General features: G+C 41.0%; 3 protein-coding genes across 8 annotated transcripts; all 3 read left to right on the top strand.

Moving 5' to 3' along the window:
- The first annotated feature begins 6,429 nt into the window (after positions 1–6,429).
- Positions 6,430–13,997, top strand: APOH (apolipoprotein H). 2 transcript variants are annotated; one of them, XM_069872564.1, is made up of 8 exons: positions 6,435–6,580; positions 8,000–8,176; positions 8,844–8,940; positions 10,280–10,356; positions 10,941–11,129; positions 11,929–12,108; positions 12,588–12,785; positions 13,598–13,997. In XM_069872564.1, exons 1-8 carry the CDS (start codon positions 6,517–6,519, stop codon positions 13,666–13,668), a joined length of 1,053 nt encoding a protein of 350 aa, XP_069728665.1. In that variant the 5' UTR covers positions 6,435–6,516; the 3' UTR covers positions 13,669–13,997. The 2 variants fall into 2 exon arrangements, with proteins under 2 accessions (XP_069728666.1, XP_069728665.1); XM_069872565.1 differs by lacking the exon at positions 8,000–8,176 and having other exon boundaries at positions 6,430–6,580.
- Positions 13,998–19,159: 5,162 nt separating this feature from the next.
- On the top strand, positions 19,160–180,940 carry CEP112 (centrosomal protein 112). 2 transcript variants are annotated; one of them, XM_069872762.1, is made up of 28 exons: positions 19,160–19,213; positions 20,644–20,781; positions 21,733–21,923; positions 22,687–22,826; positions 26,947–27,043; positions 29,374–29,448; positions 32,063–32,104; positions 34,749–34,796; positions 34,935–35,012; positions 47,267–47,353; positions 49,222–49,321; positions 50,542–50,660; positions 52,654–52,797; positions 55,868–56,022; positions 56,350–56,479; positions 61,690–61,773; positions 62,880–62,939; positions 65,938–66,017; positions 80,617–80,752; positions 84,019–84,126; positions 95,729–95,911; positions 122,929–123,156; positions 139,238–139,300; positions 142,512–142,661; positions 163,142–163,231; positions 176,529–176,630; positions 179,057–179,121; positions 180,482–180,940. In XM_069872762.1, the coding sequence occupies exons 2-28, from the start codon at positions 20,682–20,684 to the stop codon at positions 180,483–180,485; spliced, it is 2,859 nt and encodes a 952-aa protein (XP_069728863.1). In that variant the 5' UTR covers positions 19,160–19,213; positions 20,644–20,681; the 3' UTR covers positions 180,486–180,940. The 2 variants fall into 2 exon arrangements, with proteins under 2 accessions (XP_069728863.1, XP_069728864.1); XM_069872763.1 differs by lacking the exon at positions 32,063–32,104.
- On the top strand, positions 180,515–231,911 carry AXIN2 (axin 2). Of its 4 annotated transcripts, none has more exons than XM_069872766.1 (11): positions 180,515–180,536; positions 208,846–209,775; positions 215,638–215,778; positions 221,272–221,374; positions 223,226–223,366; positions 223,555–224,051; positions 224,182–224,364; positions 224,649–224,867; positions 225,440–225,535; positions 226,731–226,898; positions 231,042–231,911. In XM_069872766.1, exons 2-11 carry the CDS (start codon positions 208,952–208,954, stop codon positions 231,166–231,168), a joined length of 2,499 nt encoding a protein of 832 aa, XP_069728867.1. In that variant the 5' UTR covers positions 180,515–180,536; positions 208,846–208,951; the 3' UTR covers positions 231,169–231,911. The 4 variants fall into 4 exon arrangements, with proteins under 4 accessions (XP_069728867.1, XP_069728868.1, XP_069728865.1 ...); XM_069872767.1 differs by lacking the exon at positions 180,515–180,536 and adding an exon at positions 207,811–207,964 and having other exon boundaries at positions 224,185–224,364; XM_069872764.1 differs by lacking the exon at positions 180,515–180,536 and adding an exon at positions 207,811–207,964.
- Positions 231,912–243,749: the final 11,838 nt, after the last annotated feature.

Raw genomic sequence — 243,749 nt, 5'->3', positions numbered from 1 at the left:
TGGATAAGACAACTTGTGCAGTGGACTAATATTATCCAGTCCAAGTATATTCTGATGCCCATGGTAAAACCATGACCCTCTCCTTAATGACACATGTTTAGGTGGCACGAGGGAGAAAAATTAGTTTGGTTTTTTTCCTATAAATCAATAAAATAAAAACATACAAGGTGTGTAGCAAGCATACATCCATGTGCTTTCTGCACATTTTCAACTTGTATCGTAAATATTTTGCACTTCGTAGAATGCTCATGATCTGTTCTTTCCAAAACATCTGAACATCATCTCTTTTCAAAACTTAAATTTATGAGAATGTCACTGCTATCAGTTCTGGCAATGTTGGAACAATTGCAGTTTTATTTCATTCTGTTGCCAAAATGCTGGCAGCATCTTTGTGTCTCCATGTGCAATGAAAAATCTCCATGTGCGATGTAAAAAAAAAAAAGGAAAAATCGACCTCTGATACTTATTTTTCATTATTTTTACAGAAAATTACAGAATAAATATAAAATGCTGAGAAAAACTTGGCAAGATGATGACAATGTAGATTACAACACTAGAATCAAAACTTTAAGAGATATATACACATGTGGAGATTATCAAAGGAGCCGAGTGGCCTTCTGGAAACAAGAAGGGAGAGCTACATTTTCCAAAGAACCTAATACACCAAAAATTTACTTTAATAAAGTGAGCACTTTTAAAAGCATGGCCTTCATTTAGTTGCCTAAATAGAATTTGAGCCCCTTCTAAAATCTGATTCCAGTTATTGATACTGGCCCTTCAAAATCTGCTTCCTCTTGGAAAGGCTTCACCCTGGATTTATTGCTGGAGATTAGAGGATGTCACAAAGTAAAATTAGTTTATTGACATCTTCCTACTCTCTAATGGTCCACGCTATAGAAGTACCATACTTCGTGGTACAACACAAGTCAGTTAACAGGATCCAGACACAGAATAATGCGCTGTCATGAGCATCAGGCACAGGCCACATCAACAGGGGATGTGAGGAAGCTTCAAAAGCAGCATGATTTTTTAGCACAACGTCTAACTCACTAGAAACTCATCTTGCATACTGCATTAGCCCTGAATTCACCCACTTATGTTTAAAAATTCAAGTATGCTCTTAAAAAACAGCTCGTAAAAGTCAGTGGCTTTCACTCTGGATCCAATGTTTCATGAAATTTTCAGTTCAGAGACAATATTTTTTGCTTTTCAGACTTGCCAGCCAACAGAGAAACTGAGGAATTCCACAATTTGGAGTAAATTTTTAAGGATACCAGACTAAAAACACATGAAGAAAAATTATAGTCAACTATTTGTGGTGTTAATAAAGACTTGGAAGAAAACCTTAATCTTGTAATTTTGTTAATTGTATATAAATTGAATCAAATCACATATAAAACATTGATAAAATCCCATTAAAAAAAGCCCCAAATGAAGCCAATGACAAGAGTCCACCTGACTTGTGAAGGTTTTGGTTTAGAACACAAGGGGGAATCAGTATCCACTTTTTGATTACACTGTACAGGACTTGAATCACAAAAAAGGTAGATTTATTAAGCTGGAACACCCTGGACTTCTGCCCAGAAAGAATTTAACAGATTATATCCATGGGTTAATAGAAATCATAGGATCTATTCAGACTGATGCTGTTGATTTATTATGATACCAACGGATGCCTCTGATACAGCCAAAGAGCATTGATTCCAGGCTGCTTTTAGACAGACGCACTTTTTAATGAAGTTTTTAATGTGGATGACTATACAGAACAGCTTCTTGATTATTGTTCCTCTTATCTGTCATTTGGGGAAAAACAAAGAATGGCAGCAAATAAATCTTGTGGTAGCTGAGCTTTCTGATAGTACTACGGCCACGTGCCAAGGGAGGCACTGGCAACTTAAAAGCGTCCTCATTTACCCAGAGAAATCCTTTATTGGTAGGGATGGAGTCATACTAGGATGAAAACTAGCAAGGATTGCTCTGCCGGATCACAAAGTGGTAAAATGTTAATGACGTTTGTGATATGCTAAAAGTGTAAAGCGCATTCCTGCAGCACTGCACTTTCCTTGAGGAACGTGCATCTGATCCTGACCAGGTCTGAGCTCTCTCCAGCTTGGAAACAAGATGACAACCTGAGGCAATACACACATGCGCATATATATACACACACACACACATATATATATATACACACACACACAAAAATCCAAGGCCAGTTGCTGCTCTAGGGGAAATCTGTGACATCTGGCTTACTGACAAACAGAAGAATAATGGTTAAAGGAATCTTGAAAATTTGGTTTCAAGCTTGATTGGAGAAGAGAAACAGTTTGGCTCTGGCTTGGAAAACACCCTGTCTTTGCTGACCTCTCCCTTGCCACAGCTGGCTGGCTTCTTCCTTGAATGCAATCTCTGTATCTCTGTTGAATGTATTTCTATTTATACCCAGGGACAAGGAAAAAAGGTGGGACAAGGCAAAAAAATGCAAGAAGGTCTGTGGCTCCGTACTGCGCTTTTATGTTGACATCTCAAAAATAGCCCCTTGCCTGTTTGAACTCTCCTAGAGAATAATTGGCCCCCAAGGCTTCATAATTTAACATTCCTGGTGAAGAAATTCAACACAGGATTTTTTTGACAGCGTTTTGATGAGTTTATCAGAGGAACAGACTGTTTCACAATATTTGGGTCACAGTAGAACTGTGAGAGAGATTCTCCGGATTTTCTGTGCAGGAAATGAGAAGGCGAAGAGGAGGAAGTAGATGTAAAATGCTATTCATTTCTTATGTCACATTCTTTCAGGTCACTGTTACTGTGCATCTACTTCCAACATCTCCAAACAAAATAAATGTAAACTTTAACTGGAAAATAATGCACTGCAAATGAATCTTCTGGCTGGCTGAGTAGTTTGCTAATAATGACTATATAAACCCAAACTATCTATGCATTAAATATTAAATGTAACTGATACATAGGGAGTCAGAATGGTCTCAACTTGTCCAGAACTGAAAGCAATTATGAATTTTTAAGGATGAAAATGACTCAGTTTACCTTCTCACTTTTTATTTCTTATCTCTTCACTGCAATGGAGCACTCACTTTTAATATTGGATGCATTGAGTAGAGGAGATAAAAATGTTTGTGCAGTACACAAATGAACTTTGAATAAATATTAATAGAGCTGTCTTGGCAACATGAAGGGCAATGATTGGACCTGCGACTTTAGCACCTGCTCCCACAGAGGAACACGGATTCATCCATCAGCCATCTGATCATCGCTCCTTCATCCTCCAGAAGGAGGAATGGGTGTACACATTAAAACTCAGTGAATGACACATGACACAAAAAGAACACTGCAAAGGAAACTGGAACCTGAATATCTTATCCTTGCAGGAAAAGGATGAGATTGTTGGTCCGCATATAAGCCCAAGGCCAGCTTTCATGCCAGAAAAAGCACTTCAGCAAACAGATGCTGGCGCGTACGGGAGGTCTGAATTCTGGCCTCTTTCAATATTCTACCTCAGGGCCCCTATTCAATACATTCCTGTTGATTCGAGAAACATCTGCATCATGAATTGGCTGCGTCGTGCATTTTCTGGTTGAAGAATAGTCACAAAATCTTGAGAACAGTGGGTAATGCAGACACAGCACTCATTGTCCAGAAGGACAGGGTGCCAGGAAGCCTGTGGCAGGATCAGAGGTGTGACATCTCCTACAACATCAGGAAAATAACAGCATCAACTAGAGAAGCAGACAGACAGATTAGAGGAAGGCCATAAGGTCCAGCTCATTAACTGGGCAACTGTTACCTTGTGTTGACCCTCAGTCTCTCCAGTTCTTGCAAACTTTTTGCATAATATCTCTAGGAGAGTTCAATTCCTGTCTGAAATTCTTTGCCTGTCTTCTTATTATCTTGTGTCCTGATTATGACAGTATCTTTTCCTGTTGTCATGACAGCTCCAGTTGACCCCTGATATCAGTGAAGAATGCTGCTGCATAGACTGTTTTTCATCATAACTTTTCTTTCAGCATAACTCTATTTATGCCATTCCTTCTCTTCCATATGACACGTTTTTGTCTTCACTTCTGGGACTTTGCTGCTTATTACCCTCTTCGTCTCTCATTTCTTACTGAAATCACTCTGATCAGACAGTGATACTGGTTTCTGACATCTAATTGCTATCTTTTCCAACATGCACTCTCGATCTTTGCTACGCTACCTTTCATATTTTTAGCTGGGTAACACTGCTTCTGCAAAGCCAGTTTTTTCACATCCCTCCTGTGTATTCTCACATTCAGTTAGGCTGGCACAAAACTGGGCAACAATGAGACCGCTGTGATGCTGATGCTCCATGCATCATGCTAGCCATTATCATCCCAGGGTGTTCTTGCACTGCTTTCTCTTCTCGCAGCTACCGTTTCTTTCCTTGGAGTACTTATATAATCCTACTTCTAGTAGAGACCATTAGTCTACTCTGTATTTACATGGTCACTAATGAAACAAAGTTCTCATTCAGGCTTAGGTTCAGAGGAGCTATAATAATAAATATCACATGTGATAAAGGAATGCATAGGATTTGATGGAAAATCAGATGGGATATGTAATTGCATGCTACCACCATATATACTAAAAACCAGGTTGATTTGCTCATGCTCTGCCAAGAGGAGTCCATACAATAATTATCAGGTCTTCCCTAGTTATGGGAAAAGACATTCTTAAATGTCTTTTATACATTCTTAAATGTTTCCTGTGGCAGAGAAATAACTTTTCAAAAGAATCACAATATTGGCAGTTATTATGCAGCTATGTGAAATGTGTACTTTAAAATTCATCTCTCAGTTTCACATGCAATTATTCAGTTTTACTTTCAATTTTAAAAGCAGTGAAGTTATTACACACAAAACCTATGGAAAAATTAATGCACATGTAATTTAAGCCCTTTATTTCCTCCCATTTTAAAGTCATATAGAAAAGTTTCCAGTACAAGCTTGTATCTGTATGGGATACAGCAGAGCACATTCTGCCATCTGCTGAGCTCAGCCAGAAACGCTCAGATGCTCAACTTTGAAATGCATAAAATTGTGCCCATCTATTCCCGTGCTATTTTAAACACAGTAAAGAATGTAATCAAAATAGAAGGCGGATCTAAGGAAGGATTTAAAACCAGAGGCAAAAAAGTTAACTTTAACTACAGCATGTTGGGAAGGGAAAAGATATTTGCAAGATTTTTGTAGAGAAAGAGAAGAGGAAGAAAAAGGCTGTGATAAACAGAAAAATGATCAGATGTAAATACAGAAAATGAAGTAAACTTTTTTCTGCTGATTTAGCAGTGGTACTTTGCCCTTTGGCACTGCATATTTGGTAAATATTTCGAGCAGGACATTGACAGCATTTTCTTTCTGAGAAGACTAGCGTGTTCCTAATTGTTGAACGTTGTGGCTAAAATTAATCTTTTAAATGCTAACAGAGAAACTTTATAAAACAAAAATAAACAAACTATTTCAGATCACAGCAGTACGAGTTTGACATAACCTAGCTTCTTGTTAGAGCTTCAAATGTCCCTCACTCCCCCTCACAGGCTGTGAGTCAGCGGGGAAGGAGGATACTTAGATTAGAAACACCAAACTGTGGAACAATGATCACACAAATGTTATTTTGGTTGCACTTCAGATGCTCCTGCAGTTAAAATCTGCTAAATTAGGAGAACTGCAGTGATCAGAACCTCAGCTGATAGCTGTGGAGTTTTGACTTGGTGACCCCAAATCGCAGCACCAAAACAAGTTTTTATATCACTCCAAAATGTGATTAAAGTTTGACCCCAGCTTGTCACAAATAAGCAAAGCCCAGAATCATTATTTCACTTTTCCTGCAGTGCTGGCAGCGTGAGCCCTGCCTCTGCTGCTTTTAGTTATCTGTTAATTGAAAGGTGCTTATTGACAACAGGAATCTGATCAAATAGGCCCCTGAAGCCAGAGGTTTCGGGTGCATCATCATCCAGTGAAAATTGTTATGAAGTTGGCATCATCACTGGAGGAATAGGACCATATCAGTGTCACCCCAGCACTAACCATTTTGCCTTAAAAAGATTTTACTGTAACTCTCAGGAGCCTTTGGTACATAGAGATGCACACGCTGGAGTGATAAACAAAAGCTTCTTAATGACAGTTCCGTTATTTCATCCCATAGCGTATCCCAAATGTCCTCATCCTCTAAAGATGCTGAGAAGATAATGTTGTTTTTTCAAAAACATCGGTCCCAACAGGAGATGCTCTGCAGAAACAACTGGAGAGGAGACAATTTCAGCAGAGATCGCTCTTTGAATCCCTGCATTATGTACGGACGCAACATGTGATGGTGGTTTCATCCTTTATTACAAGGAACACAAGGAACCTTTTATCTTCTGTTTACTGGGATGGGAATAAATACAAGGAGTTAATATGTAACCATCCTTTTGTGGATGCCTTTACTTTTAAGGGAAGAAACGCTGGACCGAGGGCCACTCTGGGAGCCTGTGGACTGGCAGCCATGTACTCGCTGGCACTGGTTGTGTGCGCGGTGGCTCTGAGCCACTGTGCTCTTGCAGCAAAAGGTAAGCGTCTTGACTTTCAAAGGGCAATATTATCCTGAAGTGGAATGAGGGAAGCTGGAGAAATCACTGGGATTTTACTCTTTAGACTATTCTGGTCAAGCATTTTGAAGGGGAATTTTCTCTGAAAGCTATTTCCTCTCTTTTTCCCTTCTGTCCCTTCCTCGGTCTCATCCTACGGTGAGGTGAGCTGCTGTATACAAAAGTATAAAATGGAGGAAAACAGAAAAAGTATTGACAGAAGTCATGGAAAGCAGGTTGCCTGCGTGCCGGGGGAGCATTGCTGGTGCCAGGAATTAACCTCGCTCCGTTCCTCTGCCCAGCTCCCTGCTCATCTCGCTTTCCCCTCCGCTGCAGGGGCTGCCTGGCACAGCTCCTGCCTTGCTTTTCTCCTCCTTTCCCCCATGCCAAGGGCTCTGGGCATTGTTTCATGTGCCCTCTCCCACTGTTTGCTACGCATTTCTACAGCATGAGCTTTGTGTTCCTCTGTTCTCTCCCCACAATCTCAGCACGAACCTCTCTCCACATCCTTCAGAGGAGCGCAGTCTGCATCCTCCGTTTCTCCCTCACTGCTCCCCTCCCGTTCTCACTCCCTGGGTAATGAGTTGTTCACACTATCAACATGCTAAAGCTGCTTTGGAATCAGAAACATCTAACATAACAGAGCATTTGCCCCACCGAACAGAAACACTGGGCAAACCAGAGAAGAAGAAATATGATTTAAAAAAAGAAATCATAGAATTGTAGAATGAGTTGAAAAGGACTTTAAAGATCAACCAGGTGCAACCCTCTGCCATGGGCAGGGACACCTCCCACTGGCTCAGGGGCTCCAAGCCCCATCCAACCTGGCCTTGAACATCTCCAGGGATGGGGCAGCCACCACTTCCCTGGGCAACTTGTTCCAGTGCCTCGCTGCCCGCATTGGGAAGAAATTCCTCCTCATGTCCACTCTAAATCTGCCTTTTTCCAGTTTACAGCCATTGCTCCTAGTCCTACTATCTTGTTTCAGGCTGACACAAAATGAATTTGGATTAAAAGTTAAATGCACTGGTTTGCTTTGAAGCCCTTCTCACCCTCTTTTGTCCCACGTAATTTACCACAATTGATGCACTTTGCAGAACACCTTTGTAAATCCATTTTGAAGCTAAAGTAAATTTTAGTTTAAAAAAGTGACACAAAACATAATCGGGGCCACTGAAAGAGCTGCCAAGGAGAGGAAGAGGAATACATCTTTCTTCTGGATGATACTGATAGCAGCCATCAGCTGCCTCGGGAAGCTCCGTATCTATAGGTAGCAGATTTAGCTCCGTGCAGGAACATTCTATAGTTGATGGTAATACAGAAACCCATGCTTCCAGCTGAGAAATAAAAACCACTCCAACTTGCTGCCCAATATCTTGTCAAGTGTCTCCTCTCCTCCAGTCTGTCCCAGGCCACCAGAAGTGATGTTTGCCACAATTGACGTAAACAAAAGCGTGTATGACGTGGGTGAGGAGATAGAATATACCTGTAGGCCTGGGTTCATCCCCAATTCCGGGCAGAGGAAATACACCTGCCTCCCGACTGGCAAGTGGCCTATGAACACCCTCTTATGTCTACGTAAGTAAAACGAAGTAAATCCTGCTCCTAGAGGTTATGCCCTGCGAGCAATCTGCTATATTTACAGAATCACAGAATCATAGAACAACCAGGTTGGAAGAGACCCACCGGATCATCGAGTCCAACCATTCCTATCAAAAAACCTATTTATTTAAACCTATTTATTTCTGTTCTCTGGTCATTCTTCCCTTACTTGTTGGAAGACAACTGGGTGTCGGGGAGAAGGGGGAAAAGTAACATGGGAAGGATCTTCCCATACACGTCCCATGCTTTGCCTTAAGCCTCTGATCCCAAACGGTGATGGAGGTGAAACTTAATCTGACTCAGACCAGCTGTGCTTATGCTCTAATGATGTATATGGCTTGATAACACCCGCATTTATTGTACCCCTCATATTGTACCCTTCATTGTTCATTTTTATCATTCCACTGCATAGAAGTTATTTTCCCCAGACAATCAAATGTTAAAAATTATTTAATCACAAAAAAACCCTTTGATACTATTACATTTTGATAGAAATTTAGACTAGCCAGAGTTATGAAGTGTAGTACATAGGAATAGAGAACCATGAAATACACCAGGAAGCCTTTATGATCAACTTGTTTCCACTATCCTAACTTCATGCCTCATGAAATGATACTATCCCTTTCTTATCTTTAATTAACAGCCCAGAGATGTCCCACTCCTGGACCCTTGCCTCACGGAAAAATTGATTTTACAGACTTCCACTATCAGAGTTCTATAAGTTTTTCGTGTGAACCAGGGTAAGCATTCCCTTTCTCACGCTGTTAAATAAATAACCTAAATCACAGTACTACATTCTAGCATCACCTGCTCCTGTATTGCAAGCCAGAGAACTTAGAAAACCACACATAAAAACCCACCTCCACTTCAGAGACTCAAAACAGAAAAAGCAGGTCTGGTGGTTCTGCTCTGTTCAGTCTTGGGTACAACGCTCTGGAGCTTTCCTACTCCAAAGCAATGTCTTACAGATATGGAAACCATCAAAATAGCAGAGATTTTATGCAAAGATTTATTCCAGACTGCTTTTCCCTGGTTTTTAAATCCTCTTATTACATCATGAGATGAAATCCTACAGCAGAGAGAAGATAATCTCCATCTAAGTTGTTATTCTGTTAGGATCTGGAGACTGAAAATTCCGTTTCTGTGCCTTTCCGAGCTCAGTAAATGAAATCATGAGGTTAATCCTAATCTGGTCCCTGGAGGAAGTGCACTTTCACTCAAGGCTACTTGCCAGTTTTAGAAATGAGAATGCATTTAAAGAAAAATAGTTATGGCAAACAGAGGAAAGCATTTGATAGCACCATGCGGTTCATTTTGCTTCGATAATGAACAAATAAACAGTACTTACCTGGGAAGGCCACAACAGAAACATAGCCCAGAGCTCACTGAAGAGTATTGGGAGCCTCAACTACCTCCTTATTCCTCAAAACAGGAACAAGATAATAAATAAATAAACACCAAATGTAGCAATGGGACTTGATTCAATTTTGCTAATTGTAATTCACTGTTTTTCAGCCATGTGATACTGAAATGATAGGTACGCAATGAATATTTCTTCAAAACTCAGAGTAAATGTTAATAATACAAGTACAAAGGATGGGAAAAAGTATTTAGAGAGCACATGAAAATTAAATGGAACTATCTGGCATTAAAATAATGCACCTCAGTGACTCTAGTTCTTAAGAGTGTTAAGTCCTTTGCAACAGTTTGATCCCAATTGCCCTAATTAGCTAAGAACTCCTCCCAAGAAACCATAACATTTCTATTAGCAATCACAGATCAATACTCACTGCTTACATATATTCACAGTATTAATCAGTTGTAGAAACTAATATATAAGTTAGAATATGTAGTTGAAAAGGCAAAACATGTTTTTGTATCATGCCTTTTGCCTAGATACTTGCAATACCCAAACACCAACAGTCTTTAACATTTGAATCTATTAAGTGCTAGAACTAAAAAGATCTTCAGAGCTGGACTCCCAGGTGTGCTTGTGAGAAATAGTAGCCTCCCTTGCAAAGAACTTCATTCTTCTCCATGTTCATTAAGCTTCTGATAACCAGGTCTGTTTGTTTTCAGTTACAACCTCATTGGGACAAAAATGAGCCAATGCATGGCAGACGGCAAGTGGAGTGGAACTTTTCCACAGTGTCAACGTACGTGTTTAAAGACTAGTTTAAAGAACTACTCTATCCTTATTACAGAGAGATACATTTATTTTACTCTGAATTTTATACTCTTATTCAGAGGCCTCCAGTGGTGTCATGCAAAAAATGGTTAGGGATAAATCAAGAACAACACTGTATGTTTGGGTTTAGATGTGTGGATTCTAGTTTTAGAGAAATGCAGTTTAAAGGTCTGTACAAAAGCCCAGGATCAGGGATGCTATTTACAGCTGAATGTAAGATGCTTATCCACTCAAATTCATTCTCCCTGTGCATAAAAGAGGATATTGTTATGCCTTTGCCACTGTTAGAGCTGGTTGTGCTATGACCTGTCCTGCGTAAACACTTTACTGAAAAAGCACTATACTATATAATATTGTCTGAAGACTGTAGCAAAATTAATTACATATTAATTACATATTCTAGTGGTCCTGAGACTTTAATCCGAACTTTTTGTTTTGTTAGCTACACTTCCATGAAAAGTGGTGCGGGTTAATTTGGTTATTAGCATGTTGCTCCTGTAGTAATAATTTGACCTTTAAGCTTTAGTTTCTATGAATGCTGTGCCTTTCTAGCGGTGACTTGTGCTCCTCCCTCAATTCCTGAATTTGGAGTCCTTTCTTACCGTCGCTCCAAACCTGGAAATATTTTGACGTTCCTGGACACAATTACTTTTGAATGCGTCCCTCCTCTCGCCCTCATTGGGAATGAGACAGCTACCTGCACGGCCAACGGGAACTGGAGCAGCATTCCAGAGTGCAAGGGTAGGTAACTTACTTTTATCCAGACCTAAAATTATTGCCTAGAATTGTACCTATAAACCTATATGAACAACCTCACTAGTTCTGTTTACAATTGTTACTGCAAGCATCCAGTAGAATTAGTCTGAAAGTTAGTCTCCTGCATGCCAGATGATTGCCAACAAGATTGCATACAATGTGGGACTGACAAAATATTTGCTGCAGGTAGAAAGGTTATGCAAACAGAGCCCACTAAACATAGCTCTCAGTGGAGAATCAGAGCCTGGCCTCCACAGCACAGTGAATATTTCCTGCTAAATGCTAAGATTAGGAAAAAAATTTCACAGAAAGGGTCACTGGTCCCTGGCAGAGGCTGCCCAGGGAGGGGGTTGAGTCACCTTCCCTGGAGGGGTTTAAGGGACGGGTGGACGAGGTGCTGAGGGACATGGTTTAGTGATTGATGGGAATGGTTGGACTCCATGATCCGGTGGGTCTCTTCCAACCCAGTTATTCTATGGTTCTATGATTAATCTAAGGAATAGACAATTTACCCTTAGCCCTAAGAACTTCATTGGTTTCAGGAAAACTATGCCACATTTACATAGGTTTTGGCTATAACCACAGATTACAATAAATGTGTATTTAGAACAAGTAATATTTACTCACAGGGGTGGGTGTTTTCTTTTTTTTTTTTTGTAAAAATCTTTCCTGTGCAAGAGGCTGAAACGAGTCATCCTGAAAGTTTTATGTATTTTTTGAAGTATGTACTGTGTGTTTATAACCGCATCATTGATACAGCTTTGTTTTTATTTTTGTACCACAGTTGTCACATGTCCAACTCCCACAGGAATAGAAAACGGATTCCTAGAGTTTGCTGTTCGTAGAACTTATCACTATAATGAAAGCGTTAGCTTCGGCTGCCAGTCCAGCTACGTGCTGGACGGACCTAAGCATTCCCGATGTGAAAAGACTGGCAACTGGTCCACAAAGCCAACCTGTAAAGGTATACGTGTGCTTTCTGTTAGAAACCACGTCTCAAACTGAAAGACCACCACCCTGATTCCTAGTGAGCTATCAAACCTTTGTGTCCTCAGAAAAACAGAACAGTAATTTCAAGGTTTGGACAATCTAAGAGCACTCCCAACACTGAATGTTGCATAACATGGTATATTTGAATTGACTTCAATAATCAGCCATGCAACTTTATTTTGCCTGAGTGTTCCCTCTCCTCTTTCTATTTAATATAACCAGGAATTTTAATTAGGCTGGATTTTTACTGGAAACTTTTTTGACCCTGTACTTAGGGGTCTGACTTTCTTCAGCATTGTAATACCAGCAGAAATGCCCAATATCTGTGGGAATCCTCATTTTTCATTCCCAAACGTCACCTGTACAGATTTCTGACGGGCTTTAATGTACCCACTTTTCAAAACAGAGTTCCAATTATCCTTAGGTGTCACTAATAAATGGCTTGTTTTACAGGACCATGTAAAATACCAGTTAAGAAAGCTGTAGTATTATACAATGGTGAGAAGAAGAGAGTTCAGAATGACCTCAAGGAAGGCATTCAGCATGGTGAAACTGTATCCTTCTTCTGCAAGAATAAAGAAAAATCCTGTGCCTACACTGTAGCTGTTGCATGTCAGGATGGAAACCTCACTCTCCCCGCCTGTTTCAAAGGTACGAGCTGCTCTTATCATAAAATAGCTTCTCTTGGTGGGATAACAAACACTTTATTGTCGGGAGCAACGTCAGAATTCATCTTTGAGCCCTACTTGCCTGGCTAATTCATCTGCCTTATGCTAAAGTTATTGAATATTCAGGAAAGAATGGCTTGAGATAAGGAGAGAACGCACAGCATGAGTTTGCTTAGATACATCAGAGCCCTGCTTTAATACCAGTCCTGTTCTTAGGAGGATTTGAGCTTTTTGGGGGGGATTTCATGAATCCTTGGATTGTCTGCAGGGGTAAAGAGCCTGAACACTGCTGTAGCCTTGAGAACCCACTGCATTCACTCACATTTTGGTGGATAGTTCCCAGGTGATGCTGACTGCTAACACATTGGTTTTGACTTTGGACCAAGTGTTGAAAATCAGCTGACAGTTTTAGTAAGGAATTGATGCTGGAGGAACTGGTTTACAGGCACACAGGTTTTTAGAATCAACAGACTAGATACTGAAGCTTGTTAGCAAGAGGAAGTGCTTTGAATTTGTTTTATCGGCATTGAATATTCCTTGCAAGTTTTATTTTCATTTGTAAGTGAAGAAAAAAATGCCTGTGCATGATGAAAACATCTTTCCTCACATTTGGCTTGGCTTCTGATGGATGTAGCTTAGCCTTCATCAAAACATAAATTAAAATAGTGTATTTATTTTAGCGGTTTACTATGATGCAAAGATTGCTTGCTTTCCTAACCGGGTCTATGAGACATGTTTTCAGCTCTCACACGTTTCAAGAGTTTAATCTCAATCTTAACTTCTTGTTTGCAACAGAACGTGGCTTTTTTTCAAGTCTTGTGAAGAAGGACCCATCGGACATGAAACCATGCGAAGATGAAGCATGAATCAGAGAAGTAATGTAGTACTAAACCTCTGCCTTACTGAGACAAAACATTATCTACGAAAGGAAAACTTAGGTCCTGCAAGTATAAATTTCCAGGCAAACTCTGGGCTCACTGCAAATGCAGTCTCAGCTGTTTTGCCTACAAGTTTCCCTCCCAGCCTCTTCCACAAGCTATGACACATTATTTTAGCCAGTAACTTTCATCTTCTTTTCTCTGCCTTCTTCACAAACCCTGCAATACTACTTCTCTTTCTGTATTTCCAACATTTATGCAATTGCAAATTACTTTCTCAACAGAAGTCCCTTTACAATAAAGTGATTTTCATCCAATGTGTTCTCATTTAATATTACCTAATCATCAATCAAATCCTTTAGCTCTTATCTGATTTATACAGCATGGCCTTCATCATTAGTAATTAGCTGGGTTCTGATTCCATTACCGCTCGCCTGTGATAGGGAATGGACCTTTAATTATAGATAGACGGAGGGTCATCAGCTTAGGATTTTCCAGAATTTACGTAAGGAGAAAGACTGAGATTTCCAAATGAGTTTAGAAGCCAAGTATCAAACCATAGTTTAAATGTCAATAGCGTGAGATAAAGGGTTATTTTACACTTCTAAAAACACGTGCTGGATTTAATAAGAGTATGTATGTTTTCAGCTTCACCTGATAGTTTTGTTTTAAACAACAGTTAATTTTTACCACTGTTTCAATATTATGCAATGTAACTGATTCCTTTTTTATCAAAAAAAGGGTTGTGCACTATTGAGCAATAGTAATGATTTCTGGTCATTAAGTAGCTTTGAAGTAAACTATGCTTTTAATTTGATTTATGGTAGAGGCAATGCACTGGTGTGATCCTGTCTGGCAGGTTTTGTGCTTACGCCTGTATTTCCATTCAGAAAAAATAATTATAATTTCAACATACTAGAAAGTGATAGAGAAATATTTGTTGCATATTTATAATAAATTGTCATGAGTCATATGTGGTTCCCTCTGAAGTCTAAAAGCCTTCTGTGTGATTAAAAGCAGAAGTAAAGCTACACACTAAGCAAGCTACTATAGAACCTTTTAAAAGGACCATTTAACATTAAGATCAAACTACTTGTAAGATGCTACAGCTACCATTAAAAAACTCTGAATGTACTCTAATTATCTTTTTTCATGAATATTTTAATAGTATGACCGATATAATTTATTCTTATACTTCCTATTTTTCAGGAGAGACTGAGGCAGCAGTTATTAAGTATTTAATGCTTTATGCTCAGCAATTTCATTCTGTGCTGTAGAGACAGACAAGCAAATTCACGCTAGCAACTGAAGAGGGTATTTCGTGCACACTGTGTTTTGGTTCCTGACAAGTTTAAGTGGGATCCTTGGGTGACATTTGAGTTACAGGCTAAGATATTCATAACTACTTTTAACACATACATAGATCAGCTGGCAGGAACCCATCTGCTCAGAAATCTAGCCTTAATGTTGTGTGGATACATCTCTGGGATCACAATGTTCAGGACAGCAGCTGAGACATCAAACACGGTTTAATATTAACTTGTCTTCCATAGCAAATCACTGAGGGTGGCATAAGTAAAGTTAGCATTCGCCACCACAGTAATGCTACTTTGCCCTGAAATTATTTGTATTTTCCACAAAGACACTTGCCTCAGGAACATTCAGATTTTTCAAAGCAAATTTTCCCTAATTACCTGTGCAGCAGGATAACAGCCGCTCACGTCAGCTGGCCCTGCTTCCTAGCTGGATATGCAGTATTTGCATATTTTAAAGAATCACCCTTAGGAGCCAAGGCTCATATGCTGAATTTATTATCTAGGCTCTTGAAGGAAGGAGAAACAAATCTGTGACCTGCTAAGTCATTGAAGCAGTAAGGTGTTTGCGAATCACAACTTTTCAGACATTAAAGGTTTGCTTAGAAAGTCTGAAAAAGGACATATTACAGCTAGAGGTGTTCCAAAAGCTGGTATGTGTGAGTGAAACCTGTCTTTTTTTTTTTTTTTTTTGGATATTTAAAAGAATGCCTTAAGCTGTGCTCATGTTACTGGTGGCAACCTGCTGAGACAGTTAGACAGGAGAACGTGGTGAAATGAGATGAAAAAGCCAAAAAAAAACAGCAGAGAAAGAAGTATTGAATATGTTTTACTTTAATTAAGTATTTTACAATTCAAATTGGGAATTTGTTCTGTATTCTGGTTGGGATATGTGTGTTCTACAATCATGTATCTACAGTGACTTCCTCCAGAGTCTCAGTGCACAGAGTATTCATCACGTTCATGCTGCAGCTTTAGCTGGAGACCACACCTCAGTCATTTCTTAAATATCTTGGGTTTCTTTCTTTTTTTTGGACAGAAGTTAGTCAATTGTCAAATCAATGCAAGTAGGTTTCAACCTCTTTAGCCACCCTGCTCTGCATCGCTAAGCAGACCCAGAAACCAGATCTATTCTCACAGGAAATTTGGCCTGGAGTACTGCTTCCAATTTCACTGGTTCTGCTACGTCTCGTGTTGTTTTTCACCATATACCAGCAAATTCAGATTTTTCAAAGCATTTTGTGATGAGCACAAAAGAGATATGTTCAAATCTAGAGGCAACGTGCAGGTACAAATCAAGGAACGACATTAAAAAAAAAGTTGGCTGATCAATTCCAACTCTCTTTAGTTGTCAAAAAGCAAAACCTGTCTGGAAAGAGTCACGTTGTTAAGTCCATTCCGCTTTCCACATTCTACCGACAAACCCCTTGTCTCCCGCGGTCTGGACTGACTTGGACAAATTGATTTCATAATGATTACAAAATCCCCATGACAAATCTGGGTATCTGAAGCACTGATCAGAAGTGGAAAGTTGGGTAAGTTCAGCTCTGTGAACACGTCAGCCACCCAGTAGTCTTACTGCGTGGCAAGAACCTTCCACTGTTTTAAAACAGATCAAAAGAAGTCGTATCTTCAAAAAAACTATTAAATGACAGTTATTCTGAATTTGAAATTTAAAGATAATAATCTTTGTAATCGACTCGTGAGAATCCGTCATACATTAAATACTCTATGGCTGATTTTTGCACTGCTTCTCTGCAAATGCTGATTTAAGGACCTATGTGCTGTCTGGGTAGGCAACCAGTGTAGCTGTCATAGCTATCACTGAATGAGCCCTAACACAGAACCATTTCTGCTGAACATTAGCTGAGAAATCAAAGAAAACAGCCAATTTCCCACCGTACATTGAAGAAATTCTTGTTTGATCTCTATGTGAATGTGAATCAAGCTTAGAAGAGCTGAAGAGTTTACTCATTCAAGATAAAAGCACTTTAGATGCCATACGCTCAGTAAGGCCAATGACAGATTTTCGGGAAAGAGAAATAAATGAATCAAAGATGTCAGATGTTTTATTTGGGATCATACATATACACAATCGTGTCTTTGATTCAGGAAGACTGAGGAGCTAAAAGGACTAGGAGATTTCTCTAATTCTTCTGGATTAATCAATGGTTTTCTGGCATGGCTACAAAACAAGTATAACCTGTGTCTTTTGTGTAGAAATGTCAAGCATGCACTTCTATATTTTTCTATTTTACAACACCCCCTCAAATTCTCTGACCTTGGGACAGGACACAAACAACCCATGAAATATGAACAATACTGAGGATACTTAATGTTTTACACTGAACTCAAACCCGCTCAAGGATATACTTGAAAAAATTTTACTTATAAATACTCAGAAACTGTGGATAAAATTGACTCTGCATTTATTCAGCCTACACTTGCAACTTTGGTCTCATTTTATCCACTCACGATTCTGGTGCCCACTACAGAGCTACAAAAACACTGCTCAGACCCAAACGCTACTTTGGCTTTATCAGCTTTTAATTTCAGAGCAGCAAACATTCATCATTAAGATTTGAGTGGAAGCATTGTTTTCCCAATTACTGATCATAATGAAGATATATAAAAAGTCTACATCCTATCAGCAGCAGATGAACCAAAGAAACATCCCAAACAATCCAATTATCTCCTGTTTCTTCTGCACCCTTCACTTTCCTAGCCCAGGCTCTCCTGCAGTGCTGAAACACCAGCCTGTCCTCTGCATAACGAAGACCGAGCCCAACCTCACTGGATTTCTGGCACGTCCCATTTCTCCCTTGGTGCTTGCTCAGGTTCTGTTTGGCCCTCTTGAGGTTTGCGATGTGCATGTATGACTAAGAATGTAAATAGTTACTAGTTAAGGAGCTCCCCGAGTTCAGGAGATCCCCAAGCTTGGCAGCTCCCCTCAAAACTCCCCCAGCTCAGCAGCCCCCCTGAGTTCAGCAGCTCCCCTGTACTTCCAGAGCTCCCTGAGTTTAGGGGCTCTCCCAGCTCCACAGCTCCGTGCAGCACGGAGTTCCCTCAGCTCAGGAGCTCCCCGATTTCAGGGGCTCCCCCGGCACCCCCAAGCTCAGCTGCTCCCCTAGGCCAGGAGCTCTCCCAGCTCAGCATCTCTCTGCTCCCTGAAGCTCCTTGAGCTCTGCAGCTCCCCTGCACCCTAAAGCTCCTCAAGCTCAGCATCCCCCCTGCACCCTAAGGCCCCTTGAGCTCTGCAGCTCCCTGAGGTCAGATGCATCCCAAGTTCAGCATCTCCCCAGCACCCGAGAGCTTCCCCAGCTCCACAACTCCTCGAGCTCAGCTGCTCCCCCGCACCCTGATCTCCCCCAGCTCAGCAGCTCCTGGAGCTCAGGAGCCCCCAGCGCACCCCCAGAGCTCCCCAAGCTCCACACCTCCCTGCACCCCAAAGCTGCCCCAGCTCAGCCACTCCCCCGCACCCCGATCTCCCCTAGCTCAGCTGCTCCCCGAGTTGAGGAGCTCCCCCAGCTCAGCAGCCCCCAGCGTAACCCCAGGGCTCAGCTGCTCCTCGAATTCAGGAGCTCCCCTAGTTCAGCAGCTCCCCTGCACCCCCATCTCAGCTGCTCCTCGAGTTCAGGAGCTCCCCCAGTTCAGCAGCTCCCCCGCACCCCGATCTCCCCCATCTCAGCTGCTCCCCTAGTTCAGCAGCCCCCAGCACACCCCCACAACTCCCTAAACTCAGCTGCTCCTCGAGTTCCGAGCCCCCCCGAGCTCAGAAGCTCCCTGGGTTCAGCCACTCTCTCGCATCTCGATATCCCCCAGCTCCGCAGCTCCCCGAGTTCAGAAGCACCCTGATCTCCCTCAGCTCAGCTGCTCCCCGAGTTGAGGAGCTCCCCCAGCTCAGCGGCCCCCAGCGCAACCCCAGAGCTCAGCTGCTCCTCGAATTCAGGAGCTCCCCCAGTTCAGGAGCTCCCCTGCACCCCGACCTCCCCCATCTCAGCTGCTCCCCGGCTCCAGGAGCCCCCTGAGCTCCGCTCCCCCCCGCCACCCCTCAAAGGCCCTCGAGCTCCACAGGCCCCGAGCTCAGCCCCTCCCCCCGCTCCTCCCCGCGGAAGCGGAAGGGCCGGCGCGCGGGGGGCGGGGCCCGTTAGAACCGTTACCGCCTGGCGGCGCCGCCCCCGCTGCGGGGCTGAGGCGCGGGGGGGGCTCGGCACGGCGAGGTACGGGGTGGGGGGGGAACCCCGGGGGAGGGAGGGACGGGCAGGGGGCACAGGGGAAAGGGGCAGGGCCGAGCCGGGAAGGGAGAGGAGGCGCTGCGGGCAGAGCCGGGCTGGGTCGGGGCTCCTGAGGCAGGAGCGCCCCCGGCGCTGGCTGCGGGCTCTGGCGCTTTCAGCTCGCCGCTCGCCTCGCTGCTTTCCCTCCTCTCCCGCCTCTTCTTTGAAAGAGATGCTAACGCTAAGGAAGTAAAGCTTATAGATGCAGTCAGGTGTCCCATACAAGTTCATAGAATCACGGAATGGTTTGAGTTGAAAGGGACCTTAAAGCCCATCCAGTTCCACCCACCCCCCCTGCCACGGGCAGGGACACCTCCCACTGGATCAGGGGCTCCAAGCCCCATCCAACCTGGCCTTGAACCCCTCCAGGGATGGGGCAGCCACCACTTCCCTGGGAAACCTGTTCCAGGGCCTCACCACTCTCATAGTGAAGAAATTCCTCCTTATGTCCAGTCTAAATCTGCACCCCTCCAGTTTATCCCCATTGCCCCTCGTCTTATCATCACAAGCCTCTGTAAACAGCCCCTCCCCAGCTGTCTTGTAGCCCCTTCAGGTTCTGGAAGGTCGCTCTAAGGTCTCCTTGGAGCCTTCTCCTCTCCAGGCTGAACAACCCCAACTCTCTCAGCTTGGCCTCGCGCAGGAGGTGCTCCAGCCCTCAGATCATCCTTGTCACCCTTCTCTGGATGTGTTCCAGCAGTTGTAATAAAACAGTAGTTTGTAAGAGAAGCCTGTCTTTGCATGGGAAGCTGAGAAGAGATGCTGCAGGAAGGGCTGAGCTGTATCACAGCCTCTTAGTTACAAACAGTTTTGTTAGTGTTTGTTTGGTCTGTCACTTTCAGCTCATTGATTTGTTTCCTGTTTTCTCTCCTTTCCCGCCCTCTTCTTTAAAATGGTACTAATTCTAAGGAAGAAAAATTTGCAAATGTGGCTGTGGCAAATGTGGTCAGGTGTTCCTGACCAGTGTTCCAGGGGCTCCAAGCCCCATCCAGCCTGGCCTTGAACACCTCCAGGGATGGGGCAGCCACAGCTTCTGTGGGCAACCTGTTCCAGGGCCTCCCCACCCTCACAGGAAAACATTTCTTCCTCAGATCTCATCTGAATCTCCCTCTTTCACCTGAAAACTATTATCCCTCATCCTACCACTGCACTCCCTGATAAAGAGCCCCTCCCCAGCTTTCCCCTAGGTCCCTTTAAGTACAGAGACGGTAGTGTAACATCTTCTTAGAGCCTTCTTGTCTCCTTGGAGTCTTCTCTTCTCTAGGCTGAACAATCCCAACTCAGCCATACCCAATGTATAGTTGCCAAGGATGTCCTTGCATAGTCTAGGACGTACAGCAACTAATGTGTAGTGCTATATTTGATCTTCTCTTTTTCAGTGTGGAAAACTTTGCAGGTTACGTTGTGTTCTTTCAAAATGAACGGTGAAGAGGAAGTATGGCAAAAACTAGATGCTGAACTTGACCACTGTGTTGTGGATATGAAGCCTCATGTTCTAAAATTGCAGCATAGCTCAGGTAAATATGGTAAAATGCGTGTATGGAGAAACACCAGTAACAAAAATGTAGTTAACTGGTCATTATGTGTGCTTCTGTTGCTTTCTTTAACTACACACCTAATGACTGATGTTACAAGGTGGTGTTTTGAGGGGAGGGTTGTATTATACAAGTTCTGTAGTTGGTTTTTCTTAGGTACCTGTTGCTATTGTTTGAGCCCATCTGTTTTATCTTGGTGATGTGAATGTGCTTTTGCCTAAGGACATTAACTTCTCTATTTTTAAATAATTCATTCAATAGAGACTAAATGCTTCCAAAAGGCTTTGTTTTTGAGATTGCGCTTCCAGAATTGCAAATATTTTTTAGAGAGAAGATAGATTTTAAATATTACATTTTTATGTGGTAACATAAACATAAATTAATAAATGATGTTTTATAAATCTAATGATTAGAATGAGCTGGTGACTGTTAAAGGAATGAACCTTACAAACTAAGGCCTTGCTTTGTAAACGTTTCCTCAAATGAGTAATTTCATCATTTCAAATGAGTAATTTGATAGCAAAGTCTATGTAAACAGAGATTTTTAAAATTAAAGAAGATTTGTTGTGTATTTAAAGCATTAACGCTCATGCAAGCTGTGTAGTTTAAGGTAGCTCTTGCAGTGAATTCAGAATTCCTTGTGACTTAAGTGTTCTGCAGTTCATAGGTAATAGTTCTGAACATGCTATTTCTAGGAGTTATGTAAAATTCTGGTGAGCAGGAATTTATAGAAAATATTTTTGGATGACTTAAGTTTGAGCTATTATTAAAGATTTATTTTTAGTCCAGGTATTTAACCTTTTTTTTTTCTTTTGCTTGGTCTTTTGAGGTAGAAGGGAAACATCTACAAAACTGTGAGCAGTAATGACTTCTCTTATTTCTCTGTGTTTGATTTGCTCTGAAAACGTATGGGGATTATGTCTATATTTTCAGAACAACAAAGATGTGCACTGTGGATTAAAAAACTATACGAGCCCTCAGGAGCAGGCACAGGAACAGTGGGAAGGAGAAATCGGAACCTATATGCAAAGCTTCTGCTCCACATGCTAAAGCGAGGAGTGCTGGAAGGTCCTTTTACACATAAACCAGAACCAGGAACGCTGAAACCTTTGCCCTCATACATGGTGAGTGTAACTACTCTGTAAGATAAACTTGCTTAAGTATATTCTGAAAATACTTCTAAATCTTTGGTTTGGCGTAAATATGAAAAACAATTCTGACTGAATTGAGTTGAATTGCACGTGGTAAATACGGATGTTGGTGCTACATATCTTCGAACTGGTGTTGAAAAAATCCTGCAGTTTGCAAAACTTCTTACATGAACTGTTTCTTCTTCAAAATTCATGTTCTAAGAAGGCTTATAAAAGTAGATGTCCTGAAAAAAATTTTGCCTAATTCTTTGAAAGGATGTAATAGAAGACCCTTGAGGCTATAGTTTGCTGTAATCAGGAGAGAGTTCTTGGGAAAGGAAGAACATCCTTAAAGGAGGTGTCTCTATTAGTTTCCCATTCTGGCTTTTGCTGCACGCTCAACTATTTAAACTCTGAAAGGAAAGACAACAGTATTTCATGTAGATATTGTTGAGCTTGCAGTTTATTTTCTGAAGACCTGAATATATTGTGTCAATCATTAGCATCAGCTTTGGTGATATAGTATTGCTGATTAATGCTACAATTTCCCATACTGAAAGAAGTAAAGTACTGGAAAACACGCTATTGTCTCTTGCACTAATTTCCATGGAGTGACATTTGCACGCTTCACTGACTTCACTGGGAAACGAATCTTTATACCTCAGGTATTGCTGCAAGAAATGACACTGAAAGTATAAAGAATATATTTGTGTAAATATATCCTAGTGTTAATTTTGCATTTTTTTCTTAATTGTAGTCTATTTATTTTGATGAACCAAACTCTGAAAGTGCTCAGAGTAATAGCCCATACTGCTTATCTGACTGGGTAGCGGGAGAACTAGGAAATGTTGAATCTAAGCAAGAGGAATCATCTTTATCAACTTCATTTACATATGGGTAAGACTTCTCTGTTTGCTTTATTCAGTATTTGATTGATATTTAATTCAAGTTTGATTTGATGGCTCAGTCTGTGTGTTTCAGTTCATATGTAGGCATTTATTACGCTCCCTCATGGACTCATCTTGAAGACTGTGTTTGTATACAGAAGTTCTGGTAATAGCTTCAAGCAAGTTTTGCTGTTCTGTGACAAAAAAAGAGAAGTTAGAGGCATACAAAGAAAGAGGGATTTGATCCTTCTTTGTGAGAGTGTTAGTCCTTATTAAACATTCACCTGTCTGTCTTGTGTTTCATCATAGCTTCATTGTGAAATAGTAAGATTTCTTTGTTTCTCATAAGCTTCATGAATCTTGGATTACACATGGTCTGACTGGACCAGCTATTCCTGGGTTTGAATCAGAGCTGCTGCCTGTGGGATACTCTGCCATGTGGTTTTGTTCTCCTGTGTGGGGAGGATTGTTTGCGGTGACTCCATCCTTGTCTGAACAGTCACTTTCTAAGTTTGATTTGAAATGTTTTGATTTATATCCTGCAGTCTACTACAAATACATCTGCTTTGCTGGTGACTAGCACTCCCTGTGCCTAGATCCTGCGTGTTAGTCATTAGGATAATGCAGACATTTCAGTGTTGCTTATTTGCAGCTGTACAACAGAATCCTGGGTGCCTGTAGCAGCCTCTTGCAATGATAATCCATTGGACAGTCTCTTTATGTATGTTTGTAGGAGCCAGTAAGCTTAAGCTGCATCCTTAGTTGCAGTCAGCTGGGTATAGAGCTGTTTACAAAGCAGGTAAAGGGATGAAATGTATTGTGTTATTAAGGCTTGTTTTTCTGTTGGCTTAGAAGAATGTCGCTGCAGTATTGAAGGTGTGCCAAGCTGGTCACCTGGACACGGTTGAAAATCTTACGCTTTTCTGTCCTATTTTGGGGGATTCTTGGGTAAATTTTAATTTAATCCATATTCTGTTCTTAAATATCTATTTTTATTTCTGTTTATCAAGATCTATGTTGCATTTTTTTAGGTGACTACTTCAGTCCTGGATGGAATTGCCTCTTGTTTGTTTTTTTTGAAGTTTAGTTCATGTTTAAACTTTCTGGAATCCTAGGTGAATAAAGCACTTCTGGAGGCAGAGCATGAATATTATTTTAAACTCATAGGCTCTGTACAAGAGGAAGGAAGTGTTTTCTCTTCTTCTTTGTGAAACTTCTCGTTTGGTTTCATAGCATTATGAATATGTGCTCAGGTTTTGTTTCAGAAGTCAAATGCTTTTTTTTTTTTTGTGGGTTCACTTATCTTTTTTATAAGTGATTAACATTAGCTGTTCTTTGTTTCAGGCACACTAATGTTGTGCTGTGTATCTCAGTGCTGACCCTTGCATTTTTAAACCTTTCAGCTGTGGTTTGGGTAGATGACAGATAGGACTCTGCAAGTTACATCACAGTGATATTGAGCAAGCTTTTCCTCTTATGCGTCAATTAACTATGTGCAATTATAGTAATCGCTTTTGAAGTTGCTCTTAGGGCTGATGCATCCTCTTTGAGCCCTACAGTGTTAAAACTAAAGGGTTCTTATGGTTGCTTACACTCAACTGCTCCAATAAAAACCTTTATAGCAAACTTGTGGCTTAAGAAACAAAGGTGGAGAATGGAGAAATTACTAGCTGTGCATTACTGCTTGATAGTAGAAAGAATTTTTGGGAAGAGCTGTACGAATCCCCTCCATTAGAAAAATAAGGTTTGACATGATGGAAAGAAGCAATGTATGATGCTTTAGAAACGCTTTGAGACCTCTGCTAAGTCTATCTTGGGATGTCATTGTGCCAAGAGAGCCAGTATTCCCGGAATTTGCAGTTTGTAGAGCGAGCCAGCAGATGGTGGTGGTGTTACACCAGAGTTGTCTCTACTCAATGTGCGTTAGGAAATCTCTATCCATAGGCGTGCGATATATGTAGTTGGATGAAAATTTTGCATTCCAACCGTGACTCAGTTCCTACAGACAGACACTTTCTCAGGGCAAAATAGATAGTGTCAGTGAGAAACGTTTGAGTCATTTTTTGATGTTTATTTATCTCAAGACTCTCTCTTTTAAAATAAGCAAACAAATGGTGAAGTTCTTTTTATAGTTATGTTTATCCTGCAATACACACTTCTGTGAGTGAAGATTCTGGCTTTTCTATAAGACATTGTTTATCTGGCTAAATAAAAAGTAGATAGACCTTACATGCAGACTAGGGTGTAAATGAATGAGACTGAGCCAGCTGGTGCTAGAAGGGTGCATCTTTATTTAGAAATGTGAGAGAATCAGTTTTAGGAACATGTAGTTTGGTTTGAACGGAAGCCTGGTCTTCTGACCCCTTTGGAAAATTCTACTGTGTGTTTATAGATTATGCCTGAAAAACATTGTTAAAGGTTAGTGTGTAGCTGTGCTGTACCAGGAGGAACCAGTGAGTTTCCCTTACTTTGTTCCCAGTAGGAAATCATTTACTAATCTCCTTTATTAGCAGCAAATTGCTTCCTTCTCCCATGCTAGCTCACTGTTTTGGCTGAAGTAGGAGGTCACACGGCTGGTGTCCAGACTCCACTCATTCTCCACTCACCTGCCGTGGGAGGAAAAAGAAATGATCTTGTGCTTTCTGGAGCCTGACTTATGTTATCAGAAGGCTGGAAAAGCTGGTGAATGGACCGTATATACCTGATATGAGCAAGATTGTAGTTCCTACTTAATGGTCTCTTCAAATTCTGTTTATAGAATCAAGTACAACTTTCTTTCCAGTTCTTCTTCAAAATAGCAAACATGGAACTGAGATTACATCTAAACTTTCCCCATTTTGTCAATTAAAAAGTATTAGTGGTAACTTTGATTTTGATATTTATTGATATTCCTTTAATGTCTTAATGATGGGAGCATAAGTTCTGTTTTCTCTCATTTTAAGCAATTAAAACTTCATTGAATGGTTAGCTTACTTGAGTATCATTCAGAAGTCTGATACAAGTGCAGATTTACTGGCAGGCAAAGTTTTGTCTCTTTTTCATCAATTTACCAAGATTTCATTTGACAAAATTAAGAAATGCATGATTTGGAATGCTGGGGACAGTCATTGTGTCGTTAAGTTTCCTTTGATCTTTTTCACCTCTAAGACGTCACTAATCTAAACTATTTACTGCTTTATAACTGTTACTTTTGCATCTGTGCATGTTATTGGTATATCTTGGTGCTGGAAGGGAAGGTGTGCTCCCAGGTGTTGTATTTCACTGTTTTCTGCTGTTTTGGTGATGGCTGGGGTGGTGTTGTGTGCTTCATGAATTTGTCTATTTGTCCTCCCGTAAGTCATTGGTTTACGCTGTACATCCTACAGTTGTCTTTCTGTTCGTAAACACTTAATTAATCTCAGTGTCTTTTTGGCATAACTTATTAATTTGCTGCCAGGTGAAAAGAATGAAAGGTATTTTAATGGTTTTACTTGATTTTAATACAATATAGCTCTTCATAAGAAGGTGAATGGGCTAACGGAAGTTTTTAGTTATTTTTAATACATGTGCATTTGACATTGGAGTGTATGCTGAAGGGTGTTTTGCTACTGTTTTGGATCTTTTGCTACATCAACCTATATAATAATAATAAACTCTAACCTATGTATTTTTTTCTTTTGGTCTTCTCAATGTCTTCTCCACTGTAGTACAGCCAACCATAACCTCCATTCCTTTTTCTTCTCTGAGTTGCTGGACTTTATCCTACGATGTCTCATACATCTAACAATTTTGTTTCAAAAATGTTCTTGTGGATCGGTTGGCTTAGATTTGTTCTAAAATCTGGGCGATGTTGGGTTACATAAAACTGAAAAATGCAAAGAGCACCTTTAAATATACTGTGATGTACGTATTTCTGGTGGCTTTGTTGGTGTGGATTTTGTTGGCTTTTTTAATGGAATGCTGAAGGCTTTTGTTTGCTTTTAGTATGTCTTTAATAAGAATTTTTACTTTTTTCTATTTTTGATCTTTGTCTTGACAATTTTCTCTTGTATATTTTAAAAGATTTTATTTTAAGGTTAACATTCTTCATGTACTTTAAGATGTTGAAAATGAATTCTTCTCTTTCTGCTTACTCTTTTTGTGAATAACAGGGAAACACTTAAGTACAGTGAGAAGCCAACGTTAAGATCACATTCTGTGTGTCCTCCTCACCAGAGAAACGAAGATAACCTAGCCACACCTCTGTCTGTAAGATACTTCTTTTTGTCATAAAACTCGCTCTAGTTTCAATGCATTATTTTTGTATATCCCTGTAAAGCTGTTATTTCCAACTGCATGTGTCATGATCCCGGTGTAGAAGTGCTTACATTTGGGAAGGAGTGATAGGGAAGACTAAAGCTTATCAAAATCTGCCTTCTGCAAGTGCACTGGAAAAGAATTTCTTGTAGAATGGTCTGAATTCATCCTAATGGTTGACCTCTGTTTAGTGTGGTGTGTTTAATATCTGCTGTGTTGTTTTTCCGAGTTGGCAAAACTGACTGTATTGACATCATCTTGTATTTCGCAATAGCAGATTAAAGAAAGCTGCATAGATGTCTCTGGCTCTGTTTAATGATGGTTGACCTCTGAAAAAGTGAATCTTGGACAGTTTATTTTATCAGACTTTCCACAACTCTCATTATGGCTGATGGAAGGACACTAAACAGGCATCATGTAAAACTCTAATCTGATATTTTGTTATGTGTAATTGCAAGCATTTAAACTGAAAATTACTCCTGACAAATATGTTATTGACAAGTATGCTGTTTTCTTTCATGAATGCATTCTGCGGCCCTGTGGTGTCCAGTCTTAACTAGTGGAGAGGTCTGTCTCCTATTGTTCCTTCACCATTGCCACTGAGTCTATAATGGCCATGAAACACTGAATTTACTGTATGTATGTTGAGGTTCTCCCCTGGCTTGCTTTTTTTTTTAATTGTATCAGAGGAACAGGTTAGAAAAATGGCAGCTGTTGACATCTGAGCAATTCAGAGACTCTTCTTTACTGGGCACAGTGAAGAACTTATGAGAACATGAAGTGCAAGTGGGATAAACTGGAAGCTTGCTTCTGGGGTCTTTCTGCTATGCATTTGTAGTAGATAACTAGCAAGGAGATGCTTATCAGGGCAGGGTACAAATGGTCTGTGGACAAAACATATCTCTTAAAACTTAATAGCTCTAAGCTCTGGCTGGTGTGAATGTAGTCGCATGTATTGATTGTATATACACAAATGTATCTTTTTTAAAAAGTGACAAAACTAAAAATAAAAAATAAAACCGGATGCTGGATTTACTAAACTTCTTATTTCTCCTTTCTGTTTGTTTTACTTGACGTAAAGAAATATTTCGTATTGAAGTGTTATTGTGAAGAAAAGGATTTCCTTCAGTTGAAATCTGGATTTGGGGCTTTAAATTTTTTCTTTCTTTTCTTTGTTTTTTGTTGATGCTCTAAGTTTCCAGGGCGATGTTAGGCAAATCGCTGCACTTCGTTGTTCTTCAGCACCATATACTGGATTCTACTGTGATTACAGCTTTAAAGGGCCTTTAAGTGAAATAATCCTCTCTTGCTTTGCCAAACAATTTGATAACGTTTGGCTGGCTAGAACAAATAGTATCTTGTTGTCTTGTCAGTGATGCACAGATGTTCTGTCATAGCTCAGGCCCAGGTAGAGGAACAGGGAGTCTTCACAGAAACATTAAAAACTGCCTCAACCAGGTGTTGATTGACTAAAGTCAAAGCTCTGTTTACTGAATCTTCGTAAGGAACGAGCAGATTTGAGGCAGGCGTTTGCATGCCAATACACAAATCTATTGCTAACAAAACTTAATGAGACAAAGTAATCCATGCTTTAGTGTTCTGTTTTTCTAAACGGTGTTATATCTCGGGTAAAAAAAATTTACTGTGCCTGCTCCCCCATTTGATACATTAAATACAATCCTAGTTACTGTTCTCCTACAGGAGAAACTTCCTTCTGAAAGACATAGCCTTGAGCAACAATCACTGCAGCCCTTCCTGAATGCTAGAAATTCTTTATGCAAAGAGGAGTCCTGGCCTGGAGCTGGGCAGCAGCTGCACTGTCCTCTGCTCTGGCAGCTCTGCCCACTGCAGATATCCCTGCCTTGCTCCTTTCCTCTAACTTTTTTCTTTATTTGGAGGCTCAGCAAGTGACCTCTGAATTCTGGATTAGCCCCGCAAAAGGTGCTGCAGGGATGGTTCATTTCCAGAACAAATTTGTTGCCTGAAGAATGGAGTATTTTGTTTTTTGTTTAGTAAACTCGCCCTTTGTGAAGGAGGCCTTTGCTTTGGAAATAAGTAAAAGAAAGAACAACATTAAAGAGGGGACGCAGACTAATTTGTCCTCTGAATTCCTTTTTTAGTACAGTATCAGAGCTGTGTACATTAAAGCTGTCGGAGGTACCGTGATGCTACTGGGAAGTGCAGTGTAGGCATGGACGAGTTAATGAGAAAGTTTTTTTTTTTATCTAGCCTATATCTGCCTGCTCTTCTGATACGTTGTTTGACTTTTTTTTATGTTCCAGGACCATCATCATAAAAAACACATTTCTTCAGATGACAGTGACTTTGAAGCACGTCTCAACAGTTGGAATCTTGGGGTAAAATAAACAGTGCATTACTTATTTATTGACTTGCAATCGAAACTCCTTAGAAATATAGAATCACAGGATAGTTAGGGTTGGAAGGGACCTTAAAGATCACCTTTTTCCAATCCTCCTGTGATGGGCAGGGACACTTCTCATCAGATCAGGCTGCCCAAGGCCCCATCCAACCTGGCCATGAGCTCCTCCAGGGATGGGGCAGCCACAACGTCCCTGGGCAACCTGGGCCAGTGTCTCACCACAGTCATGGTGAAGAAATTCTTCCTAATGTCTAGTCTAAACAGTTTAATGCAGTCTAATATCTGAATCTCTGAATTCAGTCAACAAAACTTTATGCAGGAATTGGTCTTTTAGGAAGGAAATGGTAATTTGGAAGGGTTAATTATAAATACATGTCGTCTTGAGAAGAACATGTTAAAAATACCCTGTTGTATATAGTTACTGATAAATCAGGCAAAATAATACCACCTTTGGTCAAAACAAAGTGTCTTGAGTAGAAATTCACTCTTTCTTAATAGCTCGATGACGTTATCTTGAATTTGTGCTTGTATAAATGAAAGAAGAGTTTAGCTTTTTTCCTTTTTTTTGGGGGGGGTGGCGGGGAGAGGGCAGCTGAAGTTAGGATGGACGAGAGCTAGTTTCTAATGAAATGCTTCAGCTTTGTCTTTTTTTAAAAAAGTTATGTATTTTCATTTTGTCATTGTAATCCGTTACCAAATAATCCTTATTCTACTGTCAGCCCAGAGAGTTATGACAGCGTTTAAAAATCTTGGCTGTTACACCCAATGTTTTGCATTGATGGCTAAGTTCTCTTCAGTAAAAGCATAAATGAGAGAATGTTAACTTTTGTGTCCTTGGTGTTTCCCTTGCTGTTAGCATTCTAAATGCCAATCGCTTGTGTGCTTTATTTTTGAGAGAGAACGAAGCTTGACCTTGAGATAATCCAGGAACTGCCTGACTGCCTTCTCCAAACTGGAGGTGGACATTAGAGGAGAAGTTAGTCTGTCTGGGTGATGTTGCTCCTTGGAGCACCTAGACTTTTCTAGAGTAATGCAAGACCAATTTCTACCACTTCTAGGCTGAGATGAAAATGTTTTTCAGGAATTGTAGTTTTGTAATGTGGGGAGAGTGGACTTCGAGAAAGGTTTTCAACAGCAGCCAACTCCAATTTGCAAAAGCACTCTGCAGGTGTCTGAAACGTGCAAGCAGTCACTTGCAGATTTTGGATATCTGGGTTATATAAATACCTGGATTATATGAACAGATAGTTGCAATACCGTGAGCTTCTAAAGCTGCTTCAAGGGGGAAACTTGCTCGTGGCCATTTAACAAATTGTTCCAACTGATGCTGACAAAGAATGTCTTTATATCGAGCGTTTCTATATTGGTATTGATCTGCCTGCTTAACACACTAATATGGAGGCTTTGGATATATTTGTTTCTAGTGGCAATAACATTTCCTATAATAGAAGTTGTTGTTAAGCTTTTTCAGATTATAGATGAACAGAGTGTTTGGATAGAAAACTTAAGTTATGTAAAGGAACAACAAAGGTTTATACCCTTGCATATTCTTACCTAGCCTGCTTATATATATATTTTTTTTCATGACGCTTCTGATACAGTTTAATTTTTCTTTGAGTTGTAGCTAGTTTTAGATGTGACAAAGCAACTCTTTTAAATATCCCAGGAAATTCAGCAGTTCGTTTTAGGTAGAAAGCATACAAAGAGGTTGTACCCTGGGGAAATAACAAAGGGTTTTTAATCAGGGAGAACATTATTTTTCATCATTGGAATTCAGCCAGGACAACAATTAACTCCTTAGCATTTACCAGAAGTGGTGTGGGATCTTCAGTACAAAGAACCTAAACACTCAGGTCTTGCCCAGAACAATTTATCATGGGAAATGTTATTGCCTATTAAAGGTTTAAGACGACTTAGACCAAAGGAATTCTGTGGTCAGTGGCTTGCCTTGTGTTGTCCTTTCTTGGGGAATTTCTGTTTAACACAGGGTTAAATTAATGCAAGTGTAAAGAATTCTTGGGTGGCTACAGCAACAGTGTATGTTATGTATGTGTTTTGTGTACTTGGCTTACATCTGCCTCTGTCTTTCCAGTCTAGTTAAGCTCAGCCATTTCTGTACAAACCATTTGATTATCTCTTGTTTGGTTTCTTAGTCTGTCTGCTTACTATAAACATACCTACTGTATATGTTGTGGTGTTGGAGGGCAGAAACACTGTAAAAACTTTCCCACAGTGAACTCCAAGTGGTGGTGTGACTTCAAAAAATAAATTCAACTTCCATGCTGACAAACAATCTTCATCTGCTTTAATGTCCTTCCACTAAGACTGCAGAAGCAGCATTAAAGTGAACTTCCCTACAAATTATGATGTTAGATAAGAATGTCCTTACTCAAATTTCCTGGAGCTACTCAGCAGTTATTAATATTTCTGTAGGGAACATGCTGGCTGGCTGGGTTTGTTAGATTAAAGTAAGAACTCAGGGCAAGGTTCAGTTTAATTGTTTACCATTTCAAAATCTTAAGTGTTCTTAACTCTTTCATGTGTGTTTTTTCCATCGTTGTTTTGAAAACAATCGCATTTTGTCTTTGAAGAAGCTTAAGGGGGAATGTGCAACCAGCCTACTGATCCAAATGGTGGTTGGTTTTTTCCTGAGTCTTAATATATACAACAAACCTTCTAACTCCTGTTGCTGAGCCGTAATAAGCTACGGTTCTGCATTATTGAAGATCAGTATACCTTGATAAACATCTTCCAAAGAACAGAATGTAACTTTGGAAGGGGTAGAATGAAAGCATAACATGAACGTTGTCGTTGTTGTGGTATTTATGTCAAGAGAGCAGGAGTTTTGATATCAGTTTCTGGACTCTGACAGCCTGTGCGCTGTTTTCAGCCTGAGGGGTGAAATCCAGTTGATGTCCTGGGGATGAGCTTTGTAGAAGCACTTAGTACTCAGTGTTGTGTTTTTTCTGCACTGCTTTTAGGGGAAACTGTTTCAGCTCAGTTTGCTTCTCCTACCAGTGCTTCGCTCAATGCTTGCATTGGTAGCTTTAAAATTGTGTACTTCAGAAATGTTTAGAAAATTAGAAATTATAACTAATTTACCTCAAATTCAGTTTTGGAATCTATGTCTTTATGCAGATTTCTGCCATACGTTTTTCAACTTAGAGTATGTTGTGGATGTCCCATCCCTGGAGGTGTCCAAGGCCAGGTTGAATGAGGTTTTTGAGCAACCTGAGTCAGTGGGAGGTATCCCTGAATATGGCAGGGATGTTGGAACTGGAAGGGCTGTAAGGTCCCTTCCAACCCAAACCATTCTGTAAATAATATTTTCAAACGGAAGATTACTTCTGTTAAGTAATGGGGGATCTCCTAATGGGGATCTGATCATCCAAAGCCTTCCCAGCTCTGGTTTATGAGGACTCAAGTACCGCAGGATGACTGTGCCAGTCCTCACAAACTGAAACATGATTTGTTTTCTGTTTGACTGCCCTATAGAACAGGGGAATCCAAAGTCTTTCATCCAAAGAAATTCAAAATGCCATTTTTGTTAAGAAGTCGTATTTACAAATTAAAGTTCAATTCTAGTTCAAATAAGGATATCTTTCATGATGACATTTATTTGGTTTGAACTCTTAGAAAAAGCATGTGATTTAGTGTTCTTCTCATGGCAGTCCCTCAGTTTCATACATATGCATTTTGGTTTGTCTTTGACCTTTTGCTTATTATTTTTAAATTTGCATGTTTCTCATAAATACAAGCTTTTTTTCTTTTTTGGGCATTCTTTATTGTGATATTCCCTCTTTAATGTGGTATAGTTTTGAGAACAAGAAGTTTTGCAGAAGACCAGCATGAAAAGAATGAAGGCTGAGACATTAAATGTTTACAGATCAGTTTAAGTGGATATAATCCACAACAAGTAACAAAGTGGGAACATTTAACTTCAAAGCACATATGGCCGCTGTTACAAAATCAAAAAATGCAAGGCTTAGGCTGTACAAAGTATTAGAGACACATTTTCCCTCTTTCTCATAAACAAGTAGGGTATACCTTAGCTTTTTAGATTGGTTTTGAAATGAAGACTGTAAACAGCTTAATTTCATGGCCAGACAAAGTATTCAAATCAATTGTAAATATTTACAATAATTTTAGCTTTAAAAAAGCAAAAGTTAAGAGTGATTTTATTCATTCTGCATAAGCGAATGAGCTTTTGGAAAATTATCAAACCTTTGAAATTCAGTTCTGCAGCCGTCACCTTCTCAAAATTCCACCAGGTGAAGGCTTTCGGTGCTCTCTGCTGCTTGGTTTTCTGGAGAGTTAGGTCAGGGTCTTCCTTGAACTTGTGGCAAGCTGCCTTCAGTCCTGGGTGTCTGTACAGGTGATGATTAGGTGTAGTAAAATTAGATACTTTTAGCTAGAAAACACTATCGCAAGTACAAATGTGTTAGGACAAAGAAAATCCTCCTAAATTTTCCTGGTATAGAACTTCTGTACTTTTTATTTCTAATAGTGTTCATTGAAATTGAATGTATGTATTAAAGCTGCTAATATCTACAGCTACTTCTTGGTGAAATATGACAACTTCTCAACAGCATATAGACATCCTACATAACATTTTAGGACAAGAAATGAATAATACTGCATAAAATTGAAATTTCAGAGGGATTAAGCCTCTCTTTCACTCACAAATTCAACACACAAATTTGTTTAATAATACTGGCGAAAGCACAAGCGTTTGATATATTTGCCATGCTCCATAGATCAATTTAATCTATTTTGAGGGGTGGGGTGGAGAGAGTCTAAATATTGTAAGATGTGTATTGCAATCCCATTCGTATTCCAAATCTCACCGCCACATTTTACAAGATTATACCCTTGAAAGCTTTTCTTGGGTGTTATGCATTCCCTGTGATGTGATGTTTGAGCCTCATCATCTGAGAAAATTAAGATCTAGCTGTCTGATAGAGGAAGTGGGTTGTGAACAATGTTTTGCATTCAATTCTTAAAAACAGTGATTAGAAGAGCTGCTTTAATTATACAGTGCAGTTAATGAATTATTTCCTTATGTTTTGTCTCTATGACTTACATATGTGGTTATAGTTTCAATGCACTCAACTAACTTTTTGAAAACACTAGATTGAAATCATTGTAATCTGTAAATTTATTCTAGCTTTACACCAATTGAAATAAAAGATTGTCCAACAAAGTTTCATACTGTTTGTAAGAAATAATAAGACATTGCTGACACGATTACTTTTTCTCTAACGTGTTGTTTTCCAGTTAGAAAATCCGAGGTATTTGCGGGAAGAACCAATGCCGATATCCTTGGTAGGTATTTGTATCCCCTTGATATTTTATGAGAGTAAACAAATATGCTCAATACGTTGCATTTCTGGTTAGCATTGATTTTACTTGGAGTTACTGCTTTGCATCTTCAGTTAATTTGAACTTTTTCTCATTCAATAGATGACACCCAAAACCAGCCTGGGAAAAAGCGGCTCTTTTCGTGATGAACAGACACTGCTTCAAATGCATGAAAAAGAGGTAAGATTCTTTTTAGAAGGAGAAAATTACACCCAAATTGGTAAGTTAGGGCATTTCTTTTTGAGTTTGGGTATTGACAAAGAAGTTTATAGCAGAAAATCTCATGTATGAGGATTTTTGCTGAAGTGATAGGGCTTTTCTTTAAATACTTAAAGTATTTCCCAATTATTTAAGGAATAAGAAAGGCTTTTTGAACCCATTTACTGTTCCACTGAAGGAACTTCTAGTATAGAAGAGTTTGAATACTAGGAATTTTCCAAACTACCTTTTAAGAGAAGCAATGGAAGCCTTGGTTCAGTGAGAATTTTTGGTTGATTTCTATAAAGCTTTAGAAATCTGCAAATCTACAACTTATTTCTGTATTTGCCTCATCTAGCTCTAATCTGCTTTTATTCGTATGGTGGTTTGTGTTATTTCACTTGAATATTGATAATTGGTGAGGTTACTGTCAAAGCTTGCCTATCTAATACTATCTTACCATGTTATTTTGTTTTGAACATGTACAAAAACAGTTTGGTGGCAATTTTTACCTCTTTCATAGTTTAAGGAAGTTGTATGTCTATGATATTTTTGTCATAAACTGCCCAGTTAATTTAAAACGTCAGTCATGAGACCAAACTCAAATATACTATGTTTAGCACATAGATATTTCAGATTCTTCTGAAACCATGTAAGCATTACATATTTTCTGGAAAGCCAGTGAGTCAGTGGTCTGGTGGACCAGACTTCGGGAAAGGAAATACAAAACATATTAAGAAAAAAGTTTTTTAAAAGCCTCAACCCCAACAGTCTTCTCTTTGCCCTTCAAATCTGTGTTTTCAGCCATACGCTCTTGGAAAATCAAGGCATGTGTACACAGTTCCCTAGCCATCTACAAGTACTTAAACCTACATAGGGCTCCAAATATGTGTGAGTTGGAAGGAAGGGGCTTCACCTGCAAACCATGAAATCATTCCTCCTTTTAGAAACATAGAATCACCAGGTTGGAGAAGACCTCTTAGACCATCGAGTCCAACCATTCCTATCTGCCACTAAACCACGTCCCTGAGTACCTCGTCTACCCATCGTGATGTGTGGCAAGGACACTTATGAATTGGAACTATCCTAAAGTTATTTCCAGGGACCCTTCAGAAGACTAACTGAGATACGGGGGAGGGTAGATGTGGGTTGCAGATACTTCCGTGGTTAGTAAGGAAATGGATATGAAAGTCTGCTTTATGTTGATAGCTGGCAAGTCTAATTTGATCCTTAAACAAGTGCCTTGATTCGACAGTTGGGCAATACGTGCGTCTTTCACTTTCCCTGCTCTAGTCTAATATTGACTGTTCTTTTGTATTGACAATAGTCAAACCACCATTGCCTCAGGGTGAGGCTAGGCAAGGTTTTACAAGATGTGAAAATAGACCAAAAAATAAATAAATTGAAAGCACAATGTCTTATTTAAGTAATATTTTCAAATTAAATAAACAGGAATTCATGCCAAGTAGCTGCATAAAATACTCAGCAAATGCTTCTCTAGTTCAGTGGAAAAATCCTCTCAACCGCACAGTAAAAATCCAGTGCTTTTTGTAAATGGTACTCAACTGTGGGCTAGTTTTAACTGGAAGAGTTATAGACAGTATTTCACAATCACCATGTGTCTGCTATTAAGTAGAAAACTTAAATATGTTTTCATCTTATTTTGTTTGTGAAGCTCAATTAAGAAGAAAGCCTTTTCATTTCTAGAATGTAAATTTATTAGCAGAAAAACTGTGCTCTACAGAAGAGTTTTGGTAAACCTTTAACTGTTTTGAACCTCTTTGTAGTAGAACAGGAGAACATAAAATAGGATAACTGTGGTTTTTTGCTTTTAACCTTTAGACCTTTGTTCATAAACCATTCCTGCACCTGTTTTGACTCTGTAATGCTAAACACATGGTCATTTTCAATTATAACCACATCACAGATTTAGGAAAATGTGAGTATCATCAGGCAGTGGGTTTTAGTCATATTTTCCCCAAATACTTCTGAGATGGATTAAACCATTTGGGAAACTGTCATTACCAAAAAATCATGGGTTTGAACAAGGAAGATGCAACAGAAGAAGAATAGAGCAGTTTTCAGCAGTGCAGCAGAACGGAACAGATGGCGTGCCTGGGTTATCTTGATAAAGAGGGAAAAGCGTCCCTTTGAACTTCACCTTCAGTCATCCCCAGTGCCACCCAGTACTCCACAGAGCAGAGAAGGGAGGACGAAAAAGTTCTTATTTGTGATTTTTCAGAAGAATAGAACCAGTACCACTGCTAAGATACGTTTGAAATTCTGCTGCAGTTAAAAGACAAATTTAGCAATGTTAATAAATACAATATTTCATAATTCTTTCTTAAACAACTAGTTTATCTGATGTATCCTTTAAAGGAGGTCTGGTATTCTTTAAAGAAGTTCTGTTTCTTAAAGTAAGACTGACAAAATGAAAAATTTTCTTAGCATTTTTCTTAATTTCTTTCTCTTTTATTTATTTAGACTGAGCAAATGAAACCTAAACAGATCTGAGGCAAGACAATTGGAAATAATATTCTCTTTTCTTGTAAATTGAAGGTTTTAATTAACACCAGGAGTAAATATGTAGTGAGCTATGTACCAACTCTTAAATAATTTGTTTTAGGCAAACTGGCAAGCTTGATGCCTTGTGCAATAACTGTATTATGAAGTTTCGTCTGTCTGGGTTAACAGAGAATGTTGAGCGTTTCCAGTATTTTTGTTGACTTTGTCACTCTACTCCTGTCGCTTTTTTGTTTTGATTTTTGGGAATCCGGGGGCAAAGTCTTTGGACACTGGAGCATGCTGGAGCAGTCCAGCAGAAATGGTTGTGCAGGGGTTGGTGCAGGGCAGCTGGAGGGAGGAGTGGGTCTGGGGAAAGCAATGGGTGAATTTTCAAGAGGATACAGAAAACCTGCAGGGCAATTTCCACCAATTTGTCAAGTGGAATGAGGACTGAGGAGAAAAGAGTACACAACCAGGGAAAAGGAGAGATTAGCTGGGTAGTGAAAGATGGAAAGACAACTGAAGAGTGTAGGGAATGGAGAAAAAGATGTATTTTTCCCTGAAAATGCATTTTCATGGCTTGAGGACCCCAAATAAGATAAAAAGGAAGAGACTCTTCTTTTTAACATATTCAAGAATTATATCTTTAAGATGCATCCTTTTTAAAAGAGCTGTTTAGAAACTTTATCTTTGTAATCATTATTTATGTTTTCTTCTTTTTTTTTGTAATGAATGAGCACTTCTGTTTGTTGCATGGAACAAATTTTGTTTACAAAGATTGTCAAGCTGTATCTATGTTTTCCTGCAGAGAAAGTGTTGGGCTCCGGAGATATGTTTACATTAAGATAAAATCAGCATGTTGCAGTACTGATGTTAGAGTTAAGTCTTGGTCTGGCTAACAGTGTTCTGAATTTAAGGTGTTGAAAGCAGCAGATTTACTGTGCTTCTTACTTAGCTGGCAAGATTCTAACTTGAAATGGAGAGAATTGCATAAGGGCTGTGATATAGATGTTCTCCAAAAGGAACATACATAGGATGTAGAGGAAAGAATGCAGGAAGGAAAGCAAGTTGTGGAACTTGAGATGAGAGGAAGAGTGAATAACACTTGGTGTTACCAGAGATGTGAGATTTTAGGAAAAAAAAACAACAAACAAAACCCCCCAAACCTCACAAAGATAAAAATGTGTTAGAATGAGATAGAAATCAGTGAACATTGTCCCTTTGGGTCGTATTTCTTCCTCTTAATTGTTCTGTTCTATGGCAAAGTATTTAAATACTTTAATTAAATGCTTAATGCATGCCAAATTAAAAGCAATAAATAAAGCTAATATGGAGACAGCATCCAAGCAAGACTGTTGTAGTTAAACTGAGCTTTTACTGATGTCAAATTAACATTCTGCTTCGAGCTGTATCATGGATTTGATATTTTTTACTCATTGGAAACAAATATTTTTGTTCGTATCTTCCAAGTATGGTAACAAAATAAATCAGTATTGTTCTCTTGTGTATTATAATAGACACTATAAGTATGTGTGTTCCCATGTATGCGTATATCTCAAGCTGAAATCTACTTGGTAGATGATATAGTTATGTATGTGGATGGAACTGAGAGAGCTAAATGCAGCTAAAGGCATGACATGGGGCTGGCGATCCTATTTGTGCTTTTTAAGCTTAGAGGTATCTACAAATAATAGGAGGAGAGGTTTTTTTATGGGCTTTCTGAAAGCAGTTGACATGCAAAGGCATCTGCGGGTAGGTCCAAAACTTGCATCTCACAAGAACTGGAGCTTCATGTATTGGGATTTTTTTTTCTTCTGATTCCTCTCTTTTTATATCCACTTCTCTTCCTTTTTTGTTCTCCTTCTTTCATTATCCCGTTCATCCAGAACTGTCCAAGTCCTGTGTCTGCTCATAAACTTCTTGCTGTTTTCCAATGGCTAAAAATTGTTTGTTTTCAATTGTGGTGAATATGCTTGTTAAAAAGTACAAATGCATAATGAATTCTGTTCCCACATCTGTGGCTCTTGAGAGGGCGAGAAAATGGAAAGGTAGATAAGTCATAATTATTGCTTACATCTTGATTGTTTTACTTTTCCATAGGTTTTTTTTTTTTGGGGGTGACAATTTGATTCTGAAAATACTGGTTTATTCCTCTTAAAATTATTCCAAGCAGTGTGTATTGTGAGTTTGAATATTCTGTGGTTCATTCAAATCCATGAACCCCATGTTTCTTTTGAATGCTTTGTCTGATTTATACTGATAAGTCAGTTGTAAACTGATTCCCACCTCAAGTTATCATTCTGAGTATTAATCTGTTAGTTCATGTTGAAAAACACAGCAATCTTGACTTCTGTTAACATGGTTCCTGGCTGATTAATGTCCTGTTCCTAAGAACATATGCAAGTTGTCCATTGTCTTGTGTGAGGAAATCGCAGCCTGTCTTGCTTTGATAACTCTTCAGAATGTAATGTAATAAACCCCAAACCTTATTTTATTGTGAGACTGGTGTGAGACATAGTGTATGTCAAGATGATGTGTCTTCATAAACTAACTTGTGATTTATAATTCCTGATACTAATTGATCTGGTCATGGAGATAGACATGTACAGTTGGGGTTTTTGCAATAGTTTGTGAACTATGTCTTTAATTATTGCACATATGTGCTGGAGACATAGAGAAAGATCAAAGAGGTAGGTTAGCAATTCAAACTAGCGTTTTAACCAGTAGAATGTCCAGATGGTTGCCAAGCAGCTGGGAATTAATCTTTTGCTGCATGATTAATCTCTACCTCAAAGTGTCTCTCTTTAAAAGAAAAGAAAGAAAGTTTGAAATTTTTTTTTTTATTGCTTTTATAGATTCTGCTCTTTAAGGGAGAAAAGATGTTGACTAGGAAAAGTAGATGCTGTACGTTGTTCTTGCTGCATGTTGCAGTTGTGGAATAAAGGCAGAAGTACAGTTTGCCTGGCTGAAATGAGTGTAAAAAGTTTAGCAGCTGCTGTAATACAACATATTTAAAATAAGGAAAATAAGTAACCGATGCTGACTCAGTGTATATAGACTCATTTACTTACTGGACTTGGCACTGTGCAGAACTGTATGAAATTTTCAAGTAATATCAGCTATTTTATTCAGATTTTACTAAAACCCTTTGAAATCAGTATGATATCTGCGTGTTCACAGGATCAGCTTGGTTCAGTTTTCTGTGCTGGTGATTGAAGGTAGTTTGTTTGCATGTTTGAGCTCTCTTTTATGAAATCTAGTAAGTTATTACCCTATATAAGGTAAGTATAAAGGGGTAGTAATTGCCTTTTTCATGATTCCAAAACATATTTTGAATGGTTTTCATACTTACTGATGTCAGAGTCTCTGCTACAAGTGGCAGACATGGATGTTACTTTAGGGAGTGGGATGCTTGCCACTCCAAATTATGCTCTTAAGTAACATGATGTGCTGTAGTGCTAATATGCGTGTTATGTTTATTAGCTATATAGAACATCCCTTAGAGTAAAAATATCGTTTCAAGTTATTACAGTTGTTGGGATACAAAGCTGTATGCTTTCTTCCCTATTCCCACTGCCCCCAACTTGGAATTCTGTGAAAAACACATTGTTCTCTCTTGAAAGAGACTAATGACATTTACATACGAATGAGAACAATTGTCAATTCAATTATTTTTCTGTATACAGCAAATGTGTAATAATTTTCAGTGTCATTTCAAAAGTCAGACTTTTCTTGCTGGGGGAAAGCTGGTATGATTTGATTTAGGACAAAGCCTTTCACTTCCAGTGTCTATGAAAATGAAGCTATGTCATATTGGATTGAGTAAAAAAATTAATATCTAGTCTCTCTCCAAAGAGTACTTTGTTACAACTGGAAGTAGGAGTTTGTAGTGTTTTTAAAGACTAAAGACACCAAGGAGGATAGATACGTGGAGAGAAATGTGAATGTTTGTTAGGTCAAATAATAGAGTCCAGATCATAAACACAGACTTTTGTGGAGGGACCTTTGAGCCTGGGCAAAATGCCATGTTTATAAAGGGTCTTTCTACATTCTGATTTCTGGCTTGCATATTTCCCTTGTTTGATACTGCTTTTCTTTCAGTCTCTCTGTTTTTTTCGGACTGTAAGCTCTTTGCAACAGAGACTTCATGAGACATTTATTTCACCTTAAGCATTGTGTCAGACAAGAATATTGATGATATTCAATGCAGAATTTGGAGTGGATGATGATTTTGTGTTACATTTGGAGGAGGAGCACAGACATCAGCAAAAAAAAGCCCAGAGTTGATGTGAATCCCAGATGGAAAACCTGCTTCTATTGTATGTAATGTTCCACTAGGAAAAATATTATTTATGACTTCCTCTAATTTATAAGATTTGCTCTTAAAGTCTGATAGTCTCGGAAGTTTCAATCAAATAAAACCAGCTAGAAAGCGAATATGTTCACCACCATCACCAGCACACACCCCTCCTAGGACAGTTTTGGGAAATGTCTGCCCCTGAATCAGTGTGAAAGAATGATCTTTGATACTTAAAAGAATCTTCTTTGCGTATCATAAAAAATCGTTACATCAAAGACTCAAAATAGTCTCCCTTTATTGTATAGAATCCCATTTATTAAGGGAAACAAGCTGAACCTTGGGGAGGTGTAGCAGGTACTGCTTCTGTTCCCAGAACTCCTTTGGAAACTGTAACCTGTGAAAAAAAAGCAAACTTCTCAATAATGCATTTTATTTTCTTTTTCTCAACAATGTGTTTATCCTTGTATCTTGCTTATTTGTATGTAAGGACTTTTGGTAGGGCTGCAAGCTTGTCTCTAGGCTTTTCTCTAGGTTTTAGCTTTCCTGGAATATTGTGGTGAACAGTTAAGGTCACCCACATCAGGTCTGTCTTGTGTTTTGTTCAAATCTTGAGGCTTTCTCACCTGTTATCCCTTAGAAAGGTTTATTCTAAGTAGTTTAAGCCAACAATGTAAGTTTGAGGGTGTTATTTAACTCTTCCAGAAAATAACTTTTCCTCTTGCCTGTCTTTTAGACTTTGAGGAAAGTGAGATACACTATTCAAAATTACTTTTGTCTGAAGTCAGCATGTATAATAGATCCCAAATGTTTCACAAGTACAGTGTCTGCTGCCTATATAGTTTAAATCGCTGTGTAAATTATCAATATTTATTTTTTTAACCCTGGAAGTGAAAAGAGAGTAAAAACTATTCAGTAGAAAGTTTTAGTTGTTTGTTGTTTGTTTTTTTAAGAAACCTTTTTCTTCCAGGAAAATATCAAAGCTTTGCATTGTGCACCAATTTCTTTTAGAAGCTGAATAACACCAAGACAAATAAGTTTTGTCATACACTGCAAGATACACAAGGCATTGTTCTACATTGTTAGTTCTTACTTTGAAGTTCTCATTTATTGTTGACATCCTTCTCCTCCTTCCTCGCTTCCTCCCTCCCTCCCCCATATATTTATAGACTTGGAAAAAAAAAATGGTAAGCAACAAGTACTGTTTTGTCCATTATATTAAAAAAAAAAAATCTCTGATGGATGTTAAACCTTCAAGATGCCACCTCTTGCCTAAGGGTGATCCCTGTAATGAAGACGTTTGAACAGTGATCAGTAGCTCGATCTCCACTTAATATTGTTAGTCTGCTTATTGATTTAATTTTAAAACAGGTATTTGCATATTTCAACGCAGTTTTGTAAATGGTGACAAGATGAATGTTTGTCTCCTGTCATGAAAAACTGAGATATTGCCTTTCCTTTTGCCAAAGATTTATGACAGTTGCAGATTAGACTGCAAGTTTGACAGTTGTTATTTAAATTTTGATAGCACCTAACCTGTGCTATGAAAATACAAAACAGTGATATGATGACAACCCGTTCTCGGGTAACTATTTGCTGGGTTTGCTAGTGTTTTGTTGCTTTTTTTTTAAATTAGGAAGAAAGTGTGACTGGGGACATGAAAGCAGTTCTGTTGATACCATCCTCCATGGCTTTAAATAACAGGGACAGCACAGATGTTTGACATCAGTAATGTTTACATGGCCTTAGGGTTTAATTGCCTCATACTCTTTGTAAGGAGAATAAACAATGACAGAAATTCGAAGGAATGATGTTCAGGCAACAGCAAGGGCTGCATTTCATACATAGTTGCAAACTTCTCAACTATAGCTAAATATCTACACTTGAGCTTTTTTTGTCTGAGTGGTAACGTGCCATAAATTTCATGTTTTCTGCTGCTAATGAAAGCTATAAAACTGATGAGCATGAACACAGTTCATTGCTCCTACCAAGGTGAATGACTTTTCTCAGTTATTTTTATGTATTTTCTCCAAGACTTATGAAGGTCTTTGCTGTTGTAGGTTGTTTTGTTTCTCATTGTGTTTAATAAATAAATTGAAGCTGAATTGCAGAGGGCACTTTATAGAAGAGCAGCACATAAACTTACAAAGCACTATCCCCTGGGAAATTGAGGCTAACTTAGAAAATGAGCTTTGACATTTGGTAACTACAGATATACGGTTGACACAGTTTGGTGTGGTTTTAATTTGAAAGATTCTACTTTATTGAAATTAGAATTGAATAACACATTTAAACTTTGAAATGGAAGAAGTTCCACTCCCAGTTGTGATGAGCCCATTTACTTCAACCTCAGCCATAATGAGATCACTTTTTATAATGTGTTTACACAACCTAATTTTTTTTTGTCTACATATGCAGTGGGATTGGGAGTCTGCCTTATGCAAAGGGTGGGTCCAAACGAAGATTTATAAATGAAACCAGCACTCCAAGCTTTGCTCTAGAACACTGATTGTTTTCCTTATGCTTTCTGGCTGTTCCAGCAATTTTTTTCCATAGGAGAAATTGTAAATTTAGAGGTTTTTAAATCAACTTATTTTTATTTTTACAGCAAATGCTCAAATTAACAATTAAAGAAGTTGTGATGAAGATCCGTGTGTGTCTTGAAACTATGGACCATTATGAAATGTATATGTTGTTGAAGATTTTTTATTTAATTTTATTTTCTTCCAGTTACTCACTACAAATGCACCTGTCCTCTTAAGACTACTAGAAAAATCCACTTGCACATCCACTGTTGAATTTCAAACACTTTTATATGGGACTTCTCTCATTTATTTATGTAGGAAGTCCTGAAGGGCCAAAATTCTGTAAGTTGAGGACGAAGCAGAAAGGGCAGGAAAATGTCTGGGGCGCTGAAACTTCAGAATTTCATTAAGTTTATAGAAGTTGAGGAACTTGAGTGCTTTAGAAGTTGTCACCTTTTCAGTCCTTACTGATGAGGAGTTGGTCTTTGGGATTTTTTCAAGACAGAGAGATATAATAGTTAAAGAAAAACTAATTATCTTTGTTGTTAGTGTTTACCTTCATTAAGAGCAGACTTTTGTATCTGGGACAGGGAAGTCTGTTCTACTGGAAGTAGTGCAAGGAATTAATGAACCAAAATGGATGAGAACTAGTGCAAGAATGGTGTTAAGTGGAAGATTAAGGACAAGGAGTGGGAGCCAACTTCAAGTGCAGGGATTTCTGCCATCAACCTGTGGGAAAAGAGCCATGTGGCTGAGAACCATCACTTGAAAATATATGTCCATTTTTAATACAGGACAAATTTTAGAGTTTGATTTATTTTTATGTTCTTTTAACCTACAGAGTAATAAAACGTAGACCAGATCTCAGCTGATACAAACCGCCAAGGATTAATCAGCCAAGACATTCTCCCTTTATTAATGAGTTTTGAATGTAATGGGTTTGTGTGGATTTAATAGCTATGTGAGTGCGATAGTTGTACATCAGTGATTCATAAGCTTTTAATGTAATTCAAGTAGATTGGAGTCTCTTTCATGTTTAGTTTTTAGTATTTGTGTTTTCACAAGACTTTCATATTTATTTATGGAATGTTCACAAACTGTCTATCTGGGAGTGGATTACTCTGCTCTTTCTTAAAATCAGCATTTATTTATCACCTCATACTGAGATTTTCTTCCATAATATTAACTTTGTTGGAAGGATATATGCATATATTTCTTTTTATATATACATATGCGTATATTTCATGAATAGAACATGCATTTTTATTGTGATGCTTATTTTTGGATGATAAAAGAGATGTCTGACAGCTCAGAAGACCATCTATTTTCTCTGGATTAATTGTCAATCTAACTTTTTTTGCCCTGGTAATTTGCATAAGATTATGTACCTATTTAGTCTTGGGAGATAGGTAGCCTCTTTATATGCAATGTAATAATCAGGCATTTACTTTGTATATCAGTGGTTGTGAGGCCTGGAAATCTAAAATATTTGCTGCTATTGCTTTCAGTTTTCAGTTTTTCAAGAACTGTTTTCAGTTTTTCAAGAACTGTTTTCAGTTCTTGAGTCTTCCATGTTTACTGCAAAGCATTTAGAGTTGACTGGGGGGTTTGTAGCTCACATTTTCAAGTCGCAATAAAAAATATATATGTAAGACAAAGTAATTAATTAATCAATCATTAAAAATCATTAATTTGCAGTGTGCTTATTGCTTGTATACATTAGATAAGCATTCATGCTTGGATGAGTGCTTTTGGTAAGTCAAAGGAATAAAAATAAAGGCAGAATGAATAATGCTTGTTGCTTTCCTTAAAATTGGTCAGTTGTGAGTATTATAAGTGAGATTGTTAGGTGAGCAAAACAAAAATCTGAGAATTGAAAATAGCTGGATGGCAATGGGAGTCCAGGTCCAAGGTGGATTGGCCTCAGCACCACGGGCTCTTGTAGCATCCAAAAGGCAAATACAGAGTTTTCTGTTGGCACCTGAAGAAGTCTTCTGGTGAGATGTTGGTACTTGCCTTCCTGTGATTTTGGTCTACCCTTTCTGAGGTGAGAGAGTTTGTGGGTATCTCTCACTCTTGGGAAGCTTTTCTGTCCAATTTGCATTCTGAACAGTAGAAATTATTAAATGTAAAAGTGGGATTGCCTGAATCTGAACTCTAGGTGTCACTTTGAATTTCTAGGAAAGTCTGAGGAACATAAAATACTGATTATGTTTGCAGAGCACTGAAGACAGTCCTTAGTGGTATAGTGAAGATACGCCAGAGACTTCAAAATGAAAACTTAAGACTATAAGCAAGGCAACACGTTATTGTGTCAGACGGGTTCAAGTGCACCACTTTGAACAAACATGAGCAGAAGCAGGAAATGTATTTTAGCAATCGAATTCAGCAGTAATGTCCTTGATCCCATTATAAGTAACCTTAAAAAGGAAATGTGTTTGTAATGTGAACTCTATGAATAATAGAAAACAAACAAAAATAAACATGGATCTGGGCTTAAGGACATTCTTTGTGTAAATGTAACACCTGCCTAAAGAATAAAAGCCAGATTACCATACTTGGTATATTAACAGAAATATTAAAAGTTTAGTTCTTAAGTGTTTGTTTAAATAAAGGATGAAGGCTTTTTCTAGGCAGTAGCGGTTGTTTTTGTTGCCAACTCAAACATCTTACAAATTTGTTTTCTAAACAAACATTTTCTGTTGAGATCTTTTGTAACATTTTTATCAAATGTGAAAATACTGAGAAACTGAATATAGATTTTTTTAATAACAACTATTTGTTAGTGATTTCCCATTGCCTTCTCAAAGACATAAATGAATATTTCAAAAGTTATTCAAAGGTCCTTAGTGTAATTTAATCTTTATTTTAATTAAGTTTTATATTTCTTTTCTATTTTGCTTTTAAAGCTGAACATAAAAATTAAAATAGTGGAAGGCAAATGTCATGAAGAAAAGCTTAAATTACAGCAGAAGCATGATAGTGTTATTCAAAAGGTAAGAAGTCTTTGTATTTTTTTCTTCCAAAGACAGTATATTAAAGAAAATAATAAAGAATCTGATCATAATAGACAATTAGCAGTTGTTCTTTAAGGGAACATTAATTGCAGTTGTGAAGAAGTTAAACTAAGATTGTAGGTAGCAGTTTGCATAAGCTGATAGGAATGCTGAGTATTCTATGGTAACGTAAACTTTGGAAGGGAAAAAGGCTTGCAGAAAGCAGATGAAAATACAAGTTAGTTTGTTTGTTTGAACAAGACAACCTATTTTAGAAACCTAATGGTGTCTGTGGATTTGTATGCTGATGAAATCATGAACTCATGATTTTTCTTTTAGAGGCAAAGCACTTGTAGGAAAAAAAACCCATAAATAATGAATTTTTTATGGACAAGATGCAAAACGTAACTACAGGAAAATCCATGGGTGCATCACAAATGTTCCTACTCATAGAGCAGTAGAGCCTGTTGTCATGTCTCCATTTTGACACCGTATCTTAAAGCACAGGCTGTCAATAAACTTCATTTCTGTTATTGTATTGTTAAAGCTTTTTGTGTCTTAATTCTTCCCAGCAATAGAATGACACCAGATATACTTCGGTTGGGTTAAGTTGGATTTGCCTTTATTGTGTTGTATAACACCACTTTTGGGAGGATTATAAAAAGGCTGCCGGAGACCATAGCGTTACTTTTCATACCGTGGTTTAAACATGTGGAGTAAAATTTGCAAGGTCTTAAGCGCCTTCTGAAACACTCTGATCCCAAGAACTTAATGGGGGTTAAATGCTCAACGTTGGGATCGTGATGACTTATCCTACTGTAAGCTTTGCATTACCGAGAACCTCTGTTTTGTTTCTTAAGACTGAGTCACAGACTTGGAGGAAGTCGGTTGACACAACACCATGACACATCAAAGCCTCCTGAAAGGATGTTAATATTTGGTCAGGTGCATACTTGGCTCATCTGTTCTCAAAGTCTGCAAGCCAAAGTAGCTGGCAAAACTGAGAGCCTAAAGGAAACAGCTTTGTGAGAATAAGAAATAGTTTAAATGCTTTCTCATCCCTTGAGTTGTCATCGTTTTCTAACTGATGCTAGAATTCTGTCTTTTGAAGTTTTTTAATAACGTTGGATAGTTTAAAAAAGGTTAAATAGTGTCGTATTAATCTTTAAAGGCACAAAACATTTAATGCAGATGGAGTAATATTGTTTTAAGATGAAAGCTTCTGTTTGATGAGAGATTTGGGGCACTGTTATAAAATTTCTGTGACTTTCATGTTTATCTGAAACACGGAGTTTAAATTAAAATACTATCTCAAAGGGTGCAAGTATTTGAGCTTTTTTTTCCCAAAATCAGTGTGTATGGAAATGTGGATGTAGCTTTACCTCATCTACTTGCTCTGCTCTTACCCATTGTTTCTTGGAATACATGTGAAGAATTTCCCTTGGTGAAGTACAAAAGAGTGTAAAAAACTTCACCAATTATTTATTTCTGAAATTTGCTGAGAATTTGAGGTGCTTTTAAGTAGTATTAAGCAGCATAAATATGAAAAGGCAAATAAAGCATTTCTATTTGCACCTTGAAACTTCCGAACTCAACAAAAGCAATGCTGGACCTGCCCAAGTGTAAAAGAAAGAACCCCCCTAAAACATGAAACTCCTCTTTAATCGACTTTACTGCCTATGTTTACCTAATCAATCCTTTATTAATGACTTGGCAGTGCTAGCTGTGAAACTTGATTTGATAACTGCATGACCTAAGCATTTCTTGAAGGCAGCTCCTTTGACAGAGATCAGTGCGTTTTATTCTGTGCACCGGTTGTAGTTTTGTTGGGTTTTGTATTCTGAAGTTATTTTGAATTTTCCCAACAGATTTTGGATAGAAAGAATGATGAAATAGAGATATTGAAGTCCTCCTACAAAACCAAACAAAATGAAGCTGAGGAGACGATTAGAAAACTGGAGAGAAAAGGTGACTTCTATATTCACGGTTGTTGTTTTCTGCTTGGTGGTATTGTACTGTGTCTTCCTTATGGCTGTGGGCTTCTGTGTTCCTTCGATGTGCGATTTCCTCTTCATTTGCAGGTCTTGCCCTAATTTTTCCTGTTGATTTTTTAAAGGCTTGTCTGGTTGCCTTTGCTGTCCAGTTTCCAGACGAAATTTTCCAAGAGGCAGTGTGATCTTGTCATATTTAATATAATATATATATAGTATATCTTGTTATAGTTAATACTTACAGAAGAGTCACCAAAAAAGGTTTCTTTGATGATACCGAAGTATTCTGACCGCTTATTTAAAACTTTTTGGAATTTCTGGCTCAAGTTTAACTTATTTTTGCATTCAGAGCATTTTAATCAAACCGCAGTGTATTGTTTATTTAGGACTGTTGTGGCAAGAGACTTCAAACATGAGCAGTAGTCTTGGGTATGTCCTAAGTACAAAAAAAACTTAGCCCGAGTGTGGTTCATCAGCAGTTTCTGAATGTTAGTTTCTTTTAGAATTCCTTGGATTAAACCACAATGTAAAATAATACATAAGTTCAGTAACCTACGTACAAAAAGAGTGATAGATGCATGTGTGTTATTTCCTGCTGCTTGGCAAAGTAAATTGTCTGGCAAGGGATCTGATGCTTCTGTTGGTGTGCTGGTGGCTGTGCTCAGCTGTAGCGGGTTGTGTTCAAGTCACCTTGACTTGCTACTGAAAATCATCAGTCAGTTTTTGAAAGTGAATGTGTACCTGCTTAGTTTCCCACAGAATTTTTCAGACTGTCAATTGTTGATGCAATCACCTGCAGTTTAAGTTGGGGAACTTAATTTTCTTGTCTATCTTGGGCATTTGACATTCATGAGAACCTTTTCTCCTAAGGGTGCACTGAAAGTTAGGTTAAAAATGCCTGTTTTGGTTTGGTTATAGAGAATTTTGTTCATATGTAGTTTCCTGCTTGAGTAAGGAAAGCTCACTATGAAAGAGTTTGTAAATAAACCAGAGAGAACACCTTGTAATATTTTAGTGACACAGAATGTAAGTGCTAAATTTTAAAGAAGCATATGCATGAAGTATTTATAAGAGCCAAAACCCATCAGAAGGTTAAATCAATTGAAGCTGTTGTGATCTGATTCAATCTGTTGCTAACACTGGAAAAATCCCAAAGGTATCTCTTGAACAGTTGTTTATTTTCCCATTTTTTGACAGTTCAGACCCTTGTTCGTGAGTCACAAGTCGTCAGAGAAGCGAAAGAAAAGCAGATTATGGAGTTAAAGAAGATGTGCGAGCAAAGCACTGAATCTTTGAACAATGAGTGGGAGAAAAGGGTAATGAATAATACTTGCTTTCTTTGCAAGATTCTGACAGTGTGTATGTGGGATAATACATTTTGTCACTTAAACTATAGCGAACACGTTACTCTCAGTGATATTTTCTTATGCTGATTTTATTTTTTTCTGGAGTAACCTTTCAAGACTCTTTTTTGCTGACGCTTGCACCCACGTTTCCCCCCCAGCAGGTCAATGTTCCTGGGGTTCATCTGCCCCTCTTGGAAAGCCTCTGGTTGTGTTAGGGAAGTGTTTATTTCTGACCTGACATGGAATTTTAATCTCTGTAAACCTGCTGCTACCTGCTGCTGCGGTGGTGCCTTTGAACTATTCTTTTTGCATTGGGTCGTGAATTCTTCAATGTATTTTTATTTATTGTTAAACTCAAGACAGCAGCTAAACAGAGACAAGCATGTTTATTGCAGGACAGCTTCACCTTTGCCCAGATTATTGTCGGTATTTGTCTTGGTTACCCCTCTGAGGAGAGGGAGGGTCACAAAAAGGGCAAACCCACCTCCCTTCCTAGATGAAGTATGCTGTTTAATTTAATATTTTTGCAGCCCTGCATCTGGAAGCGATGTTGGTTTTAGTTCTTGTCTTGTAAGAGATAAATCATAAATCTTCTCCTTTGTGCTTATAGACCTTGAGGCTTCAGTGCTAGGTGGGTTGTTTGTGTTTTATAGAAGCTTTACTTTCAGCCTGAGGTCATCCCACTATTTACAGTTACCTAGCAAGTGCTGTTTTTGCAGCTGTAACTATCGGTAATGCCAGTGGGCAAACAAGAAGGCAAATTAAAATGCCTATGTTAGTTTTAACTTGATGAAACTATAGAAATTAAATCAGAACGTCTGTCTTATAGAAAAACATGGATAGTGGGAAGTATGATGGAAATATTGTAAAAGTTAATAGTACAATATTGTTATAACTTTATATGTTGCTTCCTTCTGTTTATTTTTTCCTTTGAATAGATGCTGGTTATTTGCATAAACATTGCTGACAATAATGCAAATATTAACATAGCCTGTTGCACAGGAGGTAGAGACATTTCCAGAACTTTGGGTTTTATTTATATCGTATGCACCTGAAGAGTACTTATTTATTTATTTATTTATTGAGATTATTTTAAAAAGGATCTCAAATTCAGCAGATCTTCTGAATGCCACAATATGTACATGAGGCTTACTGAAATAATTTATTAGCATTCTTATCTTTTGGTTGAAAAATTTTACATATAGTTACTGCACGATGTGGAAGTCTGCTAAACATTGATCCAGCTTCACAGATACTTCCATGATTTTGCAGGTCTATATGTTGGAGAGAAAAATCTGCACTCATGCAAATCAATCTGATTTTAGCGGTGTGTTTAGAATGATGCTTTTAATTTGTTTATTGCAGCTTTCTTCCTTAGCCATGAAATGGATTTGTCAGAAGCGTGTGAAGTACATAATAGTTGTTTTAAAACCAATACACCATACTAATGACATTATTCTTTACTATTGTATAGATGGAAAATTTAGATTTGAGGCTGCTTAACTAGAAAGGGAGGCCACTGGTGTTTGGAATATAAATCAAGGGTTAGTAATGATACCAATAATCCTTTTATTATACAAGCAGATACTCAAGATAAACTGACGGTGTAAGTATCTGGAGAGGATATTAGTGTTTCTGTAGGAGGAATTCATTAATTTTGTGCAACAATCATTGGTGTTCAGTTTACATATGTAAACAAATAGAATAGCAAGGAATGGCAAAAATATGGATATAGTTTAGTATTCTCTACAGATAAGTTATGCCCTCTGTATGTTTTTAGGTGACTTCTAATTTACGTCTTTATAGAGTCATAGTTGACCTGTTTAGTGAGACAATGATCTGATTTTGTTATAGAGGGCAGAAATGTGGGCTGTGCTTCTCATTCTACTTCAGTGCCATTGTAACACTTACAAATGCTAGTTTTATATGCTGTTTCTTATTTTGTAATATTTTTGTGATGCAGCTTCACGATGCTGTGGCTGAAATGGAAAAAGAGAAGTTTGGTATTCGGAAGAAGCTCACAGAAGATATGCAGGAACTGCTTAAGGACACCACTGCTCGTCTTGGCAAAATGGAAGAGGATTATTTGGAACAGATAAAATCAACTGTATGTTTTTTGTGACAGCAGGTGTCGCAATATTCAGATGTCATACATTTGTGCACAAATACTGTTTGGCTGAGAGAGTTGGGGTTGTTCAGCCTGGGGAAGAGAAGGCTCTGAGGGGACCTTAGAGCGACCTTCTAGTACCTGAAGGGTCTACAAGAAAGTGGGAAGGGTCTGTTTACAAAGGCGTGATAGGATGAGGGGCAATGGGTATAAGCTGGAGAAGGGCAGATTTAGACTAGATATAAGGAAAAATTTCTTCACTGTGAGAGGGTTGAGGCACTGGCACAGGTTGCCCAGGGAAATTGTGGCTGCCCCATCCCTGGAGGTGTTCAAGGCCGGGTTGGATGGGGCTTGGGCAGCCCGATCTGGTGGGAGGTGCCCCCGCCCATGGCAGGGTGGTTGATATAGATGATCTTTAAGGTCCCTTCCAACCCAAACTGTTCTATGATTCTGTGTTTTTGGTGCAATGCAGTTGTTCTGTCTTGGGAGAAAGCAGTGTCCTCGCAGCCAGTCCAATCAAGGATTTCTTCCCTACATTAAATCCATTGAAGTATAGCCCTTCAATGACTATTACACAGATATATTTGTATTGAAGAACTGTTTCTAGCATTTCTCACTGGTTTTGATTCAAATTAGAACAACTTTTGTAGATTTGAAGACTATGAGACAGGATTTGTATAATACATCTATTTTTATAGACACATGCAATTTCTTACTTGCCCATTTCTTCCATAAATGATCAAATGCTTCTGTTAGATGAAAGATAAAAAGAAAAGGATTTTAAAAATAATTATAGTATTATTTGAATGTATTTAATTTCTTTTCTAGAATATTTAGAAACATATAAGCAGGTGTAATTTGCATTTTGTGCCCCCTATGTAAATGATGTAAAAAGCCTAAAAATTAACAAGTATCAAGAAAGCATCCTCTACTTTTTATCAGTGTGAGGTATGAAGCAAATTGAATGAGTGAGAGGACAATGTCAAATAAAATTTATTCCTTTATTAATGAATGTTGAATTTGAAAATTAGCATTCAGATCATGTCATGGGTAACAGTAAATACAGAGAAAAATGGACACAGTCTGTCAGCAAGATTGAATTTAAGAACCATCAAAACTAGACAGATCTTGCTGAGCAGCTTCTGATTTAATAATTAAACAAGGTAGAGTTCAAGGGAGGGCTTAAGATGAAAGACTAGACTGTCACTGGAAATTAGTTTTCTTTTTTTCTCTCTCTCTTTCTTTCTTTCTCCTGTTTTTTGGTGTGGTTTTTTTGGTTGGTATTTCAGAGTTTCCTTGTTCAGAGCTTCTCGTTGGCAGGAATGTCATTGCTGTTAGCAAGTGAGATTGGCTGAGCAATTTAACTGATACCATGGAACCGATAGGCAGGGGCTTGTGCATTGAGCAAGTATGAACTTCCCGAGAGGTGAGGGGGCAGGGAGGAATGATGATATTTGGCGATGTTAAACACAAATCTTTTTGTGTGTGTATTATCGTTCTTTTTTTAAACAACAAAAGAAAGCAAACCAAATCCAAACCCCGCTGTCCCCCAGGCCATGCAGTGCAGCAGGCTTTTTTTTTTTGGCTGGAAAACTTTACTGTACTGTGTTCTTGAGAGATCTTAAGCCACTTGATGAAGTTTGAGCGACCATTGTGGCTGTGTGAGGTCCTTGTGTTGCTGCAGGCTCATGGAACAGTGCTGGGAGAGTTGGGGCACAGACTTGGGGTGGCAGATGGTTGCGTTTTTATTTTATGTTAACAGAGGGTGAAAATATTCTTCCATTTCCCTCATCTTTGGACCTTTGTTAAAATAAAAATAACCATAATGCATACATCCTGGAAGGACAGATGTGTCTTATTTTTCGACTCCAGCCTCTTGAGGAATTTTTCCCTCATTTCCTTGCATATTAACCTAAATTCAGGGAAGAATGGGAAATGGAATAGTGTCATGTTACCTGCCTGTGCTGATGCTCGTTTTTAGAAGTGTTCATATTAGGAGTTGAAGTTGTTAGAAAAAGATTGTACTTTAGATAAGTAATTCAGCAAATTATATGGAGAAGTGGATTAGGGAAAGTTTATATAAGCAGAGGAACATGCCCTCAGTCCTGATACGGATTTGCCATATCCCAGTGCAGAACACTTTCCTTCTCTGTGTGCTCTATTGCCCAGTAATAAAATGGAGATGATACACTTACCTTAGAAGATGACTGGTGAATTGTTTAGTTAATGTTGGTAGATTGATTTGAAACGCAACTAGTTCGTATTCACACTGTTAATGTAATATTTGTATTATAATTGTTCCTCTTACATCCTCCAAATCCATAGCTGTATCTTATTGTGTACATCCTTGGATGTGGTTTTGCCAAAGTGTGTACATAAAAGGCCATTGTTTAAGATTTATAATTCTGTAGCAACCTAAGTGCGTTTCTCCTTGTTTTGGTTTAGAAATTTCATATATACACGTTCATGTGTGTATATATACATGTGAAGGTCATAACAGTACTGGGAAGAATATTTCAACATGAGAAAGCTGCAGATTTTGCTCATGCTATATAGTTTAATATGTTTTCTAGCTGACTTTATAGCTGCTCCTCACCATAATGATCAGTAAAATATTTGTAAATATATGTATAGTTTTTTCCCCCAAAACACTCTTTCCCACATGAAACTGCACATGTTGCTAGTGATAACCCATATGTTGGTTAATGAAAGGTCCAAAAATGTTTTATATCCGTTATCATCTGTTACAGTTTTACATAGAAATATCTGTTTTGTCTCCCATTTTAAAAGATTTGTGGTTTAGAAATCAGCTGCACATATTGTTTTGCTTAGGGGAGAAGACACATTACTTTGGTGGGGGTGGGGGACTGCGTTAGACGTTCATATTTTGAAGATTTATTTTTTTTTTATACTCAACATAGAATTTACTGTCATGATTGATGACAGCTTTGCTGTTGTAACTCTTGTGTCCCTGGACCACCAAAGAACCTTGTTGCTCTAGGCTACTGAATAACAACAGGAGGATACTCTAATTTACTCTGTTTTTCTCTACAATGACCTATTCTTTTAGAACGAGACAGTCAAAAAACTGGAGGCTCGTGTCCAGCAATTGACTGTTGAAGCTGAAAATAGTAATTTACAGCGTCAAAAATTATCTCAAGAAAAGACCGATGCAGAACAACGTTACCAGGTGGTGTGCGTTGAACTTCAGGAAATGAAGGCAAGGTAATTAAATAGTGGTTGCCTTCTTTAAAGCTGAAGAATATGGAATTTCCAAAAGCAAGTATTATTAGTTGGATTTCATGAGCTCGGTGAATGGTAATCAGCATTAGAAGATTGGCAGGAAAATGTATTAATTGATGTAAAACTCCTTTTGGCACTGACCCAGTTGACCATCATAAGCAGAATGTGATCGTTCCATTATTTATAAGTATTTCATTGTTACAATGAGCATGTGGTACAGACTTGCACGCTCTGCAGAATTGATACTGAGCAGGTAAGATGCCAAAATATGAAAGCAATTTCCATATTCTTTTTGCTCACTGCTTGTAGGCATAGCTCACTTCAGAAAGACAAGGACCGTGTTATACAGGAATACGAGGAGAACATTCAGCAACTACAAAGTAAATATGATGTTGATATAAATTTTTTGAAGCAGGAACATGCTGTCTCTGCAGCTAAGGTATGCTTCCATGTATAATAGACATTAAAATGCTGTTTATTTGTAAAATGGTCTCCTCCATCTAAATGTAATGCTTATGAATTAATCTAAGAAACTGTCCAGTTCCATAACTTATGTATGTGTGTAAGTTTAAAAAAGGTAATGATTTAATTTTTTCTTCCCAAATTTGACTGAAAAATCATCTGAAGTTGGCTGGTAATTCTGAGGGGGGATGTGTAAGTGTGCATACAATTGGTTATGTCCATAGCTAATTCAGATAAGGTAAAATTAATATGCTGTATTCATTTGTGCTTCTGTAAAATTTCCAGATACTGGAGAACCTTAGCAGAGTGAAAGACTTCATGTCTTCATGAAGCCTCTTCAATAAGGGAAAGTATTTTTTCCAGGAATAAATTCTCTTGCAGGCCTATTAATTTGGAGCATTGTGTTAATGTGTTTAAGAAATTATTTTTAAGATCTGCAAGTGTACATTCCACCCAAAAATGTAGTATTTCTAATTTGCTTCCATAAAAACACCTATCAGGTTGATGTCCACCAATACCCATAGGTAGATACATATATGTTTTTAATATAGTTTTCAAGTTGAATAATAGTGGAAAAGGCTCATGTTTTAAATACCATCTGCTAATCCTTAGAGCCATAGGACAAAGGGGATCTTTTGCGTTTATTTACAGGAATTCTGGGAGCTTTGATGGCACTACTCCATTTAATGTATGAGATATTTTTCTTTCTTTCAATTGTTAGTGCTAAGGGGTGACGGTGCCCCACGTTGGGCACCGTTCGACGGAAAAAAACGGGACAACATTAGCTGTTAAGATTTTTTCCACTATTTTATCCAATGCTATTTTCTGATTACTATTTAAATGCCGTTTATCATTTGTTGAACAAGTGGTTCCCAATAAATCCATTAATGGTTGAAGATCATCATTTGTAATCCCTGTCAGCGATCGAACCCACTGGATATCTCCCATTAATTTTTGGACATCAGTTAATGTTTTAATGTTAGTATGTATAGTCACTTTCTGGGGTCTCACTACATTATTGGTTATCTGCCACCCCAAGTAATTCCATGGAGATGATTTTTGTATTTTTTTCCGGAGCTATTTTCAAACTCTTTTGCTCCAACATATATACCAAATCTGTTAATACCTGATCTATTTCCAATTGCTCCCCAGCTACTAGTATATCATCCATATAATGATACACTAATAAAAAGGGATATTTTTGCCTAAAAGGTTGCAAGGCCCAAGCAACAAAATTTTGACATATCGGTGGAGAATTTTTCATACCTTGGGGTAATACTACCCATTAAAAACGTTTTGCAGGCTCCTGCTTGTTAATAGCCAGAACCGAGAAAGCAAATTTTTCTGAATCTTCTGGATGTAATGGGATTGTGAAAAAAACAATCTTTCAGGTCCACTATAAACAAATCCCAATCTTTGGGTATTCTGCCACATAATGAGTTACATTAGCTTTTAAATTTTTTTATTTCTATGATTTTGTCCAGCTGCCCATCAGTGGTCACTCCCCAAAATTTGATACCAATCGTGTCCCCATTTGAGACAACACGTCTTGTCCTAATAATGCTACCAATCCACCGTGTATTTATTTTGTAGTCCTTTTCATGGGCATCGGTGGCTACCCATGCATATAGATTAAGTGGGTTTTGTATGTTTGTTTGTTTTTAAAGTAAGGGATGCCTCTCTGAATTTGGGAGGCTGTCCTGGACAGGCTGTCCTGGGCAGTATCTTGATTTGCTGAGGGAGAAAGTAGCCAATAAATCCCCTTGTTTGTTTTTTTGTGAGCAGTGCAAAGCAAGCCCAGTGGCTGCTTTTTGGCTAGGCTAACGATAGCTCCACTGGTTTTCTCAGCCTGGGGGGCTGGTCCTCTTTCCAACAGGAGCTATAGTAGCGGTTATCAGTCCCTTTGTCAAAGCGGTTACAGGCATTTTCTTTTCTCGAACAGGGAAGGGGGCAGCTTTTGTCTGGGGGCTGCCGCTCTTTGCCAACCAAGGTAGGTCAGATAGGGGCAGGCCAGGCATTAAATATCGGGGAAACCCCTCTCCTATTCCAGGAATAGGGATTTCAATCTCATCATTCTGCTCCCAAAATCTATTTCCTCTACCCCAGCAGAATCCTGCTTGACTCACAAAGCACAGCGCTCCCTTGAGCTCCTGCAATCCAGCCAGCTCCCTTAGGGCACATGCATTTGCTTTCCCTACAGTAGAGGTTTCAGACTTCTCCCCCTTATCAATAACAATTGGGGGTTGGAGTTTGAAATCAGGATCTGCATCAAGAGCAAGATCAGGTTCTGCCACCCCGTCATTAATAATGATCAGGGCTTGGAGTTCGGGATCAGAATCGGGAATAGGATCCGATTTCATCACCCCCTTCGAAAGGAGGTTGTGGAGAGGAGGGAGCTGGGCTCTTCTCCCAAGTGACAGGGGACAGGACGAGAGGGAATGGCCTCAAGCTCTGCCAGGGGAGGTTCAGGGTGGACATTAGGAAAAAATTTTTCACAGAAAGGGTCATTGGGCAGTGGCAGAGGCTGCCCAGGGAGGGGGTTGAGTCACCTTCAGGCACGGGTGTACGAGGTGCTAAGGGACATGGGTTAGTGTTTGATGGGAATGGTTGGACTCGATGATCCGGTGGGTCTCTTCCAACCTGGTTATTCTATGATTCTATGATTCTCCCAAAAACAATGAGCCTCATGCTGCGAACTAGAAAAACCTGTCTGACAACACCCCCCACTGCCGTTTAAAAGCGCGATGTGATGCCTTCTGTTTCACCCACAGGACCCACTCGAGCCACCCACTCGGACTCTGGGGCTTCATCCAACGGACTGTAAGGTCCCTCAAGTTCTTGCTGAGAAACTCTAATCCTGTCCCCTCCCTCATAAGCAACCTCTGTTTCAAACAGGGGTCGGAGCTCAGGGGCACGATGAGGCCGCGCCCTCTCATCCCAACAACAAGTGGCCGCTTCCTGATCACACAAATGCTCCCAAGCTTGATAAAAGGCAAGGCGCTGAGATGGGGATAATATTAACATAACTAATTGCCGAGTATCTGCAGGACAAAGGGTATGACCCGTAAATATAAAATCTACTAAACCCCGTGTAAATGGTGATTGCAAACCATATTGTGTACAAGCAGCCTTGACTTCTTTTAGTAATTTCCAATCGAATGGTTCCCATTCACTTGCTCCTGTCTGTGTATTTATCAATACAGGATACACTCCCACAGTTACCCCTTCTAGAACCGTGTCCCTAATTAGAATCGTAGAATCACAGAATAACCAGGTTGGAAGAGACCCACCGGATCATCGATTTACACCCTGCCAACGCGCTCCCGGCCCCCGCCACCTGGTCCCCCAGTCCCGGTCTCAAACGCCATCGATGGCAGAGCCGGGGCAGTCGGGTCAGGCCGTGGCTGCATTCCTGGGGGATCGGGCAGAGATGGTTCAGGTGGACGGCTCTCCTCTTCCTGGCGAAGTCGAATTTCTTCCAGCTTTGCCAGCAGTTTATCAAATTGTTGTCTGAAATTGGAGCACTCAGGAGAGGGCGACACAGGGTGTTCAGAGTCCTCACTAAACGAATCCTCTAAGGAATTAATTGAAGGACTTTCTGGAGGAGGAGGCCAAGGAGGACCTTGATGTCCTTCACCTTTGGTAGTGTGAACCTCCTCATGTTCTTCCACTGGGGGAAATGGAGGAGAAGGCCAATCTCTGGAAGGTGGCAGTGGTGGTGGCTGCGTGGGTGAATTACTTCCACGGAACGATAAGGCAGATGCAAGTGAACCACCACTGTTCTCTTGATTCTCTTTCGTATCACACGACGTCTCTTTACCTAATCGCCAAAGAGTAAGATACTGCCAAAGGCTCTTATTTCCTTTCGTGCGTTCATCAACCAATCTTCGTCCCATTCTCTCCCAAGTTTCTTCCTTGAATAGGGCAGTGGTCGTTGTAACCACGCCGCTTTGATGAGCCCATGTTAACACAGACTGCAACGCAATTTTTTCGTAAGTAATTCCTCTCATGGAGAGCTTATATTGGAGGAGCTTCTGCACAGAGTCTATCCGCGCCTGCCCCATCTCCTCCCCAACCGCTCGCCTGGCCAGTGCCGAGTTTCCTCAGTTCTTTAAGCTGCGCAGCCCTTCAAAATTCTTCCCCGAGTGCCGGGGCCAGCACTCACCTACGGCCGGCTTTTCCGTCGACGGAAGAAAATACGGGACAACACGCAACGATCAATGTGATCCGAGTGAAGCCGTTTTATTTTGGGTTCGTTCTGCTTCTATAGAATTGTTTAACTTTAGCCCGCCTTCAACAGTTACCTTCCGAACTTGCATAACACAACAGAGTCGTTGTAACCTTTTATAACCTTGAGGACCCTGGCTATGGCTTCCCAGCTCCTCCCAGCCACAGGGCTTGGGCTGCTTATTGTATAGAATCATAGAATAACCAGGTTGGAAGAGACCCACCGGATCATCGAGTCCAACCATTCCCATCAATCACTAACCCATGTCCCTCAGCGCCTCGTCCACCATCCCTTAAACACCTCCAGGGAAGGTGACTCAACCCCCTCCCTGGGCAGCCTCTGCCAGTGCCCAATGACCCCTTCTGTAAAGAATTTTTTCCTAATGTCCAGCCTAAACCTCCCCTGGCAGAGCTTGAGGCCATTCCCTCTCGTCCTGTCCCCTGTCACTTGGGAGAAGAGCCCAGCTCCCTCCTCTCCACAACCTCCTTTCAGGTAGTTGGAGAGAGCAATGAGGTCTCCCCTCAGCCTCCTCTTCTCCAGGCTAAACACCCCCAGCTCTCTCAGCTGTTCCTCGTAAGACCTGCTCTCCAGCCCCTTCACCAGCTTTGTTGCTCTTCTCTGGACTCGCTCCAGAGCCTCAACATCCTTCTTGTGGTGAGGGGCCCAGAACTGAACACAGGATTCGAGGAGCGGTCTCACCAGTGCTGAGTACAGAGGGCTATGTTGCTACCCAACAAAGGGGGGTTTATTATTAGTTATTTTCAGTAGTTTTGCTTACATTTCTAAGTTCACCAGATGGACAGAAGTGACATATCCAGAGCTGTAAACTCATACGTTTTGGTTTTTATTTCCAGTTTCCAGGCACCTATGAGAAATAAATTTAAAAAGACAAATGATGTGTCTGTAGAGCTAATGAGGGATGCAACACAAAAAATCCTTTTTCTGTTCAATCGTTACAGGCATCTGAGTTGATTGAAGAGTTGCAGCGTAATGTCTCTCTGTTAAAACAACAGTTACAAGCCCAAAGGCAGCAACAGTTGAGGGTGAGCCCTGAATTTCTTACTCAAGAATTACCAGCGCTTTTGACTTTGTCTGTTTAGAGTCATAGAATAGTTTGGGTTGGAAGGGACCTTAAAGATCATCCAGTTCCACCCCCGCCCCTGCTGTGGGCAGAGCCACCTCTCACGGGATCAGGCTGCCCAAGCCCCATCTAACCTGGCCTTGAACACCTTCAGGGATGGGGCAGCCACCACTTCCCTGGGAAACCTGGGCCAGTGTCTCACCGCTTTGATGGTGAAGAAATTCTTCCATATATCTAGTCTAAATGTGCCCCTTTCCAGTTTATACCCATTGCCCTTCGTCCTATCACTACCAGCCTTTGTGAACAGTCCCTCCCCAGCTTTCTTTTTGAATGTTTTGATAGCCATACAAAAATGTACTTACCTATAACATGCATATTTGTATGTATTTATTTGCAGAAATATGCAAAGCATCACCTTATGCCTAAAGGTTAATTTAAGTATGACTGAAAAAGATATCACTTTATGGGTATAAGGAGAATTCTCATGGAAACTTTTTGGCTGTTGATTTTAGTTCACCTGTTAAAACAGTGTGAATGTGTATCAGTGGATTATAGCAAAGCATGTCAAAGAATTACAAATACCATTTGTTTTTCCCTTAAACTGTAAATGTTTTGTAAGTTTCAAAATTGTTTTTATTTAGCAATTCAGTTCAATATTCCATCCTCCTATAAGCATTTAAATTAATCCTTCCTATCTCAGTATGAGTTCCACATCTGTATCATGTATCAGCCCTGTCTGAGTTTTGGCATCTACTTTTCCTCCTATGTCTTTCATTTCACAGTTGATGTAGTACAGAATGGCATTTTAATAGCTCAGGAGAACAAGTTGCTGTTTCTCTTTAGAAAACATGAATCTTGACTTTTGGGATAGTTTTATGTGTGGATGTTTTTACTGTTGGATGAATTTTGGTTTGTGTCAAGGAATTTTTTAATGAAGATATAGAATGGATTTTTGCTTTTTATGGACTGTTCTATGTAAATAGCAAATGTGTGTGTGTTTAATGACTGCTTTGAAATGAAAGAAAAATGTGATTTGTTTATTTAAAATACACATCTCTTCCTTTGCAGGATCAAGAATACAAGCTTCAACAGGAAAAACTTCACTTGGAGCGTGTATATGAAAAACAGGTAATGTTTTCATATGTAACGTGAATTGTAGTGAGTTTTTTGGGTTTTTTTGTTTGCCCTGCACTAGCAAACACAGACCCTGAAGTTGTAACTCTCTGTCAGTGAACAAGAAAGATGACCTTTTATTTTTAATAGATAACTTTACAGTAGTTTGGCTATTCATAAATTTTGGTCTAACTGTATTTTCAAAAATTAAATCATTCAGAAAGGAGGAGGAAAACATACATTTAAACAGTCTATGAAGTCATGTGGATTGACCCATAAAACACTAAAACAAGCTTGCCTTTAAGTGAAGGAATCATCAGGTCTCTGGTGCAATCTGTTCACTTAAGAACCTACCCATTATCTAATAATCTTTATTAGTCTACAGTGGCTGTTGCCTGCTAGCATATTTAAACATCAAACAAATAATAGGTAGTAACCCTAAATGTCACTGTTTGATTAAATGTGCTTATCTGCTGAATCAGGAACCAGTTAGGCTAAATGGTTTTACAAGCAAAGGAAACACCTGCTTTTTATAAATAATCTACTGCTTGTTTTCCAAACATTCATCTGAGTGTAAGAACAGTGACAGATTATTCCTGAGAGCCCTTCTTGAGCCAGTTGTTAAATAAATACATTTTTCCCAGGTTTGGCAATGCTTTCTTTACTCTCTGATAGACAGCTCATCGGTTTGGAGGCTCTTCCAGAGCAGCTACGTATTGAGACTTCCATGTAGTAAACACCTACATGGAACTGCTTACAGTAGAGCATTTCTAAATTTGTTTTTTAATTGGACTATACTCTTATACTTCTGACTATAAAGTTAGTAAAACATGTTTTTCTTCATTGTAGGGACTTAATAGCATGTAATATTGCACACGATTGTAGGTGAATGAAGGATGTCCTGTGCTCCCCATCTGATGAAGAAAAACGTACTTAGTGCATCACATCACTATGTTGTTACTTGAGCAGTCCTAAAGCAAAACAAGCTCTTGTGCTTAATCTGCCTTTGGCAAAAAATATTGTGAAAACCCATGGTTTGCACAATGCCTGGGGGACAGAAGCTGCTTTCCTCTCTTGATCCGAGAGTACCAGAGAAACGATTTCTTCATAAAAATGTCTATTCCTGGTTAGGGAATGCAAGAAGTAGGAGTCAGATTTCATTTAGTGGGGTTTTTTGCATCTATGTTGCCGTACAGAGAGAGAAGCAATTTCTCAGATTGCTGGGATGCATTCCTTGTGGGGTCTTGAAAGTGGCTGTGTTCATTCAGCATTGAGTAAATACTAGCAGGATTGAAAATTGTATTTCACATTTAAATGGTAACTAAAATATAATGGGAAAATTACAAACATTTAGAGGAGAACTCAAGGACCTCAGAATTTTCTGTGACTGAATATCTTTAGGATATTTACACAAGGCCTATTTGTCTCACTTATCAGTGTGTGTGGAGATATTTCCTGGTGTAACAGCAATTGCGCAGAGGGCAAGATTTACCTGGAGATGTGCAGTTTGCTTGGGGAAAGGGTAAGGAAGAGGGATAAGCAGTATGGCCAAGCAAAGGAAAATACAGAGAGGTGTGAGACCCGACGTTGTTAGGCAGTGATGACCCTCTGCTGTCTACAGAGGGCACGTGAAGCAGATGTTTATACTGGAAGATATTGAAGATAAAGACGTATACTAATGTCTTTATCTTTTTTATATCTTTTATATTTTTAATAATGTCTTTTGAACGGCTGAGAGAGCTGGGGGTGTTTAGCCTGGAGAAGAGGAGGCTGAAGGGAGACTTCATTGCTCTCTGCAACTACCTGAAAGGAGGTTGTGGAGTGGAGGGAGCTGGACTCTTCTCCCAAGTGACAGGGGACAGGACGAGAGGGAATGGCCTCAAACTCCACCAGGGGAGGTTCAGGCTGGACATTAGGAAAAAATTCTTTACAGAAAGGGTCATTGGGCACTGGCAGAGGCTGCCCAGGGACGGGGTTGAGTCCCCTTCCCTGGAGGTGTTTAAGGGACGGGTGGACGAGGTGCAGAGGGACATGGGTTAGTGATTGATAGGAATGGTTGGACTCGATGATCTGGTGGGTCTTTTCCAACCTGGTGATTCCATGATTCTAATGCTGGCCTAGGTAAGGGGTGATTGGGAAAAGTCAGGAGGAGGAGTGGGGAAGCTTTTTCCTGTCATGCAAGGATACAGAGGCTTTTGGATTGCACTGGGATTGATTTCTTACCACACCCATTGGAGTGACAGCTGACTTATTCTTCTGGCTTCGCGCTGTGTTACAAGCAGCATGTGGTCACAGTTTACTGCGGAATAATAACTATTAGCGAAGATGCTCTCTCCTTTTAGAGGCGTCTGTGTGGTTTTTGTGGGCTTATTATTGTATGCTTATACAAGAGCGCCCTACCCCTGCATTTCCAAATGGATGCAAAATGGAAGAATGAGAAATTTTAGACAGTGATTCACGCACTCTGGTTTGATTTCACTGGGTCAGGAGTTCATTCGCAGTAAACTACTTTTCCTCAAAGTTTTCTTTTTCTTTGGAGTATCTGCCCTCAGCTAGTCAATGTTTGTGTATTATTCTGAAGTAATGTGATTTACTGTCATTGTTTGCTGTTTTTATTGTTGTAATAATTGATGACAAGTAGCGTGATTTGTTTGCAAATTGATAAGTAGGAACCTTGCACCACAGAGAATGCGCTGCTAATTTCGGCAGATGTTTTCCTGTGCTTATCTAAAGAAAATCTAGTTTCTTTTTATGTAATTACTGATTTTTTTCTTGAGAATAATATTCATTCTGAGAAGAAAAACAGCTCTATTGACTATGTTCTCATACTTGAAGTCTGTTAATCCTTATTCTTGCATTTTGTGTAATTTTAGTAATATATAGATGGTTGTCTACATCAATGCCAAAGAAATATGCAAAATAGATAGTTTCTATAATTTAAAAGAACTTTTTTTTTTTTTAAACTCAGGTTTTGTTTTAGCTAAAATACTGTATTTTTTCGTTCAAATGGTAGATTCTTGCCATCCAGAATGATATTGATAAAGAAAGAGAGGATGCAGAAAAGAAAATACACAAATTGGAGGAGTCTTTGAAGTAAGTGAATATGGGATTATTGAATCACTCCCACTTTTTAGTCAATTTTTTTAAATCCACTTATGCTTTGTCTCATCTGATGGCCTCTCTATAATTTGTCTGGGTTATCTTCCCATTGTAAAGCCACATTTTCAGGGTTCCAGTCAGCCATGAGAATTGACGTAAGACCCAGGCCACCTAAATCTATTGGCTTTCAAGTGTTAGGAGTGAAAAAGAATTGATGTTAGTGAAGTCAGCTGGTCTTGCCCTGTTGGATAAATGAAAATGTCTTTGATTTAAAATGGGTACATAGTAGGCAAATATTCCAAACTAAAGCCTCGTTGCTTTGGACTATTTTAGAGGAATGGATCAATTTGAAAACTGTATTTAAATTCTATTTTAACTTGATGTAGTATATATTTGTGATTTTTTTTTTTTTAATATACATAAGTTACAACTTTCATGTGGAATTTTCCCCTTTGATACTACACTTCTTTTGTGTGAATAGTTATTTTTGAAATGTAGATAGGGTTTGGAGAAATGCTCTACAGCAAACAGAAACCCCTTTTTATTATCTAACTTGTAACAGTTCTTTTGCTGACCTTGTACATTAAAAAATATTCAGGATGCAACAAGTTTGATTTTTTTTTTTTCTGAGCAGAGGAGTGGTTTATATGTACAGCAAATGCACTTATGACAAGATCGACTTGCTACTCCCATTTTTGATTATGTAAAATAGTATTTCCATATGTTTATGCAATTTAAATTTAAAGCTATGGAAATAATTTCTAGGGGAAAACAGATTATTCTGAAACAAACCAGAAGTTATTTGCTGAAACTCCTCAGTTAAATGTTACAATGTATGTTATCTGGGCTGATGGAGGCATTGTGAAGAGACTTCAATGAACGTCTGTGTTCCTTTATTTCTACAATCTCTTAGGTATTTGGCATGAATCAAGACTATCTTAAATCACTACAGACATTAATAAAAACTCTAGCTATTAATCTTTAAATTCTTTACACTGAGTATTATTTATAATTTTAGGGAGATTGGATGTTTATCAATTAAATTTAATCTCCTAGTATTTTAATGTCTGATTCTTTGATAATGCAGTTTCATTAGTCGTCTTCCGTGCCTTTCAAATAACATGTCATTTTGCACTTACTTATGTTCATAAAATCAGTCTGGCTGTACAGTCTGCTGGCTGCTCAGACTTTGTTCCCCGCGTGGGTGCTCTCATCTCAGAGCAGACAGGGCAGCGCTTGGCTCCAGGCAAGGGTTGGTGGATTCTGAACTTGCTCTTTAGTTAACAGCACTGCACCCAACAGCCCTGTAGACAGCTGAGGAGGTCCTCATTTCAGATATTCTCTTGCTCTCATTAAGCTTAGGGTTAATGTTTTGATTAGTGTAAGGATTTAAAAGACTAAGCTTTCAAGAACTCCGTTTCCTGGTGGACACTCGAGGGTCTACAAATTAAAATGGTGTTGGCAGAGGCCAATCCCAACCTTGTGCTTTATGTGAGTGGGTCCTTTGGCCAAAACTCAGGATGCAGGAACCTCTGGGATCGAGGAGTCCTAGAAAATGCATGACAGGTTAAAAGCGAGTCCAGACTGTTTCTCCTACAGCAAGGGATTCACACCTATTCCCAATATTCAGTCTTCTAATATAAACTACTTCCACTCGTATTGTATTTTTCCGAGACTGCTTCCATGTCCTATGGCACTATGTTATAAATTTTTTCTACTTTATTTTTTTGTTGAAACTAGTGTAGCGATTTTATAATATTAATGATCTATCAGTCTCCTAATCCTAAATGGCAAATATTTTAATTTTGGAGGTGGCTTACTCTGTATGAATCCATACTACTGTGCTTTTGGTTTTCTATGGCAGTGATTTGGGATTAATTTTAAGATTGGTAATGGAATTAGTAATGCTAATAAGTAATTATTTTGTAGTTGAATAGAAATAAAAATTAGCTTTTGTCCTTATTTTGTCTGTTGGCAGAATCGTCAGGGTGGATTTGTGCTCCTAAAGATTAAAAAATATTGTATTTACAGCAATACAGTGCCCTAGTCTAAGCCTGGTGTATATTTTGCTCGCCAGTTCTTTCATGTTTCAGCTCTGGTGCAAAACCTGTCTTGCATCTGTGCTTTTCTGACCACAGGTGTGTTGGTGCACATGACTGTTAAGAGCAGACTCATGCTCAGTGTAGAGGAATTACTAATCCTGCAGGCTGGCTCTCTGGAAGCTGAACTCTTAACTTAGCACAAATGTTTCTGGACAATATTAAGATTTTACATGTATGCACTTACATATGATATATAATAACTATTAAACATCAAGGAATAGTGGTTTTGTGCCAGAAATGGATGGCTCCCTTATGGATATTTTTTTCCATTGCTGCAAAAATTATTCTTTTTAATTCATGTGAATTCTCAAGATCTCTTATGTGAAAATGCTTTATTTTATTGTATTTCTTTGACTACTTGCAGAATTGAATTAAGTTATTACACCCTAAGATACTAATAATAAGTAATTACAATGCTAAGATAGTAAATCTTTAGAAAACAGTCTTACCTTCCTGGAGATGGGTGAAAACATAGTTCACAATCTTCAGTAGAAATGATGCCTTGTGGAATTGCAGCTCAGAACCAAGTAGGTGCAGCAGTGATTTCTCATAAACTACTTTGATCTGAATGCACTTTGATTCTGAAATGGCCACAGGTTTATATCTTGAGTAGCTGCAACCACATAGAAGGGGAAGTGGCAGGAATTTTAGTGGGTTTTTTTATCATGATTCTTATTTTTCCAGTGGTGTGACAGCAAACGGTGCTACTGCAGTTTCAAACGTATCCACACAGATGCATAATGAAAGTGATTTGAGACATTGTGTGGAATAGTAGAATCCATGTTTCTAAAACTATTTTTCACTTCAAATAAATAGTGTTGCCAGAGTTTTAATACTGGATAGGGTTATGCGTAGTTTATTGAAGGTTGTTTTTTTTTTCTTCTGAAGTTATGATTTTATGAAATACCTGTCAAAACCAAATATTTTGCAAAAGAAATGCTCTAATACGCATGCCTGTTGGTGGTGACTTGTAGACAGATAAATTTTATATTTAGTTTAGTAGCGCATTGCCTGATAGCAAAAGTGACTGTAGGAAGTGCTCCAAGGATTTTTCTAGAATGTTGTTTAAACTGCATTTATATAATAACAAAATACTCTTAAAAAGCTTCTGTGTAATTTGTAACTACGTGCAACCATCTGCTAAGTCTTTGTGAAAGCTGCACTAATTATTATGGTAGTAACGTTATGAAACACCAGTGAGTGTGCATGTCCAATAAGGATTTTTGACATATATGTTACATTCACAGTTTAAATATTCAGAATTTAATGTTGATATGGTAGTCATCGCAATAAACACATCCTATGGAAGAATCACAGCCAGCAGAAGTGCCTCATTTATTTGCTAATAAACAGGATAAACAGGGAAACTTAGGACCATGTTGCTTCAGATAAGAGGTAAAATTCTCTTTTATGACCCAAAGAAAGAGCAGAACAGCCATGTGCATTATGAGTGTTAATGTACTGCATCAGTACATTAACTGCTGGCTTGACCTACAGCAAGGAGGATGTCAGGTGTACAGGCAAAAGTATTTGTTTTGCAGCATTTAGTTTGATGTCCACTGATACATTGTTAATAATATTATATAAAACCCCTGAAGGTAAAACAGTAAAGTGCAGACCACCTTGCTGCTGCTGTTTTCTTATGATAATGGTTGTAATGGCTCTTTTGTACTGGAAATAATTATGGGATCTGATTTAACGCTTCCTGGTTTGGGTATCTCATACACAAATTAGTATGTCATTATGCCGAAATACAGCTTTCCTAAGTTGTTATTCTTCTATCCTGTAGTGTGATTGAAGGAAACAAGTTTTTAAAAGTCATATTAGGAGAAATGGAGTCAATTGGTTCCTCTACAGGTGCAGATATGGTAACTGGTCCTGGAATGTGTGCACACTCTCTACAGTTAAATGCTTCATAACATTTTTCCTCTCAATCTTTGCTTTTTTTTTTTTTTTAAACCTGCCTGTGCAGCCAAATCTCAGCACTTTGCAAGTGGTGATGATACAGAGCAAATGTTTAGCAGCTGGTTTATTGAAAGTCACTTAATAAAATTGTTTGCTTACATAAGAAGCTAGCAACACCTCTTCTCTCCATTGCTTCTCTACCCCTCATCTGAACTTGTTTAAAACTCTTCTGGGGCAGAAAGAGGGGCTAAACTTTCCTGAAACCAGCAAAGCTGCTCCTATCTATGAACAGATTTGTATTTTTACAACAGTTTCTAAAATCTGCACATACAGTGCACTCAATATTTTGTGATTTTAGATTGCAGACCAAAACATTTCAGTCTTCTCAACCAGAGGCATGGTATGATGGTGGTGCTTGTAGATACTCCATAAAATATGGAAGTAAAAATTATTTACCTTTCTTTTCCCGTATGTTCCTGTGCACATGCACATGTTTTCTCTAGGAATCCTTGATGTGACCATCAAGAAGTTTATTTCTCTTCAGGAATGGTGCCATGGAGTTTGCTCACTGTAGACTTAAAAAGATACATTTAATTGCTTTTTTGTTATTCGCAGTATGATAGCTGTGCCAGTCCTTTATACCTGTGCTGCTGATGCCAGACTACTGTTTCTAGGGATTTTGTCAAGTGTAGTTCAGTGATACTGAGATATATTTTAAATGTAAGGTTTTGTGCGTAGTACAGTTATTACAAGCTTTTGTCTCAAAGAAGACATCTGATAAAAATGCATTTTCACTTGTACTTACTAAAACAAGTTGGAAAAATGGTGGTTTGGGAAAGAAATAACAATTTTTTTTTCATACCAGTTACTCTTCTTGAAGTCTTCATCATTTCTCTATTCAAAGACCTTCTGCTGTCATCTCTTAGTATGGTTTGCCATTCATTTGGTTATTCCCTTCTGAATCACCTGTTCCCCGTGGCTTCGTCACAAAGTGTTTGGAGCAGTGGAGCTGGAGCTCTTCAGGCTTGTCCTGACACTTTCAACTTAGTCCTGATAATTGCAGTGGCTTTTATATCACACTTACTCTAAAGCAGACGCTAGCATCAGTACGTTCTGCAAGAATAAATCCAATTAAAGTTGTTCTACACCTTCAGCTGGAATTCCTGACAAAAGGGATACCTGGTTTGCAGCTATGTGAACGTTCAGTATATTCCCATCTCCTCTCCATTTTACTTCCCACAGGGCTTTGTTCTAGTTTGGACTCTGGTGCAGGGGCATGAGTTTGCACGATCCTGTTATCTTACTGCCCTGAATATTTGTTGTTGTTCTGAGACTCCTTGCCCACCTCCAGCAGGTGTTCTGTTTCCCACCCTTCACCTGTGGTGGTGAAATGGGGACAAGACACAAACAGGAACAGGGCAAGCTGGTCCCTTGCAGAATCTCTGTTCTAGGTTTTCCTGCAGCAAAGGCTGTGTCGTGACTCCCTTTTTGTTGCGTAGGGTTTTTTGACATACAGAGAGGAGGCCCCAATTTGTTTGGTCTGAAAGGCTCTTTTTGATTTGTTCAGAATATGTAAAAATGTATCAAATCTTAGCACCAGAGGTTTTGCATAAGGGTCTTTTAGTCTTTGAGATTACCAATCTCTTGCAAAATTTCCATGGTGTTTATATAATTTTTCTTTTCTCTGTGTTATCATAAAAGGGACAATGTGAAAGAAACAAGGCTACATAAATCTAAGAAATAAATGGTAAGCATAATGCTTCTGAGCTAATAAAGAGGGAGACAGATGAAGGCAAGGACGAATAAAAACGTAAAGACAGATGGCAGAAGGAGATAGACTACATAGCAGTGAATGCAATTTCGTTTTATTTTGCAGGTTACAGTTGCATAATTTTGCATTTGCCTTTATGTTGGATCCCAACACTTTAAAAGAAGTTAAATTTGGGCTTTCAAAATGCATAGAAATTCTATTTTTAACAGACAGTGAATTACAGTGGCTTTTGAGAACTGAATGATACCAAACTCTTTCAGAACTTTATTTTTAAACAGCTTGCTCTTCAGAATGCTATTGTATGGGTTGTATTGTATGGACCTCCGGTAGTGGGGGATGTTGTAATTGCCATTGCACACTGAAAAACACAACCACATGATAATCATCAATACAGTGATAAATAAATAAATGAAGTGATAGCTTTAACCACAACTTGATATTTTTTCCTTTCTTGCTTCTCCCAGATTCTGAATAATTGTTTGTTGTTGCTAATATTTTTAGGATAATTGCCTAAGTGTAGTTGTTTTCTTGTAGTTAATTCCAGTCTTCCTTGAAAAATAAGTATTTGTGTGTGGAGGAATTCTTGTAGGAATGGAAAAGCTATTACTATTTAAAGCCGGAAATAATTAAAGAAATATGAGAAGGCATTGTCTTTAATTCCAAATGTTGCAATAAAGAACACTGTTAAGAGTTTATACTCATGTTCATTGTGTTCATCGTTCTCTTTAATTAAAACGTTTAGTGTTGTTTTGTTTCAACAGTTGCAATATGATGAAAAAAGCAAACTTTGATTTAAAACCAATGGTAACGTTAAGTGGCTGAAGGGTTTGGATATAATTTTAGTCTTTAAAACGGGGCTGTGTTTTTGGTAGGTTTCTTTTTTTTCTCCTCTAAGAATCAGTGGAAAAACAGCCAGCTGTTCTCCACTTGGTGCTTTGTTGGAGCATCTGAAACCTTTTAGAGGAAAACCAGTCAAAGTTTCCAGCATATTGTAAACATTCCTTTGCCTAGTGAACATGCTGACATAACCCTCGCTCTAGGGGGCACAATGTAAAGTACGAACAGAGGTCCAAAAAATGTGGTAGCTTTATTTAATAGTCTCACTTAAAAGAAAAATAAAATTAAAGTGTTCTATTAACTATTTACAATCTTTCATTTTCTCTCACCAGTTTCTCTGGAGACCTACTGGCAATAATGAAATATGTATTTAAAGGAAAGCTCCAGCTGTACAAGAAGTAACAGTTGATTTTTAATGCTTGTCTGTGGGAGCGTTGCATCTCTCAAGGTGGTTATGGAGATATCATATGACATCTTTTTAATGATATCAGCTATGAAAATGGTTCAATAGATTAGATAGCTCTCTGAAATGAAAGCGTTGCTTGTGAGATGAACAGCATCAGTGTATTGTCCTATAGCACTTAGGTTAACTGCTGTAAATTGCTATTCTAATAATGTCATTAATGGCTATAGCTTTTGGCCTCACTAAATGAATACACAAGTAACTAATGCTAATGTCAGAATTGTTTCCTTGTTATTTCAGGAGGCTTCCCTTTCACATTGATGCATCTTTTAGATTCTAAAACTCTATTTCAAGTCTCTGTAGTGCCCAAAACATTGAGGAAATTAGAAGAGCCTCTAGCTGGCTAAATAAAGTATTACAGATAATTGAATTCAACTACCGATTTGTAATAAGCATGAAACATTTCAAGCTGTCACCGTTTTGGGGTTCTCTTAAAAACTATCTACAAAAATAGTAGAATAAACAAAGAATAACTTTGTTCCTTTTGTTGTTGGTGCTAGATGATTGTGATTGCTAGACTTCAGTTATGCTTGATAATCTTAAGTTTACTTTTACTTTTTATGTACTTTGTACAACTTTCCTCCAGCTTCACACAGGCAGCCTTCATTGAGGAGTTAAAGTCAGTATTTCAAACAGTACCTTTACAGAGAAAAATCATGTGAAAATCCATGTCCATCATACCAGCCTCTTAGAAGGAAGAAACCGATGAGCTCAGTGGGCACTCATTGTTGCTCAGTATTGAGTTATTGTATTGCCCATTACCACATGGATGTTGTTATTCTGAATCTTAGACTATAATAGTATAATTATTTTAGCCATAAAAATAGTTACCTTAAATATGCAAAATGACAGCATGAAGATGATATCGTTGTACTTCTTTGTATCGGTGAGTGATATGGTACTTTTTGGATTGTTTACTTATTAAAAACTTGCATTTGGTGTAGCCATTATTGTCCAAGAGTAAGAGAGAAACAGGATTGTTGGGAAATATTTTTTTTTTATTATTAAAGGCTCTTTGACACAGGATTTTTTTTTTATTGGCACGCCTTTGAAATAATAACCCTAGCATGTTTTAAGCTGAAGTAATTAGTTAGATGTTTCGTTTAGAATTCTGTGTCGAGAAAATTGGAGACAGTCTTAATACTGTTATTTTATCTTCATTGTCTTTGATTTGCCAGGCACTGTTGGCTCTGTCACTCCTAACACATCTTGGGTTGTTCTTTGTAAGTGTTAAGTGATTCTTCTTGCCTGGCTCTCCTCCTCTGCTTAGTGATCTCTCCCATGGTTTCTCTTTCAGATGGTTTATCTTATTCACCTTCCAACTTTCTGTGCCACAGCGTTGCTCTCTGATCCCTATCTTTTCCTTCTTTACACTTCTCTGGGTATCTCATGAATCTATTTACTATGTGTGCTGCTGACTTTCTGGTCCACCTTTTAATTACAGTCTTGTCTCCTTTTATCTAAGCTGTTATCTACACCTGTCTTCCTAATTCTCCTCTCCATGCTCTCCTTGTTGAGGTTTAGCTGTCATCTCAGCATATAAAAGCCGTGACAATTAATCTCTGTTCTAATCCTCCTCTCTCAATAACTGAGCCTCTCTGGCCTTTCATATATGTGGTGCATCTAAATCTTGGAGACAGGTTCTGCAGTGTTGAGCAAAATTATAACATTTTCCTTTCCAGCCACGTTTACAACATTTCTCCAGCCTTTTAAGCCACTTCTCATTCATCATTTTGCAGTTGCTGTTTTTATTCTATTTGCATAGCACCTAGCACAACAGTACCCTGTCATTATGATAATGAGAAATAGTTATAATAGTTATTAGTGTGTTTAACCAATGTCTAGGTAATTTGTGAGCCATTAATTTTGAGCGTAACGCGTTATTCTTATTTCACAGAAGCGTGATACTAAACACATGGAATATTATTTTCTATGAATTCTTTAATGGCTTTAAGTAGTGGTTTAGTTTGTTAATGTTATCTCATGATTTATTTAAAACACAAGTGTATAGTTTAAAATAATAATTTTATTGTAAATATCATTCATTGTTATAGCTTACTTGAAGGAATGCAGTCCAGCTTTTTGATGTTAATGTCTCAAATTATGCAAACTATAAACAATTTATAAGTGGATTCATGCTTTTTCTCATGAAGACAAGCTCATGTTATACTTAAAATCAGGGAATGAAAACCAAAATCGTTCTCTACTTTATATTTTTGGCTTTATTTCTTTGAAATGATGAAACAAGTTCGAATGCTCTCTAACAACTTCGAAATATTAAAGTGCCCAGGGACAGGATAGGGATGATGTTTTGAAGGCAATAAATATTTCAGCTTCACATTTCAGTCTTTCTTCTTTGTTCCTTTGATCTGGCTTTGGTTTAGTTATCATTCCGCTTGAATGACTTCACACTGTCTTTCTTCCTCTCCACACCAAAAAGAAGTGTTCTGCACATATTCCATATGTTTGGGTGTTTGTGTTGCAGGAGAGCCTTCCTTGTTGCTCATTCTTTGTTGGTAATAGCTGCCTCTGCAGTGAGATACCCAAACCACAGCCAGGATGGTTACATTTAGGTCCAATTTGTAATTTACACAGAAAGCTGCTACTTAAATATCACTATCTGTTAAAAACAGTAGAGTAGGAAAAATGAATTGCATATTTCAGAGAATTGGTATTACTACTGAAGCAATTTTTCTTTAGTATACTAAACCAACAGCCCTGTCTTTCTACAAATACATGGTACTTCAGGCCTTAACACATTGTTTGTGTAGTTGAAGTAGTCTACATTCTAGAAATTAAATTAGAGGGGCTGTTGCGTGGAGTGTTTTGTAATGATTATTGCACTCAGCTGAAAAGTGGTGCTGTGGATCTTGCATTTGACTAAAAAACTCACTAAAATACTGCATTCATGAGGAGATCTGCCAGTATCCAGGTACCTCCCTGCGAGAGTCTCTTGGAGACTGGGAGCAGGATCGTTGGTTTGCTTATATTTCTAGATACAAAATCTTAATATGTGTGTCTGTAGCTTATGCACAAAAGATGCTGAAGTAAATTTCCTAAATTTTGCTTTTGCGTGGGAAGATTATCTGTAAGGTCCCTTCCAACCCGAACTATTCTATGATTGTGTATGTTTTGCTGAAGGTTGTTTTTTGACTTTTTGGCATACTGTCTGTTATGCTTTCCTGCAAGTTGTGTTCTCCTTTGGGAGCATGTGTTTATGTAGTTCTTTTATAGTCTAAATGAACTATATAAATGGTGATAACTGATTTTGTTTCAACACAGAGTAGTAAAAAAGAGTATGTTTTACTTCTTGTGTCAACAAATAAAAAGGCAAGCTGTTTAGAAACAAGCCCAGCAATATCCTCCTTCCAGCAAGTGAATGGTTTGCAGTTTGGTGAGTGCTGAAGCAATTTTCCTTCAGGAGCAGTAATATTTGGGAAGGAGAGGAAGGAATTGTATAAGTACGGGGAAATATAAATATATGGAATCAGTGCATATATGTAAAGCATGATCATCAGGGTAATCAGCAGGAGGAGAGCCTGGCCTTTTAGAGTAGATCACTATTTGAAGATCTCTGCTGTATCTGTGGGACTGAAGGCTCAGCATTTACTCTTCTTTCCCCACACATCAGCCTTACAGAAGAAGATTAATTTTTGTCTGCAAGCTTAAACCCAGAGTCCTATTAATCTGTGATAGACAAGAGATGGAGCCTCTCTTTCTTGTGGAGTCCATCAGTATCTTAAGTTTCAGAAGCTTATTCACTTGGCAAAATGTATCCTTACCCTCCAGTACTATCAGGAAACAATGGTTTGGACATGAGTGGATTTTCACTGCTGCCAACAGTATTTGAAAACATGGCAAAGAGTTTGCGTATTCACAAATTGAAGCCTGGTATCATTTTTATAAGAAGCCATCAGCATTTTCATTATCTGGTTATTTTTTGTATCACTTAAGAGCTCTCTAAACTGCACGTGGGGTGCTTGTGTGCAGATTTACTGATGGAATGTGAAACTTGCTGTCCACATGTAGCTCTTCGAGGTACACATTTTGCACATGTGTAGGCTTATATGCAGCTGAAAATGCTTTAGTTTGTTGAAAAGGCTGAGACCTAGACAAGTGCATCTGCTCATTTGCTGTTGGTCAGCCCTTGCTTTCATACAGAGAATGGTGAGCAGCCTGGGAGTGAAAATACTGGTTCATACTATGTTTTCTGGGACATTGTAAGTTTATTTAACCTCTCGTGTAAATCACTGGATTGCCCTGTATTTCATTAACTTGGCTTGCAACGCTGTAATGTCTTTACTGTGTTCAGTTGTTACCTTTTGGAATACTTTTTATGAAGCAAGGAAAATAGTTATGATTAAGCATGAAGAGGAAGTATGTAAGATGTTTATATTTTCCATTTATCAGTGCACTTCAGAGTGCTGCTTTCTGAAATTGCAATTCTGGACTTCATAGTCAACGTCCACTGAGATAGTTTGTGCTGTGTAAGATTACTAATTCTGTTCCCATATCCTTTATGCACTGAAACAAGAGGAATATGCTGGTTTTTAAATTGGGGCCAAAGAGTAAATTCACCCTGTTTTTACATTCAAGCCGGCTCAGCTTTAGGGGATTTAAATGATGTAATTGTATTGTATTCAGCTCCAGAACTAGACCAACTGAAAAAAATAATCTTCAAAGTGAATATTTTAGTGCTTCATGCAAGGCACATTGCTCAGTGTCTTGGGAAAAAAAGTAAAGCTTTTCTTATATTTGTGAACTGTGGTCCATTGTTGTACAGGTTTTCTAAGCTTCTGTACAAATCTTAACTGCACAAAAAGTAGAGAGCGCTAGCTCCCACATCCTTGAGAATTCCTGCTTATAATGAGATGTTGCATCTATTCAGGGGATGAAGTCCTTAAAAGAAAGGAAGGTGCATAAAACTGCATTCCAAAAAGTTTACATCATATTTCAAAATCAAAATATATTCCTCAGGAGGAAGATACTAATTCATTAACAGCACAAGGACTGAGGCTTGTCCTTTTACATTTGGAGTTGTTGCATTTCCGTCTGACTGAACCAAAAATGTTGTTCCAGTATCTCTTGATAGTGTCAAGTATGCATATGTTTGGATAAGATTTGGGTTTGGTTTTGTTTCCAGTGTGGAGTAGAAGTGTTAGATGTATTTTGCAGGGAGGGACATTTGTTACCCAGAGCCTATAATGGAATTAGGGCCCTTTGGAAGAAGTAGTTGAGGTTTTCCCCCCTCAGTGTTTCCTCCAGGGGAATAGTGCTCCACGGCTGCCCAGCTCTTCTCTTCAGGTTCTCTTGAGCCATACGTAGGTCTTGGAAGACAGTTCATCCTTTTACTTATTCTTTCCTGTGAACTGCTGGTAGATTTTTGTTGTGGGAGAAGGGAACAACATGCTCACTGTAATTCAGTATGAAACAAGTGTTAACATAAACATTTCTCTATTCAGCAGCTTCCTTGTACATGAGTTTCAGGGCGATAATTGAGCCAAATGCCTTTGCAGCTGGAGCTGATGCTTAACTATCTCATCAGACAGCGCATATGATTTTTAGCTCTGGAGGCATCACTGGTGTGCCCATTCTGAGAAACGTCTAGGATTTCTGTACTTGCACTTACAATCTTTTGGATCCTCTGTAGGAGAAACTTAAATCCTAGATGTTCTTTTTCCTAGTTTAGTTTAGATGGGGGAAGAAAATGTTGATTTTGCTGGTGGGTCTTTTGTGTAATTTTTATTGCTTCGTAAATAAATGGAGAATGTGGTAACTTAGATTAATATTCAGATACGCTTCCCCCTCAAAGGAGTTTAGAAAATGGAATTGCTGTGGCAGTAGCAATAAGCATATCTGTGTGGGCGTGGTGGTTGCTTTCTAGCAAATTTGAAGAAAACTTGCACACGCTCTTCTGTGAACACAGAATCAAAACCCCTGAACAATTATCACCAAAACTGTGATGCAGGATTTTGTTCTGTTTTGCTAGAGTTTCTGCTGGGTAAGAAAGCTTTTTCCTTTTTTTTTGTAAGGAAAATATTAATAGCAGTCTCCTTAGGTCTCAATTATTCCATCAGCTGTAAGGAAGGTACCGAAGTCAAATATTTATTTTTCTAAATATGCATAATGAAAAAAACTATAAAAGTAAACAGTCACATACTTACTCAGGGCTTGTGGCATTTCTTTGATCTCTTTGCCTGCTCTCCTGCACTGCAAACGGACACTTTGTGAAGATGTCGGATTATGTTCTTTGTCCCATTGTCAAAGTCTGGTATGAAAACCACAGAAGAGGATATGAATGCTGTAACTTTGGGATTGGCAGTTTCCTGACCTTTATAAAAAGCTTGCACAGTGCTGTAATAGCTAGTTCAGTGCTGGCAAGGTGACAGACTAGATGAATTAGCTGGTCTTTTCCGTCTCTGATGTGTCAGAGTCTTTGTTTTATATGGAAATAATTTCTGTCAAAATGGGAAATTCATCATGAGGTACTTCCTCTGCCTGTAAGATGAAAATGTCAACCACAGGTCTGTTTGAATGTGTCTTCTGTTACAAGCCACTGGTGGAGCCAGCTTTGTCCATTGATACTATTGTGTTCCCCTGGGTTTTAACACAAAGTCAAGCGACTCCGCTGACCTGCAGTAACAGGAACGTGGAATGGGAAGTTAGCAACTCTACCCAATTGTCTTGGGTGAAGAATTTCATCAAATTTCCTTACGCATTTGGAAGTTACCAGATTTTCTGTGATACGTCAACGTGGTAGATATGTCTGTTTTTTTAGGGGTGTGGATATACATATATATGTGCATCTATATACATTAAATAGTATACATGCATTGCTCTTGATATGCTATGATATCTCAAGAAACTGAAGCCTATTTCTATATAAATATCAACATTAATATGTCAAATAGCATAGGCTGTTACTATGAAATATCTTTGCATAAAGATTTAACGTCTATCGTTGCTTTAAAGACTGAATAGCTATTACAGCATTATGGGCTTCTAATAGATTAAGAAGGTACTGTATGTCATGCATTATCCTGCTTTGCATTTCGATACGTCAAGCAGTGAATAATCCTGCATCTTGTCTGAGCAAAGATGGCACTGGGATAAATTTTTTTGTTTGTTTTTATCGGGAGAAGGCGACCATAGTGAAAGGAATTAATTTAAATATTGGGGGGCAACGTACTAGTAAAGATGGGATTAATAAAAGAGGTTATACAGCAGGTAGAAAACCATTCAAGTCCATGGAGGCTTTGAAGCTGGAGGTATTGTGGTAAGCGCTGAACGCCGTGTTTAGGTGTGCGGAATTCAGTAAGAGAACGTGAAAATAACTCCAGCCTTCTGTTCCCTTCTTCAAAGTATTGCTAAGGGAAGTTTGGCAGAAGCGGGGACAGGAAATTGAAATCTGAATACTATTTTAAACTGATAGGGTTAAAGGCCTCTCTTTTACACTAGCACACTTGTTCTTTTATTTGATACTTGAACTCTGAAAAATTTTCTGTGACTTTCTAGGGAGAAGGAGGAGCAGCTGACTCGGGTGACAGAGGTACAGAGGCTGCAGGCCCAGCAGGCAGATGCTGCCCTGGAGGAGTTTAAGCGGCAGGTGGAGCTGAACTCAGAAAAAGTCTATGCTGAAATGAAACAGCAGGTGAGAAGGTCACAATGCCAGCCTTTCTGAAACTCTGTCTCAGTAGGATAGCATATTCTGATCTTATAATGCCAGAAACATGCTTCACTTGAGAGTGCCACATCAAAATCTTTCACAATGTAGTGTCTTTGCTAGCAAGTCAAAAAGGGATGTTAGCGGTTGTTTCATCTTTCTAACAAAGCCAGAATTGTCATTGTTATAAAGATATCTGCAGTTATGATACTGATTAGGGATTTTTCCAGAGTGAGAGGATAAAGTGTTAGTTTATACACCCCTATGGAACGACATTTGTAATTTTCCACTTAAATCTGTGTCTCTTCCTACTCTTTTCGGAACGACTCTGTCATCTGTTAATGAGGTCTCATAATCAATTTGAGTCTAAACAGAGGCAGATCCAGCCCTTGTGGCTGCTGGCAGTCATGGGCAGAGGACAAAAAAATCTATTTTTCTGTCCACAAATATTAGTGGCAGGAATTTATGTGAAAATATTTTAGTGTCTTAAATTTCTTATGGAGCAAACAGTAAATAAATGATTGTCCCTGGGATTTTACAAATTCAGCACCTTGAGTGAAATAAGGAACAAGCAACAGGTGATCAAGAAGAAGGGAAGGGAGCATCTCCTTCATGTGCTTATGTGGTTGAAATCTCAATACATAACGGAAGCTTGTAATCCTACCTGACCGTATACTCAGTTTTTCAACCTCACCTATCGTAACCAAACCTCAGTGTTGACAGTAGGATGCTGGGATCTTAGATTGCGAGGGATTTTTAAGGATGTTGTCTCATAACTTGACAAGAACAAAAAAGGGAATTTGTTAAGTTTTATTTCTGAAAATCTTCAGCAAAAGTGAGAAATTAAGTAAGGCATTGCTGATATTTTTAAGACCTGTGTAGGCAGCAAGTAATAGGAAATTAATTGAAAATTAAAAAAGCAAGAATAAACTTATAAAAGAAAGATTTGTTCTCCAAACTAGACCCATGAGGGCAATACGACACATCCTATCCAGCATTCTGTAAGACTGTCCTTCAACCTCTTCATGATGACTTAAAAGAATATCTTATTTCTGCTCCAAAAGGGATACAGTCTAATTCTAGGAAGACTAATAATAGTTTCATTTACTTAAAAAAAAAAGTAAACTAATCCAAACAAAAAAAGAAGTACACAAAAGAATTTGGAAACCTTAATCAATTGTCATTTTAAAATTACAGCAAATTTCTTTTAGAATATTGCTGTGTTTTGGAGCATTTTGAAAATAAATTTTGCTGTACTCCGGTAGTCAGCCATGGGATTATTCTGTCCTTGCTTGCATAGAAATATAGAAATAGTAAATGATATTGTACAATTGAGCAGTACTGTTCTTCAGTAACCAAGCTTCAAGGAAATACATCAAAGATATGCTACTGAAGCTGACTTCATAGCTTTGTCCTTTCTCATTCTTCTGCACACACATACTCTTCAGATAAATCACCCGTTAGATTGTAACATATTGGAAAGTTCTGGGTTTTTGTGGTTAGATGGAATGTATTACTTATAAAGCAAAAACTGTAGTAGCTATAGCAACACTGCTTTTAACTACACTAGAAATATTGGGCTTCTAAAACCTTTTTTTGGTGTGTGGTAAAGTTAATTATGGAGAAAAGTAGAATAAGGTCTGGCATTTTCAGTTCTTGTAATCAATATTTTATTCATTAGTTTGGCTCTGATTTTTTTTATTTTTTTTTTACCATCTGCTTCCTATTTTGTCAAGCTTGTGATTATTAAGAGTCACCTGATAATGATTGATGGACAAGTGGTACATTTTGAACTGCAAAATCTGCTTTTTTTCTATAACATCTAGCAAAAGGAGAAAAATTATGTAGACTGTGCCATGGTGCTTTATATATAGTGTTTCTTGGGTTTGGCACCTAAGATCAAGAGCTCTCATTGTGCTTGTAGGAAATATATGAATGTGACCTAACAAGTACAACACAAAAGCCAGGAGAGTTAAAGCATCTTTGCATATGTTTTTACTATTTCACATTTCAGAATATTTTCATTCTCTTAAAAAGAATCAAATGAAAATCCTTTAATAAAGTAACAAAATCTTTTCTTTTTCTGGGTTTCATTGAGCTGAGTAAAATATGGCTATCAATGTGCACCTTGAGTAAGGCTGGAGGTGGAAGAAATTATTCCCAAAATATTCATTGGAGTCCCTTTTCTTAATAGCAGACAGTAGCACTGAGGCTTAAGAACTACTGGAAGGATAACTTGTTCCTTTCTGTTCTGGTTTTCCACTTTCTATCTGGTCAACAATTCCTAGTCTTACATCTTCCTCTCTTGCAGCAGTATATTCCAATAAAATGCTTTTCCCTCTCAGAGTGCTGCCTTTTCTCCTGTTTCCTTAGCCTAGAAGTGGTGTCCAGGCCGACTGGCAAAGACATCTGTTGAAGACAGAGCACTCCCTCGGGCTAAACAGGATTTTGGCTTGTGGTTCAGGAATTCATGTGTTTCTTTTGGTAGATCAGAAGGACTTGTGGCAGCACTGGTCCTCCTGACAGCTATGCCCCTTTTCTCCCTTTTTTATAGAGAAGTGGCTTATTGTCTGCTTGTGTTGGGACCTGGATCTAAAAGTCATTGATGAGTATGCATTGCAGCATAGAACTGCTTATATATATTCCCCTGAAAACATGCCTGATGTACCGCTAATGGTTGTGCTTTTGATACAAAAGCCTTTGTTAATTGGGTTATGAAATTGCTTTCTTGATGCTGTGTGCCGTGTGCTGGAATCTGTGGGACTCATTATTCATAGGAGATGACTATCTTCAAGAAGACTTTACTTGCAGCCAAATAATTCTCTTTTAAGTTATTTTACTGATTTAATGTAAACTCACTTTAAATGTGTACTTTGTGCACTGGCTCACACATGATTGTCCTTGAATTTCCACAGGCAATCTATTTTTAAGTGAAATGTATTTGAGTCTTAAATAAGTCTAGAAAAAATATTCATTTAATTTTGATGGGATGTTCACCACTGTCAAGTGAAAAACAGAGCCAATACTTTGTAACTGGGGAGTGGCCCAGTCTAAGTGATCACTATATCTTTAAGTAACTAATAATCTGGTATTAACTGAATATTCACTTTCTCTCCAAAAAATTGTAGTATTATCATTCTCAGCAAGTTATATTCTTGTCTTTGTTGGTTTGCAAGCAACTGTAGAAATGCTAGAATGTTTCAAGCTATACTTTTTTTAAAAACATGAAATATTCCCTTTCTTTTACCATGTAGATGGAAAAGGTTGAAGCAGATCTAAGCAGATCAAAATCACTCCGGGAAAAGCAGTCCAAAGAATTCTCCTGGCAATTGGAAGATCTCAAGCAAAGATATGAGCAACAGGTCAGTTGGTTTGCTCCTTCAGGTGTAGGGGAGGAGGGACATCTTTTCATCCGAGTCTAGGTCAGTTCCTGTGGCAGGCTTCATCTTGTTCTCACTGTGCATCACTGTTCTTTGAATAAAGACAAATTTATAGGTGTGCAGAGTTTGCGATGGGGGATGGAGGAGGAAGAGTCCACATAGAAAATATTTTTCTTTCCTCTTCGCCATCTTTTGTACCTCTGACTCTTTCAAATTGTTTCCCAGGCCTACAGGTGGCAACACCTATTTTCATAATGGCCAGATGAAATTATTTAATGTGTTATCTGTTTTTCTTCTTGTCAAGAAACAGTGGGTTTTTTTCTTTTTATCATTTTTGACATAGGGAGTGTTCCTATGTGTGTTTGTTTTGGCCCACTGGCAGTGATTTCCTTTATTGTAATGTAATTTCAGGCTTGGGAAATATTCAGGGAACATTTGGGTGGAGACAAGAAAGCTCACTAGTGTTGCGAAATGTAAAGGGAAAAACCAGAAATAGAAACCAACAAATTATTGCATGATATAGAGAGCTATGAGGCTGAAACAGCCCATCAAACACTTGTGTAAGGTGGTACTTTGTTATGAAACTGAAGTGGTGTCTGTTTGGTAACACCTGCTAAAGGACTAAAAATATTTATTAGCAATGATACAATTAATCCATAGGCTTTAAGTTCTTTTATCATCGTTTTTATATAGATATAAGTTGACATTCGCACCAGGGAAATGTCATTTCGTTTCTGTTTGTCTTCTGTGCGGGTAAGAGGATGAAATACTGCAGATGGTTTGTGATACAAGATGTGCTCTTGGTCTGTCTGGAAGGGCTTTTTTTCAGCTAATTAAGGAATGGGATCACTTTGGTAGGTGTTGAGAGAGCTTCACCCGTGCTTGGGAGTAACAATGGTGTGGTTTGTGCATGGCTCTCAACTTTGATTTGAATTGAAGAGTTTGTTAGTTTGGATCAAAGTTTTTCCCTTATCCTCACTCCAAATTGTCGACATTACTAACTGGGTTCTCACCTGACAAAGGGTGAGAAGCTTTCCCGTGTAATACATACATCTCCACAGGCATTTTGTTTTACTACTGATATTATGATTCTTCTATTTAAGGGTTCAGGAATAGTCCAGGTTGCAGAGATAACTGGGAGGAGGGGGTGTACGTATTAAAATTTGTTTTCTTGTATCATCATGCCTGTTACATTGAGACCTTCTAGAGACTGGATGAAAAACAACTGGCAAAAGCAAGATATGAATGTGATACTTAACTTTTTTGGTGAATCTTTTTTCCATCTGTGTTCTATTAATATCACAATAACCATTAGTGAAAGCAGTTTCCAACAAGAGGAGATGTTTACTTCTTCACTTATGTTTTATTTTGGATAACTACTTTTTACTGTAAGAAAGAACAGCTAGACTTTATGAAACATCACTGAAACCTAAGGAAAGGCTTTCAGTATTAAACAACCAAACAATGAGAGCCTCAGAAGGCTTTTCAGAGGAATCCTGTTTATGCCTCTTTGAAAGTTTATTTCTCTCGGTACTTCATTTGGAATGTTCTCTAAAAGCTTGCAAACAAGAAAAATATGTGACCCTTCCTGCCGACTGCAATGGGTTATCATTGGAAACTACATTCTTTCTGTATTGCCATTTCTGCAATACAAAGCTCCTTCAGCCCAGCACAGAGTCGTATGAGCTCAGTTCTTCCACTCTGAAAACTTCCTTTCAGTAGTTTCAACTTCTGTTTCTCTGTATTCTTCTGTTTCTCTCCATTTATGCTTTAGAACTCCTAAACCACTTTTAAAACAGGCTTTGCCTTGCCTTGTTTTACTGCATATTTCTTTGGTTGTTACTTGGGGAGGAATTGACTGATTTAAACTGTTTAAATAGTGCAGTAAATTAGAATTGGTGGTGCGTTTCAGCAGGGCTCTAGGAGACTTCTCCTTGGGAAATAGACATCCAACCAGAAAATGGATACCTCAGCTGCAAGAGAAATGTGGTAATTGCTTTGAGATGTTCTGCCTCAAGTGTCTGAGTGTAATTGTCAAATGGAATTTACACACAAAGGGAAGGAAAATTGATCTTCATGTGTATTTTGTGTAGGTTGGCGTGGTAAGTGGCAGAGGTAGCGCTGACAGCATAGCAGATGATTCAGTTGCCCATGAATTTAATCAAGTCAATAATGAAGTACCAAATGAACCGATGTGTTATTCAGTTCTCCTAGTTGAGAAACATCTTGGAAGAGTAGGAACTTGAGAGCTGGGTTTTTACCTCTGCTTTATATGAATGGTTGTCTGTGCTTCACAGGGCTGTCCTTGAATTTTGATTTCAAAAGACGTTACTGATGTGAACATGGACTGTTGGTTGTGAGGCTGAGAGATTGCTCTGCCTACAGATGAGATAAACTGATATATATTGATATTTATCTGATGCTTATGTCAATAAATAACCTGATATATAGATTGATACATGTATATATTTATTTTCCTTGAAAAAGAATTAGGAAAAAAATACAAACCCATGACAGTTAATGCTTTGCTAAACTTTTCAAAAGCATTTGAATCCATTAAGAAAGCAAAGAAGAAATTTTGGACCTTGCAATGTTTGGTTTCAGCTGTCACATGTTGCTCCTGGTTCCAGCTTCATCTGATTCAGTGCCACTTTCTTTTGAAGTATCCACTGAGAACACTCTTAGAGAGAAGCTAGTGGCTTTTTTTTCTTTAAATATACTTTAGCTCAACTTTGTTCTACTTGCAGCTGTTAGATTTGAAAGTATATTTTGAAGAAAAAAAATAACTCCAGCAGCACCACAGTTCCTATCTGCTGGGAGCAGCTGCTTTCGGCACTTCAAAGCCAGTGGACACCACAGCGAAGGCCTCAGCCTTTCCTGCCTTTGAAATGATTGCAGTATCTATAGTTGGGCTTTATGGCACCGTCAGCACAAGAAAAAAGATTGTTTGGTTTTTTTTACACCCCTCCCCTATTTTTCCCTTTTTTTTTTCTCCTGCTTTTTAGTTAGTTACATCCGCAGTTCAGCTCAAAATACCTGGGAAGTGTTTCTGCTGAAATGAATTTTCACAAGCCCAAATGTTTGAAAGAGCACGTGCCCAGACTTCTAAGTAACAGATTTTAGGCAGGCAAATTCATCAGAGGAGTTAATGAATTTCCTTTTTGCCCTGTATCCACGTGAGTTGGGCATTTTCTGAGAGCGCGTCTCTTGGGGTGAGCTGTGGTACCACCCAGAGCGCTCGTGGTGATGCAGGGCTTCATGCAGGGTGGTTCGCAGCAGGGTCAAGTACATGCTCACCTTTGTTTCAAGCAACTTTTCATAAACTCTCATGAATGGAACACTTTTAATGAACTTTTAGACATCTTAATGTTGAAATGGCATTAGCTTCCCCTTTTTTAAGAAAAAAAAATACAATAATAGATCACTATGATCACTATTACGCCCATTTTTTTTGCTATAAATAGTTGAAGTGCTATGACTGAGTGTGGAAAAAACATGAGATACACGATTAGTAAGAGAGCCAAAGTCTAGGAAATGTCATTCCCAGCAGGGAAAATGTACTGTGAAAATGCAGATGAATTATTCTCATAGCAGGATGGTGTTGCTTGCTGAGTTATGGACACACTTTCTGAGGTTAGATGCCAACCTTACTGTATAAATAAGCCTTTTGTTTCCTTTTGCCTTTTCTTTAATAGTGTGTATCCCATTTTCAAGTAAGAATTATTCATGCTTCCACAGCAAAGTGGAAAAGCTCTTACATGATAGCTGAAGAATCTCCCTGTATCTCAGGAAATCCTTTCTTGGGACATTCATTGTTGGATTCTGACTTCTGTAAAACTTGTGAAGGAATAATTAGAGTTTTTGTCTTGTCCTATTTAGCCAAACAGGAAAGAAACAGGACATCTTCAGAAGCCTTTTACTGGATATTTAACAAAATCACTTTGAAATCATGTGGAAGATGAGAGAAATAGTTTACGCTTTTAAGTCGGGAGCAAGACAAAGATGTGGTTGAGCTTAAATATGCCTTTTTATATTAAAGAAAGAGAGGTAAAGAAGTGTAGAATCAGCTGGTTAAAAGTAAAATAAACATGGCTGTAATCTTACCTGCCAGCAGCAAGGACAAGTATCCAAGGTACTGCTGTTCTTATTTTAGCAGTGTGCAGAGCAGAGGAAAATATTATTACGAGGAGAGGGAGAATGTTCTTTAGATCTTTCTATATGTCTTTTCTCTTATAACTCTTATGAGGTTAATTTAAAGAAAAGACTGAGGTTGTCTCAGGTAAAATACAAGTTTTGTAATCACAACCATTGTCTTTGTATATAAGCGTATGTATTTAAAATGAAACTTTTTATTTAGTGCTGGCTTAATGTTAAGGTTCCAGGCACAATCTCCTGCTCAGTTGCTTAAAAATAGTCCAGTGTGTTACTTAGATTAATGGTTAATGGCTGGGCATCTCCCCTGATAATTTTTAACCATTTAATTCTGTGCCAAGAGATTTCACCACTGTCTGGATTATCGAGGCTGAGATGATGTTGATTTACCTTTGCTTAAAATTGTAGTGACAATTCCTTGAAATTCTGGAGGTGTAGGGTATTTTTGACCTGGGTGTGTTTTATTTATTTCCCACTGAGAATTTCCATGTCCTCTCTGGGAAACGGCGCCAGAACAGTTTGTGTAGGAGAGTGTGATGTAAAGGCTGTGACCTTGTGAGAGAGAGGGGAAAATACAGCATAGGTAAGGAATAGAGTAAAAAACCCAAGGATTCGGCATTAAACCAAGAAGCTGCTGTGACCTGGAGACAGGACTTGGAAAGGAAGCTGCTCAGGGAAAGTAAGTAGTGTCTGTGAAAAGAATGTGTGAGTGAATGGGCTGTGAAATGCCTGTGCAATGGACCTAGAGCTCTTTGGGCTGAGAAACATCATGGATCAGGAGCACTGGAGAGGCAGGTCCAGCAGAAGGGGTTAGTTGGAGGGTTGGCATGGGCTGAAGGGCCCGTTGAGCACAAGTTGGCTCTCTCAGAGCCAGCATTCCTTACTACCTCCTTCTTTAACCATGGCCACTCTGCCTTTCTGAGGTATGAAGCAGGGAGGATTGATGCTGCTTCTACATGGGATGCGTTGAGTTTCCAGCCCTATGGTGTTTATTTGGCATACTGCTTTTAGCTCAGCTGATCTTCCAGTTGGTTGTCTTCTCTTTGGAACTATTACAAACATCATCAGTCCTCTCATGAGACAAAATAACCGTATGTTCACCTTAAACTCTGCCTCCAGTGTTGTGCTCAAGCCTTCAGACGCGTTCATCTGGACACACTAATAGAGATGACAAGCTTAACATTCAGCTTGCTTTGTCCCCGTATCTTTTCTCAATTAGAGTTCCTGTCACCACGCTTATGTCCTCGCTTTTCTTCTTTCTCATTCTTCCTTTTCTGTTTCTTCTAGCTTCTTTCTGATCACACTATTACCTACTTGAGTGAAGAAAAGACGTGCTTGACATACGGTATTCCTCAGACAGACCGGTGTTCAAGATATTTCTTAGCTGGACAGTCTGGTTATGTTCAGAGATTCATGATCCGTTTTTAGTGTGCTGCTTTAGTTATAAGGACACAGTCTTTGTCAAAAGCTTTGTTCCTCTCCTCTTTGTCTGTAGACAAAGATAATTGAAGTAAAGTCTATTCTTGCATGAAGGCCAAATGAGCACATTAGTAGAGGCTCTAAATTTTTCATGTCATCAGCAACAAACTGCATAAATTTCATTTAATAAATTAATCTAGGATGCATAAGTATTTCCTTTGAACCATCCTTACACATAGATGAATGGCATTTGCACAGTATATCTGAGGAATAGTTCCTTCAATCAACTTTGTGATATAGGTAAAACTCACAAATAGGGAAAGAAAATTAATTTCACCTCCAAGTAAAGAGCGAGTGGAAATCTTCTTGGTGTGCCATTGCTATTTACAGAATTGTTAACCAGATGGATGGGTATTTACACTGTCTCCTCCAGGCATCTAACTTGTGTGTGATTCGGAGTTAAAAGCCTGAGCTCCCTGTATAGTCAACACAGAATCAGCTTTGAGGGGAGGAGGGAGATGGGGGACAATTCCAGGACCATAAATTGGTGCCTGCAGTAAATAGAAAGTGAGGCTGCGAATGCCTGTGAAGTTGGTTCTGGGTGTTCAAAGAAGGTCCTTGGATAAGCTCTGAATCTCTAAACAAAGACTATGTACAGTAAATTCTGTAGCAGCATCTGCTACAAACAGGCATTTGCTGTGACTCAAGGTATATTACTTTGAAATAAATATTTCTGTTTGCAGACTGTGTTGCCTTTAAAGGAGCAGCATGGCTGAGGAGGGGACAGGGACCTCCTGATGTTCCTCACGGCACTAAATATGATTTAATTACAAGGATGCAACTTCATTTCCAGCATATTAGTGATTTAAAAACAAATTTACTCATGGTAGGAGGATTGTGAAGATAGGAGGATTAAGGTGAAGTGTGTGCTGCCCGTGCATTAAAAACATCACAATTCTGGAAGGCCTTTGTAAGTAAAAGTTAACAGATTGGGTACATGATTTTATATACATAGTGAGGCTGCTGAGGTATATTGTTGTAGCAGAGAGGAAAAATAAAATTGTTGTCCAGACAATTTGTGGCTGCCCTATACCTGAAGGTGTTCAAGGCCAGGTTGGATGAGGCTTTGAGCAACCTCATCCAGTGCAAGGTGTCCCCTGCCCATGGCAGTGGGGGTGGAACTGGTTGTGCTTTAAGATCCCTTCCAGCCCAAACCAGTCTATGCTTCTAATAGACCGGCTTCTCTCTTTTGCAGAATTTCTTGCAATTCTTAGTTTGCAGTTGAAATACAGTTATTAGCAGTAGATTATAAGGTGAGGTATAACAAGAAGCACAGTCAGGCCAATTAAGTTATTGCAGCCTGCAATGAAACAAAGTAAAACACATTCACTATGCATATACATTATCCTATATGTATTTGCTACCTCAGTGGTAATATATAGCTCTGCACTGATGTATTTTTCACTGCCCTGTTTGCCCTCAGCTCATTACAGCCCTTTTATCTTGGGAGTACTTTGCGTTCCAAATTACAGCAAAATCTCGAAAAAATGTGTACTTTTAAAAATCCATTTAATTTATCTGCTGCAAAGTAGTTCTGGTATCGCTCTTGCCTTGCAGTGAAGATTCCTCTTTTCTGCTCAAAGTTATGCTAAGCCAGAGCCCAGCATGATTAATACTCGATCCTCCAGCCTGTTATATCAGATTACTTTTAGAAGCAGTGTATTTGCAGAGATGGGTAATCCCCATATCCTCATGAAACATGCACATTTATTTATAGGCTTAGGCGACAGAAAATGCTAGATTTTAGCGGAGTTGTAATTTGGGGATAGATGGTGTGTTTTGTGCCGTGCTGGGCAGAGGTTAGGGCTGGTTGTGAGCAAAGCAATGATAATGAAGACACCTGATTTACAAATGCTCTTAAATGCTTACAGAACTGCTGAAAAATAAGACGTACCCTATGCGTGCTGTACAAGTGAGTTCAGTTCAGCTCTTTGCCATGCCTTGTGTAGCTTAGTGGTGGCTTCTCCAGCCTTCAGAAGTTCAATTATGGCAAAACAGCACTAGTAAAATCATCTTGCCATGCAGAGCTATATTTTACATAGGTGTTACTTACAATATTTCTGGAATTGTGGACATAAATTTACATGAATTTTCATACTTTGGTGTCAAATGTTTATTGTAGCAGCTATGTGTTTCAAAGAGGTAGTGAGCTAACTAATTTCCTTTCCCTCCTTTGGGGACTATAAAAAGAATTTCAAAGGCATACTTGTTCTTGAGAACAAGTTGAAATTGTTCTAAAATTGAAAAGCCTAAACTTAGTGTGTGATGTAAAAGCAAAAACTGGATAGTAGAAGGTCTTGTCTATATTAGGGACTTTAAAAACGTATTTGCTGACGTTGATTATATTACAAGTATTTGGCTTCTGAAAATATCTTCTGCAATCAGCAGGCTGTTTATTGTTCCTTAGATGTACAAACTTGAACTAGTGCTAACAACAGAATGATTACACTCTAAGTCTTTATTAGATTGTCTCTTGTTTCAGCAGGTTGTTCTAAAGCACCTACAGATTTAGGTACCATTACGCCTGGCTGCATTAGAATGCCATCGTCCAGCAGCAGCTGTCGATGTTCTGCATAGGGTAGCATGATCCACATTGCCAAATTTGTTTGGCAGTCTGCATTTATTTATGCTAGGGAACAGCAAAACATGGTCGGAGTTCAAGGATGAATCTGGTTTTAGCTGTTTCTTCTCTTCTCTTCCTCTTCTCTTCCTCTTCTCTTCCTCTTCTCTTCCTCTTCTCTTCCTCTTCTCTTCCTCTTCTCTTCCTCTTCTCTTCCTCTTCTCTTCCTCTTCTCTTCCTCTTCTCTTCCTCTTCTCAAATTTAAAAGCAAACGGTGTAATTCTGGTGTTGGCTTAGTAAATCAGCTGTTGCCTCGAGTATGGTTCTGTTTTAATGGTGCAGGAAGAACTAAAAAAATGAAGAATTCATGCAAAAGGAGGTCATAATTTTAAAATAATTATGTTATTTGGTAATAATAATGTTTCACGGTAACAATAGCTATATGAGGTTTGACGGGCCTGCTTGTTTTGGTGTCCAAGTCATGGCTGGAAATAGGAGCAGATGAGCAGAGAAGAGAATAAGAGAATTTCATCTTCGGGATGGCAAATTGAGGAAACATCTAAAACACAATGAATACAATCTCACTGTGGTAGTAATAGTGTGGACACTGTTGCTTAATGGTCATATCTTCTCAGTATTGCCCCTAATGCCCATTGTGGGCATCCTGTTGTTTATCTGTCTGTACTGATTTTGAGCAAACATTTTTATGTAATGTGATGAAGTGCTAAGCATCTAGGGGTGTATGCAGAAAGATCTCAACACGATACAGTTTTTTAAGGCGATGGTTTTGTTTTATCATTCATAAAGGTGCTCTCTGCCTCAAAGAAGAGACAGAATCCATACTGATTTATGAAGAATTAATATAGTTTTCATGCAGCTTCCTGTGATGAAGTTGTCCTCTTGTTGCTGGAAAACATCTTGTGAAGGTTTTTTTTCCTTTTGTTGGTGTGCATTAATTCTTTTTCCTATTAAAAAAACCCAACAACAACACAAGAATGAGAGACAGAGGAGTGGAAGAGCAACTGTAGTGCTTGGCAGCAGTTCTGAGGAGAACAGGAGGTTCAATGAGTGTTCACCAGTGCAGTCAAACAGCTACTCAGTCACTTCACGTTATTTGTACAGGAGTGCATGGTTTGTTGATTCGAAATGTGGGGTATGTGTTAATACTCATTAGGGAAGATGGGTTTTCTTGGTCTTTGAACTCGAGGGAAGAAAATGCTCTTGTCCCCATCCTTTCTTTCCTCTTCTGTCTTTCCAACTCTGCTCCCTGCCAGAAGCCTCTAAAAAGCAAACCAAAACCATCATGGGGAATGTTTTGCTTTAAGTGGCGAGGGGTTTTTATTCAACGAATTTGCCCTTTATGAAACATTTCCGCTCCTGCTGCCATCTTTTCTCTTCCCACACAGCAGACTGGGGGATGCCCCTCCTGCGTACAAAAGGACTGGTCCCTTTGAACTCTTTCCACCTCTTAGCTTCAAAATTGTTGCGTCTATAACATAAATACTGCAAGTGAGGAGATCATAAAATAATACTTTCGTTACTTTGAGTGAGTAAAGTGGTGACGTACACGTGTATCTGGCTGAAGAAACAAGATTGGTCCCTTGTCCACTTCAAGCACGCATTCCCTGCCTCCTGCCCTTACTTGTCTTCAGTCACAAAAGTGAAAACCTAAGTAATTGAACTTCCCTACACCGAACTGTCTTACTCTAGACCTTGGTTGGCACAACCAGCTGAAAATCCAGTAATTAAGGGAAGAATATGTTTGAAGAGCACCCCTCTTGTTGACGTGATTTTTAATCAGGTCTGATTTGTGAAAAACTGCTGAACATGATTTCTTGTAAGCCAGACAAAGCCTTTAGATTTATCTTAGGGAGGAAGAATTCTTTGATTTAGGCACACAAGGACACTGTGAGCATCTGAAAAGCGACGAGTTTTGTACACAAACCTTGGGCAAAAACCTGACTTAAAGAACTTTGTGTAAGGATCCCAGTACAGAGAATGTGTGCCTCCTGGGGGGCCGAACTCCTTCAGGGTCTTCAGATGTCTCTTAATGAGCTCTTTAGTGTTATTAAATAATGTAGATATGGTAAACCATAGAATATCCTGTCTGTTCTACTTGCTTCTTTTCCAGAAGGATGCTCCCAGCCACAGCACGCATGACATATTTTACATTTAAACCCAGAATATGCTCATCTGTAGTTTGAGAAAATGCTTATTTTTGGATTTCAGTTCACATTTTAAACCCAAAAGCCACACAAACAGCTAATATTCTTCCAGAATTGAATGCTACAGCTTTAAGATAAGGTGCCGGGGCGCTCTCAGCGCACACACAGCCGGCTCCTCCCGTTGGCTCTTTTTTTCTCACGCTGAAAATCACCCACCATATTCATGATAAGAGCATTTTTTTTCTTCTTTTATTTTTTTTTTTTTTTTCCTTCTCCCTCCCCTCTCCGAAATCCACCAAAACTGAAGAAAAATCCAAGTGACTGTTCTTAGCAGCTGTGTGGCCTGGAGTTCAGTGGGGAAGCGGCTTCCTGCCGTCCCTATTCATCACCTGCTTCAAAGGCAGCCTGGCTGCTCCAGTGTGCAGGCCAGGTAGGGTGCCATTGTGCGCAGGCGGGGAGGATTAGTATCAAAGCTGCGGCAACCAGGCCCTTGGTCTCGGGCTGCCATTCAGTCTAGCGGGGAGAGGCTAAGGCTGGCCAAGGTCACAGCATCCAGTGTGGTGCGGACTGGGAAAGGATCCTGAGAATAGAGGGCTTCTTATGAAATCATGGTGCAAGCTTGCAGCACAGCAGGTGCCCTTCTGGAACACATACATCTGTTTATGTTGGGATAGCGTAGCTGACAACGGGATAATAGAGCTTTGTTTTTTATAATTTTCTTTCTTTTTATTATTAAAAAAAAAAAAAAGACAACTGTATATCCAACGGCGTCGCGGAATATTGAAGGAAGAGCTTTCGCTTTGGAAATCATAAAGAATTCTTGAAAAGATTTAATTGCTGGGGTGGGGGGGTTGCGTGTGTATACTTAAGCGAAGCAGGCTGGCTATTAACCATTTAGGATCCTCGGCCCTGCTGATGAGCAGCAGCCGGGGACGGGCGGACCGTACACAGAATGCGACAATGCCATTTTTTTTTTTCTTGTACGGTCCGACATTTGTACCAACAAATTGGTTAAGGATGCGCTGGATTTGCTCGGTTGTCTCCATTGTTGGAATTGTCTGGAGGAATTCTGTCACGCTAACGGTGGCTTTTTAAAAGGTGAGGTAAGAGTGACGTAAAAATAAAATTGCCAACTTGATGAAATTAAGGGGAAAATTAAGCTGTAGACGAGTTGTCATGACGACAAGGATGTTCTGTTGATGAACTGTACTCCTCACTGTCCAATCAGATAGTGGAGCTGAAGCTGGAGCATGAACAGGAGAAGACGCACCTATTCCAGCAGCACAACGCAGAGAAGGACTGCCTGGTCCGAGACCATGAACGGGAAATCGAGAAACTGGAAAAACAGCTTCGCGCTGCCATGGCAGAGCACGAGAGTAAAACTCAAGAATGCAGGAAACGAGATGGGCAGGTAATGATCAATAATGTTTGAAAGGCGTATGCTTATTAGAAAATGCTAATAATTCGTGTTTTCTGTTTGCCAGCATTGTTGGTGATGCACGCTGTGTGAGCATTTGCGAAACTGGCACATAAATGTGATTTTGTTTTTCTTTTTTTCTTTTTTTTTTTTCCGCTTTCCCCCCTCCTTTCCCACTGCTGAATAGGGCTTTAACTGCAAAAACCACAGGTAGCCAGATTAAAAATCCCATGGTGCGCTATAACTCGGCCTATTTATAATCTTGTCTCATTTTCTTTCATGATGGATTTGTTTAAGAAAAAAAGGTATCTGTTCTTCTGCCCCCCAGCTCTCACACCCACCCCTCCTTTTCTCCTTCCTGGACAAATCCATATGAATTATATCTGCTTCATTCGTGTGCTTTTTATGGTTTGTTTTAAATCTCTGCAGGTAACTCACAAATGGCTTTATTTCATTTTGTTCATGTCCTTTGTTTCAGTTTTGTATTCTAGATTTGCATTGTGTGTTTGGCTATGAATGTCTGACATTTGATAAGATGATGTGGGCTTTGGATTGCTTACCATCACGTTTATTTTCCTACACACACACACGCACGCACCCCTCCCATCCTCCATCTCTGTGGTCACTGTTGGAAGCCATTTGGCAGAATAACCCCCAGCTGGGGTAGTATTTGACTCTTCAAACTTCTGGATGAAATGCGCACTGTCAGCATGGAAAATGATCTTTATGAGTTTTCAGTTCAAAAAGCATCTTATTGCATTTTTTTCAATATATTTTTGTAAGGATGACATGGTATATTTTCCTAAGAGCCTATATTAAAAAGGCCTGCAATGACAATATATAAAATATTAAGGTGATTTAGTAGTTTAAAGAGTATTCAGGAAGTAGCTCTGCTAATCAGCATTAGAATTACTTATCATGCATGGATTATTTTATACCCAAACTGGACATTTTGGTAAGGCATCTTTAACGACATATGTTTTCCGCGCACCACCGCCTTCCCAATGAGATGTACGACTCTGACATTGAGGCGTTTTCACTTTACTTTCTTGTAGACTAGTAGGCTGTGTCTTTTACTGGCGTCTATAATGTAGCTAAGTGTAAATGGATATTGAATTTTTAATTTATTTTTTTTAATGTTTGGACGACTCAGACTATCGAAATCTGGCTTAAGTAAGAGTACTGGAAAACAAACGGCTTGTTGCGGGAGGATGAGGGGTATTTTTCTGAGCCAGGACTTATTTCTCCACTTCCACCATAATGGTTTTCCAAGGAAAACGAGAGATACTTTTGTGAGACCACTTGGGAAGAGCATATTCAGGTTGCTTCTGAAAAAGTAAACCTTTTCCTTTATTCTCCATTTTATTGTAAGAATGAACAAAGACTTAAATTGTTAAAGGGGCTGATTTTTATCTTTGCATTTTTTTCTTTGGCCCGAGAGAGGTGAATCTTAACTCTATAGCTATTTGTGAATGACTTTTCCAAGCTGTGTCATCCTCTCACCTGCATCCCTGATAATATATTCGCGTACAAAGGCAAAGCTGTAGAAGTCAGGTTAAAAAACAGTTTTAGAATTACATAGAATTATTCTGTCTACGCACCAATGTTCATTACAATTATTGTATTGCTCCATCTAACTCTGAATACAAAGGTAAAAGGACTATTTTAAGCATATTCAGAGAATCTAGGAGGTGTCTTGTAAGTATATCTCTCCATGTCATTCTCTTGTGGGTCATTTCTGGCACAGATTGGAGCCCAAACTTTGGTTGTGCTTTCTGTTGCCAACGGGGAATGCTACAGTCAGTACTCCAGGTGTAGAAAGCTGGAAATGATCGCAGCTATTGGGAAAACCTGAATAGTCCCCATAGCAAAAACTTTGGCCTTTTTACAAGGCTTTTCTTTGTGGTTTGACTATCCCTGTGCAGTCGTTTGAACATTGCCATGAGAATAACATGTAAATCAGGGAAGAAAATGCAATTGCCTTTGAGTAGAAAAGCTGTTGTTTATTTACATTCTAGTAAGGATCTATCAGCTTTCAAGGATGCGTATTTTTTCCATTTTGGAAAACAAATAATTCTTCGTTCCTTCCTCTGGTCTTTGTGTTAGAATTCACTTTTGTCTTTGCAGAGAGCTCAAGAGACGATACTGGTGTTTCTTATTATGGCACATGTTTTCATAAAACTTTTTAATCTTTGCATATATTTACAAAAATGCGTGGTTGGACATCTAATGTTGCTAATGGCCAATGTCCTTCATAAAATACTTGGCACTCTATTAAAGATATCGTAGTGATTTGATGAGATTACGTACACATAGCTTTTTGAAATACTGTTAATTTTGAACTAGGTTTGACATCGGTCTTTTTTAGGATTGCTTTGTTACAGTGAAGGTGCGACGAAACAGAAGAGGCCATTTTGCTTCACTAAGTGAAGAGTGTATTTCCTGGGTATTTCAAAAAATTTAAATAGTAATTAGTGTTAGTCACATAGGAGTAGCTTGGTTTGAAGTACCTGTTTGTTCAGCGTTTGGTGAATGATGTGAAAGCAGCATTATTAAAGGTATTGACTATTTTTCTTTATTAAAACCTTGTCCATATGAAAAAGTAGCGAATGTTTAAAATAGATATTTCTTATTATGTTATTAAAGTCATCTATGACTGGGTACTGTGGAACAATTTATTATATTGTTACTGAAAAGATTAATTTTTTTATTGCATAGCCCAGGTCTTCGCTTTCACATAGGTCTTCAGCTACTATGAAAGATAGTATACAAAGCGGTTAGATTTTATTCAAGTATGAATATGTTTATTGTTTTAATCAGAACTAAACGATAAAAATAATGTTTTCAGTGCATTGCCGAATTTTAATTAAATGTAAAATAATGTTACTGCTTCTTTGTAATATAAATTTAATGCATTTTCAGAAAGGAACTTGATTTAAGCGGATCACCTTTTGTATTGCTGATGAATTTATCGGTAACAGTTGCATTCCACTTTAGCTCTTGGATTTCTCCATATCTGGGAGGCTTGCTTTGATTTTTTTCACCTAGGGTTGTAATGCTTGGGGAGGAGTAAATTGACATGTAGGTCAATAAAAGTCAAAGCAGTACAAAGGCTTTTATACCATGCTGTGTTCTTGTAGTCTTTTAAATCCTATACGTTTTCTATGAACTGCCCTAATATTGTTATTCTTTAAATGGCAGCTAATAATACAGGATTTTTTTTTTCTGAACAAAAAGGTGGTTTTGAATCACTACTTCTGTTTAATTTAGGATTTTTTATATCGTTTAGATAGTTTTTATATCATTTTCTTTGGGAGAATGAGCTTGGCTGATCATTTGTTCCCCGCCTCTCTAAATAATTCTACTTTATACATTAGCTCACAAAACAGGGGACTCATTGGGTGATGGAGGTCTTCCTTTTATTTTAATAAAACCAGCCTTGCTACTGAATTGGCAATTTTCTGAAGCGGGACTTCTGATTGCAGAGAATAATGCATCGATTTTTGTGAAATAAGAGAGCAAGTTTAGGAAATCTTAATAAGCGGTGGCAGATGGACTGTGGTGGCTGTGGTGCCAGTTGTACCCTTACATTTTCCCTTTATACTACTAATGTTATTTTCTCTTCAGCATCTGACACGTAGCCTCAACCAGCTCAAAGATTTTCATGTTCCAGCAGCTGTACAGAGTTGGATCATTTTCATGCTTGTTCTTTGACCGTTGACCTTCGGGCAAAAAGAAGAAAAAAATGTACCCCTGTAACTTCAAATACAGCACTTTGCACTGCAGTGAGGGGAAAAAAGTTTCCATGAGGAAACTGAATTCTCTTTCCAGGCTCTGTTATGAGATAATTGGCAAGTCCACTGTTTTCATCCATTTGTAATAGAGTCAAGAGCAGCTCAAACACTCAGGCACGTTTTGCCAGTATTTGTCATTGATGTCCTGGTATTTAATTTTAACGTATGTTTATACTGTCAGAAATGGAGCTGCTTTAAGAGAAAATCACTGGTGTTTGAGGGTCAACAAATAATGAGCCATTATTAGTCGGGAAAGTAAAATCTTGAGCAGTTCTGAAGTCACGCAAACATACGTACTGAGAATGGAGGTTGTTAAAAAAGAAAGAGCAGCCTAGAGGTGGTGAGAAGAGTTAATAAGGTGTTGTCCCATGGCTGAAGTATCTTTCCTTTTTCCTTTCTTGCTTTTTGCACTTCCTGAAATCCCCTTGGCCTTTATCTTCCCAGTTTGCTTTGCCTTCTGATAAATCAGCAGCTCCTTCCCTGGTGCCCAATGCATAGGGAACCCTTTCACTTCTTTTCTGGCTTCTCCTCTTTGAAAATTTGCTTCTGTGCGCTTGTAAGCAGTGATCTTTCTGCAGCTGCTGTTTTGCACCTGGTTCTGTCTGAATTAATTCTGAGCTGCTTGAGCCTGTTAACACTTAAAAAAAAACCCCAGTAATGATCATTATTTCCATTCCAATGATGATTGTTATTTTCGTTCCAGCAAATCCTTGATGTATGTTTATATTTCTGTATAGATGATTACTGTATCAACAAAGTGAGGGGAACAGTAGAGATTTACCTTCCCTCTATATATGTAGTCAGTCCGAAGTGGTACAATGCTGTATTTGTCTGATGGAGAGCTTTGTCAACTGCTGACAACAGAAAATATGGAAAAAAATAATAGAAATATTATATACTTGTTTAATGGCAACTGCATAACCCAGCACATGAACAGTTTCTGTCTGTATGTAAAGATTGTGGTGGCAGTAACTTTTCATACTATACTAATACAGAAGGATTTCGGAAACATTTGTTTCACAATAGAAGACTTCTTAAACTTTGATCTGACAGAACCTATTGTTACTGTACAGATAAATTACTGATTAAGTCTTCTGCTTCATGGAATTGTTCTACTATCTCCAAGCACCAGTTTCCACAGGGTGATTCTTCTAGTATTAGTGGAAGCAGTTTGCTTGGTCGTGTCTGGAGAGTACAGATAGATGTAGCCTGAGAAACATTCAGATGTTGAAGGTGCTGCTGAAGTCACTTCTGTATATAATTTTGTGTAAATAAATTCTATGACTCATTTTTTCCTTGACTTATTTTTCTTCTCTTAATAAGAAAGTGCATTGTTTGCTCTGCAGGCTTTCTCTGCAGACAATCTAAATCATAGAGTTGCAATCTAAATATTTGTTTGTTATATTTTACTTGGAGAGGAGCTTTTGGGCTGACAGGCAGACTTCTGTAGACAGGCAGACGTTCCCTTTTAGCCTTTCCTAAACAAAGGCTTTCGGCTATATTGCAGCATGTTTAATTTTACATTAATCAACCCAGGATAATGAACATGACTGTTGATGTGAAATATTTTAAGTACCAAATATTTGTTGCAGCACTTGCATTGTTTCCCTTGGTTGTTATTCACAGTTGGCTGGCTTGGGGCAGGGATGGATCGCATTGGTGAGGAATATCTACAAAAATCAAGTCTCTGAAGATGTGTCCTATAGACATGTTCAAACTGGGCTCTAAACTGATAGCGTAGCTGTGAAGTTGAGTTCAGTGAAATGGCCAAATCACCAGGTTCCTGGGATAGTACTCAAATACCATCCCGTATGGGGCTCTGGTAACCAGCACAGCTGTTTTCAGCTGGGCTTGAGTAAATGCAGAAGAGCTGGGGGGAGAATTTGGGCTCCAGCATAAACATAATCATTGAGATTGGAGGAAAAAATGAGCTTTTGCCCTAAAACTGAAGCACGCAGAGCTCAGGCTCAGGGGCCCCTCCGTCCATCACCCGCAACAAGGTGAGGGGCTGGGCCTCCTGTGCACCTCCCTTTCCCTGCTTAGACGAAGACACCTTGTGACGTTTGTTGTTTTGTGTCAAGCACTCTGCTTCTGGTCCCTGCTTCTAAGCCGCTACTTCTGTTTGAGATGCCTTTCAAAAGCCTGTTGAACAAGCTATAAACATCTGCCACTTCCTCGCTTAATGGAACCATCAAAGTGTTCCCATGCTGTAGTGGGTGATCATCTATGATCTCTTCCACATTTTTCCTTGACTCCGACTTTTTACGATAGGACTGAAATTAGATGGTGAGGAATTTGGTGCAGGAGATGTGACTTTACTTGCTCCTCTGTTCGCTTGTACTTCGGGCTGTTCAGCATTTGCAATATTTACTAAAGACACTTTTGGAAGCCATACATAATGGTGCATAAATTATCATCCGCTGATAAAAAATGTTAAGTTAGCTTAGGAGAGACCTGACATTGTGTTGTCTACAGTCTATGTAAAAAAGAATGCAGTTGCCATGGAAACTAGCTCATCACATATGAACTGAGATACTGAGTTGGGGTTCTTTTCAGAAAAATGGACTTTCTGTTTATATAATGTGAAATTGAATGTGTAAAGTAGTTGTGGTTGCACTGTAATCAACATTTTTACATTTTTTTTGTTTGTTTTAATGTTAAATATTGGCTACTGAAAATGTGGAGTGTGTAATTTCACTCCTTTCAGGGCAGGCTGTATATCATATGGCAGTAATTTTAGTTTATACCAATACTCACTGTTTAGGAAAAAGTGATTGTTTCCTGCATAGATGTTAATAAATATAGAATAGTTTATCTGAGAAAAAAAATGAAATCAATCTTGGCCATCGGCAGAGTGTAAATATACATATGTATAAATATATATATATCAGCGTAAAGGATCTTTATGCTAGTTTTTAACACATAGACTAGGTGTGGCTGTGCATACAGGGTTTGTGTGTGATGGTAACAATGAATGATTAACACTAAAATAGACAATAAGCTATACATGGTGTGAAATTATTTTTAAAATTAAGGTTATTAAAGGCGTATTGAAGTCAAATGATCAAGTACATTAGTAAACATGAAACAGGTGATATTAGCAGCAGCATTTGAGATGGTGCAACAATTTCTAAGCAAAGAGGCAAAAATACTGTGTTACTCTGCAGAAATGGTCACCTTACAATATAAGCTCTTGATTTGGAAATAAAAGGAGTGTGTGCTTTCTATTTGAAGTTCAGCATATGACAAAGACAAGCTAAAGTTGGTTATTCCAAGTATAAGAGTCTAAATCTTCTCTTTTGAATATAGTTTCTGTGATATCAGATTGTTCCAGATATTACAACTAAACTTGTCTGCTAAATGTCTGCTGTACAGAGAAGGGGGTACTTACTCGTAACATGCTTTATTAATGTTTTTTAGTTCTTTTGAAAATATTTAATATTTTAATATTATCTTATAATTTGCTTGAGAGCATTGTTGAACAGAGAGAAGTTGACTTCTCTTAGTCCATAGAACAAGGCAGCAGTGGTGTCTACTTCAGCCATTCCGCTCAATGTCTGAAGGGACATCCTCTAGTGGGAGATCAGGATTCATATTGAAGTGTTTTTCCACAGCATCATAGAATAATTTGAGTTGGAAGGACCTCTGGAGGCCATCGTGTCCAACCTCCTGCTCAAAGCAGGTCTAACTTCAAAATTACATCATGCTGCTCAAGGCCAAGTCCAACTGAGTTTTGAAAATCTGCAATGATGGAGATTGCACAACCTCCCTGACCAACCTGCTTCACTACTTTACTGATCCATTGTGAAATTCCTTTTCCTTTATATCCAGTTGGAACATGTATCGTTACAACTTGGATCTGTAGCTTCTTTTGTCTTTTCATTGCCCCTTCAAGAAAAGTCTTCCCACTGTCTTCTCTGGAATTCCTCTTTACGCTTAGCTGAAGACAAGAATTAGGTGCTTCCTTTGTCTTCCAGTCTCCAGGCTGAATAAGCAGTGTGGTGAACTTCCTGAAGGTCCTAGTTCCCAGGTCCCTATAAACAGCAGCCCTGCTCTCCAGCATAGTGACCACTTTCCCCGCAAGAGATGCCAACCACAGTATTTTACAGCGTTCGTCCTGTCCCATCATCCAGGCCTTTAAGTTTTATCAGCCCCATCTGACATTTGAGAAATGCCACTTGTAACTGGTTGCCTGTTGACTCCTACTTTTCCTACTCGGTGGTCCAGGGAGTTCTCCGTTCATTTTGGAGTACACCCATCCAGTTTGTCTCTTCACTTTGACTATGCAGATGCTACAAGAGTCAATACCAAAAACTTTGCTAAACTCAAGGTAAAAGAATTTGACAGTTTTCTCTTTTTCCAGAGTCATTTCATTGTAGCAGACAACCAGCTTGGTCATGCATGATTTACCCTTGCTATATCTGGATTTGGTGTTCCCAATGGCACGTGGAAATTAATTTCATGGAATTTTACTCCATAATTTTTCCAGGGTTGGAGGTTAGGATATCCTGTCTTTGGCTACCTACGAAGGTGCTATGTATTGCAAATTAAGTAGTTAATTTTTTAGACTGTGCTTTTTCTCTTGTCCCTTTTCCAGGGAAAGATTATCCAAAGCCAATTTAGTTCCTGTTCCTTGGGTCAGCAGATGCTAATTCCATTCACTCACTGCCACTATAAATAAAGTTTTGAACAGTAGTCTAGATGTTAAATGATTTATCTGATAGGAGAGATTTTATGATCCATTTGGTTCCTCAATTCAAAGGTATTATAAATACCAAATGAAAGAATGAAACACTAGACAAGAAATTATGACAATCTTTAGTTTGGAATGTTAACGCCACTTGTTTTGGCAGCATTACGGGTCTTAAAACAATAGGATCCATATGGATGCTAATTTTCCCAATTTTGAGTAATAAATACAACCTCTTTATGGTTTAACTAATGATATTACTCAATACCACTGCCGGGTCCAGTAGCCTGTTCCATGATGAGGTAATAAATAGCAATTTTGGAGAGCCGATTATTTGTATTTTTCTTTTATGTGGTTTGTGATGGGGGAAGAAGAAATCACAAAGCCTTGCCCTCTCCTGTAGCTGACATATTTTGGCTGAAGATATGTCAGCTGAGAAATATGAGACCATCCATAAAGCTCCGCACGCTCCCACATTAAAGTGTTATAGAGAAACCTTCAAGTGGAAAATCAGTAACAAATTGCAGCTGAGATGCTTGTGGCACACTGTGCTGTCCTGGGAGCCCTACCACTGCTCTGCTTATTCCTCCATATATTGCTTTAGTCAGGAAGAAAAATGGAAGACTTCTCTGGTTTTATTCAATTTCATAGACAGGAACAATGAGGGGGAAAAACCCCAAGCTGTGTGATGGGTTATCAGCGGATCTGATGATTAGGTTACTGGCACAGGCACCGGGCTGAATGCTTCACTGTTAAACATCTTTGCAGCTGTTAGCCCACTGGCCCAACACCGGTGTCTGTAGCAACTCTTCGAAGCCTCCATTTCTGCATCACGTGTTAGGAATTTGCTAACCCATCAGCTGGAGAGGAAGCCAAGCGCTCTGCACTCTTTCAGCTCTGCTTCTTGCACCAGTGCTGCACTCGGAGGCAGTTTGAGATCCATCCCTTCCAAGATGTTCCATCTCCTTCTCCACTGAAGCACTGACTCTCAACATGCCATGTGTTTTATAGTTTGAGTTTTGTCCCCTGCTGGTTGTGAGCAGTGAATAACAAATATGTGCTGGTGAAAGTCTCCTGGCCAGGCTCCATGGGACATGCAAAGCAAAGAAATGAGGCAATGCGGTGCGATGCAAGGAATCGTGTTGGATGTGGGTGGTGGAGCCTGTTGGTCTGTGGCTGCGTGCTCTGCTCAGCCCTGTTGTGACCCATCTTCTGCAGCTCAGAGGAGACCATCGCCTGCCTCCTTTTCTGAATCAAACTCTGCATTTGGTCCTTGGGCAAGACCAGCTGCCCTTGGAGGGCCCATGTAGTCTTTTGTATTGCTCCGTGTTTCCCATCCTCGTTCATTATCTCCTTGTCTTTTCTGCTGCCATTTTGTGTTTCTGTTTTCACTCAAACCCTGATAAGAGCAGGAATTTTAGGTTCTGCATTTGGGGAAAGTCTAGATAAAACTTCACGTATCCTCAGCTGTAGGCGGTGAAAATGTATTAGATGTTTGTACATACAAACTTACAGAACTGTATATGCCCTTTTTTGCAAGATGCCTACTTGGAAACCTACCTTTTTTCCCCCTATTTTTTCTTTTTTTTTTCTTTTTAGAAATAAATTAGGAAGAAAACACATTATTTGAAATACAGTATTTTCAATACGGAGTCAGACAGCAGAGCTATTCTTTGGTCCAGTCACCTTTGAAGAAATGATTGTCACCTTACTTAAACAAATACTGTTTCTTCGTTTGGAAGAGTGGCACAGACTCTGACAGTGATTTAAGGTCTTTAGTGTTGATTTCATGTGAAAAAATATTTTTCACAGTATGACTTTAAAGTAGACTTTTTTCCCCCAATTACTCTACATGTTGGCAGCAAATTAGCTTTGAGAGAATATTGTGCACACATCATAGTTCTCTGTTGATGTAGTGAGGAGTCATTTTTGGATCTTTTAGCTCAGTCAGACCAATGACTGACGTTGTTCATGTCTTCTGTTTCTGTAGATTTGAAAGACTTTCTTTTGACAGGGAAGATGATGTGGAGAAAAAAAATGAAGCCAAAGTACAAGAAATGATTGGCAAAGTGATGATATCATCAAATGTTCAAAGGCTTTGCAAATTGAAGCTTATTAGGCTGACATTTTGTCTTCTATTCAGCACTAATTGGAATCATGCCTGGGTGCATGATGTGGAAGATGCTTAATATCTGAGTGTTTATCATGACAAAATGACAGAAATCGATGTCAAAGATGCCGTAGATATCTGTTTAATGGAGAAAACAATCTATTTCAAACTGCAATTACATGTCTTATAGTAATTTGTATTCATATGTATAGAAGAGCTCCTGAAATATTGCAAGTAAGAAAACTTTGCATTTGGCCCCTAAAATATTGGTCTGATTGTGGATATTCCACTTTCAGGTTTTAAAGTTCTTCAGAGTTTATAAGAAACAACACTGATGTAGTTTAAAAAAAATATAAGGACAAAAAACCCCTGACACACTGTTTTGACTTGAAACAGATCTGAAAATCCCAGGAAGAGTGAACTCCATCTTTCGTACGGGTGATACAGTTCTTCTGAAGTTGTCTCTGACAGCTTGAATTCCTTTGTAGTCTGTGCTTTCTGCTGTATTGACATCTGTAAAATGAATTTGGAAAAGAGAAATAGTGAGGAAAACAATGTTAGGAAGGCAGCCACTGCAAACACAGAGTATGCCGGAATATTTGGAAGTAGCTGCATATTCTCCTGCTGTATTTTGGTGTCATTAGGATTTTCCAAGCTGGAGGAGCCTGCCCCTGTCGAGGGCACGTGTATGTTGTCTGGGATGACTAACACTGGTCATGTGTACTTACATCTTCATCTTGAACATTAGGAAACTGAATACAGATCTTCAATTAACCCCCTAGTATAGTATAGAATTAATATTCATTCACCAGTCAATGGAAACAACTAGCTGTGAGCTGAGACCCTTGCCTGAATTAGTCTTGAATTAAATACAGATTGATCATTGCAAAGTGATATATTAAAAAAACCCGAACAAATTAATGCAGTCTGGATGCTCATAGGAATTACCGGTCATTATGTGGCTGATACAGCTGCCTGTGTGGTACTGTAAACTCCAGCAATCCTGTAACTAATAAGATGTTGACAAGCAGTAGTTTAGGGGGTGATGGTAATTATTTGTATTGCTGGGGTCTTCTCAGGTCTCTGAGTCTATGTTGTGTTAGTGGAAATATTTAACAACAGACAATTCGTGTCTCGGTGAGCTCATAACATAAATGTGCTCGTGGGATATTAGAAGTGGGCGCAGCAAGCGGAAGGTTCAGGACACATGATAAACACTAAAGTTTATCAGTAGGTTGATGTGGTTTGAGCAAGAAAGTAGAAGACACGGCACATGAGCTGCTTCCCTCAAGTGGCTTTACTAATGACATAGGAAAAATGCCTTTCCATGATTCTCTGTGGCATTGAGAGACATCTAAAGCATACTGAATACTTGCCATGTCTGCAGATGCTGCTATTATCAAATGCTTCCTGTGGCTGAATAGAGAAGGAAAAGTCTTTGACTGTAGGTGGGAGCTGAAAACGTGAAGAATGTTTTAGTCTGTTCAAAGTTTGGGGACCTTTCTAATTATTTACATGCTTATGTAAATGCTACATTTAATAACAACTAACTGGAAGCCTTTTGAACTGTGTATTAGATTGATTTTCTTGTAGGACAGTGAATTTAAATAACTTGTTATTGTAACGTCTGATCTGTTGGATACTGTTGTTGGGGAGCAGAGGTGGGAGAGAATGGAACAGGACACAAGCTGTAAATACACCCTGGGTAATATTAGAGAGAAAGTACTAGTTTTCCTGCTAAAGTCAGTTGCAGGGTAGGGGGGAGAGGCAGTGTGTGTGTTTGTATGTATGTATGAGTGTGTCTGTATGATTGCCCTCTAATGGATAAACTCTGAATGGCTCAGCTTGTATGGATTTCTATAGCAAAACATTGCCTTCAGCGTGACTGGCATTTCCCCTTTTAGAAGAATCTTGTAACGTTTATTCATAAGTCTGATACATCTTTTGTAAGGAACATTCCTTTAGCTTGTAAAATTAATTTAAAATTTAGTAGAAAGTCCCGCAGTTTAGAGAAACATCTCTTTATTCTCTGAAGGTTTTTATTTCAGCTAAATTATAACCGCTTAAAAATTGCCATTTTATTTTCCTATTTTTACCATAGTGCTAAAATAATAACTGAATATGAACAGGAAGAACCATATCTCTGTACAACAGCCTTTGGAGAGCAGTAGATGGGCAGAGTTCACTCCCCTTTATTCCATGCAGAGTGTGCTCCTGTCTCATAACACTCCTTCCAAGAGCCCCATGGAACCAGGATCCACCAGGCTCCAGAGATGTGGTTGGAAAAGGGAGTTAGCTCTTCGCCCTGTGTCTCCAGTAGACAGTCTGGCTGTAGTGAACGTTCCCTGAGGCCACTTCCACCTTACCCTGCAGAGCAGCTTCCTGGCTGCTTGCTTGTGCAGTTTGTTTCCTAGCATTAATTGGTAATGTAATTAATGTTCATTGTAATGTAATTAATGTTCATTGATCTAGATTTCAAATCTTCACGAGATACTTTGCGAAGCCAAGTATTCTAGTGATGCATGGTAGATTAGGCTTTGTTTTGCTGTTTAAGTAAAACTATCTCTGAAGGTGACTTTAGAACAACCTGGGAAGGAAGGCTGCAGATTAGTTGGAAATTGGATTTACAATTACTTGCACTGAAAGTAGACCACTTCTACATGTTCTTTATAGTAGAATCCTAGCATAGTCCTATTTTTTCCTAGCAGGACTCTCTTTTTGTTCAGTAAATACCTTTGGGAGAATTAAATTTCAGAATTGCATTTCTTCTCTCTGCAGCCATAGACATTTCCTTTAAATTTTCCAGCTTTTGCGTTTGGATAACTAAACCTTGTGTTGAATGCATAACAGAACATTTGTGTCTAACAGCTTTGTTCATCTCAAGTTGTAGATGCATGTGATTTCAGAGTAGCAGTCAGTGTGGAATAGCTAGCTTCCTCCCTTCAAGGAGGTTCGTGGTGGTAGGCAGCACGGTCATTCCGAAGAGGTTCCTGGTACATATGGGTTGCAACAAGCCAAATATTCATACTTATGAAATCATGTCAATGTAATGGAGAGACCAACCACTGATTTGACAGAGCACTGCTAAGGTGCCTCCAATTAAGGTTCAGCTGAGCCCATGGCATTTCTATTTATGATCTGATTGACAAGGGGAATCTAAGTTGGAAGAGCAGAAAGACTAGTACGTCGATCAAATTCCCTTGTAATGACTGTGTGTAATTTTCCTATGAATGACTTCTCCAAGGTATGATACCAGGTAGGCAAACAGTACTGACGCTTCTTGTCCTTCCGTAGTGCTGGGATGGTGCCCTGTGCTCTGCCTGCTCAGCTTGGCAGGCACACTTTCACAGAAGACTCTTGCAGTCACCTCAGAGCTTACTCCTGGGAGCAAAAGGAATTCTTCCTGGGTTTTTTGCTGCTACCTTTTCCATTCATAGTGAAAATAGGAAAAAATTTGTATATGTTAACAGAGAGGTGAAGGGTATTGCGGGAACATCTTCTCAGCCCAAGATGGAGAATTTATCTGCGTTTATAAATACTGGTGTTTTTCTTCTCAGCATGATGTTTCCTAGCAATATGTTTGTTGAGTTTTTTTCTTAGAAAAGTTATTTTCCACTTACAGTACATCGACAGCCATTGTTTGTATTGTTTAGCATCAGTTGAGGAATCTTTCTAAATGTTATTTTGATTTGATGACTTTGTTCGTCAGTGAATTATGAAAGCTCTGATTGTTTAGTGCACAAGGAGACTACAATACATTACTGGGTCACATGCTCACTTAATGCATGCATATTGTGATGGCAGGAGTAATAGCACCATTAAAGAACAAAAGGTAGCAACACATAGTAGCTCTGTATCTGGCCAATCCCCTCGAATTACCATAAATATTTGAGCAATCTGAATAGTTTTGGACTCTGTAGTAAAGCTTTCCTGTTCTTATCTGGCACTGAAGGAATGTGGAATAAAGTATTCATTTAACCAAGTATAAAAATATGTATGCTATGCAGTTATAATCATGTGTCATTAATCAGAAAATACTGCAGAAACTCTGACAAATTAAAAACACAAGGATGTATCTGCAAGGGCTTTTTCAGTCATTAAAAAGCTGCTTCACCTCTCAGGCAAACTATTTAATGGCAACTTCTTGCTCAGTGTACTGACATCTTCAAAGGCTCTGACATCTGTCGGCCTTTGAACTACCATTAAAAAATATTATCCCATTTCCATTCTTTTATGCCCATTTTTTTAATTATAGCCCTTCTTTCAAGTTAGGAACATGGTTGGTTTAAATGATGCTGTCCTTTCGTTTTCAGCCACCCAGCTGCGGTTTGAATAAATTGATGTAGAATCAAAGGCGGGACTTTAAAGGGAAAAGGTTTGATGGACTTGGACTCCGAACCAGATGAGGTTTTATGATGAAAAGGGTTTAATCCCAGCACAGGCATCGCTTCTATCAGTCGAGCAGTACAAAGCGATTCATATATATAGGTTCACGAGAAATGATCTATTTTTTTTTTTAAACAGCACAGATCTCTTCAGGACTTGCAAATGTGGCATTAGCTAATATTCAGAGAGCTGATTTCCTTTCATCCACCAGAAGCTTATGATTATAGTACAGTTCTCGAATTGGAAATGAGAGCTGCAACACAGATTTAAAGCTATGCTGTCTGATTTGTATTCAATATACATGTCACTGCAGGACAAGCTAGTCTAGGCCGAGCTGGTTCGATAAAGGGAAAAAACAGTTTCAGCATCTGAAATCCGGGGGGGAGATACCAATTAATTCTTACCTGCTCTACCTGAGTATTGTGTCGGATACTTAGTAGATTACTATAGTTTCTAAAGCTGTGCAAACAAACCCTTGTGATAACATTTCTTTGGCGTCTTTTGCATCAGAAGCCGAGAGAAAATCTGCAGCATTAATCAGTAATGGCTTCTAATGTAGTCATTTGTATGAAGAGAATGTTTGTGTTTCTGTGCATGAGTTTCAAGGAGGTTTAGCAGAGACAGCCCTGCTGTTCCTTTACAGCAACAGCCTTCGTTAATGTGGCAATTAGACCTGCATATGGAGCAAACTGAAAACTCTGTCTCAACAAATGCATCAGATGCCGTTTGTCATAAATCCCACCCCATGGTATAAGCTCTCGAATAGTTCCCTGATCTTTGTGAGTCACGTTAGGAGAAATGCAGTGCGTAGTCATGAATTCTTACTTTTACATACTCAGATTGTTTCCTTCGAAACAGTAATGCTTTCCAGAAAAGTAAAAGCAGTAGATTTCAAAAATCTGCAGATTATGCCTTCTTAAAAGGTTGTTCTTCGCTGTGGTACAGAAAGGAGACTGCTCCCTTTGGTGCTTTGCCTCCAGCCAACAGTTTTTCCTTCAATCCCTCCCCACAATTGTTGTTCCCTGCCAGATTATTCAGTTTAGGAGTAATACGTTGTTCTTGATCTCTTAATGCAATTTTTAAGGCTATTTTGCAGATTTTTTTTGGTTTTTTTTGAGGGGGGTGTGTGTAGTAAATATAAACATGGACCTGTATAAATGTATATATTCAATGGGTTGTTTTAATACTATTGTTTCATCAAATTTACATGTTTATTATGTGTTTAGATTTTTACATTTACAATTTGTATTCATATTTATTCAAAGCACAGTAGATCCAAAACAGTTGCATAAATAAATCGGAAAAAAATCGTGCCCCAGGTTGCAGTGGCCTATTTGGCATTCAGGAAATGAAAGTGGCATCAACTGAATTCAAGGACAAACTGAGGATGAAAAGGACAGAGATCAATGTAAAGGTGCCAGAGGAAGATACTCTCGATTCCAAGAAAAGAAATGTTATGCACACGGTTTTCATTTATTTTGTACAGATCATCCTGTGATTGATCTTGTCTTTCTGAACTGGTATCTGTGGAGCATGGTGCTTCCAAAAGATCTCTGAACTCCAAGGAGCCACTGTCAAGACGATGGGAATAGTGCAACCAGTGCTTGAGGATAAAGGTGCTGAGAGGGAGGCTAGAAATTGTCAGCTCTGTGTGTGTGACAATATGTATCATCATCTGATGCCTTTGACTCAAACCTAACAGCTAGGTAGAAGTAAAGACTTCCTTCTCTGGGATTTTTATCCTCTGATGGAGTGACGTTTATCTGTTTGATATAAGGATCAGCACTAAAGCTAGTAAACTAGAATGTATTTCTTCCAATTAGGAGTAGATTTCAAAAAGGAGAAAGTCAAATGTTGCACGTGTGTGTGTAATTCTGCATCTTATTTGTGTAAGCAGCTAAGGAACAGATAAGAGTTTGCCACAACTTATTGATTACAGAAATACTGCAACCATTGTTACTGTCTTGCAGAAATGAGGGTTCTTTTGAAAGTTAGAAGCTGATTATTTCTTAAAAAAATCTATACCTGCTAAGTGACAGTTTTTATTTCTGAAACTGCTTGATTTTCAGAATTTCTGCCCACACATTGCCATTCATGAGACTGAGAATGAGGACTTCATGCTTGGTTAAAGACTGTCATCTTCAATATAGCAGCATGACATCAGTAATGAGAGAGTTTCCTGGTGTATTAGGTTCTTTAGTAGAGCAGAATAGTACACACAGGCTGGTGCATTTAAGTCATCTTCAGTCATCGGCCCAGAAAATAACAGTGTTAGGTTCCTTGTCTTCCTGTGGTTATGCTGGAGTTTCACAAAAATGCGTCTTTCTCACCTTGACTAACAGTCAGGGCAGAGCTTGGACAGCAGCATGGACTTCAACTCTTCCTCCAACCCCTCAACTGCCTGTTGAGGAGAGAGTCACGACAGGCAACTGAGTGGCAGTTAGTGTCCAAAGTTTGCCTTTCTACTAGTATTAACTTCAGAAGCTGAAGATAAGAGGTATCTTATGTATGAACAGCTTATTGCTTTTCCTTTGTGTCTGCATCTTGTCTGCTTCAAGTTTTGCAACTGATGCTATTTCTGTTAGTCACCATAAAACCCTTATGGGATGTATAGGGTAAAACTTCTGCAATATTCAAATGATGTATGTGTTAAGAGCAGTGATTTAAACGAATACATTCAAAAGAGAAGTGTGTGGTACTTTTCTGGTTGCATTTTTTTAGGGGGTGGGTTTGTTACTTACAGGGAAATCTTTTTATTAATTGACAGAGCAAAGGCATTCCTCACAGACAATACAGCCTACACCTCTTCTATGAACCGGTTAGGAACTATAATATGTTTAATTTTGCTGCCTCATAGAAATGAATGTCTCTAGTAATCCTTAATTCTGTAACACATCATGTCTGCATTTAAACCAGAATTACATGTTGCTAACGCTTTTGAATTTAATACGTGGAAAATTTAAATGCAAATGTTTTTTAAAAGCTTTGACTTAGCGGATGCTGGACGCTCAGATTGATGGGTAGTTCTTCACAGTCCTCTGCAGACATCTTTAGCCCCATTTCTCTGTTCCATTGCAGGGAAGTCCTGTTCTTCCGTAAATATCAGTATCTTTTCTTCACTTTCAGAACAAGGTTTGCCCCAGTGTGAAAGGAATATTTTCCTTTCACATCCTGAAACACAGAAAATAAAGCTGTGCATTTTTTCAGAAAGGAAAACAGGGAAGACTGAACTTGTGTTTAGTTTAGTGTAATTTTCATTAATCACTGTTTAGGGCTGGGTTGTTATGGTTCCTGTGATACAGCAGACATGGTATTAGATACAGATTTTTTAATTACTATTTTTTTTTAGCCATTCTATATTTTATCTGTATTCTGCTTTCACAGCACATTTTAGGAGATCATTGCATTAAGCAGGTATTTATGACTGACTTTTTTTTTTTATTTTTGCATCTCCATCATATTTAATTTAGATTAATGCAGTTATGTAGATTCCTAGGTGCCCAGTTGAATGTCTCCATTAAATTTCATAGTAGCAAGACACAAAGAAATGGATCTTCCAGCTGATCCTTTCCAAGTAGTAGTCTTATTTCAATCTTTTTGTTTGTACAAAGAGAAATACAGATGCAAATGTTTCTTTCATCAGATAAAAAGAAAGGAGAAAGAAGGCTGGATGTTTTAATTTGTAACTCACTGATCTATTTCAAAGCTAATAGAGTAAATCAGGTGATAAGGAACTGTTCTGGATCTGTCTTCCAGGCAAGGGGGCCAAGTCTTTTCCAGGTCTTAGTACTGTTAAATGGGAGATTTATTTACGTTTGTCTCAATTTCAACTTGGTAAGTAATCCTTCCTCTCACCAGCACACTGTACTGTTCAGTTACACATATAGGCTTGAGGTTCTTCCATTTGACTAAAAAGTATTTTATTAGGAAGGCAGGGACAATAACCAACCTAGATGAGGTTCTGCTTTCTAGCTGCTTACTAAATTAGAATCAAATGGACTTATGTAAATTAAGAAATCAAAATAAGCTCCGTTAATTTTAAGCTCTTTGTGGAGCTGTTCAAATGGATGTCTGATTTTCTTTCTTCCCCTCCCCTTCTTTTAATAAAAGCCCAGTAGTTAAGTGCCTTTTACATTAACTGGGATTTAGGCAGCTAACTGGCTTCTTTAACACTCCTGATCTATTTCACTGCACTCCTTTTGGAAAAAGAGATGAAAATTTGTGTTTTGCTTAATACCATGTCACAGCAGATCTGGGGAATTTGTTACCCCTTTCTCGCATGTAGTCACAGATGTAGAAACAAGAATGTTATTGATATTTTCAGTGTAACTTTTTCTACTGGGATTTTGATACCTGTCTTGTGTATTTCTTTTCAGCATTCAGAATTATACAGCAAAGTTACTGAACAGTTTGGGGTTTAGATTACCTGTGGAAATGTCACCTAAGCTTTTTTTTCCTCTATAGGAAAGACATGGATAAACTCTTTTCATTAATTTTACCAACAATGGAGTTACACGGAAGGTAACTTTCCTTTATTGCTCCTCTTGAGTCAACACTTGCATCGTGTTTCAGGAGGATGTCTAAGCTGTAGAACAAGAGTAGACAAGACACAGCAAGTGTATTACTAAGAAGTAAGGTTCAAAGGGTGCTGGACTTTTTTGAGCGCTGTGTTAAGTGCAGAGGAAAAAATGAAGTTGACCATGGTTTGAACGTGAAGAGGAGAGTGATATTTAGCCTCCAGCAGCACTGTGCAGGTGGGGTGGTGTTAAACCTGATCCTACCCCGACTAACACCCCAGTAGATAGAAAATAAGCAGGGTTAGCAGGAATGTGCTTTTATTAGTCATAAGCGTTAGAGACATTTTTCAGAGGAGTCACAGTTCTGAAACAGTCCAAGTAAAGAATCTTACAAAGGAGGTTTGACATTTAAAAGCAGCTTAATGCTGTTAAAATTAATAGAATAAATATGTAAGTTAGCAGCTCAACACCTCGCTTTACAAGTCCTGGTGGGTATTTTCAAGAGAGATGTCAGAGGTATATTCACAAAGGTGAGAAAAGCTGGGATTGTGCTGAGATGGAGTTGATGTACCTTTGCATGAGCCCCGTAACAGGGGGATTCAGATTTTACACTGCTGAATAGCAAAGATTTTACTGTTGGTTCTATGGTTGTCATCTGCACTGCTTCTGCATAAGTTATTTTTGACACAACATTCATCTATGTGAGTTTGGAGAACTGCCACTCTTCATATGCTGTGCAGGTTACTGAGCCCAGCTTTGCTTTGTGCAACAGTTTTTGTACAAGAGAATGCCTACATTTGATATTATACAGCCCAATTTATAAAATGTGAATATTTGATTCATAAATCCCATCACTGAAATGTAGTCATAGATAGGATAAGGATGTCTTCTAGTCTGCAAGTTGGGCAACAGCCCTAATGTTATGGAAAGATTTTTTTCCCTCAAGAATGAGAACAGTTAAGTATCCATTTCATTATATATTTATGTAGTATTTTGTGCATCTTTGAGTACAGACGTTTTAGCTTTCCTAATGCTTTAGGATTTACAGGGGGTACTAGGCTAGGTGATCAGGACTCCTGTGTTGGTACTAACAGAGTTCTTGCACTTCCATGATTTCCACTGTAAGAGCTTCTTGCACAGCCCCATGCTTTTTGGAACATTCACTCAATGCTCTTAAGAGGTGAGCCCAACCTGTTGGTCATTGAACTGTTGTTACTTTTCACTTCGTTTCACACCATTTCATTTATCTGCTCCCTTAATTACCATATTTATGGGCCTATGTTTACTTACCCAAAAGGCATTTAAACTTGCCAGTGTAATAGATTATGCTGTGAAAGCTAAATAGCTGTTTATTACTTATCCCTGTTAATTTTTGCTTTGCCACATCATTACCCATGTGATAATGTGTATGACCATTGTGGAAGTTGTTTTCTTTGCAAATCAAATCTATCTTTTTAAGGATTCATAATACTGTCAAATTGGTGATTTTACTAGTCACGAGAAAAATTGGATAATAAATTCTTAAGATATTTTAATTGAAATTGCTATAGTGTAGAAAATGCTTTCATTATAGCTGGTTAAAATGGAGACTATTGAGTTAATTACAAAGCTTTATTTGGAAGATAACAGTAAAAACATGAGTTACTAAATTTTAATGACTTGCTAATTAAAAATTATTTTAAAGTATCAGTTTGGGTTTGATATCTCTTCAGATTTAGATTGCAGCTTAGACAAAAAGATTGCTTTTTTCAGCACTTCTCTGTGCCCTTTGTATCACTGTGGTATCACAAAGGAGCCACAAATGTAGCTGCTGCCTGGCTGAACTGGCCAGTTGAAATTCAGCTGGCATGGAGCAAAGAGACGATCATGTCTGGCTCAGTGGGATGCTTTGTGAACAGATCAGTGAGCCCTTGGGTCTGTGCCTGGCCCTTAGATACTGCACTTGGTTGCCCAACATTTTTATCTGTTAAGGGTAGAAACCATGGGGCTGGTTCCCTAAAACCAGACTGAGATCAAGTCTAAGACCAATTGTCGTGACTTGCTGGAACTGCAATATTTAGGCTCATTATTATAAACGAATTTTGTTTTAAACACAGACCAACTTTACACATCTTTGAAGTTTCTACAGCTATCCTTTTTTCTAAGCTTAAAGCTGCAAACAAGTAATATTTGTTTACTTTTTAGCCTTCTTTTATGTTAAATGTATTGCTTATTTTTGTGATGGTAGAGATATTTGTCTTATCTGTCTCTCAGCACTTTATAAAGCTTTGTTTATTAATAAGAAAGCTCAAGTAGTTCAGATTCCCACTTTCAACAGATAATCTCTTCTAAGCTATTTTACACTAAATATGTCACTGGTTGCTGTGTGATGGGCTGGGATACTTCATCCACTTCTTCTGGGACATTGATCGTGGGTAAAAAGAGAGTCACTGTCACCACTGAATCACTGGGTGTTTCTGCTTTGTTCCTTACCTTTCTTTTACTACTTCATCATCAAAGTGAGATTTGTTATTACTACAGACTTCCTTTCCCTTGACTGACCTGCTGTCCTTTCAAAAATAATCCCCCATCCAATAACAAATGTTGTGTGCCTCATCCGACTCTGTCGCATCGTGCCAGCAGAACAAGACCCAGAGAAACAAATCTCCCTTTCAGAAGGGTTCAGCCGATGGTTTCACAGAACACGCTGTTCAAATGCATGCACGGGTTTTAATGTTCTTCTAGGTGAGACTATTTTGAGAAGGTACTGGCACACACAGAGGCAGAAGCTGCACACACGTGGTCCAAACAGGGCTGTTCCTTATGGGCTAATATTTTAGGTTATTATCCTAGAAGGGATCACTGTGATCATGTAACCTGACAGGTCATGTTTGAGCTGAGTCCATGGAACTGCTCAGAAGGGGTTTTTGTGGGGGGAGTGGGGCGTTGTGTTTTTTTAAAAATGTTAAATGCAAGGAAAATGAAACACAGCAAAATGAACGCTATGCAGTCATCTGCAGCTGAAGCCAAGTTAACCCAATGCAGAAAACTTCTGAAACTCAGCTTGAAGAGTGGTTGTGATCCACTTCAGAAATGCAGTGGTCTTTAAAAGGGATACTTCTTTTGCAGCACACTCAGCAATGAAGAGCAACAAAGGGTTATTGCAACTTCTGCTGGGAGATGTTGGTCACTTACTGTAAAAACTGCTGAAGCAACACCTAAATGACTCTAGGTCTGAGCCACAGGGAGTAAATTAAGAATGGATTTGATCATAACTCTGCATTGCCTTGTTTTTGCGAATTTAAAACGCCCCCAACACTATTTCAAGCTAAATCTGATGATGGGTTGGATGTGGTTTGATGTGTAACACGTTGAGAGGGAGACAGTGAAGTCCGTGTATTACATCACTGTGAGTGTAAAAGATGTGGTCACACTCCAGCCTCTTCCTTAGAAACTAATCCAAATGAATCAGGGGTTGAAGCAGGAGCTCTTGAAAAATAAAGGCAAATTTTTTGTTTTAATTAGACTGTAGTCATTCGGTCCATTTCTCATCTCTGTTCCATGTAACTGTTGCAGAGTTTCAGACACCAGCAACAGATTTTAATTTACACTTTTTGCCAGTTTTATATTTTCTTATGCAATTTACTTTGCAAAATTAAGAGCACATGTTTTCCTTCCAAATAACATCCAGAACATTTATTGGCATTTTAAATAGGCCAAAGTGAGTGAGCAACCTTCTTTTTTTCTTTCAAGTCTATTTTTTCCCTACAGGCAAATTGCTGTGGGCTTATGACCCACCCTTTTTATGACACTATTTCAGCACAGATATTCTTAGTTAGAATTCTAAGTTATTCCTTTGAAACAGAAATAGAAAGCACCATCTCAGCTAGCAGTTTCTTCAGCTACAGGATTGTCACACGTGCATACACATACATACAAGGTTGCCATATAAATTCATATGAAATCTCCACCCTGTCACACAGTTTACTTTACATATTTGCATTTTTGTTCCATTTGGGATACTCTGTAAGCTCATGGTTTCTTTCTGTTTGTTTTTCTTTATGTGGATTAATAGTCATTTTACAAAATGCTTTCTTGTTTGGCACATGCTTCTATGGCAGAGCCATCCTGTGGAGTCACTATGAACTTCTACGTTCTTCCACAAAAGCTGTACATCTCTCTTATTCCTCTTACTTATCCCCATTCAACTGAAATAAAAACTATAACATTGTGATCCAAAAAAAAGGCAGCAAGTAGCAGCAAAATTTTGGATGTACTATATACTGTCAAGTCTTTAATTCTTATTTTTAAGCCTTATGTTTAGCACAAGAATAATTAGCTGTGTCAAATGTTTAAGATGAGTATTTCTCTCAGCAGCTTTTGTACCCAAAGTGTTGTTTGGACCATGCATGCAATTCGGTAGGTAAGATTCACAAACAGATTTTAGCAGCTGTATTTCCTTTAACTGAGCATCTAGGAAAAGAATTTAAGAAACCAATGCTGAGTAAAGAGGATTCAGTTTTACAAACATGCCAAGGAAGCGTCCTGCCTTCAGATCTTGGGCACGAGAAGTGAGATTTTGTAATTACATCATTTATTTTTCCGCAGAATTGTGTAGCAAAGGCAGTTTCTCTTAAGTTTTGTATTTCATGTGTTTTTCACAACTGAGAATTACGTCATCTTGGTTTGTTATTTTTGGGGTTTTTTCCCTAGTAGTACTAATTTGCCTGCATTTAAGTCTTATAATAGTTTATTAAACATGGCATGTAGGATAGCAGAATATTAGTGATGGGAAGTTTGGGATTCATTTCCTTTAGCAGTTAGAATATAAACGTGTCACACAAGGTTGTCTTATGCAGCAAGTTGTTTGGTTGTAAGCTGCTTCTGCTGGTGACTTTTTTTAATGGAGAAAAATAATCTGGCTGTGAGAACTTGACTTATTTTAAAGTAATTGACAAGAACTATGTCTGTGATCCCCAACGTAAGCTTTTTCCAGTCACTTTGGGGAGATTAGATGTCTTTTAACATCATCTTACTAGCAGTGAAGTTGCTCCAAAAGGGCTTCTTTAATCACATTAGTTTTGCTGCCATCACCTCATCTTTCTTATTTCCTAATAGAACCAAATCTCGTTTTGCCATCTATTAGGTCTAACATTAATGCTCCTTTGCATATTAATTACTGTTACTTTACCTATAACATATAGCCCACTATCTTTTGGCTCCCCAGTTTTGGATTGGAAGGCTTGGAGCTGTTACTATTTCTGTGTGGCTGTTGAATACACTGTATTGTGCTATTTGATTTTTCTAATGGCTTTGTATAAGAATTATCGAATATAGAATGAAGAAAAGCAGAAAGATGTGACAGTTGAGTCAAGAATTCATCCAGTCTCTATTTTGGCTTGTAATATGATTCATGAATTAAGTTTTTCCTGTATTAAAAGAAGTTAGTCTTGACTCCTTATCCTAAATATTTCATCAACCTTTCTAGGAAACTTCTCAGCAACGTAATATCTTCGTTTCACTTAAATGGGGGGAAAATAATGTGTAAGGAAGTTTTCTGTTTTAAAAAAGAAGGAAGGAAGGAAAAAAAAAAAAGGAGGGATGAGCTCTCAAAAAGAGCACTCAGATTAAAACATAATTGTTACTATTCCAGGTGGGACTTGGATCAGAACAACTATTAAAAAACCCAAGTGCTGCTGTGTGTGTCAGTTTAGAACTCGGACCATATAATTATATAGAAATTGTAGCTCTGTACCATTTCTTTTGTTGAGGAAAAGACAGGCGAACATTTTGTTATCATCTGGAGGTGAAATGATTTTTGGAAAGAATTATAAAAGTGTATTGTAGATTATAGATACTAAAATGAACTTTACATTTTAGTCTGTATAGGGATTTAAAAAATTAAACATATAGAGGAAAAGATCAAAAAAGGAAGGAAAGGATCTAGTGCAGATTACAGTATATGAAACATATGTTTGAGATAATGCCTATAAAGCTGAAGTATGTGGCCTGCGTTATACTTCTGTATTCGAACGATGTGTTCTTTCCATCTCTATGCATAAATACACAAAAATTTACCTTTGCCATAGTGGGAAATAATGCCGATGAATGATTAGGAAAGCATGAAAGCAACACTCAGTCTTGTGAAAAGTTTCTGAGAAGGTTAATAATATTTAATATGTGTTACGGCTGTGGTAGTTGAAGGACCTAACTGAAGGTTTGAGGGGAGACGACGTGTTTTTTATTACACCTTGTAGTTCAAATGGTTTGAATAAACAGGCAAACTTTCAAGCCTCACTTTTTCTCTCTCAGATCACAGCACTTACAATGATTTGTCTTGGGATGTTAATGTACAAGGCAATATATCTGATAGTCATTTGTTTCCCAACTTTGGTCAGAGATTAGTGGTTCTTTTTCAAAGATTTGTAGTAGCGTGGTTCTCGGCGACTGTGGGGTGGTGGTTTAGCTGAATACAGACAGTATATTAAGAATGTCTGAGGAAGAAAGTAGTAGTTGGCGAGAGAGATCAGGTCAGAGTTCTAGGAGCAGTAACTGGTGTTCCAGGGCAATAGGATCTTTAAATACACAGACATTTTCATCAGGAAACCATTAATAAACTTGAGCTGAGTCACCTACATCTCTTTGGTAGAACATCAATTTCTCATTTCAATTTTATCACATCCTCTGTGAAAGAATTCCAGGGAACTGCCCAGTTACTTGTGAAGCAGAAGGGGAAAAAGGTGGGGAGGAAATACTTAGTGAGTTTTCAGTGAAAATGCTCATTATCAGAAGTATATTTAAGAATGAAAACATACATGTGCTTGCAGTGTCATAGATCACAATTAGCTGTAAGGACAATGGTTTCATGTTCCAGGTATGATGCTCCCTGCAGCCCCTGCTTCTGCTGCCACTGCTGTGCTGCACAGCAGATTTTGCTCCTGAGGACTGGTAGATAATCTGTGATCACATAAAAGGGAGTTGTGGATGCTGAAGTCTGTATCTTGCGTTTTGAAGGACGTCTATCTTGTCTATACTGTTTGCAGGCTCTTAAGGGTTCTCTGTGCTGGCTCATGTCATCCTCTCTTGGCGTGCTCTAGGTTCCACAGCTGGAGAAGAACATTCTTTGATACGTCCTGGTACAAATTAGCACATTATGATGAAATGCAGTCTATAATCTGTAGCGGTGATTGATAATACACTGATATCTCATTAGAAGGTGACAGGTCATTTCTTAAGGAAAGAAAAAAAAAAAAGGAGACATGAACATTATACCTACTGACTATGTGCCACAAACTGCATTTCTTCACCTATGGGGGCAACTCCCTCCAAAAAAAAAGGTAAATCTTGCTCCATCTGTGCTTTGGGCAGGGGGGGAGCTGTATTTATCTCTGTATACTCAGAGAGGAAGAAGAAGAGTAAGGCGCGATAAGAAAAGGGATAGAGAATCATTTGAGTCTCCTGCTCCAGCTAACAGCCTGTCTGAGAAAATCAAGTGGTTTATAAGGTTTCTATTTTTACTTTGCTCTTTATTTCAGGTTATCTGTGATATGGAGAACCAAATCCACAACCTGAGGGAAGAGCTGATTCAGGTAAACGCTCAGCGGACACAGCAGCTGCTGGAGCTGAACCATCAATGGGGAGAGGAGAAGCAGGGGATGGCTCGAGACCATGAGGCAGTGGTGAAAAAGATAAAGATGGAAGCAGAAAAAAAGATATTAGACCTGAAAAATGTCCTTGCGGCAGAAACAGAGGCCTTGGACAAGGTAAGAGGTTTGCACAGGGCTGCTTCTCATGGCGTGGCAAAAGCAGAGCAGTCACCCCAAAAGCCAGATTAGCAAAGTTTCACTGAGGAAAAACATTTAGGGGTCACTCGAGTTGAAAAAACAGACACATGCTGTAGATCTGACATCGGATGCCACAATCAGGCCACGAATATGGAAAGTTTTGTGGTTCTATAATGAAAGATTTCTCTCTGAACACAAACGGCAGTGGTCGCTGCTGTGGTTATTTACCCCGAGAGCGGTGGTGGGGCAGCACCTTCCAGCCATGCTGAGCACGGGGCAGGGATGATCGTGCAGTGCTCGGGAGCTGGAGGGACTTTAAAAATCCAAATGATTTCAAAGGCAAAGCCAGCCAAGGGCTAGACTAATCACTTTTCCTCTGCTGGAATAGATGGAGTAGAAAGGGCAGCTCTATCTAACCAAGCTTTTTCTCCCTTAAAAAGAGAAAGTTCTTAAGGAGGAAAAAGTTCAGGCTAAAACTGCAAGGAAATTGGGTCTAGCTGCTAACAATGGCTGGTCTACTTTTGCCTGTGTGCATTGGCTGAGCAAGTACTGTGTGAAAGGCTTGAAAATAGAAATATAGAAATTAATGTTTGATACATCAAGGTTTCCCTCCCCTTTGTGTTCAGTGGGGTCACTGACTGCACATCGGTGCTTGCTGAGCATCCCCTTGTACCAGCGCCTTGAATTCAAGTATTTCGCCACCTTAGGGGTGATATGAGCTAAAACATGTGAGTTTCAAAAGCTAAACTAAAAAAAGCCTACTTAATATTTATGGTAGACACTGTGTATGTGTAAGCAGATAGTTGTTGAAGTATCTTTTATATGCATTAATGTAATAAATCATACATTTCATTGCAAAGTGATGTACAGTGGCACAAATTAACAATCTGCATATACTGTTTGAACAGCTTTTGTGAAAGTGACATTTCATTTACCTGCGTCAGGTTCTTGGTCTGTAATTTTAAACAGCATTCGGAGGATTATGTTGGAAATCAGCCAGCCTGAAGCCATTAAAATGGCTGTGATCAACAATTCAGAATCTTTTCTGAATGTAAGGAAAGCTCTGCTTGGCATAATTATTTAAAGCCAAGGTCATAGAAAGTATTTAAACCTTTGAAATTCATCATTAAAGGATTAATTTTAACTCAGGAAGACATTGTCATTTTTGCTTAAAAATGGAATTTGAATCTCAATTCTTTTCTTTCTTTGATCTTTTTTTACATGTGTGGTATAGCAAAAGAAAAGTTAACTTCTTTACATCCTCAAATTAAAGTTACAAATAATCCTTCATAAGGCAATATCTTTAATAGTCTTGAATTGTCATTTCTGTCAGCAATACTATTTTTTAATTTGTTGGATTTTTTCTATTTTTAAAAAAAATTGTTAATTTTAAGCTGTATTAACTGCTATTGATTTTTTTTTTCTTATTTAACCTACTTCCCTATTTTTGCATCAAATCAGAAGAGCACATGTTGAATAAAAGATAGGAGGGGAAGAAAGAAAAGTATCTTTGTTAGAAACTCTTTCACAGACGTATGAAAATATCTTGTGTTGCCTTCAAATCTCCCTTTACCATTCTGCTTCCAAATGTAGAGGTGTGGAAATCAGCCGTGAAGTCCAAAAGTCAAAGCACTTAGAGGGCAAACTCCATTGAAACTCAGAAGTTACAGTTTCAGCTAACTTAGTTCAAATCTTGATCCTAATAAAGTCCACAAAACTTCGATGAAGGAGAGTTTATCCAAAGGGGAAAGAAAAAGTGCATCTTAATTGCAGCATGACTCTTGAAACTTTGTTACCTTGAAGTTTAGGACAATAGGGGAGAAAAAAAAATTGTCCTCTGATTTTACTTTTTTCTGCCAATTCTGTAATGATTGCTTAAAAATCCAAGGGGAAGCTGAAGTTTACCATTTAGGCTTGGAACATGCAACTGTCTGGATTTTCTGAAGATCAGTGCATTCCCAAGGGAAGGATCTCATTCCTCTCTGGGTTATTCTGTGAGAAATACTCATTTCTGTGTGGATTGCTTTGTGTAATTGTGCACTGTTGCTCAGATGAACGTGATGGAATACAAAATAAATGGCTAAAACTTAAGTGGAAAGAAAAACTGAGGTAAAAATGGGTAGAAGGAGATATAGGATTCATATTGTGTTGCCCTCCCCATAGACCTGCTGCAGTGGAGATGGAAAGGATGAGGATGGGGCAGAGACAGAGGAGCAGTTCTAATTACAAGCACACTGGATACCTAAATAGTTGTTTTTGTAGACAGCTTTTCAGTGTTCAGGGACACATAATTTATTAAGGTCTTCAATTTTCTGTGGCTTAAAAACCTCAGCTTTACAGACAGTGCATTGTTTATTATAACATTTTAGTTGATTCATTTTGTTAGTAATTACAGCATACAATGCCAGAAAGTTGCTCAATAGACGTAGTACGATATTGTTTTTGAACCTGTGACTCTAAAAGCAAATAACTTTTGACAGTTATTGCATTTCCCAGTCAGTAGGGAATGATAAGTGGGAAAATATTGAACAGGTTGCCAAATGGCACTGTTTAACCTGCACTATAGCAAAAGTAAACATGACATCTGTTGTTGTGGAAATAATAAAGGGGAAGGCCATAATTTTCCAATTACCTTCCCTGTTGCAGGTATTATTTTCAATTAAGCAGCACTTTCTTGTGCAGTAAGCTATAGCTGACCTAAATATACACATTACGAGTTGAACATGTGGACTAGGTGGGCACCTCTGCAACTTCTCCATGCTGGGTGCTGCCCCCTGAGCCACGAAAGCACTGGAGAAACTGGCAAGGGCTCTACCTGAACCCAGGTCCTTGTTGCCTGCCGGGCACATGGAAGCAGAGCTGAGGTGATGCAGGAGCAGCTCAGTGTGTGCTGGGCTGGTGGGATGCAGGGGCAGCTGCTTTGGTGGGGCAGTGCAGCCGTTTGTCTTCACCTTGAATTTTGCCGCAGCCCAATTGTGTTATCATCTTATTGCTACTTGTTAAGGCTTAACGTGGTGGTTATAGTAGAACACAAAACCACTTCATCAGATAAGAATAATAAATTTTGATGTTGTTAAGGTCAGAAAGCCATGCTGGACATAAATCAGGCTAGAATACAAGACGATAGCATGAAGAATTGGAAGCAGGGCTTATCATGTTCTTAGGACTCCAATACTTTCATAGTATCTATTATCTGCCTCAAACATAAAGATGATTTGAGAGGATCTCCAAATTATTCATTTGCTATTAGTTAAGGAATGTTAAATATGGTTTCAGAACATTTGCATTCAATCACAGGAATGTGATTTACTTTTGAAGTATAGATTTAATTTGCTTGCATTTCATTTTATCAAGTGATCATAGCATTTTCTGATGCAGCAGTAACTTTATATCCTTTTTATTTGAAGTCACACCTTCTTATGATGAAATGAAACATAAACTGTTTGAGAAATAAACATTTTAGAGAATACAGAATAGTGTGCTTAGACTCCACTAATGACTAATTTCAGCAGGAGGACAGGTGTGTTGTAGGTTGCATCAGCAGCACTTGGGGCACAAACACTAATCAGCCAGGTGTAACGGACTGTACAAAGCCTATGAGCATTTTCAGGTCTGCCAGAAATTACTAAAAGCGAGAGACAAACTGCATTTCTAAGCATGTGCAGATGTGAAGCTTGGCTAATGCAACTGTTTGTAACGTTCGTCTGTGGTATTTTCTTGGAAAAGAAAATGAGCGTTCGGAAAGCATGACCCAAGCAGATCAGTAGACATGCTAACAATGCTCAAAGGAAGCAACCTTGGAACTGAAAATATCTCATAAAAAAAGCTCTCTTTGAGCAGCACACATGAGTAAATTGGAGTGGGAGAAGAAAGGTTTTTTTTCCTCTCTAAATAATTTTCAACATTTAGCTTTTTATTGGCTTCTCTTCTATATTTAAATAGATGTTTTGACTCATCCTGTTAAATCTTTATGCAGGTTCCAGGAACATCTAATTCAAAAAGAAAAACTGAAAAACAGTGCTGCTTTTCTTGTGGAGAAGTAATTTACATTTTTGTGTATTGACTATACTGAATGGACCTGATATTTGACTACAGGATGAAGCTGTAAATACTTTAGTTTCTGGACTGCGATTTTTCTGATTTCAGTACAGTTTCAGCTCATCTCTGAAGAGATGAGACTCCAAGAGTGCATGCAACCTGGCCAAAGCCGTGCAAATCATTCTCGTAGGCTTTAGTGATGTAGCAGTTAGGTGTACTCTGAGAGTTCTGTTATTTTAAATAAAAATTGACATTCGCAGTATTTTCTAGTCTATACCTCTTACAATCACTCCACCTATGTCTGATGGGAAGTCCACATAAAATTAAAATGTCCACGAAAATCAAAGTTAAGGTTAAAATTTAAGAAAACCTAAATCAGTTGAAAGTATTTGATTTGCTATAAGTGACCACTTCCCTGATTAAGAATAATTATTTGATATACTAGTAATGTTATGATAAAATGTCTTTGTAATGGGGCCTTTTTAAAAAATCTGCGGTGCCCTATAATTAGATACTTAATTTTTGAACAACTTCTGCTTGCATATAGTTTGCAAATAAGGTACGGATATTGTGTCCCTGAGAGGATTTCAGTCCTTCCTTTGTCATCAGGCTTTGTGATGTTGGATTAATTACCTAGCAAGGACAGCCCTAGCGTGCAGTCCAGTTGGTCATACTCCTTGAATGTACTTTCATACTGCAAATGCAGGAATCTTTTTAATTCCCAATATCTGTTGTGGGACTGTCGTCAGTACTCGTACAGATGATGTCATACTGTTTAGCACTGGCAAAGAAATAGGAGGCGAAGGGAAAGAACATGACATCTTCAGAGATTAAAGGGATACTCAATTACAATAAATTGATTTTCCCCTGGGTAGGTGAATTACTTCTGCTTGTAGAGAATAAGCACTGCGTGCTTTCCATTAGCTTACGTTGTTGAACGCTATCTCTTTAGCTCTGTTCTTCTTTACCAACTCTACACTTCACTAACTACCAAAAATGGTTCTACCTTTGTGTCTAAGACCTTCTGGGAACTGGACCATCTCCACAGCAGCTCTGTAGGCTCCTGCTTAGACATCTTAGCATAATGGAGTCTTTGATCTGGGTGACACCTTTCACTTCATTAACTTGAACAGTAATAGCCACAGTATAGATAGCTTCGTTTATGTGAGCAGTCAGATGAACTATTTTCAGAGTCATTGTAGCAATACCCTGGTTATTTACATTGGGGCAAATAGGTCAACCATAAAATGTGGACGTATTCTTCCTGAGTATAATGATATCATTAAATTGGTATCTAATTATAATGGAGATGTGTGTTTTTCTCCTTGCTGAATGCATTCAGGATCTCCACCAGTTGTTGTATATGTGTTGGTTTTTTAGACTAAAATTTTTAAATGTGTTTCAGTCTGTCGTGTAGATTCTTTGCTCTTTTAGCTACAAATAATCTAAAGAGATTCTAATTCTTACCAAGAAGAGTTGAATATTTCCAGAGTCTCTTATTTTTTTCATTATAATCCAAGAACTATTGTCTATGCTATTATCTCTATGTTCTAGAATAGTAGTATTTTTGTTGGTTTTGTGTTGCAGAGTCTGTGCGCATTTACTTATATTTGTTTTTTGAACATTCCAAACAGAGTGTTAGTGATTCACCAACCAACATTGTTGGAAATGATCACAGTACTTTGTCTTTGTTGCAGAAAATCTGCCAAAAGCCTAGAAAATCAAGAAAAAAGGAACGTGTTTCAAAAAGAGAAAAGATCCTTATAGCAAAGTTCATATACGTTAGCACAAGAAGAGCAGATTATTTAATCTGTCTCTCTAGTACCTTTACAGCAAGTCTTGTCATAAAATTTAGCTCATGGATGAGGAGAGAAAACCATTTTCCTCTCTAGGGTGTCCCCTTTTGCACTGCTCCTCCTTATTCCTCCAAAGAAAGAGAAAGATGATAGTTGACCAGGAAACATGGTCACAGGAATTGCATCATCCCTTAGGGGAGCCATTTGGAAGAGTCTTCAATCAACAGCGCCAAACATGAAGAAAAATATGGTAGAACAATCTCAGGGATATTTCACTCAAATGAGATTAAACAGAATTTATGGCCTCTCCCTACAGGAGATATTTCAAAGCAACAGTCTCAGTTTTTCACAGACAGTTACTCTGCTTCCTTTAAAAAGAAAAAACCCACATAAATACCTTTCAGAAAAGCAAAACATAAGCCAGATAAAATTTCTGCCCATCAATTGTATTTATAAACCTGGTTCCAGAGATAACCTAGAGCAGTTGGTGTAACTGTTGCTGTGGGGAAAAAACATGCACCCATGAGCATTAGGTTTACTTTTTAACATCTCCATTAATGTTTGGAGAGGAGATCAAGCAGCAGATTATTTGCATTCACAAATAACATCATAGGGTTAAAAATTAAAGTGGCTGATGCAATACTGTTAAGAAATGAGAACCAGACAAGAAGAAGCATAATTGAGCTAAATGATAAATTATGACAAAGTACAGAATTAGAAAGATGGCTTTCAACAGGGCAAAGACCGATTTAATTAAAATTCGAGCTCTATCATGTGGCCTGTCTTTCAGTGCACTTTATTCACTCCCTATCATATCAGTTATAGTCAGGTAGTTGTTTGAGGAGTTTGCTTTTTTTTTTTTTCCAACCAGCTGGTATTAATCTACGGTGCCTATCTCAGAAGTTTTTTGTCTTCTCCATATCCTTTTTCTTTTCAAGTCTGTGCCCATACACAACTTGTAGTACTGCCTCAGCAGGATACTCTCTGCTTCTTCTCAATTCTTTAACTTCAAGGATGCAGCTCTTGATGTACATTGAGAAGATCAAGACTTGCAAAATCATGAAGATGGTGGATAAACTGAATGCTGAATTGTTATTTACTGCCCAAGAACTTGGACGTAGTTGCTGGAAACTAATAAGAGATTGATTTAAAACCGGTGAAAGCGGGTACTTTTCTAAACAGCGGGCTGCTTGAATTGATTCCCGTGGAAGCTGTGAAGGCAGATATTATCAGCAGGTTCAAAAGAGGATTAAACGGTTTGATGAGCAGCATGTTCGTAACCAGTCACTAATGGGAGTAAGCAGGGATTTGACTTCTAACTTCCCAGATGCGGTTGTTGTCGGTGCTGGGGGAATGGAAGGGGCCACGTTCACGCAGTCTCTGCAACCAGTATCTGGAGAGGACAAGGGGTTCGGTGGCTCATGAGCCTCACTCCGGAGGAGACACCTGGTCTTTTCAGTACAACTAATGTTTCGATCTTAACTTTCCTGGTTATGAAGTGCAGGAAGCTTCTTCCAATGGCAAGGTGACCGTTCTAATTATTTTCAGTAGTTTCCCAAGCCATTTTTCACTATTCAGACAAACCGTAACACACACTTTATCTTGTAATGCACAATTGGTTATTATTTTAGGTTTATTGAATATTTTAGGTTTATTGAATCATTACCTCATTGTCTCCTTTCCCTACATGCCTTGGAGAAGGCTGATGGCATGTAGGTACAGTTTTCTCTAATTTACCACTTTTATTTATCTTTACATCCCAGAGTACGGTATAACATTAGGAGAAACACTGACTTTCCTCCAGTACAGTAGCTGACTGTAATGTGAGATTTTTATTTTTTTTTTAACAACTCAAGCCAATTTGTTCTTAGATTCATTCAGAATGATTGGATGAATACCATCTGGTCTGGGTGCCCCATTGGGGCTGAGACATAGATCCTGCAACCAGTGCCCTGGTACTGGATCCTGGTACCTGCAGCGATCACTGCTGATTTCACTGGGGCTTGTTAATGGGCTTGTTTATGCAAACAATGGCAACTGGTGTTTGTTACCTGGAATTAGTGAATGCTAAGTGGAAATTTCTCCTACATCCCATGCCGTGAGCTCCACATTCTTATTTTTCTTGAAAGTTTCTGGGGTAATGCATCATCTACACAAAGACTTTCTCAGGTCCCCCAAGCCAGGAAAGAAGCTGCCCTGTAGAACCTGTCCATGACATCCCTGCCTAAGTCAGTATTTGGGAATTTAGATTAGATCTTAGGAAGAAATGTGTTATTGTGAGGGTGGGGAGGCCCTGGCCCAGGTTGCCCAGGGAAGTTGTGGCTGCCCCATCCCTGGAGATTTTCAAAGCCAGGTTGGATGGGGCTTTGAACAACCTGATGCAGTGGGAGGTGTCCCTGCCCATGGCAGGGATTGGAACAGGGCTTTGAAGTCCCTTCCTACCAAAACAATCCTATGATTTAAATTTTTCACTATAGCTTTATTTTAGAAAAAAATGCTCAGTTATAAAGACCAGGCTAATATAAAACATCTTTATTGCATACTTAAATTCTGGCACAATTTGAAGACGTTGGTTACACTTATTTGCTCTTTCTTCTTATCTTTGTAACAGAGAAAAGCTGCAGGTGCCTTTCCCTTCCCCCTCCTCCCCTCTTTTTTTTTGAGGGGAAGGACTGTTTGGGAAATAGTAAAGGGGTAAAGTGATGTTATTAGTCCTTCAGAGTCTTTAATGCAAAGAAACAAAAGTATTCCAAAATGACTCGCTTACAGCTGCAGAGCGTGTCACGGAGCAAAACCCACCTTCATTAAGTGGGTGAGAAAGAATTCTAATTGTTTTGAAGTTCTTATGATCAGCCTGCGTGTGCTTCATTGTAATGTGATACTAAAGTGCCTCAATTATGATTTGTATATTTTGGTGCCAGAAAGTTTTTTTTCTTATGCTAAATTATTAAGTTCTGTCAGCTGCTGGGCTGTCGTATAGAGATACAGTAAATCACATTATATTTTGTCATGGATTACACAGAGCAATAAATTTGGGAGCAGAGATCAAAGTAGTTTCACAATCGCATCTGAGTGTAGGGGGGTGTTTAACTTGTAGAAAATCTGATTTAGGTGAAACTGTTGCAGTTCTTGTGTGAATTTGAAATGAATTTGGGTGTTTGCTTGAAAATGAATAAGGAACAAATCCCCAAAAGACTTTCCCTGTGTTTAGTTCAGAGGAGTTAATTCTGACCTACAGCTGCAGGATGGCAAATGGATAAATAATTAAACATTAGGAATCTTAAGAGTCTCGCAATGTCTTATTTATGTTTTTAATTGCTTTCATGATTGAGCAATATATTTCATTCTCTTTTCATTGCTGGACTTGCGCGAAGTTAGTCATTAGCACAGTAATGCTTTCTGGCTCCGTGAAGCTGTCGTGCTTTTTGGGAAGCTTTGTTGTATTTAAAACGACAAAAAGTAATCCAGCATAATCTTGCTAAGGAACACTGATTGCTTCAGATCATAGATTTGTTAGGGGGATTTTGTCGTATTTTCAGTGTTTGTCTTTCCAACTGCAGAAGCTTAACTTTTGATGGGGTCTCATCTAATGATGTAACTTAGTAATACTTAGTTAACTTAGTAATACAGAGTCTGTCCTTTTGTTTCCAGTTTTCCTTCTATTTAATAAACAAGGTTCTATCTCGACATTATACAAATGTAGGATTCTTTTTCTAGTCATTATCTGCTTAACACTTGTTTGTTATTGCCACAAAATTCAACTTAAAACAACAGTGGAGAATCTAAAAACATAAAAATCACATTCTTAGCCCTTTGTAGTCCTTTCAGGAACCTTGTAGTCTCTCCTTGGCAAAAATCAAGGTACATAAACTTAGCTGATACATAATGATAAAGTGCATGAGTCTCTAATCTCTGATTTCTGAAAGCATTGTGTATTGTAAAGCTTATATGAAGTAGATTTTAATGGAATCAAATCATGGATCAGTGTCACATCTTAGTATCGTTACCTTCATTTTGTGGAAGAACTTAGCTTTGACTTGCTTCTTCAAAGATGTTTAGCAGCCTTTCCCTTCGTGGTTTTACTGGGTGTCAGCTGTCTGGGTACCAAAAACATCTGGGCCTGAGTGATACCAGCTATTCTGTAAACTTCTTTATGTTCAAGTGAGAGAGAGAGACAGAGTGCATATGACCAAGTGAGGTGCCTGTGTAGCAGAGGTGCCCAGTGTTTCTGATGAATAACGGCAGCTTGTAAAAGCTCAAATAATTCCTCTTGGGTCCAGGTTTTATTTGTTAAGGCTCTGGAAAAGAAAATGCCTCCACTTTTGATACAATGCCTTAAACCCACTTTAAATAACCCTCTTAATTTAGTCGGACAGAACAGAAGAACAACAGAAATATTAAAAATCGTAATAATGTCTTTGTGCTGTACCAGGTTTTGGTACGTAGCTGTGGGAAAACCAGGCTTCTGTACCCTAATGGGGAAAGCATTGCAGTCTCAGCATCTTCACTGGGTTCATCTCAGTTGGAAGTTGAGCAAAAGAAGGAATTGTGCTATAATGGAAAAGCCACCTGCATCCCAGCTTTCTGGCAAGATGTCACAGTCCTCTTCAGATTAAACTACAATTCACTGTCTGTCCTTTAAATGCAGTATCATCTTGTATAAAGTACATTTAAGTTATTGAACAGTTTTATGCGGCAAACCAAGACTAATAATCTGGTTTTGAAACCTTGTATTGTATACAAGACCTGTTTGGTAGGCCAAATCGTGCAGCTGGTTTTAAATAAGGTTCCCGACTCGCTGCAATGTTTGAATAGAAGTCAGCAACCCTTGGAAATATTTAGATGCTTATTAATACCTTTAGATTAAGCTAGTAATTGCGTACCAGTTGAGGATGGTATAACTTTGGAATCAGACACCATGCAGGTGGAGTCACATGGAAGAAATTTTTGGGAGAGTTAAACGTCTGTATTTAATTTCTTTCCATAATTTCAGAATGATTAGAAATATACTGTTGGTTTAAATGTAAGGACTGGAAATCAGTCTTTTCCTAATGCATAAATCACACAAGTATTTTTTCAGGGGGCCCCATTAAGCACAGAATTGCAATGCACTGCAGAAAGGCAATACAGGTAGAGTGTCGAATTCATTTCTAGTCCTTCTTGGGCTTTTTCCCAATGAAAAGTATTTAGCACATGAATGAGAGGGTTTTTTTTCCTAAAGATATGTGTTTAAAGAAAAAAGGAAAAGATTTATAGACGTACAAAAATGGAATGTAAAGTAGAATATTAATAGGATTTGTGAGTATGACAGATTGGGATTTCTATCATTCATTTTCAAACCCCTTGAAGTCATTTGGAACTTGACTAATTATTCTGTTAACATCATCTTGGATCTTGAACTATTTTTAATGGTCTTTCGGGTGGCTCAAATTACATATTTGAACTGGTATGGTATTTTCACTGTTACAAGCAGATTTGGCTTTTCTTTTGCTAACTGATTGTTGGGGAGAACAGTAGAAAGAACAAGAGGATCAGTGCAGAGAGTCACCCACTGGCAGTATTAGAGACACAAAGGGAAAATACATGTTCCATGCTTTGAGGCTGAAATGAAATTTTTATGTACAATCAGATGAACTTAAAAGGTGATCTGTTAATCTCTGAAATTTAACCAGATACTGTACAGAATGTTTTAACATCCTTAATAACAAAAATTGCTACCGTTAGCCATTCTGAAGGTCATTTTCTTTTGACATCTGTCAAATTACGCAATCTTGAATTTTGGTACAAAGCATAATGCTGTCAATCTTAAATAGAACTATTCCAGAATGTGGAGTGGTGTGTTGTTTTTTTAAGGTAAATGGGCCCCATTTACATTAGTTCTTTGATGTTAAATTCTTTGCTGCACATCAGAGAACAGTTGCTTCTTCCCTGGAGCAAGTTTTCTTTCTTCTCCTTCCCCCACCCTTTGATTTTTTTCCTGTCTTTTTTCCCCCCATTTTTTTTTAGTTTGCTTACACTTTTATCTAACTAATTATGGAGGATCAGCGTCTGCATGGCCATCATTCAGCTAGCTGCAGGCATTTTGAGAAATGATTATTTCATATCTAGTACCCCAAAAAGATTTCTTAAATCTGCTTTTCTGTGAGTGAATATGGGTGTGTATATATAACCCTCTAGTTGGAGAGATTTGTTGGGAAGGGTGTTGTTGGTTTATGTATTGAGGAGTTTGAAATCAAATTGAAGCACTACTCAATCAGTCACAAAACTGTAATTCATATGTAGATTAACAGGATTTCACCATCCATCCTTAACTCTTCCAGATCTAACTGCATTTAGGTTGTAGGAGTTAGTTTTCATATTAATGGGCAGCCTGGTCCAGTGGGAGGTGTCCCTGCCCATCACAGGGGGTTGGAACTGGATGATCTCCCAACCCAAACTATTCTATGACCTTACACCTTAAAAACAGCATATAAAAACTTCGTAATTAATGTGGGGCATTGTATAATTTTGTGATGTGGCTCTGTCGTAGATCCTTTGCTCTTTTATTCTTAGTAATGCTGTTCTGTTTCATGAAAGGAAAAAATGAAAATGGGACTGTGTTAGAATAGCATCCATTAATTCGGATACCACATCTATAGTGCTAATACAGGTTTTAATTTTTACGTGAAATGTTTTCTTGAATTTGGTGCAGTTTTGCTCAGCAACCACAATATGATACTTTAAGGCTTGTTATAGAATTATAGTTGGTTTTTAAAACCAATTAACTGTAACAAGGACATAATCTTTTTAATGCAAAAGTCCTCACTCTGTAATATAAAATAACTGCATGTAAAATTGCCATAATCAGATAATTTTAGCTAAAATATGTATTAACTGTGTGAAACTAAGCAGGAGTTAATTTTTGAATCAGTGGGATTCTTCTATGGCTTATCCAATTTAAACCTTTTTATTATAAAAATGGATATTACAATTGATATTTCTGACAAGTTTTTGCCAAGTGTGAATTTCAACAGCTACCTCTCACACACGGAAAACTAGTTTAAGACCATTAACTGTATTTGCAGCGCTGCCCATTGCTATAAAAAGAGTTAGACTTTAATGAATACTGGCTGACCCTCCAAATGTTCGCCTTCCAGTTGGATTCTTATTCATTATATTTCTGACATAGCATGTAAGCTGAAAGCATGGGAATGCCCTTCAAATAATACAGAAGAAGGTTCTGCTTCATACAATGCATGGCCGAGCAACCTCTTATAAAAGAAAGAGCCCAGGAAACCACTGCTTGTGTCCACCCTGCCATTTCTAACCCCCTCGTTTGTCAAGATAGATGTGACATAAATCCTCTGCAATGTTCATCATATGCAGCTATATGAGTATTTAGTTTACAGCAAGACTTTTCTTACAAAAAATAAGTAAAAAAATGTGCTTTTATGCCTCCTTAGGCTGCAAAGCAACAGCCTGTAGTCGAGAGGTATTAAATTAGTTTAGTTGCAGGCTTTAAAAAGAGAGAAGTTTTATATTTCTGCACTGAAAGATGATGTGCATCCTGTGCATCACCATGGATTAGAACTTTTCAGCTCACCAGTGTGCTATAACTTCTAGAAACTGCCTTCTTCAGAGCTCGGCTGGTGCTACCTGTGCTGCTTGTGATGATGCAAGATCTGTACAGTGTTACAGATCCAGAGAGAAAAGCTGGAGTCAGCAGCTGTCTGTAGTTTTTAGTGCTACAGAGTCAAGATAGGCAATTTTAGACAGCTAAAACCAGTCTGAATGTGTTTTTGCTATTTCCAGTTGAAGTTTTGGTAGCTCATTACTTCTGAAAATCAGACCCCTCAAATAAGAATGTTTGGGATTGCAAGCAAATACAGGAATTTGTGGCTGGTTGATGACTGGGAGGCAACTTATATGTTTTGCTAATTGGAATTTGTTAAAGCTTTTATAAGATAAAATGTTGTAATTGCCTTTAAATAGACTGGTAGGATGTACTGTCTTTGCCTTTAGTTAGGAACTGAACACTGAAATTCAGGATATCTTTCATCTGGATGGACTCTGTCATGTCTATCAGAGGTCATCCTGGTTCTGTGCGGTGTGAACAAAGGTTCTAATTTGTTTATGAAAGTTATGGGTGGTGTTTTATTATTTATTGGGATTTCTCTTACGGGTTCAGGCGGTTATAAAGCTGCTTCTATGAAAGATGAAGACTTTTACCCCAGGCAAGCTGAGTGAGAGGAGCTGTAATGTGATCTCTGCAGTGCCCTGCTGACGGGTACCTCTCCCTTTCTGGGAGTAACAGTCATTTATACTGTAATTTACTTTTTTCCCTGAACTGTTTCAGTCACTTTATGATATACAGCGGTGGTAAATCGTAATCTGAAACTGGATGACAATACAGTGGAAAGAGTGTTAACATGGGTCAGCCTAAGTACAAAGAGAAACGCTGCATGCGTAACTGCTGGCACAACTACTGCTATGTGACTGCTCTCTCTCTCTATAAATATATATATTTATGCAGTCCCTCAATGTGCCCTTACAGTGTTTGTGGCACACTTTAAATGGTAAACCTAGAAAAAGTGGAATTTAGTTTTTATGGTGCTCCAGACTTCTTCTGTATATTGTTTTAAACCAATATTTAGTGCCATGATCTATGTTTATACCAAAAAACAACCAAAATGTGTTCTCTAAAAATTATGCACATATTTGGTAATTGGTTTTGATTAATTTTTTGATAAGTTTCTTAGCATCAACAAACAGATGAAATAGAGGCTTCCATATGTTTCATAATCTTGAAATTTGAAGGGCTTCAAGATCTTAAATTGCAGTATCCTGTAAACTTCAAGATTATTTTTAACTGGCTGTAATATACTTATATTAAGCTGTACCACACATAACTGCCTGGATTGTACGAGATGATTTGAGCCCTATCACGCTTGGTGGTGGTTTGCAAAAACTCTCTGTAACCTTAAGCTCCTAAATTTATAGTCCAGTAAAATCAATAAGACTATTTGCTTGACTGAAATCCCTGGTGTTTGCAGGACTGGAGTTGTAGTCTTGCAGCTGGATCCATGCAGGGCTCAGAGGTTCTGGGGGGCCCCTGTGGCTTCTGTGGTCCCCAAGAGAGGTGCTGGCACACAGGCAGCTGAAGGAGCATGTGTTTTTGCACTGGATGCTGTGCCGTAAAACTAAGGATGACAGATCAAAGATTTGAACACGAGGTCAGATAGATTTTGAAAACTTAATCAGCTTAAATTTGCCTCAGAACTCAGCTTCATGATATTCTGTCCCCCTAAGAAAATGTTTTCCTTAGACACCTGTCCTCAGATTTTAGAGCCAAGAACACAAGCATGCTTAGAAGTTCATCCGAGGACAGCGTTTTGAGGACAGTCTATCAATATAATAATGTGATGTTCAGCAAAAAAACAAAAAACAAAAAAAATCAGAATTTTGTCCTGGAGTTAAATTGGAATTATTTTTTTGAACTATTGTTACAATTGAATTATTTCTGAAATTAAAGTATTTGAGGAAAAAACACAAGAGCTGATTTTCCCCAGAATTATAGAAATATTTGCTTATTGGATTCCACTATGGCAAAGCAGCCTTGGTTTTCAGTATGTTTGATTCTCTATCTTTGAATTGTGAAAAAAATGCTAGGAGAAGGAAAGAGCTGTACGTCCATCATCTCCTGGTTGGTTCAGCTGCATGTGGGGGTCAATTTTCAGAGTCATCACCACCTTTAAATAGGAAGGGACATGCAGTGGGACAAAAGGCAGTTGCAGACACCAAGCTGAGCCATGAAGTCACGTCCTCCATGTCGTGTTGTATCCTTGCAGCCTGTGCCTGAGTCTTTCTTCTTTCCTTTTCTCTTCATTCAGAAATGAAGTCACCCAGACGAACTCATGTGTGCTGCCTCCCTCCTCCTAACAGACACACACACACACTCACTCACTCTTTTTTTTTTTTTTAAATCTGCAGAAGTCTTTATGTTTTTCTAATAATTGGCAGCAGAGGTACAATTTCTCCCCTCTTTTAAGTGATGAATAGTTGGCCCAAGATCAAAGGCAAGCCCTTGCGGTTTTTTGGCTGCCACAAAAGGGCGTTGGAGTTGGCGTGGGTCCCAGCCGCTCAGCGATAGGCATGTGGATGAGGTGCCAAGCAGAGGGGTCGGTGGCAAAGTGTCTGTACACGTTCTTCATCTGAGCTAATCTGGCTGCCTTTTGTGTGTATTTCAGGCAAACAGCCGGCTGAGGCAGACTGAGAAGGAGTACAGCCAGAAGCTGGCTACATCCTCCCAGGTAGGTTGTGAGAAGGCAGGAACCTTGTGTGAATCCATTTGGTTTGGAAACTTGTTGAAAAGTGTAATTAATTCTGTTTTTACATGTAGGTCTTGACGATCAAGAGAAGCCATGACTGATTCCCAAATCAAATATCCAATGTCTTTCTTGCAGATTTTATCCTTTCAAAAACCACAAAGCTTTACGCTGACTTGAAAAAATGCGTGGGGTTTTTTTGAGTTCTAAATTTCATTTTTTTTCATCTACTTTTTCCAATCCTGAGGGCCCAAGAGGACTGAATCCTCCCTCAGTCAGTGAGATGGGAAAGTGAGGGGGCCTCGTCAACCATCCCATCTCGTAAAACCAGGAGCAGTTGCACAACCAGGACTTGCACTGCGTGTCACGAGGTGGTGGTTGCCTGCACAGCTGGTGGCAGAACCGCAGTCCCAACTGTCCCATCCTGATGTTTATCATCGCTCCTAGCTAGTTCCATGTTTTTGCCCACAATAACATTCTGAAGAATTTCGGTGTCCTGGAAGCAAAGTGATTTTGACTTGAGTTCTTCAGAGTAGTCATTTGAACGTGGAAGATGAAAACATGTGTTGAATTTACATACACATTTAAAAATTATAAGACAAGATGATTTTTAAATAGTTCACCTTTCAGTTTGATTGACAGGTAGTACTGAAGTGTGAAAAATGATGGAGATGCAACCAGAAGTTAAGCTTTAAATAATAAGAAAATTGCCATGAGGATTTATGTGGAGGTGTCATTCTTCTCATTCCTCCCAACCACAGCAGAATGCCTGCCTTTAACTTGCAAAGTGTGTTTTCAGCAATAGTAATAATAGTCTAATAATACTCTTTTCAAATCAATCAAAATACTACAAAGAATGGTTTAGAAGCCTCCAAGCTGGGCAGAGACGATCAGTGAGACAATGAGGAGAAGTTGCAAACTTTGTTATGAGCACTTTCAAATATTTAAATGCTCCTCATTTCAGATTTTCAGCTACCTTGAGTCTCTGTAAACCTTGTCCAAAATCTTGGTTTTAGTTATTTCAGTGAAACTTCATTGGAATATAATTTTTTTTAACTGCAGTTTTTGCGACTGTATTTATTGGGATCATTGTTAAATATATTTTTACATTATGTTTCTAAAGCCTAATGTGTATTTTCTGCACATTTATTTGCATACAGAGAAGCTGTGGGGTCTCCATCCTTGGAGATACTGAAAACTGGACAGGACATGATCCTGAGCAACCAGCTCTGGGGGACCTTGCTTTTAGGTGGTCCCTTTCACCCTCACCAGTTCCATGATTGTATGATAAATCAGAGAGAGTGCTCTTCTAAGTTCCTTTGTAGTAATTTGTTGATAGCCTTATTTATTAAAAAAAAAAAGAAACAAGAAAAAGAATCCATGATTTTTTTTCATCTTGTTATCTGAACCTGACCACCAGAAAGTTGCTAAAGCTTAAAAAGTAACATTTAATGCATGCCAGGCCTTAAGGAAGAGCTCCCTTTCATTGCTAGCTCTATTTTCTCTTTTATTGTTGTCATTTTTATGCTATTGTCATGCCCCAGTGAGTGTAATCAAGCCTCAGCCTCTCAATCCCAGATGCAGTTCACTGTCAATACTAAAATGGGTCTTGGTCCCTCCATTAAAGACAGGTGGAATAACTTAAACATTTCTGAATTTTTACACAAGGAGTGAGGGAAATTGCTTTAATTGTTACAGTGGGAACACCTAGGCAGTGTAGGGCAAGGTAATAACTATTTAACCTAACTGTCACAATCAATTTTGTCAGATTGAAATTTATTGGCCTGTGGAATAGTGCTAAAATGGAAAAATTTGGAGGCATGTTTGGTTTTTTTTAATGCTGGGCTTTGCTGTAGCTAACACACTGTTCTCTTTACTGGAGCGAGATGGACCCAGTGACCAGAACGGCCGTTCCCCGCGTTTCTGTGGTAGCCACAACACATACATCTCCTGTCAGGGCTGTTTGGCACAATAAAGGAGTTTCACCCTGATGTCTGAATTTCCTGACTTTTATGGGTTTGAATCGAATCCCTAAAGTTACTTGAACACAGTTTTTTTTTTCATAGTTTGGTATTAATGATAGGTCAATTGCAGCTTTTCTTGTGGTCATGTTGCTGACAACATCTGTCTAATCTTACTCTCTGTGGCCTCTTGGAACATTTGCTTTTAACACCCACACAGAGAAGATATTTCAAGAAATTTCCTCTGAAGTTTATACAAAGTAAACAGATTTTTTTTTTTTCTCTGAGAAGTACTGCACAAAGCAGATCTTTCTCCATCAATTCATGCAGAAATTTCCTTGCATGCATTTCAGAATTCCTATGCTAGTCCAGGGTCTTTCTAAAAAACCTTAGAATAGTTAGAGGAGACCTCGCAAACACACAAATCTGAGCACTCTGGTAGTCTCTCCCTGATTTGCCTGCCTGCGTGCTGAAAAGCTTTCAGAATTAGGCTGTATTATGCTGCTACAGCAGCTTAACCTTAAGCTTGGATATGTACATTAAAGTCAGTGACTCTCCCATATGTTTAAGTGCTTTGCTGGGTGATGACTTACATGACAGCATAAACTTCTGTAAATAGGCCTGAAGGATCAGGTTTAGTTATGAGTTTCCACAGTGATAAAAAAAGTACATTTCAACGAATCATGAGTTAATATGTAAAAGGTCTCGTTTAAGGATCCTGGATATTGCATCAAGTCCCAACTGTACTGCTAAGTGGAATATGCTCTTTTCAGCAGCTCAGAAATTTCATTATCAAGTTTAAATTTCAGTCCAATATTTAAGTTTGGGTTTTATTCTTCTCTGCAGTATCGAGCTATAAAGTATTCTTCTAGAAAATGAACCCCACCATCACTATGTAAATCTGCAGGCCTGGTTTCAGTGCAGTGGAAGACTGGAAACATGCTCTATTTTGAAGATCATAAATGTGCTTTGTTCTCATGAGTAAATATTTTGGAATGTCGTAGTGGAAAAGGCTTCCAAATATTTTGTATTTGGCAATTTTTGTCATTTGAAGCTTCCTGTATTCCTTTTTCTCTGCGTGGAATGTCATGCTTGCTAGCGTGTCATATGTTAATTCAAAATATTTAGCTTGTGCGGCAGAGTTTGCCAATGCCATGCTTGTACCGAGCGTGAAGGCATACAAAATACGTGCCTTTTATTGAAGAGAGATTTTAGCGTGTTGTTTTCTTTTTTAGATCATAGCTGAACTTAAGACAACCATTTCCTCTCTGAAAGAGGAGAATAGCCAGCAGAAGCTCGCCGCGGAGCAGCACCTTCAGGAAGTTCTACAAAGGTTTGACGATAAGACGCACCAGCTGATTACAGATAACGACAGAGTAGTCAAGGTAATCTGGCGTTTTAGTCACTGATGCTACTGGCTGAGTGTAATTAAAAGTTCTGCAGTGGGCAGATGAATGCAGGTATCATTCCTGTTCACACAGCGTTCGCTAATTCCATTCACTGGACCATGACTTTGAGGCACCTGATCTTTCCTCTAGCTGATCACACGCACTGGGGTTTGAGCGAGTCAAATCTATCCGCTTCAGTAGAATACTTGCAGCTTTCCTGCTCTCTTTCTTTCAGCGTTGACACAGGTTCTATAACATATTGTCATCACATCCAGTAGAAATAATTCAAGTGTTGGTAGCAACAGTTATTGGGACTAATGGTCATAGATTGTATGAGAGCCTTTTCCATGTAAATCTTTGTTCAGCTATTATAACCTCAATTTTAACCTCAATTTTAATGTTACCTCACAATGTAATGAAATACATAAAAAACACAAGGGAACTCTGCATACGTTTTCTGTGCAGTGTCCCAGAGAGGTTTTAGTGCTGGTTCTGCAAATATGTTTTGTAAGAATTTGTCAGCTTGGGGAAGAAATTGCAGGGGCTGTTATACTTGCTGTTATGTTATGCTTGTTTAGTGTTATTAATATCGTACTTTTAAACCAATCTTCCTTTGAAACCTCTGATTTAATGGAAATTTACTGAAAACCAGATACCCAAACAGAAAATTCTGAGGAAGGTAAACAGCAGTGTGTGCTTCGGAAAGCGGAAAGAGGTAGTTTTACTATTCCATCACTTAGTATTTTTAAGAACCACACATACTTCTAGACAAGCATATGCAGAAATACTTTGCTTTTTATTAGCCTGGGGCAAAAAAAATTGGTTTTATTGAAAGATGAATCCTAGATGTCCTGGAGAGGGGGAGCAACATTTAACCAAGGGCAAGCTGAAGACCTTGAGGGATGATTAAATAAACATTTCAAAGACAAAGCAATTCTTAATATAGTACAAGCCTTTGAGAAGACTTAATCTAATCCAAGCTATTGAAGACTATCGTTAAAAACCGGGCATTTGCTAAATATAACATTGATTTAAACTAACATGGAAGAACAGATTGCAATTTCCTTTATATGGTATTGGGTGACTTCCTGTAAGACCTTCCAATTATTATTTCCTTTCAGAGAGAGAAATACGTTTTTACAGAAACAAACAGACGCTCAGAGAAGTTTTGGATTTGGTCAGTAAAGTGATATCCAGATGTGGATGCCATAACACATGATTTTGATGTTAATTCAAATTCCTGACTCTCTGCCAGTTAGAGATTTCTAAGTTGTTATTATTTCATAGTTGTATCTATCTCCTTAGTATTGATTATTATTTTTTTAAAGAGTACCTTAAACATTAGTGAAAAGGAATAAGTGAAACTTTTAAGAGCATTTCACCCCTTTTTGCAACCTATAAAACCCAATCTGAGTATCTGTGTTTGGTTGCATATGGCCACACTTTGGGTCAATTTGAGACAAATGCTTCAAGTCCTCAACATTCCGCTTTACACTGATCTTTCTGGCCGATGGGCAAGTCAAAGTTCATGCCATCAGTCATAAAATCAGGGTAAAATTTTGGCTCATCACATTCCTTTCTTGTGGCTTACAAGATAACCACTTTGGATGCCGTCGTACGGCAACGTCTACCAGCAAAGAGCTGAGCAGCAGTGCTCTGACAAGGTGTTGAACAACGGAGCATCTCCTGTTGCTGCCTTTGTGCTGCTGTTGACTTTGAGCCTGTTGGGATTACGACAGTGTTGGCACAGAGTGTGGTCCCGAAAGCACAACTCGGTGTTCAATGCTGCGTAGATATCTTTGCTTTGAACTTACCAGGACTTGTGTTCTTTGGAGCAGAGTACAAGGACACTGCAATTAGCTTGGCATGGGGCAAATCCAACTCACCTGGTCTCTGTGCCATGCCTCTCCTGGAATGGGCTTACACTTCAAAGATCGAGAACCATCGCGTTAGACCATAGGATTAGTTGAGAGCGCAATTATATTAATGCCCTGCAGATGCTCGGGAAAGCTGCTTGAATTGCCATGTCTGTTAACCCATTTGTGATGTTTTTGATGGGGATTTCAGGAGACACCCTCCAGTAAGATTCTGGGTGTTGAAATCCTGAGAATGTCTATGCAGGAGCTACGCTGGTCACTGAAGTGTAGTGTAAACTTATTAAGGCTAAATTTAAACTAGCTTTCTTGTATCCCAGTAGCAATCTAGCCACAACAGCCCAGAGCTCAATATGGTCAAATGGTCAGAGCATTTACCTAGCTTTTCTGCTGCTTTTGGCAGTGGTTACTGGCTGGACTCAGCAGTAGCATTAAGTTGATTGCATTGTCGGGATACCTTGAGGTTATTTATGAAATCTGAGCCTTAGTGATTTTTATGAAATCCTTTTGGATCCTGGAATTGGAAGTACAAAACAGTTCCTGGGATTGGAACCGCAAAACATGTTCAGAGCATTTTAATGTTGAAGTTGGTGGCCAAGTGGGGACTCCACATCAAAAAAGTATATTCTGGGAAAGAAATAGATGGTGGAGCACATGCAGTGACAAACCCACAACAGAAAAAGGAGAAAATGAGGCTTTTTTGCCAAAGGAACCACATTGTTGTTTGACTCATATTACAGATTCTAGGATTCTGTATAACCCCTGAATTAACACCAAAATTTCATTAGCAAAACAAAGTTTGAAGATGACATATTTCAGCACTTTGTATGTCAGCTAGCTTATGATCAGTTTAATTCTGTTAATAAATAAGACTTAAAAGATTTCTAGGAAAGAATGTCATATAGTGATGTTCCCCGTTCTGTGAAAAAGTTTGAAACAGTTGGTTTTCTTTGTTATGTTTAAAAATGTTGAGAGGGGAAAAAAAATCAAAAGTGTGTTTTATAGCCAGAGCAGAACAAAGGAGAAAACGTCTAGTTTTAAGTTGTCTGGGTCAACGTGGGCATTGAGTATTCTCAACATCATCATGGATTTGTTGGATGCCGTCGTATCTTGGAACAAAAAAGTGATTTTCTCTATGCAGAGGTTGGACTGAAGGTTCATAGCAAAATTTCTCAATGCAAGTATAATGTAATACTTGCTCTGCTGTGGAGGAAGTCCCTGTGTTGGATACTCTTATTTCCTTTTATTCTGGTGTAGTTTCCACAGGAAGAGTGGGTTTACACTGATTTTGCCATGTGATGCCAGCAAATTGTCCCATGAAGGGACAATTGTCCCATGAAGGGACCGTGCATGGTCTCTTGGGCTTGCTGCTTGTCAAGCTCGTCAACCATCCAGCCCACCCTGCTGACCCAGGGCAGCTCGGCTGGCCACGTGGCTTGCTTGGTCCCTTTGCAAACCTCCCTCCCTTTCATGTGTGGTTCCTATTAAAAGTAAGACAAATTATTTTAAACCTTGGGATGTTTTAAAATGTTCAGAACATTTCTTTAAGAGCACCTGATATCTTTGTTTCCAGAAAGTAGTTGTCAAAATATACTGATGGTATTTACAAACATATCCAGAATGCAGTGTATCAGAAAAACTGTGTTCTTAAAAGTTTTGTGAACAAGCTAATTTTGCATTTACTTATGTTTCATGACCAACCATGTTTATTAGCAAATTCCACTTGTAATTACAAATAATATTTTGTATTAAAAGAAAAAGCACGGCAGAGCTATGGGAACATAAACTGAGTGACTGTAGTTCTGTGGAAGTATTTAGTCTGTTGTCCTCAAAATACCTTTAGAATTTCACCATTGTACTCTGCAATAGCCAATGCTGGATTTACTAAGAGGTAAATAATTCTTATTTGTTGGTTTAAAATTCTTGAGCAAAGCTAACTCTCAGTAGTTTAAACGTCTTTATTAGCGCTTATTAAGGTGAGGAGAGACATCAGAGAGCAGGATTGACCTGATCTGGAGTACAGAGAAGAAGCGGTTTTGTTCCTGCTGTACACACAGGACACTGGAAGGACACTGGAAGGTAGAGCCTTGACTTGGTCCAAGGTTTGTGGCAAAGATGGAAATAAACTCCGGGCTCTAAGCTCTGGATCTGTGTGGCAGTTGGTGCATCAGCCCTTCTGCGAGAGCAGTTTCAGTAACAAAACCACACGGAGCTGTGTGGTTGGTATGACTCTGGAAGCGATGTCACCTGCTGTTTAAGCCACATCTCACAGGTACACTTGCAGTCTCATCAGGCCCTTTTGAAGGAAGGAAGATTAAAACGAGTACCTAAAACTTAGGGTAAAGTGAACAACAAAAAGTCCTAGTAGTTATAATCTAGACTCCTGTTGAATAGCTTTATAATAAACTTCTGTGAATAAGACACACATTATTTATAAGCTTTTTAATATATTTTATTGTCCTTTTTTTATTTTAACTTTGCCAAACGTGGGGATTTTTTTAGTTAAAAGTGCCTGTAAAAAGGAGGTTGGCATTTCACTGTTGAAGCTGACTCTGACTTGTGTCTTATAAGACATCTGGTCAGAACATGCGTTATTGTTTGTGATGTTTTGATAGCCACAGCCCTGCCAAATTCTGTCAGTCATTGAAGATCTTCAGAGACGTGTATGTCACAATTTCACCTGAGAGATCTCAAATCCATCTAATTGCTTTTGTGGCTAAACATTACCATGATAAACCAGTTGGAACGGTGAAATTAAGAGTTGTAAGGGACCATCTTAATATTAAATACGCAGGGTCATTTTTCATAGATCTCTGTTTCTTTGTCGCTGACTTTAGCCTATAATAATAATTCTGCAGTGTATTTTATTAGCAGGGAATTACAAGGCACCAACGTTTGTACCTTAGCATTGTAAAGCAGGCATTAAAATTTACCAGGCAAATAACATTATCTTGCTTGTAATTTCCTATATTCTGTTTGATGAGCACAGGCACCTGTTTTTCACAATCTTTGTTTATATGCATACTAGTTTCACCCAAATTCTGTCTGTTAGAGAAATGAGGGTTTAGCCCCAAGCTTTTCAGCTGTTGCTCATGCTCCGTCTCTTGATTGCCTTACGTGGTTATCTTTAAAAGGCTGTATTGACACGTTCATTATAAATCATATAAAATAATTTCCCTGTTAAGGTTAGATAATTATTGATCACAACTGAGATTCTGATTTCAAAAGTCCTCTCTCCTTTTCAAAATCGTATCTCTTTTTCAGTTGCCACAGAAATTATTTCATTGTCTGAAGCACAGCACCTTCTCTTCAGAATTACAGGGCTTCTGATGTTTGGCCAGTCAGGCAATCTGAGTGGCTGAGCATCTGTAAGTACTTTATAATAGATTTGACATGCTTTGTGAGACAAAGAATTGAGTCATCTTTTTTTCCTGCAGCAAGCTCTGCACTCTGGCATTTTTCTTGACTTTTCGTGTCTCAACACATTGAAGAACTTACCATGGCCAACAGCAAAATCGTACTTAAAAGTTTTATAAAAGGCTAGAACTAGTGCTTGCCTCAGCCTCTGAACTGCGGTCCAGTTTTATCCAACGGGTTTAAAAATATGGGTTTTTTCACTCTTTCCTGTGTTACCATTGTTGTCCTCACGGTTTTACCTTCCCTGCAGAAGGGGCTTTGCTGCGTGAAATCCTTTATATTCTTTGTTAGCCCTAGAAGGGCTAACACCTTATATCTGCCAGTCACCAAGTTATGGAATTGAAGATTTCATAAATGCATAACAAAACATGAAGTCTTATATAGCTAAGCTATTGGGCTCTTTTGATGAGTTGGACTACACTAATTTTGCACTGGGAAAATGGCAAAAAAGGAATTCAAAACAAGCCATAAAATTCACTGCTTTTAACTGGCAAGACAGAAGTAATAACGCTGAGTGGGGTCCTGGGCGATTAGAAAGGTGCAGAGAAAACTCTCTTATTATTAAGCGTTAGGTAATGCTGACATAGGCCTATGCAGCTAATAAAGGGCAGACAATGCTTTTAACTATGATATAAGAAAATTAGCTTTTTGAAGGCTGCTGTGATGGTTACAGTTTACTGCTGCATTTCAAAGACGTTTTATTCTCCAAAGAACACAGGGACTTTTATGTGCAGGAGAAAGTGGTGCCTAGAAAGACGGAGTTGAGGAGATACCCTGAAGTTAGGAGGCAGACTGCCTGGGAGGAAGAGCCTGTGCTCCAAAGTCTGGGACTTTACTGGAGAGGGAGAAAAAAATATGAAGATAAAAACAAGTGTCTAATGTCCTTCAAACACAGGGCATCTGTAAAACAGCCTGTGCATAGGGCTGTGTAGACTTTCCAAGGGCTGTTCTTTGTTCCAGTTCCAGTGAGTTCCTGGAACGCAGCCTCTTTCCCTGCTCCTGGAACAGCCTTGACTGCAGGGCTTCTTCAGCCATGTAGGTGGAAACACAATATGTGTGAACTCTATATTCAACCAACAAAAGATTGCTGGAGAAAACGACATCTTCAAAGAAAATCTTCTGTAGTCCACGAACATTTATTGCTCTGTAGTAAAGATTTTTAAAGCCTGGCACAGTAACACAAGTTGCAGGGTTTGGCAAATAGAGATTTGGGGACGTGGACCTGGTCTACTTACTTATCAACGTGTATTTCCGTTAGATAACTTACGGTGTAGCTGATCCCAGGAGTGAAGAGAAATAGCTCCAGATTCCATGGGCTGATTCCAGCATGCCTACGCATTTCCAATATTTGTGCAAACTCTTTTTTGCAAAACTGTGTTCTAATAGAAGTTGCTTTTGTGTTTTTACTAATTGTAGTGCTTGCTGCTCCAGGGATGTCAGCAGGAGAGAGTCACTGAGGATTTCAGTTTCATGCAGTAAAATACTCTTGCCAAAATTCATGTTGACTTTAGAAATCTTCAGATTCCATTTAGAATTTTCTGCTGGCTCTCCAGCTTTACATGTAACTGAAACTCAAGCAGATCAAATATCAGAGTATTTTTTAAGAAATGACTGGCAACCGCTTTTAAATGGCAGATCACAGTGAAATAGAAATATCTTTGTTAAACTTACCATTTTCATAACAGTTGGGGTTTTCTTAAGCGTAACAAGAGAAACCTGGTGAATCCAATACCTGTACAGGGCTACTTACCAATACTGAAAGGCAGCATAGCAGTAGAATCAAGTGGTCCATAGCATTCTATATTTATTTTCTATAAATAGAGTGTTTTTTTCCATACAAAATTAAAATACTTATTGTTTCCTTACCATTAAAGGATTAGTTACAAAGAAGCACTAAAGGAAAGCAGCCAAAGATGCCATATTTCTGCCACTTTCTTCCATCGGTGGAGTTAAGAATAAAGGAACTTTCCAAGTTATAGTACTGCACTTGAAAAGGAAAAAAGTATGCAGTGACTTTTATCTGTGTATTCAGTAGATCAGATGGCAAACTCACCCAGACAGCCTAGCAGGGGAGCAGCTTCTGCTTTTCTCAGTAAGCCCTGAGTGGTGGGAAGCAGCACCAAGCACGACTTCAAAAGATACAAATGTGCATTGAGTATAAAGTTTCGTTTTTCCAAACATCTGTCTAATTAGCACAACTTTTATATTTGTGAATTCTAGCTCTGACTTTCTCACAGTTTCATACTCAGCAGAAGTGGCTTTTTCATCTCTCAAATTTGTGTAGGAGATTAAACTCAGAAATACTGTCACCAAACCCGACCCTTCAGATCCTTGATATAAACCTCTCCTGTTTCCTTCTAGCATCAATTGCCCTATTGTACCCACCTAGAACATGGGAGATGTAGCTGTTAGCCAATTTTTTTCTAGCAGAACAAGATGATTTTAATTGAATGTTAGTATCAACCAGTTCTTGTGGTTTGACGTGGATTCAAAATTAAGCAGTTCATCTGCTTAAAGAATGCGTAGGCACTTGTATAATAACCTCAGTAAGTTTTCAGTTGCCTCTATCGTACGGGAAATTGGTTTGACTTGCCCTTCAGTGGAAATTTTGTGTACTCTTGGCAGCCAAAATAGCACTGGAGTCCAGAAAGAGAATGAAATTCTATCCATTTGTATTGTATTTTGCTCTTTTTCCCATTAAAATTTGTATCCTAAACATTTTAATTCAGGCCCAGTTCACCTTGTTGCCTTGCAGTTCAAGGAAACTGTCTCTATGTCTTCCTATAGAACATCTGTATGAAAGAAGGTGAAAACTTAAGTTTTACTTAAAATATACATTATTCTTTGAGCCATTTGCATGTGGATTCTGCACTTCATGTGCATCCTCCATCTTGTACTTCCCTAGCCATGGTTTGTTGTTGCTGATTCATGCACCAAGTACATTCTGATTCTCTTCATTTATGAACAGGATTTGATATGGTAAATATTGTATTTGTTTACCCTTGAAAATGTGCTTGAAGAAGACTAGAGCTGAAGCTTACAGGGAACCTCAAGGCCAAAGCTTTTTTTTAAGCTCTTTCTTCTGTGCAGGCATCAGTAGTTTTGTATCTCTGGCCTCTTCAGAAAGCCTGAGGTCCTCAATCAAGGAGACTATTTCATGGAGCAAAAGGAGTTTGCCTGTTTTCTTCTTCAGGGATCTGTCTATGAAACTTATTCTCAGGAAACTTAAGTAAGCATTGCCTACAGGATAAAATTTAGGACTCTAAAGGAGCTTCTTGGCAATGTCCCCTTCAAAAGTGCCAGATAACTGAGGACTGGAAGAGCAGGAAAGCAGAGATTAGTCAAACAACAAAAGCCTTGCTGCTCTGACACAACTGCTTTTTATCTTCTGTTACTAAAACTGTCTCTGCTTATTTTTAGTTCAGACTTTCACAGCACTGAAGTCAATATCTTCAATTAAGTCAATATGTTAATAGTTGTGAAGGCAAATCCTTCAGCACTAGTGCATATTCATGTATGAATCTAATGCCTGGTATCTGCAGTAGTGGTGGAGATACCTTTTGGAACTGTCTTCACCAGCTTGGCCAATGACCCAGGAGACCTAAAATTTGTATTTCTAATGCTGAATGTGTCTCCTGCATTTGGCACCTCAAAAGAAATATATCCTCAGTGAAAACCCCAGATTGCCAATTAAGAAGAATTCATTAAGATCTGCTGAAGTTCAAAGCAAAACGGCCAGTTCCTCACAGGTCAGGGCAGCTCTTTTAATGGTTCCTGCTTTGCCTCCAGCAGCAGCTCATCTCTTGAACCTGCTTATTTTTCTGCCAGTACTGTTGGCAGGTGAATAGAGTCACATCAGATCACCTCACGAATATTTTAATGCTGGAAACCTGTGCTCTGAATATGCCACTTTCCTGGCCCAGCATGGCATGAGATCATGGGTTTCAAACCTGTCCGTGTCGGCCTTAGAAGACAAAACACACAATGCACTGTTCGCTTCCTTTTTTGAGATCTGCCGTGAAGCTCAGTTTTGCAACCGAGTTTGCTCTCTAGTTTGTTTAGAACATTGCAAAGGAATAATGCCAACTGCATGGGGAGGAAGGAGAGCATCCCTTGATCGTTTGTGAAACAAAAGCAAATGAATGCAAGTCCTAGAACCAGTTCTGGAGAAAACAAAACAATCCCTTTTCCTGGGAAATGATTAGTTAGGACATGTCAACACGCAGCTTCACCCAGATGTACTGTGGTTTAGGAAAGCACAGCAGTCACACTCCTGCCACATGGGCCAGTCCAGAACTCATCCTGTTCCTGACAGTCCCTGTCCCAGGAGTGCAACATTTGAATTTCAATAGAAGGTTGTACTAACTGCCTTATTAGGCTGTTGAAAAGTTGGTAAATCCTGAAGTGCTGGAAGGTTTCCTTTTGTATTTTCTGACTTCGTGGGGAGTGCCCTCAGTACCCACATGTGGTACCATGGTCCAGCTTGGCCCTTCCGTTCCTCTTGCTAGTGTGACCGCGTTTGCACTCAGCATCATCGCTAGGATCTAACCTGGAGGAGACCTGGGAAGAGGATGTGCTTATCCAGGGAGGGATGGTGCCTGCAGGGCGAGTATCCAATCCATCGCATGCGTGCTAGGAGCCCCAGGCGCTCTCCATGCTGCTGCTCTCTTCCAAGTTTGTTATGTAAGAGAGGGTGAAAGTACAAACAAGAGAAAACTAAACATGAAAAGTGAGTTTGTTTGCTTACTGAGAAGCTTGGGAGTGGCAGGATGAAACTGTATGAATAAAAACTTAGACTACCAAATGTTAGATACCTGCAGGAGCACCTGCACAGTTGGATCAAGCTATATATATATATATATATATGTGTGTGTGTGTGTGTTGTTCTTTGCAGCATATGTCTGTGTTTGTCTATCTAAAATATTCTGTACTAGTATTCTAGAGCTCTCAAATGGAAGGGAAAACTTCTGAAGAAGCTGAAATAGATCTTACCCATGTCTAATTTTGAAAAAAAAATTATGAACTTAAAGGATTTTAGAAATGTTTAGAACCATTGGCATTATGACAGCAAGTATCTCTGTCATAACATCATATGATTAACTAGATCAGAAACATTCTGGGATGTTCTGATCAGTTATGTTAATTCGTCTTTAAAAAATATAAAGCCAATGCTCTATAAAATAGATACTTGAAAAACAGTTTTCGTTTTCCTCAGGCTAGGGAGATTAGAGTTTCATAATCTGTTTGACCAGCTGCAGAGGACGTTCTTTTTCATTTTTTCTTTTTAAGTAAATGAGCTTCATCTCAACATGATTAAAAAAAAAATCAAGCTTCAAAAATGCTCAGTTTTCACACATACTTTTAAATAGGAGCAATTGCATTATCATGTCTCATTGCAAATGTAATTGGGTTGGAGGTCGTTAAAGACTTTGAATAAAAGAATTTCCAAGTTTCCAAGTCTGTATCCTTCCCTGTCAAGAATCATCCCATTTTTGGCTTACAGACTTAATTTTAGAAGATATTACTTTGCTGCCTCTTAGATATTACATGTAGTAAGTGTGCAGGCACTGTTAAGTCAAGCTCGCTCTTGTTCAGTTCAAAAAACAGTGGTTTGCCTTCCAAGTTAATAGTGTTGATTAAGGTTACTTTGCAAGGTATAAAGACATCATTAAATTTCTTTTTGTGTGTGTGTTACTGAGAGAATGTGCATTATTTTGTGTAATGGAAGAATTCCAGCAATATCAGGCAGTCTGCTAGTTCATTGCACAAAATAAACAGTTTTTCTTTTGTTCTTCCTGGGAATCAGGTTACCCTATTGATTAGAAATATCTGAGTCCTTTCTTATTTACTTTTAAAAAGAGCATAGCAAAGTAAGATGCTTTGTAAAGGCAGTTAGAAATGTTTATATTTCTAGGTCTTCATACATCTGTGACAAGGAATGCATTTTAAGGAGACGTTTGTAGAGCATTGAGGGTCTACTGGAACCTCTGGTGCTTCTCCAGGTGTAAAGTTTCTGAACACTCACTTAAAGTGGCAGTTTGATGATAAACTTAGTTGGGAATGAAGCCCCCAGTGGTGAGAAGATTGCCTTGTTCAGCAAGTAGTTGATAAATATGCTCTATCATGAGTCAGGTATTCTCTAAATCATCGTAGGAAATTCTGCTCAAAGCCCTGATGTTTGTTTTTGCAGAGCTGTTGGTAAGAATACAGCAAGCAGCAGAACTAGATGTTTCACTAGTTAATTCATAGTCAAAATAGCAGTTTTTTACTAGCAGAGCATATCCATTGACGCGACGTTTTAGATGTTCTTATGACATTAGCATCAAAAATTCAAGAAGTTGTCTGAAAGTGTTGAAGCCAACATCAGGTCTTCACAGGAAACCTGCTCTGAGAATGGCAGACTTCTTGCCGTTCCCTTTGATTGTGAAGTGTTTAATAAAAAGCAAATTAGGAAATGGAAATTGTCTCATGGATCAATCAGGCACAGCAGTTCCGCCTGTTCAGCGTTATCTGTCAGACATTAACCTGATTGGGAATGTTTTATTTTCTATAATAGTCTCAAAATCAGACTGAAAGGTTGACTTAAAAAGTACCTGATGTATTTTGTGTGTGCTCTGAGGCTGATAACAAACTCTGCAGTTCAAGTTTTAATAACTAGGGGGGAGCTAAGAAACTTCAAAAGGTTTGTGATAAATGTTTTTGACAATGCGTCAGCTGAACATTAGGCAGAATCTTGGTAAATCCTCTCATAAGTGGTTTAAAATGGAGTTCTGAACTTTTCCTTCATAAGTGCGTGCATAGGATGTCATGGTATCTTTGGGTTTTAAAGATTCATTTTATCTGGTGTATGTGAACCATTGGTGTTTCTGTCTACACTTCCGAGGAAGAGGGAAAAAGTTCAGCAGTTTTCTCCTTTCGGCCATCTCTGCTCCTGCTCTTGACCATGAAACTCATGAAGGCTGGAAAAAAAAGAAAAGCCAGTTTTAAAGCACACTAACAAAATACTCCAGGTAAATATTACAGTAAATTTTCTGAGCTGACAAGCTTTCCAAATGACTTCATCACGACAACCCTAAAATGTTCTGGTTCTAGACAAAGCAATGCTGGCACATGGCAACTGCTTGTTGAGTTTTGTGGTTCATCGAGAAAAGCAGATAAAAGCAAGTTTATTACTGCTCTTTGAACCCCACCACCCTCCCCCTCTCCTTTCACCTAAGCTACTAAAAACAAAGTGAAAACAATTCCCTCCTTGACTCCCCCTAAAAAAAATGCCTAACTTTACAATTTATACTGCTGTTTTCTTTGAATTTTTATCTTTGCAGCACTTGGTCTGCCTTGTTACATCCTTTGTGTTTCGAAACAATTGAGTTTATAGTGTCATGCAGTGAAGTCCTGACAGCAAAATGCTTTGGCTCTTGCCTAATTTTAAGCCTACAAATAGCTCTGCTGGTGTCCTCAAGGTATTTAGGGGTATGTGGCTAAAGACTTTGCAGAACAAAGGTCTGAAAACTTTGATCAGCTCACCTAGATACTTAGAGAAAATCACTAGTTTTTTATAGAAGCAAAGCAGGAAAAAAATATGCATGTTGACAATCCTAACAGTACTCAGGGAATCTCCAAAGGACACCCATCCAGATGAAGTGTGATGTGAAATAGTGTTAATGGACTATTCAGGAGCTAATGCTGATGATCCACTCAAGAGCCAAAGTCTATAATATCCTGCCAATCAGTCTCTTGCCTATGAATTGTGAAAAATTAAAATAGTGTAGTATTAGAGCCTACCACACTGGAGAAATGTTTGCATATATGTTTCTTTTATGATAAGTGACCTACTTTAAAATTTTTTCACTAGTACTAGAGAAACATAATTTTGTTCCTGTAGTCAACTCATTCTCTTCCTTCCTGAACCCCTTTCTTTCTTCCCACGCTCCCTCAAGGGAAGAAATCATTACACTTCTCAATGGCATCTCCTACTGGCAAATGTCAGAAGCAATGCACATTATTTCAAGTGGGAGTTTGCAGAATCATAGAATGGTTTGGGTTGGAAGGGACCTTAAAGATCATCCAGTTCCAACCCCCATGCCATGGGCAGGGACACATCCCGCTTGATCAGGTTGCTCAAAGCCTCATCCAGCTTGGCCTTGAACACCTCCAGGGATGGGGCATCTACAACTTGGGAAACTTGTGCTAGTGCCTCACCACCCTCACAGTAATAAATTTCTTCCTAGTCTCATCTAAATCTCCCCTCTTTCAGCTTAAAACTGTTCCCCCTCATCCTACCCATGCACTCCCTGATACAAAAGCCCTCCCCAGCTTTCCTGTAGCCCCATTTAAGTACTGAAAGGAATTGATTAATTCTGAGCCTTTGGAAAGTACCTCTTTTATCTGATTCATGACCAAAAAACCTTTTTTTCTTAATGATAGCAGAAAATGGTCAACTGTCTCTTTCAGGGACGTGTTTAGAAAGGTATTATCATTTGCATTTTTCATTTCATGTTGTAATTCATGTTCCCTGTTTATGAAATAGTGTTAGTTGTTAAAGTTGTAAGTGAGGCAGGAGAATTCCCAGATCTGCAGTTGTGTCAGCGCACAGTGCGATACCTCATAGATGGATCTTTGCAGTCCACCTCTTTCCCCCAACCCATGTGTGGTTGGTAGCAACTTCAATCAGGTAATGAAGTGGAACTGATGGTAAAACACTAGGAGTTCAGTGGAAGAGAAGTGTCCAAGACATGTAAAATATTACTTGAGGTGTTTTGATTTCTGTTCCCATGGAGCAATTAAGCATAAATTTTCTGTAGAGTCATAATAGTAATTGTAATATAACCTATTGGCTGGAAGAATAATTTGTGTTATCAAACACCGTAGCTATCTTAAGTATAAAGTGATAGAGAGTTCTTCTTTCCTGTTGCAGTAATGTTGGCCTCTGTATATAAGTTGTAGAAAATCTTGTTTGCAAAAACAAAGCTATTGTTTTAACAAAAACCACAGAATTTTTGCCTTTCATATTGAGTCAGTAGCATAATGAGTAGTGGAGCAATAGTTCAACATCAAAGGAGGTTTCTTGGATATATAGTGTATTGCAACAACAGTGAAAAAGTTCCCACCAGAAAGGAATTTTGCCATATGTGAACAGCAAACATATGTATTAGGTTAAAACCATAAGATTTCCTTTGCTTTACACCAAAAACAAGAGAGAACTTAAGAACAGAGGTTTTCAAACAGTTGTGTGCTGGAATGCAGCACAGAGAGTGAGCAGTGTCCGAGGTTCAGAGCAGTGTCAGTTGACAAAAGCTCTATGAAAACCCAAAACCCATTGAAGATGCACCAACAATTTGGCTCAAACATCAATATTTCATTTTTTAAAGAAATACACTTATTTTTCTCTGTCTCATGGCATAACGTAGTGATCTTCATAGGTATATTTCTCAATTTATTTATAGAGGTAATAAACTCAGACAAATGTACTTATCTCCATAAGGTACTTTAGCAAAAATAATGTTTACTTTAGAAGTTCTGAGCTTATTTTTGATGGGGTTCTTGGCTTGCTTTCTTTGAATAAGAGTTGCCTTTGACTCTTAAGATGTGAGACCACCTAGTACAAAGGAGGAGCTTTTGCCCGAAGAGCCCATACTTACAGCTTCATGCAGAGATAAAGGTACTCAAGACTGAGTGTTTCTATCACCAAATTTTAAAGCTTTTGCATATGTATTTCTGGAATAAAATTTGCTTTAATTTTTGTTAACATTCACATGGATTTTCTTTAAAGTTCCAGAGCTAGGTTTTCTTCTCATGAACAAGGAGAGAAAACACATCAATGGATATAATTTGAATTTAGAAAGCATTTAAAGAGAGGCCTGTATTCAGAGTTATTGTTGGCACACGTTTTGAGGATATAAAGTGGAAGCCTTCTGCTGTGGGCATTAGTAAGGAGATAATTAAAACTGTAGTAGGTAATTATGGTAGCTTTTATTACTGCATCTTTCATTAACTAATTATATTAATTTGGTAATGTTTGAAAAAGTCTTTGAAGATGAAAAGTGCTAACTATTACTACCTTTCATTGTAGTACTACTCTGCATTGGTCATAAGGATTGAAGTCTTTTCTTGATACAGATGCACATCCATGTGTGCAGAGTTGCTGGTACAGCCACTAAGAATTAGAGACATGCATCTGAAAAAGGCTCTGTCGTTATCTGACATGACCTGATCAGGATGAGCAGTGACCTTCCTGCTAACACTTTTTGTTTCAGAGGGAAAATATGTTGGAGTTTTAACGTTTTTTAAAAGTTTTTTCTTCTCTAGTAAAGTGTCACTTATTTATTCAACCCTCAGTACCGGACAGATAAAATCATCCTGATCCCAGACTTGCCCTTGATGTGAGGGGAGTAGGAATCAAGCCCTGTCTCCTCTCAGGAACACACCAAAAGCAGGAAATCATTTCAGGCTGAAGAAGCAAAACATGTCACCTTTGTAAATGCAGAATCTTCCCAGTGATAATCAATACCAAGCAATTAAAACTAACAATGGTTTCTGTTTATGTAGTTGTTCCAGAACTTAATTTTCTTTCAGGGAATCCAACACTTCTTTTTTAAAATATCCTGTGGTTAAAAGATAATCAAATCAGTTTTCATATATTAAAGACTAAATCCTTCATATATTCCCATTTCATAATTGTTCATGTGATTCTTAGAACTCTTTCTTTTACCAGCTTTTAGTTGATTTAGATTAAGCCCTGTAACTAATGCCAAAAATTTATTCCTGCCTTGAAAAGGGATTTTGTAATGCTGGCATCATACCTTTTGTCTCTCTATGGCTCCTTGTCAAAACTATAGGCTTTACAAGTTGGGTTTTTTTTAAAAAAAAACTCTCTTGCAGCTTCGTTCTGGAACCCTGAAGTCAGGCTGAATTCCTCCGATCTCATGCATCACCCCAACATCCCTGTGAGCTGCACAGGCCAAGCTCCACACTAACTCCACGCGCACTACTCTGTTGTCTCCAAAGCGCTCCAAGTTACCGTGAGCAGAGTTGGGTTTGAAAAAAACTTCATTAGATGTTTTGCTGGTGATAATCCATCCACAACGGAATAATAAGAAAAGAAGTGCCTACCCAGAAATGAAGTTCCAATGTTCCTTTTTCCTTCTGTATCAGCCAGTACCCAAACGTTTCACATCTCATGGTGACAATGATGGACTCACCCACAAGCTCCACTTGAGGTCTCAAGATCTGATTGTAATATTTCAGTGGTGTATTCTCTCTTTATTTTCTCTTCCATCCTTCTTGTGTCTCTGTGTTGCATGCAACCAAAACTTTTACAACATGATTTTTATTTTAGGATCCTTTCCATTTTTATAAATAAATCAAATGAGTGTTCCTTTTATATAGCTGCAGTTCACCCACACTGTTGCAGTGGAGCTTATTATCTCATTTACATTTTTAAGTGCTTTTCAAAGTGTAGGATATCTGGGCTGGAAAGCAAAACATTTCATTTCTTTGTTCTCAGGCCAACACAAAGCACTTCCAAGGTCAGGTATGGTGTAGGCTTTCAACAGCAAACATGTTTACATGGCATTTGAAAGCTGGTTTAACTGAAAAAAAAAAAATACTGTCTTTATAACAGTGATGTAAGTCAACTTACCAAGGCTGAGGGACCGGAATTAATTCTGTACCTGGAAAAATTTAACTAAATAAGGTAGGCTTTGTTTTCCATTCAGAGAAAAAAGCTTCTGACACTTTAAAATTGGCCTGTTTTTAAAATTTCTTTAATCCTCATCTCAGCAGTTGTTAAGCATAAGCTCTGTTACTCTTTTGGTAAAATTTGAAGTTGTAGAATGAAACTGCATTTCTAAACAAAACAAAACCCATTGTTCAGTTTTACAGAAGAGATGTTCTGTGGTGTACCTGGGTAAGTCCTCTGCTTTTAAGAGTATTCTACATAAGAAATGCTTCTCTATTAGATACAGTAAAAGATTTGAGGGTACCAGGTAGCTTCAGAAGTGGCTATCAGCATGCAGACTCTGACCACGCCATGTGAAGCTTTTTGACAATAGAGAGAATTTTCAGTGTGATCTTCAAAAAGGCGCCTTATTCATGGCATCCATCATGATTCCGCCCAGAAAATTAAAATCATGGGCAACAAACTTGCTTACTTCTAATTACAATTTTCAGAGCTAATCATATGCAGAAATCTACAGCAACTAGAAGATTTTGATGTTACTTTTTTTTTACATGGCTTTGATCAAGTACTGATCTTTTGGTTTTACTTTTTTGTCCTTGTGCTGATAAGAAACCTGAAATACTCAAATGTACATTAATTACTCATGGAACATCCTTTATAAACAAAACTAGGTTCTACAATGTGACTGGTAGATCTGGTGTGCAACACAGCAATAGTCCAAAATGATCAAGTTAGAGGTATTCATGATTTATCAGGGGAGTTCATCCTTTTTTCTGACCTCCCAGTACAAAACGTACTAACCAGCAGTTCTGATGTGATTGGAAAAGCCTGTAGACTCACACGGTATATTTTGATAATTGATGAGTGGATAATTAAAAGACTTAACACTTCTTACTTAAGTTTGCCACACTTATATGCTATGGTAAATTATCTTATTTCTAAATTGTGCTTAACTTAAGACATTGTCTGCTCTCCAAATGAAGCAAAATATGTGTGCTCCACCCTGGCAAACACTCATCTAGAGTAGGTGGGCCTAAGAAAGACTGTGCATCTTCTGAATTTCTCAAATTAAATTACTTTAAGATGCAGTGCAAACCCTCAGATTTAAAGGAACCTCTACTATGCTCTGCAAAATTAGTTTTTCTATTGTAAATAAGAAAAGTAAAAATGGTGAAAGTAAGGAAGGAAACAGAAGTGCTCCTCTCCTTTGGCACCATGTAGTTTCTGTCTTTACCAGGAACAATTTGAGATCTTGTTCTGTACTCAGTACTTTTAGATTTTTGTGATGGAATGTGAAATGAATCTGTTCTCTGACAAATACGTGTGGATATACACGTATATATTTGTATATATGCGTGCTATCCCTCAACCATCTTCAAAGTCCTGTAAAAGAGTGAAATGTGCTCTTGAGCACAAGGAGGGAGTCTGGGTAGGACGGCTGATGTGTAATGAGGTTTCCTCCGTCCTTATTTTTCACCATGCCAAGCTACTTGGACTGTATAAGCTGATCATGTGGAAATAGCAGGAGAAGATGGGTCATACTTTGTAGTTTATCCAAAACGTGCTCTGTGAATGTTGCTGAAACTCATCCTGTAGTGGTTATGTCTGGATATATTGGAGTTACGCCAGCTCTTTTGTCAAATTAATTGGGTCTTTGGTGATCTTTGTGATACGTGGAACAGCCCTGCTCCTTATTCCACTTCTGTGTTGCATGACCTGATGGTTTTATTTTTTAAATCAAAGTATGCTTGTTTGTGTTTTATCTTACAAAATTAGATGTACAAAAAGAAAACAGAAAGCCTACAATTCACACATATATTTCATTATATTAATGCAAATTCCTGGTGTGGCAAGACTTGTTGAGTATTGAAGACCGGTTATGTATTCAAAGCCTGGATTTCAACATTTCTCAGAAGCGGTGATAGCACAAAAGTCCCTGGGCAGATATGAAGTTCATGTTTGGGTCTGGTTGAATTTTTTGGCATCAGAACATGTAATAGTCTTATAGCTAAAGACTTTAAAGTTAATGCCTGGCATCACTTCAAAACAATGCGCTAGATCTATCATAAGTAGTCCTCTTATCTTATCTCAATGGCAATTTTATCCTGTAAATGATTTGAGAGTACAGTGTTTCAGTGCTGTGGAAAAGAGCAAGGGTTTTTTTTTCTGTTAAATCTTTGTACTGCGAGTACAATTAATGATCCTGGTTTATGTATGGGTATTTTACTTGCAGAAAGCAAACGTTAACCATCGTGCATGTTCTGCAAACACACTGAGAGCCTCTTATGGACTTGCCGGTCTCTCCTTTCTGCACGTTCTGCAGAAGGTCTCTGCAGCTCAGCTTTTTAAAAGGCAACACTGGAGGCACCTTCGGTGTCATTTATAGCATATCTCCAGGCTGAGTCCCTTCCCAGGTCCAGTCCTGACTCTGCACCACACTTTTTGGCTGATGGGTAGCAATGCCCTGATTTCCTGGCATACAAAAGATAACTCAAAATATTCCCTTTCTGCTGCCACAGCCGCCTCTGTGTTGATGTCAATCTAACATCCACATTGTGCACTTTGCTTCAAGTCAGCACTTGCTGTTAACAATGCCTTTATTCAAGCTGACAACATAACTAAGCTTTTAGTAAATGTGTAAGTGAATGTTAAGTGTGTATTCAAACATTCAACAATGACTAGGAAACTTGAAAAAAAAAATCTTTGAAACTTGGTATTGTTTGCTCGGTGTGTATCTGTTAGAAATAACATAGACTATCAGTTCCTTGGGGCATGGCTGTTCTTTTGTTAAGCATACAACCAAAAGATCAAGGCTCAGAGGGGCTGCCATAGTAAAAATAAATATATAAGAAGAACAATAATGACAAAATAAGCTTGTCAATGCATTTTATGAGCTTGGTTTAGAAGTGATTAATTCTGAACTAAATAAAGACTGAATAGTTGTGGTAAAGTGACATGATAATAATATTCCTTTTATTTATTGTCTTTTATACTTCATTTGTAGATCACAGGCTAGACTTTACTATGGGGTAGGAGGGGAGCCCCTCATCTCGGTGAGCATCCTGTTTCAATAATATGAAATACATTTTCACTGCAAATTCCAGGCATGGTTTTCCAGAGCGAGGGTTATTCTGGATTAAAGGAGAAGTTATTGGTACACTGCAAAAGTGTTCCTAGGAAGCACAGGTTGTACGGAAGGATGATAACAAATATCTGAGATATTTGCATGTTGCAAATCAAAGTGCAGTTGTATTTATTGCATTTTTAGTATGAATATTTGTAGCCTCTAATAAGATAGAGCTATGTCCTTCCTGTCCAGAATGACTTTACTCAATAAAGGTGGTTAAACTGGATCTATCACCTCTTAGCCAATATCATGGGTGGCTGGAAACAACTGTAGCTGAAGAGCTGTACGGATACTGCACTATCTTCCTAATCAGCTCACTGAAGGACATAAGTTTTTCTGCCATCTCTTAACGCGTGTTTTGCATCCATTGATATTGTTTCAGATCTTAAAAGATGAAGCGGAAATTTGCCTCAATCAGCTGCGAGCTGCAGAGAAGAAGTTGCAACAAAAGGAGCTGGACACCAGTGAGCAGGTACTGGCTGTCTCTGCAAGTCCTCTTCCCTTGGGCAAGGAGGTTCAGTGTTTAAAAACAGTATCTTGCTTCAAAGCAAAAGCACATATTTTCCTGCAGAATTTTTAGCTAGCTTTCTTTTCTGTTTTTTTGGCAATAAAAGAGAATTAAACTGTCGGACCCTACAGGCAAATACTTATCTCATGCTCTCTGTTTTGAGTTGGTATTTCAACTACTCTAGGCTTTAAATGATGCATTTATTTTGAACTGACTATCCTGTTTTAATAGAGGTTTCTGACTCTATTCTAACCTGTTGTTTAATGGTTTGTATGAAGAGGATGATAATTGAACAATAAGTGATCTAAAAATAATCTTTATTCCTGATCTTATGCATTCATTGTCCAACCATGTTGTCTGTAAACAGCTCCATATGACCAATAGTGCTAAAATTATTCTGGACACTTTCAGTGAAATCAGAGATTAGTGTGCTTCAAGCAAAGTAGCGTAAGTAGTTTCCAGACTAGCATTGAAACATAAAGTCACTGATGTGCATTCAAAGCAGATTAATTTGAAGTATTTAGGAAAACGTAGACATGGTGGTTATCTGAATCCTACATCAATTTACAGATTTCTAATAAAAATCAGTTTTTGCAGTATTTGAGAACTTTATGTGTTGCTGAGTGAACAGTATCCATAACTTATATCCTGTATAAAGCGTTTCTAAATCTGTATGGTGTTTTATGCAATTCCGATTGAGACAATATTTGGTAAAAGCAGAAAGCATGACAACAGTCTTGTCTCTGCCATTCGTCCGTTGGGACTTTCTGAAGAATCTGGAGCCATTGAGGAAGATTTTGTTTAGGTGGCTTTGTTCTGTTTCGCAGACAAATGTTTTAGAAGTTGTCGGTGTGCCTCCTGTGTGACTGGTTGATCCATTAGTTATGCTTATCTCTCCAGAAGGAAAATGCAAAAATGACAGCTCTGACTTCTTTCCAGCTACTGTGTCTTGGCCAGGCTACCTGTAAACATGTTCATCAAGCGTTAACTGTAGCTAACAACTCATCAACCGATTAGTAGGTTGAAATACTTAAGTCAGTAACTTGGAACTAGCTTTCTGCTTTTACCAAATATTGTCTCAATCGGAATTGCATAAAACACCAAAATTTGTGCTGGCACTATTACAAAGGCCACTTTTCTGAGCCTTTACATGTCTATAAATAAGGAGGAGACAGGGTTAAACAGCTTCTGGGTTTCATTAAAAGGAAAAATCTTGTGTTTTGATTCTATAACAACAACAAACAAATGAATGAGACATGAAAAAACATTTTGTTGTGCTTTTAATTAAAAATAAAAAGCTGTTTCTCATTATGGCTTGTTGGGTGGTATCTTAGTGCTCCATGTTTGTCTTTTTCAGTGCAATGTCTTTGTAACTCTTCAGTCTCTAAGAGTGGCACATCCACAAAGCTCAACTCTTTGTTACAATAACCTTCTGGTGATCGCACACAGTTAACCTTTCTTTATTATAATTATCCAGAGAGACAAACTATCCTATAAGTATGGGGGATGAAATATGTTAGAAGGACTCTGTTGGCAAGCCCTGAGCTGTCTAGAGGCAAGTGTGGCACAGAAGTTGAAGATGAGCTGTTGTTTTTATGGAGCTTTTTCATTACAGTACTTCATGTTCTTGTGTGAACTTGTGTTTACTTCTGTTTACTTTTTCGATCCTCTTTACAGTGTCAGTAGATGCAATCATGCTTTATCAGTGTTGTTGCCGTGCTGTACCACTGATGAAACTTTATTTGACTGATGTGTTCCAATGCAGATGAACGTGTGTATGTCAAAAGAGCCTGGGAACTTCTCCCACTTTGACTAACCTAAATAATTTTTCCTTTCCATAAAGGTTGTCCTGTCTCTGCTAAGCATGGTTTTCTAGGACAGTGTTCTGTGTGTTCAGTAATGCTACAATTCTAGATCAGAGTCTCGGAACTGTTTCATCTTTCTTCACATCAAAATGCCAGATGTTTCCTTCAAAAATTAAATGTCCACCACCTTGAGACATATGTAATTGTATTCTTGGAAAGTGATGAACTAGCAGTAAATAAGTGTAACTCATACTTAGTACATAGTTTTTGATATATAGGTTTTGTGATATATAGTCCCAAGACAGTGAAACGAGTCTGGGAAACTTCTTAGGAAATTTGGATGATGCCAGACTTTTTCCTTGCAAAGCAGTGCTGAAATTTCATATATCTCATTGCCGTGTAACTCTGGGAACCAGCTTCCCGTCAACTCCTCCAATTTACGTTATGTCCCTGTATCACACACTCTTGTAGTGCATCACTTGATTGACTCCAGTGTGTTCCTATATCCAACGTACAACAAGAATTCTGAAAGGAAGGTCTTTCCTTCGACTAAAAACGTTTCTTTTTCTTGAGCCATATGGCTTTATGCAGTTTTCAGTCATAGTTTAAAAATCTTGATTGTCCACACAACAGACTTTACATCCTATGAATGTGTAATTAAAAATGATGCACACCACTGAAAGCTGAAGTGTTTGCCATAATTAAGGCAGGAATTTAAGCATATGCAAAAAATTTTGATGAATTGGGGCCTGTGTAAAAGTTAATGGTAGTGATCTTCTTGTTTTATTACCTAGATTTCTTTAGAATACCTCATTTCATTTCAGATTCCTTTTTGCAAGGGTAATCACAGCAACTCAGTATACTAAAAAGCTCCAAGAATCTCTCTTTCAAGAGATACATGCAAGGTTTTTTTCAGAGTAATTACCCTATTCCTTTCATTCCTTGTCCTAATGTTTTTAACTATAGGGGTGGATTGAGTATGATGTAAAATTTCTAATCAGGAATAATAGAAGGGAAAATGTTCCTGGTGTTTAACAAGAATTAAAAGTAACAACACCATGGATACTCAAACCATAGGAATACTCCTCCAAGCAGTCAGTTCACAAATAGAGTTTTAGAGAAGAGAGGTTCTCTGAAGACAGAAAATAAATTATGTTCAATTCATTAATATTACTGAGGAAATGAAGGAGAATACCAATGTAGATTTCCAACTCTTTAATTTTTTTTTCTCAAATAGTTTATAGAAAAGGGAGAAAGGAGTTATCTGAGTAACGATGTTGTAGAAGTATTTGGAATAAAATGGAAGAGCTTAGTTTGCTAAGTGGATTTCATTCATGTTCAAATGAAAACAGGAGTGATAATTGTAAAGAGCTATGATTCAAAAGCATTCAGTGAGTTTTCGTTTTTAATGTTTATTATTCTGACTGCTCGATTTTTTTATGACTGCTGGATATTTACCATGTTCAGGCTAACTTACTGTTTCCATGCCAACTAAATATATTTGTTCTCGGATGAATGCTGTGATGTGTCGTTCTGAAATTTGAGTTGCTGTGTAGCGCAGAGAACTTCTAACATTTGCCACACCTTCTCCTTGATGGGAATAGTGCTGTTGCCTGCAAATTTGTGGAGCTGTGAGCAAAGAATAAGGGAGAAACAGATGAGCAATATATGCCTCTATCCAGGGTGTGGGTCCCAAGTAGTTCTTGGGCCATACAATGATGGCTTTGATAAGAATGGTTGGACTTGATGATCCGGTGGGTCTTTCCCAACCTGGTTATTCTATGATTCTATGATTGTATGATTCTATGGCTGGAAGACTTGCTGTTATACTATCCCTTTAGTTTAGGGCTGTTGGTCCATATTTCTTTTCAGATTCGTTTTTAAAGGTATCACAGAGTTTTAAATGTGATTTGATAAATTCACAAGACATCTTTGCCCTCACTTTCATCTTCCTGCTCTGCTATCTGTGCTCTAGAAACACCACATGGAAGCAGCGGAGTTTCCTATATCTGAAGGTGGGGGAACCACTGCAGGAAGGTTGCTCCAAACCTACATTCTCTCCTGCTAAATGACTTTTAGCTCAGCTGCCCCAGATAACTGTGGAAGCCAGGCAGTGCTTCTGGGTTAGGTATTTAAAAATAAAATTGTGCTTGGTGGCCAGCTGCAGGTGGGGAGGGTTTAGGCAGCCTTTGTCTTGCAGAACCGATGAGCACTTTGGAAACAGAAACAGTCGGTGCACCGGAGAGAAATTCTGCTGTTTGCTCTGTTCTCTTCAACCCACGTCACTGAAACATTTCCAGAATTTTCCCCCAGAGACCCATTTCTGCTCCCATAGAAAGGGAAAGCTTAGTCGAGGTTTGAATAATCTTAACCACAGAAGTGATTCACGGAGAGCAGCTCTTGCACGGCCACTGCCTGCCGACCAGCGGTTAATTCCTTGGGCAGACTCAGCACCCCCTGGTGCGAGGGGGAAGAAAGTGAGAATCAGAAAGAAATTTCCACTGCGACTTTCAATAACAGCGACACCAAACATTGTCATATTAAAATAGTTTTTGTGGTTTCTGTATGCAACCAGCACGAACTGGAGAGGCTGTGTCTGAAGAACATTTGTTCTGCGAGGCTGAGGAGGGTCCTTTCCTCCTTGCCCTTTCCCTTCAGTCCACCCATTGCTCTGCTGACACCACAAGCACAAGATTCTACTGCGTAATCCAGCTGGTTTCCCCCCATAAAGCATTTCACGTATGTATGCATATTGTGAAAAATATAGAAGATGAAGAGCCAGGGTGTGTAGTTCCCCACAGGCTGGCACCTGAAAATCCATCCACTGGTTCAATGTCTGCAGACAACACAACAGAAGATTTCCAACTACTTCTGGGGAAGAAATTTCAACTTGAAAAGAAGATTGGAGAAACACGTACAAGCAGTGAAGAATCTGATATAAGCGAGAGCACCCTGGTCAGGCTGGTTGGCATTTGCTGATTTTGTAGTATGTTGTTCTCTTTTCAGACTTCCCCATAGAGGCTGTTGGGGAAGAATCAGACTGATTCTGGTTTTCTCTCTTTAGACGACCTTTCATGGATATAGGCACCTCTATATGTGTATGGCAATGTTGATGAAGATAACATAAAACGATTACTGACATTCTTTGGAGCCTAATTCTACCACTTTTACTTTGGTTAGTGTCTAACATACGTGCAATTCCTTTGATATATTCATTAATCACTTAATGAAGTGACAGAAACGACTCCCAATTTTAAATAAGACCAAGATTGTTAGAATAAATCATAACTTTGCATTTGATGTATTTTATATTTTGTATAGCATTTTCCTTCATGGCCTACTATGAAAGGAATGCAGAATTAAACAGAATATACTAAAGTTATACTGTATAGCATGAAGTTTCAGATTAGCAGAAGGGGACAGAAGCTGAGATTCAAGCACAGAAAAACAGATTCACAGGTGGGATTTGAAAGGAGCTGGAAATCAATGGAGTTGAAAGTTCCCAGGAGCTCCATATGGCAGGAGCTGCGGGAGAGAAGGCTCTCACCAACTGTGCAACTGTCAAAGGGAAAAGAGGTAGATGATGATGATGTACGTGTGAAAGTCAGTGATCAAATGTTAGCTTTGGTAATCAGACACAACTGGAAAATACACAAATACACACCTACTTTATAGAACAGAATGAATTATTGGCCAGCTGGAGAAAGACAGTAAAACAGAAACTACAGAACAAATAGTTAAAAGGAAAAAACCAGAATTTTTACCAAAGAAGAATAGAAGCATATGCTGGCGTGCAGGAATTGGAGTATTTTAAAATGTCGGTTTTCTAGTTCTTTGTCTTAATAGCAGTGAATGAGGAAAAAAATCTTCCTTTTAAGAGAACAGTGCATAATTTTAGAGTGTTTGTGATTTGCTTGCCTATTATCAATTAAGAGAATTCTGTTCTTTCAGAAGTGTTTAAAGTTGGACTGCAAGGGACAATGCAGGGAATTAAAAGATGGAAGAAATGTCAATGCACTGAGGAGCCTGTCGGATGACAGAAAGGAAGAACAGAAATACCTTCTCTTCAGAGCAGGCTCTCAGCGATGGGCGCTCCATTAGTGAACTGTCACATTAATTTTTTTTCTGAGTCATGAGGTGCCTGGATGGAGCTCAAAAGCACTGAAAAAGGCCAGCTTTATGCTGATCTTTAACATCATTAAATTCCAAAGTATTACTTTGTTTGCAATTTAATCAGATTGCTCAGATGTCCACTTGGGATGTGCAGCAGTGTCTGTCTCCCACGCCAGCCGTCCTCACCCATGGCCAAAGCTCAGCAGACTCCTACCAACCATGATGCTTTGTAAACCTGGCAGTTTGTTTTCCAGTTGAGATGCCGATTATATTTTTGCTCTTGAAAGAAAGGAAATAGTGATAGTAAAAGTAGCTTCTGATTATTTATCTTCAGAGATTTGCTTGTTCACACAGTTGGTGAGGAAATATTGAGCCTAATCCCCCACGCTGCTGAACTTTGTCAGCTTTTGCTGTCGTTGGTGAGCACTCAGCAACTCCGCGTATCAGACACTGAAACCTTGACTTGCTGAGCCATCCCCGAGATGGAAAGGATTATATAGAAGGTAACACGTGCTGGAATGTAAAATTGAAATATATAAATACATTCCAGTGGTGGCGTCAAAGATGCTTATAGCTTTATTTCAAACTGTATTATCTTGATAGTGTATTAGGAATTGACAGAGCCAGAAATGGGCACCATGTGTTGTCAGCTTTGGCCCAGCAGGGCTAGTTAGTGGCTGGGCTGGTTTTGATCCTCCAGGGGCTGGTTTTGGTTTTGATCCTCCAGGGCTGGGGATGTGAGCCAGGTGTGAGCCCCACGGAAGGGAGGAGTGTGCCGGGTGCAATTACAACCTCTCTGGCCAGTGGAAGGGTGGCATTGACAATAGCTGAAGGAAATAGAGCTTGTGGACAAAGATGGCATCTGTGATGAAGAAGGATGTTGAGGCTCTGGAGCGAGTCCAGAGAAAAGCAACGAAGCCGGTGAGGGGCTGGAGAACAGGCCTTATGAGGAACGACTGAAAGAGCTGGGGGTGTTTAGCCTGGAGAAGAGGAGGCTGAGGGGAGACCTCATTGCTCTCTACAACTACCTGAGAGGAGGTTGTGGACAGGAGGGAGCTGGGCTCTTCTCCCAAGTGACAGGGGACAGGACGAGAGGAAATGGCCTCAAGCTCCACCAGGGGAGGTTTAGGCTGGACATTAGGAAAAAATTTTCCACAGAAAGAGTCATTGGGCACTGGCAGAGGCTGCCCAGGGAGGGGTTGAGTCACCTTCCCTGGAGGGGTTTGAGGGACGGGTGGACGAGGCGCTGAGGGACATGGTTTAGTGTTTGATAGGAGTGGTTGGACTCCATGATCCGATGGGTCTTTTCCAACCTGGTCATTCATTCTATGAGTCATTTGGAAGGAGGGGAAAAGAAGTTGGGGAACCTCAAAATCCCAGCTGGAACAGTAGCGGAGCCCTGGAGATGGGGAGGTGGAGAGAAGAGCGTGAATTTTCTAGCCACAACATTCTTGGTTGTTCCGTGGTGTTGAGAGTGAAAGCTTTTATCCCTCTCCCACTTGCGTAATCCCAAGAATGCTGTTCTTGCCATATGCAGCCCACTGGTGTTTCTTTTAAAGAAGCTTTGCTGCCTTCCCTTCCTTTGCAGCTATGATTTATATAGACTTGTGTTGCTTAACTACAAACAGGGTTTTGCAGGTGGGAGACCTTGGTTAAGAAAAGAAAGAGATCGAAATACAAGCTACCAAAGTAATACGGCCTCTTGGATGCGGGTTGGGAAAAGAAATGACTTTGAGCAGAAAGCTCAGTGTGCAGCGAGCAGCTCAGCATAACTGGAGGTCCCTGCGGGTTAGTAAAACAACAAGGCAAAAATGTTTTGGACGCTCAGATGGTTTACTAGCTAAAGACAGAAAACCAAAGAGGATAGCTATGCCACCAATTTATGTTTTATTGAAGCTGTCAGGACACAGGAGGTTCTCCAGGAGTATTTTCTCAGTGGAGAACAACATGGTGTAAGCTTGACAAAATAACTCGCTCAGCTGATCTTGCTCAGTTGCTGTTTTCAACTGAGCCAAATTCATGAAATTTATAGCATTCATTACTTTTCTTAAGAACTTGAGAACATTTGTATCAAATTGCATTCTATTTCTCTAAATCTGGAAGAACCATATTTCAACATATGTTGCACAGTAAGAATAGTAATTCCCACTGCGTGAAATAAGAGAGGATGTGGGCTAAAAGCAGTGGATACTCATACTTGATTATATTGTGAGAAGACAAATGTTCAGGCCTTGTTCTTCATTGAAAAAAAAGGGGATACATCATTTTGCTCTTCATTAGGAAGAAATGTTGGAGAAGGTTTCAAGCTCCAATTAAATATTCTCTTATGACAGAACACTGAGTTTAAGGAAATCTGAGATTTTGGTAGGCTTCGGTTCTTACTAACATTGTCCAGCATCCCCAGGGGCAGCTGATGGAGGAAGGGTCCCATATAGACTTGTAGCAGTTTTGTGGGAGTAGAGTTTTGCTCACCTAGTGTTCAAGAATGCTGAGAAGCAGAGGAGTCACTGTAATTAGGGAGAATATAAACAAGATAAGATTAATCATTACTTTAACATTTGGGTTGTTGATTGGGATTTTTTTTTTAATGGAGATGGCATTGTAGCAATTTGTCCTTCGCGTGCCGTTTTCAAAGTGCTTTCAGAAAATTACTTCAATAATCACACCACCTGGATGAAGTTGACCTGTGCAATATTATTATTATTATCCTCATTTAGAACATGAGACTTTAGGCTGAGATTAAATGATTTGCCTAAGGCTGAAGGAGTTATTTTTACCTTTTTGGGACCCTAACCTGTCTTCACATTTATTACAGCAGCTCTTTCACATCTTCATTCAGAGGTGTATATTGCAGAACAGATATTTACCTTTTTAAAGAGATTTCTCTTCTTAATAGCATTGTAACATACTATTGTTTAATGCAGGAAAGGATTTGAGAAGGATGGGCAGTTACTTTTCTCATCTTACTCCCCCTGAAAGGTGGAGAAAATTTGATAATAATTAAATTATCCTAATTATGCCTTTTTGTCACTGTCCTAGAATTTCCTGGCACACATGGAAGTAATATCCTTCACAAATATTATTAACAGGCAGAAATTAAGATACTAAAAACACCACAACACCGTAGTTAAGTGAACTGCCTTTTGATTCTTATCTGACATAATCAAAATGTTAACTTCATGTGCTTCAAGAGAAGATTGATTTTTTTTAAAGGAACTTGAACAACTCTTCTGTGGTCCCTTCATTTGTTTTGGCAATGTATACTACGGAGTTTCTTTGCATTTTCCTTGGTTCAAATCAAGTGATTTACAATTGGGAGATCTAGAGAATATTGCATTTGGTTTTTTTCTTTATTTATTTTTTTTAAATGAGACAGGGATTTTGCACCAGGGCTGGCATGTTCTGGATGATAAATGCAGCATCACAGACCTCTTGGCAGTAAGAAGAGGAGAGCTGGGTATCAGGAAGCTGAGTAGGATACGGCATGGTTGTGGCTGTGTAGCAAAGCATAGAAGAGAAGCAGAATTTCCTCCGTAGGTTATTCTTAGAATCACAGAATCATAGAATCATAGAATAACCAGGTTGGAAGAGACCCACCAGATCATCAAGTCCAACCATTCCTATCAAACACTAAACCATGCCCCTTAGGAATAAAATGCATCTGGTCATCTTGGGGATGCTGTGTCTCTCTTGGCTGTGCTTGTTTCTTAAAAAAAAGAGGGAGAGTGACTACAGCGCAGCTTGGTGTCAGTGGGTCTTGTCCCTGATCAGTCCTGTTCTCGCTTCTGCTTCTCACCCAGCCCCACAAACATCCTTTGGACACTTTTGGAAATAATGAGTACTTGAAAAATGAATTGTGCCACCTGAACACCCCCTGAATTAGGAAAATTGAAACTTGTATTACGGTACTGAAGAGCATTTGGCCAGGCCTGACTGTTTGGTTTGGAAAGCTCAGGTTTGGATATTTCTCTTCTGGGCATCAAACCCAGCTTTGATCTCTTCTGAGAATGGTCAGTTCCCAACTGTGACAAGATGTCATGGTCGTCTGTGAAATTATAACTTCTCTGCTTTCTGCATCACTTTGTAAAACTGCGTGTCTCTTTTTTTCTAATTTATCGTGTGACTGAGCCTACACGAGCGATGTGTGGCAACTTCAGCTTTCAGTTCTTTCTACTGACACCAAAGATGATTGATGGTAAAACTCTAAACCTCATATGTTAGCCACCAACCTGAATAAACAAAGACCAATGTGGCAGCTTAATATTAAAAGCTATAAAACCTTCCTGGGGGTTCATGGATTAAATCAACTCACCAAAATGAATTTTCAGAAAAAAAACCTTTCTCAGGACTGAAGAAAAACGAACACAACAGTAAATGAAATAGAGCTATCCTCATCCTGCAGACTAAAGCCCTCCTGAGGGCTGAAGAATTGCAATTTTAAACATCTCTCAAGAGTGCAAGAGGAGACACAGTATTTGTGGATCCTAGGGAGGCAGCTTGAGGCTATAAAAGAACAAAAAAGCCTTTAAGGCACCAAAAAAAAAAAAAAATCCCTGCAGACATAGCTTTCATTGGTCAAAAATAGGTGTTAAAAAATAAAAACCTTCCCCCATTGAAATTAGTATATATCAGCCCACTATGTGTTATTTTTTAGTTGTAAGAAGCAATTTAGGTTTTTTTGCCATGCACTATTTTAATCTCTTGGGTCAATAAACCTTGATAGTAGCTTCAGCCAAAAATATCAGTATGTTGTTTATCATAATTTGACAGGAAACAGCTGGGATCTTATTTTCATCTTATTGTGATGCAATTATTAGTGAGCACAGCTGAAAGTTACGTACTTTGTCTTAGCAAACAAACAAATTGCAGTTGTATCACAAAGAACAGTTTTCACTGCAAGAAAAAAAATGCGTCTTCTCTCTGAAACAGAGTAAGAAATCAGCCCCAAGCAATATTTCAGCTACCAGGTCTTGTTTCTCATTTTCTTTCTCCATTTTCAGCTGACCCAGTAATATACATCCATACTTTAAAACACTGTACGTGTTTCTTCCTGATTTTCCAAGAAGCACGTAAGTCAAAAGGCAATAATTCCTTCGCTCCTTTGCAGAGTTAATAGCAAAAGTTAACAGCATTGTGAAAGCACGTATTAGAGGACACTTGCAGATTAAATTATTAAAACCAGTGGCCTGGTTGAAAGATGACTATTGCACAATTAGAATGTTATTATTTCACTCACAGAGCTGTATTAAAATTTTTGTTGCGCCTACTTACAATGAAACTTTCTTGACTTCCCTCTTGGAAAAATGATAATGAGGGGTTCTTGCTGTGTGCCTGGCACCTGAGGAAGCTGGTGTGAGTCCTAGATGCTCTGTAGGCATGGCTAGATCATGGTGTAGTGAGTCATATTGGGATCCAGGCTCAGCTCCTGACATCTGCGTCGCCTGTAAAAATGGGGAGAGCTTGAATGTGAGTCAGGTCCCTGCGATGGAGATCCTCTGTTGGTTGGGTCACTGCAACATATTGGCAAGGTGGTCGATCATCCAGATCCTTGTAATTGTGAAATACGTCTTTGTTATTCAAAGTTCAGGAAATAAAAGCATTTTGCTGTTCTAGCTGCCTGTTTCTGCTCCCGTTTCACCAAGAACAAATGTGACACGTTGAATGAACTGAAATATATGTTTCTGCTCTATCAAGGTCCCCACCCAAATGAGCTGTTGGCTCAGAAAATATTTATGCTGGCAAAGCACCTATGCGTAGCTTTGTAAGCCTTTATAGGAGCAGTAGCATAAATTTATCGGCGTAACTTTCAAAAACATAAATTTTGATCACTGGCTTATATACAAGTGGGGTTCAAACAAGGTTTCCTGTCTCACCATTTTTCATTCTTTAGATTTGCATAGTGGCATCATTTACTTGCAGCTCGCAAGGAAAACCTCTAATTGCTTATTTGCATAGAGATTTGGAGATTTCTTCTGCAAGTTGGAATGACTCATAGACTGCATTTTTCCTAAAGGTTCATCAGATTGTTTTATTACTTTTGTATTGATAATTGTATTATGCATAACCCACAATTTAGCATGACCTGTTTTTTCTGAAAGATGGTAACTGGCAAATCTTGCGGTGAACTTTGTGTTCAGGTCTCACATGTTTAAGCATGTGTTTTCCTTGCAATCTGGGAGCTGGAAGTTATAACTCACAGCTTCTTCAGATCTAAGACTGAGGTTTTGATTTGTGATCGCAATGGTAGATTTAAGCTATTTTAGTAACTCAAAATTAGCACAAAATGGCATTGGTGAGTAAATCATTGCAAAAAAAAAATATTCAATTTGAAAGTTTAAAGATATTTTATGAGTTAATCTGATATTGAATCCCTTTTATCCTATATTTAAATATTCAGCTGCTAATCCAGAAAAACACCTAAGTACTTGTTTCATTTGAATTAAGCGGTTAGTCTTATTGGAAGTTAAGTACAGATGTGAGGCCCTGATTCAGCCAGGTAATGAAGCGTTTGAGCAGTCGTGTGCAGCTCAATGGACAGAGCTGAACCAGACTCTCCTTGCTTTTCCTGAGTTAAGATCTAGCAAATACAGCCCCACCAGAGAGATACAAAGCACAATCCTTCCAGCTGATCTGTCTTCAGGTAACATTGCTTTGTAACTGTACTATTTACTCGGCAGCTGTTGATTACAGACTAAACTGTCCTCCTTTAGAAGTAATAATTCTGTTGTGAACATCTGCTATCATAATGTCTAAGAACCTACTTGTTGCAAGTTCCATAGCATCAACGAAGTTGAAGAAGACACAAAGTGCAATGAAAAATAGTTACATGGTAAATAATAAAAAAAAAGGCCTTAAATGCTCCTAGAAGTTGAGAAATTTTGTGAAAAAACTCTTGGGAAACAGTAATTCACCTTGTCTAATGGAATAAGGGGAGAATATCGCTCTACTGACTTCATTCAGATCCCACCAAAGACAAAAAGTTTTCACTACTGATTTGCTAAGTGTGTGTCTGTAAAAATGCTCTGTTGAGACACATTTTAGAATTATTATTGCTTCTTCAGACGATGTCCCAACAAGTGCTTTACTGTTTCCCTTTCATTATTTTTTACTCCTGTTTGTATAGTCTTTGTTCTTACATTTTCTTTTTTTGTTTCTTCTGCTTTTTTTTTCTTCTTTTGCTCTTTACAGGTCATTGCTGGTCTTTCTTCTCTCCTTCCCTTTCCCCTGATAGCACGATTCTGAGTTTACTTAGACTCCGAATTGAGCAAAAGAAGAAAAAAAAAGTAGCACTCCAGCTTCCAAGAGTAGCATCTATATATAAATTTCTTTCTGTTCTATTACAGATGACCCAACTACAACAAGAATATGAATCCATACTCAGAGGTCGCTTGCCTGAATCTATGAGACAGCAATATGAAGACACCATTGCATCTTTAAAATCTCAGGTACTTTATTATTATTCATCTTCAACGTATTCAACTGGATAAAAAACATCTCTAGACAAGAAATTATGACCCTCTAAACTTTGGGGAAAAATACTGAATAAGCCTCAAAACCAAATTATGGCAGCATTCACATGCTTCTCACTTGGTTGTTTTTCACAAGGCTTTTCTCCTCCAGCTTCCTCACCTTGAGAGCTGCCATATTGTATCTTTTGATCCCAGATTTTGCTTCAGTTGGCAGTTGAAAGTAGAAATTCTGCTGTATTCAGTATTAGGATTTCTTTCTCAACCTTTCAAATATAGTACAAAGAACCACAGAATTGTTTAGGTTGGAAAAGACCTTTAAGATCAAGTCCAGCCATAAACTTCACACTGCCAAGTTCACCACTAAACAGTTGTTTCTCACCTTCCTTACCTTGTTTCTCCTAAAAGAATCATTTAAAGGATGCATGGAAAGGGTGCAGAAGACAACGAGAAATCATTTTGGTTTCTTTCCACCCTATATAATTTATATAATACAGTTGCTTTATATATTTTTTTTTATTTCTTCTAGGATTTTATTCCAAAGAAGCAATGGATTATTTCTCCATTTTCCTATATGAAAAAGCTATAATAGTTTTCCGTAATGCTTTGTCTATAATATTGCAAAACACTTGCTCATCTAGAATAATGCCGAAACAATATTATTTGTGTGAAATAGACTATTAAATTTGCTACTAGAAATATCAAAATGTCATTGTAAATAGGGAACTGTTGATGAATTGAGTGTTTCGTGTGCATGATTCCCCCAGAAGTTATTTGATGCTTTCCCATTCAGTATATTAGGAGCTGGAGGGAAACAAAATGCCATCATTACCTGAACTCAGGCGAGGAAGGATAAATAGCAATAAAGAGACGTGATTATAGATATGGAAAAATGGTAATCAAAGGGTTCGCATTTAGCCCAGTGCAGGACTGTCCATTTAAAGGTGTTGGAAAGGACTGGGATCTGTCCTGGGCTAGAAGGAAGAAATGAGAGAAAGGCAGAGCAGTGCTGGTGACTCAGAGCTTCCCATGAACTCTGGGAAGAGCAAAAGCCCTGAGGACGCAGCATACAGGTTTAGGCTACAACTCTTTATTTCTCTTTCCTATGCAATATCTGTCCATGGAAAGGGTTGGTAATTTAATGTATTTGGGTGTCCCCCTCTTTTTTTTGCTGTACAATGCAAAGGATTTATTCTGTAGTACTTTTTGCTGTGCAAGAGACACTTTGCACACTTTTTTTTTTTGCCAAAGTGTGTCTTTAGTAGAAGTAGGAAACTTTCTTAGGGGGAAACTCATATTCCTGTGTGCTGCTAGTGACACAACTTCAACACTGTGGTTGTAAACACTCTGCTACATGTCAGAGGCTTCCTGATGGAAGGGTGCTCTTTCTTATATAAATAGTTGAGTGAAATAAAGCGTTAAGGATCTACTGGGGAAATCTATTTCCAGTTGATAGTAAAAAGCTATTTTTAAAGTGTGGTTGACTATTAGCGCTGCCTGGTAGGAAGTGTTACTCTAGAGCTAATATAGGAATACTAGACCTTTTAATGAGTTACAACACAGTAGAATCTGATATCCACCTGCAGGGCTTCTGTAAGCAGCAGCAGCATTTCAAAAGAGCAAAAGTAACTACACACACTAAAACCTGGGTGCTCTCCCAGAACTACATAGCTGCTGGCTGTATTTCCAGCAGAACGCTGTCGTCGCAGAGCCCTCGATAAGCAGGGCTCTTTCTGAAGCACAGGTGTCCTGCTCTTTGAAAATTGTTGAAATTCCTGTTTGAAAACATCAGACAAGAAGGGCAGTGGAATCTCTGCACCTGTCAGGATTATTTATTGTTGGAGGAGGATGAAGAGGAGAGGCTGGGTAGAAGCATCAAGCAGTGATAAAAATAAACAACAAAAAAAAAGAAAATATTCAGGGCATGGGCAAAGTTTTCTAAAAAACATCGCCAAATATAAAGTGCACTGCCCAATTTTCTGCTTTTGGTGAGTCACCCAAAAGTGGCCACAGTGTATTAATAAACAGTAATTTTCATACACTTCAGGAACAGGTGAGTGCCTTCATCAGAAAAGCAGAACTGCAGGGATCAGAGCACAGACATCGCATGGGAGTTTAGAGCAGAAGAGAAGCTCCCAGACCCTTGCATATCCCATATGGTCCCACTAGCTGAGTTTAAAACTTAGTTTGACCCTATACCTAAAGGAAAAGAGAGTGTGCAGCTGGAGGAAGGACAGGGAAGCCACGCTAGCAGTCTTCTATCAAGTATTAATTTGAGGATGCAGCTGAAGCGTTACAGCTTTTTATTTAGGCAGGATAAAAGAGAAAAACACCCTTCATGAAATGAGCACAAATTTATTAATTAGAATTGTGTGCACCATTTTCATGCGGGATGTATTTTACAGATAAATATTCTGGAGAAAAGAGTCTCTGCCCTCCAGGAAGAGGTGGATGTCTGCCACGCCAGAAGGTATGTGACTATCTTCGATCAATTTGTACCATTTCACACCTGTGGATCCCAGTTATTGAAGTTTTATGACATAATTAAAACACTCAAATATGGTTGCAGTTTTAAAAGAGCCTTATTTTCAGTAAACAAGCGTCTGAGACTTTTCCCTGTGCTTAGTCAGTACTCTTCAAGGAAGATTAGAGAACGTGCAGGTGCATTACAAGTCTGGGCTTTGCCTCGATGTTCATGATGAGACAGTGGCTCGGTGCACATCTGCAGCTCTACGATGATGCCACCTCCTTTTGAGCTCCTTTTAAGATAGAAAACAATGATGCAATGCATAATATTACAGATCACATCTTCAAAGTACCGGATCTTCATGAGCCTGAGCTTTTTTTCAGATGTTTACACCCTCCAATATAAATTATGGCAAGTGCTGCAGCAATAAAAAGCCTTGCTGTGCCTTTAGAGTAAGTGATTCACATGGAGAGGTGAGTAAAAGGAAACCTCCTAGGAAAGCCACTCCATCTTTTCTAAATTTATGGACTTTGATGATACTTGCGTGTCTCACATGAGGGTTTCAGCAAATAAGAGTGCATGCTTTTAAAAACAGTGTAAAAATCTGTAATATATTTAATCATTTGTAGAAATGTTAGCAGTGTGAAAGTTGTCTGAAAATATTAAGCTTCAACTTTTTGTTAGCTAAAGCTAATTGGAAACGGAAAATGTCATAGATTCTTGGCAATAAGTCCAGTGTAGGTAACTTCATTAGATAAATATAAAGCTGTAATATAGTTTCTGGAATCTCCCCATAGCAGCTGTAGCAGTAACAAGGGATGCATTTTGTCTCAAACTTATTCTGTCTCAAAGTTAGGAGAATAGCTGTTTGAAAAGATGAATAATCACAGACCTTTAGGTCAGGCCAGGCCACTGATGACTGAGATGCTAGGGGTGGAAGGAGCCCCAGCCACATCAGATGGGGAGGAAGGGGCAGGGGCAGAGCCAGCACAGTGCAGAGCAGCCTCTCCCGGCAGGGCTGCAGACTTGGAGAACCTTTTGTGCCACTTCTGTTCAGGAATATTTTCTTCCCACCCTGAACTTTCTTCCAAGACTACATTTACACGAAATTCAGTGTTCGCGTGCACCTCACCCTCATTCATTGAGCTACTGCTTTTTGCTGCTTTTACCCACACGCGTGCCTGTGGCTGCAGGCGAGATGTGGCTCCTCGATGCTCCCTGCGTGCTCCTCAACACCTCGCGTGGCTGCGGTCACGGCTGCATCCAGGCCTTCTGCCAACTGGACCCAGCCCTGGCTTCAGCCTGTTATGTTTTTATTGTAAGAATAATAAGATACGGCTAATGAGAATCTCTTCGTTTTCAGGTAGCTGCTGAGGCCGTTGGATTTCTTCGATTGCCAAATGGACTGCTTTGAATAGGTTTGAAGATTTGGCTCTTATTAAAATTAAATTAAATTAAAAATTAAAATTAAAATGCAAACATCAGTGGCTCTTTTGTTAGCACATGAAATGCAAGGAAGTTCATGAAAACGCATCCATTGCTCATGCCAGCACGTTTTTAGTTGTACCTTCCTTCCATTATTCTTTTGATCATTATCTTATTACAGACTTACGCGTGTTTGACTCTGTGCTGAGCTTGCTTACCAAGTGAGTAGAGTTTCCTCTACTAATATTTTTGTTATTACTTCCTAGCACCATTCTTTTCACTTTCATACATGAAGGAAATCCTATTTTCTATTATTATTGTCCAAGATATTTTAACATATTTTGACATTGTTTTGTGTCCATGTGTTTACATAATATTAAAATATTATTATTTTGTACTATTTTGTTTTGACATTATTGTCCTGCTTGGGCATCTCACTCAGCTACATACCCACAGTGCATATGAGAGTTTGGTATGGCTTTGTGAACTAAGAAATTATTTCATGTTATGTTTCAAGGAAAAAACTTGTAGCAGGAATGAAAACTCTGCGATGACAGTTGCCACCGTTGCCAGTTAATAGCATATAAACCTATGGCTGAGGCTGCAGACGCCGGTTGCAGGAGAGTCCTTTGTCATTTACTGATAACACAGTTATGGGATGTTATTGAAAAAGAGTCATTACTGGTAACGGCCTTAATTCTGCATGAGTGTACACAGGCTGGATGATCCTGGCAAATCCAAGCAGGTTCCCGAGGGTTTGCAAGGATGAGTTTTGAGCTGCAGTGGGAAGCTGAAGGACCCAGAAGGGGAGTCTGGTCACTGGCTCTGCCTCCCAGGCAAAGGAAGGTTTCCTTATCTCTTGGCCATCCCTGAGCGAGTGTATACATTAGTACATTTATAATCTGTACATTTAGATATGCCAAATATAGGAATAGCTTTTTTTTTTTTAACTAGGCACCGTCCTGCCAGCAGTGTTCGTATCATGGCATAGTTAATGGTGTGAGTGACAAGAAATTCCTGTCTTCCAAGTCCAGCTGTGGCACTGGCAGCAGCAGCGAGACCCTCCGTACCTCTGCTGACAGGAGCTGTCTCCTCTCCTCCCTCACCCCACTGGCACCAGCGCTTGCGTGCCACGCTCTGGGCAGAATTCAGAGGGTCCTGACTGCTTGAGTGCCTGAAACTGGATGCGGCTGCCCCACCAGCTATCCCGCAGCTTTCCAGCTGCGCTCTTATCTCCACCTGGCATGGAGATCAATGAGCAGAGGCTCTGGCAGGCTGGGCTCCATCCACCCCCTCCTCCTGGCAAATGCCTGCCAAGTACAGGCTCCAGCTTTGCTCGGTGCTTTGCTGATTGTCAGTCCGGTCGGGGCCTGGGCAGGTTCTCCACCTTCCCTGAATCAACAAATGATTCTTCTAATTATAGATAAGGGGTTGTCGTGGTTCTGATAAGCCAGGAGGTGCTGCGGCAGGTGCCACAAAGCCTCACCTGGGGCAACGGGTGAGTTTTATTAGGAGGAATTTGTTAGGATGCATTTAGTTAATTGTGGGCAGTAAAATGACTCGTATTTACTCAGGGAGGTGCACGGCGGCAGCGATGGTTGGGCTCATCAGGAAAAGCACGGAGAGCTCACAGAGCTGCAGGCTGCACGAGCTGGGATTTACCTGCTGGATATTGCCCTGTGTGCAAGCAGCAGATGTTAGGACAGTGGAATTGCTCTTCTGATGTGTGAAAGAAATGAGGAGTCTTTGATTCTGCAGTTCCGCTTGCATTCATGCATGATATATGGGGGGTTACAGTGCTTCTGAAAGCGGTAAGGAGGGGTACATCCATAAAAAAACAAGTGGATCCTCTTCCAGCTAGTTGACTTCAGGCCTCAATTTCCTTCTTTTTGATGGAAGCGGGTTGCTGATATCATTGATGATCAAAGAGCAGCATGAGAAAATTAGATCTTGGTCAACCAGGAGTTCTAAAACTCTGGGAAACTCTTTCCATCATCAAATACTGGGTGAGGAGCATTTTGAAGGGCTTATAAACCTAATAAGAACTTAAATTCATGGTTAGTTGGAGTTCTCTTGTAGTTGTTGTTAAGATTTCTTCGATTATTTTTGTAACAAGTAGGAAGTAGAGTCCAAATTGCAGGATTAGAAATGTTTTTGTACGTATTACTTGCTCTATACCAGTCTTTTCACCCACTAGATAATAAGTTGCCAGCTGCCAGAAGTTGGCTTCATTGCCCATCAAACAAGCTGTGGTGAAACCAGCTTGAGTATGGTTAGAGCTTTATTTGTACTTTCCATTTATTTAATTTTACTGATTTTGGGGAGAGAAGATTGCTTCACTCTACATGAAGAAAAAAAGCATCATAACGTTTTTTACCAGTATCAAGGGAGGTGACCCCTATCAAGGTGACACTTTATTTCGGTGCCACTCACAGTTCTTGTGTTACACGTAACAAATAAGCTCATTTCTGGTGCAGCTGGAAGAAAAGGGATACAACCTCCCTCCTTCTCCCAGCCCTCTGCTTTCTTCTGCAACAGAGCTTTAATTGTGCTGCTGACAGCAGATACTCCTGGTACTGCCCAAATCTCTGCCGACTTTGATTTCAAACTGAGAAATGATTTTGCTGCACAAAAGGAGATTTTAAGGTGACTTGAAGAAAATATTTGCAAACACTAGACTATTTTACAGTCTTTTATTGAATTTTCTGAAAAACACGCACAGCTTTGATTCCAAGGATGAGCAGTCTTGATAGGGAATGTCTGTGAGACCTGATTTATATTTTTAATTATCTCAATGCACTGCAAGTCCTTCCCAAATCACAAAGTGTACTGGAGGCACCACACTACTAAATTATACTTGGTCTCGTTCTGAGGGTACAAAGGAAAAGTAAGACGTCAGATGTCGTATGAAAAAGTTTCAGAACACAAGGTCATTTTAATTCAGACTTTTTTTCCAAGGAACTATCTTTTCTAAGCTTTGATATTTTGTTCAGAAAGGTCATTTCTTTTAAGCCTTTGTCATTAAAGAAGACTTGTTCTTTAAAGTGTGCTATCAAAGAGTGCAGAAATTGCAAGTTACTGAAACTAAAAATGCACGATCAATTTTAAGTCTGCCAGCTAAAGCCCACTTAAAATTAGATGTCCTCTGGTACTGGTGGCTTCTTTGATAAAGTCAGTGAAAGAAAGATACGCAGTTGGTCAATTCAAACCAAAAAAATTGAGATAATTAAATAAAACATTTTCTCCCTAAATTAGAAATTAATTTTTTTTGTGTGAGAAAGCATTGAAAGAACAGAATAAGGATCTGAATAAGGCACTGAAGATGTGGCTGGTCAGTCTAGGGAGTTTGTCTGCAATGGCCTGTGGATTCACAGTTGACCATTCTTCTTCCAGAGCAAGCATTTCTAGAAAGGGATTCCTCAGAAATGGGTCTTTCTCTTTAAATTCAGAACCTACCTAAATCTCAGTAAGTTTTTTATACAGTCAGATTCTCATTCTGCTTCTAAAGGAGGTGGAAAAACAGACCTAAGAAGGCTAATGGCTCCATATGGATTTCATGAACAGTCAGAGCCTGGATGTTTGCAAGGCTGTGTTTAATTGTGCTCAGGAATGATGTTACGTCTTCTTTGACTTATCGACACTTGCTTGTCATCTTCTTGTTTGTTCATTGCTGTTGGATGAGGTCATTGGCTGACTAATTTCAGTATACATTTGAATCTAGAATGAAATCTCTGATTTTAATCAGCTCTTCCTCCCCTCTCCTTCGTCTTCCTTGGGCTACAGTAGATGAAATGTGACTTATCCCAGGTTCCTGCTGGAGGAGAGTGTGGTGGAGCAGTGATGGGAATTGGCACTGGGAGACCAGGAGCTGCTCCTGGCTGTGCTTCATACTGTTGCTGTGGCACGGCACCTCGTGTAGCCCACTGTCCCATAGATGAAGTGATGGAGAAGCTGCAGAGCAGGCAGGGTTAGCTAGAGGCAACAGGCAGATTGCAAAGCTAGCCATGGTGCCACCACCTACTTTGACTCTTTGTGAAGGTTTTAAGTAACACACCAGAAGTCTCCATTTTCTCCCCTGACTTCATAATAGAGACCCAATTTTGCCACGGTATTTGCTATCCTCATATTTAAAGTTTCCTGTCTTTACAGCCATGAAGCTGGGCCTAATCCAAACCTTTAAACTCAACAAGCAAGTTTCAGGAGACTGCAGCTGGCTCTAGACCAAGCCCTGTAGGTTCACTCTGGAGGACCACCTATGTTACTGAAATCTCCTGTGGAGGGTACAGCAAGCAGGGGAATTCACTGTTGCTCTGCTCAGGAAATTTTGGGAGCTGCAGGATCGAGCTGGTGTGGGTTTGGGAGACTTGGAGTTGCTCTCTTGGCTTCTCTCTTCGCACACGTGCATCAACTGTTTTTGTAAGGTGGACATGTCCTTCTGCTGGAAGCAGACACAAATGCACCGACACGTTCTGCTGCCCTGGGCATGGCTGGAAGGACAACCCTTTGTGGCTGCATCTCAACAAATGCAAAGCAGCAAGGACCTACCATGGAATTGTGAACAATGGGCCCTCTGGGCCGTTGTCTGCACGTCTGGCTGGTTGGTCCAGCTCCTGGGGCTTTAGCCACGCAACCGATCCAAGCTCACCTTCCTGTCGCTGAAGCACTTAGTGTCACTCCTGAATAAGGAGCAGCAGAACCCGTGGCTTCCCACCTAGAGCCAATTTCAGTCTCCTTGAAGTTTCTCTTAGAGTTTAAAGGGTTTGAGTGAGGCCCAGCTTCCTCACTGTGAAGGCAGGGGAAGTTCAAACAAGAGGAGAGCAAATGTGGATCCCCTGCTTCTGCAGCAGCCAACCAGGGGAGCATCTCCTGCCAACCCTGTTCCCACAACTCAAGGTTTGCTCCCAATGCAGATAGTGGCCCCAGTGATGCTTCAGTGCCTTTTTTCAGACCTTGGCTGTGGTTCCTCCTGCCAGCGTTATGGGTGCCGTAAACCACCGGGCTGCTATGCGACAGTTTGAAATATAAATACTGGGCCTAGTAAAAAAGTAACCAGGCACCTGCAGCAAAGCTCCGGTTACAGCAGCGCGGTCCAGCTGCCACCCCACACCCTGCTCCAACAACAGGGCCAGAGCTCTTGTGGATCATGGACAAAAAGGAGCTGGACAAAGCAGCCAATTCCCAGCTGGGCACTTCTCACCTGAAACTTCAGCTTTAATTCAATAGAGCACATGTGCAAACACTTAAGCTTAAGCTTGCACTTAAGTCCAGGACCAGCCCCGTGCTTGGATGTGCTGATGAATAGGGACTTTCTGGGGACTCAATCCTACAGCCGAGTTTGTGATTATCTCCTACCTTTAGTGAGATTATACCTGAGCTTGCTTATGCTCCCAAATGTTGTCTTCGAGGCAGAGGTTGTCCTTCTCCAAACAGTTACGTTGTACATATCTCCACCTCATTCCTGCCAGAAGAATCCTTCAGCACCCCATGAGCTGCGTGTGCAGCTCTGTGCCAGCAGCTCTAGTTTTGAGGCAGGGTGACTGTAGAAAGGCTCACATGAACATCTTGTCTGCAAAGGACAACTGAAGGTCTTCCCCTGCAGTAAGTTGGTGGGGTTTCATAGCAGTAGAAGCACCTTGCGATTGGGTTGGGTTTGTGCTGAAGCAGTACTTTATGATATGTTGGTGGAACCAAATTATTTAAGCCTTTTGATGGAGCTAAGGGTTGGGGGCTATTTTCTTTCACATATTTCTGGTGGGGGCTCTCCAGGCAGAGCTTGACCATATTTTCAGACTGATGCAGGAGCTTTGTTCTCAGGAGCGAGCCCCCGTTGTTGTGACAAGCAGCACTAAGTTGGCCTGCGATGCTGAGCCTCGCGCGGGATCCAGCCTGCTCGTGACTTGGCGTGATGCCACCTTGACAGATGGGCCCTGAGCATCCAGAGATGCGTGTGAGCGCTGGGGGCTGGACCGCCCCGGGTCCCCCGCAGGGAATGCCTCTGCTGGGACTGTGGGTGAGCCCTCCCCAATTCATCGCTCTGCTTTGCTTTTATCTTTGCAGAGGCTCCTTTGCAGAGGGAGACAAGTGCTCTGCTCGGGTTGAGCCTCTGCAATGTGCACGTGGGTTTTGAAAATTACGGCTGCTGTTCTATCAAACCTATAGAAGAACAGGATGGGAAGTGCTTGGGGAGGAGACACTGATGGCGCTTCACCTCCAAACACTGTTGTTACAAAAGATGCTGGGTTTTGGATAGATTGTGATCGTCAGTTACACAGTCATTGTAAGGAAGAGGGTGAAAAATGCCAAGCTTAAACTGATAGGAATGGTTGGACTCGATGATCCGATGGGTCTTTTCCAACCTGGTGATTCTATGATTCTATGAAATATTATTTTTAAATTCATGTGGCTACTAGGAGCTTTTGAATTGATACGTTCAGATCTCTGGATCTACAGACCTTTGGGTCTCTTTTATTTCATATGACAGCAATTTCCAGGTGAATGTACACACAGTCGTGTGAGTACCAAGCTGTGAAATAGCTGCATGGGTGCACAGTTTTTTGATGAAAGTTCCTTCCCAAGTTGTCTTTTCAAGCTAGCGAACAGCAGTGCTGTAAGATGCATCTCTCACAAGTGCAGCCTCCGGGTTGCATTGCATGGGCATGAAAGATTAGGCTTGGGAGAGCAACAGGGAAAAGACAGTAGAGGAAACATCTCCCTCACTTGCTTGTGGTGTGATGGCTACTTCCAGTGTTTGGGTGAAGGCTGTGGTTAAAGCATTGCTGAAATTACCCTCCATTGAGTCCTGGGACTCCCTGGAGGCTCCTGGTGATGTTTGTACCCCCGAGGTCGCAGCCTTTGCCCTTGTGCCCGGCCAGCTTTGTAGCAGGGAGCAATTCCAGGGTGTGTTATTTACTGGGCAGGCAGGTTCAAGCCTTTCCCCTCCACAGCAGGCATTTGAAGCCGTGTTTTCAAAACAGTTCTGTGTTTTGATGCTCACCTTGATTTGAATGCCCTAAGGGCTCTTTGATTGAGACTCCTCACAACCTAATGTTCTCCAAGAAACCCAAACACCATTTGTAATTAATGATGTGCAATTATGGATGGTTTTATTTGTATCCTGACGTGTCACCTGGGCTGTTTGTCATGTTGGAAGACTAGAGAGGAGATGGGGCTCAGGGGTGGGTCTGGATCCACCTCTGGGATGGGACATCTGGGGGACCACAGCTGGGATCCAGGAGGGGATGGAGCAGGGAGAGGTGTCTCACCTCAACTAAATTCACACATAATTCCACAGTTATGGTTGATTTTAACCTTTTCTTGCCCATGGAGAGATGAGGACTGCCTGCTGGTGAGGCCTCTCTTCAAGCACTCGGCGTCTGTTACTGTTCCTCGCAGGCAGAGAGGTCCCAGGGCTTACGGTAAGCAGCTGTAGCTCCAGAGGGAAAGCGCTGACGAGACAGAGCATTACAGGGAGGACGTAACAGCTGATGTATTTACAGCTACGCTGCTTCCTCGATGTTCCTAAGACGCAGATGAAAGTAAAACTGGCAGCCGCTCCACGCGATGCAAATCATGCGCTGCTGCAGTGGCGGCCCCGCGGAGGTATGCCATGTTTAACCGTGGTTATGCAAGACACCGCTGCCAAACCATGTTTTCCTCCGTATGTGGCTTGACAGAACATTGTGTTTAACCTCAGACTAGATGGGATAAAACACAGTTCTCTGTCAGGACTACAAATTCCTATTTCTGTCTGCACCTAAACTCTATCCGTCGCTCCTGGCTGTGGTTATTTCCATCGTGTGGACAGGTGGGACATTTTCAAGGGGACATAGAAGCCTAAAATCTTGATCTTTTTAACCTGAATTAGGTTCTTAACTCAGGTGGCAGCTTTGAATGTAGGCACCTAAACCATTTAAACACTTTTTAAAGTGCTTTCTAGTCCCTGAAGCCACTGGTTATTCTGTGATTCTAAGCAGAGCCCTTGCAGTGGTTTGTTCATCAGCTTGGTCCAAATTTGTTCATGCTCAGATATTGTCCCTGCTAAAAGAAGACTCTGTTTGCTAACGAGTGTTACATATGTGTTCAAAACATTTTGTAGTGCCCTGCACGTGGGTTAATGTGTAACAGGGCTCTCGGTTCAGCATCTCTGAAAGATATCAGCCCGTGGCTTTCTCATATGGAGCAGGAGAACGGGGACCCAGCTCCATCCCGTGCAGTCCATGTATGGAAAAGCTCGAGCGCTGATGGTCTGTAGTGCAGCTCCCCAATATAATGGTGTAATAATTAACAACAGCCTCTGTGGTTATATGGCACCCTCCATCCAAGAGTCTCCTGACACTTTACAAGCCTGTTACCCTCAGATGTGTGATGCTGAGTTCAAGAGCCCCATCTTGATAGATGGTCTCCTCGGGGCAGATTTGTGGCATGGAAGATTTGTTGTTCGTGCTTTGACACGTCGGTTTGAGAATTCAGATCCGTGTTTCTGCTAGGTGCCAAGAGGCAGGAGCTGTTGAGAGGGCTGCTGCAGAGCTCACACTGCATGGGCCAAGGCCCGAGCGGTGCTTTGTCGGCATCTCTATTGTTGACTCTAAATCTGGCCCTGCTCAGCTGCAGGAAAGAGCCTGCGATAGATAACGCTATCTGTGCTCTCACCCTGATGAATAATTAGCCATCGGTACACGGAGCCAAGTGCGATGCCTTCTTCTGGGTGGAGCCTTCTTGAGGTGGTGTGATTTTGGGGCTCCTCCAGGACAGCGCAGAGCAACCCCCGAGCATCCTAACGAGCCCCCTAATGAGCTTTGTTCGGGGGCTGCAAGCACAGCTGCTGTAGGGACAGCTGGGAGACGCACGGAGCTCCTGGGCCCTCCATATGGATGCTCTTGACCTCTGAGGCCTCCAAAACTCCATGTGGCTGCTGAGGACACTGGAAAAGGTCAACCCCCTCTCCACATCCCCAACAAAAGGAGGGGTTTGGTAGATGTGGCCAGGACCAAGCAGTGAAGGGGTCTTGGAGGGAGCTGGAGGCAGGAGGAAGCGCTGGTTTTCAAGGGGGTGTGGATTTGCAACATGGCAAAATTCACTTGTAAAGGCAGGTTGGACAAAGCCAGCTACCGCATTTGCAGCCGCCTCTGGGTGCCCAGTAAATGGAGCCAGACGGGTCAAATGGGGCTCGGATCCAGCCACCGCCACCCCAGCAAAAGGCTCTTGCCGCTCGCCCGGGCGCAGGGTGACTTTGAACCCCCTCCCCATCCCCAGCAGCTTTGTTATCGGTGCTATTGTGGGGCCGGCGGAGCCAATCCCCGCCAGCCCCGATTCAAAGTCCAGGTGCCAACCAACTTGAACTCTCCAGCATCCCCGCCGTGAAGCAATTATTCCCTCAGACTCATTCATTGTTCTCATTACACCATAAATTGTGAATGAATTAAACATGCACTTACCACTATGCACCACAGCTGTCAAGGAAAATAACACACAAATATCGCATGGGGCTGGACCCTGCTCCCACTCCTCTCCCAGGAAGGTTTGCGGCTCGCCGGGAAGGAGGCGGCGGCAGCCAAGCTCGCTGGAGCTGGTATTTTCTTTATGGTGAGGCCAAATCTCTGTTCTCACTTAGAGCAGCGCAGGGCAGGACTATCTCCACTGGATTTTGTGTTTCAATTGAGTTCTTTTTCCTTCTGGGTGCGTTTACATCACTGTTGTGCAGTGGGCAGCCTGGCTCCTGAGCTTTCCGAGATCCCAGTTTGACCATATCTTACTTGAGGCACAACTCCTTGGGGCAGTAACTCCTGCCGTGGATGGAAGAGAACAAAGCAGGTTTGGATTTGTGCTGATAGGGTCAAACCCAATAGAAGCCACTGGTGCCTGGGCCAGAGCTCCCCCAGCCCCACCGCTGGGATGCTGAGCTCGCTGCCCTGAGCAGCCCAGCCCACGCTGGAGGATTTCATTGTATGTGACCCATAGCTGGCAAGGGAAGCTGTAAAAGAAAGGTAATTCCCAGCACCCAGCTTCGTCTTACAGCGCTATATTCATGTATGTACTTTCCCAACAAGAAGCATGGGCGTTCACTTATTTATTTTCTAATCTCTGCTCCATGTCCACGGAGCTCATAGAGTTGGGGACAATCTCCTAGCGTGTCGGCAGATAAACTCCCTGATTGTCCAAAGAGGGGACGTGGAACTTGCGGCTACCTTGGGGTACAACGTGGGGATTCACCAGACAGGATTACAGAGGGGGCTTTTCTTCTGAGAGCGGGAGCTGGAAGTTTGTCTGCATTTCTTCTCTTGCACCGCATCTCCAAGGAGGTTTTCACTTTCTAAGAAGGATGTTACCCACTGAGCTATTCATAGTAGTTAAATGAGAAAAGGGGTTAATAAAATACATGGTAGAAAAAAAGAAAATAAGATTAGAAGGACTGTTGTTTTGGCTGTGAGGCCTTCTGAGGGCTGTGGAGAGAGGGGGGAAAAAGGAACAAGATTATTATTTTCTTTTCTCTAGCTCAAAGAACTTCATGGCCAGAATACCACCACTAATCCCATTTTCTTTCTAACAAGTATTTTATCAACACCTCTTTCTTTTTTCCCCCCTCTGTTCTCCTTCCCCGAGTCTCTACACTGACATACAATTAGCTGTATTAAAATTAAAGTTTTGGCTACGTGGTATCTGCTCTGCAGAAGCATTAGTGGGGCTCGCAGGAGCTGGAGACCCCCGAGACTCTGTGCACATCTCCCCACGCACACGCAGTCGTTGCACTTCTGGGCACCTGGTTTTTCTTGCCAACCACAGGAAAGTATCTTTTACAGCCGTTCAGCGCCGTTTGGCAGAGGATCAGATAGCAGCTCCACTGAAAGCAAACAGCCGCCTTTCCGAGGGAGTAAATATTTCGCAACGTGTTACTTCAGTGTTATTTATTATGAACATATTTTCCCTTTTATCCAGGGATTTGCCAACTCTTCAGAGTCACAAAAAAACTCGCCGCGGCCTCACAAAGGGTGGCTGCACCTCTCCTACCTCCCTGCCATTTCAGGAGGAACCCAGGGAGGTTGCACCCAGCCCTGGCTCCCCTCTGGAAGATGTTTTGCAGGAGCCTGGGATCACTCCGTGTTCTCTTATAGGCAAGGGACACCTGAGATGGGAGTTTTGGTTTAAGCAGCGGGCCATGTATCAGGTTAAGGACAAGCCCCAGTACACACATGGCACAGCATTCCAGGGTGAGAGAGGAGGTTTTGGGGTAATACATTAGAGGAATGGGTTAAACACAGGGAGGAGATTTGCTCTCTCTTTTTATCTGCCTCCTCTCTTAAACCTGATGGAGGGAGAAAAGGGAAGATATTGTGTAGTGCTGGAGGAGGAGTGGGTGGGGGAACCATCAAGGTGAGACCCAGGAGAAGACAATTTATCTTGGGTGGGGCAGAAAATGAATTAAAGCCTTAAAAGAACATGATTGATCTTCATTAGCCTGTGACTCCTGTCTGGCTGTGGGAAGCTGCTGCTTCATGGAGGTATGATGGGCCTGGGGTGGTGAGGGGTCCTGCAGCTCCAGGCGCTTCTCCTCTGGAGACACCATTGTTTGGTGACATCTTTTTTTCCCTTCTCTTAAGGATTAAGGAAGCTGGTCCCCTTCTCTGCAAGGTTTGCCAGGGTCTGGAGGAGAACTCAACATAGGGCTTGGTCACCTGCAGGTGCAGCAGTAGCAGCTCTCAGGGCTTCAAGCACCAGTGCAGCCTCTGCTCGGGTCAATCCCAGTCCCTTGGGAGCTAAAAGTCCCTGCGTGTTTATCAGGTGCAGGGAGCAGAGCAATGGTGTGTGCTCAGCCACCTCCACTGTGCTGCAGAGGGATGTAGACCTTGTATAGCAAAGCCATCTTCTCTAGGGTATTTGACAACTGCAAAAATAAAAAATTAAGTAAGTAATAATCATAATGCAAGAGGGTAAATTACTGCAATCACCCCCATCCTGCAGCACGGGGCTCTGTGGGATGAATCTGAGCTCCCCACGACAGAGCTGGCTGGGTTTCCAGCGGCTGAGGAGGCTCCCCAAGTGCTGGGCTGTGCCCTGGCCGTCTCCGGGCAGGCTGTCTAGCGAAAGCATTATTACAGCAGCACCGAGAACTTGAAAGTGTTTCTTTATTCCTTCATTACCTTCTTACGTTACCTCCTCTTACCTGAGTATCCAGGTGCTGATAATTGGCCAAACACCAGAGCAGCTGGAGCTGGAGTAAGCGGCTCAGCCCCAGCCTTGGGATTTCTGCGAGGACAGGAGTCTTAGTCCTCCTGGGCTCATGCATGAAGGGCTCTGGAGGTAAAGGAACGATGACCCACAGGGGCTCTGGTGTATGACAAAGCCATCTTGGGGTGTTCCTATTTGTTTCTAATCCTTCTTGGCGCTTGTCCTCACTAGAAAATTAGACCATGTTGGAACATGACTTTGCTTCACCGTATTAATTACTAGGATGATTAAGATAGGTCAGCAGTTAAGTGTAGACGGGCATGGTCATGTTCAAGGTAACGTCAGATGATGGGAGTTAATCCTGCTATTCCAATAAGATTCACTCGGGACCGGGCAGCGTAATTAGGACCAACTGAATATTTTTTAGTCAAATTTGGATTTTCATGGGAAATTAAATTTTCTGCAAATAGAGAGGAGTTCCTAATTCATATTTTTCTTCCTTCACATTGCAAAGCTGAAACTCCAGGTCTCATTTCAGCCACAACTGTGTAAATTCTGAATTGCAGCAGCGATCCATGGTAGATGTCCTTGCATGAGATGCCCGACACTGCCATTTCTTAGCCACGTGTGTGCTCCCCTGCTCCCCCACGCTTTCCTTGTCCAACTACAAAGCCCAGCCTTTGGTGGAAGAGGCAGTCCAGGTCTATAGAAAAGCACAGAGCATGAGACAGAGAGACCACAGCTTCCATGTTGTACTGCAATCAAAAAAAAAAACAACAGCTGCTTGGTTGTAGTATAGGGTTTATCGGGATTGTTTTAAAAGTCAGCCAGGTTTTCTACAGGGAACCATTCCTGCTACTCTTTCTCAACTGGCTCAGTGCACAAAGACCAGCAGGACCCTATTTAACCAGCAAATGACTGCCCAGTCCAGGCTGCAGCAGTGTGAGCATCCTCCTAGGGCACATCAACAGCCAGCCGTGCCATCCCTTGCTCCGTGATGCTCGGTGATCCACATCTTGCTGCACAGCTCTTTGAGGTTTCCTCATCCCAGATGTGGCATTTGAAGTCCCTGGCTGGTGTCACCTCTTTCACCAGACCTGGTCTGGACCCATGGTGGCACGAGCCTGCTCCGCAGCCACCTCTTGCAGAGCAAGGCTCCCGTGGGTGCGTTCCTTTGCATCCCATGGAAGCTGTCATTAGAGTTTCTCAATCGATGCTTTCTCGTTAGTGACTGGGGCCAGTGAGAGCTTTGAATGAAGGTGGAGCCAAGCCAGAAAAAGATGCTGTCCTGAAAAATTGTAATGAAAGCAATAATGGTTGGGTCCTTGAACAATGCCTGCATATGACAGTTGTTGTCTGGAGGCTACCTTAATTACAAAACAGTGTTCTCAGCCTCAGGCTTCATGGTCTTGGTGCCTTTACTCTGTCTTGAGCAATATTTTATTGCTATTGTCTTCAACCTGTTCCATATTAAGTTCAGAGTATCTGAAAATTATATGAAATATAGGTTTGTTTTCTATTCTTTTCGCACAAATTTCTTGTATTTGGGTTTTGGTTTTTTTTTATCAGGCTATGAAAGCCTAAAGCTGGGATTATCTAAAGGATTATAGGAGAATTAGGCACCCAAAGCCAATTGATTTTTCACTGAATTAGCCAAGTGCATTTGGAGGGCTGGAGACGTTGGTCTCCACTTATGGTTTCAGGTCTACCTTGTACCTTCTCTATAAAAAGATCTCAGCACCTCTCCAGGTGGCCTTAAAAAGGTGCCAAAGCAGGAGTAGTCAGTAAAAACTACAGGTACGAGAAGGTAGACGTGGCCCTGAGACATTAAACTGCCTTTGAAAAATCTCCTTCTGACTCCCTTAGGCTCTTTTGAAAACGCCACTCTAAGTTACCGTCAATTTTGATAATTAAGCACTGATTTAATTTTAGAGTAACAATAATTGTCAACATTTTCCAACCCAAGCACCTTAAATTAGACACGCAGATCCAAACGTTGGCGCAGGATCAAAGCGAAGCGGTGTGATTTTTTCGGAGATGCTGAGCACATGCAGCTCTTGCTCGACGGTGTGGTAGGTTGTGCTCAGGACTTCAGAAAACCAGGCCATTTGGACTTGATCCCCTGCCAAAGTCGGTGTGCTCAACATGCATTTCAACACCTTGCTTTAGGCACCTTGGATTAAAAAAAAAAAAATAGAATTGGCTGGGAGTATTGCACCAATTTTCTCCTGGTGGAGTGAAAGTGGAGGTTGGCTGCTTTTCCAGGGGGAAAGTGCTGGGTCGCACAGCGTGTGACAAGGGATGCCATCGGTTTCCTTGCTGATAGTGAGCAGGCAAGACCAAGACAGCAGCCAGGTTAATTCCCTGACCCCTCTCCCCTAGCCTGCATTCCTCCGAGAAGGGATTCCTGTCTCCTGCAGTGGATTTGTGGTGGGGTTGGGCAACTTGGGGGTGGCTGAGGACCTTACAGGGGCCAGTGGGATGCAGGTGGCTGAGATGATGCTGCTCCCGGGCGAGGGCAGAGACCCCCTTGCTGGAGCATCCTATGCAAGATGGGAAGGAATTGCCTGTATCCTGACCTACGTCTCCTGGTGCCACTTGCTTTGGGGTGGAGGATAATTCTAGGGGCCAGGGAGGGCAGTGAGACCCCAGTGTAGGGGACCCATCCTGTCCCAACTGGGTGAGGTGATGCTGGACATCAAAGCTGCGATTAAGCCAATACTTTAATCGTATCTCAGTGCCTCATTACTCGTCCCGAGCCTTTGATGAGGGCTTCACCTCTCTGTGCTCTCCCCAATCCCAGCCCCACCCTGAATTAGTGCTTTTGCTTTATTTTTAGCAGTGATTTGGAAATTGCTGGGGCTCCTTTTTTCTTTCTTTCTTTCATTCCCCCCTTTTTCCCCCCTCTTTCCAGTTTTGGTTTGTTTTTTTTTTTAAGGATCATGTCCAGCTCAGTGTCCCTCCCAGCCCCTCCAAACCCCCAGCCAGCCGTTAAGGGAACATTCACACCTATTTTCCTTGCCTCGTCTCCCCTTTATTCTTATGAAGCTCTCATTGATTATTGCCCTTAAATTCCTCAGTCCGGTCATAGATAAAAGGATAACCACTTCAAAGCAAAGTGTTAAGAGTTTAACCTCGAGCTAAAAGAGTGGACAACAAGGTAATTGAGGGTAATAACTGATCACAGACCTACTTTCAAAGGCACATGCAAGCCTCACTTTCAGATGGCTTTAATTTTATTAACATTTGTAGCAGCTCTAGATGCTTTTGAATCATTACAAACTTCAAAGCTTGAGGTAACACTCCAAATGGAGAACCTGACACCAGGTTTTCTGTTCAGACCCACATCATATTGATAGGCTCTGTTGCAAGCATGTAACATCTCTTCTCAAACTATAAAAACCTAGATGAAAAAAAATATTGCCAATAGAGAAGATCAAAGCCTGAACCTCCCTTTGAATGATCCCAATGAAGTCAAAACAGAAAACAACATGGAAAAAAAATGTATCTATATTGTTCCAACTATCCTTGTCCATATTTAAACTTGTCTGCTGAGGTGGATGGATGATTCTCCCTGAGTTTTAGCAAACTATTCGGCTAATCATCTGTTTTTCTTTGGGCATTTGGAGCTGGCCCTTTTGCTGTCCATGTATGAAGTGTTTAAACCCAAGAATTTGGGAACAGCACATAAAGGAACAGCCTTGACTCAGCTGGGAGGGGAGCCACGTGAGGTAAACTTAAAAAAAATATGCTTATAAACTGAAAACACATGATCTAAAATAAAAATGATAAAAGCACGCAGGAGTCCTCCACCTCCAGCCCTTTATAGCTGAAGAAAAAGAAGTCATCTGTAGACATTGAGCTGGTTTATAGCTGAATGAGTCTCATCCTCCTGTGTCAGCAGGATGTCATAGAATAGTTTGGGTTGGAAGGGACCTTAAAGATCATCTCGTTCCAGCCCCCTTGCCATGTCCTCATGGTTTGGCTTTGCCAGGGCAGCTGCAGCCATGCTGCTCCTCTGCCTTTGCCCCAGTGCAACCATTCCTGGTCTGCCCGGTGAATCAGACTGAGGAATTGATCCAGGGTATAAATAGCCTTTTTTTCTTTGTCTATTTTTTTGTGCGGGGGAGGGTTATTTTTAACTGGGTGAGTTCCCTGAGCTAATGTGTGAAGCATTCACAATGATGGGGATGGCCCAAGGAAACTGGGCTGTCCCAGCTACCAAAAAAGATATCCCAGCTCCCCTCTGCAGAAAAGCTGCTGCCACTTCAGGCTGGTCTCAAGGCTCCATGCAACTTCAAGTAGTCTGGGAGAACTTCCCCAGCTGCTTCAGCCCCTCCATAAGATCATCAGAAATAAAATTACTTAGATTTTTTTTTTTTATTATTACTGGTTGGTAGTGGTGTACTGCAGGTTTTATACTGGTGTAATCCTTTCCTCCTGCTTTGCACCGGTGTAAGAGCGGAGTAAAGTGTTAGGCAGGTTATTTTTCTTTATTGCACTCCAGGACAAAGGGCTGGGTTAGAGTCTAGGACATTGAACAGGGTCTCAGCTGCTGAACTGGGCTGTTCCAGTGGTCCCCCCACAACAGCCCAACCTTGCTCAAAACACTCCAACTGCTCCAGCTTGGAAGCGCAGAGTCAAACCCTCAGCAGCTCTGAAGCACGGTGGCTTTACTAAAACTGTGGAAGGCGAAGGCTTGATGCTGATTAACCCCAGGTATCTGGCCCACAGGTTTTTGTCATTTTTACGTGCAGCCACGCGTGACAGATCAACATTTCCAGTGTTGTGTGGTGTCAGGTGTATCACATAAGCGTCTCATTATCTGTGTTCACTTCAACAGCAGATGTGAACGTGCATAAGCTTGTAGAAACTGCATACTTTTAAATGTATTAAATAACTTGGGTTTTAGCCTGCACCGATATTACATTCTTCATGAACTGAAATCAATTTAATATAAGCTGTTCTCTCTGTTCTCATGTTAGGTATGTGCCTGTGTAATGAAATGACAATGGTATATTAGTTAAAGCTATGGAATTTATGTTATTGTCCAAAGTTATGGCTAGAATAATAAGCGGTCATATCAGCATTTCTGTTGTGCTTTTAATGTGTCTATTATCAGTTGAACAGACAGGATAAATGGGACCCGGCACTAAAACATATGTTAAATGCCCAAGGCAAGCCCTGCCTTGCAGACCTGGGTCTGTACAAAACGTGCTCAGAAATTGCTGCCTCTTGCCACTTGGTTTGTGTCTCTGCCCACCGAAGCTGCTGCCCGTGCCGTGCTATCCCTGTATGTGCATCTCACCAGTACATCTTCCATGCTTAGCCAGACCGTGGAGCAGGAGGTGCCCCATTTCCCTGAGAGCTGACCAGCATCCCCAATTCACTGCAGCGGGAGAGACACACCAGGGTAGTGGTCTTGTTTGATTTAACCAACCAGGCATGGGATGGGGATCATGGTCACTTCCACTGTTGCAAAACTTTTTCCACAATGCCATTTCTAAGCAAAACCTGTTCATGTGTGATTAAGATGATAGAAGTGTTCCCCTTTCAGCTTGCAAGGGGTGTGTGTGGAAGCTCTCACTCACCTTAATGGGAGTTAAATGCAGAGAGGTAAATAGACCCATAAAGATATTGCTAATAAAGCCCTCAGAACCACTATTTTTCATAGATTTGAAGTACTGCAGCACTGTAGCGTTCCTGTAACCCTCACAACCTGACTCTGCATTAGCTATGGAGGGATTTCAGCTTTTACTGCTTTCAGGAGTTTCTCGAGCTTCCCCCAGGTGGAAATGTTCCCATTACAACACAAACTCATCTCAAAAAGAAGCAACTGGGTCTTACTAGGTGACAAGCAACCTCCTGCTCCCCTTGGTGCCTCCTGCCATGACCACCATTCCCTATTAGGGACTCCCACTGCATCATCACTAATGAGCTGATCTGCATATTTTATTAGAAGATCTCAGAGTGAAACATGGGACACATGGGAGGGAACATGCTGGCCTTTTCCAGTGTAATAATAGCAAGATAGGAACTGCTTCAGTCCCCAGAGGACCCTCATGGGGATGGGCTTCAGTCCCCAGAGAACCCCATGAACTGGAAGGACTCTTGAAGGAACAGGAGGACCAAGGGGAATGGTCATCCTGCCAAATGCTACGGGAAAGGAGGGAGGGAGTTGTCAGCAGTGATGTGAAAGGGCTAGGAATATGCTCTCAAGAGAAGAGATTCATTTTCAAAGGAAAAAAAAAAAAGTGTCTTAATTTCATCCGTGTTGGGAAAAGAGGGAGAAGCTCATAACCTTGTTTGAGTGGGGACTGAAGAAATAGAATAGGGTCTAATAGCACTTCAGTTTCTCCTGAACTTCAGTGATGCGATGAGGTTCCCAATGCCCCCAGTTTCTTACAGGGAGAAAGGATTCTGTTTAAGTGATTCCCAGGCTTCTGCAAAAGGATTAGAAAGCATAAATAGAAAAAGGAGAAAAGATTAAAGTAATATTTTGATGATCTTTTCCATAGCATGATGATTTCTGCTGAAAAGAAAGTAATTAATGACTTAAAGAAACACATGTCTAAATGGCTGTGTTTTGGATTTAGTCTGGAGAGGGGTTGACCTCCTACTTACGGAGTTTCCCCTGCATTTAATGAAAAGGGGAAACATGTCAATATAAATTGTTTAACCTTTCTTGAAAGGATTACAGTGGATGTTGTGCACAATCTGATACTCAATGAAAGTACCATCCAGATATTTGCTTGACGACAGATATATTTCTGGAAGTTGCTGCCTCTCTAGAGGACAAGGGCTGGCAGTGGAGAGTATGTTGTGCCCCAAAAGCACAATGATTTTTTTTCTGGTTCTAGTTCTAGAAAATTATATCAAGAATTATGTAAGTGCTCCTGACGTGGAGGGGCAGGTTTGATGGCCACTCAATTGCTGATTCGAGCAAAAGTTTACATGAAATGCAGCCTTTAGGGCTTTTCCTTTGTTTCAAGGCAATGAGGTAGAGCTTGGTACTCAGCTTGTCTCCACCAACATGCTAGTGGTAGCTTTAGTGAAGGAGGAATCTGCCTTCTGGTTCCTCTCCAGTTATTGTCCCCTCTGGTAGATACCGGAGATTTCTTCTCAGTGGTGCTCCCATCATTGATGGGGCTTAGATATGGGCCTTGGCTGTGCAACTCTTTATGTACAGAAAACTGCAGGGATTTGGGGCCAGGTCTGCACCTGAGGACCTGACAGACAATACGAGGACGAGGCTTTTTCCATGCAAAGTGTCTTTCTTCCAGTCTGCATGTCCCACCTGGAAATACAGGCATCCTTAGGAAAAAATGAAAATACCTGGTTTGCAGCTTCAGTTCAGGTCCAGCTTGTGAGAGACACATCATCCAGCTCCTGACAGTGCTGTGAGGGCTAGAGTCTCATACCTTTCACTATCCCCCCCTGATGCTGAGAATTGAACCGACAGGCAGAAACAAACCAAAACAGCTATAATTTTAGGGTATTCAGCTTTGACAGCACACCTAGAAATAACTGTGCATAAAGGGTTTGTGGTTTGTTTGGTTTTTTTTTTTCTCCTGGAGGTGAAGAGTTTTATTTGACTTTGTGATCTAAAAGTTTTCCACTAGTCAGGAAAGCCTATTCACTCATAACTCTTGTCTCTCCTCCTGCTTTTTCCATTATCATCATCCTTTAAGGGCTGTGTGGATCGGGTTGTTCGGGGTGCTGCTCTATGTGTGGGATACCCAGTAGCAGGCAGGGGCCAAACCACACTGCACCCGGCGGGCGAGCACCCTGCTGCATAGGAAGGGTTAAATTTCATGCCGCAGCTGCAAAGCCCAATTTCTTTATTTCCTGTTAATGACATTATTGCCTACATAAAACCATTGAAACATGTTTCTTTCATTTGTTTAATTTCAAATTCTGAGCACACTAGCTGGAAACTATGTTTAATAGTTAAACTCAAAACATTTGGATTTCCTTTCCTCGCTGAGATTTGCAGGGAGTACACTTCAGACTTAGTTGAGTTTTTAAGTAACCGTTTTTACACAGCTATAGAAGCCAGCCAGAAAACAAAAAGGATTATATTGCAGAATCAAATCACATCAGTTCAGGCTAGGAACACATCATATATTTCACTTCCTCCGCAGTCATGCCAAGATACCATCAGATCTTACTCGTCACCAAGCTGGCTGTGTTCTCTTCCAGGAGCCTTTGCAGAATGAGAGCCAGCACACCCTGCTTGCTCTGTGCATGCAGAAGGACTTCCCTGAGCATGCATGGAAAAAATGTTCCTGTTTCCATGAAAAAAAATAGGATGGAATCTACTTCCAGGCCTTGCTAGTACTGATGCTCCCATCACTTCCCCATGTTTCTCCAACATCCTCCTGCTGAACCTCACATGCCAGGTTCTTGCTGCCAACAGTTCTCGGGGCAAGGGCAAAGTGGGAGCACAGAGTAGGAAGGATGAGTGCATGTGTCGGTGCATCTGAACCATATGAATTTTGAAGGGAAGTTCTTAAATCTGAACACATAGAGATCCAAGCTGCCAGAGACACCTTATCTGTTGATGCTTTTAGCAAACTGCCACAAACTCTGCAAGGAGCAGAGGGGATTTAGCCCTCTCAGGGTGATGGACACCTACAAGCAGTTGTTGTGTAAAGCTTGACTGCTGGCAAGATAGAGTGTCTAAAAGTCACTTCATAAGCACTCGTGGGATTAATGCATGGAGAACTCCAATGGAAAATGGGCTTCAGAACCACTTTAGATTCAGATTCTCCTTGGCATGTGTATATGAAGCAAATCCAGAATCAATATCGTGCCTAGCAGAAGCAGTGAGTAGAGATGGAGCAAGGAGGAATGTGGCCCTGAACAGACTTTTAAGGAGTTTCTGCCTGGGCCTGACAAGAGGACCACACTCACTGCTGCTCCCATGGCATCACAGCAGTGCTTAATGTTCCATCAAAAAATACATGTTTGACTAAAATATTTTAATAGGACTTCAATGTTAACTTCAAGGATGAAATCTGGGCTTTGTATTGCTCAGCTTCTTGAACTAGAGAGTACAGAACACGGCTCCATCCCCTACCTGTGGTTCCTGCACCCATTACTCCATCCCAGGGGCTCAAATCCAGGCAAGCCGTTGCCCATCAGAGGTGTTGTAGACCTGGTAGCCTACCGGTTACTTAAACAAAAAGCTAGTAGGGAAAAGCGATATCTCATTTGTGCGTAATGAGGAAGGGGTTGTGGAAAAAATAAATCATGGGAAGTTGGTCATTAATATCTTCATTTGCCTTTTTTTGCCCCCACCCTCTTTTCAATCGCTATTCCATGCAGGTGAAGGAAGCAGTTCAGAAATGTTAATAGATAGCAAAGTGCTTATGTGTTTTATCAGCTCTCATAGAATGGTTAATGCTGATACGGTTCCCCTTTTAAGCCTAAAAAATCTGGCCAAGCGTGTGCAGATAGCAGGGAGTGCGCTGAACAAAACATCAAGGAAAAAAGTCTCTAGGGGGGAATGGAAATGTTAAAAGGATTATAGGAAAAGAAAATGTATCAGACTTATCTGGCAATACTCGCTAACAAAAGTATGTCGGTTTATGAAATGAACTTCAAATCCCATAAAACTAATTGTGTGTTTTCTTGTCTTATTTTTTAGTATCTCTGGCAGTGCTTTTTTTCCCCACTGCAAAAGCGTGTCTGCATGCGGATAATGCTCTGTGCTTGCAGTATATGGAGAGATTACACAGCCGATCGGTTTTATACCTCTTAAACTAATGATGTTAAACTAGTTCATAAAAAAAAAAAAAAGAAGAATAACTTCAAAGGTTCACATGTGGGTTGCAAACCTCTCATGTCTTCTGTATACAGGGCCTTCCTCTTATTTTGATCAAGACTGTTCCCAGCACTTCTGTTGAAATACTTGCAAGCCTTTGATCTTGTTATCAACATGACCACCAGTGAGAGCACCACCGCTCGCTGAGCGTATGACAGAGCCGGTGACGTCAGTCACCGTCTTTGACTAACACCGCTTCTGGGTTTAGATTGTACAGTCGCACGGGTCCTCCTTGGACCGCACTTATGACTCTTCCTGCTGGAATAATGATTTATATCCCAAGATCTCAGCCCACCATGGCTATGCATTTTGCCAAGGTGGGAAGAGTAAATATCACTGCTTGTTCTTGCTCAGCCAGGGAAGGGGAGGCAAAGGGATGGAGTGGGGAGCGGCGAAGGGAGAGGCTGCACAGGCTGGGGGTGGATTTGGCCCCAGGTGGGTGCCCATGAGGTGTGCATGGAGAGGAGGGAGCTCAAGATGCTTGTTTTCTCTTTCCTCCACGTCTTTGTGATCTTACAGTAGTTTTAGCAGAGGAAGCCCCTTTGAGGTGTATTAGTACAATTGGTGTCAGGCAGGCTCTGACCTGAGTGGCAGGGGTTGGATGGGGTTTGGTTGGCACCTCTTGGCTTCATCAGTGCTTTGATGGTGCCCACAAGGAAGGTGCATCCCAGCCTTAAAAGTCTCCCTGTATGCAGTACACTGACTTTGACCTCCAGTACAGGACTTGTAGTTAATGAAAAGTGCAATGTTAAATTTGGGTAAAACTGTTCTTATTGCTGAGGCTCTTAGGTTTGATTACACTCCTCGTACCCCTGTCATCTCCACAAAGGACAAACAGAACAGCCTGGTGTAGTCCTCATAGCCTCAACACGCCTGGCATTTGACCTAGTTTTCTGCTGGAACACAACAACCTGGAAACATCTTTTCTGGAGCAAGACATCAGCAAAATATCTATTTTGTGGGCAAAGAAAGGAGGCACGGAGCCAGATGGTTTGGGTGCAGTTAGGACAAGATGGGGTGTTGTGTTATAAGCCCAGTGAGCGTGGACTGGCGTATCTGTCAACGCTGCACAAGAGCGATGTCTTAGACCAGCATTTGAGTCCTTAATCATTTCCCACTGGTGTTTTCTTTCCTATTCTTTTTTTTTCCTACCTACTTTGAAAAAGCTCTCTCAAAAAAAGCAAAAAAAAAAAGAAATTAATTTCTTTACTATGTAGCTTCCCTGTGAACTGACTCTTTTCATCTAAAATTATTCTGTTTTGGTGCCACAATCTGACTTCAAGCTTCTTTGTGTTGCCTGTGAATGTGATAAACAGCAGCAGCCAGTGAGGACAGGATGCATTTGGCCTTTGCAACAGCACCATGAGGGCATTAGCATGGCTGGGTGATGCTACTTTATACAGCTTTTTGCAGTCATTTGCTCACACATCTACTGAATTTTTATCTAAAATGCAGAAAGGCTAACAAATAAAATACAAATAGTTAATTTTCCTTCTGCTCAGCCTGGGAATTCACATTCAAGTTTAGACTGGAAAATCAGAAAGAAATTCAAAGATACTCTGCTTTCTTGATGACTGCAGCTGCTACCTGAACACAGAGATTCCCTGTAGATCTGTGAACAAGGACTTCCAGAAACTGATAAAGATGAAGAAAACTCTGGAAGACCTTCTTGTACCTGCCACCGCCTGCCTAGTTCATCAGCTTACTTTTAAATCTCAGGCACTACGTGACTCTTCCCTGTGGGCAGGAGGAGAAAATAGACTCCCTGACTGGACATGCAGAAAATGAATGGGGCCACCGCAGCTTTGGGGAGGACAAACTGCTCCACGGGCACTTCCACACAAAGTCATGTCCTCAGGGGCTTGCCCTCCTCTGATATTATTCCCAAAGCATCCCTTTTTGGTGACTGTAATAAAAGGGACAGTGGGCTAGATAGGTCTTTGGGTGGGCTGCTCTTACGCACATGCAATCCCAAAAAGTGCAGTAAATTAAGTACCTGGCTGAGTTACTCAATTGCTTGGTGCACTCCCAGGGCATTGGTGCAGGGTGGTATTATTGCACAATTCAATTTTCATGAAATATAATGAATGATGCTTAATGAGACTTTCTTCCAAAGTGGAAAAGTCCAAGGTTTTCAGCCTCCACTATAACGACTTAATTTTCTGTGCTGTAGTAGCAAATGGGACTCGGAGAGCTTTTTGTGCCAACATCATTTCAAAACAAGTTCAACATGTGAGTAGGAAGAGGTGATGAATCCTCTTCTGGTGGTTGGAGGTCCTGGGCTGGAGGTGCCTTCACTGTCACCATCATACTTGGCATCATCAGCAAAAAAAGTATTAGTAATTCTAATAATTCATAACTGCTTATTGTGCCTAGAAATGGCTTTTACTGCTCAGCTTGTGTGTTTGGCAGAAAATTTACTTTCTGTGCCCAATGGTAGCCATTCCCAGGCCTGAAAAATATGGAATTGGGCAGCAACAACAAATTTACCCACATGTCATTTCATAGTATTAGACCAGCTGACCAGCCCAGGCACCTAGCAATGTGCATGGTGAGCTCCTTGCTGCTGTGCTTGTCTCTCAGACGGGTTCAGCCATCCTGGAGCTGATGAAATTGCAGCATCAAAGGATGGCACATCCAGGGCCACTGCAACACTTGGCCTTTTTGGTGTTTTCTTGTCATCTTGGTGGAGACAGTGGTCTCCTAGAGGAGAGGAAGAAACAAGAAGCTCTTTGGGAGTGGTGTGGAGCAAAGTTTAGCGATGTTGCAAACCAGTTGCTTTTCCAGTGGTGCATAAAGAGAAGACAAATTAGATGGGAAGGGAGAGGCACCAGTTTATGGCCACAACTCTGGTTTCTGTCCTCCCATTTAGGGTCAGGTTGAGCCCCTGGAGCCAGAGTTGGGCCAGCGCGGCAGCTCCTGGGTGGTCATCGTTCCCTTGGGGTTTCATTGCTGGGTCCTCCCTTGCTGTAGAGAGGTGGGATGCTGGCAGGACAGGAGGGAGCTGGATGAGGCTGCTGGGGAGGAACCTCGGTGGTGGCAGTGGGGTCTGTCTCGGCTCTGTTCGTTGCTGTGGGTGTTTGTGCTGGCTGGCAGGGGCCAGAGATGGTCTGGGGAGACTGGGCAGTACATGTGCCCTTGCAGGGCACAGACATAAGGAGAAGGGCTGGTCTGATGTCTCATGCCATTATGTTTCTTGGGAGATGCCATAAACAGTGTCCAAACACCCCAAAAATGGAAGGTGCCATTCTTTCAGTCAGAGTCATCCCACACACATCCCCTGCCCAGCTACCATCACCTTTCTCGCCCCATAAGCACACACGCAGCAGGCTCAGCAGTTGAGGGGAAGCGGGTTCATTTCCCAAAGCTTTTTCCTAGAGCAAGGGGGAACACGAGATACTGAGCCCAGGTGCAAGGAGACATGGTTCTCCTTAGGCAGTGGTAGCCACGGTGGTCCCCAGGGGCTGGAGGAGTTGGGGGTCTGGCACACAGTCTGCTGCTTTCGTGTGGAGGTGTTTTCAAGAGAGGGGCTTGATTCCAGAGTCTTCGCTCAGGGATATGGTAGAGAGAATCCACTTAGGGCCCCTGGAAGGACTTGCAATCTAGGAATTGATAAAAATGATAAAAATAAAGCAGAGCTTGACTTCAAAAGCTCAGCCTGCTGTGACGTTACCCTCATCGCACTCCACTACCTTGTTTTTAGTGCATGATGCTCGGATGCGTTTGCTGCACTCTGGAAAGAGGAAAATGGAGCTGCAGGGCCAAAGTGGGCGATGAGAAGGTGCAGGGCAGAGTCCAGCCCTGCTCTGCTACCCGGGGCCATTGCGGGCTACCCCTGCTAGGAACCACTGAGCCCCACTTGAAGCAGGGCAGGGAGGAGGTACCTTGGATCTGGGGGGGGCAGGTTTGGGGGCCAATCCCTAATTAAAACCTTTTGTATGAAGTTAAAAAAAACCCCAACCCTCCATTTCGTGTCTGTTTAATATTTAACAGATGGAGGGGGGGGAAGCTACGAAGCAACTGCAGCCGGGGTTCTGCTGGTGTGCCAGTTCTATTGCAATCAGATATTGTTTAATTAGGATGCAGAGCTCAATGTGCTTTTGGATTATTTATTTAAAAGAAAAAATATGGGGGAGTTGTCCCGTTTTCTGCATGAGATGGAAACTTTTCCTGAAGTTTTCATGCCTGGGAGCACCCTCCCACCCTGCAGTCCCTGGGCTGGATGGGGGGGAGAGGCAGTGAGGTGGGTGGAATGGGACAGACTGGGGAAGAACAGGGTGGAATGGAACAGAATGGGGTGGAACTACCTGAAAGGAGGTTGTGGAGAGGAGGGAGCTGGGCTCTTCTCCCAGGTGACAGGGGACAGGACGAGAGGGAATGGCCTCAAGCTCCACCAGGGGAGGTTCAGGCTGGACATTAGGAAAAAATTTTTCACAGAAAGGGTCATTGGGCAGTGTCCGAGGCTGCCCAGGGAGGGGGTTGAGTCCCCTTCCCTGGAGGGGTTTAAGGGACGGGTGGACGAGGCGCTGAGGGACATGGGTTAGTGATTGATGGGAATGGTTGGACTCGATGATCCGAGGGGTCTCTTCCAACCTGGTGATTCTCTGATTCTTTGAATGGGACTGGAGAGGGTGGAATGGGACGGGATGGGACAGAACGGGTAAGAACTGGGATGGAAGGGGTCGGGAGAGGGTGGAAGGGGCGGAATGGGGCGGCTGCTCCTTTAAGGGGGGGCGGGAGGAGCGGCGCCTGCCGATCGCTTCCCTTTGATAAGGTCCTGGCAACTCCGTAGCCGCACCGGGATGCCACGAGAAGAGGGCCAAAAGAAAAAAAATAATAGTAAAAAAAATTAAAAAAAAAAAATCCTTCCCCCTTCAGTATAATCATTACGTTTTCCTCGCGAATAGTGAAACCGGCCCCTTCTTTTTCCTAGCGTGACGCTTTTTCACTCCTGGCGCAGGGGGATGGGGAGCGCGGGGGGTGCTCGGCGTGCTTCTTTTTCTCCTCGATTTTTAAATCGCTTTAATTTCGGAAAGGGTGGTTTTTTATTTTTTTTTTTCCCCCCCTTAGGTTGGTGCATCCGAGCGCTATCGCCCTTGCAGGACCGCGCTGCGCTTTGCAGGGCAGGGAGAGCCCGGGGGGGGGGGGGGCGGGGGAGGCGCCGCCGCTTTTGTATTTAAAATAAATAAAATAAATAACCGGGGGAGGGAGAAGAGGAGGAGGAGGGAGGTGCGGAGCAACAGCAAAGCGGGCTCCTTCCCCTCGCAGCTTTCCCCCCTCCCTCTCCCGATGCTCCTCTCCGATGCGGTTGCACCGCCGGGGAGAGGAGGAGGAGGAGGAGGAGGAGGAGGAGGAGGAAGGACAGACGGACGGACGGACGGACAGCGGGGGGAGCGGGGCCGCGGGTTTGCAGCGAGCTCGGGTTCCGCGGTGAGTGGCAACTTCGGGGTCCAGCGGCTGCGCTCCTGCAAACCCCCCTCTTTTTTTTTTTTTTCCTTCTTTAATTATTTTTTTCCCCCCCAAAATACACCCTTTTTTTTTTTTTTTTTTTGTAAATCTATTTTTGGGGATTTTTTTTTTTTTTTTGCTGTTGCAAAAGGGGCTCGGAGGATCCAAGTCGCTCCGGACTTTTCCTCCAGCTCCCACCTCTCCTCCCAGCCCCGTCGCCATTTCTGGAGCAGGTTTGGATGAGGAGGATGAGGAGGATTAGGATTATTTTGCACGCAGGGCAGTGCCCCCACCATCTCCCGACCCCCCCCCCCCCCCTTTCCCTCCTCCCCGAGCCGCATTCGGTGGCTCCAGGGGGGACAAGGGGCTCCCCCCTTGCTCGGGATGCCCCGCTGCGGGCAGGTACGGCCACCGCTCCTCATCCCCCCTCCTCCCTCTCTCTTTTTGGGGGTGTCCTCTGCTTTAGTGCCCCCACAAAGCTGTTCTGGGGGATGCGGAGCGCTCCGCGCGGAGGAGGAGGAGGGTGTGGGAATGGAAACCAGATGCCTGGAGATATTGGGGGGGGGGGGGGGTGTCAGGCTGTGCCCCCCCTTGCTCCCCTCCCAGCCCACCGAGAGCCGCGATGGGGCAGGCGATGGAGCCGCGCTGCCCCCCTGCCTTTCTCCTCCCTTCTCCTCCCTCCCTCCCCCTTTTTTTTTTTTTTTTTTTTGACTGTGAAGAGTTGAAAAGCCTGTTTACTTTTTGTCTTTGATGTTGGGAGGATCTGGTTTTGATTAGATCAATACTCCTTTTTTCTCTCTCTCTTCCCCCCCCCCCCCATCCCCACCTCCTCCTCCCCCTTTTTTTTTTTTTTCCCTTTGCAGAGAGGAGGCTCAGAGGATCCCCTGCTGACTCCAGGCAGAGGAAGGCAGAGGCTCAGGCAGCTCCTGGAAGCGCTGGGAGCCCCTCTCCCCACCGGGCTCCGGAGCCATGAGCAGCGCTGTGCTCCTCGCCCACCTCCCAGACCCCAGCAGCAGCTTCAGAGAAGACGCTCCCCGACCTCCCGTCCCGGGAGAGGAAGGAGAAGCACCATGTCCTCAGCTCCCCAGCTCGTTCCTTCCCAAAAGCCAAAGCTTCAAGGCCATGCCGGTGCCTCCTGCCCCCAGGAGGAATGAGAACGGGCTCGGGGAGCCCGAAGGCAGCGCATCCCCAGACTCCCCTCTGGCCAGATGGACCAAATCCTTGCATTCCTTGCTGGGAGATCAAGATGGTGCCTACCTATTTCGGACCTTCCTGGAAAGGGAAAAATGCGTGGATACCTTAGACTTTTGGTTTGCCTGCAATGGCTTCAGGCAGATGGACCTTAAGGATACCAAAACTTTAAGAGTAGCCAAAGCGATCTACAAAAGGTACATCGAGAACAACAGCATCGTCTCCAAGCAGCTCAAGCCTGCTACCAAGACCTACATAAGGGATAGCATCAAGAAGCAGCAGATAGATTCTATCATGTTTGATCAGGCGCAGACTGAGATTCAGACTGTGATGGAGGAAAATGCTTACCAGATGTTTTTAACTTCTGATATATACCTCGAATACGTAAGGAGTGGAGGAGAGAATCCCGCGTACATGAGCAGCAATGGACTGGGGAGCTTAAAAGTTGTCTGTGGCTATCTCCCGACCTTGAATGAAGAAGAGGAATGGAGCTATGTAGACTTTAAAAACAAACTCTTGCCTTCGGTAGTTGGACTATCCAGCAAGACGTTGAGGGTTACGGCAAATGTCAGAGCTACGGAAACGATCGAGAACGGATACAGGTAAGGGAACCCCTGGAAAATGGGCTTTGTTTTAACTTTGAGGACTTGGAGCGTGCTTTTCAGAAGGCTGTTGGTGGCTGCTGTGCCAGGGAGCTAGGAGCAGGGATGCTTCCCTCCACCTCCAAGCACTGGAATTTGGGGGGTGTTGGCTGGGTTTGGTTGGTTTTTTTTCCGCTGTGCAGGAGAAAACAAGGTACTGTGCTCTTAAGCCCTATTGGCTCTTTCAGTTCTCTTATAGATCAAAAACTTCAGAGCAACTATGTCCTCCGGACATACGTTAATTATTGGTTCAGCTTTCAAACGTATTAAGAGCTGTAGTAGAGTAGATCATAGAGACGCATGAATAATGTAGCCTACTAGTTCCCCAGCTCCTCCATCAACCAGTGTTTTAACTATGTTGGTTATGTGGGAAGCAATTGTGTGGTCATGGAGGAGGAAATGTATGCACGTATTACATCAAACTTCGCAACTCGCACAGAATCTGCTTTTATTATGACCGCGCGTGTGTGTGATCTGCAGCCTCTCCCATCGTGTTGGGTGTTGGTGTCATGTCAAATCCATTTAGGGTGGCTTTGAGCCAATGCATACAGGAGGACACTTAAAATTGAGTACTTAAGGTAGGGGAGGCATTCCAGGTGTAGAGTAATAGTAGATCTTTGGTGCTCCCCTGTAGATCTTTGGTGCTCCCCTGTTGGCTGTGCGCTCCAAGCTCATTAAAATGTGGTTGTGTCTAATGGCAGCTCCAGAAGATGCAGAGTGTTTGTTGTGTGGTGGCAGGGTCTTCATGTGCCCCTGCCTTGGGATGCGTCTGCGTCGCTGAACCCTTCTCTTTTGTTGGAAATGTTGATGGCACCGCGGTGTGAGGGTGAAGAAAGTAAGAGCCATTTCCAAGTGAAGGGGGGGATGGGAAAGAGAGGCTCTGATGAGCAAATGATGAGTTGTATAATCCTCTGAAAATGTATTCTTTCCTCTCCCCACCCTTGCCATAAATTGTGGATTGCTGAATCAGGGCTGAGAGGAGAGGGCTCCACTGGCAGATGCGAGCTCTCCTCTGCTGGCCCAGGAGGCTGGGGTTTGGGATGGTGAGTGTTTGACATCTCCTTTACAGGAATTTTGAGAGTGTGTCGGATTCAGGGACATCAAAGGGCATGGGGCTTCTCCTGGGGAGGCTTTGCTGGAGCGCGCCCTCCTCCCATGGAGAACTTCCAGCTGTGCTGGGCATGCCGGTGCCCAGCCATGGGGAGCTGGGAGGGTCCTCTCCTGCCTGCAAGGATGCTGCAAAGCCGGAGGCCTCTTTGGTCCTTTCCTGTTGGCCCTCCCTGCCAGCAGAGGGGTGATGGGCGTGGGTGCAAACAGGAGGGTTGTGTTCTGTCCTGGCGTGGTGGCCTCTGGTCCTCTCCTGCTGGGGGGCTGTGGGAGGGGGCACTTGCTGGCAGCTGGTCTGTGGAGGACTGGGGGTTTGGGATCCTCGTCTCCTGCTGAATGTTACTGTCTGAGCATCTGCTGTTCTCCAGAACTTGGTTTGAACTGCTGCCCTTCGCTTGCTTTCCAGGAGGGGGATGTTTGATGCTTTTATCTCTCAGCCTTTGTTGGTATTCAGTGCTGGAAGGGCTTGGCTGTAATGTTCTACCAGAGCTGCAGGCCCTGCTGAAAACCCACATGTGCCTTGTCCAGGAGAGCTCTCACAGAATGGTGGCTGCTTGCTTGATTAGTGCTGGTTCCCCCTCCCTGCCTTTTTTTTCCCTTTTCTTTTTTTTTTTTGTCCGGGGATTAATGCTGCTTGCTCCTCACATGTCAGATCTGCCCTCCTAGGACATTAGGTGGTTCATTTTGCTTTGATCCCCTTCTGTTGAATTTCCAGGAGCTTTTGCTCTCCATGGGGCCAAGAGATCTCAATGCAAAGCGAGGGAGGTCAAGCTGAGATGCTTCTCAATTCCTCCCTGAGCTATCCGTTTGTGAAGCCACTTGTGCGTGCATGTGGTAGAAGCTGATGAGCATATGGATGGGTTATCTCTCATCACTCAGCGTTTAGGATTGCGCTTAGGATTGGAACTGAAGCTTGCACAAAGTCTCTCCTGGTGAGTGGCCAAACCACACCTCCCTCCTCGTGTGTGTGATGGAATTAAAGAATTTCTGCTCAGCAGCGTTATGGTTTTGAAGGGCTGTGCAGGCTCTTGCCACTCGCTTCGGTGGGTTTCAATGCGATTATACCAGCGAAAGCCAGGAGCGCTGGGCTGAGCACACCTGATGGCAGGAGCACAGCAGTCTCGGGCCAGCCTGGTATTTGGACAGGAGACCACCTGGAAATCCCAGGGCATGGAGTCACGGCCAAAACCACGGCAAACCAGAGACCACAGAAACCGTTCAAGCTGAAAGACTTTGGCCCCAGGATCAGTGATGGACAGGAACAGAAGTCAAGTGAAAACAGAGTTTGTGCCTGGCTGCAGAGCAGGGATATGCATGCAAACTGCTGGTCTTATATTTGGAGCTCTAATACAGGGAATATTTTAAATGTAGAACCTCCCTCTTGTCCTTCAAAGAGACTCCCCTCCCCTGTAGGTTGTGCTGTGGTTAAAACTGGCCTCCCTGCGCTGTGCTGGACCTGGCCCCATGCTCCAGGAATTCCAGCTATTATTTATATGCGCTTCTAAATTTATCACGCAGGGGTTTGTGTACACAGAGAGTGCTTCTTCCTTTGCAGTGCCGCTGCGGAGCGTGTTGTTCAGTCCAAGGTGGACTCATCTGCCTCCCATTAAGCTCTAGCATCAGTGGGGCTGGCCTTGCTTTGGGAAGGCTGGGGCTTGCAGATGGCCTTGTGCCGGCTCCCAGTGCTTCCTGGCCTTTGAATGGACCCGCCGGTGGAGCTCCTTGTGTGTGTGAAGTTATTGGAACCAAGTTTGGCTTCAATTATCAAAGTAAATGATGCCATTGTAAAGCTATGCTTGAAACAGTGTTCTACAATTAGAGCATGGAAGTTGTGGTTAACATAGTTTTGTTAAAATACACATTTTTTTTCAGGTTTGTGCATGTGTGCTTCCTTTATTTATTTTTTTTTTAACCCGTCTTTGCCCAGTGATGTTTGTCCCAAGAAAATACTTTAAAACAGTTCAGTTTTGCCTCAAAATGCTCGTTGTGGATTTTCTCCTCTCTGTATCAATCCGTGGTTTGAACTGCCACAGTGCTTTTATTTCTAAGAAGCAGAATTTGACAGTAAAAAAACCCATACTCTGAAACTGTACCCCATAACAGTGGCTACAACCAAGAGCCCCTGAAATCTTCATGGTGTTATAATACCTCTGATATGCCCCTTGCCTAACATAGCACATAGAGAGTTCCACGCTGTGTGTCATCGCATCAAGATAAGAATAGGCTGAGAAACATCAGACATTCTCCTTGAAGCTCCAGAGCAACTGCTACCTGACAGCTGAAAACACTTTGCATATTGAGTTTGGAGCTGGGGTGGGTGTTTGTGTGTGCAGCATCTGCAGCAGGAGACCACCGCTTTCCGCTGGAATTTAAAACCCTCGCAGGCAACTTGATGCATCTGGGTGCAATTACTGTAGTAAGGTGGTCAAATTTAACCAAAAAAAAGAGAAATTGAACATAGCAAAACAGCCCCTTTTGGCTTTTCTTAAAGGATGGGGGGGGTTCAGTTGAGGTGGTGTTGCAAGCGGAGCGTAGAGGCTGACTTTAAAAGTGCATCAATTTTATTGTCCCTGAGGTGTTGGTAGGTGAGTCGGTGTTGCGGTCCAGTACCAACGGGGAAGATGAGTTTGTTGGGGCCACTTTCTCTAATTATATCTTTCCAAACCCTGTGTTTGGACACGCCTCCTCTTCCTGTGCTGCATTCGTAGGGACCTGCTGCCTCCGCCCCCACCCCAGCTTCTCAGCTTCTGCTGGGAGAACATGGCAAAAGACCCCTCCTGGGTGCAACCAGGGGTGACACAGACACCTCCCAGCAAGGTGGGGGTCCTGTGCTGGGGACCGTCCTGCTCTCCTCAGCCTCATGGAGCATCTTGCATCGCTAAGCTGCATGGTCTTCAGATCTGCTCTCCAGACCTGAGGTGGTTTCAAATTGAAGAGTCTTAACAGCTGCATCCCTTACAGGGTACCCAGAAGCCCACCAGGGACCTGGGGATGGTCACTTGGGGCTGCCCATCCCCCTGAATTAGAGTAGGAGACTATATGGTTTTCAGAGGACCTTTCTTGTAGTAGTAGTAGGATAACTTTGCTTTCACCCACATGTGGAATTAATTTATCTTTGAAGATTTAACTTCTTTCCTGTGGCATTCCTTACTATCTCTCTCTTTTTTTTTTTTTCTACTTCTTCCCAGATATATATTTTTTAACATCTTGATCTCCCCATCAGAAATGCCTTGGCCTCCTCCAGAAAGGAATGCAGCCCCGGCTGAGCTGAATACCTGCCTGCAGCCAGCCCCGCGCCTCTCATACCAGAGAGGCCCATCTTCCCCACCATGCTTCCCTCTCCTTTCCCCCACCCCTCTTTTTATTTTTTTTTTTTTTTCCTTAAACTTAAGCCTTTGTGGAGGCTCGTGCTTTGGTGCTGGGGAAGCAGGAATGCTCTGCAGACGGGGTGCCTGGTTGGTTGTGGGGGATGGAGAGCAGGGCAGTGGGAGGACATTGCTGCTCACTTAAACCCAGCTGGTCCCCTCCGACCCCCTGTGGGGGCAGGGAGGTGGTAAGCCCATTAAAAAAAACCTGCCGAGCCTGCTGGCACATTCCTTAGGCCCCCAAGTCCTGGGTAAGTGGCCCTAATTATTAAAATCAGCAGTCCTTATCAGATGACAAAGTCTTTTGCTTTGATATACAAAGACAGAAGCTTAACAACCCCTTCTTTCACTGGAAGAGGAACAAAATGTGCACCTTAACATGGGGCTTTCAAACCTCCCTGCATAATCCCCTTATCGCCTGCTGAAGATATGTATATTGATCCTGGCTGGGAAGTTGGAGTAATGGGAGGTAGCAGGCAGGGGGATGCCCAGGTCCCCCCTTACGGTGACCCTGCCACACTCCTGTCACAGCTCATGTCACTGCCCATGAATTTTTCATGCGTCCACTCTTGGATATTCAACTCAAGCATCTGGGTTGGGCTTTGCATTTGCTTCTCCAGGTGAAGCTGAGGGTGTTGGTTTCAGTAACCCACATGTCCATTAAGACAACCCACCATTCCTGTCCTTACATCCCGCATCCTTCTCCTCCTCACTTGCTTCTCCTCCTCACCCACTTGTAAATGCAATCCCCCCCCCAAAAAAGGCCTGCATCTTGCATGTTTTTGTAAGGCCAGGAAGGTGGCACCTATCTTTGCAAGGCCAAGCCTCAGACAGCATGTTTCAGCCTTCTCCTGACGCGTGGTGGTCCTGCTCCAGGAGTTTTAGGCAATGCAGACACTGTAACTTGTATTCCCACAGGGACCCTAACTCCTGTCTTCAGAGTAGACTTAAACATTTATTAGCTGGTGCCTCAGTGGCTTTCAGTGAGACTTGAGCTATGAAATTCTTGATCTTTTGCCAGCTGATACCAACAGCAAAACTCCTGCTAACTTCAGCAGGGCAGCATCAAGCCTTAAGGACCAGGTTTTTGAAGGTATTAAAGCACCTAGAGGTGCTTCCTCGGATTTTCTAAAGTGTGCTCCCAATGTCAAAAGCAACATGTTTAAAGTTGGACTTTGGGTGTGTTTAGGCAGTGTGTGTCCTGATTGCTGCTGGCCTGAGCAGGGGTCTGTTGCTTCTGGTGTGATTGAGCTGCTAGTGTGCATGGTTCCCATAAGGAGAGTGCTACCGTGAAACTTGTGTGCTTTCCTCTAGATTCCTGTAACTAGATTCTTGTTCTGCTTGTCCCTAGGTCCTTCAAGAGGAACGATCCCGTTAACCCATACCATGTGAATTCTGGCTATGTCTTTGCCCCAGCAACCAGCGCGAATGATAGTGAAATCTCTAGTGATGCCCTGACGGATGACTCTATGTCAATGACGGACAGCAGTGTGTAAGTATCTTGTGTTGGCCAAGTCCTTTTGGGATGCATCATCGGTGCGTCTGCTGTGCCAATACACCACAGGGGCTTTGTGGGAGCGATGGGTCCAGCGTCGTCACCCTGTTTCTGTCGCTGTTGGTTAGGGATTGCCAAAACTGAGGGGTGCACCCAAAGTGAGGGGTGCAGCAGGGCATGGTGGCCTTGCTTTTTATGCGGTCACTGGAGATATTGGATGGAATAAAACGATGGATCCCTCTGTTGGCATTTTGCAACTGCAGCTGAGGAAAAGTGTTTTGCCCTGTGCTAATGGTCAACTAACCGAAAGAGTGTATCTCCCTGCACTTTTGTCTTAAGACCAGGCTTCCGTAACTAGTTATCAGTCATCAAAGAGGAGATTACTTCCTGTGGGAAGTACTTTCTGTAATTAAGGTTTGTCATTAATGTCAGAATGTACATTAATAGGGCCAGTGACCTGAAGGGGCAAATAGCTGCTCATCCAGTGTGGCTTGGGCAGTCTTTAAATAGCCATTTGAATGGAGCTACGTGGATCAGGTCTGAGTTTTTCTGGAGCATAGGGATGAGAGATGATGCTGTGGCTAAGTGCAGGAATCGCAGCATCTGTCTCTTTACCTTCTGACTCTGAGAAGTAAGCGTGCAACTGGGAGCAAGTCGTTTGGCCGTTCTTCCTCAGTTTGCTTTCCCCAGCAGGAGAGAAATGGTGCTTTTGTATCTGGAGGTAGAGGAGACAGGAAGACTTACTTAGAGCTCCCAGGAACCGTTTTCGTCAACAGGGCAGAAGGCACATGCTGCTGTTTGTATTTTATGATCTTCACTTAAGTACAAGTGCTCTAGAAAAGCCCACCTGTAAACAGAGTGCTGCATTCCTAGCCATAGGTGAAACTTCTCTAGTGTCTCTTGTCAGAGGTGTCTAGTGATTACTATGTGCTTCTCAGAGGGGTTTGCCTGCTGGGTTTTTGAAGTCAACAGTGCTGTGTGATGATGCACAACAGAAAACAGGATTTACCGAAAATCCTTGATGCATAAACAAAAGCTTTTTTATTTTTTTTTTTAATGCACATGTGTGTTTTGAACTGATATTATGGAAAAAAATAGTTTGTTGTCCCACCAGATTCCCTTATTGAACAATATTGGCATTAAATAAAAGAGCTGAATCATAGGGTGACTTCTTTATTTCTTCTTACTGGCTCTGGTTGTATGTGATCATGTGTCAACAGAGCATTCATTGGGTTAGTCATTTCTGGACCAGTGTAGGGTCACTTGGGATTCACAGGGCTAGGATTATACCCTCTCTTCACAGCAATGCCAATTGTAGGCCTTATACAGATGAGAGCACTGAGTGAGAAATAAAGTGCATGGTGGATGAAAGGCTTAACTGAATCGCTTTCAGCCCATTGTTAGTCCAGGGGAGCTTAGCGGGGATGAGAGGGCAGCAGCCCGCTTTGAAATTTGCTTGAACAAGTGAATAGGAGCTCCCCATAAAGCAGCGCTTGAAAGGAGCCTGCCTGTTTTTTCCTGCCATAACAATAGCCTGCGCAGGCTGTGAGAGTTTGGGGAAGCTTGGCTGATTAAACTGCCCACAGCTCCAGGTTGGGGGGCAGCAGGGAGGGCTGGGGGGAGCGGGATGGCAGAGGCCGGAGGAATATTTCCTGCTGCAGAACCGGTGCCCTGGGCATCCCTGAAACCATCTGCAGGGCTGGGAGCAGGCGGGGGTGCTGGGGTGTTGGGCGGGTTTGGAAGTGGGAGAGGTAAATTGGCAGTTTTGGAGACTGGGCTTAAAGTTAAGACTGATGTAAAACTTCCTTTGCAGAAGCAAGAGGCTGCTGCCAAGGCTGCAGTAAAACACTGGGGATTTGCTGCCTCTCCTGGCACCAGGCTCTGCTGGTTGCTGAAGATGCTGTGAGCGTGTTTGGGGCACAAACCCTCTTGTGTTTTCACAGGCTGAGCCCTGGCTGCTCTTCTGCCTGTGAGGTTTTACCCCCTTTAACGGAGAACCCAGGTTTATTCTGTTTCGTCAGGGTGAATGCAAATTAGTTCTTTTGGCTGATATTGGTATCAGCTGAAGAGGAAAAACTTGTTCTGGAAATGTCTGTCAGACAGCAGTGAAGTGAAGGGGTTTTTTTGAAAAGAAATCTGAATCTGAACTGTACTGGAATTAGGAGAGGTCTCCAAATAATGCACAATCTGCTTTTTTCCTAATTGTAGATGCCAGAGATCAGTCTGTATGTTTTGTAATAGCCACAAAGCATCATGCAAATTTATATTTCCATTTCTTGATTGGGGGAGGAGAGGAAAGGGGATTTTTTTTTTATTTGCTTATATCTTATTTATGGATTTACTTTGGACACAGGGGAATGCTGCTGAGCAAACTTCAAATATTACCTTATCTTACAAACCAGGCTTTTGATGTTGGCAAGATCAGAGGCTTGTTTCAGAGCCGTTGCCAAATGAAGATGGGAGTGAATGCATATGCGCATGAGTCTGATATTTCAAAGCAGCAGTAAAACTACATTCAGGTTAGGTCAGGCACATCTGAGTCAAAAGGCTAAGATAATTGGCTCAGCTTAAATGGCAGCTGACTGGGTAGAAGACTTCAAACTAGCGTTTCCCCCAGAAACAGATTGGCTTAGCCCCAGACTGGTTAGCTGAAATGTTTATAATTAAACTCTACTATTTAGTGCCTAAACTCTGTAGCTCTTCAGCCCACAGCTTTGAGTAGCCAAGAAAGTGAGTGCAAATGTTTGCTGCTGGAGCAAGGGGAGAGGTAGCACCTTGAGGGCTGGGGTGAACCTTGTCCTGTCCTGAAACCCCTGACCAAGCTCAGCCTTTTCATTTCAAAGGCACTTTTCCCGGTCGGAGTTGTGTGTGTTGTTTCAGCGTCAGGGCTCCTCCCACCCCTGATATCTCTTGCTGTACAGAGCCTGGCTCCAGCTCCATCCATCTGTCCCTTCTGTAGTCAGAGACCACCCGTTGGTCCCCCCTTCAACCCTGGTGTTGTCCACCTTCCCCCTGTTTCATATGGAAAGCCTAGTTTTAGACAGTGCTCATCAAAGTGGCTGTGCAGGCCACTCCCTGTTCCCCAGCCTGGCTTTCCTGAGCTGCTCCACAGCCTTCCCATTCCAGTGAAATACCTCTTTTCTATTTTTTTTTTTTTTTTTAAATTCTGCATGTTGTCACAACTTTTAAAACTCCCTGACAGGGCAAAACTTTAGAAGCAGGGGAGGAAGTTTGATGTGGGGCTGTCCCCTGCAACTGGAGGAGTTTGAGGGGAAAGGAGCAGACTGTACCAACCTGAACGAGGGCAAATCTTAAATAAAGTGAGCAGCAGTGCTGTTGGGTCAGTATTGCTTTTCCTTCTCCTTTTTGAGCCACTCTGCTTGGGAATGGTGCAAGTCTCTGCTCCGTAGTCTGTCCCAGGACTGTCCCTTTGGGCAGAGGTGGTTCCCGCTAAGCTGGGAGCATGGAGACATCCCACTAGGAGAGGTACATGCAGACCTGGAGAGAAGTGGGAAGCGCAGGAAGGCTGCTGGGCTCCCTGCTGTCCCTTGATCATGTCCTTAGGTGCCTCCTGTTGAATGCATAGACATTCAGCTGCTTCCCTGCTCTTCCCCATCTGGCCTCTTGTGCTGCCATTTATAGAGGGCACCTCCTCTTTAATTGAATATGTTAACGGGATTAGTCTGTGTGCATATATGCATCTAACATCCTTGTACTGGCTTTTTTACTTACCTTTAAAATGCCTATTTTACTGGTAACTCCCTATATTGAAGGGCTTCCCTAGGAGACCCTCATCTCAGTAAGCCTCAGTTATCGGATGCTTCCCTGAAGGTACAGATGATTTCGTTTTCACCTTAAATTTGCTTTTTCCCCATCCTCCCCCAAAGCTAAAGCATGTCATGCGCCCCAAGCCCTGCTGCCCCATGGTTTTGTGGAGCAGAAATGCTTGGTGGCCATCAGCAGCTGCAGCCAGTGACTGTGGCTGGCTGCAACAGCCAGCGTGTGCTGGGCTGCTTCCCTGGAAAGCACTTCAGAGCCATGTGTTGTGCAATGGGGACATTAGGACAATTAGCTCCTTTCACTTGTAATGTTACGTCCATTCATGGACTAGCCTGGAGAAGGCTGGTTTTCATCTTGTGGCATCAAGGACTTTCTCTGCAGTCCCAACGTGCTTTATTTGATTATTGAGAGTTTTCCAAGTATTTTAAGATGAAATGGTTCTGGTCTTTCACTCTGGGTTTTGCAGCTTAATCTTGCTTATTAAAACAATTTAATGGCAACTTAATGCTTTGGCCAAGATCTTCACAAAGGCTATAGCATGCCTCAAACTTTGAGTGTGGAGCTATGGCATCTAGTCATCTTTCTCAGGAGAAGGGGCTTGGCATCTCTGGGAAAGCTTTCTCTTGCACCTTGTCTTTGGCTGCATGTCCAAAACGTGTCATTGAGTGCCCACTATGGCTGTGGGAGGTGCCACGTGGGTTGCCGTGCCATGTTGACTTCTCTGGCAGCAGCACAGGGCCACTGTTGTCTACTCAGCCGCCGCCACTCCTCCTTAGGCAGGAGCTATTTTCTCCACTCAGGAGATGAGTCAGGTGTGGGGGCAGGTGGATGAAAGAGATGGGTCCAGAGATCAAGGTTATTCAGCCAGTCTGAGGGAAGGGGTGGAATGAGGCATTCAGGATCTCCAGGCGTGCTCTTCCAGCTGTCTCCGCTGTCTGTAGAACACCCTTTAATCCTAACTGAGGTAACTTTTTGCATGGCCAGATGAAAACACCTCACGTTGCTTTGAGCGGCTTGTGCAGGGGGCTGTTCCCACCAGTGCTTCTTGCCTGGTCTCTCCTCATAGCTTGCTGACCACGGGCCGATGTGGCTGAGGGGAGCAATGTTGTGCCTGGAGGGTATGGCCTGGCTTTGCTTACGCCTCACGGTGCCTCGTGGTGACCTGTGCCGGCCAGCCTCAGGGCAGGAGAAACATCTCAGATCTTAAGTAGGACTGGAGATGAGGAGCAGCTTTTTGATGGCCATCCATCATCAGCCTCTTTCCTTCTTTCCACGGAGCCAGCACCCTACGGGGTGTTTCACAGCTTGAGGAAAGCTTGTGGTCTCAAAGGGTGTAATTCAGTGGTGAAAAAGCAACAAAAATAAAGGGCAGAAGCAGAACCATAGCATTGGAAGGGCCTTTCTGTAAGAATTCTCTAAAGCAAAGCTAATGGGATCTTTGGGGCATTTTCCCGTGGAGGATTGTCTTCAGGTTGCTTTTCAGCTTTGACTTCTTTACTGCACATCCCTGTAGAAGGTGACACAGGGTCTTCCCAGGCCACCAGATGATGTTTGAGTCTTCTCCTGGCTTCAGGTGTGATGTCCAGAGGGCTCAGCACCTGGGAACATGGGCCTGTGGTGTGCCTGGGTGGTTTCAGAGGTGATGGAGAAGCATCTTGGTTAGACCGTGGGCAGAACCCCAGCTGACAATGACCTCTCTTCCATGTGCAGAGATGGGATCCCCCCCTACAGAATTGGGAGCAAGAAGCAGCTCCAGCGCGAGATGCATCGAAGTGTCAAGGCCAACGGTCAAGTTTCTCTACCTCATTTTCCGGTAAGTTCAGGTGGGAGCTGCAGGGTTTGGGTTGGCTGTGGAACATGCTGGGACTGGGAATGGGCACGTATGGCAGGATCCCTACGCGATACCAGACGAGATGCTGCTTGGTGTGTTCAGGAGCCACGTGCAGTCAGCATCTTTGCGAAAAGTTTCTTGTGTACAGTCACATTTTGGTCCTTCTGTGAAAGCCGGCTGCTAACTAGGGCTTTTCAGTGGCACTGGATTTGTCCTCTTGGTCTGACTCCAAGCAGAGATGCCTCGGTTGGGTCTAGTGAGACTTGGCTCTGGCCACCACCCTGACCCCTCTGCTGATGCTGAGCATGCTGGGGGTTGGCCTCATGTGCATCACCGACAGCCTTCAAAAGCACACGGTCTGTAAGCTGGCGGGAAGCAGGATCTCCCAAAAGAGAGACATTTGCAGCAGATCTGTGCCTTATTTTGAGGGGATCGGATTTGCAGCGTTACCAAGCTCTCAAAAATTAACTCGCTGACTTGCTAATTCAGTTGACTTGCAGACTCCCAATTCCTGCAGTGAATAAACTGTTTACACGGACAAGTAGAAACTTATCTTGTCTTGAGATTAATATGCTAAAAATCCTCTTTCTGCTCTCTTAAGCAGCAAGAAATCATAGATGATATTTCTGGTGGCGGGGGGGGTGGTTTATGTGGTTTTTCTTTTTGTTTTGGTTTTTTTTCTCCTTCTTCCTCCGTAAAGAAAGTTCTATAGCCTGAGCTTGTAAATTAGATTATTTTGTCCCAGGGCGTGCAAATCGACTTTCTCTGTAAGGCAGTGCTTTGATCAGGGACTGAATAGAGCCAGCTTGTGTAAGAGTGACAATTTCCAGCAGAGTGGCCTTTTTCTACCCTCACATCATTTCTGGAGCTAAGTGGTTGCCGGAGAGAGGCCCCACCTCATCTGGTGGGTAGTATGTGAAAGAGTTGGCAGTTCAGCTTTCTGCTTTCGGTGGGGGGGAAAGAGAGAGAGGGAAAGGTGGCGAGGAATGGGGTGCGTAGGGGTGGCAGGAGGGAGGGCAGAGGCGGGTGGGTGGTTTCTTTTTCCTCTTTTTTTTTTTTTCCCTTTTCCTGCCATGTTTGCTTCTTTTGGCAGAAATTCGCATTTTGCCTTTTTATATTCTGCACTTGATTTGGAGATGTTCCCTTTTTCCCTTGATAGATCTGCTTGAGGCAGCCAAGCTCAGCAGTGTAGCACTGCTAGCCTGCAGCAGCTTTCTTCATTTTCTGTACAAAGAGATGGAGGGGGGGGAAGAGATCTAGGACACTGTTGAGACAACACTACCTCAAAGGTGCCCAGTGTGTAGCCAGGAAATAAATTACCAGCACTTCTCTGATCTGCAACCGTTTGACTTCTTTTTTTTTTTTCCCCTTTTTTTTTTCTTCTCCTTTCCCTTTTTCTCCATCTTATTTTTTTTAATTTCCAACTCCTTTCTGTTTATACTCACTTTATTCCTTGAGTTAAAGTCTCTCCCTCCCACCTCAGAGGTTTTTTTTTTTTTTTTTTTTTTTTGATGTTTGACAACAGTCTTTGAAGATTTTCTACTTCAGAGTAGCTACTGATGGGCTGGTTGTACTACAGAGAGAACAAGCGGGGTTCCTCAGAGTGCGACCAACTGCTTCTGCCGAAGGCAAACGCTGGTGGGGAGGATGTCACTCCATGAGGCCACAGCACTAGCTCATAAAAATCCAGAGCAGACCATGCCTAGTTGCGGTCGTCTTTTCATCCAAACATGGAGACACAACAAGCATAGCGGGGCCGGCGATGCTGCTCCGGCTAAGCACCCGCGCCGCCCGCTAAACATGCCTTGTGCCTTCTGTCCCCGCTCCTTGTAGAGGACTCACCGTCTTCCCAAGGAGATGACCCCAGTGGAGCCAGCTGCCTTCGCCGCGGAGCTCATTTCCCGGCTGGAGAAGCTGAAGCGGGAGCAAGAAACCATGGACAGTCTGGAGGAGAGGCTGCAGCAAATCAAGGAGGTAGGAGATTAACCCTCCCAGGGCCAAGGTCAGGTGTGCCGACCAGCTCGGGGCTTGGGAGGGGGCCATATCCTGTCCATGGGAAGCGATGTGTTTTGATCACACTGCCCATGGGGGCTCATCTTGGCGCATACCTCACCCTCTCCCTGTCCTCTAACATTTATTTCTTGCCATCGCTTGGCTGACAGGATGAGGAGAAGGAGGGCTCTGAGCTCCCCGCCAGCCTGCAGAGCAGTCGGGAGATGATGAACGCCCAGCATCCGCAGCACCCGCTCTCGCTCCTGCCCTCTGGCAGCTATGAGGAGGACCCCCAAGCCATCCTGGACGAGCATCTCTCCCGCGTGCTGAAGACCCCTGGCTGCCAGTCGCCCGGCATGGGCCGGCACAGCCCCCGCACCCGCTCCCCTGACCGCCTGCCCATGGGCAAGCTGCAGCCTGGCTTGGCCTCGCCGGCCGCCTGCGCCCTGGTGGGTAAGGGCTTCATCACCAAGCAGACCACCAAACACGTCCACCACCACTACATCCACCACCACACCATGCCCAAGACGAAGGAGCAGATTGAAGCTGAGGCAGCTCAGCGGGTGCAGTGCTGCTGCTCCTCCGGCAGCGACTACTACTGCTACCCCAAGTGCAAGGGCCACCCGAAAAGCACCGACCCCCCTCTCCCTCCGCTGGAGCCCTTCGGGTAAGTCACGAACATCTCTCTCCATTGCACCCACCCCAAACCATCGCCCCATCATCCTTCTGCAAGAGGGTTGATCGGGACGGCCCCGCAGGGGGCTAACAGTGGGGTTCTGTTCTCTTCTCGCCATCAGCAGGACGGGGACGCTTCCGAAGAGGCCAGGCAGAGGAGTGGAGAGTGTCGCCCTGCCGGCTGGTGACGGGGGGCTGCCTGGCCCCGGAGGGGTGCAGCTCCCGGGGGGTGAGGCGGACCGGGCACAGAATGTGTGGCAGTGGATGTTGGAGAGCGAGAGACAAAATAAGCACAAGCCCCATAGGTAAATATGCAGCTGTCTACAGCAATATCGCTCCCGGTAAATATTTATATATTACATGGGCTGTCTATTTTTACAATCGCTAAAAACAAATGAGACTCTTTGCTCCTCCGGTTTAATATAAAAGCTGTTCCGCAGAACCAGAAAAACCACAAAAATGTCATGTTTTTGGCAATAAACCTCCTTTCATGTTATGACAGACTTTTGAGAGGGAGCGAGCAGAATAGGAGCTGCTATTAAAGTCATATTTTCCAGCTTTTCTAACCCGACTTCTTCCCCTCCCCAAGCGCACAAAGCACAAAGAAGGCCTACAGCTCCGACTTCGCCAAGGGGCCCGCCGGCCGCCACCACTCCTGGGGGACCGGCAGCCACCCCCGTGGGGTGCAGCCCACCCACCCCTTCGTCCAGGACCCCGCCATGCCCCCCCTCACCCCACCCAACACCCTGGCACAGCTGGAAGAAGCGTGCCGCCGGCTCGCCGAGGTCTCCAAGCCGCAGAAGCAACGGTAACAGCAGTGGGAGGGCTGGTCCTTGGTGACACGGTGGGTTTTGGGAAGCAGCGAGGCTGGGAGAGGCTCACGAGGTGCTCGTCTTCGGCCAGTGATGGTGGGCGAGGCAGTGGGTGAACGGGGATGGTTCCTCCCTGCCTAGGTACAGGGTCAGCCATAGGGCTGGGCTGTGGGGATACATGACGGCACAGCTTGGCCAAGCCCCAACGATGAGCCTCCTTATTCCAACCCCACCCTACCCCTGCGCAAATAGTTTGAATCCTAGACCATTACTTCCACTCTTTTGATGGCTGTAATTTGCCCATTTTTTTCCTCTGGGGTGGACTCCAGCTACATACCAAGTGGAGAATTGGACTGGTTATCGTTCATGTGGGTACGGAAGGATAAATTAGCCCACAGCATTTTTAATTCTTCCTTTGATTGTTTACAATATGTGAGGGTTGATATAAAGAGCGAACTTAATGACCTGCAGGAGACTTCAATTTAGAAGATTGTATTTTTTTTAAAGTTGTTTCTTTCCTTCTTTTTTTCCCCTTCTTCCCCACTTGCCCTCCCCCTCTCCACTTCAGATGTTCAACCTCAAATCAGCAGAGGGATCGAAACCACTCCGCTGCCGTTCCAGGGGGAAACACCCCTTTCTGCAATGCAAGCCTAACGACAGAAGAGTGAGTATCGCACGAGCAGAATAGGCTTGGGAAATATATATATATGTCATAATTATATTTTCATTAAATGGATTGCACTTTGAAAAGAGAGGAAATTCTTATATCTGAAATTCCGTCTTTCAAACGCTCTTCTGAGAGAAAGAACAAAACATTTTCAAATCTTGTCTCTGGCTCTTTTTAACTTGCATTCCTGTAAAGTGGACAAAGATTGGATTAGTCTAATTACAGGATGGTTCTTTTAACAAGAAATCTGCTACAGAGAGGTCTAAAATGGCCTAAATAATTAAAGTTTTCTTTCTTACCCTCTTCATCTTAAGCAATGAGTAATGTTTGAAGTCCAGACTGAGCCACCTGACTAGAGCCTTTCATTTTTAATTGGTTGACCTTAAGTCCACCAGCTGTCTTTGCTAGCAGCTTTTTTTCTGAAGCCACTCTACAAAGACTTAGAACAAATTAGGAAGACTAAATTACTGCGGACTAACACTTTGTGACCTTTTGACATGCCAAGTGTACATTGCCTCAGAAGCAGTTGTAGGTTTGGCTGCGTGGCATTCACTACAGCGTTGCCATTTTGCTGGGTAATATTGTTTTAATTATTCTTTAAGAAGGCTCCCTTGGTTCATATGACAAAATCCAGTTAATTTTATCCTTACCGGGGAAAATAACATTACCTTTGTACTTCAGGTGAAGAATCTGGCTGTGGTTTTGCTTTGTTGGCTGTTGGTGGTTGCAGGTGGTTTTGTGCAGGAGAAAGAAGCTTGGCAGATGCTTTCTATGAAGGCAGATGAAAATGAGTTTTAAAATCAGAGGTGTATAATGCTGGGGTGTCCTAGGTAGAGTTTAGCCCATGGTGAGCTCTACGCCCGCTCATCTGCTGTGGTGCTTCCAGCAACCATCCAACCTCCATCCCTTAATTGTCCCATCCATAAAATGGGATGAGGTTTCTGCTGCCCATGGCTGGGTGCTTGATGATGCCACAGTTCCCACCATCAGAGCGAGCAGGAACAAAGTTCTGTGCAAATGCAGCATGACAAATGCGTGGCGATTACAGGAATATCTGACTTTCTGGGTCACACCCAGGATATTTCTGCCCAGGGTTACGTGTGGCAGAGATGCTGCTGGGTTGATTGTGGTGAAACGGCTTGTTCTCAAATGGAAGAAATAGAGAGGTTTGTGTGTATTTTCTGTTTTTCAGTCACAAAGAGCCAAAGAAACTGCCAGTTGTTCACACCTCTCAGTCGAGCGAGTTGGTTGTCACCTATTTTTTTTGCGGAGAAGAAATTCCCTACCGGAGGATGTTAAAGGCCCAGAGCCTGACACTTGGGCACTTTAAAGAACAGCTGAGCAAAAAGGGAAATTACAGGTAAGAATACGTTTTTTGTTTATTCTTTAATACAGTCTAATAATTCTAAAGAATCAGCAGATGTTTTGTGTCTACCCACAATGACACATTTACCTCGCTTCTCAGAGGCTGTAGGTCTTCTTTTGCTCCACCCACTCAAACCAAGAGTGACTTGGAGATGGAGAAAGGGGCCTTGAGCTGCAGCTTGACTAGGGGGCCACCTCTTCTCCATCTCCTTCCCCAGCCTCCTCCCTCAGTTGCATTGCATAAGGATGCAGGCTGGCAGGCTTCATGCTCCAACCCTTGTCCATAAAGTTTGAATACCAGGAAAGGCTGGGATGGCCTTGTGGTGAAGGCACGGAATGGTGGTGGGGTTTGGTTTCCAAACTGGGGCCAGCATTCATCTTGGTGCTGGCCTCCTGCTTTGCCTGCTTATTTAATTTTTTTTTCATTTTTAATTGTTCTTATTTTTTTGAATGGTGTGGCTGTAAATGCAGTCAGTGAAAGGTTGGGATGTTGCATCTCACTGAACATGTAGCTGAGACTCGACGAGTTCACTTTTCTCTTCATTACGGAAAAAAAATCCTCTGCCCTGCAGGGAAGGCTCTGCCAGCGATACCAAGTTCCTCCTCAGAAATGCGGACAAACCCTGCCTGTCTGGTTTTCAGGGCCCAACTCCCAGTTTAACCAGTTTGCTGCTTCCCTTACTCTCCTAGTTCTCATGGCAGTAGCTTCACATTGGCTGTTTTTTGCTGTACTTTCCCAGTAGATCTTGGCACCAGTGGGATCATCTGTTGGCCACTTCTCCTGCAGGGTGAGCAGGAGGGACAAGATCCAAGTTTTGAATTTGCACTCAATTTGATGCTTCTTCAAAGAGACGGAAGGCTTGCACTGTAACTGGCAGCCTCTGATTTAACCTCCAGATGGTAATTTAGGTTTGGTACGAGGACTTTCCAGCTGGTGCTCAATCATTGGCACCTTTGGAAAGTCCACCTCTGCAGATCCCACGGGTGCTCTCAGGCTGGGGGGTGCTGAGCTGGGGTGTGTGGCCGTTGCACAGTGGGGCTGGCACTGAAATGCTGCCAATCCTTCCCCAAAACCATCTTTGCAGCCCGCCCGGCTGCCATCAGATGGCAGCAACCTGCAAGTACACCCAAGCTGGACAACCTCCAGGCGAGGTTCCTGGGCTTCTAGCACCGTTGGGCTGTTTTCCAGCCCCTAAAGCCTCTCCTGCTGTGCTCCTCCTGTGGCTGATGCAGCCTCCTGCCCTATGTGCAAACTGATTTCCCTGGCCTCACCACTGGTCTGGTGCTACTCCAGTGTCTCCGTAGTCATCATCACCCCCCAAAACCAACAATTTTTTGTTTGTTTATTCATTTTCTGTGACATTTCTGTGATGCCCAAGTGCAGGAATAGGCTTCTAAAACCTCTGTGGCCCAAAAGTCCCTCCAGGTGCAATTATTTGTGCCTTGTCAGACAGTAATTATTTTGGAAAATGTTTTTAAGTGACTGACAAGGATGAAACAACGTTTTGCTTAGATCTCACCCCTTTACACCTGGGTAAAGACAATACAGAAATTTATAAAAGGAACTTGGTTACGTGCCCAGTATTTTATCTTGCGCAGACACAAGGTGAAACTAATTACACAAATGTGTGTACCTCCAGGGAATCATTTTGATCTAAGCTTTGACTTTTGGCTGGACTTTGAGTGAAACTGCGGGTGACCTTCAGGGAAGAGGTCCGCAGTGCCCGGAGTAGCGTGTGTTACGGGGAGGCACTAACTAGGCTGCTTTGGTCACATCTGGCATTGATTTCTTTTTAAGGCACATTTAATAAGCACGTCTTTGAAGCCGTTGCCTTTCATTTAATGCACAAAGACATGCAGAAATGCTCCGCTCTCCAAATTCTTTATTGATTGGATCAGTTTGCGAGGCGGGTACCTCGGGCTCCCGTGATGCCAGAGCCGCGCGGCCGGCCCTGCCGTGGGGCAGCCGCCGGGAAATCGCTGCTTTGCTTTCCTTCCCCATGCCTGAAAAAGAAAAAGAAGAAATTAAGCAGTGATTTAATACTGATGGCGTTAACAAAAAACAAACATACAGGCACAAAAAAACTGGGTGGTGTCGGGTAATCTGAAGATGGCAGCGGTTCAAAACAGAGCTGTAACGCCAGGCCTGCTCGCCTCGATTGGTGCCAGATGTCCCAAAAAATACAGAAAAAAATAAAATTAAAAAAAGAGCAAAGCTTGCCACATAAAATATGGTTCAATGGAAAGCCCGTTTCTGAGCAAATAAGAGCAGAGCGACTTGTTTGAAGATGTGGGGGTGGATTTTTTTTTTGCTTTGCCTTGTCTTTTTCTTTCTTTCCCTCCCTTTTTTTCTCTGTGAAATGAGGTTGTAATTATGTAAAAGGTCACAGCTTGTTTTCTCAAATAAAAATTTGGTAAACACAGCCAGCGCTTGGGCTTGGGGAGGAAGTTATTGGGAAGAGCCTCTGTTATCTGGAGAGGGGTGGAGAAGGGGAAAGGGAAGAGAAAGTTTTTTGTAATTCATTCAAACTTTCCTTGGGTTTTCTTGGTTTTGTTTCAAGGCTGCTGGCCTGGGGAATTGTGGCCTTGACCTGCAGCATGGAAGCTGGTGGGAGCTGGGCCACTGACTTCAAGGAGGGCAGGCTCTGAAGGACTAAAAGATGTTTTTCCTTGCTGAGCCATTAAAGATGCAACATGTGTCAATTCAGCTTGGAATGACTTTACAAAAATAAACCCTAACCCTACCTTAACTAAATGGTCCTGGTTCATCTCTTTAACTAAAAAGCCAGCTTTTTCTTCCCCCTACGAAAATAGTTTTAATGTACGATAAAAATAAACAGATTCGCAAGCTGTTGTTACTGGGTATCTTAAAAATGTGTAATAGAACAGTCGCTAAAAGAAGAATCAAAATGAATTCTAAGACCCTCCCAAAGCTCTTTCAGCTTTAATAGTAAAAGTGAGCTTAATCTGACCTTTCCCATCCTAGAAGAATAATAATTGCAACCTCTTTTCCCCTAACAAACATCTGCAACCCCAGCTGTCTGGAAACTACAGGGGAGGGGTTAATTTTTTTATTTTTTTTTCTGTAATCCATCTGATGAAGGTTTTTCCATCCCTGATCAGATGGCAAAGCACTTTTCCAAGGGAGCGGGCATGTCCGAGGAGGTGTGCGGTGGCAGACGGACGGGCTCCCTAAATGCTACCCCTCTGAATGGAAGCCCTTCATTTGTGCATATGCAATTAAGCAGCCTTAGAAGGAAGAAAGCTCGTCGGGATAAAAGGAACCTTTAATCAAGAAGCTGAACGGTCTAATTCAGGATAATAGAGGGGTCCTTACTGTTTGACACAGGAGGGGTGGGGGTACTTTTTGTCTCTGGGTTCGTTGGCTTCATGATCTAACGACCCGGAGCAAAAGAGCAGGAATGCAGGACACTGCTACTTGACCTCCCCGTGTCACGTCCTGCAGGCTGGACCAGGGCTGCTAGGAAGCATCGGGAAGCAAATACAGGAGTTTCTGTCACTTAAAATGGATAGTGAATTAGGCATTGGGTTGTTTCAAATGTGAGGCTCCCAGGGCTTTTTTCAGTATAAGTACTGCAGAGTTTCAGCTTTTGCATTGCAGGAAGTTGGGATGGTTTCTTTTCATCCATCTGTATGCCTAAAAAGCTTCTCCTTTTAATAACAGTTGCTAATTTTAATGCTGGGCTTCAGCTTTGAAACAAGAAAACACATGAAAGAAAGAAGGTGGGGAGAGAGGGGAACCTTAAGAATGCTTTGCTTTGAAATTGTATTTATTTATTTTTTAAATAAGGTATTTGACCAGAAATCACTGTGCTGTCTAATTTTCTTTATGTTGAGAATAGCCACTGCCAATGCATGTAATTTACTCACTGTGGAAGCTGTTGTCACTGCTGAGGAGTGTGCACAGCCCTGCTCTCTCTGTCCCATCCGTGTCCCTGCAGCCCGATGCTTTCGTGTTGCTGGACTTGAGCAGCCCTGAGGTTTTCCTGGCTGTGCTGGGCACTGCCAGAGCATCCTAGGAGGGAAAGATTGGACGTGTTGTGGTTAAAAGAACTGCCAAAGCAGCCTTTGCTTTACCTTTTGATTTATAACTGTATTTTAATTCTCCTTACCACAGATACTACTTCAAAAAAGCAAGCGATGAGTTTGACTGCGGTGCGGTGTTTGAAGAGATTTGGGAAGACGAAACCATCCTGCCGATGTATGAAGGAAGGATTCTTGGGAAAGTGGAGAGAATCGATTGATGGCATCTGCGTTTCTTAAGAAAAGTTAAGCTAGAAAAATGTTTGGACACACAACAGTAGTGATGACAAGGAAAAAACAAACTGAAGGAAAGTTTTGAACCAATGAAGAAAAAAAGTGAAGTCTATGAAGACTTTGCTGAATTAGCCTTAGAGGAAAAAAAATGGCATTTATTATTCATGAGTTGGGTACTGAGATGATAAAAACCCTGAACTATTTATTAAAAGCATGACCACTGTTGGCTATTGGAGATGCAGACTGTGTTTGAGAGACTTCCATACATAATATATGATTTCCCGGGGATCTCAAATCTATGGACTAAGAGAAACTCTGTATAGCTTACCTTAACAGTAATCCTTATTGATATTTATTGAACGGTCTGTTTTCCCTTAAGTCCAGTTTTTGGATATGCTGCTTTAACAATGGAGAAGAGAGGGGCTGGGAAGTGAGGTGATGGGAGGAAGGATTATTTTATTTTTTTATATTGTTCCCACTATCTAAACTTTAGGAGGTTGGCTATGAGCACATTCATGAGGGTTTTTTTGAAGGGGGGAGGGAAAGAGTGATGTTGTGCCCAGTATTTCTCCAAGTGAAGATAAAACTTTTCTAAAGAAATAATAATAGTAGTAATAATAAAAGCTGAAATAAAAATACTGTCCTGCCATTCATCTAGAGACCGGTGCATTTTAATCTATGCTGCTCTAATTTGAAATAAAGGTCTTAAGCGTTAAATATGGTAGATGCACTAGGACAACAGCAACTTGTTAATTTTATCCATGGATTTCTGGTGTGAGGGGTTTGCTTTGCTGCTGTCAGTGGTGAGGGTAGCCTGTGGTGGCCAGTGCCTCTCGTGGCTGGGGCAAGGTAGAGCAAAACCCAAGCCTGAGAGAGCTGTAGAAGCAGCCATCCAGGTGCCGTTTCCATACTTAGCGCACCAAAAGGACGTGTTGCAAAAGCCAGGTTAAGAACCCGTATGTATTCCACATAGCTAGCTAATTTCGTTTAGCCATCCTACTTCAACGTTAGCACAACTTGTATTTAAACGACATGTAACTACGATGGGGCATGTTTTCAGATCAGTGTGGAGCGCGTGATGCGTTGTGTGGTGGGTTTTGGTTGGGTTGTAGAGTAGGTTTGGGGTTTTTTTTTGGCCTCACCTCCACAACACCCACGTGAGGCTGTGGGTGACAGCTCTCTGCAACCCTTAGCAGAGCTCTGAGTGCGTGTGTGTCTGTGTGTGTGTGTTGGGACAGAGCGACCCTTTCCCAAGAAAGACCTTGCATTTCTACAGTTGGGTTTTGTGTTGATTAAGTTAATCTGTGCATTCTGTTTGCCATTGCTACTTTGTGTAAGTCTGTATATATTGTAGAAAATGTATGGTGAAAATATTAATACACTATCTCTAGTGTTTTTAAAATTTAATCAGTACAGTACCTGTGCCTGCATGGTGTTACGAGACCATGCGTCGCCCTATATTCAGGGTTCAAGCTTTCCCTTGTTTGTTTAAGGGGTTTATGTATAAATATATTTTATGCCTTTTATTACAAGTCCTGTACTCATGACTTTTGCCATGGCATTTTGTTCTACTTATACTGTAAATTATGCATTATAAAGAGTTTCATTTAAAAAAAAATAACTTGGTACAATAATTATTGTAATTAAGAGATGTAGCCTTTATTAAAATTTTATATTTTTCAAATTAATATTGCCTGACTTTTTTTTTCCACCTTTAATGCCTTAAAAAGTTTCGCCTCCTGCACGTTGGCAGCTGGAAACAGTAGCTGAGCCTTGGCAGGGGTTATTCCTGCTGCAAAGCAGTGCAGGTAGGCGAGGTGAAGGCTTGTGCTGTGCTTCAGTGCAACAATTAAATCATATACAGCTCCTTCAGGTGAAAAATTCACAGATTTAGCTTCTCCTTATTGCACAGGCTGCACCCCTCAGCCTCCCTGACGGGGAGAGACGGGGCTGATGGAGGAGTGAGGACCATCTCTTGCTGTGTAAGTGAGATAATGAAGCCTGGGGGTGTTGTGCAAAGGGACATGGTGGTCCCGGAGCTCTCAGGCATATCAGAGGCTGTGTGGTTGGCCATCAGGTGGTGGGGGGTGGTCCCAGCCTTACTCAGGTGCGATGGAGGCAGGGCTGCTCCCTCAAACCCTGTATCACCTGCCCAAGCAAAACCCAGCTTTGCGGAGTCCAGCATGATGCGGCTTCCTTGACCAAGAGGAGCTGGGGAATTGAACAGGACAAACGCTGGGGAGCTCTTACCCACGTGCCTTCCCTCTCACTGGTATTTATGGTACAAACCTTATTTTATAGCTGAACGAGCTTAATTTGTTCCTGAGGGAAGCTGCCCATACCAGGGATGGATTTGTCTCCCAGCTGTCGCCCAGACCTTCCCCGGCTCAAGCAAGTAACCCTGGGAAAGCAATTGTGGAAATGCTTTTGGTCTGTCCTGTTAGTAACCAAAGCCAGCCTCTTTTCTTTTGCTAGACCAATGGCACCAACTTAAGGGTTTCCCCCCCCATTTTTTCTATGAGGTTTCAAATTATCTGGGTTATTTTGTGTGTATGAGAAGACTTCATTTAAAACATCAGTAAAACTTCTATCAAAGGGCTCAACTTCACACCGAGTACACAGAGCTCAGGACTGAATCCTGCAGTTCAAGGGAGCTGCAGGCAGTTTTACACATTTAAATTGGTGGTGCCTTGTTTTAAAAAACCATCTGAAGTTCATGGGGTTCATCTTAATTGATAAGCTGGACATAACGGATGGGTGTAGGGAGACTTCAACAACATAAGGGAAGAAAGATTTTTTTTCTCCCCCCTCTCTCTCTCTTTTTCTAGTCTACCATCAAAGGTTGGGAACTTAACACTACATCGTAGTATTATTTTTCTTCTGCTATTAAAATGAATCACACTGTGCCTAATTCTTCTTGGGAAGATGAATGTGTTTGAGGCAGCTTGAAGCCATTCAGTGCCTCACAAGCCTTTGCATCTTTCTATCAATGTTCCAAAATACTCACCTCTGTTTTTTGGATGTCTGTAGAAACAAAATATAAAATGGCTTCAAATACATGGCAGGCTGTTTAGCGGAGATGAAAGGGTATTTGAATAGTCTTTTAAAAATGAATGAAAAGTGAATACTCTCTTCTATTTCAATTATAAGTGGGACACGGAGCTCGTTAGACACCACCTTAATATGTGACACTGAAAATGTTCACCTACCTTCAGCGTTTCAGAAACATTTTGTTTTTTAGCTTGTATTGGGATAAAGATCGTGATTACAAGGCTGGCTTGTCAGCTGCTAAATGGAGAGGCAGCGTGGGAAAGTTCTGCTGTTAACAGCTTAAAAAGTGTAGCATCCAACCAATTTTATTTTTTTAAAAAATGGTACAGAATATAGGGAGGGAGCAAGAACCTTATTTTGATCCAAGTGGTTTTAGCATAAGTTTATCGGGTTTAACACATACTACATAAACTCCTGTTGAAAATAAAAGAGCTGCTTTGCAGCATTATGGTACTTGCCAAAATGTCCCAGGTGAGGGTCTTCCCAGAGGAAGCCAAAAGACCCAGTCGAGAGACCCAAAATGTCATGGTTTGGATCTTTCCAGAGGAGGGATATTAACAGCAAGAGCCCTGCTCTGCAAAAGCAAAACCCAAGCAGGGCTCGAATGCTGAAGGAAGGATGGCGTAAGCGAGACCTAACTGCTCCACATGCTTAAATCACACTCCTACTTAACACTCAGGGCATTTTTCATCTTCAAAGCGTGCTGGAAACATTCATTAAGCCCCACAACACCCACGGAGGTAGGTAAACCTGCCCGTGTTAGACCGTAGCGTGGTGGATAATTGGTGATGTGGACGGGGCAAGTGGCAGCCGGGCGAGCTTCAAAGCTGCGTGTCTGCTCTGCAGGCTGGGTCATGGTCCAACAAAAACACCAGCCCTGGTTACTGCGCAATTAAAACGCGCTGACGGACCTTTAACGGTCCTTGGGAGTGTTTGGGCCACAGAGACCGGAGGGAGTAGTGGACTGGGAATCGTGGTTATGCATTGCCTAGAGGCTTTTTAGGGGGGAAAATCCCCACCTTCCTGAGTGTTTTGCAGCTGGGATTTGTTGGGGGCATGTGGAGATGAGCAATGGTCTTGCTCAGTCCCACATAAAAGGCTGGAAGTGGTGCGGGAGTGGGGCTGGGCTGAGGAGGGGGCAGCCGCGGGGTCACTTCTTCTCTCTGAAATGAGGAGACCCTGGAAATGTGCCGTTTTCTTCCCTTGGCAAAAAAACCAGGCTGCATTTGGATGCAAAATGCATCCCAGCCCTTGCTCGCAGGCCTCTCCACTGGCCCCGTGCTGGCGGCTAGGTCAGAGCAGATACGAGCAACAGATTTTGTTCTTCTCTCTCCAGCCTGAACGCTTGACATCGCAATGCTCAAAGGGTGCAAAATGTCTGAGTCAGTGTCCAAAAAACGCACGAGGCTGCCCCCAAAATCATGAGCTTAGAATGAAATAAAATTAAAAGCACATTACCAAGCCCCTCGAGTCATGGTTTCCACCTCTGATTTTTCAAATTCCAGGCGTTCGGTGTGGGAGCAGGAGGCAATTACGGTGTCAGCACTGAGGGTGCTTACTCACGCGCGCCGGCACGTCCTCTCGAGGTGGTGGGAAGAGGTTTGTGCCGCGGGAAGAGGTGCCCCAGCCCTGTGGCAGGGCAGACACACCTCCCCGATACGTGAACCCACATTCAAAAGTGGTATCAGCTAGTAAAACCAACTCAAATCTCCAAATTCCCTGGGAGCGAGGGGGGGAGGAGGGATGCCGATGGCCTCCCGCAGCACCGAGTACTGGAAGCAGTGGGGATGGGGACTAGGGAGCAATAATTTGAGCTTCCTTTCTGCAGGAAAGCAATGCACAAAGGGATTTGCCATCATCCTGCAGCCCCTGTGCACCATCAGAGGGTCCTGAGGCTCCTGTTCTTCACACACCACACTGTCCATAGCATCGCAAAGCCCACCAGCCCTGTCCATACTCTTCCAGAGCTTTTCTGCAAACCAATTTCTCAGATGGTAAAACAAGGACCCCAAAAGAGCGACAAAATCCCCTTTCCCTTCATCAGCATAACATGTAGTCTATAGTCTATTTTTATTTTCAATGGCTCCAGTATTGAGGAGGATGCTTTGCATTCATGAAGTACCAGGAAAACTCATTTTCACAGGTGTTGGAACCAGCAGCACTGCTGGTTCCCCCCAGTCTTTCCCAGCTCTCCTGGAGGTTGCTTCCTCCTTTTCACGTAGAGATTTTATTCTCTCTAAACCCATGAGTCAGCCGTGCTCCAGCTGGGCTGGAGCATCTGCAGGTTCTCACCCTGCTTGGCTCACATTGGCAATTTTATTCCCTTCCTCTTTCACCTTCCATTAACCTCATGTTCCTCAAACACCTTCATCCAACTACTGCACTTCAGCAGCAACCTCAGATTAATTAAAAAGGAGGAAAGAAAGGAACGCTCAGTCTTTAAACAAGTTTCCTATCCCATTGCTTTCAAACGCTTTCTCTTAATCACAGAGCCCAGAAAACACCCACACAGAGGCTGGAGAATTATTTAAGGCAAATCATCTTCTTCCCCTTCTGAAGAAAGATCAGACTAGTTCTGGATGGTGAAAGCAGCTCTGGGTCAAGTCCTTGCCATTCTTCCCAGTAACATCCCTGATTCCTGCCCGCAGCCTTGCCCCGTCTCCTCACAGAGCTCTGCACGCACTCCTTTCCCCTTTGCCTTCATTACCATGTTACTAATCATAATGAAGAGTCACAAACTGATTTTTTCTAACATTTAAACCATGGCGTGCCATATGCTTTAGCCTCTCTTTTAGGTCAAATGAGTGTTGCGATGTATTTAATCTTCAGGGAGCATTGAACCCGTGTAGCGAGAGAGGAGGCTAATTTTGGGCATCAGATCTAGGTGACAGCATAATTCCAGACAATTTTGGCTGACCTCCCTGGGCAATGCCCTTCATCTCTTTCTTGAGAAAATCTATTTTTAGGGAAGAAAGCCTACTAATTCTTGCCTTCTGTAATTCAGTGATTCACTTGATAAGATTTGACAGGTAGTTATCTTTTTTTTTTTTTATTTTTTAAAGAAAACAGAAGGAGCCTGTGGGAATTCTGGCTTTCAACATTTGTCTTGCAGAAGTCTGGAACATTTCTCAACCCTAGAGTTCTCCTGCTTTAAAACAACTGCCTCGTCATTCCTAATACGCATTGCTAGCTGCCTCCTCATCTGCAGTCGCACCACTCGTGACTCCCTGCTCCCGCTCCCACCGGCATAGCAGCTCTCCTTGCCTTCCCCTTCTTCTCATGTTCTGCTGTGCCAGCTCAAAGCAAACTCTCATCTCCCCCAACTACTTCAAAAGTCAAAGGATAAATGGGATGCGTGGCCAAGATGCTCCTACTTTGGCTCTTCCCTCTCCCCTTGCTTCCAGAGCTGCCTCCCAGAGGAGAACCACAGCCTTGGCATCGTCCTTACGAGGGACTCCAGTTGGTCCCTCAAGGTCTTATCCAGCCCTATAGTATGAACAGCAAGGAGTTCAGCAAAAACTCTCCACCCCTCTAAAGCATTTGCAGGTGGCTGCCACAGCCAGCAGAGCTTGGAGCAAAAGGTTTGTGCCTTTTCCAAAGCTCTTTTCTCCCCCAAACCTTACATTTCTAAAGGTTTCTTATAGCCATACGAACACAATATCCTTTTCACATGTTTCCCAGCAAGCTGCTAGCCAAAGCGTCTTGTCCTCTACAGGTACAAACGTTGAAGGATTACAAGACAGTTGAGGGTTTTTTTGCCTTCAGAGACCAACCAACCCACCTCCCACCGGCTCCGGCTTATGGAGGTGAAAGACAGGGCTTGGGGACCAGACACTGCTCCTGGAAAACCAGCTAGTACCTGAAGGTGACTCAGGAGTAACGAGGGGGCAGCTGGTGGAGTGCTTAGGTGGGACCAGTATGGCTGGGGAGGGGTTAAATCCTGCCCCTTGTTGTTGCTATGCAAAAACTAGGCAAAGCACCGAGTTTTGCATTGAGATTCAAATGCCCAGATCAAAGCAGAGCTCCAGGAAGGAAAGGCCAGTTTAGGTTGGAACCAGAGAAAACTTTCTCAGCTAACTTCTGGGAAGTGAAACAACCAGGTTTCAGAAAGCTTCCATCCAAAGGGAACCTTGAAGGGAGACGAGTTTCCGCAGGAGCAAAGCAGGTGGCCCTTTCCCTCTCCTCCCAGCCGGGGAGTTATTATTGGACAGCAAAGCACAACACACCCCATGACAATCCCCGCCCTGCTCTTTGGAAGCTGTCACCAAAATGCTCTTGCTCTTCCACAGCCTCCCAGAAAAGGATGAGCTTGGGTCCTGCCAACCACAGCCCAGCGCTGGCGTTCCCGAGCCATCCTGGCGCTCCCAAGAGCTGCCGCGTCGCATGGAGCCACACGCCCAAAGCCTTCGGAGAGACCTCGTGTCCAATTTGGGCTCCATGGCCTTTTGGGATGGCCTCTAGCCCGTAATTCCACATTTGACAGAGTAGCCAAAACACTATTTCCAACTTTTTTCTTCCTTACACTTTATTCCAAAGCAAACAAACAAATGGGGGGAAAAAAACCAAAAAGATGTTTGAGAGCTTAACTTTGCTAATTTATGACTCTCTGCTCTGTCCTCTCTCCTTTGGGATTCAGCGCCCTGACCCTGGGGGAGCCGGGAAGAGGAGGACGAGCTCCTACCTTGCCAAAGGAGGGAGAAAGTGTCCACTCACTTATTCTAGCAGCATGTAGTGCTTTTGTGTTTCAAGGCTTTGTAGATTTGCAATGCCTTTAAAAACCCTTGCAACTGTCCAACGTGGGGTGTTTAATTACCAGGTAAAAGAATTTTTTTTTAGACTCCATTTAATTATTTGATTGCACAGTAACCAAAGAGTGTAAGAGGGCTGTAGCCAGAAGGCACTTCAAAGCAATGCCTTGATGTTTCTTAGTGGGCATTAATGGTTTCTGAAGGCAGGAGATTGTTTAAAAAAAAATATTAAAACCCTCCTCATGATCCCGCCAGCAATCTCAAAAAAATGCATAAACACTGGAATCCTCTGCCAGGGAGGAAAAAAGAGTTCAAAGGGATCTGAGAGTTTTCATGTAAAGTTTAGAGTTTAAGGCGTGACTGTTGGCTACGGAGCCCCACTGTTTGAACTCTTGTTTATTAAAAACAGTTTCCCAGCATTTCACAGGGTTCAGAAAGACAACAGTAAAGTGCAGCCTTTTTCACAGTGCAGTGTTTAAAGGCACCATTGATTTCTACCTATATGTTTTATCTTTTCTCTTTTTTTTTGATCAAATGCTGAATTTTAGCACAATATCCAAGAGAAGGCTGAGCTGGGGCTGTGGAGAAGAGAACCACTCTGGAATAAGAGTTTGACTTTAGTTTTTAAAGTACTTTTTAACAGTTCACTCCAGATTCTTCAGTGCCCCAGAAGGCTGGATGACAGCAGCAGCAGCATTAGGAAATGACAACTTGGCTGGCCCCAAACTCCGACTGCCTTTTTGATATTATCGCCAACCCTCCAGCCTTTATCTGAGCCTGAGCTCTCAATCAACGTCCAGCTTAACAATCGGCCACTGGGAAAAGAAGTTGGTTGTTTTTGGTTTTTTTTTCCTTCAGGGTGGGAGATAATCTTTCAGCCTGTCTTGTCTGGGCACGCATCTCATTTTTGATGAGCCCACCACCACACCAAGAATGGTCTCATTCTTTTTTGTGCTTACTCATCTCTCTTTCCTTTGGCTTCAGCCAGCCTAATTTGCTGGAAAAATCCTACTTTTTCAAGTTAAGGGTTTTTTTACCCAGCAATGAAGTGCTAAGGAATCTGCAGCATCCTGCAGCTTCATCTTGTTGCCCATGGCCGGGTAAGAGGTGGGGTTTGATGGGGGCAGCAGCTGGACCTGCTCTATGGTTAAGAGTGAGATGCAGCGATTCCTGCAAGGGCAAGGAGAGGAGCAGAGACACACACTGGAGCACTGGGAAAATCCTGTGCTGTCCTGGGAAAAAAGCCTACAGCTGGGTGTTTTAGCAAGTTCTTAAGTCTAACTGGAGAGATCTGAAGATAACGCAGCTCTGAGCCACCCCAGCTTTGCCTGTAACAAGAGAGACTCTTATCCACCCAGCGCAGGTCTGGAAGTATTGCCAGGAGACATTGTAAAAGGCACATTAGGAGCAGAACTAAAGTAAACAGAAAACAAACCGAACAGAAACAGCTGCTTGAGCAGGTAGCCTGAGAATAAAGTCCTTATTAAAGCCGCTCTCCAGGCTGAATCCTCAACTCCAAGTCACCGGGGTGCTGCCAGGTGACACCGGCCGAGGTTGTGATGCGGGAGAGAGAGGGCTAATAATAGCATCGTGTCAAAGCCTGGCTTTGCCTTGCACAAACACAGCAGAGCGAAGGGAAAATAGGATGTGCAGGAAACAAGCAGGGTATTGTTTGACTCTGTTTGGTCCTGCCAGCCTGGGATTTAATGAGAGACCATTGATGCTCTAGAGAACCTCTCCACGCTTGGAGGGCTGCAGGCTGGATGGGGGAGGATGGAGAGAGGATTTCTAGTATTCCCTCGAGGGAAATGGGTGTGTGCAAAGGAGTGAGACAAGTTGAGGTGAGATCACGCATTTAAATTACACTCCTGATTTTGCACCAGAGGAGTTGTGTTTAAACCTGAGACAAGAAGCACCGTCCTCTTGAATGAGGAGACACTTGCTCTAAGGGGCTGCATGCAAAAACGCCTCGCATGCTTGATAGTTTTGAGGTAAATTCAGACTTAAAATGCAGCAGAAAAAGAAACTGAATGAAAAAAAAAACCGCACACAAAAAAGTCCAAAGAGGAAGGAACACCAAATTTCTTGCTCTAAGCAGCTGATGGCAAAATGCTGCTCCAAAGCTGCTCCTGCCTTGCTGTGACTGATAGCCAAGTGCAGTGACAGCAGAGCTGAGGTTATTCTCCTGCCATCCCTGCTCACAGTAAAAAACTCCTCCTTCCAAACTCCAGGGATTGACGGAAAATATGAACTTAATTTTGGGTTCTGTTTTCCTTAAATCGGCACAGTTCCAGTAAAATCAGATTAAAATGCCTCCAGTTCCTGATGTTTGGGGATATTTAAAGTCAGATCAAAGCACTTTTAACCAGTTCTTTTGGTAGCACATTTGATGAGAAACACAGGTGCACTAATATATGAAACTCGCAGCCGGGCTGATTTAAATGCTGCCTTGCAATTCTGCTTCTGATCCCCTTAAATATCAGCTGGGGGCAGGGGGAAGGAACAGTTGGGCGATGCTTTAATAGAAGACTACTATTTTTTTTCTCTGGATACAATCTGAGCTGCTTCATTTTCTGCATGAAAACTTTAACTTGCCTTTTATTTTCCTTTAATAACTACAAGGAGAAAAGACTGTCAGACACCAGAGAGCCATAGAGAGGTGGAAAGTAAAGTGATTTACAGGCCATAATCTTTCAAGTGCAAGATGTTGCCCTGCACTTGAAAGGAACCAAGCATAAACTCCACATCTCATGTACAGAGCCCAAGCACAGAGACCTGAAGGTCTAACCCTGACCTGCAGGTGATTTTTTTTACTCTTTTCTTGCCCGTACACAGAATTAGCTGGTTCTGGTGGCACCGTGGGGTGGAATCCAGCTGTGTGGGTCTGGGCAGGCGAGGAACAGGAGTCACGATGGGCTCAGCCCCTCAGCCCCGCTCCCACAGGGGATGGTCAGTGCCCTCCAGATCCCACAGAGCTTCACAGAGGAGTTTTCCAGGGATTTCCGTGAAGGCATTTAGCCAGGAATTTTTGGTTTTGGAGATTAGGGAACAAAACTAAATGCAACTGTACTCAGCGGATGGGAAGGGGTTTTAGATAACTCTCTGCAGAGTTAACCCAAGCCCAAGTGGTTCTGGTGGTGAACAGGGCAGGGTGCAAATTTTTCACAGAAAGGGTCATTGGGCACTGGCAGAGGCTGCCCAGGGAGGGGGTTGAGTCACCTTCCCTGGAGGGGTTTAAGGGACGGGTGGACAAGGTGCTTAGGGATGTGGTTTAGTGTTTGATAGGAATGGTTGGACTCGATGATCCGATGGGTCTCTTCCAACCTGGTGATTCTATGATTCAAAGCAAAGCTACTGCAGGGGCACCAATCCTCCCCTTGGTGCTTTGGGTACCAGCATTTGTCAGGGATTTTGAGAAGCCACATTTTGAACGAAGGCTTGATGCTCTTGCATCTTTCTTGTCCTGCCTCCAAACAATACCTGCTCTATTCAAAAAGGATCCCGTTACCCCAAAATTAAGGTGGGTTAAATTTAATGGTTTGACAAGACCAATTAAAAGTTGTTACTGTTATACTTCAAAAAAAAATCATTGCATTTCTTACAAAGGGTTCAGCTTCGTTTGTTGACAAACAATGTGACCCCAGCAATTCATCCCCAGTGGGACAGGATGGGAAGTACTATAGGATTTTCTCTGCTGGGAGCTTTCAAGTTTTATTGTGTGCAATTAAAATGCAGATGAATAACATAGTAAAATAATAAAACCCTCCTCATAAAGTGCCCCAGTGAAACAAAACCGTCAAAACACAAGAGGGGAAAAAAACCAACAAAAGAATAAACATTACTTCCTCTAAAAAAATCATGAAGGTTTAAACAAACTCATTGTTATCAGGTGATAGCAAAGTCAGCGGTCTAGTTACAGCTTCCCACCGGCTCCTTTCCAGCTCCTCAAGAAGGTGACTGAGGCTCACAGCAGTGCCTCCCCCATAGCCCTGTGTCCCCAAAAGCCCTGCAGAAGGGGTCCCAGTCCCACTTTGCCCCTGGGACATCTCAAACCTCGCACTGTCCCACCTGCGCACGGAGGTGGCACCGCCTTGCGCTGGAGAGAAGCACAGAGGCACCATCCTGCCCCAAACCTAGAGCCTGCCTGAACTTAGTGCTTTTGCTAGTATATAATTACAAATGATATTCAGATTTGTGAGCTTTTTGTCCCTTTTTGCAGCAAAACTGCAGGAAAATTGCGGTTGGAACCTTACTGGCACTGTGTGATTGCTGCATTTGTGTAAGATAAATTGTTTTAATTGAGCTACAGTCAAGTTATTTAATAAGAGGCATAAAAAAGCTGGGCTTAGGCTGTCAACTCAAGCACTGGGAAGTCACAAACTACCAGAATGATTCCCAGTTAAACTGAATGTGTGCACAGAGGAGGGTAAAGTCACGACACTGTTGTGAAATAGCCAGGGCTGGATGGGGCTGTGGTGTGGGGCCACACTCCTGCCAGCATCACTGCCTGAACCCCTGGCTTCCCCCCCAGAAAATCCAGCTGGCATTCCCCCCAACCACACCTGGACTCTTCCATGAACCAGCATCACCCTGTGGTTTAAAGCACTGAAAAACCCTAATGATAAAAAAAAATGACATTTCTCTTGTGATAAAACAATGGGGCTGAACAGCAAATAAGACCAATAACAGACAAGAAAAATAAACAAGATGCACAGCCTGAAAATCAAGGAGGAAATCAGATTCTAAATCTGAGCAGCAGCAGCTGCCTT

The sequence above is a fragment of the Phaenicophaeus curvirostris genome, chromosome 19 (assembly GCF_032191515.1).
Source record: "Phaenicophaeus curvirostris isolate KB17595 chromosome 19, BPBGC_Pcur_1.0, whole genome shotgun sequence".
In the NCBI taxonomy this organism is placed as follows: domain Eukaryota; kingdom Metazoa; phylum Chordata; class Aves; order Cuculiformes; family Cuculidae; genus Phaenicophaeus; species Phaenicophaeus curvirostris.
Note: the sequence above shows the minus strand (reverse complement) of the source record. Positions and strands in the feature narration are given on the sequence as shown.

Coding starts and splice junctions, on each gene's coding strand:
- APOH (XM_069872564.1), top strand. CDS start 6,517: ATGTACTCGCTGGCACTGGTTGTGTGCGCGGTGGCTCTGAGCCACTGT. Junction 10,357..10,940: donor AACTTTTCCACAGTGTCAAC/GTACGTGTTTAA, acceptor GTGCCTTTCTAG/CGGTGACTTGTGCTCCTCCC. Junction 12,109..12,587: donor CACAAAGCCAACCTGTAAAG/GTATACGTGTGC, acceptor CTTGTTTTACAG/GACCATGTAAAATACCAGTT.
- CEP112 (XM_069872762.1), top strand. CDS start 20,682: ATGAACGGTGAAGAGGAAGTATGGCAAAAACTAGATGCTGAACTTGAC. Junction 52,798..55,867: donor TGGAACAGATAAAATCAACT/GTATGTTTTTTG, acceptor CTATTCTTTTAG/AACGAGACAGTCAAAAAACT. Junction 56,023..56,349: donor CTTCAGGAAATGAAGGCAAG/GTAATTAAATAG, acceptor CACTGCTTGTAG/GCATAGCTCACTTCAGAAAG.
- AXIN2 (XM_069872766.1), top strand. CDS start 208,952: ATGAGCAGCGCTGTGCTCCTCGCCCACCTCCCAGACCCCAGCAGCAGC. Junction 209,776..215,637: donor ACGATCGAGAACGGATACAG/GTAAGGGAACCC, acceptor GCTTGTCCCTAG/GTCCTTCAAGAGGAACGATC. Junction 224,868..225,439: donor TCCAAGCCGCAGAAGCAACG/GTAACAGCAGTG, acceptor TCTCCACTTCAG/ATGTTCAACCTCAAATCAGC.